The following is a 259,441-nucleotide window of genomic DNA, read 5'->3' as shown; positions in this document are numbered from 1 at the left end:
ACAATATACATAGACATAAAATGTAAAAACTTAAATATCTTAAAAACAGTAGCCAATCAGTTGTTTTAATTGTCATATTTGAATTCAGCACATCAAAATACATAATAAATACCACACTTTATCTCTGAAGCAGACGACTTCTCAAAAAATGTAGACCAGTGTTATCTGCATTCAGTGGCAATTTGACAGAATGTAGACTAAAGCACATTAATACAAGAAGCAGAATAAGAGTAAAATGATCTCCTAGCTTCCCCAAGAAGGAAATAGTTAAATATTAGTGTTTTCTATGATATAGTGCACCCCAAGGTAGTGCATTAATGGCTAACTGCATAACACACTAATGTAAGCAGTTATTCGGAAATGTTTCTTATACAGTACTTTATTATGGTCAGATTGCACTGTACTTAAAGTAAATACCACTGGCTTCTCTCCAGAACTTGAAGAAGGTAGTTAAATCCCAGAATTTGCTCATTCAGCAATCGTGTCTTATAATAAATTAGAGTAAATTCCAGGCTTTGTTTTCAAAAAGGGAAGGGCAAGGAGTGTTTGTTTTCCCAGCTACTCTTTGTCCACAGAGTGGTAGATGTCAATAAGTGGTAAAATATTAAAAGGCTTTAATAATGTAAATGTGTTAGTGCCCTGAATATTGTAAAATTTCAGTCCAGTAGAAATTTAATTGTTATCACACAGTGTCATTATGGACATATTGGACACAACTCAATAGTTAAACTCGCAACTATGCTTTTTTCTGGAAAAAAGCTCACACACAAATGTAATGATGGCTAACTGGAAAGCAAGGTGAGGAATAATTCAAGTGTGTGAGAGGGTGTCTATATATATCTATAGAGATATAAAATGTAACTAAGATGGCCTGCCAATCCTCACCCTGATCAGTTTGTTTGAATATTGCACCTCTCCTCTGTTGTTTGTCTCTTTAGGCCTCAATCCTGCAAACTCTATGCATGTGACTTTCTGAGTAGCTCCATTGACTTCACCGGTCCCAGGTTTAAAGTTAAGCATATACATATGTGTTTGGGGCTGCAGACTGTAAGTATTTTGGGTCAGGGAATGTCTTCCTATACATCTGTACAGAGCTTAGCACATTTGGGTCTTGACCCTGTAGCCAGATGCACTAAGGCAAAGCCCCGTTGACTTCAGTAGGGTTCCACCCAAGTACAGAGGTTCATCTGCATGGCTCCAGTTGAAGAACCAGGACCTGTGAGTACTAACATAATTGATATATATATAATAATAATGGTATTTTCTCCTCCCTTAAACATTTCCCTCTGAAAACATGTGTGTACAATGTTGGGGAGAACAAGTCTTTTTTTTTTTTTTTTGGCTGAGTTTAGCAAATAGTTTTCAAGGTATTTGCAATTTGAAATTACTACTTTTAAAATTCTTCACAAATCTTCTCATGATTTTTCAGCCCCTTCTCACCGAGGATGGATTTGAAACAAAAAAACTATTAACATTTTCCCTCACTCCTAATGGGATCTCTGTTAATGAATGTGCAGTGTAAAGACTGACCTATCATTCACCACCTACAGGTGATGAGAAATAAGGGAGCCAGGGAGTGCAGGGATCTTATGGAACTGCCTTGCTCTGCAGTGCACTCGAAGAGAAAGGTAGATCCTATTAAACTGTTCTATGTTTCCACAAGTAAATTAACTATTGGCTTATAGCTCAACTAGCTTATCACTTCCACACGCTAAGTTCTGAATGCATAAAAGCCCCAATCCAGGAAAGCACTTATGTATGTGCTTAAATCCTATTGATTTTTAAGAGCTTTAAGCACATGCTTAAAGGTAAGTGCTAAAGTTAAAGAGGTGAGGGGGTTGGCAGGGCTCTATATGGGGCACATAAAGGCGCAAATCCAGGGGGTGCCCAGGCCGACCCTATGGACACTGCTAAGGGAAAAGTCTTCCGGCTGGCGTGCACATAGCACGCACACACCTGATTGGAATGGACATGAACAACACATCTCAAAGAACAACAATTATAAGAAGGTGAGTAACCGGTTTTTTTTAGGAACTGGTAGATGACAATAGCTTGTAACTGGTTTTAATTTGGTTTGACCCTTCTTTCCTGTTTTGGACTCTTTTCTTTAACCAACTGCAGCTTTCATCAGGGATTCACCAGTGCCCAAGCCATTTTCAACTTTCACACCCTAATAAAACAGTAAAGGTAGAGAGCTTTATGTCTGTAGTTCATTTATCATAACTGCAACAAACAGGTTTAACTTGTCCAGTTTAGTTCTACCTAATAGCTTCTCTCTAAATGTTTGTACTCAGTTGCAGTTCCAATTACTTTAAAAGTGTTTGGCCCACTATTCCCATCAGTGAAATTATTCCTACTGTTTACAACAAGCTTAAGTCTACCCTATAACATTTACCAAAATGTTCAAAGCATCAATAGATTTGGGCAACTAGACAGCTCAGGGGCTTGGTTAGCTACCTGTCTATTTATAAAATGCCAGTTGCTGTGGGATCTGAGCACCATCAGTCAGCCTTTTGTCGCTGAGCTACTAGTCTGAATCTAGCCCAGGTCAGTACTGTGAGTTGCTGCCATCTGATAGCTGTTCAGGGACACACATGAAATGAGTTTGGTAGTCTCAGTCCAATTTCTAGTGTACATTATAAAAACACTGTTACAGGAGGTCAGACTAGATGATCATGATGGTCCCTGCTGGTTTTGAAGTCTATAATTCGCATTAAAAAGCAACCTTGTTGGCAGCCTTGCTAGAGAGGTCAAGACCAGAACAGACAAAGAGTCTGAGCTGCGTTTTCACTTCTAGAGATGAGTTTCGGAGCCAGAGTAGGACCATATTGGTAGGACAGTGTGCAGATGCTTACAGGGCTACTGCCAGTGCAGTACCCTGTTCTGTGGATAAATAAAGGACTTTTGTCTGCAGGGTTGTCAACCCACCAGCTTTCATGAACTATGAAGGTCAGCAGGTCTCTAATCAAATGAGTTGCATGGTTTGTCTATTCCATTGTCTATAATAATTTACATAAAGACTTCCAATTTTAAAAAAAATGCATGCTGAGACACACTAACCCCAAAGTTTTGATTTTATCTGAAATGTTTTGTCAATAGTTGCCATCTAAAATCAGTCTTCATGAAAAGCCCATGATTTCTTGAAGAAGGAAAGTAAGTGTTAACATGTTCAGAGGAGATGCATATCCCATTTAGCAGAACTGGGACATGACCTGCATGTATCCAGTTTTGCTTGGTACACTGTGCTGGGGTTAAAGTGGCTCAAGATACAGGCACATACTGTTTTATGTTTGGGCCTATCTAATAGTGTGACTGAATAGCCCTGAGAGTTTTGGAGTAGGTTTCTGCATTATTTACCTTCAACTTTAAATGAATTTTATACCACACTACATTTAGAAAAACACATTTTCTACCCATCATCTTTCACCTCTCAGATTTAAGAATATTTAGCATTTGACGAATGCAGTCACAAGTTTATCTTCTTCTCCATGAGCTGAGTGGCTTTTTGGGTCAAAATACAATATAAATTAGGCAGCAGAGAACCAGAGGTGCTCTCTGTGCTGGAACAAGGAGGGAATGGAAAGAACATGATGGTTTGGATCCACGTGAACCTATATGAAGGGGGTTGTGGGCCACACCCCATCCTCTCCTTTCCCGCTCCACACTCTGTAGTGGGAATTGTGGTCTATTTGCAAAGTATTACTGGATTGGGGGCTGAGTATTTTATCCCATAAGCATGTGGTGTTGGATCATATTTTCCCCTGTCCACAATCTGTTCGCTGGGACTTTACACACTTTACACACTTTTCCAAGATTTGTTTTTTAAAAAATGTACTCCGACAACTCATCTATAGAAATAAGGCCCACTGATTTCAGTCCCTGCTATAGCTGAGCCAGTGCAAATTCCTACTGAAGATATAGCAAAGCTGCTATTTGTACCTATTTGAAACAGGCTAACTTCCACCCGGACAGATAGCAGCTTTGCTTATGTAAGCTAGTCATGTGCAGTACTGGGAATCAAAAAGGCCTAATACTGGGGAAATTCAGAAGTACTGTCACTGCGTTAAGCAGAGGTGGCTCTAGCTTTTTTGCTGCGCCAAGCATGGCAGGCAGGCTGCCTTCGGCGGCACGCCTGCGGGAGGTCAGCCGGTCCCATGGCTTTGGCGTACCCACCGCTGAATTGCTGCCGAATCCGGAGGGCCGGTGGACCTCCTGCAGGCAAGCCGCCAAAGGCTGCCTGACTGCTGCCCTGGCAGGGACCGGCAGGGTGCCCCCATGGCTTGCCGCCCCAGGCATACGCTTGGAGCACTGGAGCCGTCGTTGGTGTTGAGTGTAGATTTTTGCTTTGTGAGGAAGTGGTGTTTAATAATTAGAACACAGGACTGGGAGAAGGTCTTGTGGGTTCTAGTTCTCGTTCTGCTGCCGATGTGCTATATGACATTGGGCGAGTCTTTTAACTTCTTTGTGCCTCAGTTTTCCATCTGCATAATAGGGATAATACCTACCACACAGGAATTAAAAGAAAGAAGAAAAATAAAGAAAACTATTAAAACCGTTATGTATTATACATACTCTATAATCCATGAGTGAGATTTTGCAAAGGCAGTAAATTGATATTATGACTGCACGTGTTCAACAAATTACTACACATGTATATCTATTAGTACACAAAATACACTGAAGTGCACACTATTTTATGCCCTGCTGTATTATTATGAATCATGTTTGCTATGGTAGTGCCTAGGGATGAATCAAGTATGGGACCCCATTGTGCTAGGTGTGTACAGACATAGAGTGGTAGACAGTCCCTGTCCCAAAGAGCTTACAGGCTAACTGGACAAGACAGACGCAGGGTATGGGCAGAGGTGTAACTCATAAACAAAGGGAACACACAGCAAATGTCATATTAGTTCCACATTTTTATCAGGGAGGGAGGAACGGTGCTTAGTTGGGAGGGGATAAACTAAATGGAAAGAAAAGTGAAAGAAGGGACCTTGAAGGGAAGAATGAGGGCGACATGGCAGGGAAGAAAAGCATAAGAAGGGGGTGTGGAGTGAAACTTGACACTGTGTGGGAGGGTTTGAGCAAACAGCCAATCAGCACAGGGCAGAGAAAGTCCCGTAAGAACTGTAGACGGTTCTCTGAAAATGTCCAAAGCTTTGCTGCTTTTGCAGCTGCTCCTACCAGCTGGAGTCATTGGCTGGCTCCTCTCTGCAGTTTCTTTCCAAAGCTACAGGGGATGGGAGGGGTGACCAGCTGAGTCCTAGTTTTCCCAGAACGTGTGTATGGGGGGTCCTTCTCCATAAGGTTCTGGGTCTGAGGGTGCTGTTGAGGAGAGTGGGGACAGCTGGGCCTCATTTTACCCGCTCCTCTCCAGTGCAGCTGTCCCTGCTTTATTTGCTTCTGTAACTGTTGCTACTGGCTGGAGTCCCTGGTATGTGAGATTCAATCACATCACCGAAGATACCATATGTACGTAGGTATTGTGTGACACATACCTTCTTAAAGTGTCTTTCCTGCTATCCAGAGAGCGGGACTGAACTCTAATGGGAAACAAATTCTAGATATGACTCAGTACAAGAATACTAACAGGCCACATCCCTGGGGTTTTTCTAGACTCGGAAACTGGTTTAGGTTAGGCTGTGCTTAGCTAACACATTTTAGTGAATCCAACCCACCTTAGAACTTTTGCCTAGTGTAGATGCAGGTTAACACATTTTACTTCAGTTTAGCTGGTCGATGCTGACCCTATGGGAAAGCATCTCAAGCTAGGCACCCAAATCACTGTTCATTTTCAAAACACCTTAGCCATTATTTGAGACTTCTTTTAAATCCGAATCTCTGTTGAGGATGCATTGCAGCATGCAGTACAACTATTTCGTGCCACCCCCAGACTTGCCAGTGTTTTACCTTACAGCTTGTTTGTGCATGTACCATTTGTGCATGTTCCCCTGAGTACCCAAACTGCCACAAACAACAGAAAGGAGATGAAAGAATCATAGTCTACAGGTTTTCATCTGAATAGTTTGCCAGCTCAGCTTAAATAGGTTCTCAGGAGAGAGGCCTTAAACCAGCAATGTTTGCCCCCAGAGCCTCTCATGAATTTGCACTTCTGTTCTAAGCTCAAACATCTCTCTTTTTTGGGGCATGGGGATGAGAGGAGGGAGAAATGGGTACACTGAAGAAATTTGCCAATATCTACAGAGTGACAATCTGTGTAAACATCATAAATAATGTGAAGTGAGTTAAAATGTGGCTTAGCTACACAGCCACAAATAAACCTAAGGGCAGCTAACATAGGCAAACTAATTACTAATTATGGTAACAAAGGTGTCCACTGATTTCCCCTATTGCAATTGACCATTTTTTTAAAGTGAAACTATTTTAAAATTAGTTTGTGCCTCATTAGGCTGCTTCTCTGAAGATGAGAAATTTGCTTTAACTGCATTGTTTTGAATTGCTGAGGGAAGAATCTATCAGCCACAAGGTGCCCTGCTGCTGAACTCAGCCAAAAAGCTGTTAATAACTCCAGCAGATGTTTCTGCTTTTTAGGCAATAGACTCCCTTGCTCTTCACTCTCCCTTTTTCAGAATCAGATGCCAGTATGACAGAACTCCAGAATTCTCTGCTGCTATTGCTAAAGGAAAAAAAAAAATCTTTAACCAGTTGGTGGTAGCAGAACTTTTATTCAAGAGTTCAGCAAATTATTATTAATATTTCCAGGAGATTTATATTTAGGTGTGAAAAAAAAGCAGGAAAATTTTCAAGCACATTATGGGTCTGATCCCGGAGACCAAAGTCTATTCTAGGCATGCCATTTTCTCAAATTTAGACTAATGTAACTGAGAGCAGCACCCTTGTGCACTTATTCCTGTAAGTAGTGTTATTAGAACCAATATTTCTACTTGCATGAAGTTTTAGGACTGGACCCTATAGTTTCACTATCAATATATTCCCATTTTAAAAATCAAGAAAACTGTATTGTTCTCAGTAATTGAGGATATAAAGCTGGTGGCTTGGGTTTCTCAGGTAATGTATTATTTGTCAGTTGTTCAGCAACTGGTCATTCATTTGACATATTTTTTAGAGCACAAAATGGGCTCCATTAGATTCACAACAAAATGTTGCAGTTTTCTTTTAGCACCACCTGGTTTTTCATGCTCTGACCCTTGCAGTTCTGCAACATTAGAAGTTCGTTTTATGAATAATGTCGTATCACTCTGCTGTACATACTGTACAAAAGCAAGCCTTGACTCTGCAGCACCTGAGTAGTTATTGTCAGCATCTCGGTGCTGTTGTGAACCTGCAATCTTAAATTCAATCTGTATTCTATGCTTTTCCTAATGAGAAGAAAGCAAGCAAGCTCCTCCTTTCTCTCATTTTGGAGCAAAGAAATTAAAAGAAACCCCTGTGACAACATGGAGTGACCAAGAAAATACAAGTGCAACACATTTATGGATAATCATACATGCCATAGATTGCACATCCACAGACAAAATAGCAGAATTTTGCTATTTCAAGAAGCGCAGAATAAAAGACCAAGTGCTATCTTAATAAATATCGTGCTGTTATTTTATAATAACAACAAACTATTCCGGATTCAGCAATCACCAGTTATAGTAATTCAACACAAAAGTCCCCATTTTATAATACCGCACTGCTGTACTGTATTAGCTGTAAAAGGTAAGCACTGTTTTCCTCATGCTGCTGCTGCCAATCTACTTCCACTTAAACCTGTCTAAATGAGGCTTTTTTCTGACAAATGTCCCAGCCTTGCTAACATGGGTGGGAGCAACAGTGGTAGTGCTAGGCTATGTTTACCCTACAAACACAACAGTGGCATGGGTATGGTGCTGCAGCTGTCCTGCTCTAGCACATACTTTCTACACAACTACAGAAGGGATTTTTCCATCGCAATATTTCATCCACTCCTCTGAGAGGCAGTAGCTAGGTCAACAGAAGATTTAAGTTTTAGGCGTAGATCAGGCCTTAGGGTGGACAAGGCATCAATGCCTTTTGGTGGTCTTGTCTTGCCTCGCCACCATTTTGTATATACCTACTCTGAACATCTTTCAGCAACATGGTGCTTAAACACTGTTAATCCTTTGAGGCCTTGTCTGTACTAGCATTCCCAACCATTGCTATAATAGGTGAAGCTAAACAGGTGTCAAAAGCAGGACACGTTCAGAAAGAAGGATGGTGTGGACTCTCTTCACGGACGGTAACAGGCAGGTAACAAAAGAGAATTTACGTCTTATAAGTGGGACTAAAATTATAGTGTTGGGCATGGTGGACTCTCTGCTTTTCACACAGAACTGTCAGGTGTTAATGGGAGCTGCATGTATGCACTGAGGAAAGAACAGCACGTATGTATATGATGTATTCTGACTTTCAAATCCGTCTGAGAGGGGCAAAGTTGAAAACATTAAGGTCTTCAAGTTGTAGGATATATATACAGGCCATCTTGTACAGCAGTTTATATTGCAACATTGTTAATAGTGGGATTCCTACAACAATCTAAATATGACCTTCCTGTAGTCAAACTATTATTGTTCCTGGAAGAAGAATTAGAATTATTTAAATCATACAAGTACTTTGGTCTTCGTTTATAAAACAACAGTAATCATTTTCCACTAATACAAGTCACACAACTCCTTAGTGGGACACAGAATGCTTTACAGATCACTAAAATAACAAAATGGTCTGACCTGCATAAGTGAAACTACACTCTCTGCAAATCAAGTCCTGGATAAGCCAAAGGAGCTACAAATAACCAGTGAGTTGTGGCTCATGGTCAGTTTATTTATGAATGTTAGTACATAAATCTACTGCCTGGAGATGTCTGGGAGCTGTATAAACATATGTCGTACATCATAAGAATCTTGCACTTTTTCTGGGAACCTGTAGATGATAAATTCCAAAAGGCAAACTGTTCTTGCTTATTTCCAATCAGAGTGAAGTTGGGAGTAGAAAGGCTTCAGCATAGTTGGCTTTCTGGGCTCCAAATAATATTTGATCAACTTTGCAGCATATTAAATCAAAATGATATGATGACCAGAGTGACTTGCTAAAAGAACTATATTTGTAACAATACCAGCAATGAAATCAAAGAGAATTTTACAGCGCATCAAAGGACAAACTTTTATATGCTGTTGATTTTTTCTTTTGGATCAAGCCATGGAAAGATGAACACATGGAACTGGATGCATTTTATATATATATCAGCAGATCCACTTTGTTTCTTGCCGCATTAACGGTAATTTTCCCACGCCATTGTGCCTTCACGGGGGGCAGGGGAATGGATCATTGCTGCACACAAGGGAGCCGCATAGGGGCCAGGGCGGAAGCCGCACGCTTGGAGAAGACCCTCTCTTGATTCCCTGCTCACCTTCAGCAGTGAGATATCTTCGTAATGATCACATCCTGTGGAAAGTGTGGGGACAGGAATGATTATCAGGCCCCCCATGTAGTGCTGGCTCTCCCCAAGAGCCATGTGCTCAGTGTACAGGAGGGTCTGGAAAGAATGATTTACCCTGCCTCTGCGGTTATTCACCATTATGGGGGTCTGTGCCTCATGTGTGCTTGCCTGGGGTCAGCCAGTTAGTGACAAGTGTGTGAGTACTGGCTGTGTTTTAAAGCACTGAATCAGTGTTGTCTGTGTTGCAAACAATACTGCTTCTGTAAAATGTGGCATTTAAACTTCACAGAGATGACCTTGGGAGCCCAGCCTCCCTCTTTATTATCAGCAGCAGAACGGCTGCGCAGAATTAGAAAGGCCAAGAAGAACTAAGGAGGACTTTCTGTGTGAGATTATGATGCATTCCGCTGCCAACAGGAATTGAAGGAGTTTTGGGACAGCAAGAACAGGAACTGAAAGGAGAACACAGCACACCAGAAAGAAACCATGGAGTGACTCTTAAACATTATGGAGCTCCAAGTGGACACACTCCAGGCAATACTAGCTCTTCAAACCGAGCAGCTCTGCACCCGCCCTCTCCTGCAGCCGCTGTCGCAAAACTCTTTCTCATGTGCCCCCCACACTCTGCCAACACACTGTTATCAACCTCCTGGCTCCATTTTTCACCCGCAGCATTCCACTCCTCCCTCCTCACAGTCCGGCAGTGCGGACTCTCACTGCTCTCAACACCCATCCCTCTGCAGTTTGGCCCTGCTGAAGTATAGCACCCACTTGATTGTACTCCAAAGGAGAAGGTTAGGTATGATCCCTGGACATACACAAATCTATGGCCATCCCAGACCTTTCCACCTATTGAGACCTTCCCTTCCCCACCTCCCCCTCCCTGTTGATGAATTTTTTCATTTAACTTCCTCCTCTGGCTGTTGTCTTTTAATAAAAGAAATGTGTTGGTTTGAAAGCAATCTTTATTCTATTAAGTGAAAGCAAAAAGAGCACTGCAAAGCAACACATAATTATGTTAAGCCCCCTTCTTGCATCTTGTGCAAAAATCAGCTCCTAGCATTACAAGCACTGCAATCCTTAGCATAGGAACAAATATTAGTGGCTTTCAGCTTCAAATTGCTGCCTCAAGTCATCCCTGGTCCTTACGGCCCCACGCTTTGCCCCTCTAATAGCCCTGGTCTCTGGCTGTTCAAACTCAGCCTCCAGGTGCTGAGCCTCTGCGGTCCAGCCCTGAGTGAAGCTTTCACCCTTCCCTTCACAAATATTATGGACCGTACAGCACATGGCTATAAGAATGTTTCACCGGCAAGGTCCAGCTTCCCATACAGGCATCGCCAGCAGGCTTTTAAATGATCAAATGCACACTCAACAGTCATTCTGCACTTGCTCAGCCTGTTGTTGAACTGCTCCTTGCTGCTGTCAAGTTGCCCCATGTATGGCTTTATAAGCCACAGCATTAAGGGGTAGGCGGGGTCTCCCAGGATCACAATGGGCATTTTGACTTTTCGTGCGGTGATCTTCTGGTCTGGGAAGAAAGTTACTGCTTGTAACTTCTTGAACAGGCCAGTGTTCTGAAAGATGTGTGCATCATGCACCTTTCTTGACCAGCCTGCGTCAACGTCCATGAAATGCTCATAGTGATCCACAAGCACCTGGAGAACCATTGAGAAATATCCCTTGCAATTAATGTACTTGATGGCTAGGTGGTCTGGTGCCAGAATTGGAATGTGGGTGCCATCTATCACCCCTCCGCAGTTAGGGAAGCCCATTTGTGCAAATCCATCCACAATGTCACGCACATTGCCCAGAGTCACAGTCTTTCGAAGCAGGATTCTATTAATGGCCCTGCACACTTCCATCAACACAACTCCAACAGTCGACTTTCCCCTCTCCAAACTGGTTAGCGACCGATCGGTAGCAGTCTGGAGTAGCCAGCTTCCACAGCGCAATCACTACTTGCTTCTCCAACAACAGGGCAGCTCTCATTCTCATGTCCTTGCCCTGCAAGGCTGGGACAAGCTCATCGCACAGTCCCATGTATGTGGCTTTCCTCATGCTAAAGTTCTGCAGCCACTGCTCGTCATCCTCAACATGCATCACTATGTGATCCCACCACTCAGTGCTTGTTTCCTGAGCCCAAAAGAGGTGTTTCACTGTGGTCAGCACCTCCATGAATGCCACAAGCAATCTAGTGTCATAACTACTATGCATGGTGAGATCAATGTTGCACTCCTCTTGTGTTTGTAGTTTAAGGAATAACTCCACTGCCACTCGTGACATGTTGGTCAAAGCGAGCAGCACACTGGTCAGCAGTTCAGGAGCCATTCCTACAGCCCGAAGAGGCAGGGCACACAGTACACAAACTGTTGAAAGATGGTGCCAAATTCAGATGGAAGCACAGGGATTGCTGGGATGTGAAGCAATGCATCATGGGGCATTGGGACAGGACCCCCCACCCCTGCCTTCCCACAAGTCTTAGCGGCAAAAGAGAAAGAGGTGCTCTGTGGGATAGCTGCCCAGAGTGGACCACTCCAAATACCGCTGCAAGTGCCGCAAGTGTGAACACGCTATTGAGCAGGCAGCTGTCCACAGTGGAGTTTCTGTCCTGGAGATGCTAAATTCCATTCTTTGTAGCAGGTCAAACACAACCAAAGTCTTGAGCAGAGAATCTTTAAGGAGGTATTTCTGGTTCATGCCCTCCAGGTTCTTCTGATAAAATCCCCTTATCTCAGCATATAGTATGGTAACTTTCAGGTTCTATTTGAGAAGCAGCAAATTAATCTGCACTGGATTATATAATGTAATGCATAATAAACAAATCTACATTAGACTTGAGAAAATCTGCTGCTGTTACATCAGTGGCAGGATTTTTCTGATCTCAGTAATGACAGAAGGTTTCATCACGTATCCTAAGAGCTCTTTATATAGCATCATGATCACTGGCTGCAATCTGTGTATCATGGGATCTTCACACTAGAGCAACATATCAAAGAATGCTTAATCAGAGACATAGGTGGATTTGCCAGAGTATTTGTCAGTGAATGTAACCATTTGGAAACTATGGACATATATCATTGATATGCATCCTCTTAGGCATTCATATGGCTGACAGCCTAGAAAACACCAGCATTTTACAGGTGAAACTGTATAATCAGCTTTGTTCCTGCTGCTCATCTCTGAAATTGATTTAAGAAGGGTATGTTGGACTGAAGTGGTGCTAAATGGGCTTCATCTCCAACTCAGAACTTGCTGAGGTATGTGCTTCTGATGATACACTTCAAAATATGGGAGGGAGGGGTTCTGCATAGTGTCCCAATAATGCACATGTTCATCTGTTTAAAAAAAACCCCACACTTGCATTCAATGAGATTTTTGCCTAAGTGAGGACCAGCAAACTCCCAGTGACTTAATGGGGCTTGAAAGTATTCAGCACCTCTCATGATCAGATACTGGGTTTGATGCTATTCTCATGTAAGTAAATTAAAAAATGCTGTTAACTTCAATAGGAGAAGAATAGAGCCCATAGTGACACTCACTGCAAGAGCAGCCTTCTGTAATGGAGATTATTAGAAAGCTGACTAGCAATATGTATGACAAGTTGGTGCTAATATTGATACCTTAGTGCAAACTTCTATATCTAAGGATGATCCCTGGAAAAGTTTCTGTACAAACAATATAGGTGCAGCGTAACTCTGCCTCAGTGTTTTATCTTTTTTAAAGGGAAACAGCACTATCTGTGGTAAGATAAGCACAGATAAATCAGAAGCAAACAAACCAACACAAAAAAGCAAACAATTTTTATAACACTTGGCTCAAAAGAATCACATTAACATTTAAAAAAATATTTTAAATGCACAATAATAAAACATTTTATTCTTAGGATTCCTTGTGGACCCTGGTCTTTCATTAGAAATATGAAATGTACATAGTTCCAAATTAGAAAAGTTTAGGGGAGAGGTAGCTCAGTGGTTTGAGTATTGGCCTGCTAAATCTAGGCTTGTGAGTTCAATTCTTGAGAGGACCATTTAGGGATCTGGGGCAAAAAATCTGTCTGGGGATTGGTCCTGCTTTAAGCAGGGGGTTAGACTAGATAACCTCCTAAGGTCCCTTCCAACCTTCATATTCTATATCACTTAACAATTTCAGGCAACAGAATGGCTAGACAGCTCATTTTTGTGTCTGTAAAGCTGGACAACTTTCTTTGCACAACTTGAATACACAAAGGAAAACAGGAATGATCAGTAATAATACTAAAAGCACAATATAGTACCTAGATAAATATTTACTAATTGATTTGGGCCTGATCCAACTCGCACCAAAGTCAGTGGAACGCCCCAAAGCAATGAAAAGACTCATTCTCTTCTCACATCAGATTTTGCACCTGCATAATTCCATTGACTTCAATGAAGTTGTTCCTAATTTACACTGGTGTGAGAACAGAATCAGACCCTTCAATAGGAGTTGAATTGGGCCTATATTCATACATATATTTTTGTACCATATATTAAAACAATTAGCCACTGGGTTTCCTGTTTTTCTAAGTGTGGAATTGCTTCATTTAGATTCTAACCCTAATCCTACAAAGTACAGTATTATGGATGTGTTTAACTTTACACACTGCAAGTAATTGTACTGAAGTCAATAGGACTAGTCAGCACACAAAGTTAAGCACATGCTCAAGTCTTCTCAGGACTGGGGCCTTAGTGATGTCCTTCCCACTTGGAAACTCAGTCTAAAGAGGCAGACTGGACTAGGAAAGTCCAAATCCCATCAGTAACCACTGGAAATCAGGGTATTTCAAACTTCTTTTAAATGCAAGTTCCATAACTTAAAAACAAAACAAAAGATAAGCTAAAAAGACACTTAATTAAAAAAAGGACGTCTGTGTGAAAAGGTTGGACCTATTATGGTTTCAGTAACATCTAAGATTGTCAACTCAGAAATTATTAGAAAAAGAGATCAGCTGTTCCAGTTTGTTTATTTTGTGCATTTTGGTCAATATCTTACTATGTATTTGTACAGCGCCTAGACCAATGGGCTGAAGTCTCTAGGTGTTATTGTAATATAAACAATAATATAGTTACATGCATAAGTGTTTTCAGAATCAGGTCCTCATGCACCAAAATTACTGAAATGAGATAAGAGGTCTGATTTTCACTGATTTCAATGGGAAATTCTAGGTGTCCAGCACTTTTGAAAATCAGGCCACTTATTCACATGCCTAAATAAGACAAACTTTAAGCCCCATTTTAGAGAACCCTGGCCTTCCTACTTCACTATAGTGACTAGAATATTATATTGCTCTTCAGTTTTTCTTTTAACTGTGTCTACAGACACAAAGCTGGCCATTGTTTTAACCCTTACAATGTAAATGGAGTTTGCGTCTTCAAGCCACTCTGATAGCCTGCTTACAGGTGAATGAGCTCATTGAGGATAAACGTTCATGTAACAGAAGAAGGTGGTATACAGCCAATCTAGGTGAATAATTTGCAACAAATAACTTAACAAATGTAACTGCTATTTTGGTTCGCAGGATATCCACAAGCAGATTCAGATTTCCTCACATCTATTTGTTATTTACCATGACTGGATGGAGCACAAGCAGTTCTAGTGAAAATACAGGTGAATTAAAAATGTGGGTTCCATGAATACTAACATACGCAACCATACACTTTGTTTCCTAAAATTTCCTGCCACTAGAGCTCAAATACATGAATATTTGCAGAAAACCTTGTCTCAGAAGGAACACACATATGTTTGAAATGAATAAGATGAAAAATGTGTACGAATGTTTTGCAGGAATGTTTTGCAGAAATTATCCACGTCTAGTGGACATTAAGTTAAGCAACCTTGAAAATCTTTAGAGATTGAGCAGAGAAGCTCCACTATTGTAAATTTTCATGCCAAGGACAAGGAGAGACGCATCTTTTCCAGTTCTGATTAGACTTATGCCGGCTACTCTTTCGGTGGACCTGCACATTGAGTGTGCCACTTCAGAAAAACACTAGCACGGTGGCTATGCCAGAAATGCTCGTCCCTTGTTTGAAGGATTTTATTAATTTTGCACTCTTGGGTGAGTAAGAGGCATTAAAAGTGTTATAGCAGAGCAGTCATTAAGACTGCATTTGAGACATGATTACTTATCTCTCCCCCTCTCTGTCACCTCTGCTTGTCTCTCAGCTTCTCCTCTGTGTTTTTATTGTCCTTTCATCAGCAATCTCTGGGCCAGATTCTGATCTGTGACACCAGTGTCACTGAGATCAGAAACTAGCACTGGGCCTTTATTTTTTTCTTTCCTCTTCTTCATGATTTGTCTTTTTCTGTCTCTCTCTCTTAAATCTCTTCATTGCAGCTCCCAGTGCTTTGCAGGTATCCTTGACTACAGCTCATATTCGCCAATGTCTGGCCAGCTGGAGCAGCTCCTGGTCTGACATAATCTGAACCTAAAGCAGGTGGCCAATCAGCAAAAGAGTGATTTGCTGGCTCACAACAGAGGTGACTCAGCCATTATTTGGTCTCTTGTTTTTAGGCTTAGATTATGCCAAGAGCAGTTGTGATTGACTGAAGGCAGTGGATCATGAGTGATAGTCAAAGGTACAGATTGAAAACTAAAATTGACTTTCATGGAACAGGACAAATAGTCAGATTTCTCTGATCAGCAATTCAGCTGCCATGCCAAATGGGCACAAACTGACACTGAGCCATAGCCAGTTTGGAGGCGGGCCTATTGGAACTTTTTAATGCAAAATTTAATGCACCTGGAAGGTATGTAACAATTTCCATGTAATTTAAAAAGAAATTGTCTCTTAGTTTGACATACCTTTAAAGTAGTTGATTGTACAGTATTTTAGTTGTAAAAAATGAGCTTCCTCTTTCAGTTACTTATAAACCAGTGTTGATATAGGTTCTATCCATAACAAAGCTGTTGTGTACAAAATTATCTGAATACCATTCATAATATTATTGTTTATATTTGGAATTTAAAGGCCATCATCCTACAAACACTTAACATACCTGTGTGAAGTTATTCAACAAGGTGTTTGCAGGATAAGTTAAAAACAGAACTCATTTATTTTCATTATTCAGTCCTGTGTGATTTGAAACAGAAGAATACCTTACTAAAATGGAAATAGATGAGTGACATCAACAGAATTTAAAAACACACATTCATTCTTAACAATGGGAAACAGCTTTATCTCTGGATTAAATGTCTTGAAAATATCCCTTTTAACAGGTGCAGAAAGTTTTTGCTAACGCTACCCTGAACAGTGCAAGTGAGGAAAATCAATATGTAAAACATACATGTCATAATCTCTGTTACGTCATTTGTTGAAAGTGGCTATATTATGGAACACTCTACAACCATCTGGCATAAAAACACCCTCTTCCAATAGCAACACATTTCATGTAATTATGACAGTTGCCAGGAAGATATCAACAAAGATCTCATGTCTCTAGCGGTTAGAGCACAAGACTTAGAATGAACTTCTGGATTCTATACCCGTCTCCTTAACAAGTTCCTTAACCTCTCTGTGCCTTTAAACTTGGGATAATACCGATGAACCTCACAGGGATTTGTGGGTTTAATTAATGATATAAAGCACTTTGAGTGCCTTGGTTGAATGGCACTTTGTAAATACAAAGTATTATTCTTCACATACTATATACACATAGAAACACTTAGGGTCTACATTTACCCTTACTGGAAGTGGCAAATTTCACCTTCTTGTGTCAACCTGGCCACATCGGTCCTAGAAATGTGTGAAAGAAGGTCAGTACTAGGACCTGAACAGAAATGCAGAACTAGTTTTACTTGTCATGGAACCGAGGTCAGATTCTGTTGTATCCTATATAGGTTCTTAGACTGTGCTCATAACTGTAGTATCTGAGCACCTTCCAGCAGTGCATTAAGCAACATGACTAACATCTGTCATATGTTGTTTGTTCTCTCATCCTTTCATTACAGGGAAAAGTGTGTGCTGTCGAGTGACTTGTTTTGGTAGGTTATTTTTGTTTGAAGATTTTGTTTGGTTTGGTTGAGGATTTTTTGGGGAGGAGGGGAGTTGTTTTTTAAAATATACCTGATATGCATTTATGTTATAGAAGGCAAGACCCAGTAAAATGCACCTTCCACTTGGAGTAGAAGTGGTGAAGTTTTTGATGGTCCTTAGTTCCTGTGGGAGTTCATTCCACTGTCTCAGACCACCCCTCAGGAAACTTCTGTCTCCTCTACTGATGAGGGCTATCCTTACTGTAGAAACTTCCATTGTTCCAGAGGAGTCAAATTGTTGACCATAGTCTTCAACCCAGAGCTTTAGTCAATCTTTTAGTTATCCTGGGCCCAGGTTGTGGAACGCCAGACAGGTCACCTCCAGGTCCTGCTCTCCTTGACTGGAGCAAGAGACCTCAGCCAGCAGACCTAAGTGGTGGCACCAAATCAGACACACAGAATGACACTAACTGTATGTTTGAGGAAAGGTCAAAGTGGTGGGGGGACTTCAGGCAGAGGAGAGAGAAATGGTGGTGTCATAAACAGATAGTAGGAGTTAATAGCACAGAAGTACTTTATATCTCTTTTGACTGTAAAGGGTTAACAAGTTCTGTAAGCCTGGCTGTCACCTGACCAGCGGACCAATCAGGAGACAGGATAATTTCAAATCTTGAGGGAGGGACAGTTTCCTGTGCGCATTGCTGCTGTTAGAATTTGGTTGTTGTTCTCTTGGGTTTTGAGAGTGACCAGACGTGCAACCAGGTTTCTCTCCAATTCTCTCCGATACAGCGGCTCTTATTAATTTAAAATATAAGACTGTAGATTAGTGAGTTAGGCTTATGTTTGCTTTTCTTTATTTGCAAATGTGCATTGTGCTGAAGGAATTTTATTGTGCATTTGGCTGGAAGGAGTTCATTTGTAATTTTTGCTGAAAGGATTTAATTTTATGTCATACTTAGCTGGGAGGGTATTCCAGTGTCTATAGCTGAAAGACCCTGTACCTTTCCATTTTAAATTACAAAGATATTTTTTTCTCTCTTTAATTAAAAGTTTCTGTTTAAGAAACTGATTGTTTTTATTCTGGTGTGAGACCCCAGGGGACGGGGTCTGGATTCACCAGGAATTGGGTGGGGAGAAAGGAGGGAAGGGGGAGAGAGCAGGCTAATTTCTCTCTGTGTCAGGATTACTTTCTCTCTCAGGAAGAGTCTGGGAGGGGGAAAGAGAAGGAGGGGGGAAGGTAAATTTTCCTCTCTGTTTAAGATTCAAGGAGTCTGAAGCACAGTAATCTTCCAGGGTAACCCAGGGAGGGGAAGCCTGGGGGAGGCAACGGTGGGGGAAAGTGTTTACTTTCCTTGTGTTAAGATCCATAGAGTCTGGGTCTTGGGGTTCCCCGAGCAAGCTTTTGGGGGTACCAGAGTGTACCAGGCACTAGAATTCCTGGTTGGTGGCAGCGCTACAGGTCCTAAGCTAGTAATCAAGCTTAGGGAAATTCATGCTGGTACCCCATCTTTTGGACGCTAAGGTTCAGAGAGGGGAATTGTACCATGACAGGTGGGTACTTGAGGTGTGTTGAGTGGGGAACAATCTACAGTGCCATTCTTTCTCATTCAGTATGGCCTCATCACTACCTTTTTCCACAGGTTTGCTAGACTCTAGGGGAAGGAAGGACAAAGAAGAATGTGGTAACTACCCACCTGTGCACTGTAGCTGCTTCTTGCAGTAAGCAGCAGAAAAAACAGTGGTGGTGAAAATGTATCTCTGTATACTGTTGGGGTATCTGCCTCTTCTAGACCTGTCTTCCCCCTGGATCTGAGCAAGTTCAAGCCAGGCCACTGGCCTCAGTGGGGGCTTGCATGATTTAAGGACTGAGTGCAATACAAACAGAACCAGGAAACTGATACATGTGAGCAGACTCCTCCCCACCACACTGAATTCACTGGAGCTATGTATGTGAGGGTCTGCCTGTGCAGATATGCTTGCAGAATGAGGGCCAGAGTGAAGAACTCAGGGTTTGTCCTATGATTAATGTATCTTTTTCAGTGGAGTCTGTATTTAACATGAAAATGATTCAGTTATATTATGTATTTTCAATGGCAACAACATATTTGATGCTATCTCTTCTATATAGTATCTATCCCATATGTCTGTGTTGCTCTGTGTGATTCTCTATGGGGTTCCTGCTGGTAGTGACCTCAGCAGTTGTCAGGATTCCCTTTTCTCTTTCTGCCTTGTTTCCTCTGAGTTTATCTCCCTGCCTGTCACAAGCACTTTCTGCTGTGCTTGTGATCAGCTTCATTACTACACTGTGCAAACTGGTTTGTACAAAATTTCTAGCCTGCTAATCCCACCTTTCTGCCCCCCTCTGCTTGGTGGTTAGGACTTGTATTGTACCTGGATTATATTTGCAAGCTCTGTACCACATTGTCACACTTGAAATTATACCCTTGACAACGTAACTTGTGGGTTTAACAGTACAGGTTTAGCACTTCCACTTCTGCATCTGGACTATTGATATAATAGGGATGGGCACATATCAACTCTATTTCTTCTTGTTGAACAATTGACAGTGTAACATATTATATCTGTTGTAGCATCCTTGACCTTGACCAGCATTTCAATGTCAATGTTTGAAGTGAAGACTAGTGTATATAGGTGACATAATTCTGGACATTTATATTTAACAAGATATAGAAGGCACGTCATGGGAGATTTGTAGAAAGAAGTTATCTGAGCTGCAAGTGGCTCTTTAATGTGTCTTCTATGACTCTTTGCAGCACAGGATATTAAAACACTGTGTGATGTAATAATTAACCAATCAGGATGATTTCCCTATGTTATTAATCAATTAAGTGATCATCTTGCACTAAGTTATTAACTTATTTGCTGTGAGAATAATATATATTTATATGTGTATATATACTATAGTAAATGAAACAATGAATTCACATTACTGTCTATGAACTGCCTCATGGCACATTTGAATACTGTATCCAGAAATGATGTTTCTAAAAGTACATCTATCTAAGGAATAATTACAAAAATATGGGAGGTTATTGTTACAGAAAAATTAAAGCACTGATTACCTATTCAGCAAAGTAGAGGGCAAATGGATACATATATATTTGGTTACCATTTATTCAAAACTCAGATGAAGCACATTCATCTGGGAAAAAAGAAAGAAGAAAAAAAGAATACAGTGCACCTGTCCATTTTAATAGACATGACTGGTGTGTTAAATGTGTAATCAGAGATTTATCTTGGTTTAATAAAATCACTAGAAAGTACAGATCAGTGTTGTAATGATGCTCACTCTGCAATATTGTAACATCCTGATACACAGAGTTCTGATGAATATATTACTGTATGTCTCTTTAAACAAATGCTCACTGTTGAAATGATTATCGTTTTGTATCTGATATTTGCATGGCGAGAATTTGTAAACCTGTTAATTAATACTTCCTAAATAAATAAATAGTTGTTTTTTTTTTAAATCTATCCTTCTCTTATTTTTATTGATGTTAGCAGGCACCACTATATTTAAATCTCTAGTTGATAAATCCCTTTCCAATATCTAACCACAATCTGTTCTTAGTCTATTTTAGTTCATGGCAATGAGTCATGCTTTTTATCTTTTAACCTAAACAAATTAATTCCAGGGTCTTTGTATAACACCCCCACCTCCTTAGATATTTGCATGTCATAATTAAGACACTCTGTCATCTCCCCATCATACCTCACAGGAATGCTGTTGCCCTTTTCTAAATTCTCTCCCAATAGTTGAATGGTCTTTTAAAAACTTGAGGACCACAACTGCATTGTGTAACAAATTTACAATGTATATTTCCCAGATCCTGTTTTCTGGCCTGTTTTTGAATAGGTTCCTAGAGTGATTTCCCTATTACCACCTCCCCCCCTACAGTTTTGTGAACTAGTTACATGCCAGTTTAGTGACTGTTTGGAAATTTGAATTGAAATTGAAACATTAATACACACTTTAAAAGCATATACAGTGTATGATAAAATACGTGTATCTGAAAAAGTATAATAGATTTGAAAAGTATGAACATAGACTAGCTTCCTATTACAGCTGTTGTTTTTTATGACAGGGTCAGTGCATTCATTTCAGTGATGTTGGCCAACCTAATAATTTCAAATTATGATTTGTAAGCAAAGTCTAAATGAGCTCTTCCTGACAGCTAGTGATGAGCTGGGACTGGGGGGAAAGGCTTCAGGACCAGATTGTATTTACATTCACACCTAATCTACCTAGGTATCCAGCAAACAGAGCTGTTTTGCCCAAGTGATAGATTTTGGCTGGGGTTGGGTTACAAATCACTTGAATGCGGGGCTAGGGAGGGGGTGAATGAAATGTTGTTGTTCTTATTGTATGAGTAAAGGGTAGTAGAACTGTACTTAGCCTGTGCTGATTGAGGGCATCAGTAGAGAGGGCGGGTACCTGTCCCTCTCCATTGTTTAAAGTCAGATCTTATTAGGCTCCATAGATAGTCTTTTGTTCTGTTAAGTGACCACTGCAGCTGAAATCACTGATAATCAGGTCTAAGTGCTTAGTCCTGCTATGGGGACAATGTTCCTGTGGGTACAGTGTTTTTGTGTAAGATACAGCCCAGACTGCACTAGCAGCGAGGTTCCCCCACTGAGAGCTCAGTTGAAATCACTGAGAGCTGGGTGGAACCTCAAGAGACCAACTTGCAGAGGTCACAGTGGCAAGTGGCAGCAGAAGGTGACTGTGCAGGGCCATTGGCAACAGAGTGGTGGAGTGAACAGTGGCACAACAAACAGCAGTGGCCAGAACGAACAGTGAGCAGCTGGAGGAATGAGCAAGGTGCCTTCTTGCCCCCCACCTAGGAGGTGTACTCACATGAAACCACCTCTGAACTCTGAGTCTCCACTGACTAAGGAGAACACCGGTGAGTGGGGTGCAATGGAGGGGAAAGTGAGGGGCATGTTAAATAAACATTTGTTTGTTGGACTATATTTTAGTGACTTGGCTACAGAATGCTAGATTTGTGACTGGGAATGGAAACTTATATAAATATGTTTCCTAGTAGGCCAAGATTTTTAAAATGCATCATTTGCCAAGATTGTTATCTCACATCGTTGCTATCTTGAGAGGTCATTACGTGGGGAGTTTCTGTACTAAACATTTTTATTATTATAATTAATTTTTACATAAGAATGGTCAAACTGGGTCAGACCAATGGTCTATATAGCCCAGTATCCTGTCTTCCAGCAGCGGTCAAGGCCAAGTGCTTCAGAGGGAATGAACAGAACAGGTAATCATCAAGTGATCCATCCCTTGTTGCCCATTCCCAGCTTCTGGCAAACAAGCTAGGGACACTCAGAGCATGGTGTTGAACCCCTCCCCATCCTGGCTAATAGTCACTGATGGACCTATTCTCCAGGAATTTATCTAGTTCTTTTTTTAAATCCTGTTATAGTTTTGGTCTTCACAGCATCCCCTCGCAAAGAGTTCCATGGGTTGACTTTATGTTGTGTGAAGAAGTACTTCCTTTTGTTTTTTAAAAATCTGCTGCCTATTAATTTCATTGGGTGACTGCTAGTACTTGTGTTATGTGAAGGATTAAATAACATTTCCTTATTCACTTTCTTCACACCAGTCAAGATTTTATAGACTTCTATCATATCCCCCCTTAGTTGTCCCTTTTCTAAGCTGAAAATTCCCAGTCATTTTAATCTCTCCTCCTCTTTCATATCCCTAATCATTTTAGTTACCCATCTCTGTACCTTTTCCAATTCCAATATATCTTTTTTGGGATGAGGTGACCAGATCTGCACACAGTATTCAAGGTGTGCATGTACCATGGATTAATATAGAGGCAGAATGATATTTTCTGTCTTATTATCTATCCCTTTCTTAATGATTCCCAACATTCTGTTTGCTTTTTTGACTGCTGCTACACATTGATGTGGATGTTTTCAGAGAACTATCCACAATGACTCCAAGATCTCTTTCTTGAATGTTAACAGCTAATTCAGACTCCATCATTTTGTGTGTATAGTTGAGATTGTTTTACAATGTGCATTATTTTGCATTTATCAACATTGAATTTCATCTGCCATTTTGTTGCCCAGTTACCTAGTTTTGTGAGATCCCTTTGTAACTCTTCACAGTTTGCCTGAGACCTTAACTATCTTGAATAGTTTTGTATCATCTGCAAATTTTGCCACCTCACTGTTTACCCATTTTTCCAGATCATTTATGAACATGTTGAAAAGTAATGGTCTCAGTACCAATCCCTCAGGGATACCACTATTTATCTATCTCTATTCTGAAAACTGATAATTTATTCCTACTCTTTGTTTCCTATCTTTTACCCAGTTACTGATCCATGAGAGGACTTCCCTCGTATCCCATGATGGATTACGTTTCAAAAGTCAATTTAAATTAAATACATTTTTTTAAAAAATCATATATTTGTAGAAATCTAGACCTGTTATGTGTTTTGGTGTAATTTGCATTATCCTAACAAAACATTTACTTTATTCATATCTCTTTTATATGTTGCAGGTCAAAGTGAAAATGAAAAGACAAAAAACAATACAAAAATTTTTCCACTCAAAGGTCTCAAAAACTAACCAAGGTGAAGAACACATCAAAAACCAAGAATATATCAACATGTCATCTGAAGGTTCAAGTGGTATATCTACATCCGACCAGTCCGAAGCACAAAAACAGCTATCTGCTGAAGAAACCGTGTCTCCAAAACCTAAAGGCAGTTCCCGATGTTTGTCGGTCAAAGTGTTCCCATTTATTGAAGTTACAAAAGATGGCTACTGGTGCACCTCTTGCAAAAAAGCTTACGAAGAAGGAAAGCTTCCCAATGCTATATTTGGTAAAAGTGGAGGAGCTTGGTTTGCCAAACCAATCAGCAAAGCCAATGCTGACAAACTACGTGAAAAGGCTGCCAGGCCTCTGGAGTGCATCAACATGCAGAAAGTCTTATAAGCCCACTTTCAAAGGCAATTTTAGAAGTACTTAATGAGGCTGTTAAGAATGCTGGAGACACAACATAGTTCATGCGAACAAACATGGCTGTGGCATCCTACTTTCTATTTAAGCAAGAAATACCACATACTACAAACTGGAGGCCAATGTTAAGTGCATTGTCACTTGTTCATCCTGAAGTGGAACACTGGTTCCAAATGAGACCAGCAAATGCTCACTATCTTTCTGCAAGAAACTCAACTGACTGGCTAGAAGCATGCGGTGCAACAGTGAAAGACTCAACAGTTGAAAAAGTGAAGAACTCTGTCACCACATTAAAAAAATTTACAAACATGGCTGATGAATACTTGATGCCCATTTGCATTGGTGCATTAAGTCATTGTGATGTCAGGGGTAGGCCAGTAGATGCATTTCTTGATGTTCAAGTTATAGAAGACACATCAGCTGCATCTGTGACAACCCACATCTAAGAAGAGTTAAATGCTTGTCAATTGGACCCCAAACAAATGGCTGTTTGTGCATTTGTTGGAGCTGCAAACATCTCTGGAAGACATGGTGGAGTATAAACTTTGCTCAGAGAAAAGTGTAACCCTAATCTCTCTAATACACACTGCAGAGGCCGTCTACTCCAACTAGCGCTAGTATGAGCTGCAGAATCTTCAAAAGACATTTAAAAAGCTATACATTTAATGTCTTCATTATATTATTTTTTCAGCAAGAGTCTAAAAAGACTGACTATCTTGGAAAATATAGAAGATACACTGGAACTGAAGTTCAAATTAGTCCAACCTGGGAAAATCTGCTGGCTTTCTTATGAGCAATCCTTGGCTGTTGTCTTAAAATTACTCCAGCCATTATTACTGGCTTTGGAAAGCATATACCAAGATAGGATGGATCCAAGTAGTGAGGCTGGTAGATTACTTTCACTACTACGTTCAGAGAAGACTATCACCATTCTCTCTCTCGTAAGTGTACTGTTGAAACCACTTGGATCATTAAATAATGCCATCCAGGCATCTGCTACAACAGTAGTAGATCTTTGTCAGGCAATAGAAGCTACATTTGGATCAATCAGAGCTATCCATTTAAAAAGTACTGGAAGAAGCAAAGACTTCAGTCCAGAAGTTGACTAATGAAAGCATTTATATTGAATCCTTAAGTGAAGAAGGCAAGAAGTGTTTGTTAAGACAACTGAAAAAGTACACAGACTTGATTCTTAAAAATCTACAACAGCGACTTCTAGATTCTACTCAACCTCTATGTAGGTTTTACAGATCCCTGTCCTATAAAATACCAACAGTTGAGTGAGGCAGGACCAGCAATGGGGCTGCCATGTGGTCAGGACAGAATAGAGAATGTGAACACAGTGGAATATCATACGACGAATGAATGAAGATTTGACTTCAACTTCTTTTTTATCATCACTAGTGGCTCGACCCTATCTTTGTGTTCTGTTTCCTGGGATGAAGGAAGTAGGAATTCGTCTCTTGCTACTCCCAGTCATAACAGCTACAGCTGAACATTCTTTTTCATCATTGAATAGAATTTTGTGTTCTGAAAGAAGTCGCCTTCTGCCTGATCATGTGAATGAACTAATGAGCATATCAATTGAAGGAATGGAAATACCAGACACACGAGAAGCCACCAAAGATGAACACATTGCATTCAAGAAGTTCATTAACAGAGTTGTGCAAAATTATAACAAGAAACCAAGAAGGATGTAGATGTAGTGCTTCATAGAAGGCTTGAGTAGCCAACTTTAATTTGTGCGATGATTTTAAAACATGAGTTAAATCTTATAAAATGGTCATAAAATGTTTTTCAGTTTTTACTATGGTGCCATACAGCCCACCTTCACCCTCAGAATCTCACCCCTCATTGGCCCTGACACCCCCCTGTAAAGTCAAATACCCCCTGTAATTTCAATTCCTGGGGAAACCACTGGGTTCATAGCTTCACTTCTTTGTTGCTGCCCTTGGCAATCTATTCTACACATAACTCAGACTAAAATCTTCACTGAAGCCATCTGAATCAGGAATCTTAAAGTCAGGCATTTCCAGGAATCAGTAACATTCTCAAATGTAAGAAACTTTTCCTTAACAGTATCTACCTCACACAAACTAGGAAAATCATGAAAATCCTTTCCACTTTTAGCAGAGCACTAAATTTAATCCTGATAGTTTCTAACAGAACCATTTAAAAATACCAATAGTTTTCTAGTTCCATCTTGCTCTGTTGTTTTTTGCATTAGAAGTGGGTTATTTCAAGGTTGTACAAACTAGGGACCTGATTCTGCTCTTTCAGCTCCACAAAGTGTAATAATCCATGTACCTAAAACATTAAGAGCAGTTTTTTGCATTAAACTATTGCTCTGACAGTATTCTGCTATATTCCAAAAAAGGGCATCAGGTCACAAATTCATGTATTCCATATTTATGATAGGAAATCTACCAAAATGGGGAGCAAAAAGGTTGTAGACTTCTACATTTGGAAATCTTGTATATTCTGCTATATGAAACAGGTGGATCAAGAGCCAATATTTTGAACATGATAATTTTATCATATATAGTGTATTCCATCTGACGCTCACAAAGTGTTTTACACTTTGGAAAAATTTACAACTTAGCAAAGCTGTGACACAGAGGAATACCATTCCCATTCTACTGAGGTGCAGAAGAGCTTAGTAACTTCTCACAGGAGGTCTGTGTCAAAGCTGGCAGTAGAATCCACATCTCCCATTTCCATGCCTTTATCACAACACCATCCTTTCTCTTATAAAGATATTCATTGGAATAAACAATACACAAGAACCTTCCTCAGATGTGCTATGTAATACAGAACTTCTTTCTTTCTTCTTCTCCATCCTCAGTTTCCACTATTTTCCACCAGTTTCAACCATTCATTTTGGTCTTTTACTGGTCTGTTCAGGCTTCTGAGTGTCTATATATGTTTCAAAACTTCTCCTTTTCCTTTAGTAGTCTGGATAGCTTTTATGTTGAGTACACACAGAATCTGATCAATGCTTGTTCTCCCCTCGCCATTTTAATGCTTAGATTCAAACACAGAATTATGGCTTACACCCCAGTGGCTAACTCCTGAAGATTATAATACCTTGTATTTATGTAGCAATTCACAAAAATTTTTATTTATTGAGCACAATCAGTATGTGTGTCACCGTACAAGAGAGCAGAGGAAGAACCAGCCCTTGCCCCAAGACATTCTACATAGAAAAGAAGAAAAAGTCCATGCACTAATTAATCAACACAAAATCCATAATGAGGTAAAGTAGTAGTATTCAAATTTTACTCATGATGAGAGTGAGGCAGAGGGCTGAGTGACTTCTCCAAATGTCACAGAAGCATTGCTGACACCTTGTCTGCATGAAGAATTGCACTGGTTTAACTAAAAGCATGAATTTAAACTGATATAGGGCTGCAAGTTTCAGCGCTGTGAAGTGCCAATGTAGACAGTGCACCAGCCACACTCCCAGCACTGGTAGCTACACCCCTCATAGAGGTGGTTTTTTTAGAGTGCTGCCACAACTACACAAGCCACATTAAAGCGCTGCCAATGCCATTAAAGCTGTTGCCAATGAAGATGGCCAATGAAGATGTGTCCATAGTTAAACCAGTGTAACTTCTCTAAAGTTCTATGCTGATATAAATCTTTTATGTGGGAGAGGTCCACAGGTAAGCAAACTCTGCCTCTTAACATAAAACATTTTTCTTGACCTGGTTTGGGGAGAATGTGCCAATAAATCTTCCAAACACAGTTTCTGGTCTATCTTTGATTTATTGTGCTGTACACATTCAAAAAAGATGGAAGATGGTAAACAAATCCTAATGTTGGCTCAAGAAATTCTTGGGGAGAATGTTGGAAATGCCCTGTCCTTTTGATAGGTTTCTTTGTAGTTTACAACTTATCAATCTCGGGTTATAGAGTGCCTGTCACTGTAGATTATGATGGTCCCCCAAAATGGTAAGGTATACACACAAAGATATCTTTATCTCACCCTCTTCTCTTCAGTCAGCAGGATCTGGAGCAATTTTTCTCCCTGTAGTGTTGTTGTTGTTGTTTCCAGGCTCCCAGCTCATCCTTTGATGCTGTAGACTAAGTAGGAGAAAATACACTCTTAGCACAGGTATACATTTCAGGTCTTCATTGGCAACTGATTGTTGTTTGAGAAAACCAGCATCACACACTGTTTGTGAGACCTGTGTTACCTAATAATTAATGAGCCATCCTGATCAAAGGTTATATTTTATGGGCCAAATCAATTTCTAGTTTTAATCTATTGGCTTAACCAGCTTTATACCTGGGATAAATTTAGCTGCATGTCTCAGAACTAGAAACAATATTCTTTTGGGGCCCAGATTCTTATGTGAATGACAAACGTTAGACTGCTAATAAGCTGAACATTAGTTATTAAATAATACTAGTTCCACTTTGGGAGTTACCATCAGAAATATATAATAATAGTAACAATGACATGGACAATGCTGATGAAAGTACAGATCTTACTGTGTAAATGGATTCATACTTGAAAACTAGAAGGAGGCACAATGTGGAGAAAAACACACACAGATTAGAAACTATACAAGGACAAAAGCAAGTGCTGAGAACCAGCCATTAAACCTAGTTGAGCAAACATGCATAGCACATGACTTCCAAAGGCAGTTTGGAAGAAGGGTGAAATGTATGCAAAACAAAAGTGCAGTATATGGCACATTCTAGTGCCTTTAGTGTGTAGCAATCCATCTAGCTTTTCTATGTTGTGTATTTGTTTGAATGTCACCCTCATGTGCAGAACAGTCACAAAACTGCCACATATCAGGAGGCCAGGTCATGTGTAACTTTGATCTATGCAGATTTAAGCCGCCTGTCACCCTTTCCAAAGCCCACAATAGCCACTTAATTCAAGTAAATCCATCTCATTTCATAATTCTGAATTGCAGATTGATTTATTTAATTCAAACGTTACTGGCCTGATTCTCCCTTCACTGGTAGAGTTGGGCCCCACTGAATTCAGGTGTAACTCAGGGGAGAACAGACTGTCAGTGTTTCATCTTTGCCTTGTGTACGTTTAATCATCATATCCATTGTAGGCATACAATACGAATTCATTGTTTTTTCTTCCCCACCAATCCAACAGTTGTGCCCTTTTTCTGCCAGATGAGGAAACTGTGTACACTGGCAATTTTAAATCTTCCATTGTTGCAGTATAATCAGTGCAGTTCCAATTGTGCTAGCAACAGTGAGACTGCTAGTGTTAACCAAGCACTAGCATTTTTAGTGTTGTTTCTTCTGACACTGCTCTGAGCGGTGTTAGAAGAGACTGAGGGCTTGGCTACACTTGCAAGTTGCAGCGCTGGTGAGGGGGTTACAGCGCTGCAACTTACTCGGTGTCCACACTTACAAAGCTCAGCCAGCGCTGCAACTCCCTGGCTGCAGACGCTGGCTGTACTCCGCGATCCTGCTACGGGTGGTACGCGAATCCAGCACTGGTGTGATGCACGCGCTGCTCATCAGGTGTGGACACTCACCCAGCGCTGTTATTCGGCCTCCAGGGTATTAAGAGGTATCCCAGAATTCCTGTCTACAACAAACCAGAGGATACTCCCCGGACTACCAAACACAGCTGCTCTTTGCTCCAGCGAGCGAGCCGAGCCGAGGCTTGAATGTTCACAGGCTGTTTGCTTGAGGAGACAAACAGGACGGCGGGGGGGAGTCCACTGGAGAAGCGCTTATCTGGTCTGAAGCTTTTTACATTTAAGATTGATTGAGAGAGGGGTGGGGGAAATGGCCAGAATTTGCAAGGCAAGGAAGCTCACAGTGTCTGCTCAAAAAATCCGCTCTCTCTGTCTCCCCGACGCTCCCTTCACACCTCCACCCACCCCCGGCTTTTGAACTTGCAAGGCAGGAGAGCTGTCACAGTGTCTGCTCCAAAAATCCGCTCTCTCTGTCTCCAGATGCTCCCTGTCACACCCACCTGGCCCCCGCTTTTGAACTTGCAAGGTAGGAGCTGTGCACAGTGTCTGCTCCAAAAATCCACTCTCTCTGTCTCCCCAACGCTCCTGTCCACTCCACCCCCCACCCCTCTTTGAAACGCGCTACGGGTTGCAGGGCCACTGATCTATGAACGCTGGATAGGGCTGCCCACAATGCACCACTCCCAACAGCGCTGCAAATGTGGCCACACTGCAGCACTGGTAGCTGTCAGTGTGGCCACACTGTAGCGCTGTTCCTACATAGCTGTACGACCACAGCTGTAACTCCCAGCGCGGCACATTTCCAAGTGTAGCCATACCCTGTGATTGAAAGGTTTGTGGCCTGACACATTACAACTCCTACTGCTTCCTGCATAGGTGCTAGAACAATGATGGGAGATTGCCCAAGAATTGCCAGTGTAGATGAAGAATAGTTGTGTTTACCCCACTAAGTAGGAAGTGCTTTCACTGTTTTTTCCTATCATGCTTTGGTCTCAGCTCGGTAGAAGTTTTCTGAATTAAGTCTTAGCTTATAGCTGTCTGGCACCTTAACTGTTTTTGAGATCTGCTCATTAAGTCTGGGGAGTAGTGGTAGAGTGGAATTACTTAATGACAATTAGCAAAAAGTAGAACTCAGTAAAAATGTAACAAATGATGGGTGCCAGCTGGATACCAAAATGTCATTTAGTAACTCATAGCAAAAAATGACTTTATGCTCCTTCCAGACTTGTTGGGCCAAAGAGTTACACTAGGGATGATCTTGGCCATAGAGCAAAATTCAAGCCTGATGCAAATATGTGTAACTTTGTTAGAGTGGGGCTGGTTGAAAATTTTCCATTGAAATTATTTTTCAGTGGAAAATTAGGTTTTTTACTAAATGAATTTTTTTATGAGAAATATCTGCTTTTGAAGAAAAAAATCAGTTTTTTTTAATCAGAACCCAAACATGATTTAGACATGCCATCTCAGTGCCTCATGGGAGTTGTAGTTTGGTTGCCTCATGTCCTCATTTTCCTCTATGGGCTGGCTCTTGAACTTGACTTTATCTGCTATGATGCACTATGGCTGAATCCCATGATGCACTGATTCACCTCACCAAAAGGGGCATCTCGACAGATACTGCTCAACCAGCAAGCTCAGCCTATAGAGGAGAATGGGAGCATAAGGCACCTAAACTATAACTCCCATGAGGTACCATAGTGGCATTTTGGAACTGAACTATTTCAGCTTTTGGCCAAAACATTTCAGATTTTTATTTTAAACTCAGAAGTCAAAACTTTCATTGGAAAAAGAAATTCTGACCATCTCTACATTAAAGTCAATGGCATTGCACCAGCATACAGAGGCTCTAGATTCACTGTTTTTAATAGGTTTACTACTTCCATAACAATAATCTTTTCGGTGACAAGAGACTCTTTTCTCTAAAACTGATGTCCCGCTTGAAAAAAAAATAGTGTTACTTGTAAGCAATTTACAGGGCATGAAAAGCAAGTTGCAAGCAGACAGTACCTCTGAAGTTGACTGTGTAGCAAGTTTTTCATGGCTTTCTTACCTCAGTGAATATAAACTTCAGTTTTTAAAACAGCAATCAACAGTCAGAAATCTCCTCCATTTCCACAGGCCAAATTTCAAGCTCTTCTGCTCAGGCTTTGCCTACACACAAACTTACACTGAACTAACTAAATCAATTTTAATTCATGCCTTTTGTTCTTTCCGTTATTTTTAATCAGAAATAAGAGTGTCCACAGACAGACTTGCAAGAAAATTACAGAAAGTGTGAATTAAAACAGATTTAGGTATTTTGATGCCAGGTTATATGTAAACCAGCCCTCAGTTTTGCTTGTTCCCTTTATTCACAGGGAGCACAGTGTTAGGCCATGTCAACAATACAAACGTTAGCCGCCACAAGTTACATCAGCATAAAGCCACTGGTGCACATGCATACTTGGCTCTAGCATTGGTGTTGCGCATACCCATTAGGAGTTCTTGTGTCGACACACAGTGCAGTGCATCATGGGTAGGTATCCCAGTGGGCAACTCGACACTGTCTAGTGCACTATCTTTTGGTAAGTTTTGGCAATGCATGTGGGGCAGAAACAAATCATACAGGGGTGATGAGGAGCAAGGGGTCAAGTTCCCATCATGTGACTTTCTCCATCTTATAATGTCATCCCATGAATCTACACAGCCTCCCTTGCTGTCCACCATCTCTGACAGACTCATGGAACCTGCACAACTCTGCACTATGAAGCATAGTAAGCACAGGACACATGGTCCTCTGGTATTTGCAGAGCTGCAGGAAGAACCGCAGTAGTGCGGGACATGATTATTTTGTGAGGACAGATTGCTGTAGGACATAGCAAAAACCAATTCAGTGTTGTCAGTGACATTCATTAAGCATCAAAGGGGTAGCCGTGTTAGTCTGGATCTGTAAAAGCAGCAGAGAATCCTGTGGCACCTTATAGACTAACAGACGTTTTGGAGCGTGAGCTTTCGTGGGTGAATGCGTCTGACGAAGTGGGTATTCACCCACGAAAGCTCACGCTCCAAAACGTCTGTTAGTCTATAAGGTGCCACAGGATTCAGTGGGTGAATGCGTCTGACGAAGTGGGTATTCACCCACGAAAGCTCACGCTCCAAAACGTCTGTTAGTCTATAAGGTGCCACAGGATTCATTAAGCAGTAGCAGATGGTGGAACGCCATTTCTGGGCCCAAGAAACAAACACTAACTGGTGGGATTGCATCTTAAAGCAGGTTTGGGACAGTGAACAGTGGCTACAGATCTTTTAGATGTGAAAGGCCTCATTCCCGGATCTGTGTGCTGAGCTTGCACCAGCCCTCCTGCGCAGGGACACCAAAGTGAGAGCAGTACTGACAGTGAGAAGCAAGTGGCAATCACACTGTGGAAACCTGCAATGCTAGATTGCTATTGGTCAGTGGGAAATAATTTGGGAGTTGAAAAATCCACTCTGGGGACTGTTGTCATGCAAGTATGCAGGGTAATCATCTCCTGCTACACAGGACTGTGACTTTCGGTCATATGCCGGACATAGTGGATTGATTTGCAGAAATGGGGTTCCCAAACTGCAGTGGAGCAATAGATGCCATGCATGCACCTATTTTGACACAAGACCACCTTGCCCCAGAGTCTATCAACAGAAATGGCTACTTCTCTATCTGGTTGTGCAAACATTGGTGGGTCACCGGATGCTTCACTGATGTTAATGTTGCTTGGTCAGAGAAGATGCCTGATGCTTGTATCTTTAAAAACTCAGGACTGCTCAGAAAGCTACCAGCAGGGATTTTTTTCCCCAACTGGCAGATTACCATTGGTGATGTTGAAATTGGACTACCTTCTGTAGAAGAGAGATGAGCTTCTGAGTTACACAGAGCTCTTCTTCCGGTCTGGGAAATGTACTCAGAGTGTCACAACTAAAAACAAGATGGAACAGATTGTTTAGCATAAGTAGTTAACATATATTTCAATGGACCATTCAAGGTGAAATGGCCTGTTAAAACCTTTCTAGTCCTGGGGCGGATGGAGTGCTTGGGGCGGGGCAGGGGGCGGAGGAGAAATCAGGGCTGGGGGAGGAAGTTAGTTGGTTATTGTTGTAGTAAGCCATAAATCCAGTGTCTCTAGTTTGTTCATGATCTTTAGTGTCTAGTACAGTTATGAATTTGAGCTTCCAGGCTCATCTTTTGAACATGTTGTGAACGTTTCCTTTGATGATGAGGACAGAGAGGTCAGATATAGAGTGATCACTTTGTTAAAAGTGTTCACCCACAGGTGGTGTGCTGTTTTTGTCTTATTTTTCTATTTGAGTTCATTTGAGAATGTAGTGATTGTTTGTTTCACATACATGTTTGTTATTGAGCCATTTGGGCCATGCATACTGGACGAGATTCAGCACATGCTGTGATAGGCATTTGTAGGACTCATGGATCTTGAAAGGTGTGTTGTGAGGAGGGAGGTGCAGATCACAGCAGTTGAAATACATCTACAAGTTTTGCATTGTTGTTCTGGCAGGGTCTGGGGCTGCTTTGAAATGTTGGGTTCTAGTCTGTGTGGAGTGTGCTTCTGATGATGAGCTTGGAGAGTTGGGGGTGTCAGAGAATTGTCAGTTGACTGCGTTAATGTAGACATCATGGTTAAGGACTGTGATGGCGCCCCCCCATCCACTGGTTTGATCACTGTCTGGTGGTTGGATTTCAGGCACTGTATAGCTATCCTCTCAGCAGCAGAGAGATTGTGGTAGATGTGATGTTTGTTAAGGATTTCACAGTCAATTTTTTTCTTGAAGCAACCAATGTAAGGATCACGAGTGTAGTTTTGTCTGCTGCGGGGTGTCCAGTCAGATGACTCTTTTCTCTTATGAGTATTGGTGGAGATATGGTAATTGTGAGTGATGTCATCACTGTTGTGAAAGAATTCTTAGAGGCAGAATCGTCAGAAGAATTATTTTCATTCTCCATATGTTAATATGGTATCAGGTATCCATCCCACATGCTGGAGTCCCCACAGTCTCAAATAAAATTTGCTGCTTTATGAATTCCTGCAAACATAAGTAATCAGTGCATTTATCCCTAACATCAATTGAACATTTTATTGTGCCTGGAAGATTAATTTCATATTATTTGCCCTCTTTGTATTGTTTTTACTGAAAGGAATGACCATTTGTTTTATTTCTGCTAAGTTCAAGGCCAATGCAGGTGAGCTGTCTTTACATGAGCTTCCCCCTAGGCAAGACTTGTTTTCTCCTCTGCAGAGATAAAGGGCAGAAGGCCTGCCCATTAGACCTGAACAAAAGAGGGGGCTGTATAATGGAGGTGAGGGATGTGCAAAACACCAATTCACTGCATTTGTGTTTTTCTCCTCTTCACAAAGTTGTTAATTTTGTTATCTCTAAAATGCTGGATTGTAAATCATGGTCAGAGACACAAAGCTAAGTCTTCAATGTCTCATTTTAATTAGATTAAAATAAAGTTAACATGTACATTTATTGAATATTTTATCATTGCTTTTCTCCTACCTAGTCATATTTGCATTCTGCACTACCATTTCACTAATTTTGTTCCCAGTTAAGTCTTTTCTGTATAGGCAATGTTGAAGCTTATGACAATACCAGTTTCCTCTTCTGAGGAACAACTTTTTTATTGGCTGCTTGGAGCTTAATACTGATTCTCTTTGGTGCAGTTATCTTTTATCATTTTGATACTCATGAATAGCTAAGGAGCTGAAGTTAATGATCAAGTAATAAGATCTTGGAAAAAACCACAGAATCAGTGATAGTTAGCATTGTATACCCAGCATTATAATCAGGCGGGCCATTACTGATCTGAATACTAAAAGCAAAAGTCCACCATGTAAACAATACCTGTCACTTAATCCATATGGAGCACTCGGTACAGTCCTATTGTTTCAGGTTCTTAACTACTACAGTTGGTCGCTAAGACCAGTAAAGGACCTGCTTTTCAAATACCATTGCTCAAATACATAGTCAGTAATTTTAATTGTGAAATTTCTCTTAACATAAGATTTTACATTAGGACAGAAAATAATGTCCCCAACAAAACAGTTGGACTGCAATTGGAATGCCTAATTCAGCCTATTACATTACAAAATAAGAAATAAATCATACTTTTAATATCATCAAATAGGCTCAGCTTTAATTTTAAGAGTCAAGCACCCACATTAATCAGGGTTTATAATAATAGGCCCGACAATTTGACAAATAAATAAACAACCTTTTAATGTATTCACTGCATAAAAAGTTATTTTCTCTAGAAATATTGTGATAGATCTGTAGGTTTGCACTAGACTGCAGACCAGATAAGTGTGGGGAAGGCGAAACAATACCTACATAATTAAGTTATCTCACCAGCATGTAAGTAGCAAGTATTGCAAGTTTTAAGGCTGAAAGGCAGGTAGAGAGAAGGGAGTTAACAGAACTACATAATTTACTCTTCCTAGCTCTAAAAACCAGATCCACCCCTTTACTTCCCTTCTAATATAGTTTCAGCCTTTTTACATGCAGATTACATTTGATGAATAGTTTAATAGCTTTTTCCAGACCAATGACAAAACAACCCACTGGTCATCTTGAAGGAATATTTAGTAAAGAATAGTATATCACGGCTGGTGCTACATCTTCATTAACAAGCCTTTGGAAGTTGAAAGCCCAACTGATTGACAGACAGATTTAACTGGAATGTTCTCTGCAGCCTTCCTTCTTTCACAAAAGGAGGGTCTATGATCACAGATTAGGAAGGGAATAAAAAGTTTCAGCATGCATGACAATGCCTGGCGGTGCCCTTTAAAAACAAACAAACACCAGGTACAATAAATAGCCTTCAGATCTCTCCTCCCAGCCTTCGCCTCCCCCTCGCTCTCTGCAGGCGTGCACTGGCAGGCACAGGCACAGATAAATTCCAGCACCTTCTTCACCTACCCCCAAACTACTATTATCACGATAGCTACTACACAGTCCCTGTCTCTCACACTCGGGCTCGTCAGTCTTTTCTACTCCAGCCCAAACACATGCCAAAAGAACAAGCGAAGGGAAAGGGTGCAAGAAACTCATCCTGCTCCTGCACACCCATTGAGACATGCACAAACAGAGGGGGGGGGGTGTAGCATGCACATTTACAGACACACACACACATCACTTTCTCTCTCTCCCCACATTCTTGTACATCTCCTCCTCCTCTGGCAGCAGGCTGAGTGACAGGCCCCAGTCACCAATGCGATCGGCCTTTCTGCAGACGAGGCGGGAGCTCGCTCCGCGCGGAGCCAGTAGCAGAGTCGCTTCCTGAGCGGTGGTGCAAGGCTGGGGGAAGCAGGGGGAGGAGTCAGGGGCAGGAGTTTAGGAAGAGGAGGGAATGGCTGTCATCAATGAAGTCATATTCATAATCTAGTCCCTCGTTCTCTGGTGCTGTACTCCGGGTGACTCAGAGAGGGAGAGGGGAGACCTCCCGCACACCACGCTTCTGGAGCAAGGTAAATCTAACTTGTAACTCCTCTCTGACCCCATTTCTCCCTGCACCCCCGCCGCCCCCCGCCAACGTACTCTGAACCTGCACCATTAGTCAGGCTCCTTGGGAAAGAATGTGTTATTATTTGATGACACGCACGCACCTAGCCACCTTCCCTCCCTCGTTTAAAAAGATATCGTCGCTACTATCCCCAGAGACCAGTCGCGACCCCCCACCTTCCCCCAGAGGAGCGAAGAAAGTTTTCGATCAAAATAATTGGGAAATAATAATGAAAACCTTTCCTAAGCCCGGCTCCTGACTTCGGAGTCAGCTGCACCGAGAGGTAGCCTGGCAGAGGAGGGGAGAGGGGACGTTGCTTCCAATCTATGTATTTTAGAGGAGGCGACGGGCGAACCGAGCCAGCAATAAATAACAGTAATCAGCTGCTCTCGCAACCTTTGGTGGTGCTGCTGAAGCGAGCGTTTAAAAAGGCTCCGGGCAAGCGGCAGCGGAGACAGAAATAGATCCCAAGAAGCAACAGCCCCTCCAGGAGCAGCTCAGTGGTTGCGATGGGGCCGGTAGGCTAGGCTGGTCGCCTCTTCCACTCCCCATTGACTGCTCTGGCTGTGTTTTGGTTGCTACAAAGAGGGGGTGGGGGAAGGGAGATCCCCCCCCCCCCATCCGGCAGCGGCCAAAGGGGTAGATTTGGCGCATGTGGCGAGGGCGGCAGCAGCCTGGCTGCTGCTGAGTGGTGCATGTTGAAGTTCAGTGTGTCCTACCCTGGGGAAGGGTTGGGCAAGTGTTGCAGTTTGTAGGTGTTTTTGCAGGGGCTTTGTTGCCTGGGGGGTCTTTTTCTTCTAATGCAAATATTTAAATAGACGTGGCTGCGGAAGAGGGGGGGTGGAGGAGGAAAAAGATGGGAGGTATGGGGGGGGTGCTTGTTAGAGTAGCAACGTTAACCAGCAAAGCCAAGGAGGCCATGATCCGGATAATCTCCCTGTCTGACTGTCACAAACATTACCCGCACACACACCCGGGAGGGCGGGTAGAAGAGAGAAAAAGAAGGTGGGGGCCGGGACTTCACGAACCGGAGCTGCAGGTCCTGTTGCCTTACAGTTTAGTCACAGGGTCTCTATGCAATTAAAAACAAAACATCAGCGCTTTAGTCCGTCGCTCTTCTTCTGCTGAAAGGTGTCGCGATTCACTTCCTAAAATAGATTCTCTCTCCCCCCCTTCTCCTGCAGCCCCCCCCCCCGCACCCTTTTGCAGCAGCCTAGGAAGCAGAGAGTGGAATAACGTGCTCTTCCAATTTTTATAATCACCTTCAAAGCAAAAAGCATTTTATTTCCGGTATGCACAGACAAATCCGTCAGTCATTTTTGGGGGGTGCTGCGGGGGGGAGGTTGTGTATACACATTCATGTTCGCGTAGACTTGTATTGTGTAGGGAGACGGGCGCCTCATCGCCACACCATAAGAGGGGGAATTTTTTTTTTTTTTGGTTACCAAAAAAAAAAGTTTTCTGTTGATTAAGTGAAGGAGAGAAGAAGAGGGGGCTTGCAGCAAATGTTGCTGTTTGTTGCTGGTTGCTGTGCGTTTGAGTGAGTCTGGAGGAGAAGGAGGGCAGCTTTGAGCTAGCTTCTCTGTGTCTGCTTGGAGAGAGGAAGAGGCGAGGTTTAGTGGTGGTTGGGGATTTTTTTTCCCCTGTGTGTGTGATCAGCAGCAGAGAATCAGGAAGTCACAGCCGCCAAATACAGACTCTCGCTGGCTCTCTCACACACAGACATGTTTGATCAGCATGACATGATGACGGAGGGAAGAAGGGGAGAGACAGGCCTAGCTTTGCTATGAAACATGCTCTCAGTCCGCGCATCTGGCTTCTAAACCCCCTTGTACGTGCCTAGATCTGTTGTTTGGTGCCACTTCATTAAGGTAAAGGTCTCTTAACTCAGCAGGGGAAAGCTCTGACTGCAGCCATTGCTCTGTAAAGTAAGAGAAGGAAATGGGGCTGGCTCCTGCAAAATGGATTTTTAGGTCTTGTCGATCGGGTCTAAAACTTTCCAGAAAGGGAGGAGGGAAAATATGGCTTTACTAAATGTGCTTGCTAGTGCTAATGTTTTTTCTGTGTGTGTGGCTTGAAGCAGCAGGGTGTGTTGCTAGATAGAAACTTGAGGCCTATGCAAAACTCCCGGAAGATTCACTGTGGGGTTTTAAAGGCAAAAGCTTACAATTTAATGAAAAAACCCCAGTGAGAAAACTTCTGTTCTCCAACTATCTCAAGCTCTAGGGTTGGGGATAGTTCAGTTTGGATTCCTTTTCATATTTTTAATCACAAGTTTGTATGTGTGTATAATGCTTGATGCTTCTCCCCTCCCCACGCTCCACGTTAGATTAACTCTTGAAAGCTTTTACTTTGCAAACAGGAGAGGAAATTTATAATGTTGTTTTTTTCCAAACAGAATGATACTGTAACAAAAAATACTAAAGAACAGAAAAGAGATGTTGGTGAATTAGGTTTTTACTACAATAAATAATTAGGTTAAAAAAAATCAATGCCACTATATTATTAAATGCTTATTTTGATTAAATCTTAGTGGTTCTGTAGAGTGTATTTGAGCTGGTTTTCCTTTGTGCTTGCAGTTCTACCCTTCATTTTTACTTATCACAATTTGCAAATGTTTGAGAGGGTTCCATTCTCTTATAATTATTTTGATTAAGATTTTAGATAACTGGTTAGTAATTTGCATAAAGAGTTAGACGCAAAGGTTTGAAAATTACAGTAAACTAAATAGGTTATTTTTTTCTTAAAAAGGCGTATTCCAGGTATATCATGTACAGCATTGTTCTTCTCTTTGCATTAAAAAAAAAAATCCTTTACTTTAGTATCCTTTAGTTCCAGCCACCAAGCCCGGAGGTCTGCAGTAGGACAATGAATATTAAGCCAGAATCCCATTCCTTTAGTAGTATATACCAATTACACGTTAGGAGGTGGGGCAGCTTTTGCTGTGTGAGTTAGTGTATTGTTATGCAAATCAAGGCACACTTTCTCTTTGGGAACCTAATTGCCCTATTATTCTCATTGACTTTTTTTTTCTTTGAGTCCTTTTGTTAATCAAAGAAAAAAAATGATGTACCAAAAGGACAGGATTAGAGACCAGTTTTATGCTCATATGTAACACAATCAGCAGTATGAGGCAAAAAGATCATACCAGTAATGAGCATTTTTAAATAAATTCAAAGTTAGGCATATCGTGTAATGCATATGGACTTGACAGAGGTGAAAGTAATGCTTTGTTAAATACAGTATCTCTCTTATGATTATGTCTCAGCTTCAGGACTGGCATTACTATGGTGTTTCATAAAAAATATGCACCACAAGAATGTGTTCAAAGCAGTCTTAGATCTTTTTCTTTTATTCATTTCTAAAGTGGTCTGTGAGCATTTCTCGGCAAATCTGAAAAGTGCTTTGACCAATACCTAAGCTTGAGATTGACAAGAAAAAAGTGACCCAGCTAACACTTTTATATTGTGAATGTTGGAGTTCTATTTAATATATTCTTGACAGAAGTGTAACTAAAATTAACACCTGCAAATATCTTATTTTCAGTTTTTGTTTGAAGTTAAGATCAGAAGATGCACAGTAATAACTTTAAAAAAAAATGTTTGGACTCTTTCTCACATTATGGCCCGATTAATAATGTTGATGTGATCCCTTTTTAAAGAGGAATTGTCACTTGGGAGCAAATGAGAATGCCTTCCACAAATTATTAAAACACTTCTTTGTGTATTTTTTGCTGCTATTGATGATGATTGCATGTAAAGAAAGCCTCCTAGACCTCCACCCACCTCAGTGCAATTTCTTTCTGATTGATTCCCCCACTGAAGTAATAAACACAGGATTGTGACATAAAGATGACTTGTCATGAAAATGGTGACAGGCAGAAGTTTGTGACTCATTAGCAAGATAAAATAGAGAATGGAACATTGAGGGAACAAGCCCTCATTTTAACACACAAGTTGGGTAGTTTGCAAACATGAGATGACAATGAAATTGGGGAAGTGAATGGAATTTTTTTTGTCTGACAAATTTAAAGTCCCCTATTCCCATTCAAAGTCTTTCTCTTCCCCCTCCATCATCTTCTTTCTTTTTTATTTTTTGTAGGGTAGAAGGGGCTATTGCAAAACAAGATTTTCAAAGGATGGGGTATCCAACTATAATGTTAGAAATAGATTTGGGGGAGTACACATCACCTCATAGAGCTTGTGTCTTCACTAGGAAAGAAGGTGTGTTCTTAACCTGATTTAGGTAGCTCAAGGTGTGTGAGTTAGATATTCATGTGAAAACTACAAAACTTGTCTTCACTAGGATTTTACCTTGAGTTAGCTAACTTGGGTTAAGAACACACCTTTTTTTTTTTTTTTTTTTTCCTCTTGTGAAGACAAAGTCAATTTGTGCCCCTAAATAATACAGTGATTTGTTTTCCCTCTCCCACACCCTAGTGGATGGGCTTGTGTTCTTCAGAATCTGACATGAAGAGGACATTCAATAACCGCGATTAATGCCTGTAGGAAAGGTCACAGTGTAGTAAATTTAATCCCTAACCAATCAGCAAAGCCTCAGTCTTCAGTTCCCCTAAGCAGAGTACAATCCACACGTGTAGCACTGAGAAGTGCTACTAACTCCACGTGCAAACTTGTTGGGGAGAGGACTTGATCTTAGTTATTATCAGGATAGGCATTCAGTGGACTTATTTCTAAGTCCTCTAGCTTGTACTACTGCAAGTTGCCTTCCAAAAGTGATCCTTATCATGAATTCCTTAAATATGTGAAGCCAGATCCTCAGCTGGTGTAAATGTGTCTAGTACCATTGATATAAATGGAAGTACACTTGTTTACACGAGTTGATGATCTGGTCCTTCACCTTTACTGGTTTTTAATGTTCTGTGTACCCTCTTTTTTCACTGAATTGCTCACTTGTGATTAAACAACAACATTAGTGTTCTAATAGATGTTGTCTAATGCTGTGGTATTTTATAAGAATTTAACAGATACATAATACATTGGAATTATTTGTAAATGTGGTTCATTCATTTTATTATATAATGAGTTGCCTTCATTACTTTCTGATTTGAACTTTCAGAATTTTTTGGTTTCAGTTATACAGTGTGACTTTTTTACTTTAAAAATTAAGCAAATGTTATGAAAAGTTAGTTATGCAATTCTTGTTTTCCGTGTTGACACAGAAAGTACCTCTGTTTTCTGCTTTCAGTAGCAAAGTATCCTGATTTTCTGCTGTATCTTTTAAAAACACTTGCTGGCCATGACTTCAATCTGGAGATGGGTTGAATGGTCATTATTTCCCAATAAATAACATTAGAATATTGTAAGATCATAACATTGTGAGGCACTCTGGACTGCAGTGCTGTCAGAATGTTGCTGACACTCAGCTCTGCATTGCCTTTCCATGTGATCCTCATGGTGCAGTTTCCTTGCTTTGTGTTATCTGGCCGAGACCCAATCTAGGTTGACTCGGTCTAGAAAAGATCAAGGTTCTGTTTGCTGGAGTAACTGAAAATATGTGTGGTTGCTCCGTCTGTTGCTAGAGTATATCTGTCCCATGAAAAAGCAGTCTGCAGTCTCAGGGTCCTTTGGGGTGCCCAAATGTTCTTGGATACCCAGGTAATAGTGGTGGCTTGCTCTGCTTATTTTGTTTGGATCTAGCCAGGATGTTACAGCCTTTCCCTGATATGGAATGACAACAAGTATCTATGCATCTGTTAACTCTAGGTGGTAATACTACTTTGTTCAGTATCTATAGTTAACATTAAAGGCCACCTCAGAGCGTCACGTGGGATAGAATACAGAAGCATGCCGCCTTTGGGCTTGTCTGCCCAGGATGTTATAACTTCCAAGGTGGACATTTATTCTTGTCTGAGTGACTTTTTCTGGTTTAGCTTAAACTGCTTAGAAAGCCATATAAGCTGAACTGGAAAAAGGCTTTTTTGTTCAAGGATAATAGTGCCTACCTGGGAAGGTACACCAGTATAACAACTAGTGGTTTAAATTCATACCCCACCTTCTCCCAGTATAATTTCATGTGTAGACAAGCCCTTAGAGTGGATTGCATATTATACCTTACAAGCCCTTAGAGTGTAAACATACTACACCTTCATTCTTTGAACTATAGTAGCTTCTGCTCTGCTTCTGGAGCAATTCAGGGTTGTTTCTAATAGATAAAGCCCTAAATGGTTTAGATCTGGCTGCCTCAAAGGCCATCATTCCAAATGAGATTAGCTGACAGACATGTTGGGGATTTGGAAGTAGAGGTATTCCTGGCTAAGGATTTTTTTCCTTTGGTACACCAGATTTTGACCCTCAGAACATAATGAAACATCTCTATGTTGGTCAACCACTTGCTTAATATGAGTAACTCCAGGTTTATGCTTGGTTAGGGCACTAGGGGATGAGAGCTATTTGTGACATTCAGTGTGGACAATCTAACTCAGTGGTCTCCAACGTGGTGCCCACGGGCGCCATGACGCCCGCCGGGGCATTTATGTGTGCCCGCCTAGTGCCCAGCAGGGGAGAGAAGCCGCAGCCCCACACCTGCTGGGGACAGAGAACTCCGGGGCTGCAGGCTGCGGGCGCCGATATTCTTGGTTCCTGGCAGGCACAGGGCTGCGGCTTCTCCCTGGTTTCTCCTGGCCTGCAGACTGTGAGCACTGGTGTTTTTGGTCCCTGGCAGGTGCGGGGCCATGGCTTAAGCTGGAGAGAAGCTGCGGCCCCTCGCCTGCTGGGGACAGAGTACTCCAGGGCTGCAGGTGCCAGTGTTCTCTGTCCTCCTGGCTTCTCTCCAGCTTCTCTCTGCACTGCCCAGAACTGGCGCCAAAAACAAAAACACCCCGCTCTGACTCTGCAGAACGGATGTAATGCCGCGCCATAGCATGTGCTGCCCTAGGCACGTGCTTGCTCCACTGGTGCCTGGAGCTGGCCCTGTATGTGAGTAATTGTTGGCGCCCGCCACACTCTTCTGACAACATAAATGTGCTACTGGCCACAAAAAGGTTGGGGACCACTGATCTAACTTAACGTGGTGCTGAATGTATTCTGTAGTGTGCTCAGCTGCTATTGGTGTTTAAAAATCAAACCAGTGGGCACCCAAATGCCAGTAAAACTGCTGCATTGTTCTTTAGGTATTGTTTAGTAGTATTCAGCAACCAAGAGCACTAGTAACAGGGACAACCGCGTGCCCCCTCTTGGCTAGAGGTGCCTCTGCTGTGCCCTGCCCTTGTTTTCCCTTGCTCCTGCAACAAACTCCACAGTCTCTCTTTCAGTCACAGCCCTTCTTAAGGCCTGGATGTTTTATTAAATTAACAAAGTTCACACATGCACAAAATCTTCCACCCAGGCTTAAGCTGGGCACAGCCCCTTCATCCTGAGGAACTGTCTTTTCCTCTGGGACCACTACAGGAAGACCCTCCTTGTCTGCAGCTTCACTCTGCAGTTCCCTCTCTGCAGGATTGGCCACTCCTGTGGCTTCCTGCTGACTTTTGCATTGGGATCACGTGACTCAACCTAGGTGTCCTGTAATCAAGCCAGGAGTAATCAAGCCATCGACTGCAGACACAGGAAGGGCTTTCCTGGGTCCATGTGTGTGTGGGAAAGAAAGCCAGGTTTCTTTCTCTCTCAGTCCACACACAAGGGGGACTCTCTCTCCCACACACTGATGGACCCAGGAGAGCCCTTCCTGTGTCTGCAGTCCATGCAATTTAGTGCTCTCCCTGGTAGGAATTTGAGGGCCCTGATATAAAGGTACCAAGGTGTGGTGGCTGTGTGGTTAAGGTCCTTGACTTCAGTCCTGAAGATTGTGGGTTTGTGTCTTGCTCAGTCTCACACTGAAAGACCACTTCCAGTTCACATAGCTGCAAAATAGGTACTGATCCATTAGGGTAGTCAAAGGCAGTTGGACGTGATGCTGGCCACATCACTTGCTGGTGTACTGTTGGCTATGAAACTGAAGTGCCTTAACCATCTCCACCTGATGAGCCATTGTCTCGAGAACTTTCCCTTTGATGTAAAGGGGTTCTAGAATGTAATTCAGGATTCAGTTAAAAAACAGATGCAAACTCTCTTTGGAGCCACTGTAATATTTTGGCTTCAACGAAGTCTTGTGAGGACTGCAAGATTGGGCATTTAGTCCTGACTATATGAGTCAGGAGAAATGTTTGTTTTTTTAATATAATCATGTATAGAATCATATAATATCAGGGTTGGAAGGGATCTCAGGAGATCATCTAGTCCAACCCCCTGCTCAAAGCAGGATCAATCACCAACTGGCCCCCTCAAGGATTGAGCTCACAACCCTGGGTTTAGCAAGCCAATGCTCACTATTGGAAATGCTCTTCTCATATCTGTAACAAAGTAAATTCCCAGTCCAAACTAATGGACCAAGACTGACTATGATAGTGTTCTTTTGTTTACTTATCTAAATACACAGGGCCAAATGCTAGCCAGAAATATGATGGTGTAATCTGAACAGAATTTGACCCACACTCTGTCAGCATTGTAGTTGGTATCTCTTGGTGAAATTTTGCATTTGAATTGAGGCTGAGATTTTTCAGAGGAGTTTAAAGTAGTTATGCACTCAACTCCCCTTGAAATTCAAAAGTTGGCCACCTAAGTCTCTTTGATGATCCCAGTAAACATATACCCCACATATTCTTGAAACCTGTTAAGCCATAATCTTTTTAACAGTTCTGCCTTATCAACGGCTCCTCGTTTGGTAGAACAGTGTATAAACTCCTCTGGTTTATAGAGTGGCACACTGCTTTTTCATTTTGCAGACCACTTCTGTCAGAGAAAGTAGTTCGGAGCCCCACCTCTATTAAATCCCGTGGACCCTCAGGCAGAATTTACTCGTGGCTCATAGCCATAGTCACTGCATTTTTTTTATATTCCTCCAAGAAGTTAGCTCTTCTAATTTACTGCTTGGTATAGAAGAATTGTGTTCTTTGTAAAATAAAATCTCTGAATATAAATTGGTTAAGAAGATTCCACAATGTTATCCTACAAGATTGAGTGAGTTTATCCCTCTTTACAGAAATAAAACTAAAGGACTTGATCTGGAGTAAGGCATGCAGGATTCATCCCAGTAGTGATTGTTTTTACAGCTTAGGCAGTTGGTACCTCATTAGAAATGAATGTTAAATCTTCCAAGTTCGCTTACATGAACTTTCTAATGTACATGTACATTATCTTACAGTTTACATGAAGCTGTAACTAAGGCCAGTTAATTTTTATGAAAACTCAGAATTAAGTTTGAAATAAATGTGCAAATAAAGGGAGTGTTTGATATCTCTTCTAATGGACAGGTTTAGGTACAAGTAATGCATGAGATATTGGATTTCAGGATGCTGTGCAATGAAAATAGTTATTGTACTTACACATTGATTGCATAGTTTCTGTTAAATGCAGCTTTAATGGTGGTGGTGCTGCTAGGTTTTACCTTGTTAAAATGTGTATGACTTCCATGATATAGAGAGACAGCTATAAAAGGGTCCTTGTAATGCTGCTGTACATTTTGGCATGGTGAATATCCCTTAAAAACTCTTTTTTGCTGTGTGGAAATGTCTTTGATTCCAAGAACAGTCTTATTGCAGGCCTCTAAGAAGCTGTATGCAGTTGTGATCATTTAAAAACATGATTCCTTTTCTGGGGATGCTATGGGATTGCAGGGGGACTAATTAGGCCCTGTGGTGTTCTGTTGTTATCTTTTGTTTTGAAGAGTAAAGCTTCAGAGGTATCACTATGTCTCACTCTGCAAGGAGTGGGCTCCCAAGATAGTTTATTTTAAGTGAGTTCAACAGCACTTGTTCCAATTTGTTGCTTTGAATCAAAGTAGAGAAATAAATAATAAAACATAACAGTAGAGAGTTTTAATAAAAGCTTTTGAAAACTTCTTTGACACCTGACAACACCTAGTTAATGGGGAGAAATCAGGGAATGCTCCCAATGTAATAGACCTTTTTTCTTATTTGAAATATTTGGTTTTATCAACACACAGCTTGTTGAAAGGAGCAAGATTGTAAATACTGTAAACTTCAAATTCCATGTGCACAGAACAGAAGCAGTAGGGAACAGCCAGCAGTGTAACCATCCCCTTCCTGCCTTATCTACGGGCCCCTGTCTAACCTAGTGGAATGACTGTAGGGTAGTTTTATTTTTTATGTCCATTCAGTCTTTGGCAACCAACTAGCAGAACCAGTAGACAAATTACAATGATGGTTTACACCTGTCCTCTAATAACTTATTTCATACACGTCACTGAACAGCCACTGGAGGATAATGTGGTTGTATTACGGCTTAATTTGCATGTCTTTGGCTCTAGATATGGGAGATGAACATTTCTGTGTCCCATTATCAGTCCCCTGACATGTCCACTCTTCCTGCAGAACTCTGTTAACTCTACCATATTTTGATGGTAAAACTAGAATTATTATTTTTAAAGCACCTGATTTAGAAATAAGTAATTGTTTTTTGTTGTAGTCTTAGATACGATTATTATTTCTTGGGAAACCATGACAGGGAATGACCTCATCATTTCCTTTCATTGACTTAGGGGACATCCATGTTCTCTTGCATTACAAGTGTCTTTCATTGACACTAGTGAACTAAAAGTTCTAAATGTTAGTCACTGACAAAACTGTTAAGTGTGAGAGAGATGAAGAATGATCCCAGCTTGTATTCCTGCTTCCATTTGTTTTGTTAAGTACACAGAAATAAATTAAAATAGTTGGCTCTCCAGTGAGTTTGAGGGCCTCTAATTCATTTTCTGAGCTCTTGTCATTTTATAAGTCACATGAGCTGCATTCTCATGGTTTCTGACATCAGCAGAACACCTCAAGTGAATTACAACTCTCTGTTCGCTCCAGAGCAGTTTGTCCTTTGTGTATTTCACTTGATATCACTGTTGCACACCGAGGTAATAAAAGTTCTAAATGAATGTCTTTTTTTTTTTTTTTAAATTCTGTCTAATGTAAAGATTTTATGTTAATAAAATGCTTACTCCAATCACCTCTAAGGCACTGAGGCACATAGGGAGAGACTTTTAAAACTCACAGATGCAAGTTAGTTGCGTAAGGGCTTGTACATACTAGCACTTCAGTAGAACTATGTTGCTCAAAGGTGCGAATACCCTTCCCTCCTGCCCCGCCCTCCGCTGCCAGTGATGTAAGTTAGACTGACCTAAGCATCAGTGTGGCTGGTACTATTTTGGTGGGAGAAGCTCTTCCACCAATACAGCTACTGTGGCTCGGGGAGGTGGAGTTACTATGCCAATGGGAGAGATGGAGTGATTCTAGTATAGACTAGCTCTAAGTGTCCTTTGTGCCTTTAACAATCTTCCCTCTAACTCCATGTGATATAATTTGGTGTTAATGAGTTATTTACATTCATATTCCCTAGGTGTTGTTTCTTGTAGTCTGTCAGATATGCTGTTCTGTGCAGGGTGGAGTGATTTAAGTCATTTTGGTTTAAGTCACTGATTTTAATCATGATTTAAATAATCAAGCAGGAAACATTGATTTAATTTATCAGTTTTAATCGTGTTTTGCATTTGTACTTTTCAGTTATTTTCCTAAAGAAAGGTTGATTCTTATTGTCTGATAACCACCCAAACATGTTGATTTACAAAGTATGACCTTTACACTGATTTTTGTGCTTCTTTCTGCTAATCAGGAGGATATATCTATACACATTTAGTTGAGCAATTATGTTGCTTAACATTATTTTTACAATTTTTATATTTATTAGAAAATAGTGAATGATGCAGTATCTAGTAAATCACTGTAAATAAAAAGTTAATCATTTTGTGTCAAGCTTTAAATTTGAATTTCCATCCAAATAATTTAAAATGCACATTTTTTTTCATTACATAAACTACCTTAAATGTGCTGGATGCCTAAGAAGAACATTTTATGAAAATATGTTTTGCATTTAAAATTAACTGATTTATTAAACAAAACTTATCTGTAGTTTATGAATTAAACTGATTGTTTCTGGTCACTCTGTCCTTGAAAATTTTAGAACTAGTAGATCTCATCCTTTCACACTCAGTTTTATTTATAGAATGGAAGGAGAAAACAAGTTCTCTCAATTTTTCAGCTTCCAACTGGTTTCTTAATTTTGAAGGAACTAGTCATTGAACTGAACTAGTTGAATAAACTCAAGAAAATATTCTCTCTGTACATGAAGAAGAGGCTACTACTGTCAGAAGCTGGTTTAGCACTTCAACAAACTCTGACTCTGGGTGCTTAGCCAGTGACTTTTACCAGTGCAGTAGTTTTACTTTTTTGAAATATTGGCAGCAAACATGAATTGCTTACTATTTTTGTATTTAAATGATCGTAATTGTCAATTTAAGTTAAATTGTAAATTGGTTCATTTTAAAAAACATGTATTTAATTTAAATAAAATCCAAATTTTAATTTAAAAAATTGCTTATTTTTATCCACCTTGCTTTTGTGGATGATTTATAAATATATCCAGAACCTGCCTGAACTGTCTCATTTTTCTAGTCTTCCAGTGACCTTTTTTGAAGGATGGGCAAATTGATGCAGCACACTAAGGATCATTGAAGCATTTTCTGCTGATGACAAGTCACCTGTGTGTGTGATGCTAGTCAAAAAAATTGTTTTATCAAGCATAGTTTCTTACTGAGTATACTCCACTAACCCTCATTTTATGTAAGAAAAACTGTTTTGTTTCTTTTTGAAATTAGAGCTGCTCTGTTGATCGGAAAAGAGACAGAAAATAGATGTCCACGCCAACAGATCCTGGTGCAATGCCTCATCCTGGCCCTTCCCCGGGGCCAGGCCCATCACCTGGACCAATTCTAGGACCTAGCCCAGGACCAGGACCCTCTCCAGGTTCAGTACACAGCATGATGGGACCAAGTCCTGGACCCCCTAGTGTTCCACATTCAATGTCCAGTATGGGGCCCACTGATTATCCACAGGAAGGCATGCACCAAATGCACAAGGTAATTGTATCTGCAAGTGAGCACTATGTTTCTCAGATTGGAATTCTATCAGATCAACATTTAATGCACCATTCAATTTCAGGGAAGCAGTGACAGATGATACTATCTGTCCTATCAGCCTGTTCAAGTTGGTGTATGTGGGACGCTCAGTATCAAGTTGTGGTTGCAGATGTCATAAATGGCCTCATTGTCCACCATGAAAGAACAGTCTGAGTGCTCCAGAGTGGTGTGGGTGGTCAGGATGGAACTGTAGGGTTTCACCACTGCAGTGGAGACCTGTGGGATATCAGATATCTACTGATAAAAGCATACTTTTATATTGTCCTGCCCTGCAGCCCTGTATTCTATTCTGTGGCTCACCAGTGAAACTACCAACTAAATTCTGATTCCAGATTTATTACTGGAGATGATGCACAATTCAGATTGCGCAGACCATGTTTTTATTTTTTTTCAGACATCAGTTCAAGCCTGCAGTTGCTGGCAGTTAAACAAGTCGTCACCTGACATGTAAACTGCACACATTTTGACATGATAGAGTCCTCACTAGAGAATAAATATGGAGCATCACAAGGGCAGCCTGGCAATCTTCCTAATTATATAACACATTACATCTTAGGGCAGGCTCCTTTTTTAAAAGTCCATTTGGAAATGTTCTGCTTCCATACTGCATTTTAATGGATTTTTCTCCCTTTTTGTTTTATTATTGCAGAAGGAAACTTCATGAAAATGGAATTCTTGCCTCTTAAAGGCTTATGCTTAAAGAACTTCCACACTGATGAAAATTTTTATTTCCAAGTTAACTTACTTAAGCCCCACCTCATTAAAACACTTGAATGTATATGTAACTTAAAGCAGGTGGCTAGTCTGACCTCGGTGGGGCTTATGAGCTTATTTATAGTTATGTGTGTGCTTACAGTTATACATGTGCTTAAATACCTTGCTCTATCATTGCTGTCTGAAAATATTTGTGTCTGGGATTTCTTCCTGAAACTTTCTCCCATGTGTTCCAATCTCTAATTATGCAGCAAAGTTGTTATGGCATTAAGGTTGCAATAAAGCTTCACCTGTCAGGCTTAGTTTCCCATATAGACACCCCATGTCTTGCTCCTGTAAAATGTTTTAAGTATGACTTACTTTGGTGACTGTTTCTAAAAGGAATTAGAATTGTGCTCCCCATTAGGGGTAGATAGAACAGTTTTCAAATTACAACTTAAAAAGTTATCCCTTTAAAGTAAACTTTTAATTTTTATATTTTTTTAATTCTCCTTCAGCTGCCCCAGTTTCCATGTTTGGATGCTCACGATCATGCATATGATAGTTTTGAAGGAAAAACATTTTGAAGCAAAATTATCAGCTTTCATGCTGACTGGATTATCAGTGAGGATGCCATTTAAAGTTATCAACAAGGACATGACATTGGCTAAAATCTTTGGCTTGAAAAACTGTCATTAAAACATTCATAAAACAAACACCACCTGGGGGGCAGAGAAGCCTGGAGCCAGGGCCCTGTGGAGTTTAAGAGCATAGCAGGTCACTGGTTGCTGGAGTGGCCTTGATTGTAAAAACTTCTGAAATCTTCGTGTTTGAAGAGGCAAGCTGATGTAGGGCTTAGTTCAGTGCTTAAATTTTATGCACATAAAACTTGAAGCATTAAATTAGCTGAGCTCTAATCTGTTTCTCTCCACAAATACTGCTTACAATCTTGTGTCTATAGTGTCAGTGACTGTAGTGTCAATATAGTGCCCCTTGCTGTCAGTGCCCTGCTGAACTCCAAAGGGCTCCTGGGCTGCTTGCCTAGCCTCCCTCCATCTCTGACTGCTGCTTGTCTCCTGAGAGGTCCTGAGGCACGCAAAAGAGGGAAAGCATCAGCAATTTAGCAGAAGAGCAGCTACAGATTCCATTTACATAGTCTTTTTTGGTTCACAGTGTGTCTCTAGCTTCTAAATTTGTCCCAATCCCTTCCCGGTCGCCTAGTAGTGCCTTTTTAAAATGCTGAAGGAGCATTTACCACACAAACTCCATGCTCTCCTCTTCTATAGAGCTCAGGAACTTCACAGGAGAGGAATGAGGCTCTGCTGTTTTTTCTGTTGTGGACCACAGTAGCAGATCTGCTGTCGCGGGCATCTTTAGGCTTGGCTTTGCTAGAAAATTTTATTGTGTTTGATTGTGGAGAGTCTAGATAGCTGACACAATGGTGACTGATTGGCATAGACCAGGGGTAAAACTTTCAGAAGCATCTAAGTCTCATTTTTCAAAAGTGACTTAGGCACTTGGGAGCTGTAGCAGATGTCTAAGTAGCAAAGATTGTCCTATCTGAGCTAGCTTAAATCCTGCTAACTTTGGTAACAATAGCAGTGCAGATAATACTGCACGGTTTTCAGCATGGGTAGTGTAAGCCTGGCATGTCTCCTGGCTACATAGTTGGCTCACTAACCTGTTCTGAAGCTTGCACTGTGTTCACTGTTATTGTTACTCATGCTGTCTAGATTTAAGCTAGCTTGGTTAGGCTGCTAGCCCGTATACAGCTCTCGATTTGTTTACATATCCTGAGTCTCATTGCAAGCCAATGGGATTTGGGCTCCTTAGGCACTTAGGACCTGGGGTAAAACTTTCAAAAGAATATCCTATCCAGCATTGTGCCAGTTAATTCAGCACCACGTCACCTGTTTGTGATACTAGTCAGTAGTGGTTGGTATTGTGTAAGCTAACGTGACTCCTCACAGTTATAATCAAACACAACAATACGTTACTAGTGAGAAAAAGTGCCATAGAAGTGTGCTGTTGGAGAACGTGTGCCTGGCCCATCAATATGTGGAGTTTTTTAAAAAAAATACTTATAGACATGAAATGTAAAAATGCACTTGCCATTTGGACACCTCATTAACTTGCAGTGAATAATAGAACCCTTATACAAAATTAAAAAGAACTTATTAAAGCACGTTAATATTTATCAGTTATTTAAGTTGGTGTTAAAAAAGCATAACTTACAGTTCGTATATTTAACAACAATGCTGATGTGAAAAATAACAGTTATGCATTCCAACAACTGGAAATCCTCCCTACAAGAAAACTTATTCTTTCTGTAAATCAATAATATACATATAATACTTATAGTTAAAACTAATACAGTAAACTAACTTTTCTGGGGGGAAAAGCAGCTTATTACTGTCAACCTTGAAGAATCAGACTTCGGGAAGAGTGAAATGGATTCTCCTTTGGCTCAAGTACGATCAACAGAATTATTGGCAAAGACCCAGTTGCCAGGGCTACATGTGCATCTCCCTTGTCCTACAGTTATGCCCTCAATTATTCCAGTGCAATTACATTGATGGCATGTATTTAACTGAACAGCGTTTGGCCTGCAGAAATTTTATTCACTGGTGACTGTGTATAAATAGAAATAACCCAGCTTGACTCTCAGATCCCAGGCTGAGGCCGCAGGTCTGTCAGAAGAAAAAATTCTTCATTTGTAAACTAAGGAGATTTGATCTTCTAGTAATTGTGATGCAATGCAACTTGTGAATTAATGTGGTTACTTAAACATACAATAAAGACAGTGTAGTTAAAAGATATATTCCATAAGCTTAGCTGCTGCCTAAAATATGAATTCTGTAAATGAGAATGTCATGTGGCCCTGCATGTAATTGAAGCCTCCCCGAATTTTCCAAAAGCACAATTTATGACATACAGCCTGTCCCCACAAATGCTTATTTATATGGAACAGTGGAAAGGAACTGTGTTTAAAAAGGATCATTTAATGAAAGCCTTAAACTCTAATGCTCATTATTTTCTGTGCTAATTAGTACTTAAGTGAAATATTATCTCCGTCCCCCAAAATGCAGAGTAGCACCATTACATCATTATAGGATATACTCTTTTCCCCAACAAATTCTTCATGGAAAAAAGAGTTTTTATATAATTTAATAGGTATGGGACCAGTAGGAGTAAGATAGGATTAGAGATTCTTTCTGTAAGATTTTTTTAACCATTATATGGAGTTGGTTATATTCCTGCTATGTAACTATACAATGTTTCTATAGAAAAGATATGTAACTCGATTTAATTTTTGTAGACCCCTATTGGGTTCTGCTCCTGTTATATTTTCTAGGACTTTTTCTTAGGAGTTGTTCTATAAATAGAGACTATCAGGTTGAAAACTATACTTAAAAGCACAAATTTCTCATTTAAGTTAGGAACACCATAATTGAAACTAACTTTTAAAAATGTTCATGCTGTTTTAATTTTAACTTCTCATATCTTGGACAATTAAAAAAATAGATCAATCAGATTCACCTGTGTTGGTAATCAGTTTCTAGTACATTTCACTTTCATAGTGCTTGGGTTGCTTACATTTGTCATTTGTCAAACCCTCACTGTCAAACCCTCTGTCATTTATAGACTCTCCTCTCCCCCGCCCCCCACTCCGCCCCACGTGTTTAAAAGTTGTGGAAATATTTGTATTGGCCTTAGGTTTTGTGAAAGCTTTTCTTTTACAAACAAACAAACAAAAAAATTCTTTGGGTCACTTTGCCCCGAAAGCATCCTTTTAACTGTGAAGTTGCTTTGCAGTTCCACAAGTGAATCCCTCACTCCGTAATTGACATAGGGGTATTCTGGTTATACATTTGTTTCTCCCCTGGCACCAATCCTCTCCTTCTGTGTTTTAGTTTTAGTTTTAGTTTTTTTTTATTAGGGAGTAGGGAGGGAACCTGTTCAAAGGGCCCTTGGTTTTGCTGTCTCTTCTTAACTGACCTACCAACTGTCACGGAACCTTCCTTGCTGCAGCCTGTTAGTATAATACAGTGAAATCACTCTAGTCACACCAGAGTATATGCTATAATGGACCCAAGTGTTGCAGATGAGACCAATTTCCAGTATAAATCACCCTGTGTCCACCTGAAAAGCTGGGACTAGAGCTTTGATTCTTTAGCTTCAAAACACTGTGGCTCAAATTCAACCATGGTGTGACACTGACTCTAATGTAGTTGCAGCAGAAATGAATTTGGCCCCAACTCTACATGTGTCAATGTAGCAACTGTATGCAAGTGTGAACTACCTGCAACAAGAACTGTGTCCTCTTCAATGTTGGTGAATGCTCCAAAACCAGGAGAGGGTGCCCCATAGCATGGGAAGGGGCTGCATGCTTCAGGATGGAGAGGGGCTTTGTGTTTTTTAACTTCTTCTGCTAGAAACAGCCCAAACTCATTTTTAGACTTAAAGATTAGTTGAATTTTTTCCCAAGCTTTTTGATGAAAAATAGCTTTAACTACTAATTTTTTTGCAAGAGATATTTGCCTCATTCAAAATGAAGAGATCTGATTCAAAATGAAAAAAAAAAATTTTCCCCCCATCTCCCCTTCCCTTTTGCCATTTTTTCTAAAATCCCATTTTCCAGTGAGGGTTAATTTTGTGAAAATGTAAGTGAAATGAAAGTGGCTTCATTTCCTTTGCATTTTTTTGTGTGGAAAATATTACTGTTTTGGCCAGCTCTATTAAACACATTGTGTATAAAGCAGATTTTCTATAAAGAAATGCTTCCACTACCTTTTTCTTTCCTTTTTCTCTCTTTATAACTTACTGCACTTTTTTCTTACATTCTTTTTCAGTAGTCTGTTTTCCCTAAGACTAATTTTTCTCAAACAAAACAAAACAAAAAAAAACCAACTTACAAATCCATTTGCATTTTGAGAGTTAAACATTGCAGATGGCAAGTTCTGTGTCTAGGGTGGCTCCTACAAGGATTGCAGGAGATCAGCCCCGTGAGGAAAGAGAGCCTCTCTCTTCTTCCAGGGGGTGGGAGGTGGGGAACAGAGCAAGGTGCCAACCTTTTCTTTGCTCACCCCAAGCCCTGCACGTGCAGTTAATGATTGGAATACATCTTTTCGATTTGTGACCTGTCGGATTTCCGGCTTTCAAGTGTCTAATTTGTTCCTAAGCCCCTTATCTCTGATTTGGCCTTTTTTCCATGACATTGAGCATAAAAAAAAGAGAGATGTTTCTCTTCTATCCCCCATTCCAGTCTCTCCCCCAGCATTATCTCTCTGACCCTTAGTTGACTTCCCTGCCGTGGCCAGTTTGGGATGGGGCCAGAACCCTGGCCATGCTCAGCCTTCAAATACAGATGAGAAGTGTTGTGAGGGGTGAGTGAGTGACTGATTCTTGAGGGCGCCAGCGTTTGAACGTGGCCAGGAAGAGGTTGCCTCCTGCAGTGGAATCTTCATGTTCAAAGAGAAACGGCATTTGGGATATTCCATTACAGCAGTGACTAAAAGGAAGAGAGTGGGTTAAAATAACTAGCCTTATTCCATCCTGAGCTGCAGAGTTTACTCTCATAAGTGGCCTATGTTTCACAGCTTTATAAACAAGGACCACCCAGATCAATTCTGATTGGATGTACCAAATGCTATTTGCCTTCACTTTGTAGTACTTGGAACTGCCCAGATGTCTCAATGAATACTTGAAAGGGGGAAGAGAGAGAGAAAGGGAGAGGTCTTTCAAAGACCAGCATTCCAGAGTTGTGGTCTCAAGAGGTCTAACTCTAGAATAGACTAGAGAGCGAAGGGGAAGAGTCCCACTGTACCCTTTTGCAGTAAGAAGATGTAGAGGTTTTTACTCATTTTAGTCTATTTTTATATATTTGTGTAAGCTTTTAACTTCTCTTACTAGTTTAAAAGTTCATAAAGCAATATCTTTGTATAAATCTCTTTTTAATTTTGCAGTCCATTGATGGCTTGCATGAAAAAGGAATGGTTGAAGACATGCATTGTAGCTCCATGAAGAGTGCAAGTATGAGACCGCCTCACCCTGGAATGGGCCCACCACAGAGTCCAATGGATCAGCATAGCCAAGGTTGATATGTTATTCATGTGATGTGTTTTTCAGCTCCGTAGAAGACCTTCAGAGCCACAACTCCTTTGTGATATGTTTCCCAGTTTTCTTTTTACCAGTTTTAACATGATGAATTATGACCTTTTGAAAACTAGTTAAAATGCTTGCTCCCTTGAATATTCACCTAAGATACCTACTGTGGTCCAGTGATTAGGATACAGCCCTGGAATTTGGGAGATCTGAGTTCAATTCCCTGCTCTGCCACAGCTTCCTGTGTAACCTTAAGCCTGTCCCTAAGGCTCTGTGCCTCAGCTTCCCTTCTGTAAAGCAGGGTAGTATTACTTTCCTATCTCATGGAGATTGGTAGATTCTCAGGTAATGGATGCTGTATAATAGCAGAGAGAGATGGAACAATTTTTAATATCTAGCAGATGAAGCCAGATTCTGGTAAGAGCTGGTCATAGAGAGGGATAGCTCAGTGGTTTGAGCATTGACCTGCTAAACCCAGGGTTGTGAATTCAACCCTTGAGGGGGTCATTTAGGGATCTGGGGCAAAAATCGGTACTTGGTCCTGCTAGTGAAGGCAGGGGGCTAGACTCAATGACCTTTCAAGATCCCTTCCAGTTCTAGGAGATAGATATGTCTCCTATTATTATAGGCAATTGCCAGAAAACCTGTGTCCAACAACAGGCATGCAGGATGGAAGTTAGCTTCACCCAAGTCCTGCAGAAGCACTGCATCATGAGTTGTGCTAGGAAAAGAGCCAAGGGTCAGAAAACATCATTGGTGTGTTTTGTACACCCACCTCTCCCTTCTAACCTGCCAGTGGTCCTAGCTAAATAACCTATGAATTGTACTTGATCAGAAAGTGGGTGCATACCCTATTGATTTTTTTTTTTTTTTTGCTTTTTTTTGCAGTGCTCATGAAATTGCTTCGGGGGTCATTTTGCCCTTTTGTTAGCGTTTGGCCTGGTATCACCAGCATTTGATTTTAGAGGCTTTTGTGGTGGCTTCCCTCAGCCCTGCCAACTCCTCCATCCCAACAACTTGTAGCAGAGAAAGGAGACTCTGCTTACATGTTAAAGGGGGATGTATTTTGTAAGCAGCTGTATGCAGTGATTTAGTTGACAACACCTAGGACCTTAGCTGCTTAATAATGTGTCATACAACTACTTGTATTACAATAGCACCTCAAGATCAGGATTGGGGCCCCATTGTGCCCGTCAATGCACAAACATAAGAGATGGTCTCTGTTTTGAAGTGCTTATAGACCAAATGGACAAGACAAACAAACAATTAGGGAAGTGATTTTGCTAAGGACCTGCTATGTGACTTTGGGGGAGTTGAGAATAGAACTCCTGTCTTTTGCATGCAAGTCCAATGCCTTGTCCGCTGGACAACACTGGTCTCTCAGTTTTACCCTTGAGTGAGTAACTACCATAGAACAAAATAGAATGGACCTTCTACAGGCCAGATTTTGCTTCAGATGCACAGTTTCCATTGATCTCAGTGGAACCCAAGAATGCATATCTGAGAGAAAAATTTCCCCCAAGGATGCATGCAGTCACATTGTTGACTTGCCCCTTAAAGAAGCTTGCCCCTTAAAATGAATAGAAAAGTTGCTTCTAAAATCAAAGCTGCTAGATCTAAACCAAGAGCGGTGCCAGGGTTGGCTCGCCAGTCCCACAGCTCCAGTGGACCTCCCGCAGGCGTCCCTGCGGACGGTCCGCTGGTCCCACGGCTCCGGTGGACCTGCTGCAGGCGTGCCTGCAGATGCTCCACCGGAGCCGCGGGACCAGCGGACCCTCCACAGGCATGCCTGCGGGAGGTCCGCCGGAGCAGTCTGCCACCCTCCCAAATCCGGTCGCCTAAATGGAAGCGCCGGCCCTGATCTAAACATAACATTGTTAAACTACAAATATTTTGCATGTAAATAGTTGAAAGTCATTTTCCTCTTTCATCCACTTGGTAGAGCCTGAGTTCAGGATCATGCTTGCTCTACAACAGATGACTGCATTACTAGTAGCTAAGTCAGACTGAATCTTTTGCTGTTTTTGGTGTATGTCACAGGGGAAACAGAATGCTGAACTTCTAGTCTTGGCCGTTTAAGAGGTTCACTCCATCTTTATTTCAGAAATCCTCTTTAAATCTGTTACTATGAACTTCTTTAACTTTCTTTGCTTGATTGTCCTCTCTCTTCACCTCCACAAAAAGAATATTGTGGTGGTAGAAAGTGCCGCATATACATGTGCGGGAAGGATTCCAGATGGATGACACAGTAAGCTTTTTGGAAGCTGACAAGTAGCGGGGGAATGATCTCTTTTTTTCATTGACCATTTGGCTGCAGGCTTTGAACTTAATAGGCAGTAAGAATATATGTATTAGCTAATAGCATTTTATCCAGAAGTTGTGTTGTAAGTAGCTGGTTAAGTTAGAATTAGTTTGGTATCCTCCCAAATAGAGACCCAATCCTGAAAACCATATAGACATTTTTTTAAGCACAAGTACCACTGAAGTCAACAGGAACTGTTGAAACACGTGGAAGTGTTTGTTGTGGAATCCCCATCATTGGAGGTTTTTAAGAACAGGTTGGACCTGTCAAGGGTGTTCTAGATTTACTCTCAGCCCAGCGGGCTGGACTTGATGACTTCTTGAGGTCCCTTCCAGTCTTACATTTCTATACTTGGTCCTAATACTGCAGTTAAAGTGATCTGAAGATTGTCCATATTCATTGTACTTTCCTCTGAGGACATTTTAAGGGTTCTGAAGCAAGTGTGTCCACTTTCCTTCATCATTTTCTAGCTTTGGTCCCTGAAATACTGCAGACCACCTACTCCATAAATTATGTGACCTGATGTATTGTTTTACTCAAAATGCCCATTGAAGTTAGTGGGCATTTGAGGTGTGCATGAAACTGCTTGACCGGATAACTTGCACCCAGGAGCATTAAAAATTGGCAGAGAAGCTATCTGAACCATTAATGTTGACTTCTAACAAATCTTGGAAGGCAGGGGAAGTTCAAGGACTGGAAAAAAGCTAATGTCATGCTGATATTAAGAAGAGGGCAAACAAAATGAACCCAGGTAACTATAGGCAGGTTATCCTGACACTGATCCCAGGCAAAACCATGGAAAGGCTGATATGCGGTGTAGTCAGTAAAGAAGTAAAGGTTTGTAGCATAATTAATGCCAGTCAACATGGTTTTATGGAAAATAGGTGTTGTTAAGCAAACTTGATGTTTTTATGAGATCAAAAGTTTGGCTTAGTTCCACATGACATAGATTTTTTTTAAATCAACACAAAATAAAAATAAAAACTAATTGCTAGCTCATAAAAATTAATTGTAAATGCATCCCCATGCTCTGGGTGTCCCTGGCCTCTGATTGTGAGAAGCTGGCAGTGGATGACGGGATGGATCACACAATGATTGCCTGTTCTGTTCATTCCCTCTGAAGCACCTGGCATTGGCTACTGCCGGAAGACAGGATACTGTGCTAGATTGAGCATTGATCAGACCCAGTATGACTGTTCTTATGGGTAGTTGTCCTCTAATGGGTTGTTTCTACTGGGGACTCCCAGTGATCTGTTCTCAGCCCAATGCTATTCACTATCTTCATCAATGATCTGGAAGAAAATATTATTGCTAGTAAAATTTGAAAATAGTGGAGTGATAAATAGTGATGGGAAGAGGTTACTGATACAGGCTGATCTGAATTGCTTGGTAAGGTGAGCTTATTTGAACAACATGTGACCTTGCACGTGGCTTTCTGAATCAAGGAACAAAGCAGGTCAATGTAGGGGGATATGAGATAGGCAGAGTTAGGGGTTGGGGCGGGGAGCTGTATCCTGGAATATGGTGAGCACTCAGTTGAAATTGAGCTCTGCTGTAGCTAAGTATGGGGCAGAAACAATCCTTGGATATATAAGCAGGGAATATAAAGGAGGAGGTATACCTTTGTATACAACATTGGTGTAACCAACACTGTTCAGTTCTGAAGTCAGCACTTCAAAAAAGATGTTGAGAGATTGGAAGGGATTCAGAAAAGAACTGCAAGAATGAACTGAAGGCTGAAAAACATGCCTTTATACTTGGAAAAAAAACTTAAACTACATTACGTATGAGAAGGCTAAGAGGTGACTTGAACATAGTTTACAAGTACTTACCTGGGGAAGAGATTTCTTCTAGTCGATGGCTCTTTAATTTACTGGAAAAAGGCATAATGAGATTCAGTGGTTGAAAGCTAAAAGTAAACAAATTCATTCTGTAAATAGGATTGACAGAATTTTAATTTTTTCAAAATAATTGACATATCAATTATCAGAGGAGTAGACGTGTTAGTCTGGATCTGTAAAAAGTGACAAAGAGTCCTGTGGCACCTTGTAGACTAACAGAAGTATTGGAGCATAAGTTTTTGTGGGTGAACACCCACTTCATCATCAAAATTAAGATCTTAAGCAGCATTTCTTTGCTTATCTGTAAATTTCTGTCATCAGTGGAAATGTCAGTTTGTGTGTATAATGAAGATGAAGTTTACTGACATTTACTGATAAATCTAATTCTTCCAAGCCTTACCATAAGGCACAATTTTTTTTAACAGGATAATTATCCATTGAAAGATCTTGTTGAGGGATGTGATGGATTCTCCATTAATTACTCTTTAAATTAAGACTTGGATGTCACTCAAAAATATTCAGTGGCCCAAACAGAAGTCATGGGGTTGCAGAAATTATAAGATGAGGTTTTTGGTTTGTGCTATGCATGTAGTCCAACTAAAATGATCATAGTGGGCCCTTCTGGCCTTAAAAACTATAATTATAAACTGGGAGTGTAAGAGAGTAAGTGTTCAGACATAAGCATATACCATATGTTTTAGTTTTTGAAAGTGAAAAATAAATAGATTTTATCCAGTGTTTCTCCTCTCCGACAATTACTGTATTTGTTGAGTGTCAGCAGTCACAAACACGTAAGATGTGGTCCTTACCCCAAGGAGTTTAAAATCAAATATCACACAGACCATTTATTTCAAACTAGACTAGTTTAAATGTCCAAATGTCAAGTAATACAGGGGATTTATTTTTAAAAAAATGTATTTTGTTAGTTGAAAAGCCTTTCAGAAAATATGACAATGGGGGATGGAGAGAAGGTCAGAATTTCAAAAATGGATATATAATTCTGCACTGAATTATAGTATGCAATTGGTAGAATTGTGTAAGTAAATTAGGTATATACAGATGCAGGAGGACAGTTAGGCCTGGTCTGCATGGGGGGGATGAGAGGAGGGAATTGATCCAAGATACACAACTTCAGCTACGAGAATAGCGTAGCTGAAGTCAACGTATCTTAGATCGAGTTAAAATTACGTACTTTGCGTCCTCGCGGTACTGGATCGACGGCTGCAGCTCCCCCACCTCTCGCACTGCTGGAGTTCAGCAGTCGAGGGGAGAGCGATCAGGGATGGATTTATCACGTCTGCACTACATGTGATAAATCAATCCCTGATAGATCGATCGCTACCTGCCAATCCGGCGGGTAGTGTAGACGTACCCTTTAGAAACATAACAGGTTGCTTGCATGTGCAGTTATGGCAATTATATACCTAATGCAAGCATGTAACAGGATGCAAGGTCTTGAAATGAAGTCCGGAGTATTTATTGGCCAGTAAGATTATTTTCAAGGCAGTGCGATACAGTATCATGAGAGGAACATTTTTTGGAATAGGAAACAAGGAAAACTGCCTTTTTTGTGTATTTTTGATGAGCAAATCAAAACCATTCTCAAAAGCTAAATCTGCAACTACTTTGTCATCCTGCTGATAAATGTCTATCCACTGTCTCAAAGGCATTTGCTCTTCTGGGGGTTTATAAACTAAAGATAATTACAAAAATAAGTTCTGCAGCTTCATGTTTAGCTTCTGTTTTTCCTTAGATTTAGTGGAATGCTAGTCATACAGAAAGAATCTCTCACTAGCTGAGACAGACTGTCACATTTTTAATGCAGTCATACTGCAACAGGATGATTTTATAAAAATCTGACATTAATTTGGTGGGAAAAAGAGTCTTGAATTGGTTTCTCTTTCCCCCACAGTTCCCCCTTCCTCTCTTGCTATCAAAAGTTAAGTTTGTTTCTAAGGGTACATCTACGGTACGAAATTAATTCGAATTTATTTTATTTGAATTTCCGAAAGCAATTTTATACATTCGGTGTTGTGTGTCCCCACTAAAGCATGTGAATTCAGCGGAGCGCGTCCACAGTACCGAGGCTAGCATGAAATGTCGGAGTGATGCACTGTGGTAGCTATCCCACAGTTACTACAGTTTCTGCCGCCCATTGGAATTGTGGGTTAAGCTCCCAGTGCATGATGGGGCAAAAACATTCTCGCAGGTGTTTCTGAGTGTGTGCTGTCACTAGCTCCTCCCTCCGTGAAAGCTATGGCAGACCCCATGCTACCAGCAGACATAGCAGCACAGTGCACCACCTCTCTCCTCGTACTATGAATCCACTTCGCATGTCCTCTCGTCTTTCTGTCTACTCTTTCATCTAATCATTTCCCACCTTTTTTCGGCTACCATGAACAGCTGCACAGCTTCCGCTGCTTTTTCCATGTTGTCTGTCCTGGGCTCCTGTGGAAGCTACAGAAGGCAACAATTCCCTGCCGTTTTTCGGCCATCGTGAACAGGGCCGCACAGCTTCCGCTGCAAACTCTGCTCACGTTTCCGTCACAAACTCTGCTCTCCCGCTCTTGCGGATCTAATGAGCTTCCTGACTCCGTGAAAGCTACAGAAGACACCTATTTACTGCCTTTTATCGGCCATCTTGAACCGAACAGCTCCTTTTGTGCCCTTTTTCCAGGATTACCTGTGCAGGCGCCATAGCATGGCAAGCATGGAGCCCGCTCAGATCTCCGCTGCAGTTTTGACCATTGTAAATACCTCACACGTTATCCAGCACTATGTGCAGTACCTGCAAATCCGGGCAAGGAATCGACGACAACGCAATTATTATACTGATGAGGAGATGGACACAGACATTCCTAGAAGCACGGCATGTGGCAATTGGGAGATCATGGTGGCATTGGGCCTGGTTCATGCCATGGAATGCCAAATCTGGGCCTGGGAAACAAGCAAAGACTGGTGGGACCGCATAGTGTTGCAGGTCTGGGATGATTCCCAGTGGCTGCAAAACTTTCATATGCGTAGGGCCACTTTCATGGAACTTTGTGACTTGCTGTCCCCTGCCCTGAAGCACAAAGACACCAAAATGAGAGTAGCCCTCACAGTTGAGTAGCGAGTGGCCATAGCATTGTGGAAGCTTGCAACGCTATCGGTCAGTCGGGAATCAATTTGGAGTGGGCAAATCTACTGTGGGGGCTGCAGTGCTGCAAGTAGCCAAAGCAGTTACTGAGCTGCTGCTACCAAAGGTAGTGATTCTGGAAAATGTGCAGGTCATAGTAGATGGCTTTAATGTGCTGGGGTTCCCTAACTGCGGCGGGGCAATAGGCGGGACGCATATCCCTATCTTGGCCCTGGTACACTGGGGCAGCTAAAACATAAACCGCAAGGGTTACTTTTCCATGGTGCTGGAAGCACTGGTGGATCACAAGGAACGTTTCACCAACATCAGCGTGGGATGGCTGGGAAAGGTGCATGTCCCCATGTGTCTGACGAAGTGGGTGTTCTGGGAAAGGTGCATGACGATGAGAACCAGTACCTCCCGTTCGGACTATGCTGGAGCTTGTCTGCAAATCCAGGACTGTGTGATCTGTTGTGATGGTGGACTCTGCATGGTCATCTGTGATGGTGGATTGTGCTGACGATCACCTGTGCTGATGTTGACCAAACAGGAAATGAAATTGAAAAGTTCCCGGGGCTTTTCCTGCCTATCTGGCTAGTGCAGCGGAGTTGAAAGCGTTGTCCAGAGTGGTCACAAGGGAGCATTCTGGGATAGCTCCCGGAGGCCAATAATGTTGAATTGCATCCACAATACCTTTAACCTGGAATTGTGATCTCGACTTAAGCGCTACTCCATTTGCCAAGGTGGAGTACAGAAATCAATTTAAAGAGCCCTTTAAATCGAAAAAGCCAGTTTGGTCATGTGGACGGAATCATTTTTTTTTTTTTCTAATTAACTCGGCTAATTCCGAAATAACAGACTAGTGTAGACCAGGCCTTAGTATCTCAAATGACTGATTTGCTTTTGAAGGTTTGAATTTACTGTGATTACATGATGCTTCTGTTTAATCTCAGTAGCTTTGTTTTTGTTCTATTTAGCTTATTAATATAACAGGGAAAATAAATTTCTCTTGCTTCATATTAAATGAAATTATATAAACAGCAACATTTAACTGAATTTAGACTGTATTAGCAACAACATTCAGCACAGTATGTTAATGTAAGCAGACAGTATTCATATTAGCATTAGATGTACGGGATTTTGCTGCAGATTGTTAAACTGCTAAGCAGAGCTACGCGAAGAATCAAAATTAAGTCATCCCAGTCCTACCTCTTCTCCATCCCTTCTCCCTCAGGAGTCGGGGAAACCTGAAGACAACCAGAGGACTCAAATAGTTGTGGTTTTTTGATAGGAGAGAAATCAAAAGGCTAAGAATGGGCTGAAACACACAAACTATGCATGCCTTGGATTTTGAACAAAATATACAAAATTATCCTGGTGTCAGTGAAAGCTAGACCAGTAGAAGAGAATATTTCTCAAGTGTCCTGCTCACAGCTGATTAAATAACTCAAGTGCAAACGTAAGCACTGTGACACTTTTGACATTACCCAGGATATACAAGGTGAATCACTACTGTCTGCTTGTAATGCAAGGGAGCCTTGTCTCTGCAGACTGGAAGGAACTTATCCAAAGATGTCAGCTGCTGTCAATATAAGGACCCCACTCTAGACGCTGCAAGCCCGCCTCTTTCCCTGTGCAGGCTAGCAGATTGCATACCCCAGCCCTTAGGCTCCCTAAGTGAGTCCTTGGGTCAGAGCAGAGAGAACCTGTGGCTAAGTTTTACGGAGGTAGTTTTCCCTTAGAGTTCTGCTCTTGCCCTGGGGCACATGTCCCTTCCACTTGTTTGTACATCCCACTTCCTGACCCTGGAGTGCCCAGCCCCTCATCTTCTGGACACCCACTCAGTACACAGATTTGCTGCCTCCATGGAAACAGTGCCCCCCAGTTCACTAGCTTCACCTCAGTTCAACACTCCTTAGCATACAGCACTTAGTCATATTTATCGTAAATCCAAATAGAAGTTTATTTGACAGATCTTAAGATGAAAATAGAAGTGTAAGGATTGGAAACATATGGTTACAGATAAATACAAAATGCAGTGTAGAGCCTATACTTATTAACAAGTTCCTTTCCTGTCTAATAAGGTATTTCTCAACCAATAGTCACTCCATACAGTACTTGTACACTCAAGAGAGCAGAGATCCACTTTTCATGACACTCATGCTGGCAGAGTATCATCTTCTTAAAGGACACCACCATGTGTCCTTCATGATGAAGGTGTTTTGTTAACTTCAGTTCGCCTTGACTTTTCCACAATTTAAGATCTTGGTCTTGGTATCTTTTGTGCTTTATAAAGGTCCAAGCTCACACATTGTCTAGACTGTGAACACTTGGCTGGAGGGGTTGGAAGAGGTCAGATGTTCCCACTCTTGATTGAGTTAGCTTTGATACCCACCTCCAGCAGGTTTCTAACAATATTTTACAGTACATAACTCTTCAAATATTTTCTGTACATACCGCAATAGCCACGACAACCAGCGAGTTCTTAGCTTTTGGCTGAGACCACATATGGCCCGCTTCAGTGAAATGCCATGAAGATGGTGATCGCAGGGGAAATATGCCTGTCTGGGCATGCCTAAGCAAGTTCCTGGGAATAGATTTGTAACTGTTTAGCCCGTTTGCTGCCAGCAGAGGATCGCCTAGGTCACAAGCACCAAAGGGTTTTTAAGGTGCTGGGACTTATCTACATTTTTAGTCACTACATAGAATGTGCTGGTCTTTTTGTTAACCTAAATTTGGGTAGATTTAGAACAACTTACACAAGTCACCAAGTTACCTGCACTTCAGAGAATACTGATATTCGCCAGCCCGATTGTTCTTAAATTAGCTACATTTTTCTTTTGTGACCTTTTTATCTCTTACATAGAGATAGGAAAAGAGCTATTAGGTCACATTATCCATCTGCCTCCCAGTGTAAGATTATCCCCTACAGTATATTTCTTCAGTTGTAGTTTTGAATGACTCATGCACTTCTACCCCTGTCCTTCAGCAGATTCATAAGAGTCAGTGTTAGCACCAGTATCCTGGCCACATTCCAGTTGGGAAAACTTTTATATGTTGCTGACCAAAAATTCTCTTTGTAACTTTAGTTCTTCACCACATGTTCTAAGCTGTTAGGTAGTATTGCTGTGCATTGTGAAACACCCGTTTTCTTCCCCATGGTGGCTGCATTTCAGTGGTGGGTGAAGTGTTACTCATTTTAAGTTAACCCTTTATTTGAAGTTAATCATATTACTCTTAGGGCTTGGCTACATTGGCACTTTACAGCGCTGCAACTTTCGTGCTCGGGTGTGAAAAAACACCCCCGTGAGCGCCGCAAGATGCAGCGCTGTAAAGTGTCAGTGTAATCAGGCCTACACCCGTAAGAGATGTGGTTTACAAGCAGCGCCGGGAGAGCTCTCTTCCAGCGCTGCGGCTCTGACTACATTCACACTTCAAAGCGCTGCTGCGGCAGCGCTCCCACAGCGCTGCCGGGGCAGTGCTTTGAAATTTCTAATGTAGCCAAGCCCTATGATCAACACCCTCTTTTCCCCAAGCCTTGTCTACAGTGAGCTTTTTTGTAAAAGTCTGCCATTGCTGTAGCACTGATGCAGTTCCATCAGAGATGGCTATTGACGCTAGCCCTCCCATCATGGCTTAGAAGCATTTCCCTTACCATGTTATATTGGTGACACAGTGGTAACAATGCCTAGGCCAGTGTACACTAATGTGCCCACCATTGCTACAACTAGTGGAGTTGCATATTAGAATGACAATGGGAAACTTTAAGGAAGAACTCAGTGTAGAAACAGCCTCAGCCCATACTGAATTCTTTCCTTCCTTTGGTATTGGCACCTTTCACATATCTGCAGATATCTGTTGTATCTTTCTTTTACTTGTAATCTAGATAAGCTGTGTATTCAGTTCATCCAGACTTTCCTCAAAGTCTGTCTCTCTGGACTATTACATTTCTTTGTATTACTAAATTGTTATTTGGATACAGGTAGGGTGCATTGATTTTAAATTGACAATTTAAATCGGCAAGCAGGAAATCATTGATTTTCTTTTAATCTTGTTTTGCACATTTGTACTTTAGTGATTTTCCTAAAGAATGGTTCGTTCTCATTGGTTGGTATAACCATTAAAAGAACTTGATTTGCAACCAGCTATAGCCTTAACATTAGATTTGGTACTTTTTTTTGATAAGCAGCAGAATACTCTACAGCCATATGCAGTTATTTAAATAAAGTTTAATAAGCATTTACTCAGAGTCTTAGTTTTTACGTATTTAAATGGTAAAGGAAGCTTTTTATTTACTAGAATATTTTTTTCCTCACGGTTTGTGTCAAGCTGCATTTGGATAGAAATTTGGAATTCAATTAAAATGTACGATACCATCATTTCAAATGTCTTGTGTTCTTTAAATTTACTAATACATAAGGAAAAAAATGAGTTTAGCAAAACCTGGTTTGCATTTATAGGTAACCAATTTATTAAAGGAAGGAAGTCTAGCAGTTTGACTGCTTACTGCCTCCTGAGCACCCCATCCTGGGGTCATCCCATCTTTACTTCCCTTTCATCCAGGTCCCTTAAAGAACAGTCTCCAGTGACCTTCTGAGCTCAAATCCTTTGGTTCACTCTTCACCAGTTCTCCTCAGGATGGCAAGAGAGTTTGTCAAAAATAGAACTCAGGAGTTCAAAACAAACATACTGCTCATTTTCCCTTCTTTAATTCCAGTCACAGGTTTTACCTGGCTAGGGCTCTGCAAGTGCCAGCCTTGCCCCTCAGAGCTGCTTCTTCCACTAGCCTCCTATCCTGAGCTTCCCCAACTCACTGCCAGACTGTTTGCTTCTGACAGTCTCTCTGCCCCTCTCCCTGATAGCTTTCTGCTGCCTTTTATATTATTTTATATTGGAATCACTTGATTCCTCTCAGGTGGCATTTTGTAATCTGGGCTGGCTTAGCCCCAGGTGTTTCAGCCCCTTTGCAACGCCCCCTATAACACCAAGTATTGGTAGTTAGAGAATCAGCAAATTGTTTCTGGGCATCGTGGGCCAGATTTTGAAAGGTATTTAGGTGCCTAAAGATGCAGATAGGAGCCCTGTGGGATTTACAAAAGTGCATAAGCAGGGTAAGTGCCTCGCTCCCATGAAATCAAGCAAACTCTGCCACTCATTGTTTTACATATGGGAAGGCTGGGGTTTAGTGGTACTTTTCCACTTAGCAGAGATGATCTGAGATGTAAATAAATAATAATTGGACAATGCAATCAAAATTCACACTGATAAAGTCAGAGGTGGGACTAGAATACACAAGTTCTACCTCTTTTCTCTAACCTGGTGCTTTTTCTGCCAGATCTTTCACAGAGCATCAACACCTCAATTGGCTTTTTCAAAAAAAGTTTTTGTTCAGAAATGGCTCTTACAATTTCTCCAATGTCCAGATAGTGAACAATATTGAGTATTTAGTCACTATCAAAGGGAGGAATAACTCGGTGGTTTGAGCACTGGCCTGCTAAACCCAAGGTTGTGAGTTTAATCTTTGAGGGGGCCATTTAGGGATCTGGGGCAAAAATCTGTTTGGGGATTGGTCCTGCTTTGAGTAGGGCATTGGACTAGGTGACATTCTGAGGTACCTTCCAACCCTGATATTCTATGATTTTAAACTTTAGCCATTAATCAGCATAAGGTGGCACAATTGTACCTAATTACTGAAGGGTGACTTACAAACTGTCTGTTTTTATAGCTTTATTTTGAAGATATTGTCAAGGAATGCCTAGAATAATGGGCAAGTGTTTCTTTTCAGGGGAGATATGTATACATCAAAATAAATAAACATTGTGCAATCTGCATAAACTGTATAGTAGGCAAGCTTCAAAAATCTTCCAGGTGAAAATTTCCCCCACCTCTTCCGTGAGCCAGTGCCCCATCATGGTGGTCAGAGTTCCCATCCTGTTTGGAGGCACTGTGTTTAAGATGGACAGTTTGGTTTTAGATACCTTGCTCAAAAAACGTGGGGGGTTATTATTTCAAAAGAACCATGATATCTGGTGCAAGATTAAGTTCTGGTAGCCTTCTAGTTGTCCTAAGGAACTCCAGACCTCCATTTTTATCTTCACAAAAAATACTATCACTATAATACCTAATGAGAAAATGTGTATGATTTGGGTATTCATAAAGGTAACACAAGTTCTGTGGCTCATAAGACTTAGTTAATTGGGAAAGTAAATTTGTGATCCTCCTAACTATTCCAGGTTATATGTCTCCTCACCCATCTCCTTTGGGAGCACCAGAACATGTGTCCAGCCCAATATCTGGAGGGGGCCCAACTCCACCCCACATGCCACCAAGTCAGCCAGGACCCATGATACCAGGAGATCCACAGGTCATGAGCCAGCCCAACAGGGGTCCTTCACCTTTTAGCCCTGTCCAGCTGCACCAGCTCCGGGCTCAGATTCTAGCTTACAAAATGTTAGCTAGAGGCCAGCCTTTACCTGAAAACCTGCAACTTGCTGTTCAAGGGAAGAGGACGTTGCCTGGGATTCAACAGCAACAGGCTCCTGCTAACTACAGCAGACTACCTGGTAAGTACATGTGGGCTATGAAGCGTGGGTCATATTCTGCCATCAGCTACACCAATGCAAAACTATCAGGATCGGTGGTGGTACTTGCATGCATGTGAGGGCCAGATTGTGGCCTCAGTATGAACAATGAGCTTCAGCTTTATATAAGTTGGACTAAGAGTGGCATAAAACCACTGCATTAAAAATACACTGTAAACTTGAAATCTAGTTCATTTAAAAAAAAAAAAAATGGAGACAAAAGTATTTTTATGTACTTCAGCTGCCCTAGGTACCCTCTATCTTTTTTGTGGTGTTAAAAAATAATCACATTTTTACTATTCTCTTTTAAGTGCTTATATTCCACCCTTATTGACAACAAAAAAACAGGAGAAATTGGCTCTGTAAGGGAAACAGTGAAACTGACTATATTAAGAGTACTGAGAAGTGACCTAAGTAAACTGAAAAATATAAACATTTTTTTCTTTTTTTCTGTCATAGTGATCTTAGATGTTACAAGCAACATAGTAGGTAAACACTTTTTAGACAGAAGCATGCTTTTTGTTTCTTAAACTGTGAACTTTTAAACACACTTACTTCAGAAAAACCCTTTGCATTTTCTGAACAGGTCTTTGCTTAAAACTCCTCAAGCTTAGGGGTGTGGATCCTTTTGTTTTGTGTGTAATTCACATACAGAAACACTGTGTGGTGAGAGTCCATTATCACCACCCTTCCCATCCTCATCCCCTGGAAAAAAAGTTTATCCATCCAAGTTTATGTGCATTTTTTTCATAATAACTGTATCCTTAAGGAAGTGACCTGTATGTATTTTTAGCTGTACATCACTTTTTGGGTTTAGAAGCCCTTAAGACTTGATGATGCCTTATGAAAAAGAAAATACCAAAATTATTTAGAGACAGTTTTAAGTATCATTTATCTATTACTTTTGTGTGTCTCTCTGTTACTAAGGGCTATGAAAACTTAATCTTTGTTTTTAACAGTTAATCTCCTCCTGCTGTTTATTACCCACATTAAGAAGTTATCCTCTGTTGGTGACGTCATAGTATCTACCAAACAGAGGATTATGATTTTAAGCAGGGAATAAGCAGCAAGAACAGATTTCAAAATATGCAAATTTTTTAAAGTTAAAGATTTCTGTGAACTATCTGTGGATGAAATATGTTTGTGTTTGCCTTACGTGCTAGTCAAGTAAAATTGATCCCAAATCACTTTTCTGTAGTTAAAAATTGGGGGTTAAAATGATTCTCTTTTTCTTGTTAATAACAGTTTTAATAACACTGCTGGTCACTTTATTTCAGTCTACATAGCTTTGCCTTCTAGTCTTTTTTTAGTAGATTTGATTTAAATGCACTTCATTACATTTATATTTCACACAGCAGAATCCACTTAAATCTGTATTTAATGCCCCAAACTGTATTTGCATATATAGACTTGTTTGGCAGAAAGTGGAGTGATTTCTGAATGCATAGAAATGCTGTGTATTTTAATATGTTTCTTTCCTCTGTCGAGTTGCAGGTATTGGGGTGCATTCAATTCCTGGTCCCCCAGCTGGGCCAGGACCTGCTTCAGGAGTGCCAGGACATGCAGCCGCCATGACCCCTAAATCTTGGGCAGAAGGTAGAAGAGAGTACAACAATAATTTTGTACTACACAGTTAAGGTTAAACTGTGTCGGCAGGGCTTTGGGAGTAGGGACAGGAAAGGAAGTGGGGAGATAAATAGATGTAAAGAAGAAATAGTGTAACCTTTACTTTGCCTCACACGCAAATATCAAGGAGTGTCCTACAAATGATCAGACTGTGAATGACTTGGGTTGATGAAATTATTGTTGCTGTTAGGCGGCCTGAACATGAAGCTTCTCTCTACAATCAGAATGAAATATACAAGCTGTTTGAGGGACAAGCATAAAACCTAATAAACAGGTAGTTACAGTCTGAGCAGGCTTAATTGCAGAAAGCTGTTCAGACCATTTTTCTGGCTACTGTAAACAAAAGTTTTCACGCCATGGGTAAAATTCAGCTTGCTTTTTAAAAAAAAAGTACTAAATTTTAAAGTACAAGTTAATCTTCAAGGATTAGAGAACAATTTACATTGTTCTGCTAGATAACCTACTTTATAATCTGATGATCTGGGAATACATTTAAAAACTGTTGTTGGGGGTTTTTTTGTCCCCATGTACTTGAAAATGGAGCAAAAGAAGCAAGGTGATGGGCGAATGAAAAATATCAGTTTAATAGTAAATGTTCCTTTGTCTGGAACATTTTTGTTCAAAGATTAAATTTTTTTTTTCTTAATGCAAACACTGATATGGTACAGATTTCTCCTATTAAAAAGCTCCTTATTCTGTGTTAGTACTTAAAAGGGAATTACATCTTGGAGGAAATGGGGACTAAATGATGGTTCACTATCCTAAAAAGAAATGTCGTCAGATCACACTTATCGCTCTCTTTTAAAAAAGAGACAAAATACTGCTGTCTGGTCAGTTGCAGCATTACATTCCTTTGAGTGCTCCAACAAACTGAGCTCCGAAGATGAGCCATCTTCTCCAGATGGGTTTTGGGTCCTGGATCTGAAGTAAACTGATCCTGGGATTGAGGACATATTCTGAGATTGTGTTTCATCAATTGAATTATTATATGCCAACCCCCACACCCCTTCAAAAAATACAGCTTTATTCTTGCAGATATCTGTTGTTTTCAATGTCTCTCTCCCACATCTCCATCAAATCAGTAACTATTCATCCATGCACAGAGGGCCATAAACTGCAGCACTTTCCTATCTATCTCTATTGGATGCTACTTTCATGTTAAGTGATGCATTAAACTTTTGAAATGAGGAGAGTGCTACAGTTTAGAAGAAAAATCAAGCACCCAATACTTGAAATATTTATTTACTTATATTACTATCTTAATCTGGGGTAGTGTTTTTTTTAAATGTAGTTTTACAAGTACACCTCTACCCCGATATAACACGACCCAATAGAACGCGGGTTTGCATAGAACACGGTAAAGCTCTGACACTCTGCTCTGAGCAGCATGTTAAGGGTGTCAGCCAGGCTGGGGTTGAGGGATTTGATAAGGGACAGAGGGTCTTGGGGGCGGTTGGGGCAGAATCTGGGGGGCAGGAGCTGTGGGAGGGCACTTTTGGGGGCCCTGCAGTCTCAGACTGGCCCGGGGGATTAGCGGGGGGCTGAGAGTAGCCCACTCTGCTTCCCTCGCCCCATCCCTAGCCAGGGGAGGGGGCTTATGGGAAGGGATCTCCCCGTACTCGCCAGCAGCGGCGGAAGCAGAGCAGCCCGGCCCCAGCCTGCTCCACTCTGCCAGCTTCCAGCTGCAGCACTCCACTTCCTGCCACAGATGAGTATGGGGGCATCCTTTCCCCAACCTCCCTGCACTCACCTGCAACGGAAAGTGGAGTGCCGTCGCTGGAAGCTGGCAGGGTGGAGTGGACTGGGGCCAGGCTGCTCCGCTTCCCGCCGCTGCTGGTGAGTGCCTGTCAGGGGGCGGGGAGGGGTGGATAGGGGTCAGAGCAGTCAGGGGATAGGGGGTGGGATCCTGGGGGTGATTAGGGATGGGGGTCTCTGGAGGGGGCGGTCAGGGAACAAGGACCAGGGGGGAGGGCAAAGCAAGTTTGATATAATGCGGTCACACCTATAATGCGGTGAGATTTTTTTGTCTCCCGAGGATCGCGTTATATCGGGGTAGAGGTGTATATTAAAATATTGTAAAGTATATAAAAGTGGATGTTTTAATAAAGTGAATACTGCTGACATTTTTTCTGGCAGAGCTGTGGAAAGAAGCTTGCTCTTGGTACTAGCCAAATTCTGCCCCTGGGTGTATTTTCATAATTGACATGGAGACAGTGTCCACATAAGAGAGCAGAGTTTGATCCTCTGCCTAGATCTACCCAGTGCTAGAAATCTCTTGCTGATACAAACTTCTACACTTAAAAAAACCCCAAAGACGAAATGAAAATATAGCCTTAATAAATTGTCAGTTGCAATTGCTGTTTTTGGATTACTTTCTGTAGTGTCAAAGCAGCAGAGAATCCTGTGGCACCTTATAGACTAACAGACGTTTTGGAGCGTGAGCTTTCGTGGGTGAATAATGTCCACTACAGTATATTCTTCCTCTGTGGGAAGTGAAACCTATCTCAGTGTGTATTTTTGTTAACTCTGAAAGTTTCTTTGGTGCCTAGCTGCAGATTTTTGTGTTCAAAATAAAGCTGCTCAGTTTTTCACATGGCCACATTACTTGTTTTGCAGGTCAAGGCCCAGATATGAATGTTGCCAGTACACCACAAAAGCTTGCTGTACCACCTCCTAGTGGAAGGCCTTCACCTGCCCCTCCTGCTGCTCAGCCTTCTGCAGCCATGCCTGGTCCTTCTGTACCACAGCCAACACCTGGACAGCCTTCACCTATCGTCCAGCTGCAGCAAAAACAGAACCGTATCAGCCCCATCCAGAAGCCACAAGGATTGGATCCTGTTGAAATACTCCAGGAGCGTGAATACAGGTAAAGAGGGATACATGAGACTTAAACCACACATGCTTCAGTGTTGTGTTTGTGGACACTAGCTGGTCTCTCTTGCAATTGTAGCTCATAAGGGTCATAATTAAAATAAATCGTTTGAGAGGGGCCATAGTAAAAACTAATATAGGGACATCAAACTAAAGGGTGATTCTAAAGTTTACTTTAAAGTTAAACGTGCTAAAGTGCTTTGCTGGATCAGGACTGAAAGGACTCAGGGTATGAAACTAAAATTCTTAGACTCAACGTGAAGGTTATTTTAGCAAAAGTTATCAGTCACAAAAAGTATTCAGAATTATAAACAAAGGAAAAAAAGACAGCTGGAATCCAGGAGTGGGGGAGGGGGATCCTTAAGTGTCAAGGACTCAAGTATATCTTCCAATAAGTGGGCATTCAGCCCAAGTGATTCCAATAGAAAGGAACAAGGTTTAACACAGGGGTTCTCAAAGTTGTGTATTGGTGACCCCTTTCACACAGTAAGCCTCTGAGTGCGACCCCCCCCTTATAAATTAAAAACACTTTTAAAAAATATTTAACACTATTGTAAATGCTGGAGTCTGGGTTGGAGGCTGACAGCTCGCAACCCTACATGTAATAACTTTGCGATCCCCTGAGGGATCACGACCCCCCCATTTGAGAACCCCTGGTTTAACAGATGAAATGGAAAATGGAAATTAGGAGGGCCAGGATGGAAGTCAAAAAACAAAAAGCCAATAAAAAGCAAGAAGTTTGTCCAATGGAATGTGGGTTGGCTGATCCGCCAGGGAGTAAAGAGCGCAAGCAAGCAAGCCAAAACGAAGATTTAAAAAGATACCAAAAATGAGGTCCTTATGTTCATATTTAGGCTCTTAAATAAAAGTGTCCTGACTAAAAAGTACTGAGGATCCAGGAGTGTCTGTTATAATAGCATATCAACCTTCATACTTAATTATTAGTATTTAATTGTTTGTGTTACTGTAGCATCAACGAACCCCAGTCATGGACTAGGACCCTGTTGTGCTAGGTTCTGTACAAATACATAATAAAAAGTTGTCCCCTGCCCCGAGAGCTTACAGTCTAAGACAAGAGACAACTGGTGCAGACAGAGCAACATACAGGGAGTACAAGGAAACAATATGGCAGTGTTGGTCAGCATGATAGGCAGGTGTCTTCAGGGCCTACCTGGGGTTAAGAATAAACTTCCCCTTTGGGAAAGTGTTGGTACTACAGTTGCCCATTTATAGGCACCTTTTTCTTAAACCTCTCATATTGGTCACTGTCAGTGACAAGCTACAGACTAGATGTTCCATTTGTCCGATCTGGAACGGCAGTGCCTGTGTTCCAGTTACTGAAAAGGTAAAGGCCTAAGGAAATAAAAATGGAAAGCAGGATCTAATGACATTTGTTTTAGGAATGTGCTCTAACTTTACAGATATCTAAGGGACAATGATTGAGATGAACCTTTATGGAATATGAAATGTTTAGCAGCAATGTGCTAGGAAAGAGGGCTAGTGAGTGGGTGAGGTGTCCACAATAAAATGATTTGGACTCTAATGTTCTGCTTAGAAGAGACCATTACAGTGTAGATAACTTCGTTTTATCTAGAGTGTCATAACTCCTCTTTTGTGATGCAGTTCCACGATTTGCTTTATTCCAAGCTTTGTTTTCTAAGAGACACAATGATGAAATAGCCCAGTTTTAGTGGGCAAGACTAGTGTGATTACAGTACCCAAAGCAAAACTAGAAAACAGAGGAGAGATAGGGAAGGTCTTCCCTAGGAATACCCTGCAGAGGACAATATATCTATATATAGAGGTACTTCAGAATGCTGTATTTAAACTTGTAAAACAGAACTGCCGTGTCAACTGAGAGTTATGATGCTTCTCAAAGATCTACTTAGTATCTGTAGTACTTCGCATAATATGACACTTGTAATGATGCTAAGCAAAAAGTATCTTACTAATGATTAAGAACAAGCCTAGCGGTATACGCTGTACTGCTTTTGAAACTGTTTTTTCAGGTCCTGATCCAGCAAAACAGTCAAGCTTTTGCTTAAATTAAGTGTGCAATTAAGTACTTTGCTGGATTGAGTCCCTAATGACTAGCATCACTTTTACCTTAACTAGGAACGGCCTTTCCTGTTTCATTGTGTAGGGTTATTGAAGTGTAACAGCATTTTCAGAAAACATATATGATATACAAAGCTTAGTACAATTTAACTGTTGTTCTTATGGAAGGGAATATAGCTATGACATGAGCCAGGAATCCTATGGGCCAGTGCCATACACACTTTCACGTATCAGTGATGGTGCCCCTCAGCCTTCATCTGTAACTGCTTCTTCTCTTCGAACCCTGTTTCTTCCGGGAGCAGAGATTGCTATTTGTGCCAGATTGTTATGGCTTAGGGATGTATACAAATGGGGACCTACAGGAGATCACATGGCTGTTCTTATTCCTGAATTAATCCAGGATTTGAATGTGGATTTCTTAGCAGTGCATTACAGACTGTGTTCACCTAGAGGCTAGTGTATAGCGTTCTTTGGATTCAAACCATGCCTTTAAGACTCTGGCCTGTCTTGAAGGTGCTGCATAGTCACACAACCCCAGCAACACCTCAGAGAGGCATTGTGCCTTGGGAACTCCTCAGTGTGACTGGGAAGATGTGAAAAGTGTGGCACGCATTCTTCACAGCTAGTCAACAAAGTTGGCTAGTACAAGTTTGGAAGAGGGGGCCTGACCCCATTCTCTGCCTTTGGGGTGGCTGGTAGTTCTAGCTCCCCAGTTTTTAAGCTTGGAATGCAAGGAATATGACTGCGACTAGTCCTTGTGCAAGAGACAGAAGAATGTGTTAGGAACCTTGAACAACTGCTTCATCTTCCTTCTAAGGCTGCTTGGTTTGAAATACCCTCACTTTGTATATTTTAGGTAATCTGCAAAGACATATTTTGTAGGTTTTTGGAGAAGGCTGAGGGTATGTTGCCCTGAATGAGGAGGGGCTGGAAAGAATTATTTTTTTTGCAGGTGGCAGGCTGGCTGAGTTGTGTATTTTTTTTTCTTGAATGCTGCTGGGGATTTTGTTTTGTTGTAGTAAATTTGTTGGTAAATTTGATATTGTTAGATAAAGTGTATGTGCCTTTTTGCACAATGGGAGCAGGACGTGACAGCTATAGTTAAGGTAGTGTAAGGATTCCCCTTCTCAGAATCCATCGTAGTTGCTGATATGTCTCTGAAATGGTCAGGTATTGATATGTCTCTGAAATGGTCAGGTCTGTGCCTGAAGTTTAAATGTTTTGTTAAACGTTTGAGTAAAAGCCAGCTCATCCATCTTTTTTTGGTAATAAGAGAAAGGAAGAAGACATCAAGTACCAAAACTTAAAATTTGGCATCTAGCCCTCATTGTAGAAAAGTATCTGAATATTTCAGTGGAACAAAACACAAGAACGACCATAATGGGTCAGGCCAAAGGTTCATCTAGCCCAGTATCCTGTCTTCCGACAGTGGCCAATGCCAGGTACCCCAGAGGGAATGAACAGAACAGGTAATCATCAAGTGATCCATTCCCTGTCGCCCATTCCCAGCTTCTGGAAAACAGAAGCTAGAGGCACCATCTGAGCCTGTTCTGGCTAATAGCCATTGTTGGACCTATCTAATTCTTTTTTTGAATCCTGTTATAGTCTTGGCCTTCACAACAGCCTGTGGTAAGGAGTTCTACAAGTTGACTGTGTGAGGAAATACTTCCTTTTATTTGTTTTAAACCTACTGCCTTTTAATTTCTTGTGTTGTTAGAAGGAGTAAATACCACTTCCTTATTTCCTTTCTCCACACCAATCATGATTTTATAGACTTCTATCATATCCCCCTTAATCATCTCATTTCTGTTACCTGTGTTCCCCTAAGAACCAACCCAGGGTCACACTAGTATTGGTTTTATGACAATGCCGCTGTTAGGTCAGATAGAGAAGAGATGGAGCTTATTCATACATGCACATATTCACTGCATTCATACCCTCATGCACCCACACGCTTACACAGGCGGAGAGTTACCGGAGACAGCATGGAGGCCGAAAAGCCAAAGCGTGGTAGATCTGGTGTGTCTGGCTCCAGTCATGAATCCAGGTTGCTGAGCAAGTCAAGGAGCAGCCACTTGTGTGGGTGGCTGCTTCCTTTTATTTTGGAACTGGGCGCTCCTGTCATGTACACTGAGTTTTTCTTCTGTGTCCGTCACCGAGAAGCGTTCCCAGGCCCTGTTCCTTTCATGCCTCTTTTCTTTACAGCACTCCAGGATTACCTTCATCAGGCACACCTGTCTCCTGTCTCCCAGGCTCTCTTCTCCTTGCAGTTCCTTTCCGCCCAGTCCCACATACACTCCCTTATCTTCCCCCCCCACTCCCTTGTTCACACTCTCTTTGTTTTTATGATGGGATATTACAAAGCTTGGAAGTTCATACAAGTTGTAACTTGAAAAGGTTGCAGAGCTTGCAAAGGTTACAAAACTTCAAAGGCTATGCTAACAATCACTGAAGTTACAAAGTCTGCAAAAAGTTTGCAGAACTTAATGACACAAGTTACAGATTTTACAATCGCATTTGAATGGAGGCTTTACATAACAGTTTCCAAACTGAAAAGTCCCAGTCTTATTAATCTCTCCTCATACGGCAGATGCTCCATACCTCTAAGCATTTTTGTTACCCTTTTCTGAACCTTTTCCAATTCCAATTTATCCTTTTTGAGATGCGGCGACCACATCTGCACCCAGTATTCAAGATGTCGGCATGCTATGGATTTATATAGAGGCAATATGATATTTTCTGTCTTATTATCTATCCGTTTCTTAATGATTCCCAACCTTCTGTTAGCTTTTTTTAAACTGCCACTGCTGTTTTCAGAGAACTATCCACAATGACTCCAAGATCTCTTTCTTGAGTGGTAACAGCTAATTTAGACCCCATCATTTTATATGTATAATATGGATTGTGTTTTCCAATGTGCATTACTTTGTATTTAAAAACATCAAATGTCATCTGCCATTTTGGTGCCCAGTCACCCAGTTTTGTGAGATCCTTTTGTAACTCTTCGCTGTCTGCTTGGGACGTAACTATCTTGAGTAGTTTTGTATCATCTGCAAATTTTGCCACCTCACTGTTTACCCCCTTTTCCAGATCATTTATGAATATGTTGAATGCACACGTCCCAGTACAGACCCCTTGGGGACCCCACTGTGTACCTCTCTCCATTTTGAGAACTGACCATTTATTGCTACCTTTTGTTTCCTATCTTTTAACCATTTACCAATCCATGAGGGTACCTTCCTTCTTATCCCATGATAACTTGCTTTGCTTAAGAGCCTTTGGTGAGGGACCTTGTCAAAGGCTTTCTGAAAATTTAAGACCACTGCATGCACTGGATCCCCTCCACGTGCTTGTTGACCCCCTCAAAGAATTCTAGTAGATTGGTGAGGCATGATTTCCCTTTACAAAAACCAGGTTGACTCTTTCCTATCAAATTATGTTCATCTATGTGTCTGACAATTTTGTTCTTTACGATAATTTCAACCAGTTTGCCTGGTTCTGAAATCAGGCTTACCAGCCTGTAAGTGCCAGTATCACCGCTGGAGCCCTTATTAAAAATTGGTGTCACAGTAGCTATCCTCCACTCATTTGGTACAGAAGCTGATTTAAATGATAGGTTACAAACTACAGTTACTAGTTCCACAATTTCACATTTGAGTTCCTTCAGAATTCTTAGGTGAATCCCATTTGGTCCTGGTGGCTTAATACTGTTTAGTTTAACAGTTTGTTCCAAAACTACCTCTAATGACACCTCAGTCTGGGACAGTTCCTCAGATATGTCACCTAAAACGAATGGCTCACGTTTGGGAATCTCCCTCGCATCCTCAGCTGTGAAGACTGATACAAATAATTCATTTAGTTTCTCGACAGTGACCGTATCTTCCTTGAGTGCTCTTTAGCATCTTGATCATCCAGAGGCCCCACTGGTTGTTTAGCAGGTTTCCTGCTTCTGATGTACTTAAAAAAAAAAAAAAAATTGCTATTACTTTGAGTCTTTGGCTAGCTGTTTTTCAAATTCTTTTTTGGCCTTCCTAATTATATTTTGACACTTCATTTGCCAGAGTTTATGCTGCTTTCTATTTTCCCTCTTTGGATTTAACTTCCACTTTTTAAAGCATGCCTTTTTGTCTCTCGCTGCTTTTTTACTTTGTTGTTTGGCCACAGTGGCACTTCTTTGGTTCTCTTACTATGTTTTTTTTAATTCAGAGTATACATTTAAGTTGAGCCTCTATTATGGTGTCTTCAAAAAGTTTTCATGCAGCTTGCAGAGATTTTACTTTTGGCACTGTACCTTTTCATTTCTGTTTAACTAATTTCCTCATTTTTGTGTAGTCCCCCTTTCTGAAATTAAATGCTACAGTGTTGGCTTGCTGTGGTGTTTTCCCCTTCACAGAGATGTTAAATTTAATTATATTATGGTCACTATTACCGAGCAGTCCAGCTATATTCACCTCTTGGCCCAGATCCTGTGCTCCACTTAGGACTAAATCAAGAATTGCCTCTCCTCTTGTGGGTTCCAGGACTAGCTGGTCCAAGAAGCAGTCATTTAAGGTGTCAAGCAACTTCGTCTCTGCATCCTATCCTGAGGTGACCTGTACCCAGTCAATATGCGGTAGTTGAAATCCCCCATTATTAATGAGTTTATTTTAATAGCCTCTCAACTCCCTGATCATTTCACAGTCACTGTCACCATCCTGGTCAGTAATATATCCCTACAGGATATGTGCCTGTGGTGTAACCAAGTTATAAGCTTTGAAATTCGCCTACTGTGTACGTGCAGTAGCCTCAGGTACAGGCTCTCCTTGCTTAGATTGTGAAGTGTAACACTAAGGAATGTCATACTGCACATGCATGCATGGCTGATGTAACTGCCTACTGAAAAGTGACCTGAAAGTATGTGTGGGCAGTAAACCTCAGCACATGTGCACCCTGTAAGAAGTTGATGGAGTGCTTTTTCAGACCTCCAAAGTTGCACAGGATAGGACATGTCCAGCTGCGCACATCTTTCTTGCTGTGAGTGCTTAACTGTGCAACTAAAAGTTAACGTCATGTTTTTATGGATGATGTAAACATGAAACATTTCTTTAATATTTGCTGTTGCATTGAAGAAATGCATCTAATCTGCTCAGTGACTGGAATTCCTGTGTCTTGGACTTCCTTTCAGGTAGGAAGCTATACAGTTGATTTGACAGTTCCTCAAAGAATGCACGTAAAGGTGCAGCATGGCATTCTTCTCCATTAGCCATTTGTGAAGTGGACCACGACAGATGGAGGAGCAGTAATAGATTCATTAGCATATTGAGACTGAAGAAGCCTTGAAACCAATGACATGTCAAGGGGAGACTTTCTACTTTTAATAGATTTCTCCCTTCCTCCCTCAAGAGGACCACATTTTGACATTAAAAAGCTTTGGCTTAAATCAACAAAAAAGCAAGAAAATTTGGAGTTTATGTTGCGACTGAATTCACTTGGTGGTGCCTACCAGCTCTTGCAGCATATGTTGCTGTGAGATGAAATTAGGGGTATAATTGTTGTTAATCCCTATGTGACTAATGGTAGATGAAAAGAAACTTGGATATTTAAAATACCCATTGCTATAAAAAGTTTAAATTACTACTATGTGTTGAGCTGTTAAATTTGCTGTGCTACTTGAAATATGGCCAAAGTTGTAAATTCTTGACATGCTTTTATAAAACTCCATTTTAATACTTTCTTGGAAATAAAGTGCTGCTTTAATCTTAATAAATGTCTAAAACAAATAATGTGTAGTGTAATTTAACATTATTCCACTAGGTGGAATGGCTCTCCTCCCCACCAGCATTAATTAAAAAAATGGCACTTTCCAGCATCTTTAATTTACGATCACTGCAAACTATATCAAATTGATTCATGTTATTACTTGAAAAGGGTCTCCCTTTTATAAAGCTTTCTTGCTTGCTGCCTGGCATCCATTTCATACAGCTTGCAGTGCTCTGGCGCAATTTCTGCCATTACCCCCAATTGGTGAGGGAGAGGTAAGTATCACCTACTTTGTAAGGAGATCTCTATCTTCAGTTTGTAATGCAATATCTATATTCTGTAGAGATGAAGATAAAATGCTGAACTGCAGAGATTAATTAAATATATCCTTTAAATAGGGTTAGTAAGTACTCCAAGCACTTGAAAAAGGCTATTTTCTTCTTGACCATCTTATGAATGAATGATTTAATAGCCTTTAGCATTTTCCCCTGAAAAGATGAATAGTCCAACATATTTTTATCAGTTTGAGGGATTAGAGGATGAGCATGGTCCAGAAAAGTCTGATGCATTTGCTTTAGGTGAAAACTGGTGGTCATAAAATTCTTTAAAAAGTTAATATTGCTGTACATGGAAAAATAATTACCAGCAAACTGCCACTCTCTCTCTCTCCCCCCACCCCTTCACTACTCCTCGAGATTGGGAAAGGCCCGGGGTATCATTCTGAACAGCTCAGTGAAAGTTTCTTAAACTTCACCACGTTAAGCAGATGGCATTAGAATATTTAAAGAATGGATAGAAAATGAAGAAAATATTATAAAACCATTAATTTATATAACAGCACACCTTACCTGGAATAAGTTCAGTCTGTTCAGCCTAAATATACAGAATATATAAAAATAGGATCAGGCCCAGTGAGCATTAAAGAAAGTTATCAGCAAATGTCCAAAGAGCCACTCCCACCTCCTTTATATCTAGGGTGCAGCTAGCAAGCCAGGCCTGGCAGAAAGAATTGGTCTGAGTCAATCAGTGTCTCACTACAGTTCCAGCAACCTGGTCACTGGGAAAGTCAGAGAAACCCTGCCAACCAGTTGCAGTTATACAAAATAATTAGTGATATATAGTGAAGGTAAGCCAGTGTTTTTTGTTCACCCTCTCACGTAATGCAAGAACAAGGGACAGTTAATGCAGCTAAAAGAGAACAGATTTAAAACTAATAAAAGGAAATAAATTATGTATTTTTTTTAAATAAACACCCCCCAAAAAACAAACAGAATCAAAAAGCCAAAAAGAAATCCCCAGCCTGTGGAACTCATTGCCACAAAATATCGGTGAGGCCAAGAACTTAGTGGGATGCAAGAAAAAGAAGATGGTGTGGAAATGAAAACATTCACAGTTACATTAGATAGGATTGTTTTTTGTTTTTTTTTAAATATACAAGAGATAAATAAACTCTTTCTGAAGAATCTGATACTGGCCACTTTTGAAATAGGGTACTGGACTAGATGGACCACTTGTCTGATCCAGTATGGTATTCTTATGTCCTACTTAAGACGTGGGTTACAATATCCTTTCCAGAGAAGGTGCATTGGGTGGCAACCATTGATAACTGTTCAAACCATTTTTTGAAAAATTGTGTTTTTCCACCTAAGTGCCCTGGCTGGCCCCATTTCTGGGTCTCACTTGTCAGAAAGCAGGGCAGTAGTCCAAAATACTCAAAGATTTAGCAGATTAGTATTTACCTTTCGGTAAATGGAAGATGCGTCCAGGGGTCTGTCTAAGCTGATGCATATCAATACTCTGTGGTATCAGTTCTCTGTTGTCCCTATAGTTTTAAACTTGTGGTTTAAACTAAAAGTTAAGCATCTGGGGCCTGATCCAGCAGCAGCAAACTCAGTAGGAGTTTTTCCATTGACTTCAGTGACCATTGGATCAAGCCCTTAGCCCTTATGGCTGCAAACACTGTTCAGATGCCTTACTGAGTAAGTCAAAACACTAGCTTGAGGAAGTGTCATTGCACACATAGCGGAAGTCATAGTGACTCCAAAGAGAGTGAGTACTTTAACTGTTTCATACCTGATGTGTCGGCAGAAACATTCCAGCTATTTTGGGATTGGAAGATTGAGAAAAATCATAGCTATGATCTGGATTCATCAGTATGAGGATAAGCACCAGGCATCTGTGAACATCTCAGAACTGTAGACCTGGTCTACACTAGGAAATTAGGTCAATATAATTATGCCACTCTGAGGTGTGAAAAATCCACACTCCTTGGCAATGCAGTTAAACTGATCTAAACCCTGGATTATACAGCGCTAGGTCAGTGGGCGAATTCTGCCATTGACCTAGCTATCCGTTCTTGGGGAGGTGGATTACCTACCCGTCAACGTAGGCAGCATCTTCACTGAAGTGCTACAGTGCTGCAGCAGCAGTGTTGCAGCGTTGTAAGTGTAGATGAGCCCTAAGTCTCTTTATGCATCTATCAGCTGCTAGTCTGTGTGGATGTGCAATAGTCAATCTAATCCTCCTTTGTAAAGGCAGGAGGTAGGGAAGCCACTAGACTTTTCAAGTTGTTTTTCCACTGTAACAGCATTGAAATTCCCTCGCAATCACTAAGTCCAGTTAGAGCTAGAGTTGTACAGAATGTGGATTTTTGTAGTGTCATATAGTTACTTGAAAGAACAAAATCTCCCAGTGTTATTTTCTGAACAAATATCTCTCCTGTAGGAATCATAAACTTCTCCTCTGGACCTGAACAAATATCTGTTGCCTTTAATGGAACATGTTCTTGCCAGAACAGTAACTCCTCTTGATTTACTGTTCAATCTGTTTGAAAAACCCCACTGACCTAATTCTGCTTCAATTTTCTGTACTCTTGAGGACACTGAATGAGTCTCCTGCAGTTATGCAGTAATCCAGCCTTTTTGTTGTTTCAGGAAGTTTCAAATTTTGTATCTCTTTATCACACTACATATTGTAGCCTATTGATTTTGAGACAAAATAGTATGTAGAAAAGCGGTGCTTAAAATACAGATATTAAGCACAAAAAAACCCCTCAACATTAAACTCACCTGAGTATGATCATTTCTGTATATCGTAAATTCTAATGTAGTCCAGCCCTTTCTGAGGTTGACCCAAATATATCCATGTGCAATATGATTCCTAATTTTCCTTTGCAGCACCCACCTTTTCCACCATCATTGTTCTAACTGGTAACTTCTTTAAGGAATGTATCTGCAGTAGTGCTTTGCACAGAGTGCTTTTGCCAGGGCCACTTTAATTTCACATGCCCTCAGTCAGCGTTTGTGTGATTCTAGTCCATTTCATATAGAAGCAGGTATTTTGGTGTCGTCATTGCTCTTGTATATCCCAATAGCCCCAGTAGTCTAACAGATTACTTGTTTTCAGGTCTTCCAAACTGAGACATCTGCCCTCCTGTTGTAATGGACAGACTACCAGGGTTTGTTCACTATACCACAGAAATGAAAGTGCAGGATTAATGGTCAGTGAACTCTGGGTTGTGGTCGTTTACCTTTTGTTACAGTAAATTTAATGCCAGTCCAGTGTTCAAGGCCCTCAAAATCTCTCACTACTTGCCTATGTAATGTTAGGGTTCAGTGATTGTCTTCCACTCTAATTTAACACAAGGCAGAACAAAGAGACTAGTTAAGATCTCTTAAAGGGATTTTTTAAGGAAAAAAATCTTCTCTGGTGATGTTTATGAATGGCAGTTTTATAGCATGATAATGCAGAACGGTACCTATAACTGTGCATGATGACTCACCCCTGCAGCGCCTCCTGCTGGTATCTTCTGGGAATTAGCTCTCCAGCCATTGGAGCACCCTCTGCAGGTCAGTGTCCTGCTTTCCCTGGCCCCCATGTCCCTCCCGACCCAGTGCCCCTTGCACGCCAGGGTACTGCCCCCTGGCAGTACACCTCTCAGTCTCTGGGTCTCCCCTCCCAGGGAACCCCCCACCCATTATCCCTACCTCACCTCAGTCATAGGCTACTGCCAGTCACCAACTAGCCCCCTGCTCCCTGGGGCAGACTGCAGTATAAGCCACTCATCACAGGAAAGGTTGTGTTTGGACCCGCTGCCTCTACCTATAGCAGAGCTGCCTCTCTGCCGCCCTAGTACCCCATAGTGGGCCCTTACTTTGGCCTGTAGCTCTGCTAGGGTGGAGCTCCCTGGCCCTTCCCCAGCACTGCTCCACCCTCAGTACCTTTCTCAGCTCCCCAGGCAGCGTGGGCCCTCCCTTTCCAAAGGCAAGAGAGAGAGTATCTTTCTGCTCCTGGCCTTTATAGGACCAGCTGAGTCTGTTTGGAGCGTGGCCCCAGCTGTGGCTGCTTCCCAATCAGCCAAGCTTTTCTCCCTACCCCAGCCGTCTCCAGGGCTGTTTTAAGCTCTTTCAGGCAGGAGCGGGTGACCACCCTGCTACAGTATCCTTCAACAGATTGCATTCTTCAACAGAGAATTAATTTATATCGCCACTGTGTCTGCTACCCTAGTCAATACTTTTTTCATTGTTTCCATTTTTATTTAACATAGATATATACATGTACTACAACAAAAGATTGCCCAAGCAACTATTATGTGACACCCCTCCCATAAAAGGGGGAGGGGGAGGAGATTTACTTTGTTTTTTTGGTATTAGCAAAATATTATAATGTTTGGATTGTACACACGTCAGCAGAATCTTTTTTCCTTAAACACCTTTTATCAAAAAAAAATGTGTATTTTGTTTGGTTTGTTTTGCTTTGCTTTGCTTAAATTTCATGGAAACTGGGGCCTGCAAAAAATTGACCTGTCAATATGTCCAATCCTGCTCCCATTGAAGTCTCTGGTAAAACTTGCACTGACTTTAGTGGCATCAGAATTGGAGGTAGTGTTTTGCCTTTTTACAGTCTGCCTTTTAAAGTATTATACGTGGGGCTGGTTGCACCACCTATTGTGCAGCTTGTGGTCCAAAATATTTAATGACCGGACCACTTAGAATTCATTCAGAAAATATTGCTGATTTATTGATTATAATCCATTTTTATCTAGTTCATCTGTTTGCCAGAAGCTGGGAGTGGATGACAGGGGATGGATCACTTGATGATTGCCTGTTCTGTTCATTCCCTCTGAAGCACGTGGCATTGGCCACTATCTGAAGACAAGATACTGTGTTATATGGACTATTGGTCTGACCCAGGATGGCTGTTCTTATGTATTATTTTGGAGCAGGGATGAAGTTGTAGAGTAGGAATGGGTGGTGTATGTGGCTTTAAAAAGCATAAGTTACAATTGTCTTTTTAGGTGTGAGCAGTTCTCTAGTTTGGTTGGTGTGACATTTTGCTTTGTTAGCAAATTCATTTACCAGGTTGCCAACTACTCTATTAATGCTATTATCAATTTCTTACCTGTGTTATATTGTGATGGAGAGAAGGTGAGTGATTGTATAGGTTTGGCTATGAGTCTATCCTTTTCAGGAGGGAGTAGGATCAGCCTTTTAATTTATGTAATCAGACTTCCCTTATAAATCTCCAGAAGTGTGTGTGTCACATGTAGCATGAGTAGACTAGATAAATTCTCATCTCCACATCTTTGTAAAAAATGGGGACAGAAATTCTTTCCTCTGGCTCCTATTGTTGATTCACTTGCATTGCAATGCAGATCATGGCCCAAAATGTTTAACAACTGGACCACTTAGAATTCATTCAGAAATTCTCACTGGTTGTTGGTTATAATCCATGTTTATCTAGTTGAAAGAATTCTGTGGTTGAAATTACACTGAAGTTAGCACTGTATTTGTAAAAGTGCCAAAAAGCCAAAAGGAATATTAAACCACATGTACACAGTGTTATTAAAAGTACCATTTTGGGGTCCATGTTTGTCTGTTATTCACTGCCTGACCAAATATGCTGAATTATAAGTAAAACAAAACAAAACAAAACACCACTTTACAAAGATTGTGTTAACTACCAGCACTACAAACTCAGTTTGGAATTTGAAAGTGAAGGTTTGTTCTTTCTGGCTTGTGCACCATGGTTGGTCTTAAAAGAGTTTGCAACTGGAAGTTAATTCTGTGGGGGCTGAGTGAGCTGGAATAGAATCCAGCTTGCACTGTAATAGCTTTGCAATGCCAACAGTTTCTTTAAAGAATAAAGAAAGTGAAAACTTAAACTTTGTCAGTAGAATAAGCACATAGGATTTTGATCACCAACAAGAAACAATTCTGCTAAATAAGAATGTTCCATTCTTACACAATCACTATTCTGACTGCAGTCATACTTTAAAGAGACCTAAAATAATACCCAATTGTTTTATAACGTTTTTTCTTCGTGCTTAACAAACTGGCCTGCAAACACAAAATGCTTGAAAGCATGAGTAGAATAAATCTGCTGAGTTGCTGTTCCTATACAACTAATAGATAAAATGAAGGGGAGGAGAGAAGAGAGAGAGTCTTCATTGTTTGTTATCAAGGGTATTCCTGCAGAGTAAATGTAAGTCTGATTTTTTTTCTCTCCATTCCTAGAAATGCATGTTAATTCAGAATAGTTGGGTATTAGAAATTGACTGGATGTCTAAGATCTATTGCTTATGTTACCATATAATATTGAGAACTACTGACAGATCTTTCCCACATTCTTTATCATCTTAGACTTCAGGCTCGAATTGCTCACAGAATCCAGGAACTGGAGAATTTACCTGGCTCTCTGCCTCCTGATCTGCGAACCAAAGCTACAGTCGAGCTGAAGGCACTTAGGTTACTGAATTTTCAGCGCCAGGTAATGTCTTTTGCTGAAGGGAAATTTTTGCAGTGATCACAATTGAAAGTTATCTTTCTTCAGCACAGGCTATATTGGCAATAGACATTTATGAAAGTACTGAGTGTAAAGAGGAATGTCAATATTTGAGCAAACTTAACTGAAAAACACTATTCATAGAATATCCAATGTACATGATCAGTATCTTTTGTTTCCTTTATTACTGAAAATGCATGTGTTCTCTCCCCCGCCCGCCCCACCTTCTGTTTCATCCTGCAGTGTAGTCCTTAAAATCCTAGATTTATGCTCTAGTCCAGGGGTCGGCAACCTTTCAGAAGTGCTGTGCCGAATCGTCATTTATTCACTCTAATTTAAGGTTTCGTGTGTCAGTAATACATTTTATCCTTTTTAGAAGGTCTCTTTCTATAAGTCTTTAATATATAACTAAACTATTGTTGTATGTAAAGTAAATAAGGGTTTTAAAATGCTTTAAGAAGCTTCATTTAAAATTAAATTAAAATGCAGAGCCGCCAGGACCCGGGTACTGTGAGTGCCACTGAAAATCAGATCGTGTGCCGCCTTCGGCACGTGTGCCATAGGTTGCCTACCCCTGCTCTAGTCTTTCAGGGAGATCCTGGGGATGGCACAAACAGATCAAAAAGGAGGACAGGATAGGCTGAGAGTTCACAACCCCTTGTTCAAATACAAATCGTAATATATGTCTCTTTTCTGATAGTCTCAAAACCTAGTGGGTCAAATTTTTCTAAGAACCAATTGCGTGTTCTCAGTGATATATGTGTGTGATTATTGTGTGTTCCTCACATTGACCCTTGTTTTCAAAAGGCCTGTGGTAATGTGCAGGCTGTGCGGCTAGGCCCAACAAGAGCATGTCCAAGATATGTTTGCTCAGATCTTGGGTGCAGACACAGCATAAGAATTTTGCAAAGGGGCTTTGCTGTGCCAGACTCCCTAGACCCTTGCCATTTGGCTCTCCCAGCTGGCCTGAGAGCAGCAGGGTGTCATTTGGCTGCTCTTGACCCTGCCCCTATTGGCCAGCCAAAATTGATTTCTGGAAGAAATCTTTGGGACTAGCACAGGTTAACAGTGTGTGTACCATGCTATGTGTATCCTTCTCCCCACTGCCCTAGTGATCCCTTTATGGTAGAGCCTTGTCTGAGGCCAGTTCTCAGGAGCAGCATGCTATTAATTCTGTGCATTTAGAACTGTGTGGCTGTGTCTCTCTCAGCCTTAGTAATTCCCTGCTGCTTCTGCCATCCCCCTATCTGATGTTGAAAATGAATGTCCCGTTGATGTGTGTGGGGTCAACCAAGCTCAACATCAGATTTAAAAGAGAACACAGGTCATCTTGTTCTACCACACTTTGTTAAAATGGATTTTCATCTTGGTTGGCCTCTTCCATGCCAGCAGGACAATCATTTTCAACACCAGCTTGTGAGGGAGGAAGGAGTGTGACGTCTGCCATGTTTGACACCTAATATCAGACACACCACTTGTGGAGCTGCTTATATAAGTGGAGTTCATACTTCTCTGTAGAAAGAGGAAGATCCTACAAAGAATCAAGAACTTTTTAGGATGACGTTCACTTTCTTGCTGCATCTGAGGATTACAGGATCTAAATTTTCAGTATCTCAATGGAAAGTGAAAGGGAGAAGCAGGATTGAAGAGCTCATGAAAAGTTAACTTTCTACCTTCATATGCTGTATTGTTGACTAAAATTGTGTTTTTGTGTGCAGAATGGTGGTTTTTTAAAGTTTGTCTCTTCTTGCTGGTAGCTAAGACAAGAAGTAGTGGCCTGCATGCGCCGTGACACAACACTGGAGACAGCACTGAACTCCAAAGCCTACAAGCGCAGCAAGCGCCAGACTCTGAGGGAAGCCCGCATGACAGAAAAGCTTGAGAAACAGCAGAAAATCGAACAGGAGAGAAAACGTAGACAGAAGCATCAGGTATTTTAATCTCTGCTATTCCAAAATTAATGTATTCCAGATACAGAGAAATGCCATTAAGGTAAGTGTTAGACCTTGCTTTGCTTGGCCAGCTATCACTGTTTTATATTTAGGGATCCAAGAATACAAAGATATGTCTTACCAGAGGCCATACAGTAAGCAAGGGAAGAGTCCAGAATTTGAGTGTTCGTAGTTTTAAATCCTGTGTTCTGTCAATTATACTACAATGTCTCAGCTGATTTATTATTTTCTTTCTCTAGGAATATCTGAACAGCATATTGCAGCATGCTAAAGATTTTAAAGAATACCACCGATCAGTGGCTGGGAAAATTCAGAAGCTTTCTAAAGCTGTGGCAACTTGGCATGCCAATACTGAGCGTGAGCAGAAGAAGGAAACTGAGCGAATTGAGAAAGAAAGAATGAGAAGACTGATGGTAAGGGGTCTTTTGATAAAATGCCAAAGGTGGCATGCTCTATAGTAACAATTTTTAATTATATGAGAGTGAGGAGATAGTAATGTGTTGTATTAAGATGTAGCATATTTTTATACTATTGGAAAGAGTTAGGAAAAACAAATTAATGGGCTCCTGAACATTAGGAAGGCCACTGTGTAAGTTACTTTGTAACTGGGCATTGCTAATCAAACTTTGCTGCAAATACTGAATGTTTGCTAAGTATATGTTAGATAAATTCAGTATCTATTTAATACCTGATATATACTCTCAAGGACTTGTATACTTCCTTTGCATGATAAGGGCCCTCTGATCAATTAGATTTTAACTAATAAGAATCTAAACATACCTGTGAGATTAGTGGTGTATGTGCTTTATAGTGGTGATAGGGGCATTATTTGTTTGACTTTGTTCACTTTGAGCCATATTTACTTTTGTTTGAGCCATATTTACTCTTGTGTGTATTTGTCTAGCCTCATTACTGGTAATCTGCTCATGACAGTATAACTGCTGTTTTGTAACCTCCATTAAATCACCTAATCTTTCCAATTTCATATTTCAAACATTTCTTACAACAGTGCAGGTATATTGCAAAGTCCATTAGTATATTCATCACATGAAGACCATGTATTTTTTTCTAATCTTTCCATTATAGTTCTAACAACTACTTATGCCTCTATTTTTTGCAGCATTCATCAGGAGCTTAGTTTGATTATGTTTTATGTGCCAAAGAATACATTTTCTGTGTAAATTATTTTTGTAGAAAAGTTAAAGGAAAAAGGTTATTTCAGTGACTAGCAGTAACTATCTCTCCTCTCTCACATTCTTTCTTCTAGCCCACTCTGGCTTTTTAAAATATAGGTATTTAAGCAATGATGATAAATACAGCATTTTCTGGGAATTCGTGACTAATTCCAGTTGACCATTAATCCCCAGCGTTATGGTCCAAAGAAAGGTAGCAGCAAGGGTATCTTTCTTCTTCTTTCCCTCCTCCCCATCACCTCACAATAATGCTACTCATAGTTTCTTTTGAGGGGAAAGTGTGATGAGACGGCTTCCCATATGACCATGCCTCTTCAGGAAAATAGCTTGTGTTTTTATAACATCTGAATTAACACATTTTAACAAAGATAATTTTATATAGGACTTTGCACCTAACGTAGACAAGGCAAGTTGTGTTTAGAAGTGTGTTAGCTGGTCATGGTTCTCACCTTAGAGTAGGCTATTATTTTCTTTTTAATATTGGTAGAAATCTGGTAACTGTGATCTAACTCTATTTAACAATAGGATTCATTGAGGTCTACCAACAGTCAATCTAATCACTGGGAAACTAGTTATTCTCCATTTACAAGCATTTGAGTGACACACTTTTCGTAAGGCACAACACTAGTGAAAGAGCAAGTAAATGTCTAATTTGGGTGCAGATATAGGGCAAATCCTCAATGCTTGTCCAAAATCTGTCACTACCAACTACAACGGCTGACTAGATTGGTTTTAAATCATTACATGAAACATACAAGTACATGCAAAGTACAAATGAAGGATTTGCAGAGGAAAAGAACAAATCTTATATCCCTGAGGCCTTTCTCAAGGTTATATACGAGGGGCAGCCAACCTGAGCCTGAGAAGGAGCTGAAATTTACAAATGTACATTGCCGAAGAGACACAGTCAGCAGCTCCCCAGCAGCTCCCCCCACTCAAACCTGCAGTGGCTCCTGCCCGCCAGCAGCCCCACCAGTCAGTGCCTCCTGCTCCCTCCCCACACCTTCTGCCTGCCATGATTAGCTGTTACGTGGTGCGCAGAAGGCTCTGATGGGGAGGGAGGAAACAGTGAGGGCATGGCAGGCTGGGGGAAGGGGTGAAGTGGGGGCAGGGCCTGGGGCAGAGCAGAGGTTGAGCAGTGAGCACCCCCCAGCACATCAGAAAGTATCTATAGCTCCAGCCCCGGAGTGAGTGCCTGTTCAAGGAGCTGCATATTAACCTATGAAGAGCCGCATGTGGCTCCGGAGCCACAGGTTGGCCACCCCTGTTATATACCAGTCTACATTATAGAGATCTTTTAGACTAGCTGCTCAAACTGTTATCATGTTAATTATCAGAAATAAAACATGGAGATGAAAAAAGGTACTCTTGCTGTTTTAAAAACATTTTTACATCCTGAGGTGAATGAGGTGATGTCAGTCCAGGGTTTGTATGTTAGGAGCATGTAGGTCCAAAGTCATCGCTAATAAAAGTGAGGGGCAGCGGCCATCCTGATGTACCCTCAGACATGCCCAGAACACTAATATCCACTGCTCGCCCCTGAGGCCATCTACCTGTGGACTGTGAGTTGTTGTCATTGTTTTCAAAGACAAATCACTTGAGGGTCCTCTTCAGTCAGATTTGCTGTCAGGGGCATTTCAGGTATTACTACCCCAGTACTTACCAAATTCACAGTTGAATTCTTGTGCATGTTGTGCACAGCTGCATGTTGAGCACACTTGGCCTGTGTGTGCACTACAGAGCCTGTGCTGGCATAGCTATACTGGAAAAGCTGCCTAGCAGAGATTGAAGGAGTTCTGCTGGGGCAGGAAGATTGCCTCCCCAAATGACATTAGCTATGCCAAGAGAGGCCCTCTTCTGTCAACCTAGCTGTTTCCACACTGGGGTTTTTGTCAGCATAGCTTGGTTGCTGGGGGGTTGGGTTTTTTTCATGTCTCTGACCAACATAACTATATATATATATGTATATATATATGTATATGTGTATATATATAAAAAAAAAAAACTCCCCTCTCACCCCTATGGGTGGTATGTGTCTTCCTCAACCTCGGGTCCTCTACCAGAGGCCTGGGAGTTTGAGGGTTCTGCGCAGTATCTTAGCTGTTCCTAGCACTGCACTCTTCTGGACAGAGAGCTCTGATGTTGTTCCTGGGATCTGTTGGAGCCACTCACCCAGCTTAGGAGTCACAGCCCCGAGGGCTCCTACCACCACTGGGACCACTTTGGCCTTCACTTTCCACATCCTCTCTAGTTCCTCTTTCAGGCCCTGGTACTTCTCCAGCTTCTCATATTCCTTCTTCCTGATGTTGCTGTCACTTGGCACTGCTATATCTATCACCACCGCTGTCTTCTGGTCCTTGTCTATTACCACGATGTCTGGTTGATTGGCCAGTACCTGCCTGTCCGTCTGGATCTGGAAGTCCCACAGAATCTTAGCCCTGCTATTCTCCACAACCTTCTGTGGAATCTCCCATCTGGTCTTGGGAGGGTCTAGCCCATACGCTGTGCAGATGTTCCTGTACACAATGCCAGCCACTTGGTTGTGCCGTTCAGTGTATGCTGTTCCTGCCTGCATCTTACATCCTGCCACTATGTGTTGGACTGTCTCTGAGGCCTCTCTGCACAGTCTGCACCTTGGGTCCTCTCTAGTGTGGTAGACCCCTGCTTCAATGGATCTGGTGCTCAGTGCCTGTTCCTGTGCTGCTATGATCAGTGCCTCAGTGCTGTCTTTTAGTCCAGCCCTTTCCAGCCACTGGTAGGATTTCCCAGTGTCAGCCACCTCAGCTATCTGTCGATGGTACATCCCATGCAGGGTCTTGTCTTGCCATGGCACTTCTTCTGCTTGGTCTTCCTCCCATGTCTGCTGCTGCCTCAGGCATTCTCTCAGCAGCTCATCTTTGGGGGCCATCTTACTGATGTACTCCTGGATGTTCCGGGTTTCATCCAGGACAGTGGCTTTGACGCTCACCAAGCCCCGCCCGCCTTCTTTCCGGCTGGTATACAGTCTCTGGGTGTTGGACTTGGGGTGGAAACCTCCGTGCATTGTGAGGAGCTTCCGGGTCTTCACATCGGCAGCCTCCATGTCCTCCTTTGGCCAGCTCACTATACCGGCAGGGTATCTGATGACCGGCAGGGCGTATCTGTTGATGGCGTGGATCTTGTTCTTCCCACTGAGCTGGCTCTTCAGGACCTGTCTTATCCTTTGGTGATACTTGGATGTTGCTGTCTTCCTTGCCTCCTCATCGTGGTTTCCATGTGACTGTGGGACGCCAAGGTACTTGTAGCTGGTCTGTATGTCTGCTATGTGGCCCGCTGGTAGTTCCACCCCATCAGTCTTGACTACCTTCCCTCTCTTCACTACCATCCGGCCACACTTCTCCAGTCCGAATGACATCCCGATATCCTCACTGTAGATCCGCGTCAGGTGGATTAGCGAGTCGATGTCTCGTTCATTCTTAGCATACAGCTTGATGTCATCCATGTAGAGGAGGTGGCTGATGGTAGTTCCACTCCTGAACCTGTACCCGTATCCAGTCCTTGTGATTATCTGGCTGAGGGGGTTTAAGCCTATGCAGAACAGCAGCGGGGACAGTGCATCACCTTGGTATATGCCGCACTTGATGGCCACTTGTGCAAGCTGCCTTGAGTTGACTTCCAGTGTTGTCTTCCATAGTCCCATTGAGTTCTTGAGGAAGGTCCTTAGTGTCCTGTTGACTTTGTATAGCGCCAGACATTCACAGATCCACGTGTGCGGCATTGAGTCATAGGCTTTCCTGTAGTCAATCCAGGCTGTGCTCAGATTGGTCTGTCTAGACCTTGAGTCTTGGGCGACTGCTCTATCTATGAGCAACTGGTGTTTTGAGCCTCTGGTGTTGTTCCCAATGCCCTTCTGAGCTGTGCTCATGTACTGGCCCATGTGGTCCTGTAGCTTGGCAGCTATGATGCCTGATAGGACTTTCCATGTTGTGGGGAGGCAGGTTATTGGCCGGTAGTTGGCCGGTTCTGTCCCCTTGCAGGGGTCTTTCATGATCAGCACTGTCCTTCCTTGTGTTAGCCAGTTTGGGTGGGAGCCTGCTGCTAGCAGCTGGTTCATCTGTGCTGCTAGGCGTTCATGCACTGCTGTTAGTTTCTTTAGCCAGTAGGTGTGGATCATGTCTGGTCCAGCTCTTCATGTTCTTGACCCGCTGCTGGATGTCTTCTGCTGTGATGGTGACTGGTTTCTGTTCTGGGAGATTGCTGTGCTCTGTTCTCAGGTCCTGCAGCCACTTTGCACTGGTGTTATGAGTCTTCTCTTTCTCCCATATGTTCTTCCAGTACTGTTCAGTTTCTGCTGCTGGTGGCTCTGCTGTTATTGTGTTGTTGCACTGCAGTTGGGAGTACACCTTGGATGGTTCTTTGGAGAACAGGGCATTTACTTTTTTGGCCTCTGCTTCTCTAGTGTATCTCCTTAGCCTGGTAGCCAGTGCTGTGAGCCTTTGTTTAGCAGTCTCTAGGGCTTCAGATGGAGTCAGGTCCTTGTATTTCTTCAGTAGCCGAGTCTTATCCTTAATCTCTACATATATAAAGTTTAAGCGTCAGTCAGGCCTGTGCCATGTAGTTATTTCATTCCTCTCTTGAAATGTAGCCCAATTCAGTGGCAATTTTATTTATCTTTTACCCTATATACCAAGAAGTTTATCTTTTAAAAACTAAATCTTTTAAAAAGTCTCTTCTCCCTTCAAAGACCACGTCTAGGTTAGGAAAATGGTCATGTTTGAAAACATGCTAGCAGGAAATCCTCCTCCTAATTCATAATACTCAAAGATTATTATTTATATTGGGTGAGATTTCCAAAGCACAAATCAGAATTAGACATCTTGCTCTCATTACCTTTCAATAGGAGTTGTGTACCTAATTACACTTTGAGCCTTTGAAAATCTTCCCCTTTGCAGTCTTCTGTAAGGCTATGAGTTTCCTAGGGCCTTACCCATTCAGTGTGTCAAAAAGTATACAGTTCTTCCCTTCCTGACCCATTTCTTTTGTTGAAGGTCCTCAGGTTATCCTGCACCTCAAAAATGGGAGTTGAAGACATTTCAAATACACTTCTGTAGTTCTAGTGCTAGTGGTGGTTTTTCTTCTCTGTAAGTGTCTAGACAATGAATGTTATTTTTCTCTGTGTTGGTAGGCCGAAGATGAAGAAGGCTACCGTAAGCTGATTGACCAGAAGAAGGACAGACGTCTGGCATATCTGCTGCAGCAGACAGATGAGTATGTGGCCAACCTGACTAATCTGGTTTGGGAGCACAAGCAAGCACAAGCTGCCAAAGAAAAGAAAAAGAGGAGGAGAAGAAAGAAGGCAAGTAGAGAACTGAGCTACAACTAAAATCTCCCCCCTCTATCCCCCTAATGTAACTGTTAGTGGGTAAGACCAGAAGAAACAATGGTGATGATCTTGTCTGATCTCCTGCATAGCATAGGCCATAGAACTTCTACAAAATAATTCCTTTTGAAATGGAGCACATTTTAGAAAAACGTTTAATCTTGATTTAAAAGCTATCAGTGATGGAGAATCTACCACAACCCATGGTAAATTGTTCCAGTGGTTAATTACTCTCATGATTAAAAGTACATATCTTATTTGCAGTCTGACTTTGTCGAGCTTGGGCTTCTAATCATTGGATCATGTTATACCTTTCTCTGCGAGATTGAAAAGCCCACTATTAAATATTTGTTCCCCATATAGGTACTTATAAACTTGAATCAAGTCACCCCTGAACCTTCTCTGTTAAGCTAAACTCTGCATTGGTCTTATGTATACGAGCTTTCTTGAAATTTTATAAACTACGAAATTGCTAACATTAAATGAGTATACATTTCCAAAAGTCTGGCATAAGAAATCATGTGGTTTATGCTATACAAATACTGAATTAGCTCTTTAAGTGTCAGTTTACTAATCAGTATAATAATTCCATAGACTGGAAGGGCGACAAGATTAGAAAATTTCACTGGGTTATAAACTTGATTTATTAATAAATATTTAATAGGCAAAAATTAGCCAACCTACTATCAATTAGCAATAAAATATATGTCTCTTAAATTCTATAGATTGGGAAGGTGAGAGAAGGGCTATCTTATGCCAACAGAAATTGGTCCAATAAAAGATATTACCTTACCACTTTGTCTCTTGTAGTAACATAGGATTTGTTATAGTGAACTACTAGAAAATTAGTGTGTCAAATCTGGTGGGTTTAGCAGTGCTGCAGGGAGAGACTGAAAACACCACCGTGAAGTGCTTGCTAATTGTGCAGTGTTTCACCTGAAGGTACAAAAAGTGAATATTCTTTCTTGATACCTGCAGCCACTTTGCCCTCTGAACAGTTATCTTGAACCTTCCAATTCTGAACTCAGCTCAGTGCTATACATAGTTGACAGGGCAAGTGGACAGAGCCAGAGAGAGATCATTTTGTTTATGCTCATTTTGTGCAAATAGCCTGGAAATAGTGTTGTTTTCTATCTGCATTCCAACCATTTAGTATAAGCCTTTTTAAAATTCACTTTGGATGCTATGAAACATTTCTTTGTTAGTCAGAGAGGGTATGGCTGGGAGTTAAGCAATATTATTTACTTAATAAAATAATTCTGTAAGTGAAGTCATTAAATAATAGTTTGGTATTTTCATGACCCCTCAATTCCTTGAAGGACGGACAAGATGACCTTCTAGATGACTATCTGTAATTCTCATGGTATGAGTATGCTTAATATGAGAGAGAAGAAATAATGGCTCAGAATTTTATTTGCTTGTTCTGCATAAACAAAGAGTGCACCTGCTAATTTTCCTTGCAATTTAACTTTGCAAAATTTGAAATGCTTGCTTAGGTTTCTCCACATAGAGTAAGAGCATGCTAAGTATAGTAACATGCACCAAAATATAATAACTGGACAATGTTAAGGACGACAGACCTCAAAAGTACCCTTTCCTCCCCTCCATTCCCCTTCAAAAAATGTCAGCTGTGCCTCTTTAAGAACACATTTGTAAAACAGAAAGGGCCCACAGCCCTCCAAAATGAGGATGCAATATCTTAAAAATAAAAAAAATAAAAATCAGATTTCAGAGTACTTGGCCTACAGTCATGGCAAGAGCAGCATTTGATTTTAACACACCTAATTCTCCCCACAGATATCACACAGCATCACTGTACTTGGCTTATACAGTGGTATAAACATAGTGTTTCCTAGTATTTCTGTTGACACTCTTGTGTCATTTGTATCTGTGAATGGACCTGTTCCAGTATTTTCTTAGCGTAAGTCTGTGCTCAGATAAGAGCATCTTCTGGTGATGTCAGTGCATGCATCAGTCTCTAATCTGAAAAATCGTGTCCTGACAGACCATAAATATCTGATGCAATGTATTCTGCCCAGCTCAAATCATAAAGGAAAATTAGCTGTAAAATTTTGTGCTTTACCCTGATCATCTTCAGCCTCTTCATGCTAGTGAACTCTGCCATCAAGCCATTTTGCTCATCTATAAAGAAAGAGATGAGTACTAATAAATATGACCATGTTTGTGCTTTGATTTATAACTGCGATTTCATTTGTTACTTAAGTTTGACCCACAGTCACCCAGCAAGTTGACATTGTGCTTCTCAGCCATATCCTTTGGATACCTCTGTTCTTGTATCACCTAATCAATTGAAAATATGGTTTAATCAATTAAAAACATAATTAAGTATTCCATCCTTACATAGGAGCAGGACAAGAGTCCTTTAGGCTTGCTCCCAAGGGTATACACTGATGAAGTGGATGGTGCAGAAGTGCTTCTTTTCAGTCTCACTATTTATAATTAGGAAATGAAGCCTATTTACCCAAGAGGCCAGACTGGTTACAAATAATCCATTTTGTGCTCTTGGGGAAATAGGGTTTGGGATTTTTTTCTGGCTATAATTCTGCACTTGTCTGGAATAGTTCCTTTTGAACTGCTCTGATCTGTTGAACAAGTGCGGAACTGGACCACTCACTTTCAGTGGAGTTGCTTCTGATAGGAGCTCAAGATTTTTTCAAGTTCTGTAGATAGAGTGTATTGTACAAGCGATAGGGAAATAGACGGAGAAGTTTATGATGTAGTCTTTTGTTTAGGCCGGAGTTGACTTTATCAAATACTCCAAGCACATCTGTGATGTAGACAGAGTATTAAGTACATGAGTGTCAGTGTTTTGCCCTCTCATGTGTTTGCATGTACACCTCTTTCCATTTGTATTGTGAAGATGCAGGTAGAGTAGAGCCAGAATAACCAGGAGCGTAGCTAAGATGAGGCATTACTTTATGAAATAGTAAATGGGACATCTGCTCTGTAAGCATATTGGTGTCTGAGATCGGCTGAGATGCATCTCTTTACTTTATAAACAGTCCGTATCACTGGCTGTCAAGGATGAACATTGTTTCCAAGTCCTTCTCCTAGTCCCACTTCACCCACTGAAGTTCTCAGCCAGAGATATGAAGAAAAAATACTTCAGTTCCATACAATTGTCATCGCCCCTCAAGTCATCCTCTGTTTGTCTGTGGCATAACTGAATAACCAATGTGGAATACCCTCTTTTAGGATCATTGCTTAGGTTCATAGTTTTAAGAAAAATATTAATATCCTAAGCTTTGTATAAATCATACAAAATCAATGGTTATCAGCTGGTTTGTTTAAGCAAAAACCATCAGCACTGACACAATTTGTTATCCTACTCACAAATAAGTCTGACAAAATGAAGCTTAGCAACACAGACACTTTACTTTGGTTGCAGCCATTCCTTACCCTCCCTCAAATATTTTAGCATACTTAATAAATATATGTAGGCTTAGCAGAATTCAATTTTTTTTTTATAATATTGACAGATAACATCAGTGTATTTGTAATCATTTTTTACCTATTTAAGTATTCACAGTTGCACAAAATTACGGGTTTTAAGCACTTTTTTCCTATTTTTATTCATTTAAATGTTCCCAGTTTCAGGAAATTATGGGGGCAAAGGGGTCAGAGAATAATGATTTAATGACAGTAGATGTTGAGATTCAAAAACTTAAAGCTTTACAGCTGTTAAAACACAAATTGTCAACATCATATGTTGAAATATACAAAGTAGATATCCTTATCTAAGCAGATCTACTTATCAAACTCTAAGAAGTTCTCAAGGAGCTTTCTTACTTTTGCCTATCTGTAAATTGCAGTTATCATCAGTGGCAATACTTTTTCGTCAGTTTTTGTGTGCAGGGTGAAATCGATGTTTTAATGACATTTACCAATAAAAAACTAATCCTTCCAAGCCTAAATAAATATATGCAAGATTCTTAGAGAATTGCCCCAAGAGTTCATCTATATAAGTTTGCTTTGCTACTTTCACTTAGGGCATTTTATGTAGACATCAACTGATAAAAGTGAATCTAAAGACATTCAGATACCTTGCGGGCAGCCACAGTATGAAAAAACAAAAACCTCAAATCGTATAGAAAGATGGAGATCCAAAGGGAAAAAATTGTTTGCAGACTCCAGAAAATAAATCACCACAAAAATAGTTTGTCAGAAAGAGACACCCCTCAGCCCCCGTACTTCTGCCTTGTTGAGAAGAATAAAGCAATGGCATTATTTTTCTCTATGGAAAGAAGGGAGAAGCTAAAGTGTAAGAAGTGCATTTAGGTATGCAGAAAATGTGATTCCCACCAGTGGGTGCATATATATCTCCTTTGTCTACTGTCAGCACACTGACTAGCTGGATTTAGGGGGTAGATTTTCCAGACCTAACATACCTCAAACTAAAGTCAATGGAGTTACCTTGGCTTTACACTAGTGTAAGAGCAGAATTTGCTCCACATGGTATTACCTAGTATCAGAGGGGTAGCCACGTTAGTCTGGATCTGTAAAAGCAGCAGAGAATCCTGTGGCAACCTTATAGACTAATAGACGTTTTGGAGCATGAGCTTTCGTGGGTGAATACCCACTTCGTGAGATGCATGCATCGGATGAAGTGGGTATTCACCCACGAAAGCTCATGCTCCAAAACGTCTGTTAGTCTATAAGGTTGCCACAGGATTCTCTGCTGCTTTTATGGTATTACCTAGGTATTTCTTCCGTTATTTCTTTCTTCCAAGTTCCTACTCCTTTGAAACACTAGAATCTGCTGAACAAACAGGCTCAATTTGAGGAGGGGATGGGCAAACATAGTGTTCAGAAGGACAGATAAATCCTGAATGTCTTTACAATTATAAAAAGAAAAGGTTAGCTTTTCTTGTTTTAGCCTACATTGCCATCTAAACACACACATTACTTAAAATAAAGTACTAGCCTGTAAAGAGTGACTGTCAAAATAGCCCATTTTTACTAACAGGATCTTCTTCCTGTGCATTTTAGGTCAAATCTGCTTTCTGTAGTGACAAAGGTAAAATTATACCCCAGTTAGCAGTGCACAGCCAACACTGCAACAGGATGGGGAGCTGGATTCTGTTTCTTCTTGCACATCATGAATAGAATTGTTAGCCAAGTTCTAAGTGCAGGGGCAAATCATGCCTTTCACTGACCCTCATGCTGCCCTGTTACCTTAAGTGGAATAGCCTAAGGCATGATTTGACGTTCAGCATGCTTATTACTGGTGGTGATGCATGGGAAGAGTAGATTGCAGTTTGACTTAGGAGTCAGTTTTTCTATCTGTTGGCCCTACAGTCTTGTTGCTGTAAATGGAGTGACTCTGTAAATGGAGTGGAATTATTGAGACATATTTAACAGAAACCCTACAATGCCATTTCTAGTCACTTTTCAGAGTGAAATAGCTAAGATCCCAGCATGGAAGCCAAAGCTGTTTTAGGAACAACAAACCAGCAAAACATTTGAAAATTATTTTATAGTTCATACTTGGTTATATTCATCTCAGTTCGAACGTAACATTTTTGTCTGTGTTTTCATTTCAGAAGGCAGAAGAGAATGCAGAGGGAATGGGATCTGATCTTGGTCCTGATGGAGAGGTAAAAATTTTAAAAGCCTTTTTCTCAAAGGAGTAGATCCTACTAAATAAATCACATTATTTATTGCTGGTTGTTAAATATCAAGGAGACAGATCCCAGAACCTTTACTTGCCCAAATAATCACATTGACTTCAAGGGACTAAGTACAATGGAACTATACCTCTGCCCTGATATAACACTGTCCTTGGGAGCCAAAATATCTTACTGCGTTACAGGTGAAACCGCGTTATATTGCTACTTGAACTTGCTTGTCCGCCGGGACGCGCGCAGCCGCCCCGGAGCCCCGCTTTACCGTATTATATCTGACTTTGTGTTATATCGGGTCATTTTATATCAGGGTAGAGGTGTACTTGCATTGGTAGGGGTCACAGGATCAGGCTCATGTGTATTTGCAGATATAGTTTATGAATACACATTGATACAATTGATATTTCACAGTATAAGTAAAGTGTATTTGGAACTCATACTGTAGAATTATGATGAATATGTCATCCCAGGTTATCTTTATAAAATACAATCTGGTCATTTTAAATGAAATTAACATCAAAATATAAAATTAGCATTTATTTGAGAATTTAACTTATTATAAAGTAATTTGATTTCTTGTATTTTTCGCAAAGTTTGCTATGGCTCCTACTGGCAGTAATAGACTAATCTGTATTCTAGACTTGCGGCCCACTCCATTCAGGTACCTAGAGCAGGGATTTGCTGTGAGATAGGATGCGCTGTCACTATAACTTTCTTCTTAAATTATGCCCAGAAGTGCCTGAAAAGATCCATTTTTATAACCAGGAGAAAATATATCCAGCTTAACTATCCTCCCATACAAGCCATTTTTTAAAAAGATCTGAAGCCTAGTCTCTGGAGCATTGTATATATCTCTAAGTATTCTGAAAATCCCTTTCAGCTTGTGTACATCTGCGTGTAAAAATGGATTTCTTGAGATCCAAGTCTGTGTAGTACACAGTTTCTTTGTCAACTATGGTTATAAGCAAACATTATATTATCACATCAGTAGGAAATAAACCTACATTGGACAAGCACATCTGTTCCCTTCCTAGTGCTGTGTTGTGATGGCTCCTTTGTCCGTCAGAAATAATGGCAAATGAAAACTTCTCCCATCATGTTCTTTCGACACTAAACTCTTCAGAGAGACCAGTAGATACTTCTGGTTCCATAGTCCTCTCATTAAGTTACACTTAATATTGGGATATGCCTTTGGATGATACTTGTGGAGATATTGTGACCTACTGTTGGCCCCGTTGCTGACCAAGAAACTTTTGCTGCATTATCTCTATGGGAAAGATCTTATACTGTGACATTGGCTTTCACTTTTAGCCCATTGATGAGAGCAGTCAAATGAGTGACCTTCCAGTCAAAGTGACTCACACGGAAACAGGCAAAGTTCTTCTTGGACCAGAAGCTCCAAAAGCAAGTCAGCTGGATGCTTGGTTAGAAATGAATCCTGGGTAAGTAGCTAAACAAACATAACAGGATTTTTAATAATGACTTTCACTTCTGTTGATACTTATAACAAGAGAAACATTGTTTCATTACCCAACCTTATTTTGTTTAATTTATTTAGCTCTTTATAAAATGATTTGGAAACATATTGAATCTAAGTGGTGTGTTTTTTTTCTAAACTCCTATCCTTTTGGCTTCCTGGACCAGCTATGAAGTAGCTCCTAGGTCTGACAGTGAGGAGGAGAGTGACTCTGAATATGAGGAAGAGGTATGTGTACTTACTTATTTAATGTCTAAAAGCATATGAGGGGAAAACCTTGGTTTTCTCTCTGGTGGGAAGAGGAGGGGAAAAATCTCATAAAGGAAAGGAGCAACACATGAAAACAATTGGAGGGACTATAATGCCAACAAGAAAAACTAGCCCTTAGTGCAACATAGGAGGAGAGAGGAGTATGTGTTTCATTTCTGGTTATTTATAATCATGCTTCAGAACAAACAGGGCGATTCCTTTTGATAACAATATTCTATGACAGGAGATGTGGTGACTGTTCTGAATAAACTGATACCTTGTATCTGTCAAATCCATTTTATCTCCATATGCGTAGATTTGTATTTCTGTTAAGATACGTACTTTCTTAACCCTTCTATTATTAAAAAGTCACCAATTTACAGGGAGGAGGACAGAACAGGCAAATTTGCTGTTTGTGGTAATCAAGTGTTTGATTCAGTACTAAGCAAAATTGTGTTAAAAGCATTTGGTAGAACACATACACAGATCTGTTTTTTATAGGCACATGTAAGCTTTTGGCAACGTAGCCTGATTTTGTTGCTGTTGTTGTTTTTTTCTTGGTTATCTTTCAATGAGAGTAGTTGGCTGTGACCTTTCAGGCAACAGACTGTAAAGGGGGGCTGATTAAAGCAATGACATGTCAGTAAATGTTGATTTGTCCACCTTGTATCACCAGATCTTGGGTGTCCTCTAGGGATAAGGAGGCCAATGCGATTTCAGTTACTGCAAATGTGATGATGATTGCGGGGATAAATTCACCGTAGAGTAGTTTTATTTAGTTAGTTATTTAAATTAAAGGCTTAAAAATAAGCCACTTGTGTTTGGAGGGGCAATTCTAAATATTTTCTCTTTAGTTCTGTGGGTTGCAGGCAGTGGTGATATAGTGGAATTTTCACTCACCACTCAGCTTGTTAGTTGTTTGAATATTGTTTTCATCCTATTTTAATCTAGAATCAGAAAATATTGGCAGGGTTCTGAATTAAATATTGCAAGATGCTAAGATTATGCTTAGTTGATATTTCTTCAGCCTACATATGCTGCAAATAGTATTGCATTGTGTACGTTTTAAAATAGTGTATGTGTTTTACATTTGATTTAACAATACACACTAAAGGTGTGTCTCCTGCAAAGACTTGCACACTGGTTTAGTTTTATGTACTATGAGCAGTCCCACTGAAATCACAGTATGTCCAATTAAGCATGTGTGTAAGACTTTGAAGATCGAGACCTAATAACGTAACTCTATGGGGTGATGAAAATGATAACGCCTGTTGACCTTAGTAGGTGGTAAGAGCTGTCAGCACCTCCCAATACTGGGCCTTGAATGTAGTGTAGTGTAGATATAGATGTAGAATTAGATAAGATCTTGTGCTCTCTGTGTAGAAAGGGATGTGCCTATAATTTCAGTACAATTTTGTGACAAGCAGAAAGAAAGGGAGAAATCTTTCTAAAAGTAGTTTGTCTACAGGAAGCATAGGGATATTTGTTTTAACGGATGAGAATTTAAGTTCTTACAAAATAGCATTACTTCAAAGAGAACAGAGATTCTTGGAGAAACCACAATAAGATCTGAAAACCTTTCAGTCCATTTATCATCATCTGCAATATTAATTGGAAAGAAGGTAAATAATAAATAAGGAACAAAAAGTTTAATCTATTTAAGGACAGTTTTAATAAATCAAACACTAAAACAGCTCAGATCTAGTGGATCTTGTCAGTTTGATTGCCTTTTTTGTGTGAATAGAATGTATGTTATGAATCTTCAGTATGTTTTGAAGCAGGGTATGTGTATGATCTACTCAGTGAACAGGAAAAGAAGACGTTTCAAATATGGTGGAATTAAAATGGGAAAATTCGTTTTCTAAGTGTTTTACAGTTTTACCTTGGTTCACTTACATCACAGCAGTAAGGTTTCAGTTGACAGAAGAGAAGAGATGTCAATAACTCTTACTTGTTAGGATTTCTTTTGTTGTAAAGCAGTGTCCAATGAAAGCTGTTGATAAAAACCTGCATGAAGTGTGGCTGATGTTATGATCAAGAAAAATGTTACTTTCCTATTTTTCTGTCCCCTCTCCTGTTTTTCTGTTGTCTCCTCTGTAGGATGATGATGAGGAATCAAGTAGACAAGAAGTGGATGAGAAAATACTCCTGGATCCTAACAGTGAAGAAGTTTCTGAGAAGGATGCTAAGCAGATCATTGAGTGAGTGTACATTAGGATGCCTTCTCTGGGGGTAGGAGGCTGATTTCTCCATCCTATCTTTAACTTCAGCTGCGTACCTATTTTTATTAAGAGCACTTGAATAAGAAGTGATGGTTCAGAGCACTGAACAAATTGATATTGTGTAAATAGCATCATAACTCTGCTTTACCTATCTTCTAGGACAGCCAAACAAGATGTAGATGATGAATACAGTATGCAATATAGTGCTAGAGGGTCTCAGTCCTACTATACAGTCGCTCATGCAATCGCTGAAAGGGTGGAGAAACAGTCTGCTCTTCTTATTAATGGATCACTAAAACATTATCAGGTAAGGAACCTAGTAGGAATTTCCTGCTCAAGTTGTAAAAACCAGTTTATGGCCAGCTATAATTCTGCAGTTAACTTTTGCTTTGTACATGACTTTTGCACTGTTGCATAATGATGGCCAGGTATTTGTATAATATGCTTTTATTGAGTAAAGCATGTTATAATATAATATTTAAAAGTTTATGCACATTAGGAAGGTATGTAGGAATAAATGCTTTAATCTCTAAGTGGATCAGATTTGTGTTGCATTGAATCACAAGGTATCCATTTGGGTAGAAAACGATTGTTTGGAAAAGAAGGTTGTATTCTGCCTTCTGAATGTAAATGTCACACATGTCACCTGTATAATAATATCAGCTCTAAGTGTACCTGTAATTATCATCTTCATTAGAGAACAGTATTGATCCAGTTTGGGTTTTTGCTTATGGTTTTAGTGACATTCTTTTTATAAAATGCCACTCTAATATTTCAGTGCACTAACCGGTTGAATCCAGAAGCCTCTTTATTCTGCATGCTGTTGGCTTGGCTATTGAGAGAATTGTGGGGTGGGAACCTTTGCGTGGTCTGTGGCCACTGACTCCCTGTGGCCTCTGAAAAGTCATTTGTGGCTTGATTTTTTTTTGTGGCACTGAGCATCTGTTCCCTAGGTAGTTCCCTAGCAGATTACTGAGAGCTGCAGGTGCTCAGCATTGTTTTCAATCTGACCACTTGGCTCTGTCTCAGTTTCCTTGCCTGAAAAATAGAGAATATTACTTTCTTATCTAAACTGCAAGGATGATGTGAAGATACATATTATTTTAAAAGTGTTCATAGAAGGAAGGGCAACCTTAATTCTTACACATCTTGACTTTTCAGTGATCAACTTTGCAACCTAAATGTTCTTTTTTTGTAGTTTTTTTAAAATGCAAACTAAAAACCCAGAAATTCCAGCATGTCAGATTGGGGCCTAGATCCGTAGCATAGACCTCTACTGCTTGAGTTAATGGTGTCACTGGCAGCTGTAGCAGGTAGGGTGTTATTCTCTATGTAGACCAGCACAAGTTGGGGATGAGGCACACTTTGCTGGTGAGTTTCACAGCTATTTGCTGACAATAGAGGAATGGTGAGACTCAGGAATCCTGGGTTCAATCCCAGGCTCTTGAGGAGAGTGTTCCTTAGAGGATATAGAGCCTTCTGCCCCAGTCCTTCTCCCTCCTCTTTTTCCCCTTGTGCTCCCCTCTGTCTCTCTCCCTGAACCACTCTGCTCCTATTTTCCTCTTCCCCTGCCCTCTCTACATTCCAGTCAGGCTACTTCCTCTTTCTTCATGCTGCCTGTGGGCCATGGATAACACAGGAATGACTCTTCCTGTTCTTCGTTCTGCTACCACAGCAGCCACCGACAGCTGGGCAAAGAAATTACAAAGTCCTTCTCAGTCTTTCCAGCTCTTGGGCTCAGTAAAGACTGAGAATTTAGCAATTAAACTCCACTAAGTCTCTACTGAGCATGTGTGAACTGTGACATTTTCCCCCTCAGAGACTTACAAGTTGGCCGTATGTTGATGAATTCTCAAGGGGGCAACAAAAGTCACATCCCTACCCTAGGGTGACAGCCCCCTCCCCGTAATCAAATTTCAAGTCTTTGCTCCACCAAATTTCGAGTCTCCTCTCCAGAGTATGGAGAATGGTAGAGCTTCTCAATGAAGCAGTTGTAAGAATTTTTTATTGTGGACAACACAGTATATTTTTCTGTAATCTCTGTCTTGCATATATTTCAGCCTGAACAGTTCAGATTTGACTAAGTTATAAATAGAATCCTGGGAAACTGTTTATTTTTTTATAATTTTTCATTTTATTTTTTGGGAACTTTGATTGATTTTTTTATCCATTTTAGCCATGTGGTGGGGGAGTTAGGTCCAGCCCCTGGGGGAGGAGAGTGAGAGGCCCTATGGGTTGGTATTGCAAACTGAGCCCTCCTCACACACATCGCAGTGGCAGATCTTGTCCTGCAGGGCTGGGCCTAGCTCCCCACCATAGGCTCCGACTCTGTGGGTGCTCCAGGGCTAGAACACCCATGGAAAAAAACTTGGCGGTCAGTTCCCTCCTCACTTGCAGCACCTCCCCGCCGATCAACTCATCCCCCTCCCTCTCAGTGTCTCCTACCTGCCATGATGAGCTGTTCGGCGGCATGGGGGGAAAGGGAGAAGCCGGGATGGGGCATGCTTAGGGGAGGGGGTAGAAAGGAGGAGGGGCCTGGGACTGAGCAGGGTTGAGCACCCACAGGGAAAAGGAGGAAGCCAGCGCCTGTGCTCTCCACTACAGGTGTTGTGACCTGGTGCATGTTGCTCACTCAAATTTGGCCCAGCTTCCCCTCTGCCATTGTGATGGAGGAGTGGCTGGGACAAACCTTGAATGGTGCTTGACGTGCTGGGTTACAACATGTGAAATGAGGAGCCAGGCCTGCTGCACAGGGCAGCAGCTGATGCTGTAGGTGAGTTTTAGAGGCTTTTTTCAACTTATATGTTTTTCTTTATTTTGTGTTATTTCGCATTTGCAAAAAACACAGGACTCTAGTTGTAAGCAAATGAAAAACAGAGTTTTGTAATGGAAAGTATTAGGCATCTTCAACTATAGGCATTGCTACAAACTCTGCCTATAATATTAAAAATCTGCTTGTACAAAATAGAACTCTGAAGGTTGGTCCATATTGGACCTAAAGATCAGCAGTGACTTTCATGCAGATATGCTGGTATATTACTTATGTGCTGGTGGTTTCCAGTGCATCCACTGTTGAAGGAAACCCAGCACCAAAGCAGTAAGTGAAGTGAAAGCCTTACTTCAGTAATACTAGAATTAATTACCTGTGCAGCTCTCAGATAATTGAAGCGATTATTCTTCATTTCAGATCCAGGGCCTGGAATGGATGGTTTCACTTTATAATAACAATTTGAATGGAATTTTAGCTGATGAAATGGGGCTAGGAAAGACCATACAGACTATTGCACTCATTACTTATCTGATGGAGCACAAAAGACTCAATGGCCCCTATCTCATCATTGTTCCCCTCTCGTAAGTAAATAAATTCATTCCTCTGTTTTCTTTCTATGCATTGCAAATTGGCTTATTAGCAGCACTCACTTGTTTTTCACTTAATGGTGAGATGAAGCACGCAGTGGGACTACGTTGAGTATGTACTCTGAATCTAGTCTTGATTATTTTGCCACACTGATTGGCTGGCATTGCGAGGATGACCAGATGGATGATAAAAGCACTTGGTTCCATTAGTTTTGCTGTCCTCTCAGCAGGCAACTGTATGGTATCTCTTATTCAGTGTAACTTATTCCTGATGTGATCCACAAAAGAGGAGATGTGCCTTTCTTCTCTTTTATATTACATGCTGCAGTTTTCCCTGTTCAATTTTTAAAGTGCTACTTGCAGCCTATTATTAGATCTCTAAAAGGGACCCCACCAAATATTAGGTAATTGTGCTTTAACAACCCTGGATTTTCTTGTAAGTATAGTATAAAGTAACTGTCTGATGTGGAGTTGCTTATTGTTCCTAACCATTGATCTCCAACCTCTGCCCAATGTATTTTTATTTGTCTTATTTTGCCCCCCTTTATTTATTGTGATTTTTCTGAATGTGCTCTGCTCTGGTCTCTGCAGGAATTGGTTTTTGGTTTCTTGAAACAGATTGTTTTTAAAGAGACATTATCAAGTGCTGTAAAACTTCTGTTGTGTTTTTTTTGTCCCTAAGTGATACCTATCTTACAACTGGCTGTGGAGTGGCTTTGGCATTCTAATTAGAAAGTGGCTAAGAAAGTTACCAGTTGTCTGGGGCTTGGTGGTGTCTGTAGGTGTTAGCACAATACAAGTTATATTAATTATTATTATACCTTATGTGGTCTACTTTGAAGTGCCCCACCTTCTCGCTCTGCTGCAGCAACCATTAACTAACTTCCAGAGCTGTGTTCAATCCTACTGATACTAGTGATGCCAGGCTCAAACATAAAAAGAAATACATGACTGGGGAGAGAACCCTGTTATTAAAACAGTGTTTCCAAGGGGAAGGAAGTGGTGCTATCGATTTTCAAGAGTACAACGGAGACTTGAAACTTGATGTTTTTTAATTACTTGTTGTTGTCTTTTTTTTAAGTTTTATAAATGGGAGGAGCTGAGACCTGAAGTATTTTACCAGTTCCTTTAGCCTTCCTTTAAGACTGTTCAGTGTGTTAGTACAGTTGAAATCACATACCGCAAAAATGAAGGGTACATAAGTGGCTGACTGACGCAGCAGTGGTGCTGGATGCTAATAGCGCATCATCACAAGTTAACAGCACTGATACCTTTTACCTTGGACTTTGTGGGGCTATATCTGAGAAGTTGCAAGTTTTACGTGTTACAGCTGAGCAGCATGAGATGACAGATATGTCTTTTCTGTGCAGATCCATCTATTCTAGCTTTTTTAGTAGGTATGTTAACAGGAACCTAAAGTTAAGCATGTGCTTAAGTGCTTTGCTGAATCAGGGCCAAAACAGACTTCTAAATAAAACTTAAAGACATTTTCCCCAAATCAATTCTCCTCTCACATCTCAAATGAAGATGGCTCATATAGCATAAATAAATCTGCGTGTTTTCTTTTTAGTATTCAATCTACATGTTCAAGGCAAAGATGTGGGTGTAAGTAAGAAGTTTGTTGGGGATTCAGCTTTCATTGTGAAAGAAATATTAAGGTGACAAAGTTATAAATAATACCTTAGATTTAAAAAGATAATTAGATATTATACTAAATTGTTCATATTCTTAATCTCTTACCTAGGACTTTATCCAACTGGACATATGAGTTTGACAAATGGGCTCCTTCTGTGGTGAAAATTTCTTACAAGGTTTGATTTGCATTCTCTATTTGTATAAAATTGAAAGTGTGAAAAATAGACCCTCCTGTTCCTCATTTCCCAAGCTAATCTGTAAACTCTGGCTGTAAAGTTTTGTCAAGTGCATCATGTACTAAACAGTGACAGTTAATCATCCCAAACAGATTGCTATAATAAACCATAATTATTTTCAAATGGTGAAATGCGGAAGAAAATTGTTAATGATCATATTGCGAGGTTTCTGATGAGAGTAATACAAATGATAAATAAGACACATTTTGTATATTGCTGAATACTTTAATTTTAGGCTACTGTGTTTCCAATTGTTCCTGTAAAGTCAAGCAGTTACCAAGAAGACTAGATAGACTGACTGCTGCTACTTCCATATAAATAGAGCTTTGCAGTCCAGCAGCTAGTTTCCTGGTATGAGGTTACTGTAATTTTTCTCTTCTTTTCTCCCTCCCGTGATCTTCATTGGGGAAACCATTCTGAAGGGATCTGTAATATGTCAATACATTGTTTGATTTTGCTTTTTAGCACACTCATACAAACACCTTTTCTCTGCTAACCCATGATTATAAGAAATAGCAGAGGATTATATGTAATTATTTTCTTCATCCTTTATTTTATTTTCTCTTCTCTTTCAGGGGACACCTGCCATGCGTCGTTCACTTGTTCCTCAGCTTCGAAGTGGAAAATTTAATGTTCTTTTAACTACTTATGAATACATAATAAAGGATAAACACATTCTTGCTAAGGTAAAAATTGATTTCTGTCACTTCTTAACTGCAAACCCTCCTCCGTGTCACCAAACTGCGTCTTGCATGAAACTTTTATTATGTTGCCCATAGAAATCATAGAAATGAAGGACTGGAAGGAACCTCGATAGCTCTTCTAGTCCAATCCCCTGCACTGGAGGCCAGACGAAGTGTTATCTAGACTGTCCCCGACAGGTGTTTGTCTAACCTATTCTTTAAAACCTTCAGTGATGGAGATTCCACAACCTCCCGGATAATTTATTCCAGTGCTTAATGACACGTACAGCTAGGAAGATTTTCCTAATGTCTAACCTAAATCATCCTTGCTGCAATTTAAGCCCATTCTTGGCCCATCCTCAGTGGATAAGCAGAACAATTTATCACCCTCCTTTATATAACAACCTTTTACATCCTTAAAGGCTGTTATCGTGTGTGTGTGTCTCTGTGTCTCTCCCTTCACTGTCCCCCACAGTCTTCTCTTCTCCAGATTAAACAAACCCAGTTTTTTTCAATCTTTCCTCATAGGTCATGTTTTCTAGACCTTCAGTAATTTTTGTTGCTCCCCTCTAGACTTTCTCCAATTTGTCCTCCTCTTTCCTGAAGTGTGGTGCGCAGAACTGGACACAGTTCTCCAGTAGAGACCTTATCGGTGCTGAAGAGAGCGAGAGAATTACTTTTCGTGTCTTGCTTTCAACATTCCTGCTAATACATTGCAGAATGATGCTCGTTTTGTCCACCTGTATTACATTGTTGACCCATATTTAGTTTGTCACCCACTGTAACCCCCAGATCCTTTTCTGCAGTATGCCTTCTCAGGCAGTCATTTTCCATTTTGTATTTTTTGCAATTGATTATTCCTTCCTAAGTGTAGTATTTTGCATTTGTCCATATTGAATTTCATCCTATTTAATCTAGACCATTTTTGAAGATTTGTTAACATCGTTTTGAATTCTAATCCTGTCCTCCAAAGTGCTTGCAGCCCCTCCCCGCTTGGTATCGTCAGCAGACTTTATAAGTGTACTGTCTATACCATTATCCAAGTCATTTATGAAAATATTGAATAGAACCAGACTCAAACAGATCCTTGCAGGACCCCACTCAATGTGCTCTTCCAGCTCAATTGTGAACCATTGCTAACGACTCTGAGAACTCTTTCCAGCTTGTTGTGCACCCACCTTATAGTAGGTTCATCTAGGCTATGTTTGTCTAGTTTTGTTTATGAGAAGGTCATGTGACATGGTTTCAAAGCCTTACTAAAATCAAAATATGTGAGTTCTGCCATTTCCCACCACTCACAAGAAGGACACCAGGTTGGTTTGACATGATTTGTTCTTGATAAATCTGTGTTAAATGCTCCATGTTTTCTTCTAGGTGCTCACAAATAGAATGCTTGGTTATTTGCTCCATTGTCTTTCTGGATACTGAAGTTAAAATGGTTGATCTATAATTCCCTGTGTCGTCCTTATTCCTCTTGTTATAGATAAGTACTATATTTTCCCTTTTCCAGTTCTTATGTCTCTTTCCCATTCTCCATGAATTCTCAGAGATAATTCCTAATGGTTCAGAGATCTCTTCAACCAGTCCCTGAGGTATTCTAGGATACATGTCATGAGGCCCTGCTGACTTGAAGACTTCTGATTAGTCAAAGTAATTCTTAACTTGTTCTTCTTTGAGTGCTTCTTCACATCCATTCCACATTAGGTGTGCGCACGCCGCCTGCATGAGCATCGGAAACTTTTCCCTTAGAGGCTCCCATCGGGCCGGCGGGGCCCCACCTGAGCGGCACCACTGCGCCGTGCATATATACCCCCACGGGCCTGACAACCTCCAGTTCCTTCTTACCATCCATGGCGACGTTGGAACAACCTCTTGCTCTCCTATGAGAAGCATTCCATTAGCTTTAGAGTACTTAGCTGCTATCAGTTCGTTAGCATTCTATTGTTGTGGGCACTTAATAGATTAGGTGCTTGGAGGCTTCCAACACCCACCCCTGGCCGCGCAAAGGCCCAGGGGTTTAAGGCTTGCCCCACATGCCGCCAGCCCATGCCAGTTAGTGACCCCCCATGACTCCTGTCTACGTTGCCTGGTGGAAGGACACCAAACAGAGAGGTGTAAGATTTGCAGGGCTTTTAAGCCTAGAACAAAGAAAGAGAGAGACTTTCGCTTGAAGCAGTTGTTGATGGAGGCAGCGCTGCAGCCATCAGGCCTGGAGTGCCCGATGCCGGCTCCAGCCTCCTCGGTGCGGAGTGCAAGCGATCGGTCTTGGAGAAAAGTAAGCCCCAGCACAGCTCATCCTCCCCAGTGCAGCTTAAGCCAAACCAAAAGAAGGATGCGGACATTCCCCACAAAGGAGACCAGCACCATCTAAGGGCTCGGGCACCGGAAAGAGCAGGATGGACATTATGCCAGCACCGATGGCACCGGCGCCACAAGTCCCACTGAGTCCTGCCCTAAGTGAACTCAGTGAGGACGATGGGCTCGAGGGAGTGATAGATCAGCCCTCCATGTCTGACACCTTTGAGGCGGCAAAGGACCTCATCGGGTTGTCGGCGGTGAGCTCCGATCAGGGAGAAGCCTCTGGCACCCGGGCCCGCAGTGCCATCAAGGGGAAAGCTGGAAATGGTGTGCCATTTGAGGACACCCTCCCAGCATTGCTCCCTGCGTTGGTGCCGGTCAAACATTGAGTCTGTAGACTCTGTTACCCCTGACGCAGAAGGAAGTCTTGGTACCGGAGATGAGTCAGTGCACGGGGTTAGTGCAAGGGACCCTAAGCTCTCCAGCACCCACCAGAGACCGGCACCAGGAGAAGGTGAGCCGACCATTGCTGAAGGCTTCCAGAAGTCACCAATCCCGGTCCAGGTCTTGGGAGCACCAATACCAGTCCCATTCCCGATCGGCAAGAAGCCACTTGTCGGCCTCCTGCCAGCACAAGTTGACGGCACTGCCATGGCCTTCACACTTGGCCTCGCTGGAGTCTGGCGCCAACTTGGGCCAATACAGTTACCCACACGAGGCACTAGACAGCAGAGAATACCAGGCTGGTTGGCAACCCCAGTGGGGACCGCTGGGACACTGGCCCTTCTGGATCGCTTGGGCCTACCACCAGCGGCAAGGAGCTCCCTCCAGGGCCAGCTACTCGGTATACCGGTCCTGGTCCCCACACCAACACTCCTCTGTGCGGGAAGCTATGGCGTCCAGACCACCTGCACCGTTGCCAAGCAAGAGACCGGAGAAACCGGCACCGAGTCCGGTGCTGCCCCAGGGTCAGCTGTCTGGGCCCGAGCTGGAAGCCCCTCCTTCGGGGAAGAGGGACCAAGAGGACCAGCAGGAGGAAGTGGAGCAGCTGCTGACCTTCTCGTCATCCCCGGATGAAGTGGTCGCGGGCACAGTGGTATCAGGACTGCCGCCAATAGACCACAGAGCCCACCAAGAGCTGCTGCGTAAGGTTGCTCATAACTTGGGGTTACAGGCTGAGGAGATGGTTGAGCAGGAGGACCCCATGGTGGGCATCCTGAGCCCAGAGGGTCCATCCAGAATAGCGCTTCCGCTCATTAAGACCATACAGTCGAACTATAAGACTATATGGCAGTCCCTGGCCTCCAGCGCTCCAACAACCAAAGGTGTGGAATGCAAGTATTTCGCCCCTTCAAGACTTCTTGTTTTGCCACCCAACCCCATGTTTCCCTGGTAGTCTTGGCAGTAAATGAGAGAGAGCGCCATGGGCAGCAGGCCCCAGCCCTAAGGCCAAGGAAGCAAAGCACCTGGACCTGTTTGGCAGGAAGGTGTATTCCTCAGGGGGCCTCCAGTTGAGGATTGCTAACCAACAGGCCATCCTCAACAGACATAACTTCAACTCCTGGGCAGCAGTGGGGAGGTTTAAGGACAACCTCCCGCAGGGTTCCCAACAGGAATTATGAAGGCAAGTGGTGGACGAAGGCAAGGCCGTAGCAGAGACCTCTCTCCAGGTGTCCTTGGATTTGGCAGATGCGGCGGCCAGGACAATTGCGTCTGGTGTGGTGATGCGACGCTCAGCGTGGCTACAGGAGCCAGGTCTGCTGCCTGAGATCCAGAACTCGCTCCAGGACCTCCCCTTTGAAGGGTCCAGGCTCTTTTCGGACCAGATGGACACAAAGTTGCATAGCCTCAAGCACTTGAGGGCCACACTCAAGTCACTGGGTATGCACACCCCAGCGGCCCAAATAAAGCCCTTCAAGCCACAGCCGCCTCCTCAGTATCACTACAAACCTGGTGCTAGGCAGGAGCTCTACTGCAGTTGAAATGGGGATAACAGGAGGTGACATAATAATAACAACAATAGCTCCAATAGGCAGGGCCAGGGCCAAGACCACCATAAGTCTCAGCCCAACCCTAAACCAGGCTTTTGAAGGTGTACTCGAGGACAGCATACCAGACCAATCACCGGATCCATCCCCTTGTTTCCTGAATCGCCTGTCCTGCTTCTCCCGTGCGTGGTCCAGCATTACATTGGACCGTTGGGTGTTACACACAGTGCAAGGTGGTTACATGCTGCAGTTCTCCCTGCCTACCTCCCACCCTCCTTTCCAGTCCCTCTTCAGGGGCCCTTCTCACAAGCACCTCCTGGAAAAGGAGGTTCGCATGCTCCTAAAGGCAGGGGTGGTAGAGTTAGTACCAAAGGACCTAAGAGAGAAAGGGTTCTATTTTCTCTACTTCCTCATTCCCAAGGCTAAAGGAGGCATTCAACCCATTCTGGATCTGCGTGGGCTCAACAAATTCCTGGTCAAGGCTTGGTTCTGCATGGTGTCTCTGGGCACCATCATCCCTTCCCTGGATCCGGGGGACTGGTACGATGCCCTCAACATGACAGATGTGTACTTTCATATCGCCATCCACCCAGCGCATCGCCGATTCCTGTGCTTCACTGTGAACCAGGAACATTACCAGTTCACAGTTCTCCCATTTGGCCTAGCTGCGGACCCACGGGTGTTCACAAAATGCATGGCGGTAGTGGTGACCTTCCTACAGAGGCAGAGGGTCTGAGTTTATCCGTACCTTAACGATTGGCTCTTGGTGGGCCAGTTCGAAGAGGAGGTTCGGTCCCTCATGCGAGTGGCCCTGAGACTATTCTGCATGCTTGGGCTCCTGGTCAGTGTCTCCAGGTCCACTCTCATTCCAGTGCAGAGAGTGGAATTCATAGAGGTGATCCTAGATGTGGTACAGGCACAGGCGAGCCTCCCAGTATTCCTGGCCAGCCAGCAAGCAGTGAACTCCCTGTGCCAGTTTCCAACTATAACGGCCAGATGCTGCCTGAGGCTGCTGGGCCACATGGCAGCATACATGCATGTGGTCAAGCTTGCCAGATTGAAACTCAGGATGCTGCAGGCTTGACTCGCCCATGTATATCGCCCAGGCAAGGACCCCCTGGACATGATAGTGACTGCCCTGGGGGACGTATTAGACTCCCTGCGGTGGTGGCTGTCCGAGGCTGTGGTTTGCGAAGGCATCCCCTTCGCTGCACAACAGCCAGACCTGATGCTTGTGACGGACGCACCTCAGATGGCGTGCTCACCTAAGGGACCTCAAGACTCAGGGCTTGTGGTCAGGAGCGGAGCGGTCTCTGCATATCAATGTGAAGGAGCTCAGGGCAGTTCATTTAGCCATCCAGGCCTTCCAAGCCGCTTTGAGTGGTCACAGCATGACAGTTCTGACGGACAGCATGACCGCCATGTTTTACATAAACAAGCAGGGCAGAGCCCGTTACTCGCCGCTGTGCCATGAGGCTCTCCTCCTCTGGGACTTTTGCATAGCCCATGCCATTCATCTCGAGGCATCACATCTCCCGGGGGTGCAGAATGAACTGGTGGACCACCTCAGCAGGTCGTACTGCCTGCACAAGTGGACGCTCAGAGCAGACATCGTGTATTTGCTCTTCCGCAAGTAGGGGTTTCCCCAGGTAGACCTGTTTGCCACTAGGGGCAACGCCCAGTGCCAGCAGTTCTGCTCGTTCCAGGGCCGCAGCCCGGGCTCAATAGCAGACGTGTTCGCAATCCCTTGGGGAGGGGAATTGAAATACGCCTCCCCCCGCTTCCTTTGGTGCACAAGATCCTGCTCAAGGTGCGCAGGGACAGGGCGATGGTCATCCTCATCGCCCCGGCCTGGCCCCGCCAGCACTAGTTCATCACGCTCCTGCCCTGCCGATAACCCTGCCCCTACACCAGGACCTCATCATGCAGAATCGAGGGCGGCTCCTCCACCCCGACCTGCAATCACTGCATCTAATGACGTAGAAGCTCTGTGGCTGAACATTTTGGAGAGCCAGTGCTCCTTCCCTGTGCAGCAGGTTCTACTTGATAGTAGGAAGCCCTCTATCAAGGCAACTTACCTGGCCAAGTGGAAGAGGTTCTTATGCTGGTGTGGGCCTCAACAGGTTCAGCCATGCCAGGCTCCGGTGCCTACCATTCTAGAGTACCTACTGCACCTCGAGCAGCAGGGGCTGACCCCGTCCTCGATCAGAGTACATCTGGCGGCCATTTCTGCCTTCCACCTGGGGTTTTCAGGGGGCTCGGTGTTCTCCCACCCAATGGTGGGGCGGTTCCTTAAGCGGCTGGAGAGGGTGTTCCCTTACTCACGCCCCCATGGAATCTCAACTTAGCCTTTTCTAAATTCATGGGGCCCCTGTTCAAGCCCCTTGCTACCTGCTCCCTCCTCCACCTTTCCTGGAAGGTGGCATTCCTGGTGGCCATCACCTCAGCCAGAAGGGTATCTGAGCTGAGGACACTCACCTCAGAGCCAACATATATGGTATTTCATAAAGACAAGGTGCAGCTCCGCCCACAGCCCAAGTTCCTCCCAAAGGTGGTCTCACAATTCCATCTAGGCCAGGACATTTGTCTGCCGGTGTTTTTCCCCAAACCCCATGCGGCCCCGAGTCACCGCACACCCTGGACATCCATCGAACCTTGGCGTTCTACTTGGAGTGCACCAAGCCCTTTTGTAAATCCAGACAGCTGTTCGTGGCCAGGGCGGAAAGGATGAGAGGCCTCCCGATGTTGGCGCAGCGAATCTCCTCCTGGATTACAGACTGCATTCGGGCTTATTATGACCTCACAGGAGTTCCAGCCCCAACAATCATGGCCAACTCGACCAGGGCGCAAGCAGCTTCAGCAGCGTTCCTCGCACAGGTCCCGATCCAGGAGATCTGCAGAGGAGCCACCTGGTCGTCGGTGCATACCTTTACGACCCACTATGCGGTCAACCAGCAGGCCCAAGAGGACACGGCGGTTGCCAGGGCAGTCCTCTGATCAATTGTTCCTGAGTACTACTCTTCTCCGAACGTAAGCTTGTGGTTCACCTAATGTGGAATGGACGTGAACAAGCACTCGAAGAAGAAAAAACGGTTGCCTACCTTTTCGTAACTGTTCTTCGAGATGTGTTGTTCACGTCCATTCCACCACCCGCTTTCCTACCCCTCTGTCGGAGTCGTCAGCAAGAAGGAACTGGAGGGGGTCGGGCCAGCGGGGGTATATATGCATGGTGCAGTGGCGCCGCTCAGGCAGGGCCCCACCAGCCCAACAGGTACCGCTAAGGGAAAAGTTTCCAACACTTGTGCACGCAGCACGTGCACGCCTAATGTGGAACGGATGTGAACAACACATCTCGAAGAACAACAGTTACGAAAAGGTAGGTAACTGGGTTTTTTCCTGTTTTAGCCTCAGATTCTATCCCATTTAAACTGATGTTCACTATGTTAGTTTGTTCAATCACTGCTATCTTTTTTGGTGAAAACTGAAATAAAAAAGGTATCTAACACTTCGGCCACTGCTGCATTTTTTTTATATTGTCTTCCATCCTCATTTGGTAATGAGACTACGCTGTCCTCGATCTTCCTCTTGCTTCCCAATGTGGTTGTAAAATGCTTTCTTGTTACCCTTTATGTCTCTAGCTAGTTTAATCTTGTTTTGTGCCTTTCCCTTTCTAATTTTGTTCCTGCATGCTTGTGTTATTCTGTTGTATTCATCCTTTGTAATTTGACCTAGTTTCCACTTTCTGTATGTCTCTTTCTTGAATTTTAGGTCTCCTGGTTAAGTCAGGGTGGCCTTTTACCATACTGCTGTCTTTCCTATACATTGGTATAGTTAGCTCTTATACCCTTAATAACGTCTCTTTAAAAAATTACCATGAACTCTTTTTTCCCCCAAGGTGTGATCATATTTGTTCCTCTGTTCTGTAAAGCAGAGTCCCTGGATCTTCTCTACACTTTGTAATAGTATTTATTCTGATCTTCAATCTGTGACCTCTGCTATTCCAGTTCTGTGTTTCTGGGCAGAGACTGACCCCTATTACAAAATTTCTGGTTATGTGGTGGTTTTTATTTGTGGCCATATAATAACTTATGCCTAAAATTTGATATCCAGAAAACTTTCATCACCTAAGGATCCAGTTTTCTTAATCTAAATGTCTCCTAAGTATTTGTGGTGTTACTATTTAAAAACTCTCAAAGTGACATGCGAATATTGATGCCTCAGTGGTAGTGGATGTATTTTTAAAATGTGCAACTAATGTATCAGTAGTACTCTTGATATACATAAAGCAGACTGACAAGGTGCATAAATGCCTCACTGAGAGACCTTGTGATCTTATTGTCACCCTGTCATTCCTTTCCCTTCCTTTCACTCTTTTTGTATGTTTAAGACTCTGACTTGTCATGTTCAGTGTCGTTTACATGGTTTTTGGAGTATAGATGCTGCCTGGACTCATTTGGGGAGGCACCTAGTACATCTCTGAATGCATGAAAAAATAATTAATACTAAATCCCAACAGTTTGTTTTGTGTCTGCAGCATTTTTCTATCCCCCAGTTTTTGCCCACTGTTGTTCCTTGTCTTCAGCTCTTAGGCTGTAGATGGCATTGGTCTCCATGTTTCAACATCTGCTCTGACTGCATTAAATCTTTCATGGTGGGAACTGAAATTTCCTGGGGTGACATCCATTGCTGGCTTCCTTCATTAAGAAGTTGCAGTGCCTGAAATACCCTGGTTACCTAGTCCTGTTTTGTTTCCTCACATTTAAGTTAGATGGAAGGATTTGGCTGAACTAAAAGAATGTGCATTATTGCTTTCTTATGTGCCTGTTTGAAAACGTGTACTTGCTTCTTCTGAGTTTTTACTTGTGACAACTTCATTTAGAGTTCTTGGTTTTTCCAATTCTCCTAATAACTACTATCCTGACCCAACAGTAATAGGTCTCCTAAAGACACCACCCTGTGAAAGATCCTAATGGGGGGAATGAGCTGTTAGCAGTTGCTGGCTCAGATACAGTTGTACCCTAGCCACAGTTTGTTCCTCCTCCATTACGTACAAGGTCACTGCTGCCTAGATAACACTGTATTGGACTTTGATCCCCAACAAGCACTACTCTTAAAGCTAAAATAGCCAAGTACCAGTCTCTCTTTCCTGTTTAATGCTGGTGGAAAGCACTTAGCACTAGTTCTGGCAATGTCTCATCTCTGTGTCAAAGGTTCACTTTTCCCTGAGTTCACTAACTTGGCCAGATTTTTTTTCCTGTTGCAGATTCGATGGAAGTACATGATAGTAGATGAAGGCCATCGAATGAAGAACCATCACTGCAAGCTGACTCAGGTCTTGAACACCCACTACGTGGCTCCTCGACGGATTCTGTTGACTGGGACACCACTGCAGAACAAGTTGCCTGAACTTTGGGCTCTCCTCAACTTCCTCCTCCCCACCATTTTCAAGAGCTGCAGCACCTTTGAACAATGGTTTAATGCTCCATTTGCCATGACTGGAGAAAGGGTACTGGAATGGTTTGTTTAAATCTAATCAGAAATAAACAGTTGGATGAAAACAAAATGAAACCCATGATGCAGGAATAGCATCTGAACTGTCCCTTGTACTCACAGAATTATCATCCTAATGTAACAGTCACCTTCATTACAGCTTTACAATTCTTCACTTAAATTTCTCTTTCTGGACGCGGAGTCCTGTTTAATAATAAAATACAAGAGTACAGCGTGGGGTAAATATTGCACATGTGTTTATAAAGAGGTATAATCTCCCACATAGTCACAATATGACACAGTTCACAGATTTCTCTTGTAGTAACTCTTATAATTACATTTGTGAAGGTGGACTTAAACGAGGAAGAGACTATTCTGATCATCAGACGTCTCCACAAAGTGTTACGACCCTTCTTGCTGAGGAGACTGAAGAAAGAGGTTGAATCTCAACTGCCAGAAAAGGTTTGTGGAAGAAGGATTTCATGAAAAACGTGTTCCCCAGTGTCTGGGATTTTTGTACAATTTTTTTTGTTTTTTAAACGCACTATACAATTTAGCTTTTCAGGTTATCCTACAGGAGGAAACTTCCTAGAGCCACCAGTTGATTTTTAAGAAAAATCTTTAAATTAATTAAGATTTCCCTTTACAAAGAAGAAAAAGCTATAAGTGAGGACTTCTGAAGTTGGCAGAGGTTTCCTGTGTGCTCGGTCTTTCATCCAAATCCTGTATTTGACAATTTTTGCTAAAAATGTCAGTACTAAAGTCCATAATATAGTTTTAGTACAGCTTAAAGCTAACTGTGTCTGCTGAAACTGGTTTACATAAAATGTTTATTTCCACAGTATTTATATTCAGGTCATTAATAAAAACCAACCTGAGTGATTACTGAGGGTCAGATTCTGCCACCTTTATTCTCCTGAATAGTACTTTTACTCCTTCTGGTAGTTGCATTGAAATAATTGAAACTCACAAAGTACCATGTTTGTAAGGGTAACAGACTCTGATTCTGCTTTAGGGAGTCAGAAACTTTTCAACACTGGGTCTTGTGGTATTTTTTAATCTTGTACACAACTTTTAACCAGGTTGTCATGCATCTCAGAATTTTTCAGAGCCAGATAACTTAAAAAAAAGAAAAAAAAATCAAATTTGGCTCCTTCTGCAGTTGGAAGGGTTTGTTACACATTTTGCAAGAGGCATATATAAACCCTCTAGGTTTCTTTATCTGTGTATAAATGTGAAAGTGCCAAAGTTTACACCCTGTTAGAATTCCAAACTGAAATTGGAGGATGCAGGAATCAAACCATTTGTACCTTTCTGACACACTAAGCCCGTTCCAAAAGCTGATCCTAGTTCTATTCTTTCAATTATATACAGCTAAAATTCAAACCTAAAAAGTAATGTATTGCAAAAGAAAACAATTACTCTTGACTTTCTCCCTTCCCTTAAACCTGTTCTATCAGTGTGAGTGGGCAGATGATTGAAATATACAAAAAGTCTGCTCTCTGAAGCACATTCAGGAGTCAAATCAATGGAGGAGAGCGATGAATCAAAAGGAACAGCATTGCACCGATATTAAGTGAACTTTGAAAACTATATTTTGCCATTCGTGCATTACACAAGATCAATGTGGGAGATGGCAGGTAGCAGAGAATATGTCACAACCAAAGTTCACAACAGTTAGCAATTTGTGGCCCAGTATCTCCATTACCTTACTGAGAAGACAGAACTAACCTGGACTTAATTACAGAGTAGCAATTTATAGGCTGGCTTTCCTTCCTCACGTCTCTTTTAAAATATGTAAGGCTTGATTTGATTAGAACATGAATCTTAGGCTCTTATAATTAAAATACCCAGGGCATTTCAAGGTAGAGTGTACATCCTCCATTTACTTCCTGAGTAATGATCTCACACACAGAGAAAACTAAGTAGCAATATGCGGGAGGTGGATCTAACTCCTGGGAAGCAGAAAAGTCACAGGCAGTTCCTATATAAGCCTTCCTGTGCTATGTGCAACCTGTAAATATAGGATGTGATTCAGAAAAAATTCACCCTAGCAATCTGTTATACTGTGCTGGGAATGAGAGAGCTCCAGGACCTGGAAGCCAGCCTTCAGGAGGGCAAAATATGGGCCAGGAAGCCCGGGAGCATAAGGGAGTCCTGAATTACACACATTTTGCTCGCCCATTCTGGCATGACCATCTGGCACAAGGTTCTCCAGGACATGGTCAAGATGCTAAGAGGGGTACTCCTGCTTATATTGCTTTCCAGCCTCCCGAGACTTAACTGTAACTATAGAGGCTGAATTCAATCAAAACTGAACATGATTTTGGAAAGATCTTTCTGTTAATTTTCTTTGTTATTCCGCCAGTGTCTCGTGTTGTAAATGTGACACTGTGGGCCCTTGCTTACTGTGGACCCAGTTCTGTTCGCACTGAAGTACATGGAAAAACTGGCAAGATTCAGTCTTAGTTCCCAAATAATCAGCAACAAGGAGGCATTGTATTTAGTTATTTTAGATACATTTCTGGGCACATTTATTTCAGTATGTACTGTGTTAATTACAAGAAATAGGCAGAGCCTTTATGGATCTCCAGCTACCAAATGGGGCTTGCCAGTGCTATGCAACAGTGGGGAAGATGTTTCAGGCATCCTTTTCCTCTCTGTCTTATCCGAACAAAATGCAAACAGTACAAATGCTGAAAGAGAAATAGGTGAGAACCACAACATTCAAGTCCAGATGAAAGTTGTGGGGAGAAGGCATTTGGGGTTTTAATTTTTCCCATTGTAGACAGAAGGGGCAGTGGTAAAATTCAGCTCTGGCTTCAAATATGGAGGTTGGGGGATATTTGACTCTCCAGTTAAACCCAAAACAATTAGAGGTAAGTAGTAATAGGGATATTTTGTTACATGATTTTTATTGTGACATTTACTAACATTGACCTGGATCAGCGTTTTAAAGATAAACCACCTCAGTAGTAGAATTTATTTAATGAAAGGGGCACATAATACACATCTTTAATTAAGTGTTTGTAAACTTTATTGCCATTATGCCCTTCTCCCTCCCAACATATAGTGTTCATACCAGCCTCCTTTGCAACATTTTTTATTAATTTTAGCTTGGAACGTACTCAGATTTGAGACTTGACTGAATTGCTACCAGTACAATCCCATTATTTAAATTTGTATTGCAGTTCAGATTTCTCCCCATTGACTGTCAATGAGAGCCACTGTATTCAGTAGCTTTAGTGAAAAAGAGGGATTGAGAAAATACTTAACAGTATTAGTTTACGGAAGTTGTGATTGTATTCCCCTGTTTTAAAAAAAAAACAACTGTTCAAATCCAATGTGGTGCATTGGAATTGTTGACACAAGATGGCTAATGACAGTTCCGTCTTGTCTGACAGGTTCTTGGTAGAGAAGCTACTAAATGAATATTCAGTTCCCTCTCATCTGTGACCTCATCCTCTTGATCCTCTGAGCTTAAAATAACCCAATCATATTTTAATCAGTTTATTAAACATTAGGTAGCTTGCTGATTTTCTTTTAATCACATCCTGCAAGATTTCTAGCTATTAATATGGCTTCGTGTGTGTATTATGATTTTTTGTCTAACTATTAAAAACACAGAGTATATACCAAACCAGATTTTATGCATGAGTTAATTTGTAGAAAAATGTATGTGTTTAAAATTATATAGGAAAAAAACATCCTGTATTACTGACTTTGAGGCTGATACGTGATCAGAACAAACTAAAGACAAGTTAGTTTAGTCAATGTTAAATGGGTTGAATTTTTGAGGTTACAACATACTTTACTATATTTCCAAACAGTTCCCGCATTCTTATTTGTATGTTTGGAAAAAAAATACATATTTCCAACCAAACATTAGTGAATGGCATGATACTTAGGGCTGAATGTGAATCTCATTAGTTCTGTGACAAGTATACAACCACAACTGATCTTTTAAAAATGTTTTGCAAGCATAATAAAGAAAATTCACAAGTTATTGGCCATTCATTTTGAGAGCGCTTGTATAATTATAGAAAGAGGAAAATATAAAAATCTCTCTTTTTGGCTGCTTTGCTGAGCAGCATTGAATGCTCGTGCTCAGAGAAACCAAACAATTTACCGTAGACATGGAACCCAAAGATAAACTTTAGAGACAACGATTACAATGAGTGGCTCTGGATTCCAAGAGTATGTATGGATGGCCACTTTACAATTCTCTCTTTCTTCCTGAGATACGTAAGATGCTGCTGGGATACAAGTGTTCCTATGAAGGAAAGATCTGCAGTTAAATCATCTTAACATTATTAAAGCCTGGCAAAACTCTGTGCTTCATTTATCTATTGCTGTTTTTCACACTAGGTTGAATATGTGATCAAATGCGACATGTCAGCTCTTCAGAAGATTCTCTACCGCCATATGCAAGCGAAGGGAATCCTCCTCACAGATGGCTCTGAGAAAGACAAGAAGGTATAAAGGGAACTATAATACTTAACAACAATACATTATGGCGGTGTGTTTACTGAATGCATGACAGCCTGCACCAGCCTGCTTATTAAAAAAACAAGTTAACTTTTTTGGATATCCTACTGCAGATGTGTCAGTTGGGGTAGGAATTTGCCCACACCTGAAATGTCTGTGCAAAAATTTTTTTTTGTCTTTGTTCTCCATTCACAATGTAAAACTTGACCTTGTTTTTGATATATAATTGTAAAGATCGATTTCTGGATGCAGTGTTACAAAACCTCCCGAAGAGGCTGAAACGTAATATGGAATCCTGTGTAAAATAACTGGGATTGTGGCACACTGGTTGCATCAGGTTATTTATTAAAAGTGTTGAAAAGCACACCAAAAGTCCTATTCTCACTCCTCTGGACTCTCTAATTCCTCTTGCTTCCTGTCAGATTCCCAAGATCCTTGTTCAGTCAGTGCTAATCTCCCCCCTCCAACTTCCAGTACTAGTTTCCCTTCCCCACCTAAGACTCATCATCCCATATTAGCTACTTCTAGAGCATTTTAGCTGCTTAGAACCATTTGTTGTTCTAGTGGTTGACAGAGAAGCAGATAGATTTCGGTAACTGCCAAAGGAAGGCACTGTAGAAGTGAAAAGTAGCTGAACAGAATCATGCCCTACATGTAGGGTTTAGACATCACATAATCTGTATGCCCCGTAAATCTAGATGGCAGACAGACATTGCCTCCCAACACGACTACTGTAATTAGATACAAACCCCAGGCCTCAGTACCCTTCCATTGATTTCTTCCAGATCTTCCATACGTTTTTCTCTTAGACCACACCACCTCTGACAATGGAGGTTGCACATGGACTTGAGGGGACAACCAACTTCATTTTACTACATAGCTTCATCAGGGAGTTTCCTGTGCAACTCTGAGATTTCATTGCACGAGATGGCCTTCAACTTTGGTGTAGAAGTATAGAATTCTTCCCTAAAAATTCAGATTTTTAAAAATCTTCAGTTACCAGCAATTCAGTTTTGCCATTTAACTTGTATTTTTTCCTCCTTTAGGGAAAAGGTGGGGCGAAAACTCTTATGAACACTATCATGCAATTGAGAAAGATATGCAATCACCCATATATGTTTCAGCATATTGAGGTAAGGCTGTCATGTTCAGTTTGCTTAGTCTTTTCTGTATGGATCACTAATGATATAGAAAACCAGGTTAGAGAATTACACATGTATGAAAGTCTAACCAAGGCCATATTCAAATCTTAATTTTTATCTATTCTTTGCAATTTACTAAAGGAGGAGGGGTTCTGAAACTTTCTAAAACTTGGTGCATACTACTAAATAAATACACTCTTCTCTCTTAATTTTGAGGTATATGTGGTAGGAGAAGCCCCTGCCACTGTCACTTTTCTGGAAGTGGCAAGTTTGGGGAATATACTTATTTGGTTACCACTATGACTAGGCAATTCACAAAGTAAATGAACAAAGTACGTCTTATGATACATTATCATTGTGGTTTTTTGTTTGCTAACTTGCTAATTCATGAAATTCAGTAATTTGCAAAAGGATCTCCCAGTAATTAGTGCAAATTAAGTTCTACTATAGTTGTAATCTGGTAAAGTGCCCACTGAGGGAAATCATTCCTACAAGCCATGTATTTTAAGAAACAATGGGAAAAACAGCGCCCTTGTACCATAAGGCAGACTCCAAGGTGTATGCGTGGTAATGAGGCTTGAACCCTAGCAATCAACACATAATTATAGCGCTCAATATAAAGATAACTGTTCTCAGATTACTGTATAATCTCAGTGTATAATAATCCATTTATATTATTTGCAGGAGTCGTTTGCTGAACACTTGGGCTATTCAAGTGGTGTTATCAATGGGTAAATCTTTTTTTTCCTCTTCATTGTATATTTGTAATGAAACCATTGTGCAGGATGTTTTATGTTATTTTCAATAGTTGCGTTATCAAAACTAAGCAGTTTGCAAAACAAATTCAATCTTACAGTTAGAAGTAATGTACCTTATAGACCCTGGTCAATTAAAAACTTTCTCTGTACTATAAATGGTTCCTCATGTCATCTGAGACCGCATAACTCCAGAGGCTGCTGCTTATTCCAAAGGGATACTTCCTTCTTGGAAGCAGCAATTTAAAGCTGCTTTTGTACTCGTGTAGTAACTAGAGACTTCCCAGACTCCAATCTGCCTTTTTTGACTCTCAGGGCAGGCTCAATGTCTACTCCAACATCTAAATAAGGAGCAGGACTTTAAAGGAGCCTTGTGTTTTGCAGATAACTACAGTGGCTGGGTACTTGATGCAGTTTAGCCTGACAAATGATTAAGAGGAGCTCCTCATGGCAATGAGTGTATGTGATTTCCATTGATTTAAGACAAATGATTAGGAGTAGGGTCTCTTCCTCCACAAAAATCTCAAGGATTGAGTAATGTGGAAAGGATTTCTACTCCTTGCTGTACCTGTTTACAAACATCTTCTTTGAGTATGTGTCAGTGGGGATCTACTCTGGTTGTATATATGCCTCATAAATGTGAGATAGCTGAATCTATGTACACTGTCTCTCCTTGTGCTTCTGTTTGAGGGCATGAACAGTGGGGCAGCCATAACTCTCCCTCAATTTTCTTACCATCCGTGGCAGCAACACAGGACATGGCAAATGTGCAACCCACTAGTTCTTAGCTCAGGCTAAACTTCTTCAGTATCTTCCAAAGCCTTCAGAACCACTTCTAATCTACTATGTTCAACTGCCGTGATCTGATCCAACCTATCTGGACTGAACTTTGCTGTTCATACTCCCCTGTACCGAGCTTCTTATTATGACCGATTTAAAACCTGCAAGTTTCAAAACCTGTCCATGCTGCAGTGCCTAATACTCCTGAGGGATGGACATAGTAGATATCTCTTCTGCCTGAGGGAATTGCATATTCTGAGCAGATGTTTACACGGAAATCACGAGATGTGAGGTTGAAACCCCATCTTCTGCAACAATCCATGCATGTCTCCTCAGACCCTTAGGAAATGAGTTCCAGAACCCTACTAGTGGAGAAGCTAGGATCATTGAGTGTGCCATCGACCTGCTAGGCAGTGTCTCCTACTAGCACAGAGAAGAGGGCATCGAGGAATGTTTCAACATCAAAGTTGATCTGAACATTAACATTGAAGTCAGAACAGACACCTATGGTGTTAAATTCATTCACAGAGGGGGCTGCTTTAAGCAGAAGCTTGAGAAGGAGCTCAGTATCCTCTCATAAGAGCAAACATTAAAGCTTTTGGAGAGGAGTCCACCAATCCTTGCCCAATATTGAGGGCTTGGGGAAGGAGCAGCTTGTGATGCAGCAAATTCCACTGGTACCAGCGATGCAGTCCTCAGCCTTGACCCTAGCCTCATGGAGGGGATAGGACTGCAGCTGAATGATCTGTTTGGGAGGATGTTGTACTCCTCAGCTTTGCTATGGCTACATGCTAACTGCCATATCGTGTTACATTGTCCCATGTTAGAAGTCATATTTGACTAACATTCCTCCTTAAAAAGCTCCTTCGTGACAGCAGAGAAACGCTTGGACATAATTAAGGAAGGCCAGTTAGTGTCAAGATGTCTTTGCAGGTGACGATGAAAATGTTGGACACTGGCCATTCTGATGATCATGTGCTGAACATTGTGATTCCAAGCGTCAGGCATCATGAGAGAGGCCATGATTGAGGAGTTGCCTTTGGAGGACTGACAGCTGTGATGTGAGAGGACAGACAGTGCTCTATATGCACTGAAAGACTGCAAAGCTATCCTGTACTCTGGGGGTTTACACCTTGGCTTGTGTTGCCCTTCACCTCAGCTGAGACAATACACACTTACCGCCCCAAGTGGATAGAATATGATGCCAAAAAGCATCTGAGATACAACAAGAGGTGCCAGCCTCTCTTTTGCTCGGCAACACAGTTCACTACTTTGACGCATCAGCAGATTTGACAAAATGGTAGAGAACCACATTATTCCCAGTTGAGAAAGCATGACCTTCAGAAACCACCTCACTCTATTCAACTCAGCGTGGTCTGCCCTGACATCATACAGATGGGTGTTAGAGATCATTGCCTGTGGCTAGTCTTCAGGGACCTTTCTCACAAGGGCCTGCTACAAGCAGAAGTGGAGTTGTTGCTTCTTCTAGGAGCTGTAGAGGAGATCACAAAAGAGTTCAAGGGAAGAGAAATTTTTACTCCCAGGATTTCCTCAGTCCAAAGAAGGAAGTCGCTCTTCATCACATGCTACACCTGAGAAGGCTCAACAAATACGTACACTGTCTCAGTTTCAGGATGATAACACTTGCCTCCGTCATTCCATCTTTCGAAGCTCAAGACTGGTTTTTGGCTCTTGATTTACAGCATGAATACTTCCACATAGCTCTCCACCCTGTCCACAGGAAGAACATAAGATCATGGTTGGCTCCACTGGGAATCAGTACATAGTTCTACCCTTTGGAGTCTACACTACACTGAGAATGTTCTTGAAATAGCTAGTAGTAGTGGCAATGCATTTAAGAAGACAGGGAATCCACATCTACCCATACCTGGATGACTGGCTGATCAAGGCAGGTTCAGGAAACTGACAGGCTTCCAATATGTATTGTCCCTGTTCTCTTAACTAGGACTCCTTCTAAACTATAAGACATTGTCTCTCACAGCATCACAGGCACTAGAGTTCACAGGAGCTTTAATAGAGTCCAGATTGGCAAGAGCCTACCTGCCAGAGGACAACCAGTGGTAAACAACCTACAGACAAGTCCACTGATGACAATATGTTTGTGTCTGGGACTTTTAGGTCACATGTCAGCATGCACATATGCAACACCTCTTGACAGAGTTCATCTAGAGACTTTACAGCTGTGACTGAGGTCTGTAGACACCCCATTCAGACATCGTGTAAACAGGAGGATCACAGTGTAGCTTCAAGTGCTGTGAGACCTTGCTTGATGGTTAGACCTGGTGAACATGAGAAAAGGGACATAATTCTCGGTCCGCTCCCCAACAACGATTCTTCTCAGAGACTCATCAAAGACGGGCTGGAATGTCCACCAGAACAATCTGCAGATGCAAGGCACATGGTCTTGGGACGATCTGAAACTCAGCTCCATGATGTTCCCATGTAGAGCTATCAGACTGGCCTGCATAGCATTCCTGCTCATCTGTGAAACGCCATAATGCAAATCCTGGCAGCATATCTGTGATGAAATATACAAACAAGGAAGGGATGCTTGATTGTCCCCCTCTTTGCCAGGAAGTCATTAAACTTTGGGCATGGTGTCAACACAGAGTGACCCTTACAGTTCTACATCTTCCAGGGGTCAGCAATGACCTAGCAGACTTCCTGAGCAGGCATATGATGTCCAGCCACAAATGGTTGATAACAGAAAACCATTCTAAACCCAATACTACTCGTGTCATAGACTTGTTCACCACGAAGCTCAATACCAAGTATCTGAACTAGGGCTGTTGATTAATCACAGTTAACTCACAAGATTAACTTAAAAAAAAGTAATTGCAATTAATTTTTTTATTTGCGATTAATCACAATTTTACTCGCACTGTTAAACAATAGAATACCAGTTTAAATGTATTAAATACTTTGGATGTTTTTCTACATTTTCAAATATATTGATTTCAGTTATAACACAGAATACAAAGTGTACTGTGTGCACTTTATATTGTTTTTATTACAAATATTTGCACTGTAAAAATGATAAAAAGAAATTAATTTTCAGTTCACCTCATACAAGTACCATAGTGCAATCTCTTTATTGTGAAAGCTCAACTTACAAATGTAGATTTTTTTTTTTGGTTACATAACTGCACTCAAAAACAAAACAATGTGAGACTTTAGAACCTACAGGTCCACTCGGTCCTACTTTTTGTACAGCCATTTGCTTAGAGAAACAAATGTAAACAATTTGTTAACATTTACGGGAGCTAATGCTGCCTACTTCTATTTACAATGTCACTTGAAAGTGAGAACAGACATTCGCATGGCACTTTTGTAGCTGGTGTTGCAAGGTATTTACCTGCCAGATATGCTAAACATTCATATGCCTCTTCATGGTTTGGCCACCATTCTAGAGGACATGCTTCCATGCTGATGACACTCATTAAAAAAATACATTCATTAAATTTGTGACTGAACTCCTTGGGGGAGAACTGTATGTCTTCAGCTCTGTTTTGCCCACATTCTGCCATATATTTCATGTTACAGCACTCTCAGATGATGACCCAGCATGTTGTTCATTTTAAGAACACTTTCACTGCAGATTTGACAAAACACAAAGAAGGTACCAATGTGAAATTTCTAAAGATGGCTACAGGACTCAGCCCAAGATTTAACAATCTGAAGTGCCTTCCAAAATCTGATTGGGGGCATGCTTTCAGAAGTCTTAAAAGAGCAACACTCAGATACGGAAACTAGAGAACCTGAACCAACCAAAAAAGAAAATCAAACTTCTGCTGGTTGCATCTGACTCAAATGATGAAAATGAACGTGCATTGGTTTGCACTGCTTTCGATCGTTATCAGGCAAAACCCATCATCGGAACCCATGTCCTCTGGAATGGTGGTTGAAGCATGAAGGGATATATAATCTTTAGCGCATCTGGCACATAAATATCTTGCAACGCCAGCTACAACAGTGCCATGCGAATGCCTGTTCTCACTTGCAGTTGACATTGTAGACAAGAAGCGGGCAGCACTATCTCCTGTAAATGTAAACAAACTTGTGTGTCTGAGCAAGTGGCTGAACAAGAAGTAGACTGGCTCTAAAGTTTTAGATTGTTTTATTTTTGAATGCGGTTATTTTTGTACATAACTCTACATTTGTAAGTTAAATTTCCTTGATAAAGAGATTGCACTACAGTATTTGTATTAAGTGAATTGAAAAATAGGATTTTATTTTTTCAGTGTAAATATTTATAATAAAAATAAATATAAAGTGAGCACTGTACACTTTGTATTCTACATTGTAATTGAAATCAATATACTTGAAAATATGGAAAACATCCAAAAATATTTATATAAATGGTGTTCTATTATTGGTTAACAGCGTGATTAATTGCGATTAATTTTTTTAATCACAATTAGTTTTTTTTAATTGCTTGACAGCCCTAGTCTGAACATCTGCCCCAGGAGAGCTTAAGTACACAGCTTAACCCCCTTTTCTTTGGTGGTCTTGAGGACTATATATACTTTCCTGCCAACGCCCCGATCCCTAAAGTAATAGCTTAGATTAGACGGTACAGTACTTTGATGATCATAATAGCTCCATGGTCTTCAAGACAGTTTTGGCTTTCAGACCTGCTGCAGATGTCCTATATGCCACCTGGCTTGCCCAGATGGTAGTATTTCAGAATCAGAGTAAGATACTTCACCCAGAGTATGTCTATATTACCCGCCAGATCGGTGGACAGCGATCGATCCAGCTGAGGTTGATTTATTGCATCTAGACTAGACACGATAAATTGACCCCCAAGCGCTCTCCTGTCGACTCATGTACTCCACCAGCGTGAGAGGTGCAGGCGGAGTTGACCGGGGAGCGTCAGCAGTTGACTCACCGCAGTGAAGACACTGTGGTGAGTAGATCTAAGCATCTCAACTTCAGCTACGTTATTCACGGTGTAGATCAGGCCCCAGCCCTGCAATTGTTGTACCTGGTGGTTTGAATGTTGGCTGGCAGACAACTAATGATAGATTATGATATTAAAATTCTTTATGGGCCGCCTCCACACTTGTCCTCTGGTCAGAGATCCAACTCCCCCATGGGTCGTCAATGCTGTCCTTTTAAAACTCCTGGAATCTCCCTTTGAACCACTGTAGGAATGCCCAGCACATTACCTTACCATCAAAATGGTCTCTCTTGTCACTCTCACCTCTGCACAGTTAGCCTTTATAGCCTTACACATCCTGGGGCACTAGATGGGGTGGGCTCTGTGTTACTGTAGAGAATTCTTTCCCAGATGTCTGGCAAATGGCTCTCGCCCACATGCTCAGGCTCTAACTGATCACTATATATTGGGTTGGTAAGGAATTTTCACCCAGGTCAGATTGTCAGAGACCCTGGGGATTTTTTGGTGCCTTCCTCTGCAGTGTGGGGCATGAGTCACTTGCTAGTTTGATCTAGAGTAAATGGTGAATTCTCTGTAAACTAAAGTCTTTAAATCAAGATTTGATGACTTCAGTATCTCTGCCAGAGGTTATGGGTCTATAAGAAGAGTGAGTGGGAGAGGTTCTGTGGCCTCTGATGTTCAGGAGGTCAGACTAGATGATCGTGATAGTCTCTTCTGGCCTTAGTCTATGAGAAGCCCTTTAATTGGGATAAGGTGGTGCTGAAATCACACCCCAAGTTCATCCCTAAGGTGGTCTTGGAAGTGCCACGTAAATAAATTGATTACTTTGCCAAAACACCACTGAACAATGCATAGTTTGGACATCTCCAGAGCATTTCTCTGTTACCGCATGGGGCCAGGTCTTTCAGGCTGTCTCCCCACTTCTCTGTGGCCATATCTGGTGTATCAAAAGGCTAAGTGATCTTGTTGCAGAAAATAGATCACACACATTTTCACCTGCTATCAACTGGCTTGTGAACCTTTCCCTCCACACATCAAGGTGCACACCATTAGGGCACAAACCAGCATCTTCCATCTGTTTCTTGAGATCTGCAAGGCAGCTACATGGAACAACCCACTAACTTTTGTTAAACACTTGACACACAGCCAGGTTTCAAGACTACACTTGATGTGGCAACCAGGCTGCATGCCAAATTTGGGAGAGCAATATTTCAGTCATTGTTCAGCTGATATACCTGGGGCCCGCTTTCCTGAGGAGATACTGCTTTCCAGTTGGCTACAATGGGATCCACACTGAAACATACTTGAAGAATGAATGTTTACTTACCCTACCATAGCTGGTTCTTCAAGATGTAGTCAGTGTGGATCCCATGACCAACCCTCCATCCCTGCTTTTCAGTTTTCAGCAATAGGGACTTTGGATTGCCAAAGAACTGAGGGAGGATGGCATCTTTATGCCCTCGAATGGAATCATGAGTCAATACAGGGTGCATGTGTGGTTCTCACAGACACTGCTATTCAAAAAACCTCCAGTTTTGCATGCATGAGGTGCTTGAGCTCCTACGGTGGGATCCACACCGAGTACAATGTCTTGAAGAACCACAGTGGGCTAGGATAAGTAACTGTTTTGAAGGAATGCTGAGATCCCAATATGTGTTTTCTAGCATTGGTTTTAAAATAAAAGGAGGGGGAGAATTATGTGAATTTTTGGAAAAAAAGAAGTTTCCCTTTTCTAAAAATTCAAAGCTCATTAAAATTTCAGCCAGATCCAGTATCGTCCTTTATATAAATCCAGTGCTTTGACTAATTTTTCTTCAAGCAAGAGACATTTCTAGAGTAGGTAATATAGTTTCAGAGGTAAATAAGTGCTTGCTGGACCTGCTTTCAGTCACTGAAAAGCCTGCAGCCATAGGTCAAATTCACAGGCAATGTGTAATGTCTCCCTTAGTCATCCTAATAGCAACATACCAATGTGTAATCAAGCATAAGTCCAAACTGGTGTAATTTACACTCAGAGGAGACAGAAAAGGGCTGAGAAAGGTGTAAGTTAAAAAAGGGGGCAGACTCCTTTAACCTGAACATCCTTTTATTACTAGACTCTTTTTGTCAAGCCCCTCAGCAAGTGAATTGCAAGTCAGATTCAGCAGGCTGAATCCAGAGTTTGTATAAGAAGGGTTTAAGCTACGTCAGTAAGAGGGTGAGAGTCTAGGTAGGGAACCTAACTGTCTGTGTGTTCCATTCTATGTGTCCGAAGAAGTGAGCTGTAGCCCGCGAAAGCTCATGCTGAAATAAATTTGTTAGTCTCTAAGGTGCCACAAGTACTCTTGTTCTTTTTTTAGCCACATGATAGACAAAAATGATACACAACTCCCCTCTAAATGTGCCATATAGCTTTAAAATAAAATTTGCCATTAGGATCTGCATATTTATTAAGACCACAATGCAGACCACAAGTAACCAGGTCTTTTGAGGTCTGCATATTGGGCTGTTGCACAGCTCCTATCTATTTACGAGGCAGATGAAACCAGTGTGCAAGACAGGAAAAGCCAAATGTCACTCAATGCATAAGCAGGAGTCACACATACTTTTTGGGACAGGGAGGGTGTCAAGTGGAAAATGTAAATGAGCTCCCCAACCCTTAGGCAGTACTAGACCATGTTCTGGGTCTGTTTCTCTGCTGGGAATAGGCCAGGCATAAACATTAGTATCCTCCTTGTGTTGGGATAAAGAAACAATTTTAGAGAGAGAATAAAGGAATCTCTCCAACTCAGCACCTGCCAGCATTATTAGAAACACAGTTTTAGAAGTAGACTTGCAAAGGTTTTTATTGTGTTGTTTTATTTTTCTCTTAAACAGAGCCGAGCTTTATCGGGCCTCAGGGAAGTTTGAACTGCTTGATCGCATTCTACCAAAGTTGCGAGCCACTAATCACCGTGTGCTTCTCTTCTGTCAAATGACATCCCTCATGACCATTATGGAGGACTATTTTGCTTTTCGAAATTTCCTTTACCTTCGCCTTGACGGTAAGCTGAGAGAGGAAGCAAAGCACAGACAATAAACTGGGAGGCGGTGTGATTCAAGGGATAGGGCACTGGACTGGGATTCAGGAGACTTGGGTTCTCTACCTGGCTCTGCTGCCATCTTGCTGTGTGACTTTGGGCAAATCATTTCACCACTCTGTGCTTCTTTTTCTCCTTCCATTCTTTTGTTTTATCTATTTGGACTGTAAGCTAAAGGGCTTCAGTCTCGGGTAGTGCCTCTGCTCACTAAGCTAATAGTAAAATATTAAAATACGTAGTCTGTATGCACTCAAAATACTACACTTGGAACATATTTGAGGCCATTACCAGGATGCAGTTAATCTAGTGATCCATCAGGTCTGGTCTAATTCACTGTTTTTCAGATAAGATGTAAAATGAAGGTTTGCACCATTTGTCAGAAGTAAAGTCCCTGTGGCAATTTTCTTACGAGTAGGGGTGTTAACTACACTGTTCTGGCCAAATTCCAATTGAAGTAATTACTTTCTACCTACTTAAATTCCCATTCCTGTATATCCACTGGGATTGCTGTATTTTTTTGACAGGTAAAGTGATACCTAGATAACTTTAACTTACAGGAGAGTTGGGAAGGTTACATTAGTTAATGTCTGTGAGTGTTTTATGATCCTTGAATGAAAGCTGTTACAGAAGTGTAATGTAGTATTATTAAAAGAGCATAACACTAAAAATTGCCTGTTTTATCCCACTCAGGGGATGAAATCCTTAATAATCAATTTAGAATTTGAAAGATGATTTCTTTGTCAACAGCATATGACAGTATTCAGGATGTTTAGAGTGATCTTCAGTCTTCTGCAGCAGCAACAACCTCTGTCTCTTACTAACAAGTTGAGTGTTGGCTCTTCCTTGCTTCCAATGTCAAATATGACAATATTTAATGCAGTGTTGTAGCCATGTTGGGCCCAGGATTTAGAGAGTGGATGAGTGATGTGTAGTATCTTTTGTTCTTCTCACCATTCCAACGAATGATTACCTCACCCATTTTGTGTCTCTAATATTTAATGGACAGTGTGTTCAGTCAAATAAAAGATAGCAATTATAGGGAAATATAACGAACAATGCTCAAGTTACTTTTGGCTACTCACATTATCAAATTTTAAGTTGATTCAAAGCTTTTCATCCCTCAGGTGGGTTAAGTATTATTAATACCAAGCACTTCTTTAGTACTTTCCATCTAATGATACATTAATGAACATAGCCTCAAGATACCCTGCAGGGTAAGGGTAAGTTGTACAGATAGGGAAATTTAGGCACAAAAGTCGGCTTGCTGAAAGCATCACAGGAAGTCCGGGGCAAAGCTGGGAACAATACTCAGTTCTGTGCTTTAACTACAAGACTGTCCTTTCTCTATGCAATTGACTTCAGTTTTACCTCTGACATAATAAAACCCAACAAAATACTGTGGCCATCCAAGAAGCAGACTTAGCTGTGACATTTTACATCACTGTATACTACTTACTTTAGAATTAATCCTTCGTTATGCTAGAATGTGGCTGAAAATACATACATGTGTAAGTACCACTTATTCCTGTCATTTTTCAGTGTGGTAGACAGCATATTAGAGAGACAAGGTGGAAGAGGTAACATCTTTTATTACACCAACTTCTGTTGGTGAAAGAGACAAGCTTTAGAGCTACACAGAACTCTTCTTCAGATCTGGAAACGGTGCTTAAAGTGTCACAGCTAAATACAAGTTAGAACAGAAGGTTTAGCGCACACATTTTAAGGGACCTTTCAAGGTGAAGTGGCCCATTAACACCCCTGCAGTCATGGGACAAAAGAGGGGAATTAGTGGGTTACAGACTGTTGTAATAAACCATAAATCCAGTGTCTTTATTAAGACCATGTCTTTTAGTGTCTAGCAAAGTTATGAATGTAAGCTCCCACACTCATCTTTTGAAGGTATTTTACAGGTTTCCTCTGAGGACAAGGACTCGGAGGTCAGATATGGAGTGATCATGTTGGGAATAGTGTTCACTCATGGGTGATAGGGTGTTTTTGTCTTTTATCATTTTTCTGTGTGAGCTCATTTGAAAGTGTAGTGATCGTTTGCTTTCACCCACATAGTTGTTATTGGGGCATTTAATACACTGGATGATGTATACAACATTTTGTGATAGGCACCACCCATAGCTACAACATCCTGACCGGCAGTCATAAGAAAAAAGAGTCATCTGGCCGGATACCCACATTGGATGGAACCACACACTTGATCATGACCTTGATTTGCATTTTGTGTGTGTGTGTGTGTGTGTGTGGCGGAATGTCTGTAATCCTTTGTGTGTGTGTGTGTGTGTGTGTGTGGCGGAATGTCTGTAATCCTTTGTGTGTGTGTGTGTGTGTGTGTGTGGCGGAATGTCTGTAATCCTTAGTGAACATCACATCCATTACAATCTCTCCAGCACATACAAGACTACATAGCTTAAAGAAGACTCCACACCACAATTCACCCAGGAATTTAAGGATATCGTCAAGTCCTTCCCCAGACAACTCCAAGAAACACAGTATAACCTCATCCCCCAGAAACCCACCCCAAGGATCTTTGCGTTTCCCAAGTTATGTAAATAAGGGAACCCTGGCAGACCCATTATTAGGGCTCCATGTTTGTCATGGAGGTTGTGGAAGTCATGGATTCTGTGACTTTGCACAACCTCTGTGACTTCTGCGGGGGCCAGAGTGACTGACCTCAGGGCCGCCCAGGCAGCGGACGCTGCGCTGGCTTTGGGGACCGCCTGAGCAGTGGTCTCAGGGTGGCCAGTGCAGCTGCAGCTGATGATACCCAGGCAGCCGGAATAGCCTCTTCCCCAGGCAGCCTGGGGCAGCAGTGCCCAGGTGGCTGGTGCAACCGCTGCCAGCAACTGGTGCTGCGGCTGCCCTCCACTGCTGCCAGCAGCAGTCACCCAGGATGCCTCCTCCCAGCAGTGGCCCCTCCAGATGCCCCCCGCCACCCCCCCCAGCAGTGACCCCCTTAAAATTAGGCAGGGGTATTTATAGTAAAAGTCATAGACTAGTCATGGCCTGTGAATTTTTGTGTATTGCCTGTGACTGGTCCATGACTTTTACTAAAAATACCCATAACTAAATTGTAGCCTTACCCTGTAACTGGCCATGACATTCTTACTGAAGGAATATCTCATAGAAAGCCCTCTCAAAACACTCACCACACACAGGGCCAGCTTCCTCCAGGACACAACCAGCTTCCTCCAGAAACCTGCCAACAAGAATAGCCTCCCTCAAAACACCTTCCTGACCACTGTGGATGTCATCTCCCTATACACTAGCATCCCTCACAATGACAGTGTCATGGGTACTCCCTCACCACAGGTGGCACTTCCTTCTGGCTGCCCTGGGGAATAGCTCTCTTTCAGGTCCAAGGCCTCCCGTTGTGGTCTCTCCCCCGTTGTCCTCTCCCTTGCTCTGCGGGCACTATCTCACAAAGATGAGCAGCAGCTTCATCTTTATACCTTGACCCTCCAGCCAGTTCACTATAGGTTTTCCTCTTCTGTATATAGAGTCTCACAGATCCGTTGTCCAGGCACTGCCACTCTGTCAGTTGCTGATAGGGGAACCTGAGTCCATCCAACACTCCGGGTTCCAGCTGAACGACCATGCAATACACAGCCAAGGTCTGCTCAATCCCCAACCTTGCTACTCTTTCTGGGATGCTTCCTACTCACCTCCCATAGGCTTTTTTCTTCACCCTTCTCTTTGCAGGGTATGCCCTTCCCCTCAGGGCCAGGCTCACATTGGTAAACTCATCCATTTTATCTTCATGCATAATAATTTTACATTCAACAAACACTTTGTCCGTGGGACTAGGATGGCACCCCAGTATACCAACCTCTAAATGCACCACCTTGAGGAGGAATTTCTGGACAAATGCACTACGAAACGTATGATATACCTGACACACACTGATGATATTTTCATCTTCTGGACAGACAACTGAAACTAGTTCAGATTTCCTCTACAACTTCAACATCCACCATCCATCCATCAAACTCTCTCTAGAACACTCCTGCACCAACACCAGTTTCTTGGACACTACAATCAGCTGCAACAATGGAATCCTACAGACAGTTATATACAAGTATCCCATGAATAACCACACTTGCCTTCACAAGATCCAGTAACCACCCAAAACACACCAAAAAATATGTTATCTACAACCAAACACTCACATCACAGAATATGCTCTGAGGAGGAAGTCTGGGATACACACCTTAACACACTTAAAACCACCTTCCCCAAACAAGGACACTCCACCAGAGAAGTAGATCGTACAGTGGAATGAATCATCCAAATAGCATGAGAGAACCTGCTTCAATACAGAAATATAACCTTCTCAGGCCTTACTCCCCTAGTTGTCACCTACCACCCCACACCCATATGGGATATCATTAAACAGTTACAACTCATACTTGGTGGGGACCACATTCTGAAAGAAATCTTTCCTAAACTCCCTCTTCTGGCCTTCAAACAATCCCCCAACTTTACCAAGCTTATCATCAGAAGCAATCTCCCCAGACCAGGACTCGCCAACTTAAAACGGCAACAGACCCTGCCAGGACAACAGATGCAGGACATAAAAACATATCTCCACTGCTATGATGATCGGTTCCCACCAAAACACACCTTTCAAGATCCCTGCTTCCTGTACAACCTTATCACAACACATGGTGTACCTCAGCCAGCACAATAAATTCCCCCATAACAGCTGTGTGCATGAAAAACCAGACAATCACTACGCTCTCAAATGAACTCTCACAAAAAAATGATAAAACACACAATCACCCATGGGCAAATGCTTCCTCAAAACTTTCTTTGCAGCTGACCTCTCAGTCCTCATCTTCAAAGGAAAGCTCACAACACTTCCAAAAGACAAGCCTGGGAGCTTTAGTTCATAACTGTGCTGGACACTGAAAGTCATGGTCTTAATAAAGACACTAGATATATGGCTTATTACAAGAATCTGTAACATACTAAAACCCTTATTTTGGACCCTATGACTATAGAGGTGTTAATTGTCCCGTAGAATATATTTTAACTAAAGTTAAACAATCTGTTCCACCTTGTGTTTAACTATGTGTTTAAGTACCTTTCCCAGACCTGAAGAAGAGCTCTGAGTGCTCAAAAGTGTGTTTCTTTCACCACCAGAAGTTGGTGCAATAAAAGATAGTCCCTCACTCACCTTGTTTCTGTTATTCATGTTGTTTAATAAGCTGCGTTTAATACTCGTTGGGTTTAAGATTACAGTGTTGTTATACACTCCAGTTTTCCTTCATTTTCAGTTTTGTGGCAAAAAATTATTGCAGGCTGAAATATGGTTCAAAAGTAAATATCATCTTTCTCTCCTTGCCCTGCTCTTCCTTTATCACCTTCTTCACATCCACGCTGTGTTTCTTAATGACAAATATTTTTGGTCAACAGTTTGCAACTTTACGAGGGACAGATTTTCTCCTCTTAATATGTGTGTATTGGATAACTAAATAAAAATCTCCTCCTCAATCTTTGATTTCAAGCAATGTGTAATGAGTGTGGTGGAGGGAGGACAACTAAACATATATGATTATATATATATATATATATTTATGTTTATCATAGCCATGAAACACTGGCTGATTGGTTGAAGCTGCTTTTTGAAATGTATAGTGTAGTTAAATTCACTGTTCATTTGTGGAGACGTTTGTCCAGCAGCCTAGCACTTAAAACAGCCAAAGCACATGCGTGCAGTAATGAGTCTACACAATGTGCAGTGCAGGTAGGATGGCTGAGGACGAGTGAAGTGGTTTGCCTCCCACATGGTTCCTCATCAACTTGTGTCTTTTGTGGCTTACTTCTGAACAAGACCTATGTCATGGGATTTCTTTGCATATCTTTTCAGGTACAACAAAATCAGAGGATCGGGCTGCTCTGCTGAAGAAGTTCAATGAGCCTGGGTCACAGTACTTTATCTTCTTATTGAGCACAAGAGCGGGAGGCCTGGGCCTGAATCTTCAAGCTGCTGACACTGTCATTATCTTTGACAGTGATTGGAATCCTCACCAGGTTATTTTTATTTACTTATCAATGGTGCAGTATACAAAGAGAATTGGAAATGCTTTTGAGGCTTCCTGATTTAATTTGGGAAATTTTATAGGGAAACAAATTGGCTCTGTACCTCCAAGTGCCACTTGGGTAAAGAATCAGTCACCAAACAACTACTTGTAAATAATGATTTGTTTTAAAGCAGTAAAGTGATAAGGTTTTTTCCATCTGCCAGGCAGGCTCCCCTTCCTCCTTCCCCCCCCATGCAAGAGCTCTGTGGATTCTGTCTCCTACTCCCACAGTGTAGCTATCCTCATCCTCTTACTCAGGGAGCTAGTAAATTGTTCCCTTTGGAGCATATGAATCTTGGTCTTTTAAACAACTAGAAGTGTGGCAGTAGAATAGTACAAGGCATTCCCTCTCTCAAGAGGCTAATTGCAATACTTCCAAGGCAATTTTGCAGTTTCATAATAAGTGTGGTGTGAAAGAGTCCTCTTATGTTTTCCTCCCAGATGGCGGGAGACTCTGGTCATGCCCAGTTGTTTACTCCGGGTGGCTTATACACAGGCCTCAGCTCCTTATTTCTTGCAAGAGAGACCTTTCTGTTTGTGGACCTTCTTAAGTCCCTTCTCATAGGGGATCAAAAGGAAAGTTAAATGTCCAGCACACCGGAGAATAACTTCTTCCCAGAGCCCCTCAAAGGGGAAGAAGGGCCAGCAGTACCTTCTTACTTCAGAGGCCATCTGCACAGCAGTTTTTGAGAAGTCATTCTGGCTGGCTGCTGAATCAGGCTCACTCTGTCAGGCTTTCCCTGGGAGTTCACCGCACTCCCCGTAGGGTCAGGGTAGAGATCTCCTCCTTGATGGGAGTTTTCCCATGGCTCCAGGAGTAGCTTCAGCAGTCTCTTGCTCAGGCTGATTTCTCTCCCCAGTTCACTGCAGTTTCCTCCTTTTTAAAATCTGCCTCCCTACCATACATGATTGATGGGGCCAGAGCAGTGGGACTGGCCCTGTGTGCAGGGCCTATCTGGCACCTGCCTCGTCACGGTGGGGTTTATACACCCGGTCACAGTAACTAGAGATTAGTAGTGAGTACAGATAGTTTGAACATCTTCTAATACCTCATGCTAGCCAAAAAAGCAAGTAAAAGCAAGTGTGTTCTGTGCTTGTCTCTTAGTGACACATTTTTTAAAAGTAGAGGTTGTATATGAATGGAATCGCAAGCCTATATTTATACTTTCATAACATGTACAGTTAGCTATTCAAGTGCCCCATGCAGAACTAAGCGGAGGGATTCCTTGAGAGAGGCTGAAAAGATTTTGTTTATTTAAAACTTTAAAACAGCACTGTCACAAATGCACAAAGATCAGGATGATCAGAGACCTCAGGATCCTGAACAGGAACTTGGAACAATTTACAGCTTGTGTGTGTTGTTTTGGAGAAGGGGTCTCAAACTCAATTTACCTTAGTGCCAGTGCCCATCCTCAAATCCTCCCAGCGGGCCAATAATGTCACCGAAGATGGTGTTCAGAAAAGAAAACGTTTATATTGTATTGTTTTATTTTGAATTTCTTAGAAATAAGAAAACTGTCATACAATTTTATACCGTTCTTTGCCTGCCAGAGAGTTTTTAATGTTTGCCAGTTTTTAATGTTTGCTTCTGTTCTGTCAGTTTGTTGAGGTTTGGCCTCAGTGACTGAGCAGTTGAAACCTTCAGAATTGCAGCCAGGTGTACATCAGATAGTTGTGTTCAGTGTTTTGACCTGTTTGTATTCATTGTGGAAAAAAGTGATGTTGCTTCCTTGGCTGACTCTGCCCAGCAACTAATGATGCTGCCTCTGCCCAGCTACTAGTGTCTCTGTTCCTCTCCCCCAGCCAATGGGAGCTATGGGGGACGGCACCTGCAGCAGAAATTGCCGGCAGCATGTCTGCATGGTAGGGTGACCAGACAGCAAGTGTGAAAAATCGAGGCGGGGGTTAGGGGTAATAGGTGCTTATATAAGACAAATCCCCAAATATCAGGACTGTCCCTATAAAATCGGGACATCTGGTCACCCTACTGCATGTGTCTCTCCTCTGTGGACTGCACTGGGGTGGTTCTCGAGCTGCACATGCCCGCAGGCTGGTACTTTGAGACCCCTGGTTTGGGGTTTCTGTAAGCAACGCAAAATGTACTGTACTCTGGTTTCACATTTCCATTGGGTTAGTTGTGTGACATTTATAGTATAGATCACTGTATATGCAGCAACCAAGTAGCAATATGTGCAAATGGTAAATATTATTTTGCTGGAGTGCCAAGTAAACAAACTGCTAAATTGTGAAGTAGCATTCAATTTCTGTTTTTCTCTTGGGGATAGAAGCAATATGTTAACTTTAATGAGGCGTGTGCTAAAAGAAAGAGACTAATAATATTTGTTAGAGCCAGGCATAGCACTTGTAGGAATGGAAACTTCCCCTGTCCTCTTTTTAACATCCCCAGACTGTAAATGAATTGCATGAATGTGTTCATGCTGTGACTTTATGTTCACTTTTATCTGCTGCTGGCTGCAAATATGCCCTTAATTCAAAACATTCTATTAATTTTAAAGTGCCCAGAGCAAAAAAAATGCCTAGGCAGGGCTTCGTGATTGCAATCCCAAACATCTGGATTGAAACAGGCTGGTTTTCAAAAAACTTTTAATCTTTATTTTAAGAGGCCTAGCTCATGTAAAAAACCACCACATTGTGATAGTACAATGCTTGCACTTCTAGATTAACTGCCCTCCATTAGTACTGTTTGTATCTGACTCCTCTGTAGTAAGATTATGACCTCTGGAAAGCTGATAGGATTGCAGTATCTTAATAGAGGTCTAAATAAATAAAATTAACCTCAGTCCTTGAACTGCTGTTTTCTCTCAGGGACTGGGACTAGTGAGTAGAGCTGCCAATCAAAAGGCTACTTTAGTTTTTAGTAGACATTTGTCAGCATCTCTACTTTGAGACCATGAAATTCATGTCACTTGAGTCCAAATTTAGACAATTTGAACCCACATTTCTCTAAGCCACCACACTACTTTGGTCGTCACTGTGTTTGTTTACTAGTGCCCATATTATTGTCTCAGCAATATTCTCTCTCTAAGGTATAACGTTCCTGCCTGGATTTTACTCTCTCACCCTTCTGCACTCATTTTTGCACCCAGAATTTGGGGTAGGTAGAGCGTTCTTCAGTTCAGGATTTTGGTTCAGACCCATTTCTACTAATGTATTTTATTCTCATAGCGATTTTTAAAGATAATAGTTTTCTCTGACAAGACAGGTCGTTTGCGTAGCAGACAGAGGCACTGTATATAACACAGTGTATTTTTCTCAAACAGGATTTGCAGGCACAAGACAGAGCTCACCGAATAGGTCAGCAGAATGAGGTTCGGGTTCTGAGGCTGTGCACTGTTAACAGTGTGGAGGAGAAGATACTTGCTGCTGCCAAGTATAAACTGAATGTGGACCAGAAAGTTATTCAGGCCGGCATGTTCGATCAAAAATCTTCAAGTCATGAACGGAGAGCTTTTCTACAGGCTATATTGGAGCATGAGGAAGAAAATGAGGTACTGTACTTGGAATTTTGTTTAAGTACTCAAAAAAGGGGAAAAGTTGTTTTCAAAGTAAATTGGCTAGAATGTAAGAATATGAGGCATATTCAAAGAAACCAGGCCCAGTTTGCAAATTTGGCTTCCAGGTACTGCATTTGGGTGGTCAAATTATCACATGGGTACCTATAATGCTAATCAGAGCACTTCAGTTCAGAACTAGATTGTAACTTACATTCCTTCCCCTCCTTCATGAAGATAGGGAAGTAGACATCCTGTAACGACAGGCTATGCTTTTCAAATGTAGGTGTCTAAGGTGTCCATAGTTAAGGGCCTAAATAGCCTAATTTTCAAAAGTGCTGAGAACCAACAGCTTTTCATGTTCATGAATACAGGACCGTGCCTCTGCCCATAGCAGCTATGGGCAGAGGCACGGTCCTGTGTTCCTGAACAGAAGTAACAAACCCTACCTTCATGTGTTCCCAGAGTGAGCCAGCAGAATAGCTCTCCTCCTTTCTGCAAGACACTAGAGTGTGATACTTTGTCACATTGAAGCTTCAAGATATTCCAGAGCATTTTGTAAATTTTCTTGTCAGCATTGCATCCACAACGGCCAATGAGTTGCCACAAAAAGCTTCCACAACTTTACTTTTAACTGACAGAAGTGTAATAGTAAATTAGAAGAAAGTTGTCTCTGCTCCCACCCCATACCCTTTTGAATTGTGGCAACAGAGTGGAGGTAACCTTATTCCGCTCTTCCCTTTAAGTAGCTTAGTAACCACTGCGCACACTAACAGAACTCTGTACAAATACTAGATCCGTGACACTTTTTCAAATAATTCCATTCTGCCGTGACTTCTTCACCACCAAAAAACAATAACCTCCTACATGGTCAGAGACTGTAGGGCTCTAAAAGCCTAAACTGTCCCTTTTAAATATTCTTACTAGCTTCTGAGTATGGGTTGTACTTGAGTAAAGAGCATTTCCTATATTCTTTGCTTTCATTAACATGCAAGTATGGTTCTCCAGGAGGCCTCATGATTTCTCAAAGGTCAGGGAAATTACTTCTTGAATAATTAGACTTTGTTTAATAAACTGTTATCAATGGTACATTGATTATATACCACTTAGAAAAAGCTAATATGTCATTAAGCGGGAGTGGTTTTTTTGTGGGAGTTGTCAACAAACTGATTACATAACAGATGTGAAAGGGGTTGCACACAATGACATTGTTTTGTTTAATAATCCTTTGTTTTCTTTTTTCAACTCAACAGTGCAATTTTTGTTTGGTTTAACTCACAGTGAAGTAACAATATAGTAGTCACCCAGTCAATAGCATCCACCAAAGACACTAAAACTAATATGAATAGAGTAGATTGAAACCAATAGAAATCTTATAGTAGGGGGTTGGGTTTGGCTGCATAGCTGGCTTCCTGGATATGCTTCGTTTGACAGATGACCCTTCGAGCAACCAATTACATAAAAATCGCCGCCTTATTCATTAAGCACAGTTGTGTACATCTTTGTTCTAGGTTTGCTTACAGTATCTCTGAGTCATTTTTTAAAATAACTAATTAATACTAGAAATTACCGTCAACAATTAATATCTTGTTTTAAAAATAATCTACCTAATATGTTTTTGTGTGAAGATACTATATATCATCTGTGTTTGCTACACTTACTTCCTTTTACTAACAGAAATTCTAGTAACTAGTAATCCACCACTGTGCAGGTTACTGTCCATAAAGAGTCTAATTCTAAAGTCCTTATTAATTCTGAAATTTGAGACGAAAATCAGTACAAGTTTTGTGTGTGTGTGTGTGCGCGTTAGCTTTTTAACCATCCCACAATACATACATTTTCTCATTATGATAACCTCTCGCGTATCATGTAACAGCAACTATTAACACGTACCTGCAACTGTTTATAATATTACTCAAAAAGCAGGTAAGCTTAATAGTAAAATTGAGGTTTGTAAAGTACTGTGGTAGGAAACCAGGTCTGATAGCACGGAGGTTAGAACTTCTTGGGCTCTGCTTATGTTGTGTTATAGACAGTATCGTGAGATGAATAAAGTCAGTCTTGCTGTGAGGTTGTATTCAGTTTCAGTCTTTACTGGCGTGTAATTTGCTGTTTGAACCAATTGGTCTAAAGCCAAAAGAGAGATGAAATTGTAAAGAAGTTCATTCACAAAACTATGCTGGGCTAGGTTATAGTTTTGATGGATTTTTTTAAATAATCTAGTTTATTGATGATGTAGTTACAGATATGAAGATTGCAAATGTGTTTCTAGAGTATTTTGTTGAGTTGTGTATAATCTCTAGAACATAACTGGGTAACCTGAAATCTTTATCAGAATTGCTCATTGACCACTCATGCCAAAGACTTTCCTCAAGTGAATTTTGTAAGATTATCCAACCTTCCTCTTTCTTAGGCTTTTTCTTGCTGCCTATGAATAAAAATCAGAGGGATAAAAATTGAATTGCAATTTCAGTTGAAATTATTTTTGGGTGGATGTAATCTCACAAAATATTGTTTGGGCCCAGCACAATATCATTATGTTACGATTTGGCTTATGCAATGAGTTTGTCTTGCGGGATAAACTTTTAAAGGCTGCAATCATAGGAGGAAGGAGGCTGGAAAACAGTTACGTTCAGTTAAATAACTGCTGTAGCAGTTGTCCATGCAGACTTAAACTTATTGTGACTATAGCCAAACATCTGATACATACGGGGGCATATCCTCGGCTGGTGTAAACTGTCATAGCTTCGTTAGCTTCAATAGAGCTAAGACAATTTATACCAGCTGAGCATCTGCCTCATGGACTCTTTTTTTGCAAACTTTCCTTCAAATGTTCTTTTTGTTTTGTTTTGTTCTAAATTATTATTCCTTTTCTGTAAAGAAGTTCTGGTTGGTTCTGATTTTATTAATAATCACTTTGACCAAGGAACCTGCAGCTGTTAGGCATTAGTACTAAAAGAGTGAGGTACACAGCAGCTGCCCAGTCCCTCAGGGTTAAGAGTCTGTCACATAAACAGAAATCTTAGACAAATGCAGTTGGCGTACATACACACTGTAAAATGTGTCAGCAAGCTTTAGAAAAAGAACTGAATGAGTAGTTACCTGAGTCCATAATGAAAATACGTATGTTATCATAATGAAAAAAATACTTGTTTTAATTGAATAGTTCAGATCAATTCACAATTAATAAAGAAGGTGGAGTGGGGGGCAGAACAGTAAATTGCCTTTCCCTATATTAACATAATTAAGAGGGAAAATGATAATCTGATGTAACAACATATAGTCTGTCCCCTTTAAAGAATAAGAGGGTCAGGACTAATCCATCCTATTCCATGACATGGCCCCTGTAAGGAATATGTGTTTAAGGGAGCAACAGACAAACTGTTGAATGGTGGCTAGGTGGTGATCAAGGAGCTACCTCCTGGACATGATAAAAACCCAGCTGGTAGTTGACTCTGGGGGAGAGAGAAGAGAGGCTCCATGAACCAGAGCTGGAACCTGGATACTGTGGGCTGGGGAAGCTGGCTTGAAACATTATACAGCCCCAGAAGGGATATTTTAATGGGGGAGGAGGGTTTGGGCCCCAGGGGTCAAAGGAAACTGTATATTTATAGTATCAGAGGGGTAGCCGTGATAGTCTGGATCTGTAAAAGCAGCAAAGAATCCTGTGGCACCTTATAGGCTAACAGACGTTTTGGAGCATGAGCTTTCGTGGGTGAATACCCACTTCGTCAGATGTAATACAGTCTGTTACTGTAATATCTGGAAAATATACAGGGAATGGATGTTTTAATAAGAGCCCAAACTACAGTCCAATACTTAACAGTAGTGATTGTGTAAGTACTTAGAACAGTGGTTTTCAACCTGTGATCAATGGATCCCTGGGAGTCCGCAGACTGTCTCTAAGGTGTCTGTGAAAGGTGACTTTTATGAAAATAAAGTTTCAGATCCCAGAAAAGACCTTCCATTTTTCTAATCAATCAAAAGTATGTGAATACCGCCACCTACAGTCAAAACCCAGAAGTGTTGTTATTAGCATAGAAGCCCACAGTGTAGTGCCCTTTCTCATGCTGCGTCAATCGCTATGCCAAGCATGCACAACATTTATAGTTAAATTCTGTCGAGCCAGTTTTCAGTCTGAGACTTCTATGGTAGGGGCTGTGGACCACAGGTTGAATTTCCAAAGGGTCTGCACCTCCAGCTGAAATTTCTTTCGAGGTCTACAAATGAAAAAAGATTGAAAACCACTGATTTAGAAAATAACATTTGGGTAGGACATCGACTTTAACTTTTTCTCTTTTTAGTCTGGTACTGAATGCTTCCTTATGAGTACGAACCTCAGAAACCTCCCCTCCCCAAGTCAATATCATGGCATAATGAATTGGCTTACATCATAACAAGTGTTAAACTTCCTGCATTTCTCAGTCAGTGTGTAATAATCTTTTAAAATATTGATCTTAACTGTATTTAATCAAATTTTCACAAGGACCATTCCCAAAATGCTACCATAAAATATATTGAGCAAACCTAAGGTTGTATCATTAGACACTCAGAAGTCAGGAAATGCTGAAGTTTATGCACGCAACTTAAATTCTGCCACTTGTGCATGTTCACATAAGTACAGACTTGAATTATATGATCACACACTGTTTCTCAAATTTTACATATATTCATACAACAACTTCCATGGTCTGAAATATATTAAACTCAGTGGCACTCCTCCCATGCATAAAATGACACACAGTGTTGGCAAGACTGGGGAAAGCTGAGATGTAGTCTGGGAATTCCTAGAAATCGGTCATTGAAAATCTTATCCTTGGAAAATTTCCACCAAAATGTTGCATATGTCATTTAAGTGCCATTTACTGTATACTTCTCCTATAAATCACTTTCATGGATTCTCTTTCTGTCATAAACAGAATCTACTTTAAACCATCTTGTAGTTCTGTATATCTGTAGACATTGGGGGGGGAGGGGGAGGACTACAATAAAATTAAACAAAACTTTGAGAAATAGTGTGTCATTGTGAATTCAAAACTATTGTAATGTATACACATGGAAGCAGAGTTAAGGTTTGTCTTTGGTAGATCCTGAGGTTTTGAGTGTAACTAAAACGTTGCATAGTTATCTTAACATAAGTCTTTGTTTGTGTGTATGGTTTGGGTTTTTTGTTTTGTGATTATTTTTTTTTTCCACTCTCAAACCTCTCTTCTCTCCCCCTTTTTCTGCCACCCAAATTGCTCAGACTTTGCACTAACAGTTCCCTTTGTGCAGAGAATAAGCATGAAGAACTTCAGACCAAAAGATGAAAGTTATGAGTGACTGAAACTGAGCTGAGAATGGAAGCTACTGGGCAACATGCACTGCACTGGTCACCATATCTCCCATTGTAACTACCTGGAAACATTTAATTAAAAAAAAAGACAATCTCTTTCCTATTTCAGCTGAGACTACCCAAAAAACAAAAAAAGAAAAAAGAAAAAAAAAAGACTTATACAGATGATGATTAACACCAGAACCGTTTTGTCTTGCAGATATGGATTTGAAGGCTTAATAAAATGCAAATACCAAATAATTTCTTAATGTATATGAGTGACCTAATTCATATACCCAGAGCTAAGCACACAGCATCTATATGTGGGACCCTTTCACAGTTGCAGTAGTAGCACTGTGCTCCATGTGTGTGGTAATTTTCTATTAATGGTATCCCTAAATTTACCACCACAGCTATTTTGTATTTTAATTGCCCCTTCACTTCTGTGGTCCTATTCAGTACAGCGTAGGGCTCACATCACTGCTGATTTAAAGAAGATAAATTTGAGGGATGTGGATATATTATGGCAGAAAGGAAGCATTTATTGCATCTTAATACTTCCTTGCTTATGAAGGTAGTTTCCATGGGCAGTGGTGCTTTTAGGTTCCTATTTTGTGCCTAGAACAGGGGTCATCAACCTTCAGCATGCGGCCCATCAGGGTAATCTGCTGGGGGGCCATGAGACATTTTGTTTATGTTGACCATCTGCAGGCACGTGTCCTCCCCCCCTGCCCCCCTATCCCCACTCCAGCTCCCAGTGGCTGCAGTTTGCCGTTCCCGGCCAGCGGGAGCTGCAGGAAGTGTCTTAAAGCTGTTTAAGGTCACAGATCGGAATCGAACAATATTTCATAGCTTCATTTTCCATCTGTGACATTGTAGGCAAAACTAACGTTCAATACAAGTGTGTTTATCTATGCTAGTGTCCTTGTTCTGGATGTTGCAGATGGAAACTATGACTGGAAGGGTTGTTGCTAAATGCGCAATTTTTGATAGCAATGCCATTGGATTAAATACTGGCTTTTCCAAGGTCCGGGAAGGAAATTGGACCTACTTCCTGTTGAAGGAACTCTGTAGTTGTTACCAGCTCAGCCATGAAAGTGCATAAGGTGTAAACATACTTTTTAATTTTATTTTTAAACATACCTCTTTTGAAAGCTACCATGTTGAAAGCTCTTGAGAATTATGTCGTTTCTTTGGAGAACAGGTATAGCAGGGGAAGTGCAAGCTTCATTCACAGTGCTCTGCGAATGTTCTGCCAGTTTGACTCTGAGGAGCCATCTTCATCTGTAAGAGGGTAGTTTGGGCTCCAAGCCTGTTCAGTCTGTGGCCTCTCCTCTGAGACCGCTATTAAGGTTGCCAGTTCTGATGTGGAGACTTGTCAGCCAGTAAGTGGACTTAGAACACCAACATCTTTCACAACAATAAATACGTTTAGAGAGAGAACTGAGCACTATAGAGCCTGATCATGCTGAAAGTGGGTGTTGTGACTGTACAGAAGTAGAACGTGTTGAATGGAATACTAGATTCTAGATTTATTTTACCAGTGAACAGTGTTTGGGTTTGGTTTTTTTGTATGTTTCTATAAAACTTTAAGTTAGAACTTGTGATGGGGCTTTGGATTAAAGAAATAAAGTTTGGCCAGTTCTTTTTTCTGTGATTAGCAATACTGTTGTGTTAGCATTCTCCTTCTTCAGGCTTGCTAAGGCAGCAAAGAGAGCATGGGAGAGAAGTGACATCTCTGGGGAGTCCATGAAGAGAATATTGTACATTAGCAAAAGGGAAATATCTACATTAACTGAAAAAACAAGATGTGCTTGTGACCCAGGAAAACCACAAACCAAAATTTCCTGGTTGTGCATTTGCTCATTTCTTCATACTACACTTATGAAGGTGGTAATAAGTCTCACATGCGTCTTTAATGAAGTCAAGCCTCGGTTTCCTCAGAGTGGCCTATCAGCTAGAGGCTTTCAGTTTTTGTTTTAATTTGAGTGTTTCCCATGTGTCATCCTTGGGGAGAAGAAAGGTCACGGCAGCACTGACCTGGTAAGAACGGATGCGTCAGAGCAGCCACTGCTTTGCATGTCCATAAATCTTTTTCTCTCTGTCACTAGGAAGAAGATGAAGTTCCTGATGACGAGACTCTGAATCAGATGATTGCGCGACGTGAAGAGGAATTTGATCTCTTCATGGTAAGGGCATTCTGATAATAAGTAGTACAGCTTCTTCCGTAGTCCTTTCCTGTTAACACTTTCTTGCTAGAGCTGCTACTCTCTTGGGATTCAAACTATAGAATGGTATTTTGAGAGAGGGAGGAGCATTTACTTATTTTGCTCCCTATTTGAAAGAGAATGTAATCTCCATTGAAGAGGGAGCAGCTTCACTGGATGACTAAAAAGAGGTAACTCCTGAAGAGAGGTAAGGTGAAGTAGTATCTGCTGCATTCTAACTCATACACTATAAGGGAAAGAGGATTCAGAGTTGCCTTGGAAGAATTCAGACAGTACATATCAGCTGGTCACTATTTCTGGCTTTGATTTTTTGACACTATTCATTTTTAAATGGCTCTACTCATGTTGTGGTCTGCTGGGTTTCTGCCAGGGGCAAATACAATAGTTTAACCAGTGGTATGTTAGGAGCTTATGGTGGTGCTCTTTTCTTCTATCATTAGTTGGGGTTGTCACAGAGTGATGTCAAAGGTTCACTTTGCCTTGTCTGCACTGAGAAAGTTTAGCAATTCTTTAAGCAGGACGAGATAATACAGAGGTACAAATGCCAGCATCTGGTCTACATTAGCACTTCCATCATTGTTAGTAGCAGGAAAGCTGTGCTGCTGGGTGAATTGCTAAGAAGTCTGCCTAAGCACAGCTATTGGATTTGCCATTTTGCGAGCATCCAAGGCAGGGATTGCTGAAGGGAGTCTCCACACCTTCACACGCAAGGGCCTGCCACAACCCCAGACCCTGTGTTCATGCAGCCCCTGGAGCACACACCCAAAAGGGGGAAGTGTGGAGGTGGGATCATTGCACTCTGCCCCACCTGTATTGGGGGAGCGAGTAGGCCACAGCATTTCCTAAAATGTTGACAGACAGAGAGACACATATCCGGAAAGCTGGGAGGGACTGTAGTAGCTTGAGAGACAATCCCTGAGATAGTACAGCTGCACACCACCTCTTGCTCAGGGATGTGCCTTAAAGCACTGTACACAAGTGTGAATTGTCACTTGTACCAAACTTCAGATGGCAGAGGCAACATTTCCCCCATGTGGCAATGCATCATATTGCTATTAAACTGCCAGCCCAGCCCTGCTATGCTCTGCTGAACGTTGCCAGTGAAGCATTTAAGACTTGAAAGAAGTGATATATGTGAGAATGGGTCTGTTCAGGAGTTCTCTGTCATTTAAATATTCCCACAATAGGAGTCAGATGTGAAGAGTTTGGCAGGCCAGGAACCAAGAAGAGAATGTTTGATTTGCCAGCACTGCTAGTCAAGTTTATAGTTACACAACATGGTAATAAACTAAATGGCTCCTTCCCGCTCTCCATCACAGATACACATTTTTGTATACCTGGTGCAATTTCCTGCTGCTCCTGTTGTGTTCAAGCTGAGTAGCTGACCTTACAAGATATATGGTGATTGATGTGGGTGCTGTTGTATCAGAGATAAAGACTGAAATTTCAATATCTATTTTTCACTGTGCAACACAAGCAGATTTGTTGTCTGAAACAGCTTCTTAATTCCAGCAGCCCAGAAGGAAGGAGCCAGAATGCAGGTTGAACCTCATTGTTGAATTCATGGCTAACTCCAACAAGGTTTTGAAGCTTTCTCTATTTGGAGTAAGCTTGAGCATCATCACAAAACAACCAATAAGGAGGGGATCAGGAGTAATGACAGTTTTGACATTGTTTGTGCTTAAATCATGCTATTAATGCACCTGAAAACCTCTAAGGGAAAGTAGGGTGAGTTAATTTAAATCAAGGCTATTTAAATCACTGATTTAAATCACCAAGTGAAAAGCCTCGATTTAAATCATCAGTTTTAATCAACTTTCCCACTTCACTTATTTTCTAAAGAAAGGTACATTCTTATTGGTTAATATAACCATGAAAATGTGTTAATTTACAGCTAAAATAGAATCCATTAGTTACCTTGGTACCGCTGCCAACTTCAGGGCTGACACAGCTTCCAACTCCAGAAACAACAGGGGCATACTTGGTGCCGCTGGAACTGTGTCCACCATCGGCAGCAGCTCCTTCGTTATTCTGGGCTACAAATGAGTCAGAGCGGTCGCTCACACGCTCAGGGTTGGCTCCACCTTTATCCCCTGAAGGCCAGGACTCTTTGGTGTCCAGAATGGAACCTTCTGCCTCTCACTCTACATCACCTGACATGCAGCAGGGGCTGTTCATGGAGAACTATGGGTACCAGGATAGGTGCTTGTCTCGTGCTCGGGCTGTGGGGCCCCAGCCTGGCACCTACTGGCCACCTATGCCCTATCCATGCCAGTGGTCCCATGGAATGTGTGGGATGCTCCTCAGTTGCAGAAGTCCCACTCCTCATCTCACTTAAAGGTGAGATCAATGACCAGGTCTGTGGCAGTGACCGTCAATCTGGCACTGGCCCAGGCACAGATGATCCTTTACCTTGTCGAGCCACCAGAGTCATTCCATAGAAGTCCCTCAGTCCTGGAGCATGATCCAACTCTGGTGGAGTTAACCAATTCATCTTTGTTCCCAAATGATTCAGTAGTGCCTGCCTCTTCCTCCCCTTTGGTACTGGAGGATTTCAAGGTGTACCAAGACCTTTTGCAATGTGTGGCTGCTTCCCTGGGTATTCAAGCAGAGTTCCTGCAAGAGAACACTCACAAGTTAATGGATATCCTGCAGCTGTCTGTCCCGGGAGAGCTGACTCCCTATTAACGATGCATTCCTTGAGCCTGCAAAAGTCCTCTGGAGCATGCCAGCTTTGTTACCACTTGCAAAACATTACATGGAATACTGCTACTTCATTCCGGTGCAGGGATTTGAAGGTTTTTACTCTCATCCAGCCCCAAATTCCCTGGTTGTAACTGCAGTGAACAAAGAGCTTGGCAGGGCAGTGTTAAATCTATTCCCAAGGATAAGGACTCTAAACAAATGGACCTGATGGGCAGGAAGGTTTATACTTCCTTTTCCTTGCAAAGGCAGATAGCTAACCAGCAGGCTGTCCAAATATGACTTTATGAACTGGCCAGCTCCAGATATGACTCCAAATATAAGGCAGATAGCTAACCAGCAGGCTCTCCAAATATGACTTTATGAACTGGCCAGCTATCTCTAAATTTGCAGACCAACTGCCCAGAACACCGAGAGAGGAATTTGGGGCATTTGTCACCAAAGGCTGCTTGGTGACTTCACTGCAGTCCATGCTGGATGTCGCAGATACTTTGTCCAGAGTGATGGCCTTGGCAGTGACCATGAGAAGGGCTTCCTGGCTGTAGAATTCAGGCATTGCTCCCGATGTGCAGCAGGCCATAGAGGATTTGCCTTTCAATGGCCAAGCGCTGTTGTGGGAAAGACGGACAAGAGACTCTATTCCATAAGAACTCAGACACTACCCTACAGTCCTGTACATGCTAGTGGCGCAGAGGTGACACTATGATGGTCAACAGCGGCAGCAGCAGTATCGTCCGCAGCACATATCTGAGCAGCCTTTTCCTCTCTGAGATAATGCAAGTACCCCAGAAAAGAGTGTAGATTCTCTAGGACAGGGGTTCTCAAACTGTGGGTTGGGACCCCAAAGTAGGTCGCAACCCTGCTTTTCTGGGGTAGTTGCATGATCTTGGGGCGGAAAGGCTACTGAGATATGTGCTGCAGGTAGTATTGCTACTGCTGCCGCCATTGTTGACCACTGTAGTGGCACCTCTGCACCACCAGCATGTACAATAGCCAGGACTCTTGTTATACTTGCTGGGGCCCGGGGTCGAACCTACCACCTGGGGCTGAAGCCAAGCCAAGGGTTTCAGCCCTGGGCTGCAGGGCTTAGGTTACAGGCCCCCTGCAGGGGCTGAAGCCCTGGGCTTCAGGTTTGCCCCACTACCTCCAGCTTGGGGTGGTGAGGCTGGAGCTTTGACTTTGGCACCCCCATCTAGGTTGGTGGTGCTCAGGCAGGCGCAGGCTACAGTCCCACCTCCTGGGGTCGCGTAGTAATTTTTGTTGTCAGAAGGGGGTTGTGGTGTAATGAGATTTGAGAACTATTGCTCTAGGACAAGAGAGTCAGGTCCTGTGTTTGGACAGTCCACACACCCTCCCAGCACCCATTTTGATGCGTTGGGCCAGAGCAGTATTCTAGTCACTGCTACTTTCTCCCTGTCTACTCTTTTTGGGCACATTCTGGCCTGCTTTCACAATGCTTGGGGCTCATTCACCACTGACAGCTGGGTCCTAAGCAGCATCAGATCAGGCTGTGCTATCCAGTTCTTCTCCATCACTCCCCTCAGCCTTTCTCCTCGTTCCTTTTCAGGGACACCTCTCATAAGATACTGCTCTGGGCGCAAATTTCTCTCTACTGGCTTAGGGAGTGCTGGAGGAGGTTCCACTAGAACACCAGGGTCACTTCTTCTATTCCCAGCAATTTCAGGTGTCCAAATTCAAGGGAAGAGTAAGACCCATCTTGACCTTTGTGGCCTCAACAAGTATCAGATACATGAGGTTCTGAGTGGTGATTCTATTGACTGTTCTCCCTGTGTTGTCCATGAAGACTGGTTTGTTTCTCTGGACCTCCAGGACGCCTACTTTCATATGACAATTTTGCTGTACCACAGAAAATTCCTTTGATTCATTATAGCGAAGTGCCATTTTCAGTATATGGTGCTTCCATTGGTCCTCTCTTCTGCTCCTTGGGTTTTTACCAAGTGCATGATCATCGTGATGGCATATCGCAGAAAGAAAGGAATCCACATCTTCCAATATCTGGAATACTGGTTACTGAGGGGTAGTCACAACAAGAAAGATCTTGCTCATGTCAGTGCTACACTGCCCTTGCTCCGACCTGGCTGTTTTTAGGTGATTCTCCACATTAGCCTCAGTGTGCAGTCTCAGCCTTCCGCGGCAGTTCAGATATGCATATGGCTCTTGGTCCATATGTCCTCTTGCACACAGATGGTCCAGTTTGCAAGGCTGCATCTTTGCCCACTCCAAATGTGGCTCAGGACAGTTTACTGTATGACTGTTCACACCTTGGACAGATTGATCTGTCTTCCTCAACTGGTCCTGGACTTCCTGCAGTGGTGCATGTGTCCAGAGCATGTTTTGCCAGGGTGTTCCCTTTATCCAGCACTTAACCTAACACATCTGTTGTCACTGATGCTTCCCTTATAGATTGGGGAGCAAACTGGGGGCTGCTGATAGTTCAGGGTGTGTGGTCAGAGCAAGAGTCATCACTGCATATCAACATGCTGGAGCATTGGGCCATATACAATGGATACCACACTTTTCTGGACCATATTAGTGGTTCAGACACTTACTGACAATACCTCTATGATGTATTATGTGAACAAGCCATGGGGAGCATGCCCCAGGATGCTTGGCCTTGACACAATTAGTTTGTCTCAGTCCTGCATTGAGGAGAGTATCACTCCTATAACAGACCACTTGCGTATAGTCCAGAATCATCTCGCGGACCATCTCAGCAGAAATTATTCCAAGTCACTTCTGGTCTCTGAAGACAATCATCCTCCAGGTCATTGTCACAGCTTGGGGCATGCCAACAGTCAATCTGTTTGCTACAAGGGACAACAGGAAAGGTCACCTGTTCTGCTCTTGACGTGGCCTCACTCTGATGCTTTCTATTTCAGCTGACATTCAGCTCTTGTGTGTGCTTTTCCCCCGATCCTGATCATCCCACAGGTCATCCTCAAGCTGAAAGCAGATTGGGCCAAGTTCATTCTCATTGCCCAAGCATGGCCAAGGCCTGTGCTGGTTCTCTGACTTTCTCACACTGTCGTTTGAGCTTCCCATACCCTTTCTTCTCAATCCTGACCATCTCACAGAGAATCACGGTGACACATTACATTTCACAGTGAAGCTGCTTCATGGCTAAATGAGAAGGAAGAGGGTGTTCAGTGACTGTTCAACAGATTCTACTCAGCAGTAGAAATGCCTTTACCTTGACCTCAAAAGTTGAATGTATTCCCCCATATTCTTTCTTTATGTAGAAAAGCAGCCTTCTATTCAAAGTTTTTGATAGAAGCTCATGGATTCAGCATTTTTTTTATTTAAATGTTTTAAGAGGTTATAATAAGTTTAGACCAACACATTTTGTATTAAATTCAGATTTGAGTTAAAGTTTATTTTTAAAAAGAAAAACTTATAATTAAATGTATTATAATTTAAATAACAGATCCAAAATGTGATTTCAGTAATAAAAATCAGATTCTCTTTTTAAAAAATTCATCAATTTTTATCTGCTGTGATGGGAAGTAAAGAGCTGACACTAAGGCCTGGTCTACACTGGGGGATAGAGGGTGGATTGATCTAAGATATGCAAGTTCAACTATGAGAATAGCGTAGCTGAAGTCGACGTATCTTAGATTGACTTAGAATCACTTACTTTGTGTCCTCACGGCGTGGGACTGACAGCCACCACTCCCCCGTCAACTTTGCTTCTGCCTCTTGCTGAGCTGGAGTTCAGCAGTTGATGGTAGAGCAGTCGAGGATCGATTATCGCGTTTACACTACACGCGATAAATCAATCCCTGATAGATAGATCACTACCCACCAATCCGGCAGGTAGTGTAGACGTACCCTAAGTGTTAGACGTCTGGAAATAAAGTTAACACATCCTTCAAAACCCAAGGAGTTAAGCCAAGCGTTAGTGGATAGGAAATGCTTTATTGTTAATAAAATAACTTATTATAGGTAGACACATTGAAATGCGGTTCTAGTCTGAAAAGTTCTGCTCATATTAGCATTGGGGATGAGGGTTCCATGTTTGCTTTCTCAGTAATTTTAATATCAGGTATACCCTGTTAACAAGGAAAAAGTTGTTTGTTTTCTGTCAGCCAGCCCTGTATACTCAGCCTTGAGATCTCAGTCAAGTTGGGAAGACGAAGGTATTCTTAATCATAGAATCATAGAATCGAGGTCAGAAGGGACCATTATGATCATCTTGTCTGACCTTCTGCATAATGCAGGCCACAGAATCTCACCCACCCGCTCCTGTATCAAACCTGTGTCTGAGCCACTGAAGTCCTCAAATCATGGTTTAAAGACTTCAAGCTGCAGAGAACCTTCCAGCAAGTGACCCGTGCCCAAGGCTGCAGAGGAAGGTGAAAAAACCCCAAGGGCTTCTGCCAGTCTGCCCTGGAGGAAAATTCCTTCCCGACCCCAAATATGGCAGTCAGCTAAACCCAGAGAGAGTGAATCAGATCCTCCCATCAGGCCTCTCTTTGGTTAGGACTAAACAAGCCAAGCTCTTCGAGTCTCCTTTCATATGACAGGTTTTCATCCTCGGATCATCCTAGTAGCCCTTTCTCTGAAACTGGTTCCAGTTTCAGTTCATTTTTCTTAAACATGGCGACCAGAACTACACAACAGTATTCCAGATGAGGCTCACCAGTGCCTTGTACAATGATACTAACATGTCCTTATATCTCTACTGAAAAATACCTCGCCTGATGCATCCACAAGACCGCATAGCTTTCACAGCCATATCACATAGCGGCTCATAGTCATCCTGTGATCAACCAGTACTCGAGGCCTTCTCCTTCTCTGTTACTTCCAACTGATGCCTACCCCAGCTTATAACAGTAGTTCTGTTATTAATACCCTAACTGCAACAACCTTGCAACTTTTCATATTAAATTTCATCCTATTACTTACTAACCCAGTTTACAAGGTCATTCATAGATCTCCTGTATGATATCCCGGTCCTCTCTGTATTAGCAATACCTCCCAGCTTTGTGTCATCCCAAACTTTATTAGCCCAACCCACTTTTTGTGCCAAAGTCCAGTAATAAAAAGATTAAATAAGATTGGTCCCAAAAACCAATCCCTGAGGAACTCCAGTAGCAACCTCCTCCAGCCTGACAATTCATCTTTCAGTTTGACGCCCTGTAGTCCCCACTTTAACCAGTTTCTTATCCACCTTTCAATTTATGTATTGATCCCATCTTTTCCAAAGTTAGCTAATAATTCCCCATGTGGAACCATATCAAATGCCTTACTGAAATCGAGGTAATTAGATTCACTGCATTCCTTGTGAAAAAAATCTGTTACCTTCTCCAAAGAAAGGAGATCAGGCTGGTTTGGCACAATCCCCTTTTTGTAAAACCATGTTGTATTTGTCCCAATTGCCATTGACCAAATGTCTGACACTTTTTCCTTCAAAATATTTCCAGGACCTTGCATACTACAGATGTCAAACTGACAGGGCCTGTAGTTGCCACGGATCACTTTTCCCCCTTCCTAAAGATAGGAACTATTTAGCAATTCACAAGTATACCGGACAGACCCTAGTTTACAGATTCATTAGAAATACTGCTAAACAAGGCTTGCAATTTCATGCCAAATTCCTTTAATATTCTTGGATGAGAGATTATCTGGCCTCCTGGGAGATCGTCCGAAAAGCTGTCGACGTTTCGGCATACCTCGGATGTGGTAATATCTACCTCCATATCCTCATTCCCATTTGTCATCCTACCATTATCCCTAAGCTCCTCATTAGCCTTATTAAAGACTGAGGCAAAGTATTTGATATTGGGCCATACTTAGATTATTCTTAACCTCCATTCCATCTTCAGTGTTTAGCAGTCCCACCACTTCTTTCTTTGTTTTCTTCTTATTTATATGGCTATAGAACCTTTTACTATTGGTTTTAATGCCCTTTGCAAGACTGAATAGAGATGGGAGTTGATTGATTTAGCAAGAAGGCACCATTTGTACACTCTGTTTTCAGATTATAACTGTTCCTTGGCCTAAATCCTCATATGCAGCTGAAGAGCGTACAAAACCATCCAGGAAAGGATGTGCAAAAGTGGCTTTTGCTTTCCTGATTAGGGCCAATTGTGTTCCAGGTCAGCCCTCCAGCATAACTCAGAGAAACCTGAAGGGGCTGATGTGGCAGCTAGTGATCAGTGAGATGTAAAGAAGCTGCAGCCACATTACTTTCCTGGCCATGCCTCCTGTGCTGGCAGTGGTGCACAGGGTCATAGAAGCAACTTTGCAAACAAAATGAGCCTCTTGCATTGGTGTGATTCTCTCATAATCAGTGACACAAGAGTACATCTGTGCCCAGCCACATTGCATCCCAGTATCAGGCCTTTATGTTGAAAATATTCTTTGTACTGGTATTAAGTAAGAATACAGCCAAGTTTACAGCCAAGTCGTTAACGCCAGAAAACAAGATATTTGTGGCTGAGATATTCTTACCTTATTCATAAATACTTCTCTGTAGTATACTATTACTGTAGCATGTCTTATAAACATTTCTGTATGCTGCAATAATCAGTGGAATGCCTCTCCTCCTGTTTATCCCATAATTCTATCCTTTTAGAATCTTTTCAACTCCTTATTCCACACACAGGTAGCGCTGTCTGCCAGAGGCTCAGCACATGAATTCCAAACAGACCCACCTGTTGGGTCTTTGAGATTTACTATAAGCCTCCCTACTCCACCTGGATCTTCTAGTCAGTAGCAGGAAGCACTTCCCATTTCTAAGCCAAGAAGTATTGCATTTAATCCTCCTTCAGTGTTCAGAGTAAAGATTTATAGGCAGATTTCAAGGCAAATGCTTGCTTTGTGTTTGAAAGGTAGTAATGAATTGAAATTCTTTCTTGCTTTTGGGTGCTTACTTATAATTCTGGCAGACACTGGTATTTAAAGGACTTGTATGTATGGACAAATAAAAAGAAATCCCAGCATTTTGTCAGGTTTCTTTTCAGACATGGCATTAGATATTAAAGAAATTGCCTACGGCAGCGATTCTTAAACTGGAGTTTATGGACGGCAAGGCGTCAGCTGGAAATTTTATTTTTAAAAAAATAATAATAATACTAATGCCAAAGTAGTACTGATTGGAGTTCTGTCCAGCCTTCAAGACAGGTGTCTGTGAAACTAAATGACTGGATCTCTGCATTCTCTCTATATCAGTTTCAGTTTACTATAAATAAGCTCTTGTCTAGGGTCACCTTCAGTTATTTCCAGTTATTTAACATTCAAAATTCATTCCCCTCCCTTTCATCCACCCACTACAACTGCTCCTAAATCTGATCAAAACCTACCTTGAATTTAGGGAGGAGAAACAACACAGAGGGAAAGGAAGCTTTCTACTTAAACTGGAGTAACTCGGGCCCCATCAAGTGCTTTCAAGCACATCTGTGCCGTGACTCAACAATGATAGAATTATGTGTTTTCCTTCCCTTTTCACAGGCACCCAGTGGCATGGTGTCACTGGATGCGTAGTGATAGTTAACAATTGTGAATATTGTGGACAACCTCTAACCCACATCTATTATTGACTTTTCTTGTCACTTGCTGCAAGGCATAGCAACCTTATTTTCTGGTTGCACCGCTAGCAAGAATAGAAAAAATCATCAGTGAGACTTAGCTGTGTCATTGAAATGTTTATTAGTGTGTTGTAACAAATCTTTAACTTTTCCTGCCTTACTTGATAAACAAAATAAGAGAAAATATAAACTTGTTTCTAGTTAAAGTATAATATAAATAAAGCTGTGTCTAGTGCTATTTTTTAACTTAAGTAAGGACTCCTAATCTGAAATCATCCTTTGAAATAAGATCCTAGGACCCAAAAGGTTTGAGCTGATACTTTATTTGTGCTATTTTAATTAATTTTTCTTCTCAAAACCAAAATGGCAGTATATTATTTATCCTTATGCTAAAAATAGGTAGTTGTAAGCTCTAGATGAGAGTCATCTCCCTTGTTGATCCTTTTTAGGACCAAACCACTCATAATATAGAAGGAATAGACTGCCTGTTTCATAGGTCAGTAATATAGGTTGATTTTGAAGCTGACGGTTTTAGGCCATGATCATTCAAACAAGTACGTGTTCAACTTTTACTTACCTGGACGTGTTTGCAGCACAGGGGCCTTAGTCACTAGGTTAGTTTCAGGCATAACCGAGGTTGCTGTGTGTGCATGTGTATAACCTCAGTATAGTATCAGAGTTACAGTGACACCAGATAGAACCATTAATTGTTTTATCTGTCTGTCACTGACATATAGGAAGATTTGATCATAGATGTCCCACTAATAGAAGGGCTTTTATGAGTAGTTTTGGGGGAACAGAATCCTCACTTGCAATCTTTTGTAGTCAGGCTCAAGGAGAGTGGCTTAACTTTTTTCCTCTCATGTTTTCCCTCAGAAAAAAAAGCATAATTAATGTGCATTTTAACTTAGCCTTTCAATCCATGTCTTGCAAATAGCAAATCAAGCACTTCTACAAGGGTAAAAAGTTAATTATTTAAAGGATGCTATCTATGCAACTTATGGGAATAGTGTACTTTACTAATCCTTGCTACTAAGTAATCAAAACAGCCTGTTGAGGCCTTTTCTCTGATTATAGCTGTACATTCTTTGCCAGACCTGCCAACAGTTGAAACCTGTGCTAGGTTGCCAGTTAGTTAGTACAGAAATTGCCATATTTAAAAGGGCAAATAGAAAAGTCTGTGTAATGTAGAGTTATATTTAAAATACATGCAATGTAAGAAGGTTCAAGATGGCAACTTGATCACTTGTGCTTTGGTTATCCCAGAGGGGTGAAAGGATGATGCTCTTCAATTTGCATTAGATATAGTACAGTGCGTAGCCGCAACAGAGATAAGAATGGATTGTTTGTGAGAAAAAAGGCTTGTAACAAGTTAGTGACCACAGCTGTAGCAGCTTTCAGTGTTACAGTACCTTATTGTTTTTCAAAATATGATGTCCAAAAATTTTGCAACCACCTAATGGTCAACTACTTAGTTAATTGGAATTGGGAATGCAAATCCTATATGCAGCTTTGTGTAATCTCAGCAGTATACTCTATTTTATGGAATAAGCACTTGCCAAGTATGAAAATAAACCAGGCATTTCTTTGAGTCATAAAAATATTAGTGCTGTAACACAATCTGATACTTCTATTTCTACTTAACTTTTTAAGTAGCATAATCTGATGGGTTGGGGGTGGGTACATTTTATATGTGGTATTCCAGTAAACAGCTGTCAACATTCCAAGTGAATAGCATTCTAGCTCTGATGACAAAGAGACAAGGTGTTCTTTGAATAGGATTGAGGCTTAGGAACTTCTTTATTCTAATTCCAACTCAGATAAGTCCCTCTGCAGCTTTGGACATAGTTTTTCCCTTCAGTAAAATGGGAATAACACCTCAAAGGGTTGTTATCAAACAATTTTAGTGTTTGTAAATTACTTACATCAGCGATAATACACTATAAAATATATGCAAAAGTAGAGACAGCATTTTAAACAGTAACTGTCCCACTACTGTTATGGCCTGATTTTCAGGGGCGCTAAGTATCTGCTCCTCCCATTTACTTCAGTGGGAACTGTAGGTTCTCAGTACCTCAGAAATAGAAGCCACTGTGTAATAACAAACCTGAATTGAAGATTCATGACCAGTTATCATGTATGGATATTCCTCATTATAAATACTCCATAGAAGTATGAAGAATTGGGAAGGAAATGTAGACAGACTGATTTTAAAAGAACATTATGTAAAACTTAATGCAGTATAAAATACCCAGCTTTCCCCCACTGGTCTTAACCACTGTATTGATTGCCCTTGCAGCGTATGGACATGGATCGTCGCAGAGAGGATGCCCGAAATCCCAAGCGCAAGCCTCGTTTGATGGAGGAGGATGATCTGCCATCCTGGATTATTAAAGACGATGCTGAAGTAGAAAGGCTTACCTGTGAGGAAGAAGAAGAAAAAATATTTGGGAGGGGGTCCCGTCAGCGCAGAGATGTGGACTACAGTGATGCTCTCACAGAGAAACAGTGGCTCAGGGTATGTGCCACATTTTTCCTTTCTGACAGCTGGTATTTGTTATTTGTTGGAGTTTGCGGGTTTTTTGAGTGGAGGGGGGTTGTCAGTGATGATGACAAAGTTGGAGTTAGAGGAGTGTGTGGAATTAAAAATATAAGTTAAGTTGCTGGAACCAGGCACTGTTGTTAGACCTGGAATCAGTATTGCTCTCTGTGTTGCAAATATTCTGTAGCCATAGATCTAGCTATTTTTCACTCACATACTATTGTAATGTTTCAGTGATGCGGATGCTTTTTCATGTTGTCTATCATACCACTGATTACTGTGGGATAAAACAAGACACACAAACACACTGAGCTTAATTAGAAATCCAGAAAACTTTGGAAAAGTCTTCTCTCTCACATTTTCATTTTCATGTCTGTACATTTCCTGGTTCCAGTGAGATCAGAAACTTCCAAAAGAGACTGTTTATTGCAGGATTTCCAGGCGAGAGCGCCTTGGCTCAAGAATCCAAACTTGGCTGATTATTCACACCACACCTCTGATCCTTTTGAGATTTTCCTAGTATCCTATGCACACACCTAATAATTTTCAGTGCATATACCCTTTCAGTAGGTTATTATTTGTCAGAGGGTGGTAAGGAGTTGACATTTAATCTTCAGAAAGTGTTTCCAAAACCACGTAAGAGACTTTTAGCATTCTTTTCTCAACTAGAATTCCCAGAAAGGATTGATAAAATGTATATTTTAGTCAGTAATCTGCATATACATACCTACTATATTTGAATAAGTTGGTGGTGATCTATTAAAGTATCAAAATTGCACACCTGTGTGACTAACAAGAGCAGCAATGGACACTGCCAGAATGAGCATATATTCAAAAGCTAACCAATTAGTGTGCATATTGGGAAATTGAATCATCTGACATTTGATACATTTTATTTCTCAAGTGTTTCATTACTAGAAGTTTTCATTTGACTTGTTACTATTTATCGTGGAGGGGATGGCAGGGAGAGAGACGTGTTGTGTTCTCCACTCACTTTTGCCTCTTATTTGAGCAATAAAGTTTTCCTACATCCTTTAACTGGAGTACCTAGGGGATTATAGATGATATGACAATCTTTAAATATATACAACTACCAGAGTTTATAATTAGCTTTACCCCCAAGGCATTGCCACTGTAACATGATCACATGCGTATTGGACAAAAATTTTAGATCAACCGTTTCTTGCTAATGAGAACTTGTAAACAGTAAGTTGCTTTAAAATAACACTAAGGCTTTCCAAAAATATACACAATCCAGTAAATTCTAAATTAAGAAAGACATTTTGTCTTTAATTCATAGCATTCTTCCCTCCCATGGATCTGGTACAATAAATACTTCAGTCTGCTTGTAGTATGAGGGCAGAACTAGACCTGTCAATCACTGACAGCTGAAGAATTCTCCATAGTTCCCTCCAGTTTATCTGCCTCACCAATGGGTGTGGCTCTCCAAGGTCACCCTTGCTTTAAATCAGACTGTGTAAGGGCTTATTTTTATGTGGGAGCTTTGTATATGCTACTTTTACATTCAGTCAGAATAAGATATTTTTAAGGTATAATTTTGTAACCAGCGGCCGCCAGCCATTTTGTAGCCAGGGCTCTTAAATTGATTGTATAGTGGTTTTGATTAGGTAATACAGATTTGCTCAGTGGGGTGTCTGCCTTATGTTCATTATTCATTCCAATTTAGCCTTTCATCTAATGTCTCTTATATTTATCTAATCCTAATATTTATCTAATCCTAATGTTTTACCCGAGCTTTGTTGGTGGTTGTGATATAGGAGATAAAAGATAGATATCTGTAAAATTGGGTAAAAGCTGTTGTCTGCAGAATCTTCTTACACGCTATACAAGAATCTTTTCTGATTTCTATTCTTCCCTCATTCCTCTCCCCTTTCTGGTTATAGTGCATAACTTTCTTTTGTATCACAAAGTTCAGTGACTTGCTGAATATCTACTTAAAGTCAAATAAGTGATTATTTTCCCTGGGCACTGAGAGAAAAGTGCATTCCAAAGTAAATGGAGTGTTGTGAAGTACTTTATTGCATATCCGATTGAATTTATTAATCTTTTTACAAAAAAATTATCTTGTTTCAAAAATGTGTCCCTCAGACCCCAGTGTCCTGAATCCAGGGATACCAATTACTCCATGATAGAGGTCACTAAATCACAAGCACCAAACCTGCCTTACAATATAGGAAACTGAGCCTTTTGCCTGTAGGACTGCAATCTGTCAGAGCAGCAGAAATTGGGTGTAAGTTACTTCCCACTGGCAGAAGGGAATATTGAACAATATTGCCCTCCCTCTGGTAGAGAGTACTGCACGTCTTCTCCCATTATGGTTTGACTGATAGCACATTGAGGAAGGAAATCAAGCTAGTGTCGTAGCTTTCCTACTCCGATTTGAACCTTAGCATTCATAACCTGAGAAGCTAGCATGAACCCCTCTAAGCTTAATTACCAGCTCAGATTTGATCTCGCTGCCACCAGCCAAAAATTCCAGGTTTGGCTCCTCTGGTCTCCCAAACCCTTCCCTGGGGAACCCCAGGACTCAAGCCCTGAGTCTTACCACAAAGGGAAATAACCCACTTCCTTTCCCCCTCTCTCTCCCACCCAGACTTTCCTCTCTGGGCTAACCGAGAATTACTGAGGCCTACCTCTTACATCACATACCAAGAAGCATGTCTCTTTCTTCCGCAAAGAGACATACCAAATACAGGAAACAGAAATGATCTATCTCTCTTCCCCTCCCACAAATTCCCTGGTGCTGTAGAGCTTCACCCTCCGTAGATCTACACAAGAGTCATCCCCCGTCGTTCCTTAGCCTACCCAGAGAGAAAAAACTCAAAAATTTTAAAAGAAAAGCTTATTAAAAAGAAAGAAATAACACATGAACCATGATCCTCTGCATCAGAGGTTGACAACTATACAGGGCTCATATACTTAAAAAAAAAATATGAAAATATCAACACAAGCCTGTGATCAAAAGAAACTCTAAACAATACATTCCAGCACTAACACACATTAAATACAAAAAAAAATACATCTTGTTTTTCTACCCTTTGTACTTACAACTTGAAACTGATGATTAGAAGCCTACCGAAAGAAAAGATCCCTCCATAGCTGAGAGCCAAGACACAGACCCATAACATTCTCTCCTGAGCTTTGAAAAATCCGGTTTTCTGATTGGTCCTCTGGTCAGGTGTTTGGTTCTCTTTGTTAACCCTTTACAGGTGAAAGAAACATTAACCCTTAGCTATCTGTTTATGACAGCTAGCCTATAGCTTGCAAGTTTGCATGGATCCTGAGTAGTTATTTATTATTACTTGTATTGAAGTCTAGCTGCAGTTGAAAGAAATTCCATTCAGAGTGACAATTCCAGAAAGTAAAAGGAAATGAGGTGTCCTGACTGCTACTTCTAAGTTACAATGAAATTAAAACTAATGATACTCTTTAGATGAAGGGAGCTTTCCTTCTTTAAGAGTCCATTAGAAAATAGCGGGTTTGAAGAATGAATGAGAACCAGAGAAGTTTATCTGCCCAATATTTATTTTTAAGCAAATAAACTGCCCTTAGTGTACTGGATACGTTCCGCAGTAACTATTTTGAGGCAATACCAAAAGTACGATGTTGAGACTTAACAAATAAGCCTTGAAATACTGCTTTGTATTTAGGATGTGCTCTCAGGAAACAGATCCAGAGTCCCAGAAACTGGTTTTATGTAGGGAAGTCTTGAAAAGAGAAGTTCTGAGTCACCATTCAGGAGAAACAAAAAGCAGTAAAACATTTTATGGTTTGTTAATGGGATTTTTTTTTCCATTTTCTTTTCAGCAGTTTTTCCAAAGATTTTTTAAAAAAATATCTGAACAAATATTACTGTAATTTCTACTGGTGCCTTGAATACATTCTCCTCTAGAAAACATTCGGCTAATAATGTGACAAAAATGTGTAATGGGACACACAAGCCTCCATGCAAGGGAGGAAGGGGTTAATGCGCTATTACAGGCCCAATTAACCAAAATTAAGACACATGGAGCAGGAAGCAGGTTTCCAGGGAAGAGCTTAAAAATAAGAAGCCACCCTCCAGTTGGAGGGGAGCTGCAGAGAGCAGATGTGGAGAGTTTACTGAGAGAGAAGGCTGGCTAGGGCTAGGAACTGAAAAACTAGTGCCTAACAGATCTTCCAGAGCAAGGGGAGTGTTTACATTTGTGTTGTTGCATACTTGTTTCTGATTTCGAGTGCCCCAAAAAGGGTAGCACAGTAAGAGGCCTAGCTGGAGGGCTAAATCTGTGCAAAGCCAGAGGGCATTGGAAATTGGGCAGAGCAGTGGAAGAGCAACTGAGAAACTGATGCTGAGTGGCTGCAAAATGCCACAGGGAGGTGCTTGGGTAAGGAATGTGTATTAACAAACATCCTCTGGTATTTTTAACAGCATTGTGAGCAGCAATGTTGAGGACCTTAGCCAAAGTGAGCTGCGTACCTATTTAGAACAAGGTTTTTAAGATAGCTTTGTTTTGCTAGGTTGAGTTTCTAAAAGCCAGCCAACGTGAACTGAAACTACAAGTTCTGTGTTTTAATGAAAAGATTTTAACTGTCATTTCTTAGGCAAAATTTTGAAACCCTCAGTTATCTGAGCCTGCAATTTAGGTAGCTAGGATGGTATTGCTTACACTGAAATTCAAAACAGTTACTGAAACAGTGGTGCTCAAATTATTGTTAAACCTTTCCTAGACTTCCATTGAGAGAAAATCCTCATTATAACCTCAAAAACCACAAAGATGAAATAGTATTTTGTGATCTGAGTCAGAAAAAAACGCTTGAAAACTAGATTTTCAGAATGTGTTCAAAACTCTTCTAAAAAAATCTTTTAATTAGTGCATTTTCGTGCTTGTGAAAAGTGCTGGGTTTATGGCATTTGAAACTAAAATGTCTGCAGAATAACGACAGCACAAGCAATGGCAATGCAAGCTGCCCCAGTCTGTCTGCTAATGGACCTTGATCAATATTGGAGGGCTACCTCTTTCTCTGTATCATTGGAACTTTTTGCTTCTCTGAGATTGCAAACAGTATTGATAATTATGACGGTGAGTTTTATAATGTAGTAGGACCAGAACTGTCACTACTGATTCTTAGGGTTTTGAACAGTGATTGAGTAGTATTGGGTTTCCTGGGCTGGATTTGAATTTGTAAAAGAGATTACATATAACCTTCCAAGCAGCTTCTCATATGTTTTGGCCACAAATACTCATTCAAGCCTTGTTTTCATTGACAAAAGAGAGATGTGTGTTTTTTGTTTTGTTTTGTTTTTTCTCCTTGAGGTAACTGCCACTCATGAGCTACCCCAAGATAAACAGCCCTAGAACCCTCCAGTCTTGGCCTTACTGAGTTTATTTCATGGTAAAACTAAAGTGCTTGGTCTTTTTTTTTTTTTTTTTTTTGTCTCAGAGTAGCCCATACATATTAGTTACTTGGAGGTAAAAAACTTCACTCTTTCAGCAGTGAAAACAAGGCCTCAGTCTGTAGCAAAAAGAGAATTGTTCAATATTTTACTTGACCATTAGCACCAACTTAATGGCTTTCTTTTTTTAATGTGATGTGTCTTGAAAGCAGACCAAAATAGGCAGTAGGCACCCTTTATATCTTTGTTTTCCAAGCAGAACACATGGGCTCCTGATCCAGCAAGTGTGGGTGGGACTCTGTGCACAAGCACAACCCTATGGACTTCAGTGAAACCTGAAAAATAAAAACAGTGGGATACACATTTGTAAAATTATGCACATTCTTGAGACTTTGCAGGACCAGGGCCTTACTGGGTAATTTAAATATAAACAAGATTTGTTTGCCAGTTTTGGTTTTTTTATTGTTATATACTGGGACAAACATGCATAAACACTGTTAAAAACTGGACTCATCAGGATGGATACAATTGCCAAAACCATCTGGTGGAAAGTAAAAACTGGGAGAGCTCTTAAAAATGTAACCTCTAACTCACCTTGAAGTACTAAAAATGAAAAGAATATTCTGTCTATTGTACCCTGAAAATATGATTTTGTTGCTAAAGAATTAAAATTCTCAAGTAGTTCCAAATTAAATGTAATTAAAATGGAGAGAATTCTAACATCTTAGAAATGGTGGAGAAATGGAAGACTAGTGTGTTGAACATTCATTTTAGTTACCTCTGGATTAAACATAATGAGACATCAACGCTTTGAGCTCCATCTTGTGGTGCTCTTTTTTTGCTGCTTATTGCAAGGACGTTGTTGTTCCTACTGGACTTGTCATCGCACTGTGCTTTCTGTTCCTCTGAGAAGAAACCCTATTTAAACTCCTCTTAGGCCAGTGAGCCTGTGGCATCTTGGATTCCTCTGTCTGTTCTTCACCCAACACGTGACTGGATTAACCGTAAAGTGGTAGGATCTTTTGGATACTTCTACCATTAAAGGAATAAGATCTACTTTGCCTCTCTCAACGTTCCTTATTGATAAACACAACAGTAGAAAGCGTCTGGCAATGTGGAACTCACTATCTGACGGATAAAAAAAATAGCTAGGGTTGTCAATTAACCACAGTTAACTCACGCAATTAATTAAAAAAATTAATGGTGATAAAAAATAATTGTGATTAATTGCAGTTTTAATCACACTTAAACAATAGAATACTAATTGAAATGTATTAAATGTTTTGGATGTTTTTCTACATTTTCATATATATTGTATTCTGTGTTGTAATTGAAATCAGTGTATATAATTTTTATTACAAATATTTGCACTGTAAAAATGATAAACAAAGAACTATGTTTTTCGGTTCGCCTCCTACCAGTACAATCTTTGTCATGAAAGTGCAATTTACAAATGTAGATTTTTTTGTTACATAACTGCACTCAAAAACAAAACAATGTAAAACTTCAGAGCGTACAAGTCCACTTAGTCCTACTTCTTGTTCAGCCAATCGCTGAGACGAACAAGTTTGTTTACATTTACAGGAGATAATGCTGCCCTCTCCTTATTTACAATGTCACCAGAAAGTGAGAACAGGCATTTGCATGGCATTTTTGTAGCCAGCACTGCAAGGTATTTATGTGCCAGATATGCTAAACATGCGTATGCTCCTTCATGCTTCGGCCATCATTCCAGAGGACGTGCTTCCACGTTGATGACACTTGTTAAAAAAAATAATGCGTTAATTAAATTTGTGACTGAACTCCTTAGGGGAGAATTGTATGTCCCCTGCTATGTTTTACCTGCATTCTGCCATATTTTTCATGTTATAGCAGTCTCGGATGATGACCCAGCACATCTTGTTCATTTTAAGAACACTTTCACTGCAGATTTGACAAAATACAAAGAAGGTACCAATGTGAGATTTTTAAAGATAGCTACAGCACTGGACCCAAGGTTTAAGAATCTGAAGTGCCTTCCAAAATCTGAGAGATACAAGGTGTGGAGGATGCTTTCAGAAGTCTTAAAAGAGCAACACTCCGATGTGGAAACTACAGAACCTGAAGCACCAAAAAAGAAAATCAGCCTTCTTCTGGAGGCATCTGACTCAAATAATGAAAATGAACATCTGTCAGTCCACACTGTTTTGGATTGTTATCGAGCAGAACTCGTCATCAGCATGGACATATGTCCTCTAGAATGGTGGTTGAAGCATGATGGGACATATGAACCTTTAGCTCATCTAGTACGTAAATATCTTGCAATGCCGGCTACAACATTGCCACAAGAACACCTGTTCTCACTTTCAGGTGATATTGTAAACAAGAAGTGGGCAGCATTATCTCCTGCAAATGTATCAGACTTGTTTGTCTCAGCAATTGGGTCAACAAGTAGTAGACTGCGTGTACTTGCAGGCTTTAACATTTTACATGGTTTTATTTTTGAATGCAGGGTTTTTTTGTACATAATTCTACATTTTTAAGTTCAACTTTCACGATAAAGAGATTGCACTACAGTACTTGCAATAGGTGGATTGAAAAACACAATTTCTTTTGTTTTTTACAGTGCAAATACTTGTAATCAAAAATAAATATAAAGTGAGCACTGTGCAATTTGTATTCTGTGTTGTAATTGAAATCAATATATTTGAAAATGTAGAAAACACCCAAACTTATTTAAATAAATGGTATTCTAGTATTGTTTAACAGTACAGTTAATTGTGATTAATTTTTTAATCGCTTGACAGCCCTAAAAATAACTTTGCAGAATGTTGCAATTAGGTGGTTAAATTAATTCCTCTCTTACTATTTCCTCTTTGAGAATGAAATGGGCCATTGAGTTTAACTTTATTATTTTTAATAAGGGGTTAAAAAATGTGCTCAGTTTTGCGTTGACTTTATTCTTTCTCTCCAACTCAGACAAAAGTTTAAATGGATATTGCATGACTCTTTCAGCTGCTAGATCAGGGTAGAGTGATTTAAATCATGATGAAAAAAATCAAATTAGGTTGAGCTTTGTAAAATTAACTTGAAAACTTGTGCTGTTGCAATTTAAGATTAACATTTATCATGAACTAACTTACAAATGCTGTTTAATGTGCCATAACTAATAGAGGGTTTGTTGTTTGACATTTACAAAACTGTTTTTGACATAACCAAAATATTGAAAATTTAAGGCCCTGATCCTGCAACCATTTAAGTGGGTATAACCTCACTGATTTAATGGGATCACTCATGCTTAAAGGTAAGCATGTGCATAAGCGTTTAGAGCACTGTAAGGGTCCGGTGCTGGGCCTTGTCCCTTTCAGGCGTGGCGGGGAGCCAGGGCGCCTCGCTACACAGCAGCAATCTGTCCAGGGCTCAGACCCTTCAGCGGGGCTGAGCAACAAACAGTCTCTACGCAAGTCAGAGGCTTCAACAGGGGCTGAGCAAATGCAGAGTCTCTAAGCCCGGCCCTGGAGCAGGGCAGGGCAGCACACAGTTCAAGCTTAGGCCTTTCAGCAGGGCTGAGCAAATACAGAGTCTCTAAGCCCGGCCCTGGAGTGGGGCGGGGCAGCAAACCCAGGTAAGGGTCAGACCCTCAGGCAGGAGCTGAACAGCTAGTTAAACAGCACAAGAGGCCTCCTCAGGCCAGGGGGAGGGGGAGTCTGTCACCCTCAGAAGGGTGGCAGGAGGAACACAGGCCCTCCCACTCCACTGCGTCCCGGCCCGGGGCCCTGGCAGCGGCAAAGATTCGCTGCAGTCAGTGGGGATCCTGGCCACAACACACTGACATGGGTTCGGGGTCCCCTGGAGCCAGACTGGGGTCGGCTTCCCCCGGGCCACTTCCAGTCTCCCCCTCTCTAGGTACCTGTCTCTCACCAGCTTCATCCGGTGGGTCCCAGACCATGGGCTCCTCAGGATACCGGCCATAGGGGAGCTCAGGCGACTCCTCTGGATACGGGGCATAGGGAAGCTCAGGCAGCTCCTCTGGATATCGGGCGTAGGGAAACTCAGGCCAGCGCTCTTTTGGATACCGAGCTCAGGGCAGGCTGGGCCCGGCGGGAGCTCGAGCACCAGCATCTGTCCCCTTCGGAGGCCTGCGCCTAACTGAGCGCTAGGGCCAGGCCTTTATACTTCCTGTCCCGCCCCTTAACTTCCAGGGGGCGGGAACTGGCAGCAGTGGCTCCGCGCACCTCGGCATCTGTTCTGGCTCGTCTCTTTCTCACGCGGTGGGGAGCCAGGGCGCCTCGCTACAAGCACCAAGGGCTACTGTTGGATTTCTGTTAAAAACTTTCTCTTCATGGCATAAAATCTTTGTCACTTCAAAGCAAAATGCTTTAGCATTAATAATGAAAAGTGATTTAGACTTTCAATACACTAATAACGTTATTGTGAAATTTTATGTACACACAAGCCAAATTTAGGAGCCTAAAGTTAGATTTTAACCAATATTTAGGCACCTGTTGGTGGACTTTTCAAAAGCAAAAAAACCCCCAAAACAAACCCCAAACACAATATAGAAGCGCAAGTCCTGTTGTCTTGAAACTGCAAAACCTGATGGTGGAGTATAGCCTGGTTGAAGTATTCCAGCCTTCTCGATCTCTGAAAGTTCAACATACTGGAATAAGGTGATGTGGGTTACAGATATAGCTTATGCATTTGCTTACCAATATTGTCTTTGTGAAGGGACAAAAAAAACCCTCAAACTCTTTTTTGCCCACCGACCATAGTTTTGGAAGGAAATTTCTTAAACAATTCCTTGATCTGGGAGTTCTTTGCTCAGTTTAGCTCATCCACAAAAGGGTGGGGTCAGCAGTAGAAGCAAGAAAAGCTTAGGTTCACCCATTAAAACTTTGCTTGTGGTAAAATTAAAGCAATATTGTGTTAATTTACTCCCAGCAAAATCAGTCTTACTTAGTCATTGCAGGATGCCATTCAACAACAAAGGGAACGAGGTGAATTTCAATTAAAATAATCCTTTCATTCCTTATATGAACTTTGGAAGTTTATTCATAGTACTAGCAACAGCATATTTTATGTGTGTTGTGTTGTCTGGCTGTGCCTGGAATATGGTGACTTTCTAGGGTCACTATTCTCCTTCATTTGATTTATTAATATAGTGCCATATATGTAAATAGAATTTTCCAAACACTTAAAACAAGGGCACTTCCCCAAGGAGTTAACAGATTAATTCAGAAATGTACAAACAATTACATTAAGCACAGAAAAGGGTGCAGACATCATCTGGGAGAGCAAGTAACAGAAGTGGATTTTAAAGAGAAGGAAGCCATTTGGCACATAAGTTTTAAGCATCATCAGGCATAAAGGGCAACATGAACAAAGACAAAAATGGAGATGGGAAGGAGAAAGGGCCTATGGGGAAAAAATGGGGGTGTCAGCATTGGGAAAGCTGCACTGGGTGTGGAAAATAAGACAGATGATCTAAACTTGATGTGGAAAAACAGAGGTGATCTTACACTTTGGCATAGGGCGTTCCCATAGCTAGGGTCCTCTTCTCCTGCCACCTCTTCCAAATTGGTAATGAGTCCTGTTTTCTGAAGAAATAACTTCTTGTTCAATACCTTCATGCCTGATGCTGGCATTTGTCATGCTGTTTTTGAGTAAATGTTTTAAAACCATTGTCATAAATGCTTAGTATCTCTATGCCAGTAGGTGGTGCAATACCTGGAGAAGCCATTCTCTGCTTTTATGAAGGATTTTACTCCTTTAAGCTCAGATGGTTTTACAATCCTGCCTCCTTTATATTATCTGATTATTGATTTATACCGGGGGTCAGCAACCTTTCAGAAGCGGTGTGCCGAGTCTTCATTTATTCACTCTAATTTAAGGTTTCGCGTGCTGGTAATACATTTTAACGGTTTTAAGAAGGTCTCTCTCTATAAGTCTATATATTATATAACTAAACTAGTGTTGTATTGTAAAATAAACAGGGTTTTCAAAATGTTTAAGAAGCTTCATTTAAAATGAAATTAAAATGTTGATCTTACGCTGCCGGCCCGCTCAGCCCTCTGCTGGTCTGGGATTCTGTTCACCTAGGCTGGCAGCAGGCTGAGCGGGGCCTGCGACCGGGATCCCGGCTGGCAAGGGTCCGTCAGCCACAACCTCAGACCAGCAGTGGGCTGTGCGGGGCTGGCGACCAGGACCCAGAGGGCTGGGGGCAGAGGGCTGGAGTCAGGGCTGGGGGTTGGGTATGTGAGGGGGTGTAGGTGTCAGGGCAGAGGGGGCGCTGGGTATGGGTGAGGGTGCCAGAGTCAGGGCTAGGGTTGTGGGTGGAGGGGGGAGGAGGTAGTCAAGTAGAGGGCTGGGTATGTATGAGGGAGGTACAGGGCTCAGGGCAGGGGCCTGGGAAGTGCGGGGCTCAGGGCAGAGGGCATGGTGTGTGGGGGGGGGTCAGGGCTCAGGGGAGAGTGCTGGGTGAATGCCCCTCTAAAAACTCTCAACCCCGCTGCTCCTTGTCCCCTGACTACCCCCTCCTGGGACAACTGCCCCCCAGGACCCCACCCCCTATCTAAGCCTCCCTGTTCCTTGTCCCCAGACTGGACTCTACCTCCTACCTGTCCCCTGACTGCCTCAACTCTCATCCACACCCCCATCCCCAGCCAGACCCCCGGAACTCCCATGCCTATCGAACCACTCCTTGTCTCCTGCCAGGACCCCCAGAACTCCCGACCCATCCTGCCCCCTGCCTGTCCGAACCCCTCTCCACATCCCTGCCTCCTGACAGGACCCCCAGAACTCCCAACTCATACAACCCCCCCCAGCTCCTTGTCCCCTGACCACCCCCTCCAGAGATTCCCCCCCCCACCCTAACTCCCCCCCCCCCAGGACCCTCCTTGCTCCCGGTCCCCTGACTGCCCTGACCCCTATTCACCCCCTGCCCCCTCACAAACCCGGGACTCCCATGCCCCATCCACCCCCCTGCCCCCCCCCCGGGACCCCCCCCCCCCCCCCCCATCCAACCCACCCTGCTCCCTGTCCCTAACTGCCCCCACCCCTTATCCAACCCCCCCAGCCCTGGGCCCCTTACCATGAGGCTCCACACAGAGCTAGATACGCTGCTCCGCGGGAGCACACAGCCCCGCCCCTCCGGTTGAGGGGAGCGTGTCTGCCTCCCCGCGGAGCCAAACGCTGCCAACGCTGCCGCGGGGAGCGCGCAGCCCCAACCCCCAGAGCGCTGCGCGGCGGCAGGGCTCCAGGGGAGGGGAGAAGGTGGGGAGGGGCGGCAGCTTGCTGCGCTCGGCCCCGCGTTCCGGCCCGGGAGCGCGGACCCCGCGGCTTGCCGTGCCGGGAGAGTGGGGCCATTTGCCCACCCGTGCGCACGGCTATGTCTGCTCCCTGCCCCCCCGGGGGGAAGTGGAAGGCAGAGGAGAGCACGCCAGGCTGGGCAGGATTTTTAGTGGCATGCTGGAGTCCCGGCAGGCTCCAGCGTGCCATTAAAAATTGGCTCGCGTGCCGTCTTTGGCATGCGTGCCATAGGTTGCCGACCCCTGATTTATACTTTAAATATCTATTTTGGATACTTTCTCTGAAACGCTCTTCTCATGGATGTTTCATTTACTGTCAGAATATACCAAAGTATATAATCCGTGAATAGCTGATTTTTCTGCATGTATACTCTTCTTTTATTGTGTTTTAAAATATTATAAATTAGAAAACTTAATAAAGTGAAACAGGGGAAGCCAGTAAAGGGTTTCAAGTGGGTAGTTCTCCATTAATATCCCACTTTTTTTTTGTTGAACAGTCATGTCTTCAGTTTTCCCAAGTCTCAATTCAAAACCCTAGAATTTCTTATTGATTGAAGCACAGGATCATATCAAATTTCTGATTGGCCTCTGTAAAGTTATAAAGCCTAAAAATTATTTTAAAAATAGTGTTCTATGAAGAGTTTCTCTAGATACTGGAGTGACAATGTACACGCCCCAAGAGAGGGGTCTCTGTCCTGTCCAGCAATGGTTTACCTTGGATCAGATTGCCCTTTTTAGTACTCCAGCTTACTTCCTGGCATCCTAGAGACTGATGAGATTATTACTTACCAAAGCCACCCACGAACAAATGAGAAAAAAAGAAGCTTTTAGTGGGATGGGAGGAAAACAAAAACAATGCCCTAAGCAGCACCTTAAGACCACAGCAGAAGAGGAATCTCTAGGACCCGTCAATCATTGGCATATCGATATTTGGAAAGAAGGGTTTCCCTGTGCTTCCAGGCAAGATTTTTGTTTTTGGCCCGAGGGCCTGAAGTTTTTCTGTTTTGCTTGTTCTTTGGTACATCTTCAGTGAAACAACGAGGAGTCCATTTTTTTACCCTCAAAAGCTTATGCCCAAATAAATCTGTTAGTCTTTATGGTGCCACCGGACTCCTTGTTGTTTTTGTGGATACAGACTAACATGGCTACCCCTCTGATACTTGGCACCTTCAGTGGAAATATTTAACTGGACTACTAATGTTCTAGCATAGCAGCAGGATTTCTTTCTGTGGCTTTTAGAGATGTCAGGCACTGATGTCTGGAGGTAAAGGAGCCAACTATAGCAGTATTCGCTGAGGAGAATGATTAGGATTAAGGGAGAATGAGAGTGGGACCTTGGAAGAGATACTTGTTCCCTGCAGTTTTCTCATGTAATCCGAAAAAGGCTGCCTGATGATCAGTTTGTTCAGCATTGTCAACGAGTCTTATCACAGTGGTACTAAGCCATGACTGAAGAAGACGTTTGCAGGTTATCACTATTTCAGGTTAGGGTCATGGTTTTTTGTGCCATTTAATTTTCAAGTAACTGTGCCTAGTGGTGATCTCAGAGCAAAGGAAGTTACTGTATATCTTAGTCATGACAAATCTCTTATGAGGTAATGTCCTTTAATGATGAGAGAAAGGGATTGGAAGTCAAGCTACTGCGTTTTATACCCAACTCTGCCTTTGATTCACTGTGGGATCTCAGTCAAGTTACTTGATCTGTGCTTGACATAAAATTAATCTATCAACTACCTAAAATTACTGCTCTAAATTTTAATTAATTTGTGTGGTGCTTTGAGAGGCTTTCATGAATGGTGCTATGTAAATACAATTTAGTATTTTATTGTATGTCATTACCCACCTTGTTATAAGATACAGCTTTTTAATTTGTTTAATGTAATATTTTTGATAGTCTCCCCATGGTGTGTTTTTGTTTTTTAAAGTCTAATTTTGCCTGATGTGTGCATCTTGTTATAGCACGTTTCCCTTGAATATTACAGGAGTGACCTGAGGAAGGGGTCAGGACTATATGTGTTACTGGCTGTTGGTGCCATAATTCTTAAGTGAAAGTGTGCACCCATTTTTCTCAGCACTCTTCACGTGTTCAAATTTTCCAGACTCTCAACAAAGTGAATGTTGAGGATACATCCATAATGTGCATATTGTCCAAGGGGATGAAATAAAATATAAACTGATTTGACTTTCCATATTTTGCTTGTATGCTGTTTCCATCAAGAGGAGATTAAAAATGCCCTTCTTAATCAGAGAAATGAGATTTCAAACAGTATTGGGCAGGCCATTTTGGTGGGCAGGCCCGCTCTTCTAGCACTCACTTCTGTCTGGTTGCCTTTAGAAAACACTGTATGATGTATCTGGCCAAACTTTTTCCATAAAGGATAATTTTAAGTTTTTTCCCTTTCATCCATTTTCAACATCCACATCATCATATCTCCTTAGAATTCTGGTGCCTGAGCAGTCTCAGGGTCTTGGCTCCCAAGCAAGGAAAGGTTTCTTGCCTTAATATAATAAGTATGCAATGAACCAATATACTGCAGAAATGCACTGCCTGCTGTAATAAGTACATGGTTATTAACAGTGAAAGGTTTTTCCTCAGTATGAGCCCAGCTGCTGAGGTCATCACAATTTCTGTTGGCATCATTGAGAACTGAGGGCACTCTGTGCCTTTCAGGAGGTGCTCAGCTCTTTGCAGAGTCGGGCTCTGCATGAGCTTGGTGCAGTTTTCTTTTAATATAATAGGGTCCAAGCTTAATTGTAGTTACACATCTCGTTTTCTTTAGGCAAGGAAAGTGTTAAACTCTTATTTGTACACTATTTTCCTGACTCCCTTTCTACTTACCTCACTAATCCAGAGGCAGTTGAGCATGGGAGATGTCTTTGTGCTGTGTCTTGCACTCTTGCGCAACACGTCATCAGTCAGAAACTAGGGATTTGCTTCTGGGATTTGTTTCATTACCGTGCTGGTAAAGGTTTGGAAGGGCATTCTGTTTGGTCTGGCACTCTAGCCCTGTGTAGTAAGGTTTTCTAGCACGGAGCTCAGTCAGCTGCATCATTCATATATAATATATAATTTTAAAAGATTATAAATACCTCTGATATTTGACTTACGTGTAGTTATATTCAACTTTTGGGAAGCATAAATCATAATTTTAGCTTTGAATTTTACTGTATAATCCAAGATATTAATTTACCATTTGTAAATTATTGTTAAAGTTAGCTGTCACTTGTACATTAACTATAGTATTTGATTCTTATTAGTGTAACACTGGTTTCCTGGTGCCTGCACTACAGCTTTAAATTAAGGAAAAGTGTCTGAATTTACATGTCTTTGCACATATTTTTGAGAGCTAATTTTAATAACAGCTTTCTATACATTAGTACTGAAGTACATCTTTTTAATATTCATTTGCAGACTTGTGCTGTACTGGCAATTCGCTGTCATTTGTCTGCTAATCAGATTTACAAAGCATAAGAGCAAATGTCCGCTTGCTTATTTGTGTTTTTATTTTTTGGTTTTGATGGGATTGAAAATGTATCTTTAAATGTACTGAAATCTTCTTTTACCATTACTTTTTATATCAGCCCCTAAAAAGTAACAGTAGATACGCTGAGCAACAATTAAAGGCACAAATGTAAGTGAGGTATGTGGAGGTTCTGGGATGGAGGTAGTGCTTTTGTTTAGGGGTTTTTAAAAGGGGGGGGAAGGATTGGAAGCAAAGTCCTGTTTTAGAAGCAAAATCTTCATTTTTAAGAAATATCCATTTTCTAAAGCAAATTAAATTAGAATATTTACCTCTTTATTTTTTTTAAGTTCAGAGTAGTTTTCATAGTAATCTGTGTCAATAACCTGAACATATCTGTTCATAAGAGAACAATAAAATTTTATTGTGTAGTAAATACAGTTTTAAAATGCACATTTTTTTAATTATATATGAAATTGTTCAGTTTTGTGGTTAGCATTATAATTATTACAAGAATCAATAACTGGCCAGCTAAAAATCTATTTGGATGCCTGGAATAATAAGGGAAAATATGATAAGTAGTTGTCAATATTAAAGCAGGCTGAAGGAAGAAGGCTTCGGGCCTTGTAGTAGGTAGAATGAAACAGCAGATTTGAGTATCCACAATTCTTTCAGTATTAAATTTTCAGTAAAATAAAATTACTTGTATATGAAAACATAGCCTTTCCCCAGCTCTCTTTTTTTTCCTGATCAGCTGATGAAGAGACTAGCAGCTCGCTGCTTTGCTGGCTTGTTAATTTTATCCCCACTAACTGTGATTTCCGATAGCCGGCCTGCTGATAGTGGTAAGGTAAATATCCTTTTTCATTGCCGTCTTGAAGATTCAGTAGAACTACATCACAGGCATGTGTAGGTGTGTAACACATCAAAAGCCGGTGTTCTCCGTATTTCTGTGTGCAACTGAGTGCTTAAGGAGAGCAATAACATTAACTGTTGACAGCCTTGCATGCTGTATTTATTATTAGCATTTTCTAGCTTCCAAGATTTACGGAGAAATTTCCTTTTCGTAATCTTCGCTAGCTGCAGTGGTATATAGTGGGTGTCCTGCTTTAGCCAAATGAATATTAATGAATTTGTGTGCAGATTTTTTTTCCTTCCTTTTTCTTCCTAACTCATCAGATCAAGCCTCCTTCATAATGGTTATCTGAACGCTGTGGAAGCATGATGGAAATTGTCTTTTGATTATTAAGGCCTAGTTTCAGGCTGTCCCTCAGGATTCTGTGTTTGTTCTATGGATTTGCACATCGGAGGATGCATAGGAAACAGATTTGGAAATCCCACTGGCATTTTTAACATGCCAGGTTGTTTCGTGTTGTGCACTAGGTTTTGTTCACAAAACGTTTTTCAAGAGACATTGTACACAAGTGAAAGAAATTATGTCTGGGCTGTGATCACTCTTTTTATATTGATTGTTATACTCACATGATCATAAATATTAGCCATGTTTGGTGCTGTGGAAAAATGAAGGTAATTGCCTTATGATTAGAGCTCTTTCAGCTACAAGAAAGGATTGATTAGCATTTGCATCTACTCAAGGCAATATTGAGAGGCAAGAGAGACAAATATCAACATCAGTAATGTTCTGAGAAAGCGATAATCCTAAAGTCTAATTTTAAGATTTCGAATATTTTTTGTTGTGTCTCTTTATACTTCCTTATTAATTTCCGTTTTCTTATAACCAATTTGTGTTTAGGTATTTTGGAGTTGTTTCTCCTGCTCCCCTTCTCCATTGGGGATTTGTTTTCTGGGGGGCTTTGAGATTTTTTCAAAAGCAAAAAAAAGTTCAGCTTCTTGTTTTGTCACATGGATCTGTCAGTATATGAGCAGGTTCCTTTTGTACCTGGTTTGTTTTTGTAGACACTTTATTATCTCTCTGCATAGTGCTGCTGGCTGTGGTTAAAAGCACACGTTTGCAGGTAATTGGAACTAGTGTTTATTGTTTGTGATTGTGCTTTTGTTTTTCTTTTTCCATGCCATGATACAAGTGCTCTTTTCTATAAAACATCATATTGTCACTGCTTCTGCCTCTTCATTTGTTATTATACTGAATGAAAATTGCACAACATTTTAGAGATGGTTTTAACTCTTAAGTGATTTGTAAATTTGAAAACTCTTCTGGAAGAAAAGGCTGAATCTAGTGTGCTCCTACTTAAAAAGAATGTATAGGAAAAGCTGAGTTACTTTCTTACATTGATACCTAATGTGGACTGTCGTGTCTGCAAACACTCACATTAAAATATTTTTTAGCACATAACTGTTACTACAATGAAGAAATTAATGCCTGTCTTGCAGTGTACTTACTAGCGTAGTGCCACAGGCCCTCAGAGATATGGATTTGTAACTTGCAAGGTGGAATTGAGGGTTCAGTTTAATATGAATCCATCTGAGGTGAAAGTGTTTTTATAATTACTTTAAGTTTAGTGTCTTATTGATTGCCACTCACTGATTTTTCTCTTGAACTCTTGTTTATAAATAGACTTACTGTGTTGAGTTGTCTACATCTGGCTGGTCTTTTAAAATGTGATTTTTTTCTTTGCATCTTTGTTTTTTTAAAAATATAATTTTTCTGACTCCATGGTTCACAGGCAATCGAAGACGGCAACTTGGAAGAAATGGAAGAGGAAGTCCGGCTTAAAAAACGAAAGAGACGAAGAAATGTGGATAAGGATTCTGGGAAAGAAGATGGAGAAAAGGCAAAGAAGAGAAGAGGCAGACCTCCTGCAGAAAAATTGTCACCCAACCCACCTAAACTGACAAAACAAATGAACGCCATTATCGATACTGTGATAAACTACAAGGACAGGTGAGCTCTCAATTTTGTAGATTGGTTCTTTGTTGTTTCCCAGTCTTTTTGGGTTGCTGACAAACCATTTCTAGGATTTTAATGACGTGTTGTTTTTTAACTGTAAATAAAAATGATCTCACTTTGGAGCTGGTCTTCTATGTACGTAACTTCCATTGGTACACACTGGGACTTGAGAATTTAATTAACAAGAGAGGCATATAACCTCTTGGTTTGGAAATTGCACTGCCCTGTACAAGAGACGTATTTCTTAGTACAATGCGCTCCATTAACCAGATATAGATAATCCCAACAAAACCTCAGGGGTTTGTTTGTTTGTTTGTTTAATAATCAAATAGTACAAGCCAGATACAAAATATTTTCATTTTCTAGACTCCATTTACATCCCTGACCTTCTCTCTTCTCTTAATTTCTGTTGATCTCTTCAGCCTTAACTTCCTGACTACTACCTGAAGCCACGGGCTCTAAAGAAGAGTCTTCCTGATGGCTCAAACTATTCCTTTAGCCTAATGGAGCCCCTTGCCTTAATGATTTAGCTATAAATCTTTCCAACATATGGCTACTGGTTTTTTAGTAAGCGTTCTCATGTTGGCACTTAAAACTATTCTCCGGACTCTTTAGGGATGGAATGAGGAGTATCTGAACTGACAAAGAATATGCTATAGAAATATTATATGGCGTTATAACCCACCATCACTGAGGTTGAAGCTAGCTTCTCATTCTAAGCCAATATTCGGTATGCCACCTCTCCTTAACTTCCTCAAATAACTAAAGCCCCTGATATTTCACACGAAACCTCCTCCTAAGATAAGAATCACTTTTTATTTGGATTTTAAAACTAGCTTTGTCTACAGACTCCAGATTTGTACTTGTTATCGTTTTATTTTGTATAGTGTTTTTAAGATGAAATTGCAAAGATTTATAATAGAAACAGCTTTTGAATATAAACAGCATGCTAAAATGTGAAGAAGAGGTTAACAAAAAGTAATTTGAGCAGCAATATGAATAGAAGGCACAGAAAGGCGGAAGAGCCCTAAGGCAAAGAGGAAGTGGATTTTTTTCTGTTTCCTTTGTTTGGCTTCAGCTGAGAATTGCAAAACCAGCGGTCTTGCTCTATTGCTTAAAGCAACTGTGGGTTAGATGATGTCTACATGAGGAAGTTTGTACCAATTTTTTACCAAGGGTTTTGCGATTTGGTTAAATCAGTGCAGCCGTCTTGTGTAGATGCTCTGATTTCGATTTGAATGCTTTGTATGAATTTATCCTAAATCTATAAGGAATTTAACTTAAACTATAGCAATATAGATCACTGTCAAACTCATTTAAAAGGGTTAGCTCCACAACTCACTGTTGCAATGCCTAGTATTTTGGTGCCCTGCTGCCTAATGGAATCTACAGCCCTGAGTTAGACACTCAGCCACTCTGTTCAGTGCCTGGGGAGAATTAGGCACCTAGGAATTAGATACACAAAACCCAACATGTTGAGCAGGGAGCTACCTACACTAGCCAATAGGAAATGCTGAGGAGAGGGCTATGAGTAAACCCCGCTCTTCAAAGGGTGTTAGGAGCCTATCTCCTCTTGGGATTCACAGCCATGAATCCCCTTCTGGAGCTAAGGATGTAAGCCCGTTCTCAGAAAAAATGAAGGAAATCCTACCACTGCACTTAGAACCTTTAGCTCAGTGACTGGCATACTCACCCAGTGTGTGGGAAACCTAGCTTCAGTCCCTCCTCTGCCTGAATGAATCCAGATCTCTTACCTCACAGGGCTATGAGATATTCTTGAGTGAATCTCTTGTGTTGAAGCCATTCCACTCTGAATTAAATAGTGGGCCAGAGAATGACTCTGTAGCCTAGCTGTTAGAAGACAAAAGTTCAAGTCCAATGATTCTTTAATTATTTATCTGCACTGGAACAGCTTCAATAGGAAAGATTGAGAGAAACCCATCCCAGAACCTCATCATAACCTTGTGATTTGGGCTGTGTAACCACTCTCTGGTTCCAAGATGGGATCAGTTGGACACCATACCAGCAACTTTGGTACCATTTGTGGGATGCCCATTGAATCCAGTACTGACAACATTAGTGTGCACAGGCTGTCTCCAAAACAATTGGCATTCTAGGCATCATGAGACTTGCTCTGCCTCTCTGTTCCTGATTCTCCAATAATTCAGGAGCATTCAGCAGCTGTGGCTTTTCTGCTGAGTCTTTGGTGCCTCCTGGATTGGTCACAGAATTCTCTCTGTCATCAGCACCATCTTTCACACTGTCTAAACTTTGAGTGCAGAATTGAAGACAGCTGCCTCCTTGGTACCGAGGGGCCTGTCTGCACACATAATATCTTTGGTACCAACGATGATTCTTCTTCGAGTGCTGTCCCTGTGGGTGCTCCACTCTAGGTGACGGTGCGTCCCGGCGCTGTTGATCAGAGATTTCCAGTAGCCTGGTTGGGGCGCACGCACCCAGATGGTATCTCCCGTCTAGTTGGAATCTTCCTGAGTGCATGCGCCTCACACCCCCCTCAGTTCCTTCTCAACCGTCCTCGGCTGGAGACAGGACTCGGGGCAGTGCTACCTTCTCTTCCCTGGTCTCTATAGGAAACAGTAACAAAAAACTTAGAGATAATTATTAATTACTTCCCAATTGTTTCCCTTCCTTTAGTATAGTTACATTGTTAGTTATTTAGTTAAAAAAAAACAAAACACCTCAGGCTTGTCTCCCGTTGAGACACTCTCCTCGGCCATCTCTAACTCACAATGCCAAGACCTTCAGGTTTCAAAAAGTGCATCTCTTGTCAGGACTCCATGCCCTGCTCAGATGGCCACTCTCAGTGTGTGAGGTGCCTACGCGACACCCACATCCCAGCGAAGTGCCTTCACTGCGCGAGCCTTAAATCAAGAGCTCGACATGACAGGGATCTGCGCCTCAAGATCATTATGATGGAGAAATCCCTGCAACCGCTGTCGGAGACGGGAAAGGTACAACCCACTCCTACACGCTCCCCAGCCAAATCTGAACCGGTGGGGAGTATTGCTTCACCCTCCCTGGAGCAGAAGCAAGAAGCTAAGCAGCCTCTCAAACAAGACGCTAACAAGGGTAGAGGGTCTCCGGCGAGATCCCTACCCCCTGTGCTGACAGCAGGAAAGACAGCTGCTTCAGCCTCTTCAAATGCCTCAGCAACCGCTCTGACGGAGCTTAGAGGCAGGGACCAGACCTCCCGCGCGGGGAAGGCACCCGTTGATTCGGTCCCCTCCGCACCGCAAACGACTGCGGCGCGGACAACTTACTCGTCTTCGGCACCGAGAGGGGCTACAGCACCGGCACCACGTTCCTCTTCGGCACCGGCAACGGCCGCGGTGCCAGCAGCGCGTTCGGCTCCGACAGGCAGAGCAGCCGCAGAGCTTACAAACCGGTCAATTTCAGTGCTAAAAGCGGCCGCGGTCCTGCCTCAGCGACGAAAATAGCTGCGGTGCCGACAGCGCGATCAACCTCGGCACCGCGAAGAGGGTCGGCACCCAGCAACTCCTCTGCCCGCGCACCTACAACAGACCCCCTGCAGGGCACCTCCAGGCTCGACACAGCAGGACACTCTGCCACTCTCTCCTAGTAAAGAATTAGAGCAGAGAGCAGGCTTAGATCAGTCTAGAGAGCAGGAACAACAGCTTCTCACACAAAGTGACCTTCTAGTGCCACCTGAGCCTCACTCTCCACTCCTAGACACAGAGGACTCCTTTCTTGACCTGCCACTTTCTCCACCTGACCCACCTTTCACCGACGGTGACCTTGAGCTACAGCAGCAGGCAGAGTTCTCCCCTCCTGCTTCTGTTCCACAGGCACCTTTACCACCTCAGGTCACGGCTCAAGCCCAGCAGCCTCAGTTTCCCTACGTTGCCCCCCCCGTGGGCGATACCTGGGTTCTCCTACCCTATGCCTTGGCCTCAGTGGTATCCGTGGCAGAATCCTCCTACCAATCATCTTCCTTCGGTGCCTCAATCTCCTGCTCCATCCACTTCCAGGGTGCCTGAGCCCCCTCCAGAGTCTGGGAGCTATGCACCATATCCTGACTCGCCTAACCCTAACTCTCCATTAGTCTCAGATGAAGCCATCCTCCCTCCACCTCCACAGCCCGTGGACGACTGCAAACAATTTCAAGAACTTTTCAGGAGAGTTGCACTCAGTCAGGATATCCCCTTAGAAGAGGTTCAGGAGAGTCAGCACAAACTCCTCAAAATTCTTCAACCGTCTGCGCCCTCGAAAATCGCGCTCCCTATAAATGACGCACTCATGGAGCCAGCCGACACCCTCTGGCAAACCCCAGCTTCTCTAGTACCAACTTGTAAGAAGATCGAACGTAAATACTACGTTCCTGCAAAGGACGCAGACTTCCTCTTTTCTCATCCAGCACCGAACTCTCTTGTCATTGATGCAGTGACACAGCGAACTAAACAGTCACAATATCGACCAACTCCACAAGACAAGGACCTTAGACGCCTTGATGTCCTGGGCCGCAAGGTTTATACGTCCTCTACTCTACAATTCAGGATTGCTAACTATTCTGCTCTCCTCGCCAGCTATGATTTTGATAATTATAATAAGCTTCTCGAATTTGCCTCATACATCCCAGAGGACAGAAGAGCAGACTTCAACTCAATCCTGTCTGAGGGACAATTGATCTCCAGAACGGCTCTACAAGCGTCCTTAGACACAGCGGACACAGCAGCCCGTACCACTGCAACTGCTGTGGTTATGCGCAGATCATCATGGCTCTCTGCGTCAGGCATTCCTAAAGAGCTCCAAACCAAAGTGGAGGACCTCCCATTTGATAAGGACAAACTCTTTTCGGAGAAAACTGATGAACTCCTCCACACCATGAAAGATTCGAGAGCGACACTGCGCACCCTGGGCATTCACCCACCACCTCCCAGGAGACAACGATACCAACCATACCAGAGACCACGCACACATCAGTACTATCGCCCTCAACCCAGACCATATGACGCAACTAGGAATCGTACTAGACCTCCCAAACGCAGACAAAATCAAAATCAGGCCACCACCTTCCGTCCACCAGGCAATAAACAACAGTTTTGAAGCTTTGGTCGAGGGTCTGTACGACCACCCCTTGATCCCACCACTTACTTGTCCATTTGGCCACCGCCTCCAGTATTTCCAACATGCTTGGCAACGGATTACACAGGACCGTTGGGTCCTCGAAATAGTTCAGACCGGCTATTCCATCCCGTTCATATCCTACCCTCCTACCCTTTCCCCATCCCCGTCCCTCTTCAGGTACCCCTCTCACGAACAGTTACTTCGCACAGAAGTGGCACACCTCCTGAAACTTGGCGCAGTGGAACCTGTGCCAGCACAACATCAAGGGACAGGGTTCTACTCCCATTACTTTCTAACGCAGAAGAAAACCGGGGGATGGAGGCCTATACTAGACCTACGCCGACTGAACAAATTTGCGAAGACACAAAGATTCAAGATGGTCACATTGGGCACAATAATACCTGCACTGGATCAAGGGGACTGGTTTACAGCCCTCGACCTACAAGATGCTTATTTCCATATATCAATACATCCAGCTCACCGACGCTTCCTACGATTCACAATCGGTCAGGATCACTTCCAATACAGAGTTCTCCCTTTCGGACTCTCCACAGCTCCAAGAGTTTTTTCCAAGACCCTAGCCGTGGTCGTGGCTCATCTCCGCAAACACGGGGTCACACTTTTCCCCTACCTGGACGATTGCCTCATCAGGGGCGACTCCTATGGCGAGACATTTCAAGCCACGCGCCTCACTATCTCCGTGTTTCACACTCTAGGCCTCCAAATAAACATTCAAAAATCTACCCTGATACCTACGCAACAGATCGAATTCATTGGAGCTCATCTCGACTCAACCCAGAGCAGGGCCTCGCTCCCATACAACAGATTCCTCGCTATCACGCGGCTCATACGTACGCTTTCTATCCGTCCCAGGACTCAAGCAAGAACCTGCCTACAGCTCCTTGGTCACATGGCAGCTACCACCTTCGTGGTTCAACACGCCAGGCTACACATGAGATGCCTCCAGGGCTGGCTCAACTCCAGATTCAAACCCAGCAGACATCACTTAGGGATGCTGCTAACTCCTCCACCTCACGTTATAACTTCCCTACAATGGTGGACAAGTCCAGAAAACCTCTGCACAGGGGTTCCCTTCCAACAACGATCCCCAACGCTCATGCTCACCACGGACGCTTCCCTGATCGTTGGGGAGCACATCTAGGGGACCACAGGGCACAAGGCCGGTGGTCTGCATCAGAGACACATCTACACATAAATCTCTTAGAGCTCAGAGCAGTGAGAGAGCATGCCTTCACTTTCTTCCCCTCATAAAGAACAAATACCTGCGAGTCTTAACAGACAACATAGCATGTATGTATTACATAAACAGACAAGGAGGAGCCCGATCACATTCCCTCTGCATGGAAGCCATTCGACTATGGAATTGGTGCATACGACATCGAATACAGATCGTCGCTTCCTACCTACCAGGCTGTCACAACACACTGGCTGCCGACGCACTCAGCAGACACTTCTCGACGAACACGAATGGGAACTGCACCCCGCAGTAATCCAACAGCTCTTCTCCCACTGGGGCACGCCATCCATAGATCTCTTTGCCACGACTCGAAACCGGAAATGCCCTCTGTTTTGCTCCAGGGCGGGACTCGGGACTGCATCCCTTAGGAGACGCATTCCTCATCCCATGGAACAACTGCCCTCTGTATGCCTTCCACCTATCCCTCTGCTACACGGGGTTCTTTGGAAGATTGCGGACGACAAGGCCCGGGTCATCCTTATTGCCCCAGCTTGGCCAAGACAGACGTGGTACCCATACCTTCTCCGCATGTCCTCCCATCACCCATGGGCTCTCCCCAACAGACCAGACCTCCTTTATCAGGACAACGGAGAAGTCCTTCACCCCCAGCTCCAAAAGCTCCACCTCACAGCCTGGTTCCTTCATGGTTCCAAACCCATGAACTAGCCTGTTCCGAGCAGGTCCAACATGTCTTCTTACACAGTAGGAGGGACTCCACTTGTAAAACCTACCTTCAGAAATGGAGACGTTTCGCTATTTGGTGCTCGCATAGCCATTTAGCACCCAATAATGTGACCCTCCCTAACATTCTAGACTACCTCCTGAAACTAAAACAAGATGGACTCTCAGTCAGCTCTATCAAAGTGCACCTGGCAGCGCTTACCACCTTCCATGACCTATTGGATGGGTACTCACTCTTTACGCACCCCACCATTAAATGCTTTCTCGCTGGCCTGCAAAATCTTTACCCTGAAATTCATCCAACAGTGGCTACATGGAATCTTAACCTTGTACTTCATGCCCTCATGAAACCCCCATTTGAGCCGCTGGCTACCTCCTCTCACCTCCATATGTCCATGAAGGTGGCTTTCCTAATTGCCATAACATCAGCGAGGAGAGTTGGTGAAATGACTGCCCTCATGGCCCACCCTCCCTACACAATCTTCTCCAAAGATGAGTCACTTTGAGACCACATCCTAAATTTCTTCCTAAGGTGGTGTCAACCTTCCACCTCAACCAACCTATATACTTACCTACCTTCTATCCCAAACCTCACAAAACTCCGCAGGACACAACCCTGCATACTCTCGATGTAAGGAGAGCAGTTGCCTTTTATTTAGAACGGACTAAACCATTTCGCAAGTCTCCACGACTCTTCGTTTCCAGTACTGAAAGATCAAAGGGCATGGCTATCTCTAAACAACGTCTATCCAAGTGGATCTCTGACTGCATCAGATCCTGTTACCGTGCAAAGAATCTTCAACAGCCCGAGAACATTAGAACTCATTTCACTAGAGCCATGTCGGCTTCCATTGCCTTCTTACACAACGTTCCCATTCCTGATATCTGTAAAGCGGCTACATGGTCATCTGAACACACGTTTGCAAAACACTATGCTCTCACGCAAGATACCACGGCAGACGCAATAGTAGGCCATACAGTACTATCTTCAGTACTCCCTGCCGCATCTCCAAAGTCCCACCAACCTTAGTGGGTACTGCTACACATTCACCTAGAGTGGAGCACCCACAGGGACAGCACTCGAAGAAGAAGAGAAAGTTACTCACCTTGCAGTAACTGAGGTTCTTCGAGATGTGTGTCCCTGTGGGTGCTCCACTCCCCGCCCTCCTCCTCTCTACTTTGGAGTACTAGTATGATGCTCCACTGTAGAGAAGGACCTGGCGGGGGGTGTGGGGCACGCGCACTCAGGAAGATTCCAACTAGACGGGAGATACCATCTGGGTGCGTGCGCCCCAACCTGGCACTGCTACCGAAAATCTCCGATCGACAGCGCCGGGACGCACCGTCACCTAGAGTGGAGCACCCACTGGGACACACATCTCGAAGAACCTCAGTTACTGCAAGGTGAGTAACTTTCTCTTTTGGTGCAGACCACATCTGTGGGATCAGTACCAGCACCAGCTTTGATTCAGAGGTCTGTTCTGGTGCCGAATGGGAGTATAATGCCTCTTCCAGTACTCAGGGTGTCATCCTAGGCACCAATGCAACCTGCCTATTGACTTTTCAGTGAGTCTGGACATTTTCTTGCTCTTTCTGTCGTGGCAGCTTCATTGCCACTGGACAACTTGGAAGGTTTGTCAGGCTTGGGGACATCTTTCCCCTCCATCGATTTTGAGGGACTGCTCTTCAGTCATTGAGACATCCTGGGTATCACCACCAGTACAGGGAGCAGTGCTGATCCCATAGTAGGAATAGAGTCTTTTGTCCCATGCTTATGGACCATCAATGCCATATCCTTATCCACACTGGCCTCCTTGGAACCACTGGAATGTTCCTTATCTCCACAGCCCAAATCCTCAGCCCAGTCCTGAGGTGCTTGGCCTCAGCCTTGGGCATTCAGGCCACATTTGTGAGAGAGAATAAATTGATGGACATTGTCCAGTCCTCTGCTTCTGGGAGAGTAACTTTCCCTATAAATGAAGCACCTTTGGAACCTACAAAGACTTTATGGCATATCCCAGCTTCCTTACCACTCACAGCAAAACATAATGATAAACAGCATTATGTCCCAATGTAGGGTTTTGAGAGCTTCTACTCACATCCGGCCCCAAACTCTCCTGTGGTAACAGTAACAAATGAGAGATTGTTAGAGAAGATACAAGTCCATTCCTAAGGACAAAGAGTGTAAGAGGCTGAATTTGATGGAGAGAAAAATGAATTCAGCTTCATCATTACAAATGCTTATTGCAAATCAGCAGGTTCTGTTATCTAAATATGATTTTGTAAATTGGGAGGATATGTCCAAATTTGTCGATAACTTGCTTAAATCCTTCAAGGAAGAGTTTAAACCATTCATTGGGGAAGGCCATCTTGTGGCCAAGATGTCATTGCAATCAGCACTGAATGTGTTGGACTCATCTTCCAGAATTATCTCCTCCATTAGTACAGTAATAGCCTCATAGTGCAGAATTCTGGCATAACTCCTGAAGTCCAGTGGATTATAAAGGACTTACCGTTCAATGGTCAGTTTTTGTTTTCTGACAAAACTGATGAGATATTACATGCATTTAAGGACTGCTGGGCTACTAGAACTTCATTGAGGGTTTACACCTCAACCATGAATGACACCTCTTTTGGAGATCAGCAACAGTACTACTCCCACAGTACTTTTGGCAGTCATCCTAGCCTGCTAGGCAGCAAGACTTCCCCAAGAAGGAACAGTAGTCACAGAAGGGATGGCCTTTTAGGTCCAGTTTTAAACAGCCTGCCTGTCCTTTGGCTAAGCAGCCAGTTTGATGGGCAGATCGAGAGTAGCATTCCACCTGTAAACCTCCTGGCCATATCTCCACCTTTTGGGGACAGGCTGTTTCACTTCCACTGTGCTTGGAAAATGATAACCACAGACAAGTGAATCCTAAGCCCTGTGGGATCAGGTTATACCATTCAATTTCTGTCCATCTCTCCTTTCCACCATCCTACTCTGTCCCTTCTCAGGGAGCTCTCTCACAAGTCACCGCTTCTCCAGCAGGGCTTTGGGAGCTGTAGAGGATGTTCCCCTGCAGCATCGAGAAAACAGATTCTACTCACAGTATTTCTTGACCCCCATAAATCAAAGGGAAGTGTGAGGCCTTAATCATCAAGGTCTCAACAAGTACATCAGAAATATGGGATTCCAGGTGGTTACCCTAGCTGCTGTTCTTTCTGCTTTGAATCACAATGACTGGTTCAGATCAGAACTTACCGATGTCTTCACAGTATGTGGAGGAGCACATCTGGGAACAGAACAAGAAGCCTTCTCTTCATATCAGTGTCCTGGAGCTCTGAGCCGTTTAAATGCATTCAGGGCTTTTTGAGCATAGATCATGGGCACAGTGGTTCATGTATTTGCCAACCCTACCACTTAAATGTATTGTGCGAACAAGTCAGGAGGAGCCCAATTTAACCAGTTTTGTCAAGAAGCAATAAAATTTTGGCAGTACTGCGTCAAAGAGAACAACATTCCCACAGCTGCTCACTTGGTGGGGGTGGGGGTCCTGCTGTGAATAACTTCAGCAAGAATTTCTCACAGAATCATGAGTAGTTTCTGAAGAGCAATGTGCTGAGCTCCATTTTTGGAGAGCAGGCGTTCTGGTTATTGACCTGTTAGTAACGAAAGACAACAAGAAGTACCATCAGTTTTGCTCTCGAGCAGGTCTCAGTCTGGGCTCCTTAACCAATGCCTTCTATCGGAATTGGGGATTGACACTGATGTATGCCTTCCTCCCTCCCCCCTTCCGCTCTTTCCTGGGACTTTCCTCAGGTTATTCTCAACTGAAGCTGGATCATGACAAACTGATTCTCACTGCACCAGCTTGACCAAGATAATGTTGGTTTCCAGCCTTCTCAGTCTATCTGTTTGACCTCGCATATCTTCCTCTTTATCCTGATCTATTGATTCAGCACCACAGGCAGATTGGTATTCAGTTCTGAGCAGTCTGTATCTCACAGTGTGGATGCTGCATGGGTAGATATGGAGAAATGGTGTTCAGAAGCTGTTTGACAAGTACTACTAAATAATAGAAAGCCCCCCACTAGGACTATCTGTTTTGCCAAGAGGGAAAGATTTTCAGTTTGGTTAGTAGCCAGGGGAATTCAACCAATACTAGCCTGCATTCAGGACATTTTGGAGTACCTGTTACATCTTCGGTCCTCTGGTCTGTCTTTCAGCTCAGTGAGGATCCACATAACAGTGATGTTAGCATTCCATTCTCCAATCCAAGGGAAGTCACCTTTCTCCAACTCAATGGTAGTGAGATTTCTCAGAAGATTCGTTTGTCTCTTTTCACCAGTGAAAGAGGCAGTTCTTTGGTGGAACCTCTATACTGTGCTGGCTGCCCTGGTGGGACCTCTGTTTGAGCCCTTGACAACCTGTTCTCTGTCCTTTCTATGCCACTAAGCTGTTACAGCTGTGTGTAAATCAGATGCAAACTTTGGAAAGGCAGTTTTGCCATTCTTTAAGTAGATTCTGAACCCCACCTCTTACCACTACAGCTTGTGAATCACCTGAGTGGAATCATGGCCACCCGGGGGGGGGGGGGGAGTGAGGCAATTTGCCCCGGGCCCCGCAGGGGTCCCGTGAGCCCTGGCCCGGTGGCGGGCTGGGTCTTCAGCAGCATTTCGACGGCGAGGGGCCCTTCAGTCACTCCAGGTCTGCAGCAGCGTTTTGGCAGCAGGGGTCCCGTCAGTGCTGCCGAAGACACAGAGCAACTGAAGGTCCCCCCACCACCAAAATGCCACTGAAGACCCGGACCGCTGCCAGGTGAGTACAAGCGCCGCAGCTCCCCTGCTTTGCCCCAGGCTCCCTGAATACTCTGGGCGGCCCTGAGTGGAATACATGTCTGTAACCACTCAAAGAATCAAACTGTTACCTGGTTGTACTGTAACTGCTGTTCTTTGAGATGTGAGTGCAAATGTATATTCCATGACCCACCATCCATCCCCTCTGCATCAGTGTCTCAACTCTTGACATTGTTCTGAAGGAGCTGAGATTGGATGGGGTAGCACTGCCCTTAAATGACGATGGGAGGGACTATAGGCCCAGAGGGCACAAGTACCTCCTCACGGGTACTGCTGAGCAAAGGTCTCCACCCTCAGTGTGCTGGGTATAGTCACATCTGAGTGCAATACACATCAGTCCCCACATTTCAAAGAACAGCAGTTACAGTACAGGTAGGTAAGTGTTTTTTTAGAAAGTGTGGCCATGTGCAGTTAAGTTATCCAGTGAATCTCCCACTGTTTCATAATCATTCATCACTGTCCTCCTACCTGGCTAACACTGTATGCCTGGCTTTAATATTGTCCCCTTAAGTTTTCAAAAATATAAATAGAAAAGCCAGAATAAAGTACTAGGAGATTGAAGAAGTCTGTTTCTTATCCAAGAGGTCCATTTTCAGTATATTATAATGCCCATATAGTAAATGAATATTTTTGGAAACATCTGGGCTGCAGTGTTGTGATAAATTAAATGAACTGAATTTTGGGGGCATTGGGTATAGCTCTGCTTGGGTAACAATCGGACATAGTTTTAAGGTTATTAAGATTACAGTACAGTCTCAGCTTGTTTTCCAGTGGATAACTGTTCTCATAAAAAAAAAAAAATTACCGATCTAGTTTGACATGCTGTATTACCTTTGGCAGTTTTAGCTCAGAAGAATTTATCTGAACCTGCAACAGAGCTCTATGTATAAGGAGAAACTTTGGGTCAGAACCATAACAGGAGGAGAATGAGTAGTCTCCCAAGTATTAAAGCATAATTGACTGTTCCCATTAACTATTTTGAGCTATTTGTTGAAATGTGAAAATGGGTGGAAGTGGTCACAGGATTGTGTAGTAGCATTGTGTGCTGTTTTTATTTAGTTCTGTGGCAGCAGCTTTTAAGATGAGGTGTGGTGTAATGGACTTATTTAACCAACTTGTCAGAAAACTGTGTTCCTCTTTCTGATTTTTGTCTTCATACCCTCTCTTCCTCTCTGCCAAGGTGGACATTTATGGTCTGTTTTGCTTTCTAAAGGAAAGCATTGGTTTCTATGGGGGATAGGCCAATTGGGTAGCTGGTTTTAATATTAACTTCATTAGATTTTCCTGGGCTTGAGTATTGCTTGCCTTTGGGAGAAAACCTTAGACAGGGAGAGATGGAGAAGAACTAATGCTGGAGCATCATCTAACAGGAAACCACATAGTGCATGCATAATCCACATACTGCATGCATAATCTGTTGTACAAGGTGAAGGAAACCCTAGATGAATGGTTGACCAGCTCCTTACTCTCTCCCCTCTGCTCATGGCCTCACTGTGGACAATGAAGAGTTAGTGTTTTCCAGATAGTGAGACATCAAAATAAATGTTGCCTGTAGGCCTGTTCCTACTCCTCCCACTAATCCATACTTTCTTTGTCCAGGGCTTAATTTGTGCCAGGGCTGAGCCCTGGCACCTCTAAGCTTGACAGTTCATAGCCCTCGAACCCCGGGCTTGCTGCACCAATTATGAATGTAAAAAAAATTGCTTGAGCCCCCACACCTCTTTCATTACAAATTAAGCACTGCTTTTGTTAGTCTTGTATCTGATGGGTTGGGTTCCCCCTGCCTTTGTGAGATACCCCAGAGCTAGGTTACACGAATCGTGTTTGCTGTCCCCCACTGCGTGGTGCTTTTTACTGCACCTCCATCTTGCAGAGGGTTTAGGGTAAGTAAGTGAGTACTGCCATCCCCATTCTAGGTAGGGGGAAGAGAAACGTAGAATGAAAAACCTTATTTCACAGACCCTGGCTTTTATTTCTGAATATTCAGTTCTTCTCCATCAGCACACAAATCTTAACATTTGCATGCACAGGTCAATTTGGGCAAATAGTGTTTACACAGCCAAACTCCACCTGCACATGCAGGGATCAAAATAAATTTGTCTCTTTACCTCATCTGCTAGCCCTGGCTCTTTTGGTTGCTTTTAGAATGTTAATATACTGTATTATAAACTGATAACTGCTAATAAGAGTGTCATTCGTTTAAAGTGTGAAAAACAAAATCAGTTTACTTATCCCTCTGAATAAATTTGACAAGTGATAAATCCTCAACACTGGGAGTTGAAAAGTTCCATCCCAAAAAGAAAACAAGAGGTTCGGTTGGTGTCGAGTTTTCCAGGAGTGGTTTTGAAATGGACATTCTAACTACATTTTTTCATATGGCTCTTATAAAGAGAGAGAAGAGAATTGTCAGTTTTAAATCTGTAGTGCTGTTTCCTTCAGTGCAAAAATTTTGGTTTGCACCGACCCAGACCGTTCTCTGATCCTTCTCCCTCTCTTCTTGTCATTCACAATCCCTGTGGACCAGCACTCAGCTTCAGCTCCTAACTCCAGCTAATCAACTGCTCCACCTGCCACTCAGGCTAAGTCTACACTTGGGGTGGAGTGGAGGTGTTCGACCTAAGATATGCAACTTCAGCTACACGAATAGGCGTATCTTAGGTTGATTTACCTGGCCATGAGGATGGCAGCGAGTCGACCGCTGCCACTCCCCTATTGACTCCACTTCTGCCTCTCGCCGCGGTGGAGTTATGGACTCAATGGCAGAGCGATCAGGGATCAATTTATTGCATCTAGTCGTGTCTACACTAGACAAGATAAATCGATCCCTAATAGATCGATCAGTACCTGCTGGATCGGCGGGTAGTGTAAACGTACCCTCAGTTTCTCAGCTTCCCCCTTCTCTGATTCCCATTGCTTGTGATTCAGGATTGCAGTTTAGATAGGTGGAGAGTTTGGGAGTACCTCCATTTACCAGGACTGCAAAGCTGTTTTTATGATATATGAGCTTTTTCTTATTCCATGGTTCAGAGAGCTCCTCAGCTATAGTTAACAGACTGAACTTGGATAAATTTCAGTATTTAAGTAATAACTACTTCAATAGGCCTTCCATTGTACATGTGGCTCGCACTTCCCTAGAACTCAAATTCAGGGTTTTTATTATTTGTTGCTTTCAGCTATTCATCTTTACTGGTAGTTCATACCTTTTTTAAAACAATATTTTCAAGAGGTTGAAAAATGTTTTAGGTTATTAAGGCAGAATGAAGGTGATGTTTGGCTTTTCAATATTATTAATGTCATTGAACAAGTCAAGACTAGGTGTTACTGTAATGCATGTACACGGGGGTGGGGCAGTGAAGCGGGGGAGGGTCAGTTTTCTGCTTTATCCACACATACATCTTTCTTTAGTGTATTTGTAACAGTCGGGCATATGCACTGAGAGGATAAACCTGTGACTTCCTGAGAATACTTTCCATTTCAACTATTGCTCTCTACATTAACTGGCTTCTGAGATTCCTTCCCTGATTCCCAACCTTTGCATATATACCTACCAGATTTGGAGAAAGGCAATATTAACCTGTGGCTGGCATTGTGAATAGACATTAGTATGTTTACTTCAAATGATATCCTTATGCTCTTCCAGGCTTCACAATGCAATAACTCCTTGAAGGAGTGGGTGGTATTTTATAAAAGTGATTTATTTTTTAAATAACACATGGACTAATAACTGGCCAGCCAATTCCAATTTCTAGCCTAGAACTGTTTTTCTGGCTGAGTTCTGTAAACCTGTTTTGTGAGAGGATTATAGAATGGAAATACTAACATAAATTATACCATTCACGCACCTGTAATTTCTTTTGTCACTTCCCTTACTTCACCTATTATAAATACTTAATGGTGCCCTTTGGCCTGCTATGCTTCAAACCAAATGCAGTCTTCATAATTTTCTACTTTCAGCCATCCATTCTTGCAGGGAATGCATTCTCCAACCTTTCTATTTGTGGGAAGAGATTTAGCTGTTAGCAGAGCTTAATTGGAAATAAATGCAATTCTTTAAGCTGGACAATAGCCAGTTGCAGTGTATAATGCAAAAATAACAGGAGTACTTGTGACACCTTAGAGGTACCACAGTAATAAAGAGACACTATCAAATGCTATTTAAATATCAGTTTGGTTTTTTTTAAGCTGCTCTCCATTATTTGCAGTATCATCAACTTCTCATTTCATCGCTTGGTAAACACAGTTCCTATTCTTTGGGCCATTTATTTTAGGATTTAGTTGTAGTTGGGTTTTCTGGGGGGTTTTTTGTTTGTTTGTTTGTTGCTCTGCCATATTCCTCTTTTTGAAATTGAAGGCAGCATGCCTTTTCCCCCCCTACCTTGTTTTGGAACCACCACCTATGATGTTTGCCTGCTTGTTCAAATGTCCTAAAAGCTAGACAGTCAAAAGGACAGGTTAAGTGAGGGTTGAAAGAAATAGAAAACCTACAGGTGAGGAGCAGTTGTGTGATTCACAACCTCCTTACTCAGATGTTTGTCTAAGATGATTTGGTAAGGACTAGGAGAAATTAAATCTGTGATAAATTCCCTTTTCTCTTATTATACACCTTCTTAAGGTCAGTACCTAGGATATCTCAAAGCAAAACTTATCCCAGACTTAACACAGCAGGCCCTGAGAGGCATTTTGGAGGGTGGTAAAACAATTCATTTGAGTGCGTACAGAGCCTTCTTCACTAAGGTATCTTGAGAGACTTGCACAGTAAACAGGGAGACTGAGCTTGCTACCATGCAAATGTCCAGTGGGGATGTTCATCTCCTTTCTGCCCATGATGTCGCTGTTGCTCTGGTAATATGGGCCGGGGCCCTGATGGCTAAGGGAATGGTTTAATTGTTAAGCCTCACTAATGTACTCCTTTACCCACCTAGCAATATAGGTGTATCCCCCCTTTTGGGTTTCTCTTGAGGCATAAGAAATGATCAGGACCTATAGGATTTTTTGAGATAGATGTACAAAACCCTTCTCACATCTAGAATGTAGAGTAACAATTCGTTATTGCCAAGAGAAGGAGTACAGGGACAGAAGCATCCCACCATCTCCTGTTTCAAGGTCCTGGTGACATCATTTTGATGTTTTGTTTTTGTTTTTTATTTTAGCTATTGCTACATAACAAAACACACAAAGTGTTTAGTGGAAGTCGTAGGCAAATGTTAGCATGAATTCTTTGATTTAGAAAAACTGGAAAAATTTCAACACAGTAAACCTGTTTTGTACTTTAGCTTCTGTTAAGGATGTCTATAAATTATTTTACGTTATCCAAGCCTAGTCATGGCACTTAAGCCGGAACTAACCAGAGCAGGCAGCAACCTAACTACGCAAGATAATCCAAGAGTCTTTTCTTCGATTAATGGGTTTGGGGTGAAAAAGCTGGGATCCAGCCTCAGATGAATTACAAAGCAACTAGATATCAGTTGCTTTAGCTTACTTGCTTTTCCCTTTCTGTGCCTCTTTAAGCACCCCATGCTCCCTAAAATGAGCTGCTGTTTTCATCTTCAGTGTTGGTTTAACTACATAGACAATAGGGAGCAGCGCTAAGGAAGAAAAGTGACACCAGAGAATACACAGGTTATCATAATTTCCATGTCCCATTACATGCACCCTCACTAAGTTAACTGCAACCAATACCCAATAAATCCCAGTTGTGTTATAGGGGCTGTATAAATATACAGATTTTAGACTCTTGGACGAGAGTGCTGTCAAGTTTTGCCTAATGCCTTCACAGGGATTGAGTTGCAACTAGCACCTTTATACAGCTATCTGTTGAGCATGCGTGTCCATTGAGTTCTGGGTTTTCTAACCATTACCAGCTTATCAGAAACCCTGTTTTTTCAAAGGGAACTGCATGTCTCACAAATCCTCTATGTAAGTAAGGCTGTACTGTAACAGATTGCAGTATTTATCATCTAAAATAGTTTCCCATTTGAAGTAATCTGAACTTTAAAATTGTTAGAAAAATATTGGCAGATACTGAACAATACAGTTATGGATCATGTAAGCAACCGACATTTTCAGGTATGTGTTCTCAACGTTTGTGCTCAGACCCACTAAGCCCCATGTTCTTCACTGTGGATGCAGGATTTAAAATCTCTAATTATTATTCCCTTTGGATATAAATGGCTTCCAGTTGCCATGAACTATATCATCCCAGAAGTGAATCAATGGCAACTGCCTTCACTGTACGTTCTGCCAAACCAAAATAAGAGTAGCAGGATTGAGAATTTGAACATCTTAATTACAATGATGAGTGATGTGAGTAGTGCACAAATACTCCCCTCTGGCTTTATCCGTAATAAAATTCTAATAATGTTATTGGTCCCCTGACAGAGTATTAAAAAACAGATCTCTTATCCAGTGGAGCTTGCTAAAGATGTAATAGGAGGCTAGAAGTGCTCTGGGTAATTTTGAAGCCTTTGAATACAAGCCCCCTAATATATTGTATAGTTGTATTTTGAATATATGAAGCCAGTCTGAGTCCAGCTGGCATAAACAGAAATGAACTGTGAGGTAGCTTTTGTTTTTCTTTGTGGTGTTCTTGCTTTAAGAATTTGTATATCTCTTCCTTCCCATCACAGCCATACACACAGAATATTATTATTTCTTAAAATTGGCATTGTTACAGAAATGTCATATTTGAGTTGTCCTGTGCTTGTGTGTGCACATGTGAGAGTCAAATTTCAGCTTGTATAACTGCACTGAAGTCAGTGGAGTTAAGTTTGAGCAAATTTGTTTCTGCTGTTTTTTGAAGGACTGTGAAGTAAGAAAGGTACGTTCCCAACTCCCATCCCCCTTTTTTAACACTACAATGGCAAATTACAGTTCAAGTTGGAAACTCTGCATGGACATAGTTGTCACTGAAGACTAGTGCCTTTATTTGATTGGGAACAGATTGAAGGAACAACTAAAAATATTTATAGGTTACTGAGAAATCACTTCTGAACACGCTTTATGGGAATCTATGATAAACATGTTAGGCCCCCAGTCCCACAGTGGGACCTAAACCTGGTGTTGGCTCATCTCGCAGGGCCCCCATTTGAGCCGGTAGCCACATGCTCTTGGTCAGATCTCTTGTGGAAGGTGGCCTTCCTGGTTGTGATCACATCAGTTAGGTGGGTATCAGAACTCAGGGCCCTAACCTCTGAGCCTCAGTACACGGTCTTTCATACATGTTGGATGTGCTCAGGCTTTTTACTTGGAGCGGACTAAGCCGTTCAGAAAGTCCTCGCAACTGTTCATCGCCTCAGCCGAGTACATGAAAGGTCAGCCGATCTCCACTCGACGGCTCTTCAACTGGATCACCTCATGCATCCATACCTGTTATGACCTGGTGGGAATCCCCCTGCCACCAATTGTGAGGGCGCACTCGACTAGGGCACAGGCCTCGTCGGCTGCCTTTTTGGCCCATATCCCCATTCAGGACATTTGCAGGGCTGCCATGTGGTCTTCAGTTCACACGTTCACCTGATATTATGCAATTGTCTCTCAGACCAGGGAGAACGCCGGGTTTGGCATGGCCGTTCTCCGTCCCGAGAGTTCGTGAACTCCTTCCTACCCCAAACAGATATAGCTCAGAATCACCTATTGTGGAATACACATGAGCAATCACTCGAAGAAGAAAAGACAGTTACCTTTTCTGTAACTGGTGTTCTTGGAGATATATTGCTCATGTCTATTCTACATCCCTTCCTCCTTCCCCTCTATCAGAGTTGTTTGGCAAGAGGAACTTAGGATGGGGGGAGCGTGCAGCGCCCCTTATGCCGTGCCATGGAGGCGCACTCCAGGGATCGCTAGGGCGCTCCCCTACGGGTACTGCTAGGGGAAAAACTTCCAGCACTGGTGCATGTGACGAGCACGCACACCTATTGTGGAATAGACATGAGCAACACATCTTGAAGAACACCAGTTATGGAAAAGGTAACTGTCTTTTTTCATCTGTTGAAGCTTGGCAGGACTCTGAACAGCAGCACAGGCATTGGTGCTGTCTGTCTGCAGATGTGGAACAATTGCAGTGCACCGATTTCTGCTCTTTTCACATTTGAAATGTTTTTTTCTTTGCAACCATAAGGGCTAGAAGATTTATTTATTTTTTTATTTTTAATTGAAAGTGTTCTCTAAAGTGGATGACACTCACCAAGGGAAGTTTTCAACTTGCTATGGGCAAGTGGATTTTTCAAGCAATGGGCCATTAGGCAAACCTTTTTCACTTAGGCCTCATTCTCTTTGCCACTTGTTACTTATATACCTTTGAAAGGCTGATCCTTGAGCTAATCTATCTTTTGATGAAGAATTATGTGTTTAAGATGTTTAGTTTTTAGTGTTACAGAGAGAGTGTTTTGTTTGTTTTTTTTAAAGTGTGTGAGGGGGAATTCTGCTTTGTTGTACTAGTTACCTCTTAGTAGGACAACTGTAACAGCTGAGATATTCCATATTTACACTGGTATTAATGAGAAAATAATTTTTTCATCATGTCTGTTAAAACTTTTGCAAATGAGGACCTCATATCCCAGGACAGGTGCTATCAGGCTGGAACACTCTCCTGTTCCAGCAATGACCCTGCCTGAATGAAGACTGACAGTTTTGCTGAATTATGTAGAAATGTGATATAGGTGAATGGAAAGTAGGCTATCCCTATCATTGCTATTTATAACTATTATTATTTTCTTAATTCATCTCTACAGTTTTCTTTTTACCAGCTATCTAAAACAAGAGTTAAACCATGATCTTCAGAAATGAAAAATAAATGTTTCAACTCATTGCCACACTAACTGCCTTGAGTGGTTAAGAGTTGGTCACGTCTGTTCCTAGCTTATGTAACTTGCATGTGTGCCTGAAGTGGCGATCCATTACGGGAAGTCTGTATAAAATCTCGCAAATGTGTTGTCACCAAGAAGTAACTACAGCTTCAGAGCAATTTCTCTCCCTTTTTTCTTACATTGCTTTGCCAGTGGCAAAGGTTGCAGAATTCTGTGTGTTAACAAACAAAAAATACGAGAATCTGAAACTCTGCCCTGGGCTGTTATTTTACATTATAATGATGAGCTTGTTATTGACATTGACTGTCCTTGAAGAAAAACAGGCCCTTTTACAGGCTCATGTTACAGACAAATTAACTTTTGGAGGGGTTTGCTAAGGACATTAGTTGTTTTGTTTCTTCTGCTTTTGTCAGATTGTATTCAAGATGTTTTGTTCACTTAGTGATGGGACAGAAACTGTGTGTTAGCATGTCAGAGAAGGAGAAGATTCATAGAAAATAGGGATGGACTCTTACCAGGGCTTGCTACAGTGCACGTCCATTGTATAAAGTGGTGGGCTCCTGTGGTTGATGATCTGCCTGTGCGGTTCAGGTAGAAGTGAGTGCAGGGCTGTAGCTGGCAGTTTCGTAGTGCTTTCTTCTTTCAGCAGAGGGTTGTTAACCAGATTTACCAAGACTGATCTGAAAGTCGGAAGGTAGGGTCTCTACACGCTACCCATGGTTCCTGCTTGTGCTGGGGAGTCTTTCTATGTTTGGTACCTGGTAAACATTTTAACACTGCCACTTTTTATTTTAAAAAATTTAAAATATTTGCTAGTGCTTTTAGCACACCAGTTTTAGCAGGACTCAGTTTAGGGAGAGAAGAAACTTTTTGTATTTAAACTGAAAGACTTTATGCAAGTCGCTTAAGGAGTTTTCTTGAATTACGTGTGTTTGAGTGAGTTATATAACTGTTTTGCAATGTGAACAGCCAATCAGAATCAGCCATGCTGGATTCTGAAGTCTTTAAATATACAGCACAAACCACTTTGTCTGTTCCTCTGACCAAGATTGTGGTCCAAATATTCAAATAACAACAATGGAAATTAATAGAAATTGTATTTCCTGATTCGGTAATAGATGAAAGCACACTGTTTATTGGCAAAGTCAGAGTCTGTAAGGAAATAATTAAAACATATTTCACAAAAATGCATCGTCTGTCTGTTTCTGTGGACTAATGCATGGAGTTTATAAAATACGGAGGAGCACTCTTACCATGAAGTATTATTTTTATAAGGACAGTTTCTCTGTAAGCAGAGCTACACTTGAAAGGGAACTGTAATTAGCACGTTGTGCTGCATGTTGAGGTCTTCCAGGGTACAATGCAAGTATTCAGGACTCCTCATTCTGCCAACTATGAATAGAATGTCATTGTTGTCCTGTTCTGTCACAATGTGTGAAATTCTTCAAAGAAATATGAGCAGTTTCAACTTTTTTGTTTTCCTATCTGGTTTCCTCAACTTCAAATATCTGAAATGATGAGGAGTTTGATAGGTCAATACCTTACTATTTCTAGCTCTCATGTCAATGAAGGGAGATGCCTGTTCCTTTTGACCCTGTACTGCCAAGAGAAATAAACTGGCACAATATATGCGTACAAATAGGACCGAATTCTTCCTTGATGTAACTCTGCAAACATAAACATACAAACACCTCTCCAATCAATTTAAAAAATGAAGGGAGGTTAGTCTCCTACCAAGGTAAATGGAAATAAAACAACCAGTGAGGAGAAAGACTTTTTTTTTTTTTTAAGCCAAAGTTTATTCTCAAACTGTGGGTTGGGACCTCAAAGTGGGTCTCGATCCCATTTTAATGGAGTCACCAGGGCTGGCATTAGACTTGGTGAGACCGAGGGCTGAAGCCAAAGCCTGAGCCCCATTGCCTGGGACTCAAGACCATGCCCCACCACACAGGGCCAAATCAAAGCCCGAGGGCTTCAGCCCTGAGCAGCAGGGCTCAGGTTACAGTCCCTCACGCCCGGAGGTGAATCCATTAGGCTTCAGCTTTGGGCTCCCCACCAGGGGTGGGTGGGCTTGGGCGGGCTCAGGCTTTGGTCCCCTCTCCTGGGGTCATGTAGTAATGTTTGTTGTCAGAAGGGGACTGCGGTTCAGTGAAGTCTGAGAACTGCTTCTCTAATGATCTGTGATCTATATCTGCATGCGTGTCCACATGGACAAAAATGGGTGGCCTAATGCAGTAGTAGTGAACTATCACTCCTCTTTCTGTCACAGTCGATTCTGTTAATTTATGCAGGTCCCTCTTCCTCTTCAGCATGTATCCTGCTAGTTGCTAGGCAACCAGGAGTGATTTACTGCGGGCAGGCTTTTTATGTGGAAGCCTTCATGGTTATTATTTTTAATTATAAAAGTGGAGAGATATGGATTAAAACAGGGGTCTGGCACTCGTAATTAACAATTATCTTCCAGTATACCCACAGCACAGACATTTGAGACTTCTCTAGAAAAGAAGTGTTTTGTAATATATTCTAACCCTGTCCATTTATGGTATGGATATACATGCGCAAAGGGAATAGGAGATGGAATCCTTCTGTGAGAGGAGGTTCAGTAAAAAATGGTAAAATTCTGTGCTCTCATTGATCAAGGTAGACTAAGTCAGATGTTAGTCTTTTGTATCTGCTGCATATTCCAATCCTTAATGCTTTTTCCTATTCACAGCTTTAAATAATTTTCAGTAATTAGTTGTGCCAAATTGCAAAGGAATGAATTCATTGTTTGTGTTGCATTTCTAGCTTGATAAATAGAATCTATGACCAAAGCCGTAGATAAAATTCTACCTCAGCTTGTTTTTCAAAATACTGGATTTTAGTTTATTACTGTTTAGCTTCATAATTAGAGACTATTAGGCTATCTGTGTATATACACCTCTACCCCGATATAAGACAAATTCGGATATAACGTGGTAAAGCAGTGCTCCATGGCGGCGGGGCTGCATACTCCAGTGAATCAAAGCAAGTTTGATACAATGTGGTTTCACCTATAACGCGGTAAGATTTTTTGGCTCCCGAGGACAGCGTTATATCTGGGTAGAAGTATACTTGTGTAGCCATGACACACACAAGCTATACAGGCATGGAAGGGCTTTTCTTATGTACAGTAGCAAGAGAGAGAAGCTTGAGTGGTTTACAGTGGGAACAGAACACAGATTATTCAGTAGTTTTTTGCTTTATATTTAAAGGATATCATTACAAATTGTTTTTAATTGCTATCAGAATCTGAAGTACAGTTGGGGCCAACCCACTATGAAAACAGCTTGATGTTTCACTTTAAACTTGGGACTGCATTGCCTCTGCTCAAAGACTTTTTTCTATTGAAGTACGAAGCTTCTAAAGTTTCAAACATAGCAGTGAGACTCACTCCTTCTGAGGAGCTAATCCAGGATATCAGTTTTGAGGAGTGGTAGGAGTTGTGAATTTGGTTTGCCATACCTTTTAAATGACAGAACAGCAGGTATGCTTTGCTAGCAGTAATAGCTGTTTGGGTTTTTTCATCACTTTAAAAGGCTGTGTTTCCCTGTATGATATAATTGTGTGGTCGTGGTGAACTATAGCATCTGATGCTAAAGCTACTCATTTTTTTATCACTATTTTGTAACAAGGAATCTGTCCCCCTACCCCATGTGTATTGTGTAAGTAATTAAGTGAAAAGGCTAGATTTTTAAACAAGAATATAACAAGTATGTCTGTAAAATGGCACTCATCTGTTAGCTTATGAAAACGCACACTTGTTTACACAAAATAAGTGATTTTGTACATATAACTGCAGGTTTTTGTTTGCTTTTTATCTGGGGTACATGCCATTTTGCAAGCAACTTGTTGCATCCTCTGAAAATTAGCCTACTGTGTAGTATATATATATATATTTTACACACACGCGCGTGCGCCAGTATTAAGGCTGCCTGTGCAACTTTAATTCAGCCCCCTTTTGCATATGCATTATAATAGTCTTTGATTATGTAATCATATACTATTTTTTTTCTTCCGCACCAGATGGATAATGCTCAATTAATGAGCTAGCTATTCAGTATTTTGTTTTTATCCTCATTGTTTAATGTCTGGCCTTAGGCCTTATTTACTGCACTCTATTCAAAACCTGCTTTGAAGACAGAATTCTTAATTTCTTCATGAGCTTTTCTGTGCTGCTCATCACTGTAGTATCTTAGTGCTTCACAAACATAATGGATTTTCACAACACTTCTGTGAGAAGAGTGGCATTATCCCATTTTACATGTGGGGAACTTTTGGCACAGACTGATTAAGGTCAAAAGTATGTACTAATCTGGGGTGCTCAGTTTGAGACACTAGGACAGCGGTAGTCAGTAGGCGGACCGCCGGCCAAATCTGGACTGCCAGATGCTTTTGAATGGGCCCTAAAATCTTTTTATTTACTTATTATCATTTTTGCTATTTTATTATTATTATTTTCTCTGGAGTCTGGACTTTGATTATACCTTGACCAAGAAATTTGGACCTTAACAAAAAATAATTGACGATCCCTGCACTAGGTCATGATTTTTCATGATTTAGCATTATACAGCATTTTATATGTTCAAAGCACAAGTCTTATTAATTTCATTTGCAGCTTTAGTGCTTGGCACTTTTGTAAATTAGACACCAGGATTTTAAGTCAAGCACTCAAAAAATGAGGAATCCACTTTTTGTGGCCACTTGTAAAGATTTCTTAGTTAGTGTGTGTGTAATCTAGGTGTATAAAAACAAACTGGAAACAATATAAATTCTATCATGTGGTATCATAATGACACCTCCGTGGGTCATCACTAGGGTTGGAACCTTTAGGTCCTCCACTTGAGCTAATGGAGTAGCTGAAAGCAATAGTAGTTTATCGTTCTCTGTTTGGACCAGCTCCAGAGGGAATGAGTCACTTTGACTGTGGAGTTCACAAATACATGCTCACAGCAGCTGACTGGTGAGACTCAGGAGTCTTGGGTTCCATTCTAGGCTCCGGAGGGGAGTGTGCTCTAGGACAGTGCTTCTCAAGCTATCTGATGTGTGGGGGACCAGCAATTTTTTTTTCCAATATGCCAGGGACCAGTGCCATACTATTATCCTATTCGACACTCTTATGAGGAAACTCGCCACGGACCAGCAGCGGATCGCTCGTGGACCGGCACCGGTCCGCAGACAACCACTGCTCTAGGGGGCACAGACTCTTCTGCCCATTCTTCCTCAAGCTTTGACCCCTTTTGCCCTGTCTTGTCCAACCTGTCTCAGTCTCTTTGCCCAGCCAGTATTAGTTCCTCCTCTAAGCACCTTGTCCAATCTCTTTCCCCTTCCCCACGCTGGCTCCCAATGTCCCTCCCTGCACTCCCCATCAAATCTGTCTCTCCCATTGCCCCTCCCTCTTCCTGGCTTCTTGTCCAGTCTCTCTGCCTAGCCATTTCCAGCTCCTTGTCAGTCTGTCATCCTCCCAGTCATCTAGTTCCCAGGCCCAGCCTCCTTGCCGAACCAGTCTGCCTTCCATGTCAGCTCCAATCTCCTTGCCCAGCTACTGTCAGTTTTCCCACACCCCAAACTCCCAGATGCAGTTTCCATTCTCCCACCACCATCACCACCAATCCACTTTCCAGTCTCTCAAGACTCCTTGTCTCAATCTACTCCTTTCTTTCCCCTCTGGTCCAGCTTTTGTCCCTTCTGCATTTGAATCAGACAGCTGCCTTCTCTGTGCTGCCTGGGTGCCTGCAGGAAGGTTATTGAGAGAACAGAAGGGACAGCCTCCCTGCTCTCAGTTCCAGCATCCAGCCTGGAGCAGCCATTACAGGGAATGTCCTTCTGCACCCCCATACAGCTGGGCTAGAGCATGTTCCATCACTCTCTGGGGATGGTGCATGCATTATCTGGTCAGTATTAGGAGCTGTGAGTTCCCATCTTAAGTATCACAGTGAGACTAGTACCCTTTAGCATGCAGCTGTTGGAAGTGTTATTCTCCCAAAGTCAAAAGAAGACTTTAGAATAGAATTATCTGTCTGTCCATTTTAAGGTTTTCTGTAGTGCCTGTCATTGTAGTATCGAAGTGCTTCTGAGGTAAATTAGGTCTACTTGGTAAAGTTCCTAGTAGACTTGGTGGAGTCTTGGTCTTGGTCTCTTTTCTCTTCCATGGTATAAGAAGCTGTGCTTGGAATATCTCTTATTTTTTTCTCGCTATCAAATTCAGCATATAAAAGGGGAGGGGTGTCACAGTGCAACAACACAAGAGTAGTGGGTGTGAGGAAAGCAAACTGTAATTAAGAAATCTGGGGCCATGTGGTAAAAGTAAGCAGAGGTGAGAAACTGTTTACTCCTCATCATTCCCGTAGAACATGAGATCCCTAGCCAACGGATTCTGTCCTCTAACCCCCAAGAACACGGATATCTAGTTGTTCATATATCTGTATTGGTTACAGGGCATCACAGGAGGAGAGTGCCCTGCTATTTCCTCCCGCCTCCCCCAGCTATCCTCCTCCCTGGATCACTTTCCCCAGGTCCATGAAAGAATGACTTGCAGTGGACTTGTTTGACGGATATAGCTACAGGTTTAGCAGGAGACTGTCCTATGGAGACTAGCTGCTCCACTCTGACCTCACTATCAGATAACTACAGAAGCACTACTAGATAGTAGTGATGACTTGCAGCTTTGCTGCTAAGGTTTCTGGCTTTCTGGAAAATAGGAGTGAGGGTGGGAGATGCTGGGAGATAGTGTTGATTTGCATGGGTGGCGAATGAAGGGTGTGTGCTATGGCGAAGGGCTACATGTGTTTAGGATATTTTATGTTGCATGGGTGAGGCAGTTGAGCCAAGTAATAATCTACCATCTGTGCAGTCTCCCTCGTACAGCAAATTAAATTGTTTAATTAGCTGTAGAGTAAGAGTGTTTATTGGTTGAGTTACCTCTAATATCACAATGGGCAGGGACTCTTGTAATTGTAAAGTCACAATGGCTGAGAACTTAAAAATTGGACAGTAACAAATCACAAATCCGTGATAATTGAACTTGGTGATTATTCTGAACAGAACTGATCCTTGATCCTTTGAAAGAAAAGTAAGCGTGCTTATTTTTTATGGTTGGTGATCGCTATTGTGTACATTTTATTTCACTACAAAGCTACAGTAATTGTCTGCATTGTGTCTTTGTTTTTCTCAACAGTTCAGGACGGCAGCTAAGTGAAGTCTTCATTCAGCTCCCGTCTAGGAAGGAATTACCAGAATATTATGAGTTAATTAGGAAACCAGTGGACTTCAAAAAAATAAAGGTAGACATCTTAATTGGGAGTGGGCATTTCTTCATACCTTTTCTTTCTGGATGTAGAAATATTGGGGCTGTCCATTTAATCGACATCAAATTATGACCTTTTTGGACATTACAAATTGGCATATGTTCTGAAGCCTAGATTTTAAACACGGAATTGCCATCTAATACAGTAGCCAAAACCTTGTGGCCAAAGGTTGCTCTGCAGCACCCTTCCTCAGTTTCCCCCCTCTTCCTTGGGCACCAAAGATCCACCTCACACTTGTTTCAGAGGCCAATTGAGGTGTCTGTGTTCTCCATCATACATGGTGCACCAGGGCTTCTCCTCAGATGAGCAAGCACTCATCGATAAACCTGGTCTCCTATATGTAGGTTTATTTGTCCAAACGTAAGCCTATTACAGACAAAAACAATTCCTCAGATCACCCTTTGTCCTAGGGTTTCACAGTCTCTCCTCTCAGGGTTCTTTGATAATCCCGCTTCTTGTAGCTTCGCAGTCTCAGCCAGCATCCCTTCTCATTCAGCCATCTCTATTCTTCTTCTGGAACACTGGCAACCTTCCAGAATATCATCCTCCTAAATCTGAATCAACTTCTGGAGTAGCTGGGCTACATCCAGATACTGTTGGGTATGTGGGGAGATAGTGTATGCAACCCATGAACCTCTGTGGCCAGGAGGATCCATGTTGTATCCTTATGCTGTATCTATGCCCCTGGCACTTCCACAAATTCCCTCCCCATTTACCATCTCCCTAGTGAGCTGAAAATATCTGGTATTAATCTCTTCTTACAGCAGTGCAAAGTCTCTGCTGCTTTTGTCCCTTCAGCTCCACACAGCAGTTGAATAACTTTACTTTGCTTTTGGCCCTTACACTTAGAACTGTGCCCTGTTTTAGACATTTCTTTCTAAAAAATAAATACATAAAATCAGGCAATATCTGTCATTCCACATAGTTATGACATTTTTAGTAGGGATTTCTAATATTAATGCATTCATATTTGTATTCAAGATTACAACACAGTATTAACCAATTGTCCTGTCTTTTGTTTGTCTCTTTTTCTTCCCCTTTTTAAAAAACACAACAGGAAAGAATTCGTAACCATAAGTATCGAAGCCTTGGTGACTTGGAGAAAGATGTCATGTTGCTGTGTCACAATGCTCAGACATTCAACTTGGAGGGATCGCAGGTCTGATTGAAGCCACTTATGCATTTGTGTTAAAATTAAGCATACATGTATTTTTCATTTATTTTCCATTGTCTTTAGTGCTTTATCATAGAATTTCTATTGTTGCTCAGTGATAACTCGGTGTATAAAACCTCTGTTAAAATTCTGTTTGAATTGTGATAGACACAGAGGCCCAAATGCTCTTCTGTATATAGTATGCACTCGACACAACTGGAGGAAAAGGGTCACAAAGGAGTTCGTTGTAGCTCCCTGATTCTGGGTACAGTTCTGTGCTGTCCCTGGCATAGTTTAGAACAGTCACGGGCCTATTCTAATCTACACTAAATGACTATGTCCCTAGGGATCCTTTTATCACCTTGGGATTACCAGAGTGCAGCAAGGATGCAGAGGAATGGTGCAGTAGCAGATTCATTGCCAGCTGGCACTATATCTTCCCCCCCCCCCGCCCCCCCCCCCCCCCCCGCCTCCAGTGAAGAATCTTATGCTGAGGAAAACCAGTTTATGGCCACTTAGTGCCATTGGAGATGTGTGCTTTGTGGTCTCTGTACATTGCAGTAAATTTGTGCTTGTAGATATTCCCTTACTGGTATTGCTGGTTGATGAAGGACATCCATTTTGAAAGATGGTATTAATGAATTCCCCCCTGAATTGCTAAAGTCCAGAGAACAGATCATTTATGTCAATTCTATGGGTCTCTCATCTCAGGCAGGTGTAGGATGCGGGATTTGGCTGGGTATGGATTTATGCGTAGGTCTGTGTTCTGCCATATGAATGCAAGACATAAAGGTAAATGGTGATCCTAGTAGAAAGAATACAGAAAGTCTATGTGAGATTCACTTATAAAACGATAAGGGCCAAATCTTCTAGGGGATAAGGCTTTCTAGACTAGTCAGGAGGGCATTAAACAAACAACAAAGGGGGAGGGTGAAAGGTGGGAACAGATGAACACTCATTTACAGCAAAATCAAGATCTTGAGAAGAGAAGTAATCCAGGCACCAAGAGACATGAAGAGAAGAAAAAATTTAATTGCCTATACACCGACTGTAGGGCCCTGGGTAAGAGACAAGGGGAATTGGAATTACTCATTTGTGAGCATAAATTTGACCTAGTTGGTATTATTGAAACTAGCAGCAAGAGTTGCATGACTGAAATGTAATCACTGACTATTTCCTATTTAGGATCAAATGGGCAGAAAAGGACACAGAAGGGCATTGTGTCAAAATAGCATTACCTGTTTCAGAGTCACTGACAACTCAGAAGCAAATTATCTTGCATGCTTATGAATCGGTGTCCTAATAGATAAGGCACAATATGGGGTACAAGTTGGTGTCTGCTGCTGGCCACCAATTCGCACTGGCTCCTTAAACGTCTGTCTATAACAATGGTGGTCACCCTGCGGCCCGTTTGGGTAATACACTGAGGAGCTGCCAGACAATTTGTTTACATTAGCATGGCCGCCCGCAGCTCCCAGTGGCTGCAGTTCGCCATTCCCGGCCAATGGGAACTGCGGGAAGCGGTGCAAACTGTCTCACAGCCTGCCAGTGGATTACCCTGATGGGTCGCAGGTTACCCACCACTGATCTATAGTGTGTAGGGGGGAAAGCTGCATTGTTACGGAGGATTACAATGTGAGGGTCTACTGCTGGATGTCTTGTGTTGTCAGCACTAAAATGTACCTGGAATTTCTGAAAATTACAACAATTTCGTAACTCAGAAGTGTTGCATCCAATACTGGGAAATTCTGTCTGAGACTTATTCTTGACTGATTAATAGGAATTGATCTCAGATCTAAACATTAGTGGTGCTTAGATGCTAGTGATCATAACTTGATTACATTTGTTTTTTGTAAACAGAATAAAGTCCAAACCAATTACATATATATATATATATATATATATATGTAAAAGGCCAGTTTCACAAAGCTAACAACAGATTTGAGCCAAATTGTCTGGGAGAAAGAATCTAACTAGAAAGGTATGAAAATTGGGAACTGTTCAGGAATATTTTACCTGAGGCCCAAAAAGCCATAATTAAGAAAGAAGGCTACTCTGTTAAAAAGTCATCTTGGCTGAGAGGAAAAGTGTGTGTGTGTGTGTGTATGTGTATATATATATATATATATAAAACAACAAATGGGAAAAAGGACACAAGGAAAACTCAGTGACTAGCATAGTTAAAGACAATAAGGAGGAGTTTAAGTATATTGGGAATGAACAAAATCCTAACAATGGTATTGGTCCGTAAATAGATGGAAATGGTAGAAATGTCCATGATAAATAATGCAGAAAAAGAGAAAAGGTGCTCAATAAATATTTCTGTTCTGTATTTTGGCAAAAATTAGGATGTACTCATGTCATGATGATGATTAAATACTCCCCATTTCAACAATAACTCAGGAGAATGTTAAACAGCAGCTACTAAAGTTAAATATTTTTAAATCACCAGGTCCATATAATTGGCATACAAGAGTTTTAAAAGAGCTGGCCAAGGAGCTCCCTGGACTGTTAATGTTGACTTTCAATGAATCTTGGAAAATTGGGGAAGTTCTAGAGGACTGAAAGAAATTCTTATGCCAATATTTTAAAAGGGTAAATGAGGTGACCAGTGATGTTAGGCTGACAGGCCTTTAATTACAATTTTGAGAAAAATAATGAAACTGCTGATACAGGACTCAACTAATAAAAGAATTAAATAAATATAATATAATAAATGCAAATCAGTATGGGTTTATGGAAAATAGGTCTTGTCAAACTAACCTGATAGGTTTTTTGAGATTCCAAGTTTGGCTGATAAGATAAATAGTATTGATGAAATACACTCAGGGCACATCTTCGCTAGCAACATTAAAGCGCATGGCTTGTGTAGTCGCAGCATAGTGCTGGGTGAGAGTTCTCCCAGCGCTGTAAAAAAACCACCTCCACGAGGGGAATAGCTACCAGCACAGCGCTGGTGCACTGTCTACGCTGACACTCACACCCCTGAGTAAGAAAGTTGCTGCACTGTAAAGTGCCAGTGTAGACAAGCCCTTAGACTTCGCTTAGGCATTTGACTTGGTACTGTCTAACCTGGCACATTTTAAATGGATTAAAATCTGGTTACCTGACGGGTTTCAAAATGTAATTGTAAATGGGGAATCACCACTGAGCAGATATGTTTCTACTGCGGGTCCTGCAGGGATCAGTTCTTGGCCCTACACTAGTTAATATTTTTATCTGTGACATGGAAGAAAACATAAAAGCATCACTGACAAAATTTGCAGATGGCCCAAAGTTTAGGGGAGTGGTAAATAATAAAGAAGGTAGGTCACTGTTGCAGAGCAATCTAGTCACTTGGTAAACTGGGCATAAGCAAACAATATACATTTCCATACAGCCAGATGTAAAGTGTTAAATCTAGAAACAAATAATGCAGGCCATACTTACAGGCTGGGGGGACTCTGTTCTGGGAAGCAATAACTAAAACATATTTGAGGGTCATGGGAATCATCTGAACATGAGCTCCCACGGCAACACTGTGGTTAAGAGGACTAATGAGATCCGTGGATGTATTAACAGGGAAATGTTCAGAAGGGGTAGAAAGGTTATGTAATTTCTGTATTTAGCACTGGTGCGGCCACTGCTGGAATTCTGTGTCCAGTTCTGGTGTCCACAGTTCAGGAAAGATGTTGATAAATTGGAGAGGGTCCAGAGAAGGGCCACCAAAATGATTGAAGTATTGGAAAACATACTTTGTAATGATAGACCCAAGGAGCTCAGCCAAGAGCTGGCAAAGGATGATTGAACAGCCTGTAATCACCTACATGGGGAATAGAAATTTGATACTAGAAGGCTCTTCAGTTTAGGAGACACAAACTAAATCAAATGGCTGGATGTTGAAGGTAGACATATTCAAACTTGAAATAGGTCACACATTTTGAACAGCGAGGACAACTGTTGGAATGACTTACCAAGGGTTGTGGTGGATGCTACATCACTAGAAATACTTAAATTGGATATTTTGCTAAAGATACATTCTAGTTCCAACACAAATTAATTCAGGGAAGTCCTCTGGCCCGTGTTATACAAGAGGGCAGACTGGATGATCACACTGGTCCTTTCTGGCTTTATAATCAGTCAGTCTGGTTCCTCTCTCCCTGGGAGTTTTGCCATTGACTCTAGGGGATTTAGAATATGGCCCAAAGGTAGTAATTTGTTTTGAAGCAAGGTTAATTTTATCTTTCCATGTAACAGATTATGATCCAGGTTATCCTTACCACTTGGCATCAGAACCATTTGAAGCATCAGAGAAGAATTCTGTAGCTTTAGTGATCTTTTGTGCAGTGATTCAGTTCATAAACAGATGGGGTTGTGACAGCTGCCAAAGTCTGCTCTTTGTCTTGCTCGCAAATTGCCCCTGTCCAATATAGAGGGACTTATTAAATAATACAGTGAACTAGTAAGAGTGCTAAGGCTCTCAATCATTATGATTAGGAAATCCAATATGATACATGTTTGTATATATAATCTTATAGTAATTGGTATTAAGTTTAGTCAGGATAAATGTGTTTGTGATTCTAAAGTACCTTTGAGCTATCTGAATAATCCAAGCTAGTGTAGAAATACACATTCAGTTGTCTAATACATCACTCCTAAATTCTGTGTAGCAGCATGTACAAGTTCATTTGCAAAGATGATTATGAAGTTTCAGTGCTTCTTTTGCAAGCCATTTAGATTGATATGTCTGTAGTGTTACTCTGATAAATATATTACTAGTAAGACGCACTCCTCTCTTTCATAGATGCTCTTTAGACAAGGTTAAGATGAAAGCTGATGGACCAAAGATGCTTAGCAGCCTCAGAAATGTTAATAACAAAGCCTTTTAAAAACGAGCATTGATGTTTTAGTCTTTTTGTATCCAGTAGGAAGGAGTAAACTGCTTAGCACAGATTCTTTCTATTAGTCAGCTTGGACTTCTTAACCATTAAAGATAATTAGTGTCAGGATGGTACATTTGTCACCATTAAATATACTGTTAGACTATAATCCGGATCATAGTTAGAGAGCTTGTATTTGAAGACTCATTCTGAATGCTTCCCAAAACTGTTATTATCTTATGAAAAATATACTATAGTTAGAGTAGTAATAACAATATACAATAAAAAGAAAAATGGATGCATGCTAGGATGGACTTTTTTCCCTCTAATTGGACGTTTAAAAGTTAATAGATTGAGGGACATACAGTTTGTGATGCCCTGTCAGCAGGCTTCTTCATTTGGATCATGAAAAATTCAACATTGGCATTTCTTGTAAAATTCATGCAACAAGCTTTGTTACTTGTTATGAAAAAAAAGGGCCACCCTCTCTGTGGGTTTGCATAGAAAATAATGTTCCATGCTGTGAATTTTTGATGAAGCTTGACTTTCAGTTCTGACATAGGTTTGCTTTCATGTTGCAGATTTATGAGGATTCTATTGTTCTCCAGTCAGTCTTCAAGAGTGCCCGACAGAAGATTGCCAAAGAGGATGAGAGCGAGGATGAAAGCAACGATGATGAGGAAGATGATGAGGAAGATGAGTCAGAGTCAGAATGTAAGTCACCTGTTCAAATCTGAGAGAGGGAAGCAGGTTTCACTTGGTACTCACTCTCTCCAGTTTGCATGTGGAAACTGGTTACAGACTTTTGTTCTCCCATTGGCCATTTTAATGCAAGCAGTTTGTTACCAAATTTGCTATATTGGTTCTCTCAACCCTGACTTTGTTGGCTGGCTGCTCTGTTCTGACCACATCTCTTAGAACTGTGCCAAAGACTTCAAGCATCTCTAGGCAAAAAAAAAACAACACACCAACCAACCAACCAACCAACCCCAAACCCACAAAAATTATAGAAATGTTCCTTTTTTCTACCTGCCCATAAGGGACTTAACCATACAGTGAACAAGCTTGCCATTGACTGACCACCTTGTAGTATTTCTTGTGCGCTCTTCTTTCTCTGTTTAGTTGGTTGAAAACATGCTCCTTGCCAGAACTTCTATTGGAAGACCCAAGCAGAGTTGAAACTCTCAGCGGAAATACTTTTGGATGACTTCCAAAATGATTAGTGAACTGCCAGCTTCTGGTGCAGACCATTATAATGGCATGTCCCTGTGGCTAGTGCTTGCATACAAACCTCCTCTTCTCACATGTTCTAATCATAGCTCTGCTAACCATATAGGACCCTTATTACTTAGAACACATTGCCTTTAGCAACAGCCAGTTATTTTACAGTACATAAGAGGAGATGATTCAGCCATTTGGAAATGAGCTGATCTTTTGGAGTCAGACCCTAGTGCTCCATTCAGAAAGCCACCTACCTGAAGATGGCCAATTACCCTATCTGGTATTGTGTAATTTAAAGCAGCACTACCTGGCTCTAAGTAAAAGCAGATACTTTCTGTCCACAGAAAAAAATGATTTTGAAAATAAAATGTATTCTGTTGCACAGGAGGTCTCAGAGAGTGATCCCAGAACTAAATGCAGCCTGCAGCCACCCCACTCACTTTAATTGCATAGCGAGGTTGAAGCTAAACAGCTCAAGGAAACGGCATTTTTTTATTGAAAAAATTATCAGGGAAAATACAAGTACAAGCAAATATCTCTACTTCAGATGTTCCAAAGGCATGATAAAGAACAAAGAGGTGAAGGGATCTTTTCAGGCTGTTACAGGAGGAGAATGTTCATGAACAGAGAGATTGTGTTAAGAAGCTATGTTGTGGTCCTAGACAGCTAATTTCTGTATTGATTGAGAAAAGGGAGAGAGAAGAAAATACAGTAGAACCTCAGAGTTACCAACGCCTTGGGAATGGAGGTTGTTCGTAACTCTGAACAAAACATTATGGTTGTTCTTTCAAAAGTTTACTGCTGAACATTGGCTAAATACAGCTTGGAAACTTTACTATGCGGAAGAAAATGGTGCTTTCAACAATCTTAATTTGAATGAAAAATCACTGAAATAGTTTCTTTACTTTTGTCAATTTTTTTTTATTTTAAACTTCACCTGATTGCGTACTTTCAATTCCAAATGAGGTTCATAACTCCGATGTTCATAACTCTGAGGTTCTACTGTAAGGACAGCTGTTACATTCATGTCCATTTTTGCAGCAAAATCTGTGAAAGTGAAAATCAAGCTGAATAAGAAGGATGAGAAAAGCCGGGACAAAGGGAAAGGCAAGAAGCGACAGAGCCGAGTAAAAGCCAAGCCTGTCGTGAGCGATGATGACAGTGATGAGGATCAAGATGAAAATGTAAGTTTTAGTCACTAAGGCAGTGGAGATAGTTGCAGCTATTGCACTTCTCCCCCATTCTACCCATAATCACAACTTTGATTCTTTTTTTATAGAAATATTAAGCAAACTTGTACATCAAAGTGTGCTTGAGAGAAAGAGATTGGGCCACCTAAATTCTAAAAAGACTTAAAAGAAATCCACAAAGAACTTGCACTAAAACCTCTGAAATGAGGAAAAGAACTTTGCTGTGAATCTTGCAAAGGAGACCTTTACAACTTTTCTTCTAACCAGCCTTTGGAAATAGGAGTTAGTGCTAAAATAATGAAGGCACAGAACTGTCTTAAAACTGGCTGTTTCAGAACTTATTTTTCAGATGTTCAAGCTTTCCTTTGCACTTCTAAAATTCAGAAATGGGGCACACAAGATTTGCTCATTTTCACCGCTACCCCCAAAATGCTAAGTATTATGAATTTACCATAGATATTTCTATTCATGCCAACACTCTGGGGCAAAATTTGCTGAATATTTTTAACAAGTTTGCTGGGCAGACAGAAAGGAACTAATGTTTCCTGACACTGTGCTTTCTCCAGCTCTTCTCTTTTCTGAAGAGATTCACAGCAATGAGCATGAAATGTCAAGGAGCAGAAATATAAACATTGTGGCGCCTTTCCTAAGGCAATCCTGATTTGTCAATTTAACTATTGTTTTTCTTCTTCCTATTGTATTACAATCCAAAGAATCACTGGCAAAGAATCTCTAACCTTTTTGTTTTTGTCTCTTACTTCCAGGACCAGTCAGAAGCAAGTGGAAGTGATGATGAGTGATCCATAGGGTTTAATCTCTTCTCCCCTTCCCTTCTGTTATTTTATACCCAGTGAATTCATTTTGTCAGATAGACATTGGGTTGTTTCTGTAGTCTCATCTTCTATAAACTAGCTTTAGGGTAGTGCCAGACAAACATATGGATATCATGGTGTAAAAAAGGGAAAAAAAATTGTAACATATTGTGACCAAATGGGCCTCAAAAGATTTAAAAAAAAAAAAAGCTTTTGATGGAAAAATGTGGGTTGATAGTATATTTCTATGGGTTTGGGTTTAGCTTAGTAATGGTTTGATTGTGCCTGGTTTTATCATTTGATGAGATGCTTTTGAATGGCATCAGAAAGACGAAATAATATGTCTTTTGTAGCATTGGTAACCAGGAGAAGCCATGAAAAGCTGCTGGTTATTTTATTTTTCATCAGGCAGTTTTCAAGGTTTTTATTTGTTCTGTGTTTTTTTTTTTTACACTGTGGTACATATATGCAACATTGTTTAAAAGCTTATAAATGTACAGTAGTTAGCCTCCACCCCACCCTGTCCATATACATTTTTTTCACTTTATGCTCTATCTCCAGAAAAAAATGCTTTTCAAATTCTATAAAATTTATGTCTACTGTAAACTTTGCTTTTCTCTCTCTCTTGATTTTTAAAAAAGTTGGGTTGAAAAATGCTATTGAATATTGCAATCTATATAGTGTAATGGATGGCTTCTTTTATCAAACTGACCTTTTATGTTATCAGTGTGGATTATCACCTTTTCCCTAAAGTGTACTTAATCTTTGCTTTCTTTGCACAATGTCTTTGGTTGCAAGTCATAAGCCTGAGGCAAATAAAATTCCAGTAATTTTGAAGAATGTGGTGTTGGTGCTTTCATAATAAAGAAATAATTTAGCTCTGTAAATATGTGCCTTGTGTTATGAGTGCAGGAGACCATAAAAATACCTTTTTACTATGTATCAGAGGGGTAGCCGTGTTAGTCTGGATCTGTAAAAGCAGCAGAGAGTCCTGTGGCACCTTATAGACTAACAGACGTAGTGGAGCATGAGTTTCATGGGTAAATACCCACTTCGTCAGATGCAACATGCATCTGACGAAGTGGGTATTCACCCACGAAAGCTTGTGCTCCAGTACGTCTGTTAGTCTATAAGGTACCACAGGACTCTTTGCTTTTTACTATGGTTGCACAAGTGCTCTAGTATTTGGACCTAAGCTACTCTGTTCTAAACAGGTAACAGGAGAGCTTATTTGCATTAGGCAGAAATAACGGTATAAAGAAATACAATATATTAAAAACCATAACCTAAAACATCAGCGTAACTCAAAACGCTAACGAGGACTCAAGCGACAAAGCTTGTAGTGATACTGCCCAATAAAATAAAAACGCTGCTTCCTTTCTTTTAGAAAACGTCCCTGTGTCTAGTGAGATCAAATAGAATTTGCTGGTTTCCTAAGAAATCAATCCAGCCGTTGATGTCTCTCCATTTTCTTCACCATATGCTACTTGGAGATTTCAGCTATAGATTTTGAGTTTAAAGATCGTATGTCAAACTCCGGGAAGGACTGAAACTTTTACCTCATTGGAGGATATTTTCACCATACCCTATCCACACCCTCTTTTCTGTCAGGGCTGATCCTCCTCAGGGATGTTTCAACACCCGACTAAAACACCTCAAAAAAAAGAAGAGGATCTTCTTCTACAGCAGCCACAAGCTAGAGTATTCTTCCATTGGTACTGGTTCCCCAAGGAGAAGAAGCCCAGACAGATCCCATAGGAGGCCTTGGAGCTGCTTCCCTCCTACCCAGAAAACGGTTGGAGGGCAAGGCAGTGGGTACCAAGATGTCTGATCCTTTCTACTGGGCTTCATGGGCTCTGTAAACATGCTTCCCAGATCTGTGCAGGAATCAGAGCAGTTCTCTTCTCCCAGGTGATAGCAGCTGGCTCGGTCAGAGCCTGCAGAGGAGGAATTTGAGCCAGCCCCAAGGTTTCTGTCAGGTATATCATCTTATCACCTGATGACGCAGTTTCTCCATCATCCCTTCAGTACCTCGTGACCACAGGCAGTACCAGTCGCTTTTGCAGAGGCTGGCAGCTGACCTTCAGAGTCCATAATGTGCAATATAGTCTTTTGGACATTCTGCAATCCTCTGGCCCTAGTAGGATGTCTCTGCCAGTGAACAAGGACATTTTGGAACCCACCAGTATTGTGTTTCAGAGTGGTAGTTGTGTTAGTCTGTAGCAGCAAAAACAACAAGGAGTCCTTGTTGGCCCATTCCCAACCCACATGCACCCTGATTGAATTGGCCTCATTAGCACTGACCCCCACACTTGGTAAGGCAACTCCCATCTTTTCACGGGCAGTATATTTATACCTTCCTACCGTATTTTTCACTCCATGAATCTGATGAAGTGGGTTATAGCCCACAAAAGCTTATGCCCAAATAAATGTGTTAGTCTCTAAGGTGCCACAAGGACTCCTCATTGTTTTTACCAGTATTATGTGTCACACCTCTGCCTCCTGTGCCTCTACCCTGAAAAGGGCTGAAAAATGCTATTTCATGCCACCTAGAGGGGCAGAGTTCCTATGTACCCATTCAGTACCCAACTCCTTACTGGTGCAGATGACTACAGAAAAGTTCAGGATATAGCACCATAAGACTTCTCCAACTGACCAGGGTGCCAAACACCTTGATCTTCTGGTGAGGAATGGCCCTCTAGTTCAGAATTGCCAATCATCAGTACTGTTAGCAAAGTCCAATTTCACAAATGATTCCAAATTTGTGGAATTCAGAGACAAACTTCCCCAGGCAGACAGGGCTCAGTTCCAAGCCCTTATCGATGAGGAGAGTCTGGTTGTTAAGACATCACTCCTGGCAGCAGTGGACACATCCATACTGTGTCTAGAGCCATCACTGCAGCCATAGTTGTGAGGTATAAATCGTGACTTCATTCTTTGAGGTTCCCCAGGGAAGTCTATAATACCATGGAGGACTTGCCCTTTGAGTCTGGTTTTCTTGCTGAAGAGACTAATGAATCACTATGCTTTCTTAAGGGCGCTAGGACAGTCCTCTGCTCTGTGGGCATTTACACCTCAGTCTTGAAGACAAAACACCACAAACAAAGGTACAGGCCCAGACCCCATTCCCCTTCCCCCCCCAAGACTTTTTACCAACTTCCATGAAAACAACAAAGAATGCAAAGACCCATTTATGCAGCTTCCTCCATCCCTACTGCTGCTGCTCAATGCCACCCAACACCCAGGAGTTTATTTTGATGGCATTCTTGAGAACCGCATACCAGTTTTGATGCAATGCCATAATGCGCTCCAAATCTTTGGTGGCCATCTTGCCCACTTTGCATACAACTGCAGGGCAATAACAGACAAGTATGTACTAAAAATCATCCATTCTGGCTACACAAGTTTATCTCGCCTCCCCACCACAAACCCCCTTTCTGGTCCTTACTCAGGGACGACTGTCATGAAGAAATCTTTCATCCAGAGGCAGACTCTCCTTCAGTGAGTGGCCATAGCATGAGGGCCATCCCAACATCAGGGGAAGAGATTTTATTCCCCATATTTCATAGTTCCCAAGAAAAACAGAGATTAAAGGGTCAAGTCTTGATCTATATCAAGTAAATATCTTTATTCACAAAGCAAATTTTTGCCTGGTGACGCTGGCATCAATAATTCCCTCCCTGGAGGAGAACACATGGTTTGCAGCTCTTAACATTAAAGATGTCTACTTTCCTGTGGATAGTCCCCAGTCACACAGAAGGTTTCCCAGATTCAAAGTAAGACAAGAGCACGACCAGGTCAGAGTACTCCCATTTGTGCTGGTGACAGCATCCAGGGCCGTCACAAAGGTCATTGCAGTGGTGTCAGCCCAGGTGAGATGCAACAGCTACACTGTCTTTCCATATCTGGTTTGACCTGCCCTTCATCCAGGAGACCCAGTTAGTGACCCTATTCTTACTCCACCTTATGACATAATTGGGGATCAGTGTAAACAATGAAAAGTCGACTTTTGACTTCCACGAAAACTATACATTTCAGAAACATGATGTTAGACTCCTTATCAGCAAAGGCCTATCTTATGGACAGATTTCAGTCCATAAGTCACCTTCAGACCTTGCACAAAGTCCAGGTCTGCCTTTCTCTGGTAGGCCATGTGGCTGCATATATATATGTAACACTGTTCGCTGGCTTCATCTCCATTGCTGCAAGGCTGGCTCCAGTCTTTCTCCTCACTACTCACAGGGACATTATAAATACCAAAGTAACAATTCCCCAAAAGGTCAGGACCTCTCTCATATGGTGAACAGAACCGGAACAGGTGCAAGCCCAAAGCCCTTTCCTTCCACTCATACCCAGCATAACCATATTTATGTCTGCATCCCTCATAAGATCGGGAGCCCACATGGACAATCACACTGCGCAAGGCAGTTGGTCTCCCAGGAGGCCAGAATGCATATCAGTCTTCTGGAGTTTACCCGTATACAGTTCTGTCATAGCCACATAATTCCAGATATGACAACCATCTTTTATGTAAATAAACAGGGTGGAGTGAAATCTCTTCCTCTATGCATAGAGACAGTGAATTTATGGAACTGGTGCATCAGAAACCAAATACACTCCTGGCAGTATACTTACCAGGCATGCAGAATACTCTGGCAGACTATCTCAGCAGGCACCACTCCACAGATGACGAGTGGGAAACACAGAATTCTGTCTTGAATGAAATTTTCACTGGGTAGGGAACACCATCTTGGAACCTATTCGTCTCCAAAATAAACAAGAAATTCATCCTCTTGCTCCAGAGCAGCATTAGGCCAAGACTTCTGTTATCCTGAACAGACCGCCTACGGTTCACTTTTCCTCCCACCCCCTTGCTACCTCAGATTCTGCAGAAAATTTGCCATGACAGGACCAAGGCACCCAACTGGCCCAGGCAATTTTGGTTTCCAGACCTATGAATTTCATACTATCCTCTCATCAATATCTCACCTTTTCTGGATCTGTTAGCTCAAAAGAATGGCAGGATCGGACAACCCAGCCCAAGCTCTCATCATCTTATGGCCTGTTATTTGGATGGGCATTAGACCTGGAATGGTCACGTTCAGAGGTTGTCCATATGTCCTTAATAACAGCAGAAAATTCTCCACCAGGAAATACTATATAGCTAAATAGAGGCATTTCTCTGCCTGGACACAACTGAAACAGTTATCAGAATTGGCAGGTGTGCCTGCTATTTTAAACCATTTCCTGTCCTCAAGACATCAGGATTTAGCTCACTGCAGGTTCATCTGGCAGCAGTGAGTGCCTTCCATCCCACAGTGAAAGGTCACTCTGTCTTCACTCACCCAACCACAGTTTGTTTCCTGAAAGATCTCATTAGGAGCTTCCCACACATAGCGAAACCCACACCACAGTGGGACCTCAACCTGGTATTCTTAGTTCTTACCAGACCCCCCTTTGAACCGATGGCCATATGTTCCATGTCATATCTCTCCATAAAGGTTGCCTTCTAGCTCATCATTACATCAGCCAGATGAATGAATGAACTGGGAGCAATCATGGCTGACCCGCTGTACATCCTGTTTCACAGAGAAAAAGTCTCTCTTCTCCTCCAGCTAAAATTCATCCCCACGGTAACTTCTGAGTTTCACATGAACCAATTTGTCACTATAGCTAAGCGATCTCGTGGACAAACATTATCTGTCCAGTATCAGAGGGGTAGCCATGTTGGTCTGTATCCATAAAAACAATGAGGAGTCTGGTGGCACCTTAAAGACTAACAGATTTATTTGGGCATAAATGTTTGTGGGTAAAAAACCCACTTCTTGAGATGCATGGAGTGAAAATTGCAGATACAGGCATAAATATATATTGGCACATGAAGAGAAGGGAGTTACCTTACAAGTGGAGAATCAGTGTTGAAGGCCAATTCAGTCAGGGTGGATGTGGTCCACTCCCTATACTTGATGAGGAGGTGTCAATACCAAGAGAGGGAAAATTGCTTTTGTAGTGAGCCAGCCACTCCCAGTCCTTATTCAAGCCCAAATTAATGGTGTTAAGTTTGCAAATGAATTGTAGCTCTGCAGTTTCTCTTTGATGGTGTTGCATAGGACCCAGCCACACCATCAAGGGCTCATTCACCTGCACATCTACTAATGTGGTATATGACATCATGTGCCAGCAATGCCCCTCTGCCATGTACATTAGCCAAACTGGACAGTCTCTATGTAAAAGGATAAATGGACACAAATCAGACATCAGGAATGGTAACATAGAAAAGCCAGTAGGAGAAGACTTCACTCTCCCTGGACATTCAATAACAGATGTAAAAGTAGCCATCCTTCACCAAAAAGACTTCAAAAACAAACTTCAGAGAGAAACTGCAGAGCTACAATTCATTTGCAAACTTAACACCAAGTCCCTCGGCATGAGGTTGAAGTCTGATGGTTCAGACTTGAGCCTGAGCCCTGCCACCTGGGGTTGAAGCAGAAGCCTGAGCAACTTAGCTTCATGGTGCCCTGGGCAATTGCCCTGCTTGCTACCCCTTAACTGGGGCCCATGCTTTTATATGCAGAAAACCAGTTATTGTGGCAAAGGTAGGCCATGGAGATTTTATAGTATGTTTGAGGGACCTCAGAAAGAAAAAGATTGAGAACCCCTGGACAGTATCTCTTCCTGAAGTTCTATACTGGACATTTGTAAGATGGTTCTCTCAAGCTCCATCCACACCTTGAGGGAGCATTACGCTCTAGTCCAGACCTCATCTGCAGATGCAGCTGTGGGGACAGCAGTTTTACAGACATCCATACTAACTGCCTGCCCTCACTTTCTTCCCTTGTTGAATATTACATAAGAGCCAGTACTGGAAGAAGAAATTGAGGTTATTTACCTGTAATTGGAAGTTCTTCAATATGTGTGGCCTCTATCTGTATACCTGCCCTCCTTCCCCTCTTCAGATTTTATCTGAGTCACACAAAGAGAAAAAGCTGGCGAGACCGCCCTTGGTTCAGAGCACAAGGAGGGCAATTGCACAGGCCCAGACTAATTGACACTTTGCTACAAAACTCCAGTCTCAGGCGCATGGAGGACATGCATATCCACATGTGGAATACAGATAGAGACCACACATCTCAAAGAACTTCCCGTTACAAGTAAGTAATCTCCGTTTCACACACTTGGGAGTTTGAAGAAAAACCCATAATTATTGCTGGCATTTTAAACCATTAGTATATCCCCTTTGGGGTTGGTCTTGCTCATTCTCCTGGAGACTTGAGATTGTGCTTTCCCCAGCATTGTTCTTTTTTCTCTCCTTACCTCTCCATTTTTTTATGCAAGTCCCATTATCTTTATTCAGCTCCTAACCTTTTCTCTGTAATCTACTCATATCAGTAAATTAGATATTAAATGAGTTGCCCCTGTTTTAACGTAGGATAGCATAATCAAATATTACACTCCTAGTTCTTTATAGAAAAGGGAGGAGGCAAATCTGATTTGTGTATGTAGTAAACAAAAACTCATGCTGAACGTGTCAGTGTCTACCCTTCCTGTAACATTCCTTTTCCAATACAAAATCAAGACATGATCCAGAACACATTTGCTTCCACAGATGATAGCCCATAAAGGCAGAAAGTTAGCTGAATTCCTGCCTGAATTACCATGTCTAACATATGAAACAAACCTTTTTAATAAAACTGGAAGCAGTTTGGCTTGGGCATTGTGGCAGGCAAGCAAAGCAAAAGAACTGCTAGGAGATTGGCTGTTTGCATCTGCTTCTCCTGGGAGCTAGACAGTGTGGTAAGTGGGTCAGATGAATAATGTTTCTAAGGCTTTAATATGTTTCAGATCCTAGATTAATATTTCTCCTTTCTCTCACACCTTCTCAAAGAAACAAAGAATATGCAAAACCACTTGCTTTAATGCATGTAAACAGATTTCCTTTTTAAATGTGTCCAGCCACCTGTGCAATGTCTTGATTATTTTTCAGACTCATGTGTATTTTCAAACCTATTTGCTACAATCATTTTCTCTGTCTTTATAGCCTTTTTTTTTTTTTCTTTAAGACTACACTTCCCCCAAGTATAATCTCCACTCACTACTCCTGACTGTAGCTGGCAATGTATAGTGTTTAGGCGGTGAGACATGACAGGGTGTGTCACAGTGAATACTGCGACAGCTTGCATGCACTATGAAGCACAAGCCATAGCTGATACAGCAATAAGCCACAAAATGGTGTGCAATTAGTAGGCTATTGGTGCATGCTTCTGATGCCTTTGCTTCCGGCTGTCAGCTGCCTGAGAAGTGCACCAATGGCTTTATTCACGCTGTACGCTCAGGTGGGATTTACTACTAGTAGAGTATGGCTCATTCATGGGGGAAAAAAATCTGAACAATTGTGTGGTGAGGAAGGGAGTTAGGTAATGCACCTTTCTGCTGCACAGAATAGTTAAGGCCCTTTGGGTTTTAGTTTTATTTTGTTTAAAATCTCCCAGTGCTTTCATTGTTTTTTAAAAAAGAAAGAGAAAATCAATGAAAACGGAAAACAAAGGACCAGCCAGGAGGCAGGTGCCCAGTACTCACAGGAGGTGGCAGGAAGGGGGTGAGGGGAGCCTTGTGCTCCCTGTGGGCCTGACACTGCAGCAGTTGGGTGGTCTCCCTGACCATCTCACTCCCATACTGTAAAGGGGAAGCAGATGGGGTGGTGCTGAAGAGGCAAGGTCAGGAGGGGGTTCTCTCCTGCAGGGAAAGCAGATGAGGACTATCACCTGGCTCCCAGTCAGCTGGGTGAAGGGAGAGTGGAATGGGCAGGAAGTCCCTCTCATATGCCAGAACTTAGCTCCCAGCCTGTCTCGCTCCCACACTGTGCAGCAGCAGCTGCTACCAACCAGCAGTTACCTGCAGGTGTGCTGTGGTGTCCAACAGGGACTGTGAGCAGGGAGCTGAGTCTGGAGAATTTCTGCTCTTGCAAAATGCAGCTTAAAATTGGCAAACCCAAATACTTGCTTTCTCAAAAGCTGGTCATTTGGGGGAGAAATTTGAAAAAAACTGAAAACAGAGGGCCTTAAAAATAGTTCCTAACGGAAGGATCAGAGGAAAAGGTTCATAGGAGAGATTTTAAAGCTGTTTCTCCCTCCCCACTGTGCACCCTCTGCTGACCTAACTTCTGAAATTCCTAAAAAAGTTTAACCACCTTCCAGTTTAGGTCCCTAGCATTTATTGTAAGGGCCTGTGTTCACACTGGTTTAAGGCTCCCAATTCAGATCCTTTCAAATTCAGGAGAGTGGCAGGAAGTGTGCGTGCATGTGTGTGTGTGTGCACGCATGTGTGTTTGTACGCACGCATGCATGGGGCGTGGGGGTGGTGTTGACTTTGTTGCAGCCAAAGCCTGTAGCACTTTAGAAGCTACTCACTCACAAACTCATTGTTAGATGGAAGTAGAAAGGGAAATAAGTGAGAAGAAAGCTGTAACTAAAAGGAAATGATTTGGGACTAATTAAAACGGGAGAGTTGATTTTTCCTCTACAGCAAAGAGGTGGAAGCTGGGCACACAGTAAGCAGGAGAACCTGGACAGCCAGAATTCACACTCTAGTCTTTATACATTAAGGGTGATATTCATACTCAGTGTAATGTCACTGAAGATGAGTATTCTCTCACTGCAAAATCCCCATGACAGTTTGCCTTGTGGAGGTAACAAGCAAGGAATCATTAGTTTGAAACTGTACCTGTCTGCTTGTTCCCAGGAAGCGGGCAGCAGCTACAGAGTTAGCAGGAGAGGAGGAAACCCGTGCTTGCAGCCTAGCTTGTCTGGCCTGCTGGCACCACGCAGTCGTGGGGAAGAAAGACTCCTGAGGGCCTGATGCACGCCCAGTACAGCAAGTATTGTATTGGATCCATTTGACCATCCATCTTCATGTACATTTTGCATTTGTTCCAGCAAACTGAGCAGTTTCTTGGGAGCCTGGAGTCCTCCTCTTTCTTTGTCCTTGATCAGTTTTCCTTCAGGACAGTGGATTGTGCCAGAATACAGTGCTGTCTCCTAGCCAAGAGAGGGCAGAGCCACTTCAGGAACTTCCCTCTTGGTTTCCCTTCCCCACTCTTGAAGCTGCTTTTGCTTGGCATGCTCTCAAGGAGCTGACTGAGGACAAATCTGAGCCATTACTGATTACCTTTGAAAAATTATGGAAGATGAGAGAGATTCCAGAAGACTGGAAAAGGGCAAATATAGTGCCCATCTATAAAAAGGGAAATAAGGACAAGACAGGGAATTACAGACCAGTCAGCTTATCTTCTGTACCCAGAAGATAATGGAGAAAATACTTAAGCAATCAGTTGCAAATCTAGAAGATAATAAGGTGTAAGTACAGTCAGCATGGATTTTCAAGAACAAATAGTGTCAAACCAACCTAATAGCTTTCTTTGACGGGTAAAAGCCTTATGGATGTGGGAAGTGGTAGATGTGGTATTCTGATCTGTAAGCTTTTGATATTGTCTGCATGCCCTTCTCATAAACAATAGGGAAATGCAACCTAGATGGAGCTACTATAAGGTGAGGTACAAAACTGTTGAAAACGTTCCCAGAGAGTAATATCAGGGTCACAGTCGTGCTGGAAGGACATCGAGTGGGTCCCACAGGATCAGTTCTGGGTCTGTTCTGTATCATATCTTCACAGTGTTAGATAAGACATAGAGTGTGACATTACAAAAGTTTGCGGATGAACCAGGCTGGAGGGGGTGCAAGTGCTTTGGAGATAGGATTAATATTCAAAATAATCTGGAGAAATGTGCTAAGTATAGATGAAATTCAATAAGGAAATGCAAAGTACTCATTTAGGAAGGAACAACAGCTTGCACACATAAAAATGGGAAATGACTGTCCTAGACGGGTACTGCAGAATGGATCTGGGGGTCATAATGACACAAGTAAATATGAGCCAACAGTGTAACGCTGTTTGCAAAAAAAAGCGAACATCCTTCTGTGATGTATTAGCAGGAATGTTGTAAGGCAAGACACAAGAAGTAATTTTTCTGCTCACTCCACGCTGCTTAGGCCTCAACTGGAGTAATGTCCAGTTCTGGTGCCACATTCAGGAAGGATGTGGCAGGGCCACCTGGGGGGAGCAAATGGGGCAATTTCCTCAGGCCCCACACGGGGCCCCCACAAGAATATAATATTCTATAGTTTGCAATTTTTAAGGAAGGGACCCCAAAAATTGCTTTGCCCCAGGCCCCCTGACTTCTGGTGCCCTGGGATGTGGACAAATTGTTTCTTAACCTCTGAGAGTAAGACAAGAAAACATGGCGCTTAATTGCAGCAAGGAGGTTTAGGTTGGACATTAGGAAAACCTTCTTGTCCAGGTGTGCGTTAAGCACTGGAATAAATTGCCTAGGGAGGTTGTGGAATCCCATATTAGAGATTTTTAAAGGCGATTAGACAAACACCTGTCAGGAATGTCTAGATAATATTTAATCCTCTTCGATCCGTCCTGCTTACCGAGATTCTGATGTTCTGATTCTCAGCATGCTGCTAAGCAATCTGTTTGGCTGCCTCTTCTCTTTCATCCCTGTATTGCTGCCCACCCAGGTGCTCCATAGTTAGGACCCTGTCTCATAAACAGATAGCTAAGGGTTAATGTTTCTTTTACCTGTAAGGGTTAACAAGAGAACTAAACACCTGACCAGAGGACCAATCAGGGAAACAAGATTTTTAAAAGCTCAGGGGAATGTTGGGTGGTGGTCCCTTTGTTCTGTGTCTCCGGTCTGCTCTCGGCTTATGAGAGGGATCTTTCTATCTTCAAGCTTCTAACTTCAGTTCCAAGTTGTGAGTACAAAGGTAGAAAAACAAATAGGCTTTTATTGTTTTTTTGTTATTTACATGTGTGTAGTTGCTGGGATGTTTAAATTGTAGTTCTTTTTTGAATAAGGCTGTTTATTCATATTTTCTTTTTAGCAATGACCCGTATATTGTTATCTTGATACAGAGGACCATTTTTATGCCTTTCTTCTTTTTTATTAAAGCTTTCTTTTTAAAACCTGTTGGATTTTCTTTTCTAAGTTGAGGCTCTGGCGGATAGGAAATCCCTGTGCCAGGATACGGTCTTTCTCAGGGAAAGATGGGAGGGGGAAAAAAAAGGAGGGGGGGGAGGTAATGCCCTCTCTTTGTTTGTAATTCAAGGAGTTTAAAGTTACAGTAATCTTCCAGGATACCCACGGAGGGAAGCCTTGGGAGGAGTAAAGACAAGACAAGGGGAGGGGGCTTATTTCCCTTTGTGGTAAGACTCAGGGCATCTGAGTCTTGGAGTCCCCCAGGGAAGGTTTTGGGGAGACCAGAGTGAGCCAAACACTGGAATTTTTGGCTGGTGACAGCGATATCAGATCCAAGCTGGTAATTAAGTTTGGAGGTTTCATGCTAGCATCTTAGTTTCTGAACTCTAAGGTTCAAATCTGAGTAGGAAGCTATGACAGACCCTTCCTGCTCAGACTCCCTTCCTGCATTCTCTGTGGCTTCTGCTAGCCAAACCTTCCATTGCCTCCAAGAGATCTGCTTTACCATTCAACACCTCCAGACAGGCTGTATTCTAGTGTGAAAGGTCTCTGGTCATAGGCAGTTAAATCCAAACTCCCCAGATCCAGATTTTCCTGAGACTTGTGACTCAGAAGAGTTGGAACCTGAGCATGAGCAGATTTCATATTCTGAACCTTTGCAGTCATTTGGCTCATACTCAACAAAGAGATTCAAGAATTTTCCAACTTTTATGGTCCTAAGAAGGGATACAGGCTCCAAGATGTCAAGGATCAATAGGGCCAAAGACAATAAGGACACAAACAGCCTGCAGGATCATCTTTCTGGTGATCAGAGGACACACTGTGAGGGGTACAAACACCTCACAGGCAGGGAGGGCTGTGGCACCAAGTGAAACGTGTTGACCCTTGGACCTCTCCTATTTCTTCATCAACCACTACTGGGCAAACCTGTCACTCATGTCGCAAAAGGATTTAATCCAGACGCTGCTGCAATCTGTGCCCCAGGTAAACTCATCTCCCCTTTTCTGTCCTATTGCTTGTCCCGCTGGCTGTCTCTGTCCATTTCATTGTAGGATATAGTAACAGAGACCCTCTTCTTCTGTCCTCCCTTCTGTATCTCCTGCCTCTTTTCTTACATATATGTTTGTGGGGGGTTTGATTAGCTGAGCCAGAAGGGGAGGTGCTCATGTTTACAAATAAACTATCTTTGCTTCCTTGCTTCCATTAGGTGAAGTCATAATTCTTTGTGTCTCTTCCATTGCAGGATGAGAGAAGACCACGATACATTCAATTGCCAGTTAATAATTTTTCTGCTTTGATAAATTTTTCCATAGCTGACTTAGCCTAAAACATTTGTTATGAGAACATATTTTGAACAATCTATGTACATATTCCAGTGATACTGCTTTTTGGAGCTAGGTAGGAGTCGGACCAGAACATAATGTCCATTATACCGTGACATACACACAGACATATTCCAGCCAGCTGAGTTTTGGACTAGGAACAAGGTACAGCAGAATTCTCAGCCTCGCTCTGACACTGTTGCTGGGTAGATAATTTATCTTGTGCCTCACATTCTCTGTAAAAGGGGATCAGAATGCCAGCCTCATGGGTTTGTTGGGAGTATTAATTAGTTAATGTTTATATTGCATTATTGTTATTTTATCAGTTAACTATTTGCTTTATGGGTCCACATACCTGAGATGATGTGAACAGAATTCTGCTCAGTTTGAAGACCGCAAATTATTTTTTCACACAGCCTGATACTATGCATGTTGGAGAAGAATGACTCACAAGGAGCACATATAGGAATCCTGCAGCCCGCAAAGGAGTCAAAGAGTCTATTTTGAAAACCACAGCTTGAAGGAATAGATTTCCATGATAACTTGCTCCAGACCTGAACAGCTGGTGCCTGAATATGTATTGGATATTCAAGGACACCATTTCATACAGTGTCAGGTGCCTTTCAGCATACACTCTCTGTTGTTGCTTTACTTTATCTACTGTTGTGTTTGACCATCCCAAATTATCTGCTGTGTTGCATTTTCTCTCACCTCTAAATGTGACAGTCCAGACAGTAGGTGTTATATCCTCCTACTAACAGATGGAGATAAGAAAATGAACACGCATTATGACTAGGATGGCTCCCCCATATGCCAACATCTTCCTGGGCCACCTTGAGGAAGAATCTCTGGAAAAATATACCACAAAACCAACAATATACCTGAAATACATTGATGATATTTTCATCTTATGGACAGATTATTTAAACTTCTTCTTAGATTCCCACCACAACTTCAACAACCTCTACCCATCCATCAAACTCTTTCTAGAACATTCCAGCATCTTCGTGGACACCATGATTAGCTTCAGTAATGAAACCTTACAAATGACTATTTACAAAAAAAGCCATGGATCACAACACTTACCTTCACAGATCCAGCAACCACCTCAGACATACCAGAAAATCTGTTATCTATAGCCAGGCACTCAGATACCACAGAATATACCTCAAAAAGAATGTCCAAGATACACACCTTACACATTTAAAGATCGCCTGAACACTAAAAACCATGGACTTAACAGAGACACTGGTCTTTATGGCTCATTACAACAATTTCTAACACAGCTTACTGCCTGCTAACCCTTACTGTTCACTTATTTTAAGTGGTCTCCTATGGTATGTGTGAACCCCTTATGTTTGACAATCTGTCCCACTATGTTCTTAGTTTAGACATACTGGTTGCCTTCTGCAGACCTGAGGAAGAGCTTTGTGAAACTCTGAAGCTTGTCCCTTCCATGAAAGAAGTTAGTCCAATAAAAGATATTACTTCACCCACTTTGTCTCTCTCATATCCTGGGACCAACTCAGCTACAACACTGCAAGCAAGCAAGCTATAGATAGACAGGTAGATAGCTAGTGATGTCCACTACAAAGGAATTAAACTGGCTGAGTGCTCCTGTTCATTTTCTTTCTCAGCAGATGGAACAGTCTCTGGCTGAGCTCAATTTAAATCTGATTTTATTCAATAATTTCCTTTTCAATTCATGTTATATTGGTAGGATTTATTATGTATGGTAGGATTCTCCCTTCAGGGATCTAGGCATTGTTGTTCTTTTCTCTCTTGTTCTATCCATTGAAATCAGAGAGATATAGGGTATATCTGATACTTTCAACAGCACAGTAGATGTGTTTTTACCAGACATATCTTCTGACATGTCAAAGGGTGTTAGACTCTCTTTGTTCTTCTGGAAATTAAACAGCTGATACTGCAAAATATTCAGCACTGCCTCACACAACACCTGCAGCTCTGTGTCCTTTTAACAGTCCACTGAATGGAAGAGGAGAAAGGAAAACAATCCCCTCCTCCACCCCCCATTTGCCATTCACTTAACATTTCTCATTTTCTGAGACCAGCACACATTACTGTTAGTGGTAATGTCTTTCTGTTGGATGTAACCCCAGTGAGGCTTAAGTACTCTTATGGGTCTATGAGTGCCTTCCAACAAATCTTAAGGTCAAGGAAAAGTGCCGTGAAGCTGAGCAGGTCAGACATGCTGCAGATGCCTGTAGAACTATAAGCACTCCTATCAGTATATATAAACATTTAGAAACTGTAATTAAAAGAAGTCTTTAAACTTTGCAATACCTTGCAATTGTATATGAGGGACACTCTCATCAAAATATGACCTCCTTACTTCTGCAGAAACACTCGACCTGACTGGATGGCCACACTGAATCAATTTACACAGACATTGCTGCATCTAGAAAGGTGGGACCCACTGGTCATTAACTTTTTGTGTGTGATCCCCCCGTCCTCTTAAAGCTTAATGAAGCTTTCTTCCAGATCCAGTCACCTGTGGTAAAGGGCTGGGGGTCACGGAGATGGTCTAGTGGATAAACACACTGGACAGGGGGGACTCAAGTGGGCGTTATTCATGATTTTGCTACAGACTTCCTGTGTGACCTGTACCTCAGTTCCCCAACTGTAAAGTGGGGATAATACTTCCCTATCTCACAGGGGTGTTACAAGTGTTTTCTTCTTAGTGTATGCGCAAGTATCTGAGGTGGCACGTGACCAGGATTCATCATCGAATTTGGTCCACTGGTTTGCTCATTAGCTTCCCCAGTATGAGTTAGGTACTGATGGGGAGCACGACATGAATGCTGATCCATGCCCCCTGTGTCAAGAGCACAATCCAGGAATGACTGTTAGATGTAGAGATACTCTAGTAATGAGGTCTATATAGGCACCTAGATAAATTGTGAGAGGCCGCTTCACTGAGACTGACTAGCAGGAAATATAAAAGTCTGACAGATTGCACTAACATGTCATGCTACTATTGTTTCCCTTTGAAAGGGAAAGCTTATTGAAAAGGTTGCGGTGAGACAATTCTTGTAACCTACAGAGTTGTCTAACTTCTTTGATTCCGCCTTTTGCACGGGCTATAGAAGAACAGCTGCAACTTCCTCCCTGTGATGGACAGTAGACAGATATTCATGATTCTTTTAAATATGTAAGCAATCTTTGATGATACTGGCCCCAATGCATTGCTAACTCAACGACTGGGGTCTTGAATGACAGACACATGTAATGTGTGAACATGATACACTTGTGACAGACTGTACCCTTATGTTCACCACTTTAAAAGACCATGATAAATACTGTACTAAGGATGCCTTGTAAGGTATCATTTGAAAACTCATCATCTACTGAACATTATTGTCCTGATAAAATGTAGGTAGCAACATTGTATGTAAAGTTATAAGATTCCACAGTATGACATTGCTGAGACATGCTTCATGCTAGGAAAGCAGCCCCAACCAATTTCTCAGAGACAAAAGGTTAGCCAGAACCTCAGCCAGGTGTCAACATAATCAAGTGGATTATTACCAGGTTAAGCAGCCATTCTTTGGCAGGAAGAAGGATGTGAATGAGAAATTTACATCTTGGCAGACAGACTTGTGGCTATCACCTGAACCCTAGCTGGAGATGATTCTCAGAGAGGAGGGAAATATATAAAAATGAGGAATAGAGGACACAAATCACCTCTCTCCACTCATCTCCAATCATGATATCAACAACTTTTGAAAGACAAAAGGAGCATCATCGAACTGGGGGAGTAGGTCGTAGTGGAAATATCCATCCAGACTGCTGTGATCATGTGGTGAGAAAAACCTTTTTGCTTTAAATTCATTTATCTGGTTGAGTTAGGTATTAGTTTGTATTTTACCTTTTATTTCTTTGTAACCAATTCTGATTTTATGCCTCATTACTAGTAATCACTTAAAATGTTTCTGAAGTCAATTAACTTGTTTTATCTAAATACACGTGTGTGGACTGAAGTGTCTGCAAACTCCATTTGAGATAACAGGGTTTGTGCATATCATTTTCTACTAATGAAATGATGGACTTTCTATGAGCTTGTCCTGCACAGAGAGAAAGAGCTTGGCAGTACAAGGCACAAATTTCTGGGGACAAATCTGGGACTGGGAATTTGCTGGTTTCATTCTGCAATATAATTCAGGAGTAATTGGCTAGAGCACTCACATCATTCAGCTGGGAGTGATTTTGCATGCTAGAGGCTGTGTGTGAACAGGCCAGCAGTGGGAAGCAGTGTGAAAGGCATCCCAGATTGGAGAATTGAGGGGACACAGCTGTTCAACAGTCCAGATTGTACCCTAGGGAATGTCACAAAGTGATAAATTGCACAAGCATGTGATTTATTGGAGACAAATGAAATAATGCTTTTACTTGCTTTTGACCATATCACCTGCCTTCTGCTCACCAATTGTTAAGCCATGGATTTATTTGGACATTCCAAACACCTGAGCAACTTCTAAGACTCATCTTTAAAAAGAATCAGCCTGCTAGAGAAGTGTTTTCCCCCTTCTCCTTCAATAATTACACTTATGCAGGCACAGGATGAACAAACTGTGGTCCTGGGGAGTGACAGCTTCTCTGTAAATATAAATGTCACAGCTTTAAAGTTCACATTTTCCTAGCATAAATGGGAGCTTTATCCCATTAGAAGTAAGAGATTCCTCATTTGAGAAGACTCATATGACTGACTCTCATCACTCAAAATGAAGTTACTAACCCTAAGACATACCAGTAAAACCCTTATACCACTTCATCTCATATTCCATATCATTTGTAATCCAGTCCTGCAAACATGCCTGATCATAGTGCTTTTTACTGTACATAATCTCATTGAATTCAGTGAGACTACTTGTGTAATAAGCGTCATGACCGGTTGAATTTGCAAGAGTAGCTTCTTTAGTTAGCTGCTTAGGTTGAACCTAGTACACAATAAGTGATTGTGTCCTCAAAGGGCATGACAGTTGACATGGCTGCATATGCTTGATATCAGTAGGGAGATCTGATTGTTGCATTGTTGGACATATATAATACATCCATAGGGTGTAGCTGAAAAAGAGAAGGAAACTGGAAGATTTACTTGGGGTATTTTTAACCAAAGTGAATATTGCCTCCATAAAAGTACATTTTTAATCTCATATTTGGAGGCAATATTCACTGGCTTTGTAAAGATCACTCATTCAGTAGCTATTGCATTTCCATATTCAGTGGTGTGGACCAGACAAGATCCACTCTACTTAACTTAAATGTGTTAGCTCTCTGCCTTAGAAACGCTCAGTATTCAACACTAAGGGTTACAATTTAGTAAACCATGTCAAAAGCAGTATCCTTTCAGATGTTTCTTAAATGACACCTGTTTTCTGAAGAGTATATTTTGCCTTAAAGACTTTACAAGGCCAGGGTAATGTGACCTTCTTAAGAGCAAGTCCTAAGGGGCTTTTCAACTAAAACAAAAATCAGTGTATGGGAAGTTTAAAAAAATATTACAACTGGAATAGCATATCTGTTTACATGACTGAGAATCCTGTTTTTAATCTGTATTGAAGCATTTCAATCTATCTGTAAGGCACAGATTTATTTCATACCAATGATGGGTTTAATACACATTCCTTCACGGATTTCTCAAGAATCCTGTTAATCTCCAAAGTGACTAAAGGACATCTCCTCTTGACACACTTATGTGTTTTCTGTGCTGGAGAAAGGAGCTGTGTTATCATAGCATGGGTGGAGATGGGTAGGAGTAAATCCAACAGGCCATGGAATAGGCAGATCAGGTAGCACATGCTGTCGGATAGTCCAGCATGAATTCCAAAGCCTGCAGGACTCCAAGCTGAGGGACTGGCAGGTAAAACTAATGCAAAATAAAATCTAGGGACATGTTTATTCAGGTATTAGTAGTGCATGCATAGATTACTGAAAAGAAAAAAAAATGCAGACAATGTATTTGCTTGTGTAAGATGCCAGATTGACTTGAAATCTTGTTTATTCACTGGCAAGTACAGTACGGGTAGTCAAGAAACCAGCTTCTCCATGTCATTTTACGAAAGAGTCTGAAATCTGACCTTGTGAAACCACACCCATAGGATAAAAGAGTAGAACATCCGTTGTGCCCCTTCAGTCTCTGATCTTTTTAGACTGCCAAGGCTGTCTCAGTCCATGGTGAGGACACTTGTTCGCTAGAAGCTGCAATTATGCTGCAAGTTAGGTCTTGTAGCTGATAAAACAAATGTCCAGTGGTAACCACTCTTGTCTGCATTGCCTGAGCTCAACTCTTGTCCCTTCTAACTTGGACTAAATTTGAACTGGCAACCTATAGGTCATGGATTTCATAGCTTATTGAAAATCCTCTGAGCTACCTAGTCTCCTGCTTTAGTATTTACTGAACAATAGTTTCCTCCAGTTCTCAGCCTAATGGCTGCTTCCACACTGACATCATTAGTAATGTAGCATGGCGGAGTCTGGACATCAACATCACATCTGGAAAGACTTCTGCAGTATTGGCAGCAATAAGAATTAGATCTGATGGCAGGCTTGAGACCGATGAAGGGAGGGCTGCTTAAGCTAATGCTGGAAAAGAAGAAAGATGGAATACATTCAAATCCTTTCTGAAAATACACTTCTTCCATGAAGCCTACCAACTATAGTCCTCCAAAATAAGTATGTACTATAACATTAAAAGGGATTTCTGCAACTTTTAGATATTGCTAAAGCTGAATCTCTGATTTACACTTTTATGTTAAACTTCTGTACCTGTCAGGTTTGCACAGTGGTCTTAGACAGACAACACAACAGAATTGTCTACCTGGCACTGTATCAAGATGTAGAAGTGGAGCTACGAGTTCTTTGAATCACATCACACCTGAGCAGCTATGTCAGGTATGGTTTTTTCTTTGTTTGAGATTTATCATTTGTTTATAGCCCAATGTATACAGTTTTTAAACCAACTGTGATTAGGCAAGGTTCGGACTTTTGGCCTAACTCAATTCTAAGTTTGGTCAGCCAAACCATGCCAGAACTGTACTCCAAAACCCAGCTCTGATTAGCCTAAAACCTTACTGAACACTCACCCCATGTTGGAGGTAGTTCATATCAGGATTCAAATTTTGCAGTTGGCTTCTGTTTCTAAAATGGGCAGGTCCAAAACTCCAGTTCTGCACATGTCCGAAGTTTGTTCAACATTTGAAAGCATTAATAGGATTTTTCAGAGAGTTAGAAGAAACATTCATGGAAAAGCACTGCTCTCCAGCCACTTTTGGAAGGAACAGAATGAAGGCATTATTATAATTTTGACAGGAAAATATTAACTACATTTCATACATAGAAAGCTGGCTTGCTTGTTTGTCTAAAGATACTTTATTCTCATGTCTACCAGACAATAGAATCATTCTGTTGCACCATGGATCTTTATAAGGAGATACAGTCTCTTTTTAGTTCCACTTTCATTTTTTTCTTCCACCCATTGCTCTCCTTTAATTTCCTTTCTCAGGCTCCCATATACGTTTTACAAATGTCAAAATCTTGGCTAATGCTGTTTATTGACCTGCTTTTCTCTCTCAGCTTTATGAGCCAGTTGGTAACAAGGTGCTGGTTCAGTGTGTCAGGTTTTCCCAGGCAGCCAGAAATTCTTTGCGGCTCCATAGCCCAGGATGATCTGATACAGAGATCAATCGGTCAGACAGTTCAGTTTCTTAATGTAATAATATTAAAGCCCTGAAGTCAGCTTACTAGGGACTATCAGGGGTGAAGAGAAAATAGTAGAATCATGGCAGAACTGCAAAAACGTGAAGGGAATGAACACTAGAAAATGTGGAATAAACCACAAATGTCAGCCTATGAGCAAAGAAAAGATATTTACATTTCAGTTGCTTTATATGCACTGGAAAACAACCAAGATGTTTTCTGTCACCCCCCCGAGCATTTCGCTTATATGTTTTACCCACTTCCCTCACCCTTCATCTGTTTTTTATCTATTTTATCTTGTGCATTCTGCAGACCAGGGAGTGTTTCTTCTGACATGTTTGTACAACAGTTAGCCCTGGTAGCCCCCCCCCCCCACTCCTGATTGGATGTTACCATAATATAAATGATAAATACTAGAAACACATTTTACCTGCAGTTAGCAGCCATTGATTCTTTGGGGCAGAGACTGTCTTTTTGTTTTGCATTTGTACAGCACCTAGCACAATGGAATCATGATCCTTATTAAGGCTTGTAGGTGCTATGGTAATACAAATAGCAATAACTGCTATTTGCAGATCTCCACAACTTATAACAACGTCCTAACTAAAGCCCTTCTCTGGAAGCTCAAAACTGTTCAGTTTTCTTTATCCCATTACTGAGTTCTGTGTGTGTGCGCACACCCGATAGCAATTGAGTCATTTCTTGCTGTCTGAGTGCATGAAAGTATGTTAACTTACTCTGAATCCCAGTATACCCCAGCACCTGGAAACAGCAATAACTTCAAAAAGATATTAAATAAATAATTGGTATTGTGTAAGAAGGCAGTTGATTAGCTGAAAAGGAGCACTGCTGATATGCAGTATAACATTTACAGGTTGGAACTCTTTTTCTCCCTTTAAATCAGGGCCAGCTCCAGACACCAGCTGAGCAAGCTGGTGCTTGGGGCAGCAGATTCTACGGGGCAGCATTCCACCCAAACCAAGGGCGGCACGGAAGCTTTTTTTTTTTTTTTTGTTCGCTGTTCGGCCGCCCTGTAGCGGGTGGTGGTGCAGAGGAGGGGAGCGCCCTGCACAAACTTGGCAGGGCAGCCCACGTTCTTCCCTCCCTGCTGACCGGAGCGGAGCCCTCTCAGTAGGCAGCGCGGCGGTCAGGACCGCATGGCAAGCACCCCGCTGAAGCGCTGGCCGCCCCTCTTCTCTCTCTCCCCCCTGCTCCCTCCCCTTCCCCCCATTAGACTGGGCGCACACTCTGCAGCATAGGGAGTCCCCCGGCTCTGGCTGCCCTGTGGGGTTTTTTGTTTTGTTTTTCCCCTGCTTTGCCGGCCGCACTGTGTTCCCCACCCTCCAGCCTTGCCGCTCCAGCCCTGCCGTGTTCCCCCACCAGCCTTGCCGCTCCAGCCGTGCCATGTTCCCCCCCGCCCCAGACTTGCCGCTCCAACTGTGCCGTGTTCCCCCTCCCCGCCTTACCACTCCAGCTGGGCCGTTCTTTTTTCCCCCCCCCTGCTTTGCTGCTGCGGTGGCCCCACCCCCTTTTTTTCCCCCCTTACGGCAGCAAAAAAGCCAGAGCCGGCCCTGCTTTAAATCATTAAACTTGTAATAAACCTCTGTATGTGTGTTTTCATTTTCCCCACCTCTGAACATAAGGTACTACTGACTCATGATATTGCTGGTCTGGCATTGGAGGTGTTGGCTGTCTAAAAATCAGCAAGGAAGGATCAGAAGAAGACAGCAGTCTGTTCTAAGTATAAAGAAAGGGAAACTTTATTTTAAAACTTTATTAATTTGATTTATAAATTTCCAGTAACAAAAGATAGATATAAAGTCACGGCTTTCATAAGACCCAGCTGTAAGTCTAAAAGAGCATCAACAGACATGAGCTGAGGTCCTAGGTGCTCGAGATCCACTTTGTAGTCTCTGGATACCACTTCTCTTTCGATTTGGCTAGTCTTTTACCATGATGATCTTGATTGACTGATTGAGTCGTTCATTTCTGTATTTGATTTTTTGTTGTAACTTAAAAAACACTTGCTCACCTCACTACTACTTGCAGTGAGACGTCAAGGAGCCACCACCACTCCTGTAAACCAGAACAAAGCAGAGCTGAAACAAACAAAACACAAAATAGTACTGGGCCATTTCCACTCCTCAATGAGAGGTTGCAGTGCTTCAACTCCCATCTTTTCACGTGCTGTACATTTATACCTGCCTACTGTATTTTTCACTCCACGCATCTGATGAAGTGGGTTATAGCCCACTAAAGCTTACACCCAAATCAATGTTAGTCTTTAAGGTGCCACAAGGACTCTTCACTGTTTTTGCTGATACAGACTAACATGGCTACCCCTCTGAAATCTGTGCTTCATTATTCTTGCTAGCTGGTGCAGTATGAGGGTATAAATATCAACACTCCCAAGCCTTTGCTTTCTCATTCATGACTTAAAATGGAGATCCTCAGCAAACATTGCTGACTTCTTCTGGGTTCAACAAAAACTGAGGCAAGATAAGAAAATGTGCAGGTCTCTACTTTCTGAAATAAGAAGAGGGAGAAAATACACTCTGTGCACCCTGCATTTGGGGTCTCCTTCCCTTTTTTACATTGGGACTTTTACAATTAAAATACTTTTTGACGTTAAGCCTTGTATAGCTCTCTCCCTTGGGCACTCACATCCTCAGTGGTGGTTTGCTCTTGTTGGAGTAATTATAATTACTCCAGAATTATATATATCCAGAAGTAAGGAAAAACAAAACTGAGTTTAATAAGTTTAATTGAACTGCACAGCTGGAGGGTATTTGAGTTTCAAGAGAAAGCAAACTCCCCACAGGAATATCATGTGTCAACATATTACACCAATGAAACAAGCAAGAAGTAATCATGCATTATCAGAATTTGTGATAACAAACTCTCATTGACTGATCATGCTTTGAGGTCTGACACTTTCTAATAGCTTAATGAAAGCTACCTTTTCCTAATTAACTCTTTAATGAATGCTAGACTTAACTACAGACTGAGTTTTGGAAGACAGCATTTTCACAGCTACACAAGTAGATGAATCTGATGGTGGAGAGCTTTGCATTCAGCTATTTCCTTTCTACAAAATTAGGTAAGTGAGCACTGTTTTTAATACATCAGCTCTCAGAAGCCCATGATTTATGTTCACTGATTTAGTTTCTGTTTCTATGGAAATAAAGGCAGGGAAAAGGTGGGCAGTAGGGAGCTGCCGGAGTCCCAAAATCCAGGCTTTGGCTAAAGGCCAAATTTTTGGAACCTGTGTCATTTGGGAGGCATTCTGCTTATGTCAGCTGTAGGCTAGTCTCAGGCTACTAGCTGCTCTTTGTCTAGTGTGGTTGATACGTTTGGGGTTAATGTGCCTAGGCTACTCCTGAATGCCTCTGCTTATTTCACATCACATAATATGTAGTTTATTGGTGATTTTGCCCACAGGCCCCAATCAGAATTGGGGCCACGTTGTGCCAGGTGCTGTGCAACCACATGTGAAGACACAGTTTCTACCCTGAAAAGAACACAATTGTCTAAGGTCACAACTGTGCCAATGGATCTGTGCAGGCAGAACCTGGCAGTCCCACCAAGCCTCATTTAGTATTAGGTTATTTTTAGGTTTAGTCAGGTATAATAAAATGACCTTACCATTCAGCTCCTGAAATAGTTTGCTGACACTGGGAAGGGAGTCCTCCTTATTCTCTAACTGGTCTTTATTGGAAAGCAATAGATCCATTCTTTTTTATGTTTGGATTTCTTTGATATTCCTGGTTGCATCAAGTCACTGTGGCTTGTTTTGTCCATCCCTTAGTGCCTGCTAAAGTCTTCCTTGGAGGTCTGTAGGTTCTTTCACTGTAAAGTTGGCCTTAGGTGTTTATCTAGAGAGCCTTAGGTATTAGCTGATTAAGAAATGCAGTTAAGTGTTTGCCCTCCAGCTCATCTGGGGCCCACAGTAGCACCATATTTTTACTGCAAGCTTGGTTTTCCAATTCAGTATTATAGGTAGGGGCTTGGTTTTCTCACTAATGAGCATTCAGTTATAAGTAGTTTATTTTCCCTCCCTACCCCTTAGACTCACTTCCAACTTGCCCTAACTCTGACTCTGTTGTATCCATGTGGTTTTCCTGAGAAGAAGTCTTGGGGATTAAGTCATTTCTTTGGTGACCAATCAGGCATCATACTCAGCTCTCCAAGGAGCTGGTGAACGTTATCACCAGACTTTTCCACATTGCAGAACACTGCCTCTTAGTCAGTCCTGCAGGATGGAATAATCCCTCCACTGTGGCAAAGTCAAACAGCCTTACACTGCTAGATTTCTATTTTTTGGCATTTTCAATTGTACCACAATCTTCACAGTGTTTTATCTGTGCTACCTGGCGGAGTCTGGCAGTGTCTGAAAAGGTCCTTTTTAGGATTTTAAGATTTAAAAGAGCATGGGTTAGAAGTGCTATCTTCTAGTTGGCTGGTTAGATTCACCCAGGTTTCTTTTAAACATTTTATAGAACTTAATGTAGAATTATATCTCCACATCTGAATTTTGTAGGATGGCTCAGTAATCTATTAAACTCTATATGTTCTTAGACTTCATCCCTATTGCATTTTGTCAGTCTATTCCATAAGGCCATGGTAACCTTCCTGTCCCGAAGAATGCAGGCAGGATAGAGGGAAGATAACCTTCAAGAAAGGCAGGGATTTCTGGTCCAAGTCAAACCAAATTCTGGTCCCATAAAAGTGAGTGGAACAGGAGTTTAACCCCCACTGAATGCCAAATTGATCAGGTTACATTATTTTGTGAGAGACACCACTCTACTGACTCCCTTACAACTGATGTGTGACTTACATTATTATTTCCAACGTGACTAATGTTGAATCCAGGATTTCAATGGGCATTGCACTTGTTCATTCGTATTTGCATTGCGTGAATTTGACCCAGTGTCTCTAGACTATTTCCATGTCCTCTGATCCTTCTAAGCATTCACTCCATTTTTTTTTTTAAATTGGGCAAAAATCATCCATTTTATGCCGTCTGTCCCAGAATCCAACCCCAATGGAAAGTTGAAAGAAGAGATCCCCTATGTCTGCAAATTCACTGTCAGCCCAAACCCAACAGCGCATGTAGCTCACAATTAATCAGACCGGATGTAAAGGTGAGCTTACATTCTAAGCTGCATGTGGCATAATAAAGATAACCCTCCCCTACCCCTATACCAGGCTCACACAAAACATCCTGCAGTTGTTTTTGCAAGGTTCATATTAGGTGGGGTTTTTTCGTTTGTTTGTTTTGTCTTTTAATTACTATTAAAATGTTGTTAGGCTGATATAAGCATGTGAGTCACTGTTGGAGGGAATGGGAGATTGAATGATATTATTTGATTAGGGAAGATGTTCCAAGCATGGGGAATGATGCTGGAAAGCACAGAGATAGTTGTAGGAGTTGAACCTCTAAGGTCAGATTTGTTACTTCCGTGTAAATCTGGAATCAAATCATTAAATTGAAATTGCATTGGTGTGAATGAGATCTGTCAGGTCCTCAGGGGTCCTGTAGAACTTCACCAGATTCCATGCTTACTCTGCGTCCTGATTCTGATTAATTCCTGTACATGGGTGTTTCAGCTATTCCTGGTGCTCCAAGGAAGCCCCTCTAGTTGAGTATCAAGCCATGTAAAGTATCACTGGGTCAGCTACATTATAAGCATGGGCATGTTTTGTATGATGCATGTACTGAGGAAAGAGAGAAGCTGGAAAATAATCGCTCAGAACGTTGACGAAAGAAAGTTAAACCAAATTCAACTTCTCCTATATGTAACAGATTCAATAAGTGTTTATTTCGTATGAGTGTCTTGATGCCTGATTGTGCAATTTATACAGGGCCATCCTTAGGATTTATGGTGCTCTAGGCGAGATTATTAAACTGGTGCCCCTGTGCCTGTCTTGCTCTTAGAAACACAAACATAAGTTTACAGTACTGGAAAACTTGCCACAGGCATGTTACTTAAACCAGTTTAACTTAATTAAGCACACTGTAATGCTGATGAACTAGCACTAAAAAGTAGCATTATAGAAAAAATTCTGATTTGACAGAATGATGCAAATAATATAATTTTTTAAATTTGTCAACAAGAAAGTATAGAAGAGGTATTGAAACAAAGGATAAGTTGTTAATTAAAGACAATCTGTCTGGATTTTTGGCGAAAATCAGTAGTATTCCATATGACAAAGCAAAGTGATGGCTATGTCGAACTGTAAGAATAGCAAACAGCATCAAGTGTTCTTGACTCATAGATAGAGCGGAGATAGTTTTAATGAGCTTAGTTTTGAGAAACTCCGTCTCAGGCTACGTTAACAGAATGTCGGATAGATGCAGTGCTTGGTAGGAAAACGTACAATGTCCATCATTGATTTTGCATGGGCAAACAACTCAAACTTCATACAGTCAAGTCATTGTAAATAGCAAATGATCACCTAGGTTCAGGAGGCTCTCCGTAGGTCAGGGCCACTAATGTGGTCCCAGGGCGCCATGGGCCCACAGGGCTTCTCAGTGCAGCCCGCATACTGGGCCAAGAGGACGACATCTGCCAAAGTCACGAAACGGCTAGCTATTTGCTCCAGTGCCTCTGGATGACACTGCTTGCACGAACTCAGCGCAGGCACTCGTCCGCCACCAAGGTTGGGGACCACTGCTCTAGTTCTTGCATTGTCATTAGTTGCTCTGCTTCCTATGTTCAATGAATGAGTCCCTCTCAGCCCGTTGCCAGCGAGTGAATGGAACCAGCCGACAGCGGGTTGATGGCTCAGCCGGGTGGCCAGCCGCCGGCCTGCAGCCTGCTGCAGCCTGGGGTTCCTGGGGGTCTCAGGCCAGCAGCGGGTGACTGATGGGCTGGTGGGCCGTGAGTGGCAATGGCGCGCCGAATCGCGAGCAGCGGTGGCTGAGCCATTCAGCCTACCACTGCATGTCATCAAAAATCAGCTTGCGTGCCACCTTGGATGTGTGCCGTAGGTTGAGCCCCTTCTCCTAGATAAGGAGTGAAGATACAGTTGTTGGAGGGCTCTATTAGCAGCAAAGTCAGTCAACATTTTTTGTCTCTGATAAACTGGCCCACTCTTACCCCATACCAACTGTCACAAATTAATGTCAACAGCTTAATTTCTGTTTTGGCTAAGATATTGATTTTTTAAAAAAAAAATATATATATATGAAACTGAATTCAGGTTCTTAGCAAGCATTTTTGCAAACAAATTGGCTCAATGACAATCAAAATGGCAACACAGTACTGCTCAACTTGGCTCACCCCCTGCTGGTTCCACGGGGGGATGGTGGAAAACTCAGGACCCAAAATCAACTTGGTGGATCGGCCAATCGGAGGGCACGAGTCACAACCGCTCAAGCGATCACACCCTGGACTGCCACACGGACCATGGTGAAGTTACCACAGCATCTGTAGTCAGGGACGGGGCCACCATGGAGCCTCAGGCAGTATCCTGCCTATGCAGTCCCTGGATGCAGTTGAATCACTACATGCCATTCGGGGGAGGGATGCGCTCCTAGGGTGAAGATCCAGTGTCCTGTTATATAGGGCCAGTTCGATATTTGGGTTCTGCTTTGGTATATAGGCACCAATCATCGAGGCCCACCTAGGGGGCCAGATAGCAAGTTTGAAATGCAAGGAGGGAGGCTGGGGGCAATAGAAGCTCTATAAAGAAAAGACCAAATTGGGATGTCCCTTAAAAGTGGACATTACTCAACCCTACCAACCCCCCCCTGTCCTGGTGTTTCGCCAATGCTATCGGCTATCCAAAGCCCAGCGTCATTGTGTGACCAATTCCAATCACTGGCTGCCTGCGAGAAGTTCGACTTCAGCTGTCATCCTCACAGTAGCATCCAGCCATCAACCACCCAACCAACCTGACACCCCATGCCGAGGAAAAGATCCACACTCACGAGGTAAGCATAGGCGCAGGTTGTATAATGTCGTTGTGCCAAAATGTGGTGCCTCCTCCCACCCTCCCCCGCTGCGCCCTTCAGACCGATATAAAGAAGCCACAATAGCGTGGCACCAACACAAGGGTCAAGGTAAAAGTGGAAGTCAGAAGCACACGTGCCTGCTTCATATACAGATATATTGGCACTTGTTATGATGTTTCTCTGAATACTCTGGGCCTTCCGCTGCAAAGTGCTGGGGACAAAGAGATCAAAAGAGATCCAAAGGGAGACACAAAGGCGAGAGGGAGGAGTGTCAGTTTGGAGCTGGCTGGGGAAAGGGGAGAAGGCCCCAGAACTTGGGTCAGGCGCCCCACCTTCAAGTGACCTGAGGGTCCTGTTTGGCTTGTACCATGCAAGCTGTGTGTTAACTGTGAACGCGCCTAGATAAACCTTTTTACTGCTGGCTGAGAAGTCAATGTCGGACTGCAGAGTTGGCGATGCAGGGACCGCTGGTGCCCAGGACCTGCCTGGGCACAACTTGCTCGCGGAAAAGTGCACAGGCGGAACAAGGGCAGCTGAAGGGCTTTGAGGTCAGACCTCAGGAAGGTGTACGCTGCTGTGAGACAGTCCCCAGAGAGCACACTCCCCCCAGAGGCCTAACGGACTTGTACGGAGTAAGTCCAAAAGCACCCAGCACCCCTTCTCCACCATGCACTTCCCCTGGAAAGTCAAACAGGCACTGATCACCCACCCTCGCCTTTGTTCTTTCAGGCATTAGCGAGGCCACCTGATCTCTTATGTCTCCACACCTCAAAGTCACCTTGCAGGAAGAGTGGCCCAGCCATCCATTTCCTGGAGACAGGATTGCGCCATTCTCGGGCAAGAGCACACAGCGGCACCTAGGGCTCTACAACAATCACACACCCTTATCCCACCAGCTAATCCATGAGAAATGCCATAGGGGAAACTGACGGCACCCACACAGTATCAGAGAAAACGTTAAAGAACATTCCCACTTTGTAACACCTGTATACTTTAAAGGGTAAAATATCAAAGTATTGGCGAACACAATATACTCAAAGCTGACACCAAATTAAGTTGCACATTTTCCCCTCAAGGAGGGCTCATGGGAGGGAGGTGGATGAGGGGCACACGCAGCCAGGTACTCAGGGTTGGGGCGGCGGGGGGCGAGGCTGCTGGGGTGGGCAGGGCTGGGAAAGAGGAACGTGGGATGCAGACAGGCGCCCCAGGCTAGGGGCCAGAGAGGATCTCCCCCCCCTCGGCAGAAGCAAGCCCAGGGAGAGGGACCCTCCTCCCCCTCCCCCCCGGGCACACTCCTCTGCACGCACGTCACTGCAAAAACATGCCCTACGGAGCTCTCAGGTCCAGAAGACCCACTCGCCCTCCCATATGGGCACGGCAGGGCAGGGGGTTGCATCATGTGGGCCCCCCACCCCTGCTGCGGCCTCCTGTGCTAGGGGGGCGGGGAGAGAGCCTCCCACGCATGGTGTGCCCCCCTCCCCCTCCGCCCCCCCTCCCCTGGTGTACTACCGCCACTGATACCTATAGCCTTTCAGGCAAAAAGCAGCACAAACAAAGGGAGAGACACTGGCTGTTCTTCAGGCAGGAGCGCCGAAGAGGGGCAGGGGGAGAAAACCCTCAAGCCTCCAAATATGGTGGAGCACAAACCCAGCTGTGAATACGCTGGTGCTTGAGCACGAAGCGACCCAATATAAGATCCCCCGGCAAGGTGAGGTCCTTGCTCCCAGGCCCCTTCCCAGCAGCGCCAAATCAACCCTACCCTCAGACGTGCTGCATTGCACTCCTAGACCCAGCAGCCTGCCTTACATGCCCAACGCATCCCATCTGGTGCCCCCAGACCTTTTGGTGCCCTAGGTGGCTGCCTATTTTGCCTATGGCTAAGGACGGCCCTGAATTTATACACCGACTTTGACAGCTCCATACCATCTACATGTTAGATGAAAGTACAGAAATTCTGCCATGCTTTCTGTTTGTTACTTGTGGTACATTTCCATTAGCATTTGTGAAGGAGTAGATGTCCTGAATGGGATTTTTAGAAGTGCTTAGGCAGGTTACACACCTAGCACCTTTGAAATGAGGAATGCTTAGGTGCCTCAATTCCTTTGACAACCTGGCCCTTAAGGCCTGATTCTGAGAGATGCTGGACTCTACCAACACCAGCTGAAGTCTGTGGGAGCTGCAGGTGCCCGGTACCTGAGAAAATCAGGCTGTACGTGTCTAAAGTTGGGGATTCAGAAACTGAGGATTCCAAATTAGTGGCCTCTCTTGAAAATTTGGCCTAAGCATGCATTCCTAAAGCCTTTCTTTGTAATCTTTACAGTGGTAAGGCCAACATATACATGTTCCTTGGGCACACGGAGATCCCTACTCCCCAGTAACTGTTTTCATCACACCTCTGTTTGCAAGCTGAAGGTCACCAGTCGTGCTGAAAACACATTAACTTGATGCATTTTATGTTTATAGGTGGTTTGGGTCCAATTTATAAATCAAGTTAATTCAGATGCTGGCAAGTGCATTTATCTCTGACATATCCAGGTAAAACAAGTTGGGCAAGGGAGCTCGTATCCTTCTCTTAGTGTCCCTGGTCCAGTAATGGCAATGCCAACATCACATACTCGTATACTATTTTTATTTAAGTACCATGAATGGTCTTTACAGGTCACAAATAAAGCACAGTTCCTGCTTTCCATAGCTTACAATCTTCAGGATAGACCCAGATAAATCAAGATTCATGGCAGGGACCTAGAAGAAGAGGTTTAGCTTTGACATTTTTGTTTGTCTTTTTCTCTTCTGTGATTTTAGGGCACAGAAGGCATTTGGCCAATGTGGATTAGTGCTTGGCGGCCTTGTAGGAGAAATGGCTTTTTGGTAGATATCCAAGGGTTTTCATATTTGTGTGCGTGTGTGTGGTGGGGGGGGGGGGCGTTGTTTGGTTTTTTTCTTTTCAGCCCAGAAGGGACCATGAGATCATTTTGTCTGATCTCTTGTAAATCACAGGCCATAGAATTTCATCCAGTTATCCCTGTATTGAGCCCAATAATTTGTGTTTTGACTAAGTATGTCTTCCAGAAAGGCATCCAGTCTTGATCTGAAGACCACTTCTCTTGGTGGTATGTTCCAATGGTTAACCACTCTCACTGTTACAAATGTGTGGCCTCGTTTGCAATTTTGAACTTGTCTGGCCTTAACATGCATTCTTATTATGCCTTTTTCTGCTAGACAAAGGAGCCCTTTTAGTACCTGCCATTTTCTTTTAGTGAAAGTACTTGTACACAAAAACATTGAGGAGTCCTAGTGGCGCTCCTCATTATTTTTGCTGATACAGACTAACATGGCTACCACTCTGAAACTTGTTACTTATACACAGTAATCAGATCATCCCTTTTTAAATGTGATAAGCTAAACAGAGCCTTTCACTGTAAGGCTTCCCCCACCCTGTTGAATAATTTTTGTGTCTCTTCTTTGCACACTTCTCCCCCGTTCCCAAAATTGTGGACACCAGAACTGTGTGCAGTATTCCAGTATCAATCTCGCCAAAGCTATATGGGTAAAATCACCTCTCCCCTCCCAGTGGCTATTCCCCTCTTTATATTTCCAAAGATTGCATTAGCTCCTTTTTTGCCACTGGATTCTGGGCACTCTTGTTTAGTTGTTTGTCCATTATGACCTCTAAATGCTTTTCAGAGTCACTGCTTTGCAGGATACATTCCTGCATTCTGTAGGTATGCTCTGCACTCTTTGTTCCTAGATGATCTTGCATTTGTCTGTATTGAAACGCATTTTGTTTGAATGGGCCCGGTTTATCAGGTGAACCAGATCACTCTGCATCAGTGACCTGTGCTGCTCATTCTTTACTACCCCACCAAACTTTGTGTCATCTGCAGAATTTATCAGCAGTGTTTTTATATTTGTTCCACAGATCATTGATGGAAAATGTTGAATCGTGTCGGGCCTAGAACCAATTCCTGTACAACCCATTAGAAAACCCCCAATTTGATGATTCCCCAATACTTCTTGAGATCTGTCAGTGAGTCATTTCTTAATCCATTTAACATGCTTTATTTTCACCATCATAAACAAAATGAAAAGGAGCACCAAAATACTTTCATGCTATTTTCATTAAGCCATACCTTTTTTTCATCTTTCAAATGTAAAATATATGTATTTTGAGAAGTGGAGATAAATATTAGGTCAAATTCTTTGCTGGAATATATAAGGGATGAAATAGGCTAACAAAGTTCAATGCACACACACAGCATCATATGCTACAGTCTCACAGAACAGAGGATGGGGGAATAGTTTGAGTTCACAACATTTATGGAATTGCCATTAGTGGGTGGTGAGAAATAGTAGCTACTCTGACAATCAGAATATAATATGAATCTATTTGCATACCACACTCCTGTTGATTAAAACACCATTTCACACATAACCTTCTGATGATACCATGTCTATGAAACTATCTATTTTACTGGCTGGTGCTAGGATTTTACTGAGATGGTTAAACTGATAGCCCTATTGTCTGATGCACCCCATGCTCTATCTCTCTCAGCTGCACTAACATCTGTCAGAAAACTGATTCTAATTTAAGTTACTGTAGCTTTAAATATAGTCCTTGGATAACACAGGATCTGTGTCTTATGCTCTGAAAATAAACATTTCAGCTTTTCTTTTGTGCTAATCTAGCATGTTCTATTAACGTTACCTCCAAAATATGTCTATAAACTTTAATAACCTGACAACGGCTATTCCCCTGTTGTTGTTTGTACTAAAAACAAAGATTTTTTTTAAAAAATCACTGTAGCGTGATCTCTACCCTTTTAATTTGAAAAATGTAGGCCCAATACTGCTCCCATTTAAATTTAATGACTTCAATGGGAACAAGTTGGGCTGTTCTAAAAATCTAAATTCTTCTTCGAGTGATTGCTCATATCCATTCCATTTAGGTGTGTGCGCGCCGCGTGCACAGCCGTCGGAGAAACTTTTACCCTAGCAACACTCAGCGGGTCGGCTGGGCGCCCCCTGGAGTGGCGCCACCATGGCGCCGCATAAATACCCCAGCCGACCCGGCCACCCTTCAGTTCCTTCTTACCG

The 259,441-nt window shown here is 41.9% G+C and overlaps 1 protein-coding gene across 7 annotated transcripts; it reads left to right on the top strand.

Moving 5' to 3' along the window:
* Positions 1 to 37,223: 37,223 nt before the first annotated feature.
* SMARCA2 (SWI/SNF related BAF chromatin remodeling complex subunit ATPase 2) lies at positions 37,224 to 226,146 on the top strand. Of its 7 annotated transcripts, XM_075067265.1 has the most exons (35): positions 39,083 to 39,290; positions 50,137 to 50,397; positions 57,117 to 57,246; positions 70,750 to 71,079; positions 71,557 to 71,586; positions 72,586 to 72,693; positions 75,340 to 75,589; positions 90,033 to 90,159; positions 91,932 to 92,105; positions 92,366 to 92,539; positions 98,484 to 98,654; positions 104,243 to 104,296; positions 105,635 to 105,765; positions 105,968 to 106,028; positions 108,150 to 108,250; positions 108,431 to 108,578; positions 111,459 to 111,622; positions 113,373 to 113,439; positions 114,075 to 114,185; positions 123,732 to 123,974; positions 124,307 to 124,420; positions 128,327 to 128,434; positions 129,493 to 129,579; positions 130,273 to 130,319; positions 138,904 to 139,070; positions 144,988 to 145,151; positions 148,483 to 148,710; positions 156,139 to 156,216; positions 168,808 to 169,026; positions 187,838 to 188,055; positions 215,942 to 216,047; positions 217,129 to 217,230; positions 222,665 to 222,797; positions 224,346 to 224,488; positions 225,259 to 226,143. In XM_075067265.1, the coding sequence occupies exons 2-35, from the start codon at positions 50,173 to 50,175 to the stop codon at positions 225,292 to 225,294; spliced, it is 4,749 nt and encodes a 1,582-aa protein (XP_074923366.1). In that variant the 5' UTR covers positions 39,083 to 39,290; positions 50,137 to 50,172; the 3' UTR covers positions 225,295 to 226,143. The 7 variants fall into 7 exon arrangements, with proteins under 7 accessions (XP_032657722.1, XP_032657720.1, XP_074923365.1 ...); XM_032801831.2 differs by lacking the exons at positions 39,083 to 39,290; positions 71,557 to 71,586 and adding an exon at positions 37,224 to 37,384 and having other exon boundaries at positions 72,592 to 72,693; positions 225,259 to 226,146; XM_032801829.2 differs by lacking the exons at positions 39,083 to 39,290; positions 71,557 to 71,586 and adding an exon at positions 37,224 to 37,384 and having other exon boundaries at positions 225,259 to 226,146.
* Positions 226,147 to 259,441: the final 33,295 nt, after the last annotated feature.

The sequence above is a fragment of the Chelonoidis abingdonii genome, chromosome 6, assembly GCF_003597395.2.
Source record: "Chelonoidis abingdonii isolate Lonesome George chromosome 6, CheloAbing_2.0, whole genome shotgun sequence".
In the NCBI taxonomy this organism is placed as follows: domain Eukaryota; kingdom Metazoa; phylum Chordata; order Testudines; family Testudinidae; genus Chelonoidis; species Chelonoidis abingdonii.
This window is presented reverse-complemented; position numbering and strand designations above follow the sequence as displayed.

Coding starts and splice junctions, on each gene's coding strand:
- SMARCA2 (XM_075067265.1), top strand. CDS start 50,173: ATGTCCACGCCAACAGATCCTGGTGCAATGCCTCATCCTGGCCCTTCC. Junction 113,440..114,074: donor TGGTGAAAATTTCTTACAAG/GTTTGATTTGCA, acceptor CTTCTCTTTCAG/GGGACACCTGCCATGCGTCG. Junction 124,421..128,326: donor AATCTCAACTGCCAGAAAAG/GTTTGTGGAAGA, acceptor TTTTCACACTAG/GTTGAATATGTGATCAAATG.